Genomic DNA, 243,793 nt, shown 5'->3' on the forward strand with positions numbered 1-243,793 from the left:
TTGTTAATAAGGATTCAGCCAATAATTTGGTAGCAAAAACTACTTTGAGACCATCATTATTATCTTCTATTTACTGCAATGAGTGTGGCCTCTAACGCTTTTGTGATATTGACACCACGATCACCTTAATACACAATTCGCTTTGCAGCCAGATGGAAAAAATGCAACACAGACACAATAACTCTGGTCATTAAAACCAGAATGTTTCTCATTTCATTGATTTTTTTTGTGTCTCATTAATAGAATTACTGCCCCTGAGTTTATTAATTAGTGATATCTGGTCTAAAAAGTGAATATTTTGTCCATTAAACTGGTCTGACATTGATCAGACATTGACTTGTCTGCGATAGTTATGGGTTTTTGCTGGTTTTTGGTGACATCTCTGTGTCAGATCACTGCAGATACTAATCAGCAGTTACACTTCACATTCTGTGGAAATTTGAGCAAACGACTTCACTTCTCTGTCCTTTTATGGCACTTTTTGTGTCTTTTTACAGAAAAAGTTGGCCTTACTTGACCGAGTTCAAAACAGAGCTGCACTGTGACACAAATAAAACGTGTGTCATCCTGAAAGATCAATATAAATAACTACCATCGAGTGGTGGAGCCTCAATCTCATTAACACAGTCGAGTCGATACAAAGCTCCATAAAAACAAAAGAAGAGAGGAAAGTTTGCTCAGGGCCAGATGCCATTAGTAGTGGTTCAATAAATGCTAAAAAAGAGATGAGTCATTCAGCGACTGATACCTTACTAACTTTTAACAAAAACCAGTTAAACCAGAGACTGGTTTCAGTCAGGATATCTGGCTCGAAATGTGTTTGATAGGTTTTTTTTTTTCCTGGAACTGTGCTCTGTTTTGTTTTTAATGCTTTACGTTAGAGGTAATGTCTGGAATGCGTTCACATTTTGTCACGCTACACCAACTAAACGTACGACTCTGGAAAAAACATTGAAACCCTGATGGTTATTCCACCAAATACTGACTTCTGAACTCTTCCTGAGTTAAAACATCAGTATTGTCGTTTCTAAATAAATATAAACTTGTTTTCTTTGCATTATTTGAGGTCTGAAAGCGTTGCATCTCTTTCGTTATTTTGACCATTTCTCATTTTCTACAAATAACGGAGACATGTTGTGAGTTGTTCATAGAATAGAAGAACAATGTTCAAACATAAACCTATAAAAAATAGAATCGGAGAAACTGATCATTTCAAGTGGTCCCTTAATTGTTTCCAGAGCTGTATTTAATTGGTATTTTGGGCGATAGACCAACAGGAACTGGTGTGTAATTCTGAAAAGGAAGGAAAAGTTATTCGATTTTTAACGTGTTTTATAATTACAATTCTGAAAAACCAAAGTCAACACATTGTACAGATATCTTTTTGCAAATATGGTTGGTCTTAGTTTGACTGAAGTGAACTCTAGTGTGGTTCAAATGTACATGTGAACGCCAGGCGGACTGGAGATGGTTCCAAAAGCAGGAAGTGGACTACAACGCAGGGCATTCTGGGTAAATACAACCAAAACAAACTGGCGCTAGCAGGAGAAAAGGCTCTTGGTCTTTTAGTGAGGAGAAAAGAGAAATCCTACAATTCCTAAAGAAAATTTCTGAAGAAGGAAGTTGCGCTCTTTTTTTTTGTCTTGTTTCCTTCAGTGGTTCTTGGTGCAGCGCCCACTATAGGCGATGGAGTGAACAGGTTTCTCAGTTAGTTTGGTAACAAATGTTGCAACTTTGGTTCCCAATCGGATCAAACCTACTGTACTGCCAGGTGTGAAAACACTCTTAAGCATTAATTTCTCTTCTTGGCATCAATTCCCAGTGTTATTTAGGATTAAACTTTGACTAGGACATTCTAACACATGAGCATGCATGTATCTTAACCATTAGATTGAAGCATTGGCTGTAGTTTTGGGGTCATTGTCCTGATGGATAAGGACATCAGGACAATTCAATATAAAATTAATTTGTTTTTCTGGTTTATTTTTAGTTTGTTAGTTAAACTTATCTGTATTTTACATTGTGTTGACTAGAATGGGTGAAGTGAGGCGTCCAAACTGTTAAATCCTCCAAAATAAATGTGGCATTAAACAGAATATGGCTACCTTGCTTTACTTTTTTAAACATGACCACAAGTATGAGTATTAGCTTTGTGTTTTGTATGAATATTTCTTCACTCATATTCAATAAGCCTCTTCCATAATCTTGCTAAAATGTCTCTGCTGATCCAACATCTTACTTAAAATATCTAAAATCATCCCAGTATCATTTAGGAGAACACCAGAAAATCCTGCAAAGTATGTGCATAAAGCATAGCATTGGTTGGTCGGTCGGTCGGTTGGTCGGTTTAGTTTTTTATTTATATTTTTGGTTTGGTTTGTTTGTTGGGAGTTTGGGTTTTTTTTTTTGCTTTTCAGAATAAATATACTCTGCTCTTGGGTTTGATTTTATTTAAAAACTGTGAGAGATTATGGTACCGCAATAAACATTCATGTTATTTAAGGATTTACTTGACCAAAAACAAAATGTTTTCTGGGGGAATTTCTAGCAAAAACCAACAAATTGTATTTTCTTCCAGTGTTGGGATTATTTAAACAGCTGACGTTGCTGACCTTTAACCCCGGATGCTATTTTGGTGCTACCTCTTTGTTGGTTCACTGGCGATGTCCTCTTTCATGTTCTTTGCTGTTGTGACAGCCGGACGGGAGGAAAAGGTCCCGCCGGATGCCAACATGTTGACCAGACGTTTGTGTTTTAGCTCCTTTAGCACTTTAGCCCAAATGTACGAATAAAACTACAACACCCAGTCTGATTGTTCCGTTAGAAACGCCAAGATTTTTACCAAATACAACAAAGAAAAACACAAGAAGATGTTGCTTTTTAATGCATCTATTTGAACTCTGATGGTAAGAACAAGTGGATCAGAGTTAGCTCTGTCTGGCCAACGTGTTTCTTACACATGGAGAAAGTTGGTGGACAATTCCCACAACACAGAGACGAACAGAGACGTAGGAGACCAGCTTGTTTTTGTCAACTCTGGATTGAGGTTATTTTAAGGTACAACCAGTCATTGTCATTTCATAAACAGGTTCTAACAAGCTGGTTAGATCTACGCCATACGCTGCAAGGCTGCATACCAATAATCAAACACATCATTCATCCATAATCTTTGTTAAAAAACAAGAGGAAAATGGCAATAAAAAGTCATATGGAGGACTTTTGGTTTGGTATTGATTCTTATTCGTAGCGGAGTAAAAATAATTTTTACTGCTGCAGCTTTCGAAAACAATCTTTTTGATGCATCTGATATGAAGGGAGTGACACTTTTGTCTAATTTCTGCTTCAGCAGAAAACATTTCCAAGTATTTGGTCGCCATAAGTTCTAAGAAAGTCCTGGGAACTTTCCATGCGTCACAAAGTGTTAGTCACACTGAAAAAAGAATGGTGCCAGTGTAAATACTCCAAAATGTCATTCCTCCAGCCTTTATCACAGATTAATGTAAACATGAACTTCTAAAGATGTGTTCCTGCAACAAGCTCTAAAATATCCTGCTTCAGTCCTGACAGCAGGGATTTTTGTTCTAAACGTGACTGAATCAGGAACTAAAAGCTTCAGGATGCTTCATCTTTTCCTCTGGCAATATAATGCATAATTTAAACAGAAACGTCACTTTTTATGAGATACACAAGGAGGCATTTTTCTGCAAAAGACCATAAAGTCCATCAGATTTGCCTGACCTTTACTGGGACCAAACCTACCGAGGTGAAAGTGATGCAACAAAATGCTCTTTTTTATTCATTAAATCTGCATTTTATAGTACAAAATCTTTTTAAAAAGCAAATAGATTTTTGTAGGGATGGGATCTGTAAGTCATATCAGATCTCAAACAGAAACTGTCTCTTATTTTACCGTTTAAAAAAAAAACAGACAAAAACAGAAAGTCTCATTTCTTAAATCTTCATCTGCATTTTTCCTGTTTATTCCAAGTTATGAGAACAGGATTACTGCTTTATTTAGCTACGTTTATTTAAGTAACTGCTTATTAATACATAAAATGTGGTTAATAAACATGTACAGTTTGTGCTTTTCATTTTAGGAGGATTTTAATTTCTCTGCATCCTTTTTAGAAGACAAAAAAATCACTTAAAATAAATTTTTAAAGTGTCCACATGATCCATTATTATCCCTTGGGCTCTTAATGCCTTCAAGAAAAAGTGACACCAACAGAGGAGAAGATCAACCCCAAAACTAAAGCAATATAAGTGTTCAAAACGATACTTGCATGTATTTTTTATTGAGATTTCACGTGGCAGGCCAACATAAAGTCGTGCCTAAAATGCATCAGTGGCCATTTTGTGCATAAGAACCAAACAGGAAGCTCCATTTACGACATTAGAGACGAGATAAAAGATATGATTTGTCATTTGTGCCTCAAACCAGTTTTACTTGCTTTCTGCATGACTGTGATCAGAGTTTCTGTGATTTTCTGGCTGGTTGGGAAACGACAGGGAGGTCACCCAGGGCGGCAGTAATTTAGGAGCGGCTACTGAAAAGCAGAATGAAAGCAATGCAGGATTTTTTTTTTTAAGTATTTCACAAATAAAATATTGAGAAACTCAAATTAAAGTTTCTCAGTTCAGTTTAGGTCTGAAGGTTGCAAACAAAGGCCAAGTGTGTGGAGTTCACCTATAAAACCTTCTGTGGCTTTTATATTTGTGTAAAAACAAAAAAGTACGTACTACTTACCCTATTTTCTCAGAAGGAGACGTACATTTCAGATATTTACACCATCGGTGTGAAGGAGTTTACATCATAAACCGCTCTGCCCTCATGACCTGCTCTTCCCCGTTTCTTTGTTGATGCAACCAGATTGATCAATCGCTTTACTACACCACTATGACGCATAGAGTCCTTTACTTCATAAGTGCACCATCTACCTCTGTTCTGCTTATTAAAGTAACTATTTAAACCAACAGCGGCATTTTTAGACAGTGAGAAAAGCTGAAATACCTGGAGAAAACCTGCAAACTTCTTGCAGAAAATGCTCAACTTCCTTGTAGGAAATCAACTCTGCCAACAGCTGAATGCTTCAGCATGAATATGCTAGTTTGTTCTCTGCTTAAAACAAATTAAAGTGAATTTAAAAATACTATCTGTGTAGAAATTATATTGGCACATTTCAAATTCAAATGAAATGTTGTGTATTTAGTTTGTTTTTTAAAAAATTATTACAAGAGATACAATTTTTGTGTGTGATTTAGATTCTAACCCTAAATCTGAGCGTTCAGAAAACATTTACAAATCCTCCGTATTCAGTAGCTGTGATTCAGTTGACCATATAATAAATTAGCTTAATGGAAACACTGCAATTAAAAAAAAAGAAAAAAGTGTTGGCGCTAGGAAGTACTAGCTTTATCTGACGTTTCAAAAATTAATCTGAAATTAAAATTTTGGATTTTAAAAAAGTTTTCTGGGCTAGGATGATGTGGTTTTTATTTTATTTAATCTTTTTTTTATCGTATTAAATTGGTTTATTTTACAAGACTGTAATGGAGACACTTATTTTGCGTCACACGAGTCACGTGATCAACAATCGCAAAGAAGAGAGTTGGAGGATGACGCCGCAGCACAATTTTTAAAGATTTATGGTGTGAACAAACCTTTTCATGAGCGACTTTAATTGTGTTTCTTATTTAATGCAAACACTTTGTTTGTCTTTTGAACATTATCCAACTATTGACAAAGTTTTGAGCATCTTTAATAACAGTGAGGCTGAAAAATAAGGACAAAATCTGTTCAACCTTCCTGTTATCTGGTGACTTTTTTACTCTCTTTTTGCAGCCAAGCATGTCAAATTCACGGTTTTTGCTGTAAATGGCTGACATTAGAAATGCAGAAACCCCAAACTGATAGTGGCAGGTGAACGCAGCGCAGCTCCGAGTTTAACGGGATCATGGGAAAATCCCTGCAGGGTCAGAGTCAGGACCGCAGCTCTGCAGCAACCAAAGTGATTACCAGAATTTTACCGGATATTTTTAACCTCAATGGGATTTTTTTGGGTGAAATAATTGTTAATAAATTATTTTAAAAAGTAATGTCTTGGTAGGTTTGATGCTCCTTTTTTGGATGATGGTTTGAATAGAGCTCAGTAAGATATTCAAGGTGTGAATATTATTGCAAAACTTCTCAAAGTAGCCGTCAATTATAATAAATCGTTACTCTGGGAACCGTTTTGTCTTCTTATTATAACCCATTGTGCAAATATTACAGTGTATTCCTCTCTAGGCTGAAGAAACAAACAATAAACAATACATGAAGTGAATCAGGAACGACTCTCTGGATCCAGGAAAGGAGTTTCTTCTCCTGCTCAAGGTCAACACAGCAGATTAGAGGTCACATTATCCATTCACAGAGTTCAGAATAAAGCCAGGAAGTGGAAACAACAGGATTTAACCCCATAACTTAAAAAATATTACATTTAAACTGACACTCTGAGATGATTACTAAACATTTATGACTAACTGTTTTCTTGAACAAATTACTTTTTAGAGTTGATTTTAAAACATTATAAATTAAACATTAATCAACATTTTGATGGTGCTTGAAAATTGTTCACTGTTTTTGTATTTTTTGTGATTTTAGGATGTAATAAAGGACTTTGAACTGCCTTGTTGCTGAAATGTGATATACAAATAAACTTAATTAATTAATTGATTGATAAGGATTTGTTATGATTTTCTGTGCGTTGTGACTTTAAGATAACCTTTTAACTATGTGGTTAAAATTAAATTATATTCACCTTGTAGCAACAATTTTATTTCCTTTAATTTATATACTGAGAAAATGTAAAACTAGTTACCATAAAGCAAGTGAAATAAATTTGAGATAAACCAAACCGATATTAATATCTGTATCGGTCTCAAAATTAAAAAAGAAAAAATCTCCGTATCCATGACAACATAAGGGAAAATGCTTAATTCTCTGAGCAGTTTGCTTTATTATTTATTTTAGATTATATTTAGAGTTAATAATTTCACCTTCTGAACCATTTGAAGAAAAATTTGTCGCAGTTTGTTTTTGTCAGTTTCTTGATTATTTATTTCACATCGGCTGATTTACTCCTAAATACTCACTGATCAAATTAAAGCTGTTTTTACATGTTTGATTTGACCAAGCCTGTATTGGTGCTAAGTTATTTAATAAATTTGTAATTCAGTACATTTATGTCTGTTTTTTTAAAAGAATAGATATTGAAAGTCAATTTTAGTGGATTTTCTGTATCGGTTTGGTTTTTGTATTGGATTTGTGTATCGTATCGGAAGTGAAAAAAGTGGATCAGGCTTTGCAGTAGTTTGTTTTAGATTTAAGTCGATCAAAAACAAACTTTCATACTTCATGATGGACAGAGAACAAATCACCACAAAGCTCTTTTCTTTCTTCCTGCTGTTCATTTCAGGCTTCAAGTCAGATTCTAAACTTGTTATTCAGTTTGCCAACTAATCATTTTGATTCTTGTTTATTTCTTCTGACCCGACATGTTTGAGTTTTCACAGATAACGGCGGGCTGGGTGCGCTTCGCTCCGCCCGGTTGTAACGTTATCTGGGTCACCGAACCTCACCCCTCCTCCTCCGACATTTATCCTCTTAAAACCTGCAACATCAATGAAGCTGCTTTAGTATTAATTCATTAATTTCTCTGTTTTATTGATCCTTTTTTAATTGCTTACATATTTTTCTCACAGATCCAGCCTCTTTCCAAGATGTTTTTCTTAATTTCTTCCTGTTTTTCTATTTGCTAATTACTTTTCTTTCTTACTTTCTTTCCTTCTTTCTTTCTTTCTGCTCCTTCATGTAATCAGATTAATAGAAGAATGGTCCGTATTTCTGTTCGCAGTCCAGTCCGCTCCCGGTGGTATGCTGGCTAACGTTACCCACAGGAGTTGGGTTTCCTGATGGGGCGACAGCAGGTCACGCCTCTCGCATTACAACCTGTTAGCGGAGCTTTTACCGACGGCCAAACTGTTAGGACGACTTAATGGTTTTTTAGTTCTGCGGTTCACAAAATACATCAACCTCTAACTGTGACAACTCAGTGCTGCAAAATATATAAAGAAACATCAACTTTCAGAAGGATTTTTAGTCAATATTCAATAAATATATCCATCTTGCCCAGTGGGGTCACAGATTTCAAGTTGCAACTATTTTTTATATTTTTTTCTAATTATAATCACAAAAATAATCACGATTATTTTTGTGATTTTGTTTTCATGTTTGCATGTTTTTCTCATCTTCCCACCAACTTTTTGTAAGTCCTCTTTATTCCTTCTTTCTTTTCACTGAAGCAAAGTGTAGCACATAAAAAATACAGGAAGAAAAACAAAGACATGACATAAGACCTGAAGAGATTCAACACAGTAAAACCAACTAAAAGGCTAAATGAGTCTCGCTTGAGAAAAAAACCCCAACATTTATACGAGTCCTTTACATTTTACAGCATGTCTGGCGCCATTTAGAGGAAGTTCCCTCACACCAACAGATCAAGGCTTTGATAACTTTAAATAATCTCAGTAAGGAAATGGGCTATGAGCAGATGAAGTGCAACAAACTCGGCCTGTAAACAGGAAAACCAGCGGTAACATTCGCTCAGTTTTGTAGCAGTTTGTGCTGTGAAGCACAAACCGTTTATTTACAGGAGGATGAAACTCAAATAAAGATGATTAACAGGATTCTGACTGAAAGTTAGAAAGATTGGGGTTGGATCTGTGGCGGGGATGCACATGTGCTGCATGTGAGCGCTGCGCTTCACATGTGACGAAATGTATCAGCATGTCAAACAAAAATCCTTTTCCGGCTGGTGGATGTTGTGATTACATTTCGTCTGCTGCTTTCTTTGAGTGTCACGTCTTCAACGCTTTTAAAATGAAATGTTGGTAAGAAACAGGGTATCTTCTGCGCAGCGTCGGGTTGTAACCAGTTACATTTACTCATCTACTGGAGTAACGTTTTTGAAAAAAAATATATTTTTACTACGCCGCTTTTCACTTTTACTTGAGTCATTTTATTATGAAGTATCTGTAATATTACTTGAGTAAAATTTCTGAATTTTCTACCAACTGAATGAAAATCATTTTAACCAAAAATTCACCAGACAGACATACACCCGCAGTTTTTGTTAAGTTTCATACGTTTTTTACTAAAATAAAATTATTTGGAAAAATTTTATTTTTAACTGATTTTGTTATTTTTTGTTACTTACATGAATTATTGTCATTTTCATCTGTAAAATACCAAAAGTTCCACTTTACGTTACATTTTGCTCCACCTGATTATGTAATTTTTAAATATTAAGTCATAACTTGACTCAGTACTTTTCACCAAACACTTTTTACTTTTACTTGAGTAAAAATATGTTGAAGTTGTGCTCCTCTAACTCAATCTTTTGGTGCTCTGCCCATCTCTGCTTCTGTGACATTTTCTCTTAACTGAGTAATCAATTAGATCACGAGTGTCAAACTCATGGACCAGGGGCCAAATCCGGTCCGACCGAGCTATTTGTGTGGCCCTTTGGACTCCAGATGGCCACATAAATTTGATTTGATTGTATCCATTCAATCAAAGCAGTTTTTATCTGTATTCTGAAAATTTTTTAGATTAGACGATCATGGAAAATCATCAGATCCCCACGCTTTTTGTTGTTGTTGTTGTTTTAATGCTTAATGGTGAGTTTACTCCAAATTTTCCTCCAAAATGGTCAAAAACATTTAATGTATGTCATGCTAACTCCCACCTACAGGTGGCAGTGTTTCTTACTTCTACTGCACTGCATCTCCAGCTTAATTTGGGCCACAAAACAAAACAAAGCTCCAGATAGAAAAGGTCTTTGGTTTTTGCCACTTAATTGAGAAAAGTTTATTTTGCTTGCAAAACAGACGATATCTTGTTTATTTCCATATAAAAGCAGGTAAGCATGAAACCTATAAGAATATAACTTTCACATTAAATCTGTTTTGAACAAAATTATTACCTATTCTAATCTAGGAGTTAAATGTAAAACTCTTTGCCAAAAAAGCAGAGAGAACTCATTTACAGAAGCAAAATTAGGTAATTGTTCACATATATGCAGGAACTCTGTGCAAAAACGTTTTGAGGAATCATTACGTTAATTGAAGTTACAAGATGAGTCCTTTGAGGAAGTTGGGTGGTTGTTTTCAGACATGTGGGTAAAGTGGGTTTGACACCAAGTCTGACGCGAAGTTCTTGTTAAACGACATTTGAACTGATTCCCACGAGCCGCAATAAAGGCAAAAGGGGAAATGTGCCATTTTATTTTCGCTTGTTACACAAAAAATGCTAAAAACATCACATGCAAACCCAGAAAACTCCATGAAATGTCTTTGAAATTATATATTTGAAATATTGAACCCAATTCTTTCTCTTCCAGAAGGCATCGTTATTCAGTAACGCTGACATTTTTAGAAAAACAACTGTCCAGACTTGACTTGATGATGGATTTACTGAGTCACAGCAGAACATTCTGGGACAAGCAAACAATCTCACATTTCTTCTGTGTACTAATGAGTGTTAATGTTTCACCTGCCTGTTCTCACCATTGCCTGACAAAAAGTTAATAAGTGAAAACGCTACTTTTTACAGGCCGAATTTGACAGGTTCTATGAATAAAAACATTCACAAATGAGGCACTGTAAATTTCAAAGCAATAAACTCGGACAGATGCAACACATCCTCTTCTAACTGGTTCACTTTTAGTCCCCTGCAGACTCTTCCTGATAACAAACATGGACTCCAGTAACATCAAAAACACAATATCTACAGTAATCCCCAAAAATGGTTCATGCATTTCCTGTGTCTAACACTTGGAGACAGATTCTGAGCTAGTTTTCTTCAAATTAAAATATTCAGTTATTTATACTTTTTAAAATGATATGCACTCACTTCAGATTATAAAACTGAACTTTTATTGTGGTTTTTCTTTAAAATATTAGTGCTCAGTCTGATGTAAACCAACACTGCAATGCGGTTTTGCTTTAACAGTGACTCTAGTCTCTGGTTGAACCACAGACTCACATTTTACTCCTTAGAATTACCATAAGTATATTATTTTGTCCTTATTCTTTTCTTCCTTTTGCACAGTTTTCCTATATTTCTTTACGTGAAACCTGTGAAAAAGTCAGCAGCATTCTTAGCTTATAACCATGAAGGTTAAACTGAGCAGTGGTGCATAATTCATCCTGTTATCAAGCGACACTAAGTTATGTAAACACTGACAAAGTGATTACAGCTTCTGTTACTTTCCTCTGTTCACACATTCGAAGCACGCATCACAAATACAGTGAAAGAAAACCCAGAGCTTTAATTATCTTACAGATAAATCCTAAAATTCAGTTAAATACTAATCTAAATAAATTGATGTCAATCCCCTGAGCTCAAGAACCCCATTGATGTAGATTTAGATCTTGTTTGATCTGGTCTTTGTGGAAGCGTGGCGACAGGAAATAGATGTTTTAAGGAGAAACTGAGTCCTTTCAGTAGTTCGCTACAGGCTAAATACATGCTGGGGAACAGAAATGTGTAGTAGTGGACAACTAACAATGAAAATCACCTTATTTTATTTCTTCAGCAGGTCAGAGTTGAAAAATGTCACCAAAGTGGGCGGAGCCAAAAGCCGTTAGGGGGCGTGGTCAAGTGCGGGGATGACTGGAGGGGGTTGATAAGGGGTGTGGTCAGCTAACGTAGCACTTTGTCGCTATATTTAACTACTTTTCAGAAATATAAAAACTATTTTATGATTTATTGATGAAAATTCAGCTGCAGTAGCCACCTTTCAACCCATAGAGGGCAGCACTCAGATGGTTCTACGTTCACATGAACACAAACAATAACGATAGCGCCCTTCAAGCCCAATTTACACAGTTTATCTGCAAAATATGGATTTTTTTATGAATGTTGAAGTCTGTGTTTTCATTGTTTTTGTCAGATTATCATAAAGTCAATAGTTTGTTCTGTTGATGCTTGGAATACAGATTTTTTTCCCCACACTTCCTACAGATCCCATTCAGTCGGACGTATAACTCAAAAGATTTCAAAACCTGGTGCTCACAACAGTTTTAGAGACAATTTGTCTCCATGAATTCATCTCGAAAACACGGCTTTCCCGTCTCCCAGTGAATGTTGAACATAATTGAGTTCATAGGGAAAAAACAACACCAAACTATGACAGGAGGATGGAGACTGGGAGTGAGAAAACACCAGTAAACTGAGTAGATCTGTGAGCTTTGATGCTCTGATCTGCTGATAAAACTGATTGCAGTTAATTAACAGGAAGCTGTTTGGGCTGCATGTTGTTTTCTATTATGGCTCCACATGTGAGAACCTGCCATCAGTCTGCTTTACTGACCTGGATTCATTATTTTCTCTCGATTTAATTTTAGACACCATACTGGGCTCCTAAAAGACATTTTGATATCTACAGATATACTTTACTGAAGACTAATTTTTGCATGACTTTTCTCTGAGCTGCAAAACTGATTTGATATCAAATATCATCTTTGTGTTGGTAAACCAAGCAGGAAGTACTTCACTCATTTGAAGTTAAAACAGAAAACATAAGCATTGACAGATGTAAGAGGCAACCATGTCACAATTCACATTTTACACATTTATGTACTTAAATTTGGGTTTCTGCTGCTTCTACAAACAGCCCAGCTGTTAAAAGCAAAAAAATCTCCCAGCTTGATTTTTGGTAATAAATTAAGGTTTTTTTGGTGTTTGGAAAACTTGTTGTTTCTAAAGACTTCAGAATGTAACTTATTTGTAATTCAAATTTTATTGATTTTCTGAATATTGTCTCACTTAAAACACAAACATAGAACAAAAAGGCTGGTGCACCCCCCACCCATATGTATGTTCATATGTATGTTAATTCAAAAACATTCAGTAGTTGGGAGAAAGTTAGTTGTCCGGGAAAATCAAGCTTCATCCAGATGCATTACTCAAAGCCGTAGCTGTTCCCATCCATGTTGTTGAGCACGGCTTCATAAGAAGCTGTTTCCGTCATCGATTTAATCCACTCATTTAGCTCGGGACACTTTCCAATGTCTTAAGATGATCCTGCAGGCTGTCACCAGACCGACCACCACAGCTGTAAAAACTCCTTTTGGGGTGTTTGGCATTTGAGATCTGTCTCCCAGTAAACACAGTTCTGGAGTCTGAGGGATCTCTGAGCCAAGCCATGCACTGAGAGCCTCCAAGATTTTAATCCAAAATGGTGAAACCAGAGAGCAGTCCCAAAAACAATGCAAACATGTGCCCACTTCTTCCTTACATTTCCAGCACATGTTGTTTGACATTATTTTCATTCTATGTAACCTAGTAGGTGTATGATAATATCTATGTAGCACCTTATACTGTATAAATTTACTTCTGGCCTCTTTCACATCTGACTGTACACTCAGCCATCTTTCTTTTGTAAACTCTTTTCTCAAATATTTCTGCCATAGAAGTTTAATATTTGATGATTCACTACTCAGATTATAACTTAGCAGCTCATAAAATTGAGAGGCAGAGTGTCGTTCACGCGGCATCTTAATATAATTCAATGTATAATTTTCTGTAACACTTTATTTGAGGGGGGTGAATAAGACTATCATAACACTGTCATAAACATGACATAACTCCTGTCATGAACATGAATAAGCCTTCATGAATATTTATGACTGTTGTCATAAAGCGTCATTCGGTAAATTATGAGACTTTTAATACAAAGTTGACATTATTCAAAATGTCTTTGTTATGACAACTTGACATTAACCAAGAAATCATTACTGATATAAATTTGTTATAAAAGTATTACTGATTGCACTTTAAAAATTAGGTAACTTTATGTTATTAAAGGTAAAGTTTAAACAGTAATGATTTATTGGTTTGACTGTATTGTAAAGAAAAAAACTGTTTTTTTTACTAATTATTACTGACAGCATTGAAAATATTGGTAATTTTAAAAATTTATACCAATATTTGCATTTATTGGTCTTCAACTCCCAACATGGCACAGAAAAATTCACAGTACTTAATGTTTCTGTAACAATATTTAATAAAAACATGTGTGGAATGGAACATAACATGGTGGATTGTCCCATAACAGGGTGGAAAATCAAAGTCTTTGATTCTAAAATCTGATGATTTTCATTATTAGTTGCAGGATTGGCTCTTTCAAGTCAAAGTATAGGTAGAGTATTTGTCCTGGCTCTATTTGGCAAAAACATGTGATATCCCTGTAGTGGATTTTTCCATGACAGGTACTCATTGTTCCCCTCACAGGAGTCAATGGGGGTAACTAGTGAAATGAAAACAGACTAATGGCAAAGACATCTGAAAATACCTCAGACTACTCTGCATCTCTATTCCATCATCTGAAATGTTTTTATTTGACTAAAATGTATTTCTTTTCACCCTAATTTCTACCTTATTTGGTTCATGAACATAAGAGGGTGGAACATAACAGGGTGGAACTTTCTAACTAATCTACCTGTAGCTCTTTATGTGGTCAACATTTAGCTAGCTAACCTTCAACAGGATAACAAACCTCTAATGACAAAGTATAATATTATGTTTTTTAAATTCTACTGAATAAACATTTTTCACAATCTATCATAACAGGGTGGAACTTTAAGCTTTACATATACAGGTTTAACATATTTAAGATAAGAAAAAGTACAGAGATGGTGACAGTTGAAGCTCACTTTGTTTTCCATGGTTGAATTCACATCAAAACCAATTGATGTCACTTACATTAAATGTTTTTTATGAAATTTTAGACTTTTTGAAGGCAGAAATGAAACATCATAACAGGGTGGAAAGTTAGTACTGGGACATGTATAGTATGAAGAAAATATCAAATGAGAAAATAGTTTCAGTAGATTAAATTGCATATTAAAATAAGGCTTAGTCCAGTCAATCAACTTATTGAAGAAAAACATATATATATATATATATATATACACTGCTCAAAAAAATAAAGGGAACACTTAAACAACACAATATAACTCCAAGTAAATCAAACTTCTGTGAAATCAAACTGTCCACTTAGGAAGCAACACTGATTGACCCAACGAGGGTCCACGTTGCCAATCAGTGTTGCTTCCCAAGTGGACAGTTTGATTTCACAGAAGTTTGATTTACTTGGAGTTATATTGTGTTGTTTAAGTGTTCCCTTTATTTTTTTGAGCAGTGTATATTATAGTTTAAATGTCATGAGGAAGTCTATGACACTGCACTGGGGACACATGAAATTGATCATGTCAGTCACCAAAAAGGTGTGTAAAGAACAAAATAATATTTAAAAGGCATTTCATTTATATTTGAATAATGGCAAACAATTTTCTTTATCATTTTTAACCAATATGGACACAGCAAAATTTGCTCTCCAGTAACTATTTTTCAGGAGCTTTTTTTTTTTTTGTTAAATCTACTAAAATCTAAAATGATAATAAAATGTGTCAGCTTTCTTTTTTTGTCAGTAATCAAGCATGAACTCAGTAAGCTTTCAATAAATAAGGGTCATCTTGCTCTTACAGCCAACAAGCTTAATGGGTGTTTTGGAAAGCTAATATTTTGGGTCACAACAAAGATTTGCAGATTTGCAGAGGTCATGGTGATTTTTTTACTCTGCTAAGGCCAGCAAGATTTAAAATGAATGAATGAATGAACAAAGGTCCATGTTAATCAGAGATTTAAATGGATTTAATTGTGTTAATTCAATGCTGATTAAAGGATTTCCTAAATTTTGCATCTAAACCAAAACCTCCTTCAGCTCTGAGCATTTTAAAGCTGCTGCAGTCGGTCAGAGCTGATATCTGTCCCTGAAAGACAGACCTCATTATCTTAATATCGTTCGCCACGGCTGTAATCCAAAGCGTCAGAGTAAACACGCTCACACGCTATCAGATTGCAACTTAACTGATTGGTAAAAATATCTGCAGCAGGCACAGTGGCTGAGATCTTAATTTTCTCCTCTAAATGATGATTTAACTCTACTTGAACCCAAACAGATTTGCACGTTTTAATCAGTTAACAATCCCTACTACGTCATGTTTGTGTTAAACCTGTGAATACAGTTTGCAGCTCATGTAATACTGAGTTTTAACTTGTCATGGCCCTGGGCCTTAAGGGCTGGGCTGCAGGTGTTGCCTTTGTCTGTCCTTGTGCTCCTCCCCTTTACAGGTGCTCCTGATCAGGTTGATTGGGAGCACAGAGTACTTGAACCTGGTTGTATCCGTCTTCTGGGTCGCCTTCGGCGTCCACTCTGCCGCTTGTGGTGTCTTGTTGCCAGGCCTCAGCTCCCCTCCTTTTTGCACATTTGCGTTTGACTTTGTTTTGGCACTTCAACACTTCCATATGCACTCATACAACACATCCAAGCATTTGCATTACACCACTGATACTGATATCCACAATCCATTGTTGTTTTTGTTAATAAATATTAATTGTTCTAAACTTTAACCCTTGCATGGTCTCCAGTTTTGTTATGACCTTGAGCCAGTCGTAACAAACTGTAATGAAAGTGGATATGCCAGGTTGGAGACCAGTCCGTAATTGGTGCATGTGAACTGTTGAGAAATGTAAACATCTGGTGGATTTCTATTTGTATTTCTTTCGTGATGTGTGTGAGACCCCTTGCGTCATTCCTGGGTGATATTTTCTTTAATTAAACTGTGCGTGACATCAAGTTATTGCAAAGGGTTTTTTAAGTGTCTCATAAAAATTGGCTCCTTAATTTTATTCTTTATGTTGTTTTAAGTGGGATTTAGTGACTCCTACTGGTTAAAGAGTGTACTGCAACAAATTACATAAACTTTGGTGACATTCTGGTAACAATAACTGCATTTTCACTGCAAATGTGCGCAGAACTTTGTCAATATTAAAAAGAAAATACTTGAATTGGTGTTTTGTCTCCAACCAAAAACACAACAATTATGGTCGAACCGAAAACCCAGCAGTTTCAGAACAAATCCTTTCAGATGCCTTTCTCCAAAAATATCTGAGTCATATTTCTGATTTTAAATAACAATGGTGTTTGAACTTCTTACCAGAAAATGTAGTTTGACTCATCCAATAACAAATAAATTCAGTTCAGTTTATAACACAGAAACTTCTAGACTTTCTACGATGCTAAAATTTATTCTGACATCGTGATTGACATGGGAAAATTAACCGCACCTCTATAATTATTCTTTATGTGTTCGGTGAAGGCAAAAAATGTAAATAGCTCAACCCTTGTTGTTCTTTTTTTATGGATTCAGATTTCATTACTCCTCTTAAAACCTGTCGTAGAGTTTAAGGTTGTTTCACAGAAGCTCTCAAACTTATTGCCTACAGATCAACTCTCTACAAAACCTTTACAATAGTTTCTCACATGTCACCTGTAACCAACGTTTATACTTTATGCTTCATGTCAAGCAGCTTTCTTATTCTCAAGCTAACAGAAGGCAGTCAATGCTGCAACAGAATGAGAAACTTGAAAGACGTGGTAAAGGAGTTACCACTCCTTAACCACGTAAAGGAGTGGAAAATCCTTTACCACGTATTACCACTCCTTTAACAGATAAAGGAGTGGTAAAGGAGAGGCAACTCCTATACGTGGTTTTGTTTTAAATATGTGAAATACTGCTAAACTCACTCCAAAAACCTTCACAGCTACTGCTGCGCAAGTTACTTCACAGGTCGTTGCTAGGTAACCATAGAACGAGTGAGTTGCTAGGTAACCGTAGAGTGACTGAGAGTGAGATAGTAGATGCGACCAATATTGAAGAATGCTGTGCTTTTCTGGGTCAGAGTTCAGTGAAATTATTGAATATTCTCAGACAAATATTATCTATTGATATTGATCATGTGTCTATCACAATATATATTGTTATTGGTTTATTGTCTAGTCCTAATTTAATGTATGCATGCTGATTAATATGTACTGTCCCTTATGGAATAAATTCAACTGTACTATGATGTATTTACCTAAATCGATTACAAAAACTTAAATTATTCAACGCAACTTAAACTCAGTAAGCTTTTTGAACACTTTAAATCTAGCCGTACCTAGTTAATAGTTTTGAAAAGTAAACTTTAATAAACAATTTGTTAACTTGTTGCCTCAAAAAAATCTATTAATTTAACTAATAACTTGTGTGATTTTTGTAAGCACAACTTAAGTGAACTAGATAATTCAAATTATATTTTAATTAAACGACACCAAAAGAAACTAATCAATAATGATCTATACTGATTGATATGAAGCGTTTATATACGTTTTTTTCAGCTATATTGTCCAGAACTAATTTAAATCCTTACAGCTACAAAATTAAAGTTGAAAGGGATGAACGCAACAGATCCAAAACATATACACAAATGGGCGACTAAATAGATCCTGACAAAGCACAAAGTTGTACATAAATCACAGGAATGTTTAGAAGTAAAGGTTTTGCTATTTTCTTCTGTCTTGAGTCCCCAAAGAAATCTCTCAAAGAAAAAAAACAGCCTCTAGTTTTATTTTCCAGGAATCTGAAATCAGTCCAGTAACCTGGAGGGGAAATGGCAAAAGCTGAATCCAACAGCTGCTGGTTGGTTTCAGAGTCCACACATCAGACACCAATTCTCCTTAAAAGACAATGTAGGACAACACAGGCTCAAAAAGTGAGACACAAATCTGTGTTGTCGGTAATCTGTCTAAAAAAAGCCCAGGAACGCCTGCAGCAATACTTCCATCTGTTTACGATATCTGGTAGCAGGATATGAAAATTGTGTTCAAGAGTTTTTCCCTTTTATACAAGATCCAAGGATGGATATATAAGATCCAGACATGGATGGTTACTATTCTGGTCTGTTTACCAGTTTGGATCCATTTTTAGGAGGCCAGGTTTGGTTCAATGTTTCCATAATTAAACTTTTATGACCTTTTCTTTGATCCAAACTCTTGAAATATTTTTAGTCTCAGCTTGACAAAGAAAAGAAAAAGTTTCAGTTTTATGCACATGAGTGAAAAGATGATTGGATCTTGTCCATCCATCCATGATGGAAAAGATGCTTGGATCCTCTGATGGATCCATCCTCGGATGGATGGATGGATGGATGGATGGATGGATGGATGGATGGATGGATGGATGGATGGATGGATGGACGGACAAGATCCAAGCATCTTTTCACTTTTTCCTTTCTTTGTTGAGCTGAGACTAAAAATATTTCAAGAGTTTGGATCAAAGAAAAGGTCATAAAAGTTTAATTATGGAGACATTGAACCAAACATGGCCTCCTAAAAATGGATCCAAACTGGTAAACAGACCAGAATAGTAACCATCCATGTCTGGATCTTATATTCTGCTGCATCTGGAAACCAAAAAAAAAAAATTGGCATAAATCCCAGCTTGAATCAAGTCAGGCCTTCATTTAGATGCATTTGAACCCTGCAGCTCTCTCTCAGAGCTGGACAGGGCTGGATGGTTTCCTTTTATCCTTTCATTCTGGCCCTTGCAGCTCATTTAGGTTCACTGAATAGCAAAAGGAACTTTACTCTCCGTTTTAACAATGTGCCAGTCAGCTTTGACCCTACAGGGCCAAAAGATTTTACACCCAGAGTCTTCAGGACTCCAAGAACGCAGAAACCAGCCAGGCTCCGAGTTTCTGTCTATAAAAGCAGCAGAATTTGGCTTTGGCCAAAAGAAGTCCTTTGTCAAAGTGGATTTCTACAAAATACTGACAAATTTGCTTAATGGAAACATGGTAGTTTAAAAAGAAAATCTTGTTTTTCAATAAATGTTTTTTTTTTTTTTGCGTTTGGATGAGGTGATTTTTCAGAACTATCAAAATTTGGATATTTTGCACAACTGCAAGGGAAATACATTTTGTGATCAATCGGATGTTACTTCTGGCAGAAATGTCAAAGAAGACAGTACATTTTTTAATGACATATAGTGAGAAGAAACAAATTCATGTGATTTTAACTGTTTCAAATTCAAATATTGATCCCAAAAGAAATTAATAATAAGTTTCCTTTAATAAAGGAAAATTCAATGCAATTAAATGTGGTGTTTCTATTAAATGTCTTACTTTACTATATTATTTATATCAAATGTTTAGTTTTTATTTAACATAAAAACAAATGAACACTGCAGAGAAATCTTCCAAACACAACTTTAATTTATTATATATTATATAATATCTTTAAGTTGCAGCTTCGTTTATAGGAGTCAGCTGACTGAAGAGATTAACAGATTCTCAGATTCTGACTGTCATGTCCCCCTCTCTATTTTCACATAATGGTATGATCCCATTTCCTCACATGTGATTGGCTACCAGGACGCCATGTTGCCTATCAAAACAAAGTTCTGCAGTGAGTAGGGCGGAGCCACTGAGAGTGAGAGCTGAGCAGCAAAAAGGCAGTGGCTCTAGTCAGGTTGCAAATTTTGAAGTGATTTTTGAATCATTATTTGACTGTTTTCCTTTCTCAGCCCTTTTAAAGACAAAAATGTTTCTGTGACATCTTAATGTTTAACTGAACTCATTACTTCTTCTACTTGTAAATTGCAGTTTATCTTTAGTTGTCTAAACAGTTTGAATAATGTTTTCTCTCCTTCTCCCAATTTACTGATTAGTTTTTATCAACTTTCTCAAGGTCACTCATCCATGAGAGAAATATTTGTTCAGGTGTTGCAAGAAAATTGCAAAGAGACAACAAGAACACTCAAGAGTCTAGTTAGCAATCCCAAGAGCAACTCTCCAAGGTTTTCTCAGCCTTTATCAACTCTGACTGACCTACACTTTCCCTTCTACTCTGTTTTCCTAACTACATGTGAAAGCTTACTTGTCAGATTTTTACAAATTTTAATTTGGCTTCATACACAAATTAAAACGATTTGTCTGTAAATATTATTTGCATAGTCACAATTTGCTGTTTATACTATTTTTTCTTTTTTTTTTTGTCTCTCATAGCTAAAATGTGGTGGAATTTTTTTTATTAAAGACTAAAGAAACTTTATGTGATCAGTGTTGTAATCATAGTATTTTAAGCTCAAGGATATTTTCAGGAAAGATTTAAAGATTAAAAAAGTGAATTTAGGAATGGAGAAGAGAATTTATGGTAAAAACACTGAAATGCTGTTCAGCCTGAAAGCGCTTTTAATCTGTCTGTTCACTCCAGAAATCTAGTTTACATACAAATTGAGATTATGTGATGTCTTATATAATGTAATCCCTGAAAGAAAAACATAGAAAATCAAATCTAGGCCCTGGAGAATTTGTTGAAATGCCTTTTAGCCGACAAAGAGAATCTGAATCAAATGCCTCTTTATTAGAGATGATACTCAGACATCTTACTCCAGATAGATCAGTATTAATACACCGATATTGATAGATTTTAGGTTTTAGTGATAATATCCTAAATCTAAAAACCAATTAGGCACCACAGATTTGCATTTTTTTCTTCCACCTCCAAACAAGTTGGATTACATAAAGAAGCAGTGTCCCCAATCCAAGTGCATCATCAGGACTCGGGTATTTTTGGAGGCTGCCAGCCCGAGAGGCATGTTGGGTCATGGAAGAGCGCGGATGAGGTCAGAGTGATTGGTTTTTCTAAGAACAAGCTGTATGATTATTTTTTTCCCCTTATACATCGGTCTCCATCTCTGTAGCGAGTCAAAATGCACCCGGTTTTGCCCCTGTGCTCCACACAACACACAACATGCCCCTAGGAAAAGTAAAGGCGTGATGTGTTTGAGAACCAATTAGCTGGAAGCTTTTAAAAATGCTGAAGCTGAGTTAGCAAACAGAGCCACATGCATCACTAGAACATAAACATCATTAACCACCAATCTCTATAAAAACTTTTGCAGCCTTCTTATGCAAGCCGTCGCATTTTTGTCACCTATAATTTTGCATGGGAAAAGTAAAACAAAATGCTAGTGAAAGTATCTGGTTGTTCTGCTCTGCCCAGACACAAGCTCCAGCCTTGTGGTTGATTATATTTGTACAAGCACAGGTTCATTAGCATGATGTGGAACACCTGATGAACCAATTATGTCTCATGAGAAATTAAGTACTTACTTCCAAATAACCTCATGTTTGTTGATTTAATTTGTTGAAATCAAGGGAAAAAAATCTCCCATTTTACTATTTCTTCCTAGTAAAAATAGATACCTGTCATTTGTTAAAAAGTTGGGAGAAAATAATACATAAAAACACAATTTTATGTGTAACAAACAAGTGACAAAAAGAGAGGCTTACTAGTCTACAAAACAGTACAATTTGAAACAATAGAATGTGATTTTAGTATATTGGAGAAATGAGATAGAAAAAAGGTTAATGTTGGAGGAGTTTAGAAAGAATATATATATATATATATATAACATTCAGTTTAAAAAATATACAACCAGGAGATTAAGAAATTAAAAACATTCACATTTGAATTAAGCTTTTTGGGAAAACAAAGAACCACATTTTATACCAGTAGGTGGCGGTAATGCATACCAAATGTTTCTTGCCAACCGCCAATAAAACACAAGAAGAAGACAGAAGTCCGCTGTGTCTGCATTATGGAATTAATTAGTCAATCCCAGGTGTTTTACCTGATGCTAGTCAATCTGTTCAGTAATTGCTGCTCATCACATTGTAATTAATTTAAATGTCCGCTCCTATTTCACGCCGTTTTCCTACCTGACTCCAGTCCGGTTGCCATAACAACAGTAAGCCTTTACCAGCCAGTTGCTAACCAAGCGATTCAGGACCGCAAATACTCAGACTTTTGTATTATTTAAACATATTTACTCATCGAAAGTTAGCAAAATCCTTCTGGATTTCGCCACTACACTCAATTTATGTGTGATATCATTTCGAGATCTGTTAATAAGAGCTAATAGTTTAACGGTATTGGGAACGCAGGATGCTAAAGTTGGCAAAACAGGCTAGCATATGAGAGCTAATGCTAACAATTGAGCTAATTACCGACAAACGGGATGGCAGCAGCGGATGGTTGTGGCGTCTTGAAATATTGTAAACTGTGTATCATATGTAGCTTTCTGAGTCTTTTTTTAATGGTTGACATTTTTTGGTTTTAATTCTGAAATTTCAAGATATTTAAGACTTAAACATTAAAACCCAGTTGGAGACTATTGGGATCTGTGATTAATGACCTGATCATTATTAAGTATTAGTGTTTAAAATGCAATAAAGAGAACTGATAACCCCTACTCATGAGTTTGCTATATAATGAATATAATGGTCCAAATAAGTTTAAATGTAGCTCTTCAGATTAAAAATAAGTATGTTTCTGTCGTCATAGCTTTCCTTTGCATAAAGTGCTGCTTGTTCACTGATTAATGCTGAGAATTTGAAAATAAGCCTCAAAACTGAGGTGCAATTTAAGATGTGGCTCATTTAAATTGGTCTCAACTGCAACAAACACGTTTTTCAAACTAACGTATTCATCCCAAGCGTCTGAGCTAAATCAACAACTATTTTTAAATTAAAAACATTTATGTCCATTTAGGTGGACCAGAAAATAACTTTAGTGCAAAGTTCAAACATCAAGTCTTTGCGCTCTCAGGCAGTCTTAGTTTACCAAACCAGATAATTACAATTTGAGGAAGTAAACTCAGATCTTAGCATTTAAATACATTTTGAATCTCCATGAATAAAACCACTCAGTGATGCATTTTGTCAGAAATCCTGCTGTCCAGCGTTCTGCATTAAAACTGAACAAACAGTGGTAAATGTCACATCCTGTAAGTTGCTTCCCATTTCATAAACTGTTGGAGGAAGATCACAAATCATTCGAGTCGATTATGTTTGGTAAACCTTATAAACCAGTTTACAGCCTGGGATAGACCTGGGAACATCTGGAAGACAAACATCTGTCCCACTGTGGGAAACAAGGTTATTATAGTTAACTGAAACTAACGAAAACTGAAATGGAGACATTCTAATTGGAAATGAAATGAACTATAGTTTACTAAAACTAACTTGTGCATTTATAAAACTAATTAAATTATAGACATAATAGCATTAGTTTTCTTGTATCCATTTATTAGCCTTTCAAATTGATATGAAATTTATTTAAAGACAATTTTTGATATTCCATAGAAATCGGGATGAAAAATCAGAAGGATGGATGACAGATGGAAGGGAATGGTAATAAAATAAAACAATTATTTTGGGGAAAACATTTTTGTCTCATTTATGAAGTGTCCTGCAGAGTTTCTGGTCGACTGGAATCAGATCGGGTCATCCTTTATTTACTTTCCACCCTCCCTAGAAACCACTTAGAGTTTGAACACCATAAAATTAAAAGGATTTTTAAACCATTTCTCTCTAATATCCACAAATAAAAACATCAAAAAGCAATGATTAAAACTACATCGAGACAAGTATGAGTCTTCTTTACGTGGTGCATATTATATGCCTCATCCCGATACAAATTTCATGCAGGAATCGGAGGCTTCTGTTTTGCTCTGCTCTCCAGCAGCTCCTCTCCTCTGGCTGCTTGAAAAGTCTCTATAAATAGATCGGCTCGCCTGTTTCCTGCAGGACACTGCAGAGCCACAGCGAGCGTCTGCTCACCTTCAAAGGGAAACCCAACCTAGATTCACCGACTGTCCCACTTTCATCCTCAAGGGCCGCTTTGAATCCACTAATCACGTTGATGCTGAAAGGACACAGTGGATCCCATTTGCTTGGTCCAGTTTGGAGCAACAAGGTGACACTGAGCTGATGTCCCTTCATCCTTTCATCACGATGAAATGGTGAGGATCAATCCACGGAGGATGAAGGTTCTGGAGATGCTGCAGCTTTTAGTTCAGACCAGAGGCATCAAATTCGTTTTAATTCTGGGCCAAATCGGGATCATGACGGTCCTCAAAGGGCCACGATACACTGAAAAACCAGAGTTTGGTAGTAACTAGTTACATTTACTCAATTACATTTACTTGAGTAAATTTAGGGAGTATTTTCACTACACTGTCCTTTTACTATTTTATTACTTAAGTATTTCTACTCTTACTTGAGTAAAATGTCTGGATTTTCTACTCACTGGATGAAAAACAAATATGTTTTAAGAAAAAATCACCAAGGACTCAGACACACACCTGCAGGTTTTATCAGTTTCATATGTTTTTTTATTGAAAGAAAATGATTTGGAAACATTTTCTTTTGCCTGATATTTTTTGTTGTTGTTGTTACCTAAATGAATTACTGTCATTTTGCTGTTTAAAATACCCAATTTTCAACAAAACTTTATATTTTGATACATTTCATGATGTCATTTTTAAATATTAAATGATTGATAATTTGACCAGTTACTCTGTTCTTGAGTTACCTTTTGCCAAATACTTTTTTACCCTTACTTGAGTAATTTCTTGGACGGATACTTTTTACTTTAACTTCAGTAAAAATATACTGAAGTAGTGCTACATTTACTTGAGTACATTTTACTCACCTCTGGATAAAACCCAGTAAATTGTTAAAATATTAATAAGTATCTGTTTCTGGATTTAATAATATTATTGATCATCTTTTCACACTAATCAGTCCCTCCAGGATTTTGCAATTGTTTTAGTGATTTTTTGCAATCAAAATCACAGATTTGTTGGTGCTAATTTAGGAATATTTGCTAGGAATTTTTGCAGTATTTGCATTTATATGAGGTTAAATCTGACTTTTGTTACTCTCCGCTTCAATCACAGACTATTGATAGAATATCAATGAACAAACAGAAGAGAAAAATAGTAAAAAATAATCCCAACAATATGGATACTTATAGGGAGTTTAAAACATTATTAATTAGAATTTATTATGACAAAAATTTATTGTGATCGTAAATTTATTACAATAAATAATAAATAAATGCCTAAATGTAATGTAAAGACATTTGCAGACGTTTGGCGCTATTTAAATGATCTAATTAACCATCACTGTCTCCTAAAAAGAAGAAAAACGTAACATCTAAGAGTAAAGCTTTGGAGTTTTCTTCAAACCCAAACTTCAAATGCAGTTTTCTTTTAAATAAAATGATTTAAATTATGATCAGAACGCCACTCTAGAGTTTAGCTGACTGTCGGGGTAAAAGGCTGTTAACAGCGGAAAGCAGATCAGGTAAAATCAGCTTTCCGTTCTCCGTCTAATGACTCTGCAGTGGGTATTGATCCGTTCCTGTTTCCCCACAGTCAAAGAGTCGAACCACAATGCACATGTTAATTAGCTGGCATTACTGCACTGCATGGATGCTCTTATTATTTTAACGTATAATTATATAAATTGAGTTTTAGTTGAAGAATTAAGCTCTGCTATCCTGCAGCTTTTATTTGCATTTCTTCTCCAACACGCTTGAGTCAAGCAGCTGAATTTCCCAATCAGTGGATTGGGAAATTCAGCTCTGGGAACGGCTATTTCATTTGACTCACATGTTGGAGAAGGGATTCCATCTAAACCAGTGGTTCTTAACCTTTTTTGAGGTACCGAACCCATCAGATTCATCTGCGCATTCACTGAACCCTTCTTTTGTGATACATTTTTTTTTTCCAAATTCAAGACATAGGGGTACCCCAACTTGAGTCTAATTGGGTCACCCCAAGATCACCAAGGCTTCTTAAAAGGTAGAGTCTCTGAGAACAGTTCTTAAAAATATAGTCAGTGTTTTCAGGAACGACCAGGTCTTTAAAATCTGCCACACTTTCAACAGGTTGGCCTTCGAGAGAAACTAGAACCACTTTAAGGTCTTTAGGTGTTTAGATCATTTAATTAGCTCTACATTCTTAAGAGAATGAAAAATAAATAATAAATTATAAAGACTTTGCTGTATTCTGATTTAGTAATGTAATTATATTAGTCGTGTTACCACCCCCTCGCCACTAGAGGCAGTAGCAACCCCGAAAAGATGCGACTATGGAGCAGATTTAGAAGTACACCAAAAGTTACAGAATTTGGTCAAAACTGTGAGCTTTGCTGAAGTTATAAAAGACACAAGTTCAAATCCATGCTGAGAGTGGAGCTTCTTTAATCAGTGCTCCTCCGCAACTCTGATTGGCTAAGCAATGTAACGTGATCCTCTGATTGGCTAAGCAATGTAACGTGATCCTCTGATTGGCTAAGCAATGTAACGTGATCCTCTGATTGGCTAAGCAATGTAACATGATCCTCTGCAGCAAGTGATGGCAAAGCGGGGCGTCATCACGACTTTACACAAGTGTGTCTTTACTTCCGCGGCAGAGGCTCCGCCGAACCCCTGAGACCGACTCAGCGAACCCCTGGGGTTCGATCGAACCCAGGTTAAGAACCACTGATCTAAAAGATAGAGCTGGACCTGGGTATAATTGATTTAAAGCTGCAAATGTAACTTTTACAAAAATATGTTTGTTTGTTTTTTCAAATTTGTTAAAACTGTCACCATGTCAGACAGATAATCTGTGAAAAAAATCATTCTGAAGAAATGTAATGCTTCCAGTCAAAAACAACCAATCAGAGCCAGGAGGCGGGTGTTAGCGCTGTTAATCAAGCTTGTGTATGCCTAATGGGGGAAAAACAACTCACTGTTCCAGGAAAACTGTTTATCCACCATAATTGGTTGGTGAGCACGAGTGATTTACAGCACTAAGACCCGCCTCCTGGCTCTGATTGGTTGTCTGGTTGAGTGGTGTATTTCTGCAGTTTGTACTGGGAGCACTGGGAGAAGACAGGAGCTCCATTTTTTTTACAAAAGTTAAATACTGCAGCTTTAAGGAGTTATAATGACGAAATTATGTAGTTCTTCATAAATCTAGAAAGTGTGGTGTGCATTTCTATTCAGCTTTAGTGGACCAGTACATTTTTATTTTGATGAAATATTTGCCTAACTGGAGATTGATTGCCTGTGAATGTTTATTTTTGATTCGGATTCTTGCTTGGATTTCTGTGGGTCGTTGATTTCTGTGTCAACGACCCTCTAAGTTTAGGGTCGTCGTTCTGGTGGAAGATAAAACTCCACTTCAGTTTCAAGTGTTTCGTGGTCTTCAACGGGTTTTATTCCAGGATTGTATTTAGTTTCATCCATCTTCACATCAGCTGCTACCAGCTGCTCTGTCCCTGCTAAAGATAAGCATCGCCCAGCGTGTTGATGACGCCGTCAGGATGCTGCACTGCAAAAACACCAAGCCTGAGCAGCTATTTTTGTTTAGTTTCTACTAATATCTTAGTACACCTGAAACAAGACAAAACTCATAATTAACATTTAGGAGCTTGTTTTATTTTAAGTAATAAATCCTTAACATTGATGAAAAAGCAACTCATGTCTTGTTATGAGTGATTAGCAATTTATTTGTAATTTTTTTGCAATTAAAATCACTGATTTTGTGGTGCTAATTTTGAAAAATGTGCAATGAATTTTGCTATATTTGCGCTTTTATATGACATTATTAAATGTGACTCGCCACATCGACCACAAACTATAACCTGACATCAAGTGAAGGGTAAAAGAAAGTGTGAGTTAGCATCACATAAACTCAAACTTGTGGACCATTTTTGCAGAAAGTTATATATTAGCATAAAAAAATTGAGGGATTAGTTGATTTTGCGAGAAACGCAAAAAAAAAAAACATTTAGAAACTGCTGCGTGTTATTTGGCGTCTGGAATCTGGGGGGCCTCATAAAAACAAATGGCGGACCACATTTGGCCCCTGGACCTCAAGTTTGACACGTGTGATTTAGATTCTGTCCATTTGAAGCAGGCCGCTTTCTTCACCCTGTTAGCTCCATTTTATTTATTGTATGTTTTCCAGATTTTTCTATCAAATATTGAACAGTATTCTGTCATTTTATGACGTAAATAAGCAGAAAAAGCATCAAATATGAAAAGGTCAATTAAAACAAAATTCAAAGTGATTTAAAATATGTGTACAAGATACAAACTTCATGTAACTACATAAAAAAGCGAATGATGTTTTTCTTCTCCTTTGATAAAGTTGCGTAGATATTTTTTCAATTCTCAAAAGACTTAGAAACTTTAGAGTGACCTCCAAGTTTGATTTCCCCTGAGAAAACGAAAAATGGTGAGAAAAAATGCATGTTGAGAAATCAAAGGGAACTGGAGTGGCTAAACGATGCAACATGTTTCAGTCGGCAGCACAACGGAGAGATGGAGATCTCTGCCATCTGGTGAACAACAAGGCCACTTTTTAAAAAAAAAAAAGGGACTGTAATTACGGAGGTATAGAGAGATTGTATCAGCAAAGGCGAACAGTTTACACAAACGAATAGCAGCGTTCATGTGTTATGTAACCACTCAAACAAGTGAGGGAGGCGGTGAAGGGGGTAAAGGTCAAACAGAAGAAAAAAAAACATTAGAAAAGATGTCTGTCTGTCTGTCCAGTGGAGGTGGCGACAGCAGATGTGGACACTTGGAGATGCTTATCATCCCCCAGAGCGTCGGATAATTTCAGGTTTTGTAGATGAGAGTCCAGACTGCTGGCCGCCTGTGTGAGTGTGTCTGGGGAGGCAGAAAGAAAGTGACCTTGGACAGATACTGTTGTAATATAAACATTTGGGTGGTTCCTGTTCCAGCTCTGCTTCTGATCTGTTTTATGAAACATTGATACAAACTTTCCAGCTCTGCTAAAAATATTTCTGTTTGCATAAGATCAAAGAATATCTCAATGGATTTTTTTTAAAAGTTTCTAGAAAATTTGAACTTTTGGTTACCTTTTTCTTTTTTTCTAGAGTTTGTGATCTAATGTTTTAGGATTGCTAGTTCATTGTGGATCATTACCTCAAAATACATTTTATTCTTTAAAAATAGGGCATTAGCAGCTGTGCTGTATTGTTACAAAAATAACATGTTTTTCTTTGTTATTATTATCTTTATAAAAAGATGTATCTACATGGATAGTTAGTCGATGTTTAGTTGCTGTTTCACTGTTGTAGAGAAGAAATGAACCCCCACACCACCAGGGGGCCCCCAAGAGCACCAAGCTAGCGCAATAAAATATATTTAGATTTAAAATAACTTTGAATAATACAAAATAAATTATATTACAAGTGAAAAAACATTTTCTATATTGTTTTTCTAGTTGTTACACAGATAATGGTTAATGTCTTCTTTCTGTTGGCTGCTACTACTGCAGAGGAAATATATGAATGGCTACTTTTTACTTTTAAAAACTTCTTAACTTGTTTACTGTAAATTTTGTGTTTATCAGCTGATGTTACTTTCAAATAAGTAAAAGAATATTGCGCATCTAAATAACTGCATAATGCTAATAGTATAATGCTAATTATGCTAATGACAGTAGCTATGTTACACACAGTGATAAAGTATCTGGTGTTTGCATGTTGGTATGGGGGCCCAACATAAAAATCTGCCAATGGCCCCGAGAAGGTTTTCTGATGAAAACGAGAAGTTGCCTCTACAGGTGTATCCTTCCCTGTTTTATTTTATTGTGTATTCTTCTGTGCAGCAGGTTTATTTTTAACCCATCAGATTATTATTGCCATTGTCAATTCATCGCCATCAGCACAAGCTATTCTCTAATTCTCATTTATTTATTTATTTATTCCCCTTTGCCTCATAGCTGCATCCTCTGGGCTTCCATCTGTCATAGCAATATTAATATTCCCAATATGGCTAACAAATTGTTCACATTGTTCATGCAGTGCATCCTCCTGCCTCACTATTGTGTTTGGCTTTCGGGAAGCTGCTACTGTGGCGCCGGTATGGGGCTAGGTCAACTGTTTCGTTCGTCCGATGACACAAAAACAACAAACACAAACGGGAAGTTGGCAAGACGATAATAAACAAGTCAGATATGGAATGAGAGATTAATAAATACTGGAAAAACTGATTGTTGTAGAAGATCTCGTTTTTGCTTTAAGGAAGTATTGGAGGCCAAAGGTTACAAAATCGCAGGATTGTTGGCTTTATTTGTTGACAGAATCCAAAGAAGCTGATTTATATGCATTCCTGAGAAGGCCACTCAGTTACAACCACTCACTACAAAACTGTCAGTGTTTTTCTTTTTTTTCTTCCACAGATGCACTTGAAACACTAAAAAAATCCCACAATTTTGCTGACTGATCTTACAGACAGAAAAGGGAAGGAAATGTTTGCTTGCGCACAATCAGCTGATGAATAGCGCAGTGAGTGTTTCCTACTCTAATGACCTTCTATCTGCAGTGTAAGTCCTCTGTTACTGCTGCCAACAATGTCTGAAGCTCATGAATGAGCCATTCATGGCGTTTTTTGGAGATCTTTTTGAAGAGGCCTGATGAATAATTGGGCTTCATGCAAATTGCTGGCCGGGAGGAAAGCGGAGAATCTGTGCCAAGGACGTGATTTACCCAAATACCAACCTGTTAATCTGTCCGAAGAGTCGCGTCTCAGGGCTAACGGTGTGAAAGAGGAAAATGCCTCCGCTGGTGGTTTAAAGCGGTCTGTGATCGTGTGCTGCCACCTGCTGGACAAATGTTGCAACGTTTCTAGAGTTTTTTTTATCATAATCACTTCAATATGACGTTAAACTCATCCTTTACTTTTACACATTAATTTATAACCTGAAAGCATTTCAAAAGATTTTATTTGGAATAAAAAAATATTTCAATGTATTTTATTTGGATTTTATGTGAAAACCAACACAAATCAGAGCAAGTGTTTCCATGCAGCCAAAATGTCGAGAAGACAATTTACTCTTTACTTTTTGAAGTTGTGGTAGTTTGTGGAACATCGTTATTAGCTTTTTCTTCTTTTACCCTTTCCTTCGGTTTGTTATTTTGTTTGTATTTCCTTTTTATTCCTGCAAAGCACTTTGTATTGCCTTGTTGCTGAAAATGTGGTATATAAATAAAATTACTTTTACCTTTACCTTTTGGAGGGGCTAATAAACATTTCTCTCCCAACTGCATTCCAAGGATCAACAAATTGTTTATTTTATTTATTTGTTCATTTCATTCATTTATATTTTAAAATGTGCACATCACATAAACAAAAATTTGAATGAAAAGGAGTAGTTTAAAAAAATCTTAAATAGTCCACCCCCTCTCTCAAAAGTTTAGTATAAGCAACTAAACATCGACCAACTATCCATGTAGATACATCTTTTTATAAAGATAATAATAACAAAGAAAAACCATGTTATTTTTGTAATGATACAGCACTACTGAATCAATGTGGTTCAAGTGTGACGCTTTGGGTACAAAAACAGAAGGAAAGTCATCATTTGTACATATTTTTAGCTTGATATTTTGTCAGATAGTACTGCATATTTCCAATCTCCTTGCAGATATGCAAACATAACGCTCCTTCCCACCTAAACAGAGCTCTCCCAAGGACATAATTCCTCGATAACGACACCTTTATCAGACTTCTGACGGGAGGTTTCATGCCCTGTGACGTCACCGTCTTCACTAATATCTTTGTTTTGCCCTTTGTTTTGTCTCAATCTTCTCATTTGCCCTAATGCCCTAACTCCAGTTTTGTTAGAAACTGTTGAGTACTCACTTTTAACCCAGAAAATGAATTAGATTAGTCACTCTTTAGTTTATATTTTAGAAACTGTAGCGTACTCACTATTTAGAAGCAGAGGGACTCCTATTATTGCAACCTAGAAAAAGAATTAGAACCAACTTAGAATCCAGAAAAAAAATCTTCCAGAACAGGAACATTTAGTTTTTATTATTACTTAGAAACTGTGAAGTACTCATTCATTTTACAAATTTAGAGCATACTTAGAAAGTCCAGAGAATACTTGTACTTATCTAGCAACCCAGACGTCCAGATTATACTTACTTACACTTATTTAGCAACCCAGAACAGGGATTAGAACTTAAACCCAGAAAAACTACCTACAACTTACTACCTTACCTTAGCAACTATACATTTTAGACCCCTATTCTCCCAACCTAGTGTAACATAGTTAATATTGTATAGAATTCCACTTGTCATTACTTCCAAGTTTGGGTTCATGTGTAATGGGTGAAACAGCACCCCCTTCTGGTGGTTGGCGGGGTTAAATATAGTGAACACAGACATCTCTCTACCAGTTCATGAGAGATGGGCGCGAGGCAGGTTTACCTGAGTTTAACGCTCCGGTAAAATGTTATGTTAGCTTGTTGCTAACATGAAATGCTGTTCCTCGTAGCTGTACCCGCTGTGATGAACCTGATTCCTGATCAGTCCATATTCTGTTTCGCACAGATAAACAACGTTTCATCTCATCCTGTCTCCTGGCCCTTATTCACACAACGCAGAACTGATTTAGGCTGATCGATCAAAATTACCGAGGTTACACTAGGAAAGGAATTAGACCAGAGGATACTTACTTATACTTTTCTACCAACCATGAATAGGAGTATCTAGTTTATTTACTGCGGATCAACATTAATAGCTTTTTCTTCTTTTGCTCTTTCCTTTGGATTGCTATTTTGTTTGTATTTCGTTTTAAGTCCTGTAAAGCACTTTGTATTGCCTTGTTGCTGAAAATCTGCTATATAAATAAAATTACCTTTACCTTTTACCTTCTTTTATATGTAATTTGGACTTTGAGTCTGTAATAAAATCTATCTGTCTAAACTAAAGTCTGAGCAAGTGTTACATGCATTTCTATGCACCCAAAAATGTTGAAAAGACAATTTACTTACATACTTTTTGAAGTTGCGGATAGGATAATAAATGTAAACAAGTTTAGTATAAGCAACTAAACATCAACTAACTATCCATGTAGATACATCTTTTTTATAAAGATAATATTAACAAAGAAAAAACATGTTATTTTTGCAATGATACAGCACTACTGAATCAATGTGGTTCAAGTGTGACGCTTTGGGTATGAAAACAGAAGGGCATGTAAACATTTCCTATCCAATCTGCAACTTCAAAAAGTATGTAAGTAAATTGTCTTTTCAACATTTCTGTGTGCATAGAAATGCATGCAACACTTGCTCAGACTTTAGATTAGACAGACTGCGTTCCAAGCCTCAACAAATAGTTTATTTTATTTATTTATTTGTTTGTTCATTTCATTCATTTATATTTTAAAATGTGCGTATCACATGTTCGCATAAACAAAAATTTGAATGAAACGAGTAGTTTCAAATAAAATCAGTCCACCTCTGATCTCAAATGTTCATTATAAGCAACTAAACATCAACCAACTTTCCATGTAGATACATCTTTTTTATAAAGATCATAACAAAGAAAAAACATATATTATCAATGTGGTTGAAATGTGACGTTTGGGTATAAAAACAGAAGAAAAGACATCATTTGTAAAAAAAAAAAAAAATGTAGCTTGATATTTTGTTCGTTATCTTTTTTATATAATTTGGACTTTGAGTCTAATAAAATCTATCTGTCTATCTAATGTGTTGTCCATCTGTATATCTAATAGATTGGTGTCGCCCAATCAAAAAGGGCGACACGAATTTTGCTTGACCAATCAGCTGTGTCTGCTGCTGACGAGCTCGCATCTGATTGGTGAGAACGCCTGTCCGTTGGGGATGAGTGCCTCGTCACAGTTGTGCCTCACATTTTAACTGAGAAAGGTTGAGGGGGAAGCTGTCGAAGAACTGGCTCTCAGTTTGTCAGGTTTTTCGGGGTTTTTGTAACATTTTTATCTGCCTACTGAGTGGAAGTAACATGCAAGCTCTAAGGTGAGGCTTCTGTTCTGTTTGTCATCGCTTAATCTTTACGTTGTTTGTTTAAAGAGTTGACTATCTAAGGCTGTATGTAAACTTTTAGCCAAACAAAACTTCAGTTTGTAAGCTAAGCTGTTAGCGTCTCGTTTGTAACATTTAAGCTTGAATGCGAACTGCCACGGTTTTGTTTAGCGGTAGTTTAGTCATGTCCACGCCCATTACGTTGATTGAGACACCGGCTGAGATTTCTTAACTTCCCCAGAAACCTCTTCGGGGCTCCCTGGTCCTCTGACGCCAGGCTCGATGGGCAAACTGCGGTGATCACCGGCGCAAACACCGGGATAGGCAAAGAGACGGCCATCGATCTGGCTAAAAGAGGTAAACGACTCAATCAAACCTGGTTTCTGATCTTTACTGGGTACTTTAAATTATCTCGACATCACAACAAACAAAAAATAATGTTTGTCAAGATATGAAGGTCTAATAGTGCAATGATCAAAACTTTAAAAACCTGTCGATCTTAGGACTTCATGAATTAGGGCTGCAACTAGCGATTATTTTAGTAATTTATCATTCTACCGGATTATTCTGAAGATTAATCAAAATTAAAAACGGTCACATTGTACAGATTTTTCATTTAACCCTTTTTAATACCGTTTGATAAATACAATAAAATATGGAAAAACGCTTCAATTTCTTTTATTAAAAAATGATAATTTTATTGTTTAAAAAGCAATGACATTGCATTAGCATTGCTTTAGTTAATGTATATGTTAATTCTACATGTTTTGGATCATTGGCTTTTCTGGAGAACCTGGAAGATAAAACATGCTAAAAAAATCACTACTTATCCATCATGGCCTGGTGGAGGAAGGGTCCACCCTCATCTGATGGGTCCTGCCCTACCTGGTTATCTTTAGAACGCCTGCATTGTTGTAAGTCGTCCCTGATAGCTCTCCTTAACAGTCCTGTTAAAGTCAATAAAACATTCTATACTAATAATTTTGTCATAGGCAACACTATCAGAATTTGGAAACAAATACAAAAATTTATAAAAGCTCCAGAGGTTTACTTTGATACTCCTATCTGTGAAAATCACTCCTTTGCACCAGGTCTCAACGACGCCGTCTTTCGGATGTGGAGAGGGAAGGGCATTGGTGTGATAGGTGACCTATATATTAGTGGAACTTTTGCATCTTTTGCGCAGTTATGTTCTGAGTATCATCTTCTCCCGTCAAGTTTTTTCCGTTATCTGCAGGTTCGGGACTACGTTAGGAAAAATGTAGTGGATTTTGGAACTTTAAAGAAACATGAAACCCTGGAGGAAATAAATAAATTTGATCCTATCAATCAAGGGGCAGTGTCATACTTCTATAAGATCTTTAATAGCTTACCTGTAGACACAACCAGGATAAAGAAAGCATGGGAGGATGAGTTAGAGCAGCAGTTATCTGATGAAGTATGGGAGGAGTGTTTGAAAAGTATACAAGACTGCTCAGTCAATGCTAGACACAATCTCATACAGTTCAAAACAATACATAGACTCCATTATTCGAGGGAGAAACTGAGCACTTTCTTTACAAGCGTGTCTCCAATTTGTAATCGTTGTCAGGCTGCTATTGCTAACTTGACACACTCCTTCTGGTCATGTGTTCAGCTTCGCTCACTTTGGGAGAAAATTTTTCACTTTTTTTCGACAGCTTTTGGAAAACAATGGGACCCAGAACCACTTATTGCCATCATCGGGGTCTCCAGTGCTATGCAACTAGCCACTAAATATGAGAAAATTGCTGTCTTGTTTGGTACAGTGATTGCTAAAAGGTTGATTTTGAGATTTTGGAAAAAGGACTCTGTGCCCACATTTGATCTATGGTTGGGGGAACTAGTAAATACTCTGCATCTGGAAAGACTGAGATATTGCAATGAAGATAGAGTCGGTGTGTTTGAGAAAATATGGGGCCCTGTACTAAAATTCCTTCAAAGAAAGACTGTTAATGACATTGTTTAGCAGCGTGTATAACCGTCTTTTATTTTTTATTTTTTATTTTTTTTGTATGCTTATTGAATGATTTGGATCAATTTGTGGTGTATTCATCATATTGTCTTGACTATGTAAGTGTTTTCTGATGTGCCGATTTGGTGCGGGTGGGGGATGGGTGGAAATCTGATCTGTGTTATGTTAATGTTTGTATGTCAATTTGGAAAAATTCAATTAAAAAAAAAAAAAAAAAAAAAAAAAATCACTACTTGATTAGAATCTGAATTAAAACTGTTGAATTATTGGACTTCCATAATTCAAGTCAAACTACTTTAGCTTGTGCCTCCGCAGGAAAAGGGAATGAAAAGCAGCACTGTGGGAACCTTAAAGTGTGGTTTTACATATTTACACCAATTCTAGCTACTTCTGCGGTTGAATGCAATCAGCAGCTTTGATCTGACTGACATAAGAGAGGAAGTAGAATCATAAATGTTAAAGTTGTTCCAGAAGAAATGAAGCGGTGGTTGACATTTGTGGCAGTTAAGTAACCAAAACTCGAGTCATCCATGTGTTTTTATCAGCTGCTTTCTGCGGCTCAGATCGTCGTTATTTAACAGATGATGTCAGACTCGTACACCATTCTGTGCTTTTTGAGTAGATAAAAATAATACCCGTTAAGTTTTTGCCACGCTGTCTTCAAGATGCACCTTAAACAGAATTGTTTTTTTTTATGACTGCATTTGAGGGTTAATCTAAAGTGAAAGGCTTCACGGTTGCTCAATGAGATGTAACTCCAAATGTGAACATAAACCTCTTATTGTTAAGACTGTCTGTATTTTACCTCATTTGAGATTTCCTCCAGAAATATTCTGGATTGTCAGAGTCTGGGATGTTTGCCAGCAGCTTTTAACCAAAATGTTTTACATGGTTCTAAATGTATTTAAATCTGTGTACCCAATTCTTGTTTAACAAAGCTGCTTTTGTTTTGTTTGTCACACCTTTTTTGGGTCAAAATTAATTACTGCATCTTGAAATGTATATTGATGTTAGTATTTAATTTTGAGCTCACTGATTATATTTCTTTCCTGTCAGTTTAATTTACTTAAACTGTTTGTTCTATTAAAGGGTAAATTAAGGAAGTTTCTTTCCCTTAACTTTTTATTTTAGACCAAATTCTTTTCTTCTCCGCACTACCTAAAGTAACAATATTTAGACAACCTAACTCACTATCGTAGTTTGGTCATTGGGGGTCCAAACTGACCAACATAACAAAGCATAACCCAGTCCTGAGGAGAAACCTTCACACTTTTGGTCACAAGAGGGTGCTCTGTTCAATTCTTTAGAGTTTTTGTGCAGTTTGGCATTAATACAGATGTTGAGTGGCTTTATTTAGTGTGTGAAGGTATCTGATGTTTTAATCCCTTGCTGTGTTGTTTTGTTTTTTCTTCTCACTCCTTTAAAGTATGCTAAACTGCAGTGTTTTTTTTTGTGTGTGGTTTTTTTGTATCTAGGAGCCAGAGTGATCTTGGCATGTCGGGACATGGAGAAAGCCCAGACGGCGTTGACGGAGGTCATCAAAAGCTCTGGCAACGACAACGTCATCTGCATGAAACTGGATTTATCAGACAGCAAATCGATCAGAGAGTTTGCAAACAACGTACAGCAAAGTAAACTGACTTTCATGAGGAATAGATTTAAATTTACCTAAATGCTTCAAGAGTTTAAAACTTTTTTTTTCTTTTCTCTGCAGATGAGCAGAAGCTCAACCTCCTCATCAACAATGCAGGTGTGATGGTTTGTCCGTATGGGAAGACAGCCGATGGCTTTGAGATGCAGATTGGAGTCAATCACTTTGGTAAATATAACCAATCACAAACAAACTTAGTCTGTAATAACATGACATACATCCGTGATTATTGTTACATCAGATAATTCAAATATTAACACATCATTTTTGTTTCTTAAAAGAGGTTTGTTGTCGATGTGATTTACATTAGAGCTCTTATTTCTGTAAAATGGTTGAATACAAGTTGAAATGTTATTCCTTTACTTTCTTTAGGTCACTTCCTGCTGACTTACTTGTTGATGGACCTGATTAAAAGGTCGGCTCCGGCCAGAATCGTGAACGTGTCCTCCATGGCTCATTCCTGGGGCTCCATCAACCTGGAGGACATCAACAGCGAGAAAAGCTACAACAAGAACAAAGCTTACGCTCAGAGCAAACTCGCCAACGTGCTCTTCACCCGCTCACTGGCCAAAAGACTGGAAGGTCTGTCACAACCTCATCTCTGCCATTCAAGTTATTATACGGTTCATTTAAAGTTGCTGTTGGAAATTTACATGTTTGGAGCTTTATTTTATTTCCCAGGAATAAAATTACTGATTAAAAATGGTTTGTGAAGGACTTGGAAGTTGGTGAGAATAAAAACAGGCTCCAGCAAATTCAGAGATGCTGATTATGCTAAATTCACACTGAATGTTTTTTGTACTACCATTTGGAACTCTACTGCTTCTGAAAACATCCCAAATGCTCAAAAAAAAATTTTTATATGCCAATAAATTACTGTTTCATGGTGTCTGGAAAAGGGGCAGTTTCAAAAAGCTTTAGAGAAGTGGCACTTTGCCGTTACCTAGCAACCCCAGTGGAACTCAGCCCCTCCCTCTGCCCCGGTCACCTAGCAACCTAGCAGAGTTCCAGTACTTTGGTCAACCATCTTTCCGCTTCAAGAAAACATAATGGGTCACTTTTAAATATCCCTTGGCAAGATGGAACACTGCAGATTGTAATTATTTATGCTATTTTAGGGATTTGGAGACTGTTTATATAGTATCTTGTCATCCGTTTTCAGGGTAAAGTTGCTTTGAAAGTCAGACTTTGACATGGAAGCTGCTGGTTTTTTTTGTTTTTGTTTTTTTAGTTTTTACCCACTTCAAAACCTGCTAAAATCTGATTCCTGAGTGTCTCAAGCAGCTCTTTAAGATTTCATGTAAAAGCTTTTAAACCTCGTCAATCATTGGATATGAAGACATTTTCAGCTCCTGATGTGTTTTGGTGTGAGGACGCTGTGTGTTCCCGTTCAGGCACCGGGGTGACCACCTACTCCCTCCACCCTGGCGTTGTTCAGACGGACCTGTGGCGCCACCTCAGCGCCACCGAGAGGTTCTTCATGAAGATTGCCAAACCTTTCACCAAAGACTCGGTGGAGGGAGCTCAGACCACGATCTACTGCGCCGTGGAGCCGTCTCTAGAAAAGGAGAGTGGTGGATATTACAGGTACTGCCAGTTCAAAGTTAACTAGCTTGTTGGCAGCTAATGGCTTCTTTGTGGGAATTATCTCCATAAATGGCAAATTTGTGTGATGAAATGTGGACATAAAGTAGTTCATCTCAACCTCTGGTTGTTTGCAGTGGCTGCGCTGCTGCTAAATGCTCTGCTGCTGGAAAAGATGACGAGTTGGCGCAGAAGCTGTGGGAGCTGAGCTGCAAGATGCTGTCCTTGTCGTGGGATTAAGGCCTTTCATCGCATTTATTTTACAAACTCGTTCCTTTAACGCCTTCATAGAAAACTACTTGTTACAGCATACTCCCTGCTGTGTGTATATGTGTTTATATGTTAAAAGGTTTTACTAACTTTTTTTCATAAAAACGGCTATGAAGTAATTTTATTTAGTCTTTTTGACTAAATAAACAGATGGGGGATTTGCTCTGTTGCACAGTAAACCTGGATGCTTATTTAAAAGATCCAGGTTTGTAAACTTTATCATAGGAGCGCCTGCTGATCCACGTAACTGGATTAATTTGGTTCTGATGGTTTTATCCAGGCCCATTATGTAGAATTGGCTACCTGTCGTTTTTGTGCACTTTTAGAAATTAAAGATTTGAATTTAAAAACTTAAAACTTTGTGTGTTTGAGTCAAATTTGAAGATTTAGCTTTATTACCTGCTAGAGGGACACATGCGCATCATCATTGGTTAATATTTAAAAAATTTCCACTGGAAGAGTTTTACTTGTAACAAGACATGTTCTCTTATAAGTAAAATAATCTGCCAGTGGAACTAGTACTTATCAATATTCAAGAATTATTGACTTAACTTTTCAGCAAGATAAATTAGCTTATTTGTTTGGTATTTGGAATAGAAAGTAGACAAAAATGCTTACTTACCTTGTGTTTTTTTCAGTAATGCTCACTAAATGAATTAAACTTGTTTAGGAGAAAACATCTTATACGAAAAAACCTGACGGCCAGACTAAAGATTGCAGAATAAAAACAGATTTTATTTTCCCACAAAGTGGAAATTCAGGTGAATAAATATTTGGTGTTAATAAAATGTATGTATGTATATATTAAAAACAAGAGTAACAAAAGGAAATGCAGATGAAGCCCAGGACAGCTCAGTCCAAAACTGAAGTATTTGGACATGAGAACATATTTATCAGCCCAACAGAATTGCAGGAAAAGATGCTAATGCTAACTGAAGTACGGCAGCGATGGTTTGGAAATGACTCAAACCTTTTCTATCACAAAAAAATTCAACCATTTAAAAAGTTAAATATTTATTTTGAGGTTTTTGTCCTTGACTGCTTGGCTCAACGTTTATCAATCTATTTCTGATTACGCCACCTTTGCAGTGTAACCCAGTTTATCCATCCATCCATTTTCTTGCACCCTTTTTCCCTCAGTGGGGTCGGGAGGGTTGCTGGTGCCCATCTCCAGCCAACGTTTCGGGCGAGAGGCGGGGTACACCCTGGACAGGTCGCCAGTCTGTCGCAGGGCAACACAGAGACACACAGGACACACAACCATGCACGCACACACACTCACACCTAGGGGCAATTTGGAGAGGCCAATTAACCTGACAACCCAGTTTATCCTTCTGGAATTTAACAAACTTCTTCCTGCAGAACATGAACAGAAGCAATCTGTGTTTATCAACAGATTTTTCCAGACTGATTTTATTTTTAGAAGAAGGTGCAACTCTGCCGCCCACGTTTCCATTCTTATCTCCTTAGAGGTCGTTCCAGAGGTCGACCTACATTCACTCCAGTGAGGAGGAAGGACGTAAAGTCACTGTCTTTATAACTTACAGATCCAACTTTGGTTTTTAAGTGAAACATTAAACTCCAAACATCCTAATGTTTAAATATATTCAGAATTTCCTTCTGCCTGTGTCACCAGTTTTGACGGTTTATTTGCTCCTGCATGATTCTAATGCAGTAAAAGGAAGATGGACATTAATCAAATGTTTTGCTTTTCGTTCCAAAGAACAGAAGGAATGAGGTCAATAATTTAACTCAAAACGGCTTTTATTTTATTTTTCTACTTGGAACAATTGCAGAAATACGTAAACTTAAAGGTGTTGAAAATTTATATATTTCAAAGTGCGTGCTTTTATTTTATTCATGTTTAGTCATATTTAAATTACTTCACACTTGTGTATATTTTTTTTTTATAAATTCATGTTGCTTATGGTTACTAATATGTTGCATTATGGATGAAGCAGCTTGTCAACTAATAAGAAATTTCCCTTTTGGTGATCAATAAAGTATATTCTACAATAATTGTATCAACTCTTTTTATGGAAGTATACATAAGTACGTATTTCAAGTCATTGGTTTTGTTCAAAAATAATAAATTTTTACAGCTGGAATTTTTCTCTAAAAATAAATATTGAAGCAGCCGTTTCTGGCAAACGAGGTATTTACAAATAATTAGTTCATAAGGCAGAAGCTAATAAAAGATTTTAATGTAAAAATGAAAAACAAGAGGATTCTTTATGTTTCATTTTTTAACCTTTTATATTCAGTCATATTTGGATTACATCACTTTTAAAATATATATTTTACAAATGTATATTTGTATTAACACCTCAGATGGAGCAGCTCGTCAACCAATAACCAATTTCCCCTTTGGGATCAATAAAGTATATTCTATTAAAATTTATTACTGTAGGACTTTAACATCTTTTAATGGAAGTTTATTTTTCTACATATTTCAAGTTATTGGTTTTGTTTAAAAATAAGTAGAGTGAATTGAAAAGTGACTTTTTACAGCTGGAATTTTTCAGCTCATAGAAAACAGATTTTAATGTAAAAATCAAAAACGAGAGGATTCCTGGTTTTTAATATTTAACATTTTAGAAATCAGTCATATTTGAATTACATGACTCTTAAAATCTATATTGTATATTTATATTTTTAATATTTAACACATTGGACGGAGTGGTTTATCATTAAAGTATATCCTGTTCTGTTACAGCAGGTTTAAGTAAAACACAGCCTCTATTGTATAACATGTTGATTAAACTTGGCCTCATCACTTGCAGGTTGTCATAAATGTATTTACTGGATCCTTCGTCTCCATGGCAACATATACAATCAGTCATTAATGTTTTATAAAGTGGCTGCTATAAGAGCAGCCGTGATAACATCTCCAGAGGGATGGATGCTGCGGCGCATCCAGGCGTTACTAAACCGAACGTTTAGCCGTGACTTTGAACAGAGTTAAAGCAGACGGCTGTTTTAACACTTTGGAGGATAAAAACGTGATTTAGGATTTAATTTTTTTACTTTCTGGAGTTTTTTAGGATGGAAGAAGCAGAGGATGGAGTCGCTGTGGTGGGAATCGGCTGCAACTTTCCAGGAGGTAAAGATAATTTCAGAGTTTCTCCTTTAGTAATAATATTTCGGTTGATTAAACATACATAATTAACCAGTATCATGAAATAACATATATTTTTGTTTTTATTATGAATATTTTTACATTAATCGCAGAATCACTACATATTTGGTCTATATTGATAATATTTATGTTGATTTAAAATTATTTGGTTTTGTTATTCTTTTTGTCCTCTTATTTCAGCACAAGCTTAGTTTAAATATTTTAATATTACTCGGCAACATGTAAAAAAAAAAAGAAAAATGATCCAAGTTTGTTTTTGTTTTGTTTTTTTTTTTACATTTTTTTAGAAAGAATTTTTTTTTTGTACATCTTGAGATTGAAGTGTTTGTCCACACTTTACAAAATAATACAGTTTTTAGTCCTTTCATAGATTTTTAAGGTGTTTTAGGTTTGTACTTTGACTGGGCCATTGATATGTTTTGATTGAAACAACTCCATTGTAGTTCTGGCTTTTTTAAAGAGTTTTTTCCTGTTAGAAAATTAACCGTTAAGTCTTTTTATATCGTCTCTTAACAGATTAATTGCACTATATTTACTTTTAGTCACAGAAACTGTAATTTAGCTTTAAAGTAATCATTTGATTTTACAAGTATGTTTCTTCTGACTTGAAGAAACAAGTCCAGTGAATATTCTATATATTTAATATTAGTTGTATTATCTATTGATACTGATCATGTCTTTATTGTGATATGTATTGGTATTGATTTATTGTGTTAGATGTGCAATGTAAAGAAGACATATGAGTATGTGACTGAAAATTAAAACAATATTTTCTCTCCACATATTGTGTTTTTTTACCCACAGGAGAGGGACTTGATAATTTCTGGAAGGTTCTGGTGGAAGGGAGGAACTTTTCTGTTTCAATCCCCAGAGAGAGGTTCGACGTTGGGAGCTGGTTTGACCCAGATGACACCAAACCGGGGAAAACCCGCACAGCCAGGGCCGCTCTGATCGACGGGTACGAACCTCAGCAAAAGTTCTTCACGTCTGTTTGTTCTTGATTCAGCCTCACGTTTTATGGGGTCTCATTTAAGTAAAGTTACACTGTAAAAAATTATTTCACCCGTCATAAAATCGTCATAATTTCACCATGTTATTCCTATATTTACAAGTTAAGGCTATATATGTAATTTTGAGCTAAATCTTTAACTTTCAAAATAAATATTTAGAAAGAAATCTAAATACTTAGTTTGATTGCTAGATATTAAGTTTGGAAAATAAATATTTAGTTTGAAAATTAAACATTTAGCTTGCAAACTAAATATTTAACTTGAAGATTAAATGTCTAATTAGAACATAAATATTTTGTATGGAACTCAATATTTAGTTAGAAAAAAAATACTAAATTTAGAGCTAATATTAAATTTGAAACCTAAATATTTAGTTTGCAAACTAAATATTTACTTTTTAAACTTGTATTTACTGACATAGCACTTTGAATATGTAGATTGTAAATATAAACATTTAGTTTTGAATTCTGATATTTGTAAATTTAGGCATAACGTGGCAAAAACATGACATCCATATTTTTTTCTCAATGATTGGCTAAACAAATTAAATCTCAATTGCAACATTAATCATAACAATCTGGAAATCTTAACTTGTACTGCTTGGGTCCAGATTATATGTAACGTAATTGAACTTGTTTATACAGTTCTAAATATTAGATTTTTATATACTTTCCCAGGTTCAACGAATTTGACCACAAGTTTTTCGGCATCAGTGACAGTGAAGTGGAGCAAATGGATCCTCAGCAGAAACAGCTGCTCCATTGTGTCTACAGAGCTCTGGAAAACGCCGGCGTTCCCATGGAGAGAGCCAGCGGGACCAGGACAGGAGTGTTTATTGGTAAACACAGAAAACGTACAACCCTTAGATCCATATTAAAGATAAGCTACTATGCTTCTCCAACAAGGTTAGGATAAGTTTATCTGCTATACCAGTGGTCCCCAAACTTTTTCCTGTGAGGGCCACATAACTTTTCCCTTCTCTGCTGGGGGGCCGGAGTCCGTTTGTAACAGAAAAAGTGTGACGATTGCAGGAGTTCGTAAATGTAAAAATGTATTGTTTTCCAGAAAGCACAATCAAATAACCCTCTCTGGGTTCTTCACAGAAAATATCCAGGAAGGATTATAATCCGTATTTTCCTAACTATGAGCCCCACCGGACTATAAACCACAACCCCAAAGTTTTTTTTAAACCAGTCAACATACACATCTAAGCCTCAGATATCTCTGCCGCTCCAGGTTTTCCACAACGATGCAGCAGCAGAGGGGGACAGACACCCCCTCTGCTGGGGTGTCACATTTATTACGCTGAAAAAGAAAAAGTTGCCAAGTTTAGATTTAACTGAACTGATTACGGTAGTTTCCGAACGGTAACTGTAACAGTAAAAGTGCTGATCCTTCGTGTCTGATACTAGCATGTGCTAAATGAAAATGTCCGCTTTGTTCTTCTTCTTTAGATTTCAACAGCAGCTTGCGTCCATTATTGTTGCACTACTGCCATCTACTGGATCCTAATATCTATACCTCAAATTCTCATAATGATCCCAGTATTATTTAAAAAAACTGTTAAATAGCATTTCCCCTCAATGCTATTTAACTGATCAACAACATTCTCAAATTTCAATTCCCTATTAAAACCTAATTCCGTTTTAATGGGCGCTTTCTTCTTTGATTTCCAATTTTGACTTCCAATGATTCACTTTGTAATGGTCTCGCTATGGTGTCTTGTACCAAAACTAACCATCAGCCAAACTCCTTTCACACGAGTCATGATTAATTAGTTCTTCCTTTATTTCCATGTAGAATTGAGTGAAACTGTCAAAACACAAACAACTCAGGATGAGCTCAGAGCAGCTTACAGAAGTGTTTTACATTCAGATACATACATTATAAGTACAACTGATTCAACGGCTACCTCAGAATGCTATGAGCGGCAATGCTATGTAACGACCTGAGAAATCTTAGCAGCCTGCTAGTTAGCAATGACGTAGCACATAATCAAATCGCCCGCAGGTATTTCCAAAACTAATTCAATAAACAAGTTACTTCTTTTATCATATGTTAACATAAAGGCTCGTTTTGAAGTCTAAGCTGCTACTTACAGGCATTGCTTCGAAGAACTCGACCGGAATGCGGCGTTCATAACAGACACGTGTGTTCATCTGCTCCACCGCTAGCAAACAACCGCACTGATTAAATAAAAATAAAAGTAAAGCAGTTCCCTAAAAGTCCAACAGATGGCAGCAATGCACCATGCAAAACAAAACACCCACAGTTTACAGGACACACTTCCTGCTAAAGAGCCCCCTGGTGGTTGAAGAAAATTCCACATATAAACCGGAAAAATACGGTATATGAAAAGAAATCTGAATTCTCTCTGGTATTGTTCAGGGGGCCGGACCAAATGTGGAGGCGGGCCGGATCCGGCCCGCGGGCCGTAGTTTGGGGACCCCTGTGCTATACAAAACATTTTCATTATATTTTTTGCAATAAATCATCTCAGATAATGAGATTTTAATCTGGTCAGTTCTGAATATTTTGAGCTGTTTTAAGGCTTCTTATCACCTTAAATGCAAATAAGCTGCTGCTGGCCACGCCCCCAAACTCAACGTTTACACTTGCACATGAAAATGGCCGCAAACAGATACAAAATGATATAATTATATATGTTTGAAAAGCAGAAGTAGAGCTTCCCGCACAATCAATAAGGATCCAGAAAGTGGTTTCTGGATAATATGTCAACAATAAAACACTTGTCTTTTCCAGCAGCCATTGTACAGTGCATACAGCAGTAAAACCTGCTGACCAAACGTGCTAGAGCTCCTCTTGGGTTGCTAGGTGATGGACTGAGTTCCACTTGGGTTGCTAGGTAACTGGCTGAGTTCCGCATGGGTTGCCTGGTAACAGTGCATTGTAACTTTAAGGTTTTGGGTGGGGGAAAAAAATCTATTTAGTAATTTATTGGAAAAAAAAAACAGCTGGTGTGATTTTAGAAGCATAAAGACCCAAATGGAAGTTTACAAATGTGCAAGATGTGAATTTTGCATAATAGCTCCCCTTTAACGTTTTTATTTAAACTATTCAGACAAACAGATGCTGAGATAATTCTTTTTCTTCTTCTATGGTAGGAATAATGAACAGAGACTACGAGACTAATGCTGCACATGTGCACCCAACTGTGATCAACCACTGGACCGGAACAGGACTCGCCATGAGCATCGCAGCCAACAGAGTCTCCTACATCTTTAACTTCACCGGACCGTCACTCGCCATAGACTGCGCCTGCTCTTCCTCACTTGTGGCTCTTCATCTCGCCTGCCAGGCCATTAAACAAGGTCTGTCCTGCAGCAGTGGTTCACCTGCCAAATCAACAGGCAGCTTTATTATTGATGCTATTTATAAGATTTATCTTGTCCAGGCGATTGTGAAATGGCTGTTTGTGGAGGCGTTAACTGCATCATTGAGCCAAGAGTGTTTGTGGCGCTCAGCAAGGCCAAGATGATTTCACCTGAAGGGACGAGCAAGCCATTCTCCAACAGAGCAGACGGCTACGGGAGAGGAGAGGGCTGTGGGGTGGTTCTCCTGAAGCCACTGAAAAAGGTGAAGGTTTGTAGAGTGATTAAAGAAACGGATTCTATTTTACCAATGTCCAATAATATTAACTTCTGATATTAAGATCTCGATGTTTAAGATTTTTTGATAGTTTTATAAATGCACCCAACCTTTGACAATTAATTATAGTGAATAAAATATGCAACCTATCTAACTACATGTCAACTTTATTCCACTGGACTAGCTAACACATTATACAAGTTGTGTTGGATTTAAAAATTACAGCTAGCAATTTTCCTAATCCCATGAATATTTGACCCTATAAAACGTTTACACAATGTTCTTTTCCTCATTTTTTGTTTCATCCTGGTCCCGTTTTCAATTTGAAGGCTCTTCAAGACCATGACCACATCTGGGGAATCATCAGTAAAACTGCAGTCAACCAAGATGGACACGCTGTCAGTCCGATTACTAAGCCCTCCATGACTCAACAAGAGGAACTGCTGCGCAGAACCTACTCAGACACTGACATTGCCAATGTCCAGTACATCGAGGCCCATGGGACTGGAACCCCAGTGGGAGACCCAACAGAGGCAGGAAGCATCTCCAACGTCATCGCCAAAGCCAGACCTTCCGGGTCGGGGACTCTGTGGATCGGCTCGGTGAAGAGCAACATCGGACACACGGAGTCAGCAGCAGGAGTGGCCGGACTAATTAAAGTTCTGCTGATGATGAAGCATGAAACTATCGTCCCATCTGTTTTCTACTCTGATGAAACTTCCAGTGTCGATACCAAATCCCTGAATATTAAAATTCCCACGAACATTGAGAAATGGGAATCTACCACAGCGAGGGTTGCAGGGGTGAACAACTTTGGTTTTGGGGGAACGAATGCACATGCCATCGTCAAACAGCACATGCAGACAAGCTTAAAAAAACATAGCAGGGAGAAGCAGGTGAAATACTTTGTCCTGTCAGCAAATTCACAGAAATCTCTGACTCTAACGATAGAAGACACCATAAAACAGTTGGTGGATGGTGTCACCATAGATCTTGGTTCTGCTTTGTACACATCAGCCTGCAGGAGAAGTCACCAAAAGCATAAATACAGAAAGGCCATTGCGGTTTCATCTGTAGGTGATCTAAAGGAGAAGCTCATAGCCAGTGCTGGCAAAAACGTCAGCTTGGCTCTCTCAGATCCAAGATTAGTGTTTATCTTCTGCGGAAATGGTGTCACTTACCACGGCATGTGTAAGCAGCTATTGAAAAACCAGCCTGTATTCAGAGAAAAAATCAAAGAAATCACTCACATTTTCCAAAGGATGAGCTCCCTAAACATCCTGGACACACTTGAGAGTGAGTTTGAAAGGAGTGATATCAAAAACCCAGATGTTGTCCAGCCTCTCCTCTTTGCCATTCAGGTTGGGGTTAACACCCTTCTCAGGCACTGGGGTGTCAAACCTGATGCTGTGCTCGGTCATTCGGTTGGTGAAGTTGCTGCCGCTCACTGCTCCGGCCTCTTGTCTCTCAAAGACGCTGTGAAAGTCATATTCTTCCGCAGCTCCCTTCAAGGGAAAGTTTCTGGTGGTAAAATGCTTGTGGTCAGCAACATGGCTGTATCAGATGTGGCTTCAATCCTCCCTAAATATTCTGGAAGACTTGGCATTGCAGCCTTTAATAGCCCACAGTCCTGCACTCTCTCAGGAGAAGCAGATGCAATCGAGAGCCTCCTAAAAGAGCTAAGCAACTCATCAAACAATCAGAATCTCTTCCTCCATGTGCTCGATGTCCCTGTTGCTTACCATAGTTACATGATGGACCCAATTCTCCAGGAAATCAGGGACACAATTGGCACCTTGCATAAGAATGAGCTTGACACGGAGTTGTTCTCGACAGTTACAGGAAGGGAAGCTGAGATCAGAGATTTCTGCACGGGTGAATACTGGGCGAGGAACATCCGTGAGCCCGTTGCTTTTGAGCAAGCTTTGAGGTCAGCAGCTAAAGGGAAGAAAGGTGTAGTATTTGTAGAGATAGGGCCAAGAAGAGCACTGCAAAGAAACATTATGGAAACTCTTCAAAAAAACGTAGCAGTTGTTGCCTCAGTGGAACCCGAGAAAGATCATGAATCAGTCATCTCAGTTGTTTCCAAGTTGTTCGAACTGGGCATTCAGGTAGATTGGACCATCTTCTACAAAGGCTATGAGACAACGCCACTGTTTTTCCCAAAGTACCAGTTTGACTGTTCCAATAGAGATGTGATCATCAGAGCTGCCCAGAACAATAAAGCAAGTTTTCATCCTGTTCTCTGTCAGACTGGAAGTGAAAGCAATATTTTCAGCTGTTCCTTAACATCTGACTCAACCTTCTACTTGAAGGAGCACAGGCATAATAACATACCTATCATTCCCGGCGCCTTCTACGCAGAGTTGGGTCTGGCGTCGGTCATGGCCACCACTAAACCAAAAGTGTCCCTGAGCTCGCTGCATCTCAGTGTCAAGTTTCACAGCCCATTTATTTTGACACAGAACTCTGCTGAAATGAAGGTCCAAGTAGAGCAGAAAGGAAAAGAAACTGGCTTCAAAGTATTTTCTTCTTCGATGGTCTATGCTTCAGGCACGGTGGTTCTAAAGGGAGAGAGGCAGACTGAGGAACAAGCCATTTCAGTAAGCTCGATCTCTAAAAGATGCACCTCTGTTGTGAGTTTTCAGGAGTTTTATGGATATCTTTCTCAAGGTGGCTTCCAGTATGGTGATGTCTTCCAGAATAAAGAAAATGTGCACTATGGTGAGGCTCTAAAGGAGGCCTTTGCAGCTGTTTCAGTTCCAGAAGAGCTCCGACCACATTTGCATGACTACTGCATTCATCCTGTTGTGTTGGATTACTTAATGCAACTTCTCCCCGTCACCGTTGAGCATATATTTGCAGGCAGACCGGGGTTTCCTGCCAAAATAGGGAGTCTTGCTGTGTTTGAACCCTTGCAGAACGAGATGATTATCTACCTGAGAGCAACTGATGTGGGTGTAGATCACTTTGAGGTTTGTGGCTGCTTTGCAGATAAGGAAGGCAGAGTGTTGGTTGAGGTGAAGCATGTGATAATCCAGTACCTCGGCAGTCGATGTCATGTGGTCGAAGAGTACTTCTACCATAATGACTTCAGTATTGTCCCTGAAAGCTCCACTTCTTCAAAGCCTCCAAGGGCTTTGGTGTTCTCTGATCATTTAGGCATCTCAAAATCTCTACAACCGCATTTAGACCAAGAATCTAGATTTGTTTCCTTCACACATGCAAAGGATATTTTAAGCAATGGATTCCCATCTCTTCTTTCAAACCTCAGCATTCCGGATATTAAGAAAAACTTTGATGAAGTGTTGTTTTTGTGGGGCAAAGAAGATCTTACATCACAATCACCAGATGTCATTTTGCATAATCTTGCAAGTTGCTGTGAGATTTTCCGGCAAATTGTCCAGGAGCTGAAGTGGATTCAGTTCCCCAAAGCCATCAGAGCAGTGACCTATCGCTCATCTGACGTCACCGTGGATCACATAAGTCCAGGTTTTGCTCTGGCTGGAATGGTCAGGTCTTTTGCAGCAGAGATCCCTGATCTTTCGTTTCAACTGATTGACATAGGCTCCATTTTTACTGAGGACATTAAAGCTCTCTCTGTGGTCCTGAGATCACATCCTTGTGAAAAGTACCCAGAATTGGTCATAAAAGACGGGCTGATCTTAAAACCGTCAGTCGTCCGAACCCCACTGGAAGACACTGACCATACAGAAAGTAGTTACACCTCCACAACTTCTAAACCTTGCATCTTTCAGACGGCTGACGCGCATATGGTGACTCAACTGAGTGCCATTCCTTGCGACGAGGAAACGGATCCAATCAATGGCACATCAGTTGAAATTCGACTAAGTAAAATATGCGTTCATTCATCTGATTACTTTCCAGTCAGTGCCTCACATCTAAACTTTGGTCAGACGCTCTACTGGAACAAACACTCATCTCAGAAGCATGAGCTAATCGCGCTTGACTTTAGCGGTACTGTCACTGCAGTCGGAAAAGATGTCAGAAAACTCAAAGTTGGGGATCACATTGCCTCTTGTTATCTAGTTGTAGCGGCTAGTAAGATTCATGTGCCAGAGGACGTGTGCTACAGTATCAAGAGGTTCACACATTTTCAAGAAACGCCTTGTGTTTCCTACTTTGTGTTGGCTTGGGAGATGCTTCATCGAATCTTGCCTAAACCCAAACAGAATCTGGGGATCATTTGCCCCAACCCTGATTCAGCTATTGTGAAAGTCTTTGCACTTACTTCTCATAAATCTGGTTGGAATGTGATTTTAAGCACACAGTGTAATGGATCTTTTGCAGATGTCAATCAGTTGGATGCATTTGTCATCCTGCCACCATTCAATGAGTCTCTCATTGTGAAAACTTGCGATTTCCCAGGTGCTCGGCATGTTGTAGTACTCTGTGAATCTCAAATGCAAACCCTCCTTGTTCAAGACCTGTGCCAAAACATAAAGGAGAGTGTTCATGTGCAAACAGTTCAGATGCAAACTGTTTTGCAAAAGGGTTATCTGAGAGCATACACACCTCACATTTATCACTGGCTGAAGTCGCTGAACTTCAGCAGGAAGTTTGTTATCGAAAACTTCACTTTTCAGAATGTGAAATCTAAAAGTAATGATGTAAAACCACAGATATCATCATACTTCAGTTCAAAGAAACTGGCTGTGATTGCTTTGGAAAAAGATGACAAGACCACACTGACTGAGATTCAGCTGCTACCAGTGAAGAAGCAGTTGTTCAGAAAGAGAGCGGTGTACCTTGTGACAGGCGGTCTCTCTGGCCTGGGCTTTGAAACGGTCAAGTTTATCTCACAAAGAGGAGGGGAGTACATCGTGATTCTCTCCAGGAGCAAACCCACAGCAGAAATACAGCAAGAAATACTCAATATTCAGCAGCAATGTGGAAACAGCATCACCAGCATGGTGTGTGACATTTCTGTCTCTGAGGGTGTGCACAAGGTCATCCTTGAAATCCAGCAGAAGTTTAAGGGTTTCCCAATCAAAGGGGTGTTTCACAGTGCGGTTGTCCTCCATGACGGTCTGATCGAGACCCTTAACAGAACCCTTTATGAGAAGGTTTTTAAACCCAAAGTCAGTGGGGTGTTAAATTTACACCATGCTACAAAGCACTGCCATCTGGACTACTTTGTGTGTTTCTCCTCCATCTCAGCATTCCTTGGAAATGCATCCCAAACAAACTATGCAGCAGCCAACTCTTTTCTTGACTTGTTCTGCCACTTCAGGCGCAAACTCGGGCTGCCTGGGCAGTCCATCAACTGGGGGGCTCTGAACCTTGGTCTGCTCCTGAACAAGGAACACTTCCATCGCTTTCTGGAGGCAAAGGGGATGATGGTGTTGGGTGTTGCAGAAGTCCATAAAAGCCTGGAGCAATGCCTCATCCTGAATCGGCCCCAGCAGGCTGTCTGCAGGTTTCACTTTAGGAACATCAGATACAACATCCTCTCTCAAAATAAAGCCTTGACCTTACGTCTTTCTGCATTAGTCAATGAGGCTTTCCAAAAATCCAAAGAGGAAGAGTTTAAAACCGAGCAAAGTGACTCTGTCTCACCAAAAGAATATGTTTTCTCTCTGCTCAGCGAGACAATAGGCATTGATCAGAGTGAGCTGAGCGATGACTCCCCTCTGTCATCCTTAGGCATGGACTCCATGCAGGCAATGACTCTGCAGAACATGATGTTTCAGGAGAGAGGAGTGAATGTGCCTCTGGTGAAGTTGTTGGATCCCAACGCCACAATATCAAAGGTGGTAACCATGCTGAGTGAAGCAATCGTCAACGAAAAGTCTCCCACAGACGAAGACAAGAACGACGTTGATGTTTTAACAAGATTATAAAAAATTAAACTCGATAATTAGCTACATGTGTTGATGGCTAATAATTATTCTGTTATCAGCTTTTTTGTACACATTTTTATGAAAAATCTCCATGTTTTAGTGCATTTTAGTTGAAGTGACGTGTAAGGTTTCCCCTGATTTCCTGTTTGTTTTGTAAAATGCTTCAAATCATCAGGCAAATAATATCACACATTTTGGATACCTACTTCTATGAGCTTTTACTACTGTTTGTTTTTTTCTCCATTTGTGAATCCTAACTGGCTGTTTAGAAATGAGATCTTGTAACTCAGTGATCCAGTTTCTCATCTCTGTTATTGCATTTATTTTGATCTAGGTATGATACATGTTTTTCTATTCTTTTATTCTTCTTCATGATGTCAAAAAGATTATTTTCAAGGGATTCTTTTTCCATCTACTCTAGTAGTAATCTGAAATTGTACTCAGTTTTCCAAAAATGTGTTTAATCAAAGTTCATTCATAATTTATCAAGGAGTAAACTGCTTTTTCAAATTGAGACAAGATGCTTTGAATTTTTTAAAAACATATTTTTAGTTTGTGTTAATTTATGTCAATCAGTTTTTAATAAAAATGTGGAAAAAGTCAGAATCAAACCTAAAAAATATAATTGTGTGTGGGTGTGTGTTCTGTATTTGATGCCTTGTGGGGACCATTTTACTGGATGAAACAGCTTGTCAACTAATAAGCAATCTCCTTTTGGTGATTAATAAAGTATATTCTATTAAAATAATTTATTATTACTGTAGGACTTTTACATCTTTTACTTTTTTATGGAAGTATATTTTTCCACATATTCCAAGTTATTGGTTTTGTTTAAAAATAAGTAGATTGAATTGAAAAGTGAGTTTTTATAGCTGGAATTTGTCTATTAAAAATAAATATTAAAGCAGTCATTTTTGTCAAACAAGGTATTAAAACAATAATTAGTTTATAAGGCAGAAACTCATAAAAACTAAGATTTTAATGTAAAAATCAAAAACAAGATGATTCTTTGTTTATAGTATTAATTAAAAAGAAATTCTATCATTTTAATTACATTACTCTTAAAATATGTATTGTATACATTTATAAATATTTATATTTTAAATATTTAACACATTGGACGGAGTGGTTTATCATTAAAGTATATCCTGTTCTGTTACAGCAGGTTTAAGTAAAACACAGCCTCTATTGTATAACATGTTGATTAAACTTGGCCTCATCACTTGCAGGTTGTCATAAATGTATTTACTGGATCCTTTGTCTCCATGGCAACATATACAATCAGTCATTAATGTTTCATAAAGTAGCTGCTATAAGAGCAGCCGTGATAACATCTCCAGAGGGATGGATGCTGCGGCGCATCCAGGCGTTACTAAACCGAACGTTTAGCCGTGACTTTGAACAGAGTTCAAGCAGACGGCTGTTTTAACGCTTTGGATGATAAAAACGTGATTTAGGATTTAATTTTTTTACTTTCTGGAGTTTTTTAGGATGGAAGAAGCAGAGGATGGAGTCGCTGTGGTGGGAATCGGCTGCAACTTTCCAGGAGGTAAAGATAATTTCAGAGTTTCTCCTTTAGTAATAATATTTAGGTTTATTAAACATATCAATATAGTTAACCATTGACATGAAATAAAATCTATTTTTGTTTTTCTTCTAATTATATTGTTACATTAATCACAGAATCACTAGACATTAGGTCTATATTAACGTTTATTTAAAATTATTTATTTATTATTTTTGTCTTTCAGCACAGGCTTAGATTAAATATTTGTTTACAAGCAGCAACCAAAAAATTACATTACTCAGCAACATATAAACAAAAAGAAAAATTCTGTAAGTTTTTTTTATTACTTTTTTTAAAAGAAAAACATTTTTTGTGTATCTTCAAATTGAAGTGTTTGTCCACACTTCTCTGTAAAATAATTTTTTTTAGTCCTTTCATAGATTTTCAAGGTGTTTTATGTCCGTACTTTGACTGGGCCATTAGAATGTTTTGATTGAAACGACTCCATTGTAGTTCTGGCTGCTTGTTTGGAGTTATTTACAGTTAGAAAATTAACCATTAAGTTTTTTATAGTCTCTTAAAGGATTTAGAGTTTATAAACTGGCAGATTAAGCTTTAAAGTAATCATTTGATTTTACAAGTACATTCCTTCTGACTTGAAGTAACAAGTCCAGTGAATATTCTATATATTTAATATTAGTTGTATTATCTATTGATACTGATCATGTCTTAATTGTGATGTATTGTTTTTGATTTGATTGTGTTAGATGTGCAATGTAAAGAAGACATATGAGTATGTGACTGAAAATTAAAACAATATTTTCTCTCCACATATTGTGTTTTTTTACCCACAGGAGAGGGACTTGATAATTTCTGGAAGGTTCTGGTGGAAGGGAGGAACTTTTCTGTTTCAATCCCCAGAGAGAGGTTCGACGTTGGGAGCTGGTTTGACCCAGATGACACCAAACCAGGGAAAACCCGCACAGCCAGGGCCGCTCTGATCGACGGGTACGAACCTCAGCAAAAGTTCTTTACGTCTGTTTGTTCGTGATTCAGCCTCACGTTTTATGGGGTCTCATTTAAGTAAAGTTACACTGTAAAAAATTATTTCACCCGTCATAAAATCGTCATACTTTCACTCAGGGTTGTGCAGAGACCACTAAAGAGGCAGGTGCTCAAAGAAAAGGGCACATCTAACTGCATTTTAGGACAGAATATTAAAATCACACAGCTTTCAGAGTTTAATAAACAATAATAAAATACAAATTGTGAGATATACAACTAGATTTAGTACATCTTAACATAACAGCTGCCTTGTAATATTAAATATATTGTTCACTACCAAAAACTGCATGTTGATCATGGTAAGAACCTTAATTTTCTTTTTGTTCTTACATGCGGTACTCGTTCTGACCCAGTTGGTCAACGATCCACTACCTTTGGCTGCTTCTGGCAGATCCTTTCTGTTTCGTTTCTGACGTCTTTCTTTACATGGCATCTTTGAACTGAAAAAAGCAAAACATAATGAATTATGATCAGAATACTATATTAAACCACACTACCAATTATTTACCCTTGTGTTTAAACCAATATGTTTTTCAGTCCATAGCACAACATAACAATATTACTTAAAGTCTGAGTCTGAATTGAGTTATTTCCCCTTCATTAATGACACGCTTATATTACATTCATTATATCTATCATGGTAATTCAGGGTGAGTTATTTTTAATTCTAAATGAATATTCTTGTTGGACTATTATTTAAGTCAGGGGTGGGCAACTCCAGGCCTGGAGGGCCGGTCTCCTGCAACTTTTAGATGTGTCTCTACTTCAACACACCTGAGTCAAATAATAAGGTTGTTAGCAGGACTCTGGAGAACCTGCCTGCACTGAGGAGGTGATTCAGCTATTGGATCCAGGTGTGTTCTATCAGGGAGACATCTATGAGTTGCAGGACACCAGCCCTCGAGGACCAGGATTGCCCACCCCTGAGCTAGCTAATGGTCACAAACCAATAAGTGACACTGTCTAGGACAGGGGTGGGCAACTCCAGGTCTGGAGGGCCGGTCTCCTGCAACTTTTAGATGTGTCTCAACTTCAACACACCTTAGTCAAATAATGAGGTCGTTAGCAGGACTCTGGAGAACTTGATTGCACTTAGGAGGTGATTCAGCTGTTGGATTCAAGTGTGTTGGACCAGGGAAACATCTAAGAGTTGTAGGACACCGGCCCTTGAGGACCAGGATTGCCCACCCCTGATTTAAGTGCTACTCTCCTTCGAGATACATTTACCTAACGCTGAAATAAATGAAATGTACATTATGCAGCAAAGGAAATTAGAAGTTCGGACATTATGGAGATGATCGGTTTTGGACGGGCGATGTGCCCCTATAGCATAAACAATACTGAAGAATGACTGCTATCATTAACGATACAGGAAAGAAGCTTTAGCTAGCAGCTAGCTTATAGCACAACAACAACAGCCTAATGTCTGTATGATAGAAATACTGGATCGATAGATAAGAACAGTTTTTCCTCACCTGGCTGTCTCCTCCCGCTCAGTAGTTCTTCAGAGAAAGGCAGACGCAGAGGCCTGTCAGTGTCTGTTGTATTTCATTACCTCTCTCCTTAAACCGCGACTCCGAGCTGAAGCAGAAACGATACTTCAACATTTTCCGTCATCTGAGAAGTAGCAAGTCTACTCCACTTTATTTACCAAAAACTCTTTAAAAAAATTCACCAAAAACTGTTCTGTAATCTGGAACGTTCGCTACATTGAGCTACACAGTTAGCCGCCTTATCTCACTGCACGAGAGGCAACTGCGGCATGCATCGGGCAAAAGGTCAAAGGTAACAAGGTGACCGGAGGGCTTATTAAGTTGTTATTCTTGGGGGGAAAAACAAACAAAAAAAAAACAAATACATTTAGTTTATGTGTCAGAGGGTTTAGGAAATAATGATATTATTATTATTATTATTATTATTATTATTATTAATATATTATTTTATTTACCAAAGGGGGCAAGGAGCAAAAGGGGCAGGTGCTAAAGCCCCCCTAATCCTCCTTCTGTACATGCCTGGATATTATTACACTGACACATGACAAGAACTTTAATGAATGCTAACATTTTAATAAAAAGTACTCCAAGGCTAGATATTTTACTATTTTGCTTTATTACATACATAACAGATTTGGAAACACGAGGAAAATAGACACAAGATTTAAGAATTGGGTTTTTATTGGTTCTTGATTAAAAAATAAAAATTAAAAAATTAAACAAACCATCCAAGTTGCCACATGATGAAAATGTTTCTATATAATCTAAATCAAGTACTCACAAAAACTGATATGAGTTGATCTGCTACTGTTGTACAAAGTCCATGTTTTGAACAGAGATAAACAAATAATAGTATTAATCAATTAGTTATTGTATGTAAGATTGTTTTGTATTAATGTAAACCATCTGTAACCTCCAAACACCACATAGTGATTACAACCATTATAACCAGTAGAGATCTTATTAGCTGTTGGTCTCCAATTATTTGTTACTGGTCTGTTCTTAGAAATGTCTCTGCCATCATTGCTGGACACGTGAACAAGGATTGTGGCGAAACTGTTTGTTATTTAGCAAGATTCTACAGTGATAGGTGCAGAATAATTGAGTTTCTTCTCTGTCTTTTGTATTTAACTACAGGCTGTTCTGCACAAAACTGACCAGAGTGGAAAGTGTGGTGTTAGGATCCAGAATTGTCACCAAAGGCACATTTATTTCTGTCTCCTGGTAGATTTTGTTCTGCAGAGTCATGGCCAGCATTGAGTCAATGCCCAGTGCTGACAAACAGGAGTCATCATCAACTTTTCCAGCATCTATATTGAGCATTTCACTGACTATTATCCGCACTGTCTCATAAGCTGTTAAGGAATGCTGAACTTTGGGGGTTTTGTGCATTTCATCTTTAATAGCTGTTTCCACTAAAGTCGCCATTCGCTCCCTGAGAGATGGATTTTGGGAAAGGACATGAAAGCTGAGGTTCTTGAAGTTGAATTTGCAAATTACTTGCTGCGGTCTGTTCATAACCAGACACCTTTGAAGTGTCTTGTGAACCTCATGTACACCCATTGTCATCATCCCCTTGGTCTCCAAGAACTTTTGAAAATGGCCTTTGTTGAGCAATAGACCAAGATTCAGGGGACCCCAGTTGATGGACTGTCCAGCAAGCCCAAGGTTTCTCCGGTAATGACAAAATGTGTCAAGAAAAGCATTGGCTGCTGCATAGTTACACTGTGAGGCATTTCCAATGAATGATGAGATTGAGGAGTAGCATACAAAGTAGTCTAATTTGTTGTGAAGAGTTGCAAAGTGGAGATTCAGAGTCCCACTGACTTTGGGTTTTAGCACCTTTCTGAACAGCGACTCATCAAGGGATTCAATGAGGGAATCATGCAGCACCGCAGCACTATGAAACACTCCTTTTATTGGACAAGATGGAAACCTTCCCCCAATTTGGGTCACAGCATCCACCACCTGTTTTGACTCTGAAACATCACACTGGATGTTTAGAACAGAAACCCCATTTCTTTTCTGGAGGAGATCCAACTGAAAGCGGATTTCATCAGATGGGACACTTCTAGACAGGACTGCAATGCAACCTCCACCATTGTGCGCAATGAACTTAACCGTCTCCAACCCCAAACCAGACAGGCCTCCAGTTACTATATAAACACATCTCTGTTCAAAGAGTGGTGCAGCTTTTGTAGGCAAAGAGCTGTGAGTACATTTAAGCCAATCCAATCCTTTATCAAGAACAACCTGCTGCACCGTTGCTGTTGTGAAAGAGGACTCAATTTTAGGCTCTTTCACATGAAGGATCTCCTGCCTATGCGGCAGAGAATCTGGATCGAGGCTTAGAGACAGAAGCCAGTTAGAAATATTTCTTTTTTGTGCCTCTAGATTTGCTTTCTGGAGAACATAAGCCACATCAAGGTGGTGCACATGAATGTTTTTATCATTCAATGTAGTGTTGCTTGTGACGACTGAGAGTGACATGTGACTGCTGAAGACAAAGATGACATGCTTCACAGTGTCACTATTGCCAAACAATCCCTCAAATGATTGATTAAATGGTGGTAGAAAAAGCAAAGCATCAAAATTTGTTGATTCCCTGGTAACACTAGCTTGACAGGAAACGTTCCAGCCTGACCTGTTTGCTGTGAGGGCAAGAACTTGTATGAGAACAGCAGCTGAGTCTGGAGAGATGATTACCAACTTTTTGTGCCTTCTTCTAACTTCACACAGCACCCTCTGCAAGATCTCCCATGCCAGGATGAGAAAGGACACACATGGTGTCTCTCGAAAAAAGGGAAATGTTTTTGTGCGATAGCACACTACTTCAGGAATCGAGATTTTCAAAGCTGCAGGAACTGGATAACACGAAGCAATTTGGTCTCCCAGTTTTAGAGTTTTGACGTCTTTGCCAACACCTGAGACAATGCCACTAAAATCTAAAGCCAGAAGGTCATGATTCTCTGTCACATGCTTGTTCCAGTAGAAGGTCCTGCCAAAATTGAAATGGGAAGTGCTGATCGGGAAGTAGTCGGACGAATGTATGCAGACATTAGTCAGCTGAATTTCAACAAAGCTTTCTGGAACTGGACTCTTTGAGTTATTTTTAGAGACTTGACACAAATTGTCTATTCCATAAGGATTGGTAGTTTGTAGGACAAAGTCTCTTGACTGGCTGGCTGTTATTGCCTCTGCACATAAATCACTGTCTTTAACTGGAGTTTGTGCTATCTTTGTTGTTGATGCCTGCCCTTTGCTGATCCTTACATCTTGTTGTTGTTTGGTTTTAATTACACAAGCCAATGTTTGGATGTCTTCACTTGTCACAGAAGCCAAATCAATATGCTGGAAATGAATATCTGCAATCTCAGCCGAGCAGGACCTCATCATACCAGAAAGCACAAAACCAGGACTCACATGGTCCACCGTCAGTTCTGTTGATCTGTAAGTTATGACCTTGATGGCACACAAACGTTTGGTCTCTTTGACAGCCAAAACAATGTGACGAAATGTCTCACAACAAGTCACAAAGCTCTCCAGAATCATTTCAGAGGACAAGTGAGTCAGGTTCTCCACACCCCAAATGAAGAGAACTTTCTTCAGATCGTCATTGCTGTTCAACGAATGAATCACTAGGCATTTTACTTCATCTGCACTTAACTTTTTTCTGATCCCTACAATGACCGAATCAGTGCATATGTAAGGTCTTAAACCTTTAGCAATGCCCATGTGATCTTCAAAGATGATGGCTTTTATTTTAGAGCCATCCACATCTCTCTCTTCTGTTAATTCAATTGTTTCACTATGAAAAAACAATGACTTGGTAACATCTGAACTTTGGAGCAAAAAGGAAATCCTTACACCCTTAAATTCCACTAACACCTTCCCATCTTTGGTAGAAAAGCAACCACACACCTCTAGGAAATCTTGAGTCTCTTGAGTTGTCCGAAGATACATGACCATTGTCTCCTGCAGGGCTTCTGAAATAGCAATGCTTGCGATCTGTGATGGGAATCCCTGCTTGGATCCTTGTCCCATTGCTACAACTGCAGTCATTTGAATGAAATAATCCAGTAGCACAGGGTGAATGAAATGTTTATGGAGACTTTTCAGAATGTCCTCTGGAACCTGAAAAGCGGTCACAGCTTCCTTAAATTTGTTGCCAAGACACACCTTGTTTAGATGCCTAAAAAGCGGGCCATACTCAAATCCAGCCTGAGAGAGAAGTGAATACATTTGTTGCTGTGTCAAAATAATTTTGCACCTTTGGTAGATCACATCAAGACAAATGCTTGCTTCCTCTAGCAGTGGTTGCTGATCTCTATACCTGCATGTTCCTGAGGCATGAACTGCAACAGGTGACTGTATTTTAAACAAGGCTTCCCCTTCTGATTGTTCCAGTATCATCTTCAGTTTCTTAGAATTTGAGTTGAGAGTAAGCACACTCTCAAATTTTATACCTAGAGAGACGAGAGCGGCAGGCTTCTTTGGCTTCAGGTTGGCCATCACCAAGGCATAAGCTAAGTCAACATAAAATGCCCCTGGCACAATGGCAATGCCGTTGTTTTTATGCTCCCAGAGATAGGGTGCAGTCTTTAAAGACAGTTCAATCGTGCATTCTTTCTTATCCCTTTTTATTTGGGACTCAAGTCCATCGCAAAAGTCATGAGATGGTTCATTATCTCCCCTTAAGGCTTCAAAATTCACATCATTCTTTGTGTTGTCAAACTGGTAGACTGGAAGAGTACTGGGTAATGTCTCACAACCCCTGAAAAGCTCCTTCCAGTCTACATTAATGCCAAGTTCAAACAGGCTGGCCAGGGTCGAGGAAATGGTGTCACAGTCTTTGTCTGGGTGGACTGATGGGAAAACGTTGGCTTCATCACCAAGAGTTTCACAGATGTACCTTTGGAGAGCCATTCGAGGTCCAACCTCTACAAAGACCACATTTCCTTTTGCCGGTTTCTCTTTGAGAACAGCACAAAGAGCCTTCTTGAATAAAACAGGCTCCCGGATGTTCTTAGCCCAGTATGCGCCGGAACTGAAATCCCCATCTGAAAGCCTCTCTCCAGTAACTGTGGAAAACAGGTGACACACTATGCTTTTAGCATTCAAAAGGCCTATGCTGCTCTCAATGTCATCTAGAATTGGATCCATCATGTGGCTATGGTAAGCAGCAGGGACATCTAAGATATGGAGGAAGATATTTTCATCTGCAAATTTAATCCTCAGCATCTCATGGAGGGCATCCACTGAACCTGCATCACCTGACAAAGTGCAGGACTGAGGGCTGTTGAAAGCAGCAGCACAGATCTTGCCACCAAAGACTGTGAGAACTTCTAAAATCTTTTCCACAGCCACATTGCCGACGACAAGCATCTTTCCTCCTGTGACTCTGCTCTGAAGAGCGCTGCGGTGGTGCAACACTTTCACCGCATCGCAAAGAGACAAAAGACCCGAGCAGTGAGCCGCAGCAACCTCTCCAACAGAGTGGCCAAGCATGGCCGAGGGCTTAACACCCCACTGCTTCAGCAGGGTGGCAATCCCCACTTGTACTGCAAAAAGAAGAGGCTGGATGACATTTGGCCGGCTGATATCAATGTCATCACAGTCACTTTCAAGGAGTTTACTGATGTTGATGGGAGTGTACGTCTGAAAGGCAATTTCAACTTTTTGAATTGTCTCTTTGAAAGCAAGAACCTGCCTCATGAGCTGCCTGCACATGCCCCTGTAGCAAACCCCATTTCCACAAAACACAAAGACAACCTGGATGTCAGACTGAACCGACTGAACTGACTGAACAGACTGAAACTCCGTCTTTTGTGCCGATTTGAGCTGTTGCTGTAGATCTGAGATGGAAGACGTCAAAAAGACTTTCCGATATTTGTGTCTGAAGTGACTTCTCCCACAAGCAGAGGTGTATGAAAGTGCCTGAAAGTCAAGTGTGTGACTGCTGCACAGTCTTTGGTGGGTGTCTGCAATGGTCATTATGAGTGATTTCTCAGAAGCAGCTGACAACACAAAGAGTTTTTGCCAAGCTTTTTTGGGAACTACTTGATGAATGTGTTCTCTTAAAATTACATGCGCGTTTGTTCCCCCAAACCCAAAACTGTTGACCCCAGCTACCCTTCCTAGTGGTTGATTTGTCTCCCATCTTTCTAATTTGTCTGGTATTTTTAAATTCAGGGTTTGTGTATCTACACTTGAGTTGTCTCTGGAGTAGAAAACTGAGGGAACAATAGCTTGGTACTTCATCATTAGAAGTACCTTGATCAGTCCGGCCACTCCGGCTGCAGATTCGGTGTGTCCAATGTTGCCCTTCACCGAGCCAACCCAGAGTGTCTCTGAGTCTGGAGGTCTGGCTTTGGCAATGACGTTTGAGATGCTAGCTGCTTCTGTTGCGTCTCCAACCGGAGTCCCAGTCCCATGAGCTTCGATGTACTGGACATTCATGATATCAGCGTTGGAGTAGATTGTCCTGAGCAGCTCCTCTTGTTGCGTCACTGAAGGTTTGGTGAGAGGAGTCACCGAAGTTCCGTCTTGGTTGACGGCAGTCTTGCAAATCACACCCCATATTTTATTGCAGTCTTTCAAGGCCTTTAAATAGAAAAGAAGCAGAAAATAATATTGATAAATATAGATAATCTATCTAATGAATTAGAATCTTTCCTTTTAGTTCTATGATTCCTTCAAGAAAAGAAATAATTAGATGATCTTCAAGTTTGAAAAACAATAAACGACATAAATCTTTCTAGATCAGGGTTGTCGAAACTTTTTGCAACAGGGGCCAGAATCCCTCAAATTATTCCGGGAGCCATATTGTTTTTCATTGTGTTGGGAATTTTTCTTTAAATGCTTGTCAATAAATTAAACATGCAATATCCCAATGAGAAAGGCAAAGTATTTCCTAGCTTTTTGGATAATTTTTTCACAATAACACAAATCATATTTGGTCTAGAAAACATTTTAGTCTATTCCTAACAACAAAAAGAAAAATTTTCCTCAAAAATCCTTCCATTAACCAAGTCTAATAGAATAAAAATGCTCCAGTCTGTTTTTTTTTTTTCAAGTAAAACGTTGCTTGATCGCCACTTACTAGGAAATTAAAATTAAAGGAAAACATTAAAGAAGAGTTAAATTTGTCACTGAAACTCTTATTCTAAAACATCAGAAAAGTTTCCTCTGGAGAGCCAAATTCATGGCATTCTTGAACTGCAGTGGAGGGCCACACAGAGTTGTTTCAAGGGCCACAAATGGCCCCCTGGCCACACTTTGGACACCCCTATTCTAGATTAAATCTTTTTAACCTTTTTCAGAGGCTTCAGGAGCAAAACGCCGCAGCCTTCTCCTCTCCCATATCCGTCTGCGCTGGAGGAGAAAGGCTTGCTGGTTCCTCCAGGTGAAATCATCCTGGCTTTGCTGAGAGCAACAAACACTCTTGGCTCGATGATGCAGTTAACGCCTCCGCACAGCGCCATCTCACAGTCTCCTAGGACAAAACTGCATGCATTAGGATACAATTTTTAATAAAATATAAAGTACTTTGGCCGTCTTTGGCCCAGGGCTTTAAAGTTGTCTTGATCACTGGACATATGAACATATTGAACATCTTTAAACTTTTTACATTGAATTTTGGCTTCTTTTCTACTATTTTTGTTCAATATCTAATAAGTTTGTGCATTTTAGTGAAGCCAATTACCTCTTGGTTATGAATAATTTGATATAGAAAGGCTGCAGAAAGTATTAACTCTTAATCTAAAATGGAAACTTTTGGCACTTTTTTTAAACAAATATAGTCATGTTTAGCTGACAGAGGCATTCCTAAATATGTTTAGATTTTCCACTCATCATACAAGTTACATGATGTGAACTTCATAGGATATTTTAATTTACATTGACTAAATATTTTGAGATTTGAGACTAAATGTAAGCAATAAATGTCTATAAAGCACAGAGAGGAATATTAGGGTTGTCATGTCTAATACAACACTAGAAGAAAATAAATTTCCACCAAAAACAAAACAAAAATTCTGATTATTATGATTATTAATGATTTCTGGGTTTGAGAAGTAAAAACGTTTCTAGAAAAAAAATATCAGAAATTCTGAGATTAATTTTAGACATTTTCTAGAAAAAATTTTTTATGAGTGCTGAAAGTAAAATATTTCCAAGGAAAAACTCCAAAAGTCAAAAATATTTTACTTTTGAAACTCAAAAAATTCCAATTTCTTTCCTAGCAAATTTTTCCTTTTCAAACTCATAAATTTTCATGTTTTTCTAGTAACTTTCTGAGATTAATCTAAAAACTTTTGAGTTTTTGGCAGAAATTAACTCTTTATTTCTATCTACAATGGCCCTAATATGTAGTCGATGGTTTGGTTTATTAAATATAATATAATAAGGAACTGTGAAGAATGTGATGGATTTGTTTTGCTCTGGGCAACAACACACGTTACCAGTGCAGTTCATTACACCAGTGCCACCTAGCGGTGACTGGAGAAAGTGGCTGCTCCTAAAGATTTCATTCCCAGATCGTCTTTCATGCAGAGGTACCCAAAGATTACACTCAAGTAAGTAAAGTGGAACTATTTCAACATAATTTTACTCAAGTAAAGTAAAAAGTAATCCTCCAAGAAATTACTCCAGTAAGAGTAAAAAAGTAAAAAGTTTACTCACGTACTAACTAACTGATCAAATTGTCAATCATTTAATGTGTAAAAATTACATAATCAGACAGAACAAAATATAAAGTTAGGTGGAAATGTTGGTACTTTAAGGATGAAAATGACAATAATTAATTTAAGTAATAAAAACTAACAAAATCAGACCAAAGAAGTTTTTTTTTAATCAGTTTCTTTTAATAAAAAAAAAAAAAAAAACGTATGAAACTTTAATAGAAACTGAAAATGTGTGTCTGTGTCTGGTGAATTTTAGGTTAAAACGTGTTTGTTTTTCATTCAGTGGATAGAAAATCCAGAATTTTTACTTAAGTAAGAGTAGAAATACTTAATAATAAAATACTAAAATAAAAGTAAACAGTTCAGCATTCCTAAAGGAACATTTTTTTAAGTTACTCAAGTAAATGTAACTAGTTACAACCAAACTCTTTATATGCATACTGTTTTATATTAATTTCCTACATGTTTTATTTATTTTAGCCCTCATTTTGTCCTCACTGCTTTTTAAAACCGAATATAAACGACAGCCCTGAGACAATCATATTAAAGAGCATAACATGTAAGGGGAATGTTTTTGGATGTTTCTGAGGTAAATTAGAAATGCCTACCTTGCTTTATGGCCTGACAGGCGAGATGCAGAGCCACCAGCGAAGAAGAACAGGCGCTGTCGATGACGAGGGAAGGACCAGTGAGGTTAAAGGTGAAGGAAATCCTGTTGGCTGCGACGCTCACGGCCGTCCCGGTGCAGTTGTAATGTGTTATCGTCTCCGGCTTGTTACTTCTTATCATCTCATAGTCTCTGTTCATTAAACCTGCAGCATTAAAGCAGAACAGGCTAGAAAAAGGCTTCCTCACGAGTCGGGGGGTTTAAAATGTAAAATATGAGAAGAGTTACCGATGTAAACGCCGGTTCTGGTTCCGCTGAGGCTCTCCATAGGTATTCCTGCGTCCTCTAAGGCTCTGTAGCTGCACTGCAGCAGCAGCTTCTGCTGCGGATCCATGAAGTCCGATTCTACTTCAGGAATCCCAAAAAACGACGGATCAAACTCATTAAACCTGCAAAGAAATCAAAACAGATCCGTCAAGACTCAGAGCCATAGAGTTAAGATGACTAATTACATTTACTGGAGTAACTTTTGGGGGCAAACTTGTTTCCCCCCAAAAGTTTTAGTTACATTTACTTGAGTAACTTAAAAAAAATGTTCCTTTAGGAATGCTGAACTGTTTACTTTTATTTTAGTATTTCACTATTAAGTATTTCTACTCTTACTTGAGTAAAAATTCTGGATTTTCTATCCACTGAATGAAAAACAAACATGTTTTAACCTAAAATTCACCAAACAGACACACATTTTCAGTTTCTATTAAAGTTTCATACGTTTTTTTTTTTTATTAAAATAATTTTTATATTTGTTTACTTGTTAGGACTGAGGGCTGGACAAGATGGCTGAAAAAACTTATGTCTCTCATCAGTTGATATTTGATAATAATCGATTAGTTTTTTGCATAAATATCTGAAATACTACATGTGAGAAGTTGAAAATTTGTGAGAAAAACTGAAATTTTTAGATTAATCTCAGAAAATTTCTAGAAAAAAACATGGAAATCTCTGAGTTCGAACAGCAAAAAAGATCTAAAAAAAGTCTTGAGTCTTGTTCTCAAAGTCTTGAGAACAATCTCAGAAATTTTATAGAAAAATCTGGAAAAGTTTAAGTTTCCAAAGTTTTGTTTTTCACATGCTCAGCCCTCCCAAATTTCTGGCAAATTTACTTTCACACCATGTCTGTTGTACTTTCGAGAATTATTGACATTTCAGCTGATGCTGGTATCTTTGGTCTCCCAGAGCAACATAGTCAGTACTCCGCAAGAGAGTTGGAAGTGATAACTTTTACATCTATGATCACTAGGCGCCTCCTTCTCTGTAACTGGAAATCAACTAGAGCTCCATCCAGCACAATGTGGATAAATGAGGTCATGTCCTTTTTGAAAGTTGAGAAAATTAGATATACAAAAACTGGAAACTTGAACAAATTCTACTCTAAATGGCAACCATTTATTGAGTTTGTTGCTTCAATGTAGAAATGTATCCCACTCCTCCCCCCGCGCACCCAGCTTTCCTTCTTTCTTTCTTTTTTTTCTTTTGAGATGTGTGTGTATTTTTACTATTAGTTTTATTTCACTGTTTTACTATTGTTGGTGTTCTGTGTGTGTTCTTTGTTCTTGAAAACATGCATCTTAAAGTCAATGGTGTAAACAGTTTGTTTATGCCAACACTTTTACACCCTGGAATATGTAAACACCTATGTTCCATATGCAAAAATATCAATAAACATATGAGAAAAAAAAGTTTCAAAAGTTTAAAATTTGCAAGAAAAACTCAGAAAGTGGAGGCGTGGCCTCCTGTCTTTTTGTTCTTGGAAAATTTCTGAGATTAATTTACTTTTTTTTTTTTTTTTTTTTAGCTTTTCTTGCTAATTGTCCACTTTTAAAACTCAAACGTTTTCTAGAAAATTTCTGAGATTAATCTCAAGACTTTACATTTTTTTCTAGATTTTTTTTTTTTGCTTTTCAAAACTCAGATATTTCCATGTCTTTTCCTAGAAAATTTCCAAGATTGATCTCAAAATTGTTTTCTCACAAATTTTTAACACTTCAAACTTCCACTCAAATTTCCACTTTTTTCCAGAAAAATTCTGAGGTTTATCTCAAATTTTCTGAGTTCTTTTTTTCGGAACTTTACGCCTTTTTTTTAATCTAAAAAAAAGATTAAACACGGTTTAAACACGGTCATACATTTATTTACTGGTAGAGTAAAAAGAGCAAAACACAAAATCTAAGACACATTTTTCAGGTGACAATAAACCTGAAAATGATGTTAACTGGATTTGAGCCCCATTGTGCTTTGTTACCCCTAAATAAACAGAAGTATCTCCTCACCCGTTTATAAACGCAGCTTTCGCTGTTCGGCTCTTTCCGGGTTTGGTGACGTCAGCGTCGTGCCAGAAGTTGCCGTCGAACCTCTCAGCTGGAATGTCCGACACGCAATTCCTTCCCTCCTGCAGAACTTTCCAGAAATGATCCAGTCCCTCACCTAACGTAGAGTAGAAGTCAATAAATTACCTTTAACAACTGATGCGACCGACCGCAGCCAGTGACATCACCTCCAGGGAAATTACATCCCATCCCGATAACAGCGACGTCCTCGTCGACGTCCGCCATCTTTATTTAGGAAGTTGATTGAGCGTCTTTAAGCTTCTTCATGGTAAAACTGAAGTGTCCAGTGAAACCTGGAAGCTTCTGAAGCTTTTCTTTTACCCGCTGCCTGCTTATAAATACTGGGACAGTCAATGAAAAAAGACAACTGAAGTTTGTTCGGGTCGGCGTGTTTTTCTCGTAACCAAATCTCTTAATTACAGGTTAAAATGAACCGATAACCATTAATTATCCCTAACAAAGGAGCATTCTGTGGATTTCAGCTCATCCGTTTTTGTTGGTGGTTTATATGAATGTGTTTTATAATTTGTATTTACATTCTACTTTCCTGCTTTGCTAACTTATTTTTAAGTGCATTTCCATTGTGAAATGTAAGCTAAAATTTTGTCTAAATTTTAAAATTGCCTATATATTTTTAAAGAAATGTTTTTTTTTAGTATTTTACAGGTTTCATTTACATAAAACATGTTAATTTCATAAGACTTTTGGACTAGATTTTTTTACACATATTTAAGATATTGAGAAGTATAGCAAACCATATTGCTCAAGGTTTTATTTTCAGAAGTGGTTATATAATTTTCATCTTTGTGTGAACCTACCTACCTTAGTTTCCTCACTGGGGGACAATAAAGTGAATTTCTATTCTATTCTATTACAGAATATGTATTTTTCCCAATAAATGTTTGGTGTTTGAGCTTTACTCACTGCTCAAAACAAGAAACAATCACTTTTTCTTTGATTTGTGTAACTTACAGTAAAATTACATACTATTTTGACTCCTGAATCACAGAAATCACTCCCAACATTCGTTTCCTGAGAGAAATCTTTATTGGAGCTCCAAGAAGGCCGTCGTCTAAAGTAACAGAAGCACCCAATCCGTCCTTTCAGACGCTTTACAGGATATTTACACAAACTGGCAAACACTTAGTTTTTCCTCAGGTGTGGATAGGAGGATCTATCATGATTTTCCCTGACAGAAAAGAAAATGAAAACAATAATAATAATAATAATAATACATACGTTTGGGCACTTAAATAACTTAGAAACAACATAATATGTAGGAGAAAACATGAGATACAGAAACCTTCAGCTGTGAGTTTGACAATGAGGAACAGCAAAAAACAAGTTTATGATTCTAACTGAAACACGCAGCAGATTCATCGTACTGTGGTGATTTAAAAATGTCAAGCATTTCATCCAGCTTTTCCCATTGTGAAAAGGAGGAATAAAAACAACTGAAAGGCTTTCAAAAGGCCAGTCCCGCTTGCACAGCGTTTTATTTACAGAGTCTTTGAATGTCTCAGTGGTCCAGGGATTTTCCTTCCAGCACCATCTGGATCTCTCTGGCGTCCAGCGTTTCGTACGTCAGCAGCGCGTCCGCCAGCTTCTTGTGCTCCTTGCTGTATGTCTTCAGGATGTTCTTTGCTCGATCGTAGGATTCCTGCAGAGAAACGGACAAAGGAACGATAGAAACTAACGCAGAACAGGGTGAAAGGGTCAACTTGTGGGACGTAGAGCGCCTCACCTTCAGTAGAGCTCTGACTTCGTGCTCGATGGCGGCCTGCGTCTCGGGGCTCTGCTTGGTGATGTCCTTGTAGGTCATGACCCCGAGCTGCACAGACACACAAATTACATCCTTTTAATCACATTTTGTCACTTTAAAGCCAAATAAGCTCCTGCTGCTGTTGGCCACGCCCTCCAAACTCAATGTTTACACATAAAAATGGCTGCAAACAGATGCGACATTAATCAACCGTATATCTTTGAAAAGCAGAAGTGGAGCCTCCTCCAACAACACAGCACTTGTCTTTTCCAGCAGCCATTGCACATTGTAAAAAGACAGAATTCTACCAACTATTTTGGTCCAGTTTCTAGAGCAAATTTCTTAGCAAACTTGAAATAAGGCAAAACTAACTTAAAAGTATCTTTTTAATAACATATAGAGGCTTAAGTAAATAATTCCTTATTATTGATGAAAATGTACTTATAACGACATTTTTCCCATTTTATAAGTTAATTTATCTGCCAATGGAACATAAATAATAAGAAATTATTTACTTATAACAAGCCTTTATTTCTTGCTAAAAAGATACTTTTAAGTTAGTTTGTCATATTTAAAGTGTATTAAGGTATTTGCACTAGAAACTAGACCAACATTACTGGTAAAATTTTGTGTTTTTGAAGTGTACAGAGGTGAAACCAGCCGACAAAACGCTGGAACTCTTCTTGGGTTGCTAGCAACCCAAGTGAATGTTTTCCCAGAAAAACATTCACTTATAATAAATTTTCTTGTAAGTAAAGAAAATTTACAAATAAAGTACTTTAACAAATACTTTATTTGTTAAAGTATTTTCCAGGCATATCGCCATTTTATTTAGGCTTGTCACTGTAAAACAGTAAAATAAATTGTCCCAGAATTTAGTGTGATAAACAATATTGTTGTTTTGAGAACATTTTAAAGTAATATAAACAAAATTGTCCTTCAAAAAAATGGGCTACTTGAGACCAAAGCACCAGACTGAAAACTTTTATTATCCAGTTTTTGGTAGAAAGATAAAAGGAACAAATTATAAATCCTTGTCTTTGCAACTTAACGCCTTAAAATTGGGTCTCTGTCTACCAGCTCGGCTTACCTTGTCGCTCATGCCGAACCGGGTCACCATCAGCTTTGCGATTTGTGTCGCTCCATCAAAGTCGCTGGATGCTCCTAAAAACAGGCCGATTATTGAATAAACGTTTAAATTATCACCCCGTCACGTCTAAGCAGCATTTTACCGAGCAGCTGGTACCTGTGGTGACGTTTTCGTCTCCGAAGATGAGCTCCTCTGCGACGCGGCCGCCCATGCTGACGTCCATCTGGGCCAGCAGCTGGGCCCGCGTCTCGCTCCAGCGGTCGTTCTCGGGGAGCATGGACACCTGGAGGACGAACAAAAACACGACTCAGGTTAGATTCTGCGCAGCCACACCAAACGACGCTGGAGTTTAAGGTTTAAAAACGAACGAACGTGGCCAAGAGTCGGTCCTCTGGGCATGATGGTGGCCTTGTTGATGGGCATCGCGTCTTTGGTGTAATAGGCGACGATGGCGTGTCCGGACTCGTGGTACGCTGTGATGGTCTTGTTCTTTTTGTCTATTTCAACGCTACGCCTCTCAGGACCTGAAAGGAAAGAGACGAATCAGGTTATCTGCAGGTTTCATAAAGTCACATTTCCTCAGGTCCAAAGATAATAACTTCACAGAAAAGTCCCATGAAAAAAAAAACTACATGTGAGACAAAATTTAAGATCAACATATTTAAACTCACATTTCTTCTATGGATTTAAGACATTTTAATTCTAGTTACATAATTTTAGACTCTTTAAAGACGCGCAGACATCTTGAAAATAACGATTTCACAGCAGATGGATAACAGATGGACAAATAGAAGAATAGATGAAGTGGATCTGTTGCAATAAGCAATAAATCAATTGCATGATAAATTAAAACAAGGTCAATCATTTCTATTTGCATAATTTATTGTTTTTTTCTTTTCTTTTCTCTCTTTCTACCAAAAACTGGATGATGAAAATCTTCTGTTTGGTGTTTTGGTCTAAGCTAGCTTCGTGTTTTTGAAGGACAGTTTTGTTTACAGAGACTTCATAATTAATTGTATTTGTTGTTTCTGTTTTGTTTATTCACTTCATTTAAAATATCTTACGGTTCCAGAGAATTTAAAGTTTGGTAAAATGATGTTAAATTTAAATTACTAAACCATTAAATTACTTGAAAATGGTCTCAAAACAGCAACATAATAGGTTATCACAATCAAATCTGGGACAATTTACCGTCCAGTAAAATGTTATTGTGACAAGGAGAGAAAAAGAAATCTAGTTTTTTTGAATTATTGTATTTATTTTCCATTCCTGCATGTTTCTGTGATAAAGAGCAGCTCTGAGCTCCGTCACTCACCCATAAGGATCTTGTCCTTGGCGAACTCCAGGTCCTTCATGGTGACCATCTCCTTCCCGTCCACGGCGGCCTTCAGGGCAGACTGGTTCACCAGGTTCTCCAGTTCTGCCCCGGAGAAGCCCACCGTGCCTCGGGCGATGATCTCGGCATCGACGGCTGACCAGAAACAAAACGACTTGTAAAGACATCCGACTCTCTACCTGCGGGAGCCTGTGAGGCTCGCTGGCTCAGAGCGCTGATGAGCATCAGCAGATGTCTCTGAAATGACCTACCCGGGTCCACTTTGATCTTGGAGAGGTACCAGTTGAGGATCTCTTTGCGACCTTTGACATCGGGGCGGGGGACGGTCACCTGCATGTCGAACCTGCCGGGTCTCACCAGAGCACTGAAAGCAGAAACAATCATCCTCTGTTTACCTCAGTTACCTGAAACAAACTAAAGTTTTACACAAATATCCAATAAAAACACAGAAAACCTGCAAAAATAAACAGGTTTTTAATTTTATTTTTATCTTTAATGTTTTATTTCAATAAAAAAAAATTAAGTTATTAAAAGCCACTTAGGAGAGTCTATAGAGGCAAATGTTCTGGAGTAAATTTGAAATAGAGTCACAATCTTATTTTCTAAGCTATCCCTGCTTCAAACCACCATAAAATATTTCTAAATAAAAAGAAAAATGTTAACTTAACTTAACTTTGTTCTGCTGGTGGTTTGAGTCTCCGCTATGAATCTTAAATAACCTTGTTTATGTTCCTCATTGAGTTTTTGCTGCATTTACTTCATTCCTCTTTAGAAAGAAAAGCTCATTCTAGACAACAATTAACTCAAAGTGGAAACGTACTTATCCAGAGCTTCAGCGAAGTTTGTAGCACCGACGACGATGACGCCTTCGTTGGGTTTGAACCTGGAAAACATCAAAATGGTGTCGGTTTCCATGGAAACGAGGGATATGAAGCGCTCATCGTGATGAGTTTTTCAGCTGTACCGTCCAGCCCCAACGTAAAGCCAATAAAGCCAGACAATGTTGATCGGGAATCGTGTCAAAGCAATCGTGTGGATTAATTATCTCGCACTGTAACACTAAATTTAGTTTTCACGCTTACACCCGCAAGCAAAATACGGAGTTTTATCATCTTTAGTGACATTTGGCTAAAGTTTTGTGTAGTTTAAAGGTCAAAACGCATAAAAATGTGTTTGTTTCGTGGACTGGGCCAGACACTGGAGATGAAACTCACCCGTCCATTTCCGCCAGCAGCTGGTTGATGGTTTGTCTGGAGTAGGGATGCATTGGAGACTCGATCCTCTTTCCTCCCACGCTGTCCAACTCGTCGATGAAGATGACGCACGGAGCGTTTGCTTTTGCCTCTTCTGCAAACCACAAAAGGAAAACTTGTTCTTACTCGGCTGCCTCTCTGCTGCGGTTTTCACCGGTTCTGTAACGTACTGAAGAGGTTCCTGATGCGACTGGCGCCGACGCCCACAAACATCTCGTCAAACTCCGACCCGGAGGCGTAGTAGAATGGAACGTCTGCTTCCCCGGCTACAGCCCGAGCCAGCAGGGTCTTCCCGGTGCCGGGCGGCCCGACCAGGAGAATCCCTGCACAGAGAGTCGACAGTCGGGCTATTTTCATTCACACCGGCAGATATAATCAAAATAAAAACGCTGCTGGTACCTTTGGGCAGTTTTCCACCCAACACTGTGAACTTCTGTGGGTTTTTGAGGAACTCGACGACGTCCTGCAGCTCGTTCTTCGCCTCCTCCACGCCTTTGACGTGCTCGAACGTCACGTTCTTCATCTGGATGGGGTCGACCGCAGAGTCGAGGCCCGTAGTGGTGCGAAACCTCACTGTGGAAAATCCCAGAAAACTTCTCACAAACGACACGAACAAACTGGTTTCACGAAACAAAGATGCAGCTTTCTGCTTACTGTGGCACAAAGGTAAACGTGACGATCCAAACTTATCCTGTCAGTTACTCATTTAGCTCCAGTTGTGTTACGAAACTATGAGCAGCTGCTCTAGAAATGCACATACTGAGAAAAAGAAGCAGGCACCAAAACTCTACATGCACACAGTTTTTCACTTCGTTATATCTACTCTTCAGGAGTTCATGGGATAAACCAGCACAAAGTAACGCAAAATTACGACCAAACAAAACTGAAATATGAATAAATGCGCAGAAAAAAATTCTATAAAGAATCACAATTTATATTCCTTGAAATTCAGAATCGATCCAAACATAATTTTACATATATTTTTAATAATTTCTCTCTTTTTTTCTTTTTTTTTTTTACAGAAAAATCCAGGCAGCTAATACTAGTAAATTAAGTTAAAGAATTTTATAAACAAAAACACATTTTAATGAAATCTGACATAGTAGGAAACCTTATAGAATATTTTTAAATAAATGTTTTATTTCTTTACTCTTGTCAGTCTCATAATTTAAACAGAATCTAAAACATTTGAACAGGAAAAAATGGTTTCTGACTAAAAAAAAATTGTTTCTGAATCAAATCGCTAGGCACTTAAAGATTTGCATCTCTAATGAATAAAACTAATTTTATTCGGCATCTTTTCCTCTAATATTTTACGTCAGTGAGAATACTTATGTAATTTAGTTCCACATATTTTTTGGAGGATGTATAAGATAAGAATTGGGCGCTGAAAAAGTAGGGAAAAATTCTTAAATTGCCAATTTGTGAGATTGAAGCCATAGTGTTGGGTGTTTTAAAATCAAAACGTGTCTTTTGTGGAGGGGAAATGCTTTAAAAACAATAAATCTGTCTTGATTCAGGGTCAGAGATTCAACTATCTCTGTTGCAGAAAATATACCCAAAGCTTACTGAAGAACTGGAATGTCAAAGACACGAGTATCAACTTACAGAAGTCTAAAAATAAGTTTATGTGAGGCTGCGTGACAAACGAGAACTCCTGATTGTTGTTAATATTCTCTTATTTGCTCTCTGAGTACAAAGTGATGCAACATGAGCAGAAAGCTTCTCTGGTCTTTCTGCTTTCAACGAGCAGTATTAGAAAATATTCATAAATGACTGTTTATTAGAGATTACTTTTGAATTTAGGTTAAATAAAAAATATTTCATGACATAGTAAAAAAAAGGTTTTTCTTTTCATTTTCTTGGAGAGCTACAGCCCCCCCTACACCATCCCTAGAACCACCTCTGCTACTTTATGCTGGTCTAATATATAATAAAGCAATGTAGCTGAAAATAAACACCACCCAGTGTTATTTTAATGAATTTCTAAATAAACCGTGTGCATGTAGAGCTGGGATTTTATTTGTATGCATAAGAAAGAATGAAAACCGAAACAAACCGGCGTCAGAAAAGGAGCCTTTACCGGAGAGAAAGGGGGTTCTAGAGAGGCCGTAAATGCCAATGAGGAGGAGGACCAGCAGGACCAGCCTGGTTCTCCTCAATGAGTCTGTAAAAAGGAAACAACATCAGCTCTTCTCTCAGTTCAATAAAAAGCTTTAAGTTTTTACTCCACACACCTTGAGTTCTCTGAGTCAGAGCTTGGGACCTCATGAACCCATCGGTGAAGCCAGTCTTGAAAGCCTCCTGCTGGTTTTCAGGAAGGTTTTTGAGTTTCACCACTTGGTCCAGAGAGTGGGCCTCCACTCCTTTCTCCCTCTGGAGCAAACCCTGAGGAAGAAGCCAAAGGTGGCAGATTTAATCTCAATCTCTAATCATAAAATACAACAAATTAGGACTGTAAATAATGATTATTCTAACAATTGAATAAAAAAATGTTCACGTCCTACAGATTTTTATTAACCACTATAAAAGAAATGCATTAAAAGACAAAAACTAATCATTTAGTTCTTTTTTCAAAACAAAAAACATTTTATTGCCTGAAATGAAATAACGCAGCATTACTTTACTGAATTTGAACCTGGTGAAGATAAAACTAAACAACTTGAGAAGTTTTGGTTGCAACATATTTACAGACATCTCATCTTAAATGCAAACCATCTGTACAGATTTGTGTTAATTATTGCTTAAAGTATGTTTTTTCACAAAATTTTCTTTTTAAAAATCAGTTTTAATAATTAATCCGTTGCTTAATTATAGCTGATGATTATTTCAATAATCGATTAATCTCTAAAAAATGTTTATATTGACTTTTCCGTAACAGGGGTGTCCAAAGTGTGGCCCAGGGGCCATTTGTGGACCTTGGAATGTTTTTTTTGTGGCCCCCACTGCTGTTAAAAAATGGTGCCGATTTGACCCTTCGGCATATGGAGCCGCTGCAGAGGAGACGGACACTTTTTAAAGTAATCAGGGAGAGATTTCCTTGGAAAGTTTATATCTTAAACTTTGTGTTTGAACACAAAGTTCTTACAGTTTTTAAAACAAAGCCGAAAACAATTCACTGACCAACAAAATGGATGATAATTTACTCAAAAAGCAAAATAAATGTACACGTTCAAGGAAATTTAATTCTAATGTTGGTTTTGATAAAAAAAAAACAAATCTGTTAAATTTATTGTTGCGGAGGTAAAGGAGGAAGAATTCAGAATCATATTATTTTTATGTTTTTTAACTGGGAGAAAATGCTGATTTTGGCCCCCGAGGACTTTCAACGTGTGGATTTTGGCCCTCGGTGGAAAATGTTTGGACCCCACTGCCGTAACAAACTCGCCTTCATGAAAGCTGGTGTGTAGGCATCGGGTTCCACCGGACCGTCATATCCCGACTCCACTCGTCTGGTCTTTGCTCTGAGAGTTTTGAACCCTCGGCTCTGAAGCCACACTACGAGGAGAAAACAGAAACGCTAAAATGTTAATCCATTCCTGGGCCTCTGAGTAGAGGTTAAATGTAAATGTCTCACCTGGCAGCAGCTGGAGTTCAGAGCAAGCGTCCCGAAGAGGGCTGTGGTACCGACGGAGGAATAACGGCGAGCTATGACCCAATAATCTTTTTTGTGAAAACCCTTTGTGTAAAAAAAGAAATGCTTCAGGTGGTTTTCTTGTGAAATAAAACAAAAGAACAGCAGAGCAGGTTGATCTTCTCACCATATTTGTTCTGAAAGAAGCTGTCTGCAGAAACGTGACTAGTCTTCCATATTGAGGTAACGGTGGGAGGTTCTTCAGGACTCGGTGGGGGCATTAACCTGCTGACCAGCTCATCCAGCTGACTCCCCTGGACCTCGGAGAGGCCCAGATCCCTCAGGCTGACACTCGGCTGGCAGCAAACAACAACAGCAGTGAGACAAAGAGACACAAAAACAACAAGCCGTGCAACTTCCAGGAGTTTTATGGGCCTGGTTTCTATGGATTAGGGTTGAAATGGACAATTCAAATAAACTCTGATCACTAAATCTCTTTAATATGCTTCAGAATTAATTAAAAATCTAACTTTTGGCAAATTATCCAAAAAGTGTTACTCATACTGTGGATTAATTGAGCACAGATACAGCAACTTAAAGCATTTATTTCTGTTCATTTGAATTATCATCGCTCACAATTAATAGAAAAAATGGCAGCTGGACAAAATTAAGGCTCATTAGATGGAAAATGTAGTTGGGCCACATTCAACTATATTTACAAAGTAATGAGGAATAATTTATTCAGCTGTTTAGCTTGATATTTGAAGAGATTGTTTTGATTTTTTTTTATTCTCCTTTGTTTTCCCTGCTTTTGCAGGGCCATTCTGTATCATGAATGTGCTTCTAATTGCTTTCATTTGCACAAAATTAAGAAACTGTGAGCAAATATTGCTATCAGTTGCAACACGTGTCTATTTTTGTGTTTCCTCTCTTATCTGGACTTTCATCACCCTTTGAGCTTTAGCGTTTTGGGGAATGTCATCTTTGTCTGGTGAGAGCATCTGCTGCTGAGAAACTCTGTCCAACTGGCTAAATATCACAGCAAATGTTCCTGTAACAGAAACATTAATAACTTTTTGATCTGCAACCAATATCTTGACTTAAAACGATCAAGATGCACCTGCACATCAACCTACCTCTATTTTTAATCCTACCTTCTTCTTTAAATCTTTACTTATTTGATTAAAAATACTTTTTGATACATTGTGAATGTCTGGTACTCGTCTCACCTCTTTCAGGTATGACTTGTGCTCCTGTCTGAAGTCTTTGTGCAAAGAGTGGACTGAAGCTGTAGCTGAGCTCTTCAGGGAGTGGAGGGCGTTGAGGACCTGGCTGAGAGGAACCACCATCTGTGAGAGCATGAAGACAGGAGGGTGAATAACACGGTTTCCCCACATGATGATCCCCGGTGACCCGCTTAACCTTGACTTTATTTATAGCCACTAATCGATCATAATAGTTAATATGTAATAAACTGGAAGTAGACTCAGCTAACCTACTGACAGCAGGTCAGGATTATGTCAGTTTCAGTCACATGCTTCTTAAGTACTGAGACTGTCTGTACCGACATGTTTACACTAATTGTTTTAATCGCTATAATATAGATAAAAAAATGAACAGATGTTAACAGTCGAAATGACGCAAGCATCGGCTCATGTGGACGAAATGTAGCGTTTACAAGCTAAACACTTAGCATTAGCATTAGCCGAGTCGAGTTGTCATTGGCTAGAACAAAAGTCACAACTAAAACAAGCGTAAACATGGGTGTTTACTGCTTATTAATGACTTTAATGTTTTTAAAACAAGAGTTGAAGTGATAAACTGAAACTTTTGTCGGACACATGCAGACAAGTTAATCATATAATCAACCTGCTTCTCAGTCTGTCCGCTTACATACCTGCTGTGGCTGAAATGAAAACATTTTTCTCCCGTAAGTATTGGCTAGAACCTGTCTTCGGTGAGTTACAATGTGAGGACAGAACCTCAATAAAACGTTAACAATCAAGTCCTGCTCACAGCGCTGTCCTTTTAGCTTCCCCCGTTACACAACTCTCAATAGTTACACAACTTTTGTTTTAGCTAACATCGGGAAATGGATTCTCCCCCCGGCATCTGAGGTCAAATGGACTACAAAATGACGCAGATCAGTTAAAACTACCAGGAACGAGTGGCGTCCTTGCCTCGCCTGTTTAAAAATGACTCATTACTTATTTTGAAACATGGATACGTAATGAGGATATTTGATCAATGCTTGCGTTCTTAAATATCAATCTAATATCAATCTAAAAATCTTTAAATCATTGCAGATTTTTGTTTTATATACAAAACAGCAATATATATAGGGTTATATAGGGTTATATAGGTATATATATATATATATATATATATATATATATATATATATATATATATATATATATATATATATATATATATATATATATATATATATATTGTTTTATACTTCATATACTGTCTGTCTACTCCATATTTATGGATATATATACATTAAATCATACATTAAATTATACATTGCAGATTTTTGTTTTGCTGATTTTATACAGGCAGTATTTTGAGTACCTACATCACGTCACAGGACCCCGTGACAGGCAGGGAATTCAAAAATTCAAAACAAACTCCGCACTATTTGTTGTTCTGCCATGGTAGTGTTTACGCTGGACTCGCTACCGGATTTTAAGTGAAATTATTCCATCGTTAGAATGGAGGTAAAAGAGAAACACAAAGTTGGTTCAAATGTAAAATCAGTGGAAATACCGAGGCCTCCTTCGATCGATGATTTCACCGTTTTGAAGCCCATCAGCCGCGGCGCCTTTGGAAAGGTCTACCTCGCTCGGAAGAAGAGCAATGCGCGCTTATACGCTATTAAGGTGAGTCGATACACCTTTAGTTAAATTTGATTACATTTATTTGCTGGTTTTTTGTATGAAAGTTGGGGATAATATTATCTTTTGTCGCTGTAGGTGATGAAGAAGGCAGACATGGTGGATAAAAACATGGCGAGTCAGATGAAGGCAGAGAGAGACGCCCTAGCTCTGAGCAAAAGTCCCTTCGTTGTTCACTTGTTTTACTTCCTCCAGACTGCAGCCAAGATCTATCTGGTAATGCTGAGTGAAAGAGTTCAAAATAATTTTTATTTAAAACATCTCTAGTGGACTCAGTTCAGTTCTCCTTATTAACCTCGAAGGACAAATTGCTTTCATTATTTAGTGATTATAGTGCTAAATTTACATCTTCAGGTTTATTCCAGGTATTATTAATGGCATCCATCGATCCAGCCATTCTCTATTGGATAATCAAGAATATGTAATGGTCTCACACACTGTTCTGTGAAACCAGAACATGTTATTGATTAAGCCAAAGCCATGAAAAATACAATATATTGCCAAAATATTCAGACATTTAATTTTAAATTATGTTTGTCTAATCACTTCCATGGCTAAATGAGTATAATATGCCTTGGTATGCAGCCCATTTGTGCAAACATTCGTGAAACAATGTGTCGCTCTATTGCACATTTGTGAAATAATTTCCTTCCTACTAAACATTCCACCGTCGGTTACTAGCCATATCCTAACAAAGTGTTTGTTTTATTGATCAAAGGTGATGGAATACCTCATCGGTGGGGACGTGAAGTCTCTACTCCATATTTATGGATATTTTGAGGAGGACATGGCTGTGAAGTATATCTCTGAGGTTGCGTTGGCTTTGGACTACCTTCACCGCCACGGCATAATCCACAGGTAACAAGCTGCGCAACAAGATGTTGATGTTTTATCACAGCAAGTGATCAATGCTCATTGTGTGATCTGATGCGCTCAGGGACCTGAAACCAGACAACATGCTCATATCCAACCAAGGCCACATCAAGCTGACAGACTTTGGGCTCTCAAAGGTCAAGCTTGACAGAGGTAAACAAGGGTGAATTCACATCAGACCTGTTAAGTTTGCTTTAATCGAACTGAAGTGTGTTTGGCCTAGAAAGTCCAGTTTATTTGTGGAGGTGTGAATGCATCTGTGAACTCTGGTCCACCTAAAAACCTCGGTCTCGGTTCAGTTGAAGTGAACTCTGGTGCGGTTTTAATGCATATGTGAATGTAAGCGGACCAGAGACCGCTCCAACAGCAGGAAGCAGACTGTAGCACAGGGCATTCTGGGTAAATACAACCAAAATAAACGCAGCAGTCCAACACCAGCTGGAGAAATGGGTTGTGGTTTTGTACCAAAGACAAAAGAGAAACTTTAAAACTGCTAAAATCTGACGCTACTCCATTTTTGTTTATGTTTCATGAAGAAGGACGTTCCACCTCTGGAGAAAACCTCTGGAGACGTTCATGTCGTCTCCAGAGGTTTTTGTGTCATTTTCTTCTGTGGTTCTTGATGCAGCGCCATCACAGGGGAAGATGTTTTTCAAAGAGTTTTGTGAACCACACCAGCTGAAAATGTAACAAAGTTGCAATTTTGGTCCCCATCCAAAACTCTAAACCTGTAACCATGAGCTGCTTCATTCTTATTCACTTCTTACTCTGTGTGTAAAACAGAGCTCAGTCTTATGGACATCCTCACGACTCCATCTTTGGCGAAACCGAAAAACGACTTCTTCCGCACGCCGGGTCAAGTTCTCTCTTTGATCAGCTCCCTGGGATTCGTAAGCATTGTCTAAACCATTAATCAGAAAAGGCGACCGGGATGAATGTGGACTCTAAATCCTCTCTGTTTGTTTTTGGGACCTGCAGAACACGCCGGCAACAGAAGGGAAGCGGCACTGCAGCGCCTCGGTTGTGTCCAGCCCGATGTCCTGCAGCAAAGTGAAGCAGAAGAACAACTCGCTTGGTTCTCCTGCGATGAACAACTCGGAACAGCTGTTTTCTCCAGCTGACTACCTTTGTAAAATGAGTAGGAAATTAACTCTAACGTCATTTAAATTGTTTCTGTTCTGTGGAAAAGTCCCAGATCTTAAGCACAGTCCACATATTTTCAATAGAGTTGATGTCACAGTCCTGTTTTACTTATCTATTGTTTATTAAGTGATGAAAAAATCTGCAGGTCATTTTTTTTTTTTATCCGATTAATGGTCAGAATAATTGTATTAGTTGCAGCCATAAAATATAAGTATATGATCTTTAGAGGAGGTAAAACATTAAAATAAGTGCAGTTAATATGACTTTTCTTATCATGGTGTATGTTAACTCCGGCAGGGCCTAAGACCAGAGTTTTCAGTCCTCATAAACTGGCAAAAAACTTGACTCCCAATTTGCTGAGGAGCAGAAAGCGGTTTGAGACGATGAGCGCCGGAAGCACCACCGACACTGAGGGGGGCGTCAGTCCCATGTGGGAGTGTGAGGTCAGTGTTGGTGGAACAGCAGCAGTTCCGACTTCGTTTGCTGCTAAATTAAATAGTTAGTTTCTTCTTCATTTAGAAAAGAAACATACAATGGTGTATTAGGACCATCAGAGATAGAAAGAAATGAGTACATGTAATAGATTAATCTCAAAATATGAGTCTAAGAAATGTAGAAAAAAATAAATACATTTCTGAGTTTGAAAAGTGAAAAATATTCTAAAAAACTCAAATTTTGAGATTGATCTCAGGAATTTTCTAGAAAAAAATTTAAATATCTGGCTTGAAATGTCAAAAATATTCTAGAAAAAAATGTTGAAATTTGAGAAATTAAAAGTTGAAAATTTGCTAGAATAAACTCAGAAATGTTGAGATACATAGATATTTCTGACAAATTAAGTCAAATGTTCTATAAAAATACCGAAATTTTCTAGAAAAAAAAGTTAATTTTTGGTTTGAAAAGTCAAAAATCTATTAGAAAACTCAAATTTTGAGACTAATAAAAGGACTTTTGAAGAAACTTGTAAACTTTTGAATTTCAGATGTGTAAAATTTTCTGTTTTCCTTAATAAACAAAATAAGGCAAAACAACAACAGAATAAATAGAATGACCAGAATTTTCGATTTTTTTGAAACTCAGAAATTTCAAGGTTTTTTCGGTGGAAATTTACTCCTCTTTTTCTATCTACAATGGACCTACTACTCTGTTATAGGCAGCAGCTCCGAGTTCGTTTGGTGCTAAATTAAATGGATAAATGTTCTTCTTTCTTTAGAAAGAAAACGAGCAGGGGTCAAGAGGACGTGGAGTTTCTACTAAAGATGCCCCTAATCTGCCCAAAAAGTACAGTTCTCCCATCAGGAAACGTCAACCGTTCTCGGCAGTTCGGCGCCATCTTGAATCAGAGCGAGATAACTGCCAGCCAACAGTTCCCTCCTCTGTAAAGAGGACATTTTCAGACATCAACCGAAGTCCAGAGCTGCTGGAGACCAGAGCCAAGAAGACAAACGCAGAATACAAGAGATTCTTTGAGATTCCCGACACCGCTCTGAGTCACACTGGCCTGACTGGGACGTTCTCCACCATCCAGATTGGCGACTTCTTGACCACTACAGGAAACATGGCGGCGGACCACTGCGACCCGAGGCGCTCCAGCCCAATCCCTGTCGCCAAAAGTCTTTTCAGTGAGCTGGAGGAGCCGGCAGAGGACTTGTTTCAAGACGGGACTAAAGAGCCATCCCAGTGCAGTTTCACGTCCCCTCTTCCGGGGAACGTTGACGTTTGCCGGAGCCTGAGCCTGAGCCTGGACTCTGACGGCTCCATCCATGAGACGTCTCTCACCGTCGACTGTAACGCTTCTCTCCAGCCAATCAAACCAGAGGAGCACGAGCGGTGCTCCGAGTCGCCTCAACGGACTTTCCCCGTCACCATAGAAACGCCCAAACTAGTCGAGACCGACCTGAGAGGCGAATCCCTCCATAGAATCCATGACATGTCCTGCAGCTTCTCGCAGTCTCCGTCCTTCCTAAAGCCGCGGAACGTCGTGGTTTTCCGCAGCTACTGCAGCTCCATCAACCGCTCCAACACGTCCGGGGTTTCCAGGCTCAGCGTGGGCTCCGTGGAGGCCATGGACGTGTCCGCCGCCGCTTCCTGTCACTCTGCCTGCGGCACGGCAACGCCTGTGCAGCGGCGGAGAAGCTCCAACGGTTCCGTTAACCAGGTCAGTGTTCAGGGGTGGAGGCCGAAGATTGTAATTTTAAAAAATGTAAATTTTTTAAAATTTTAAAATTTAAATATAAAAATTTAAATTTTCATATTTAAATTTTTTTAAATATGAAATGTAATTTTAAAAAAAGCTATTTTATTAACTGTATTCTTGATTTTTAAATTAATCTTAAATGTCGTATCTTTATTTATTTGACCTAGATTTAATTTTAATTTTGAAACATTTTTAAAATTAAACATATTTTACTTTTTAAATCCTTTTTGCGTTAATATTTTTGAAGTCTGGATTTATTTATTTTTTTCTTATATTTTTATATCCCTGCTTTTAATTTTATTTAAGTCTCATCTTGGTTGAATTTTTTTATTTAATGCTTGTGTTTTTTTATTATTATTATGTTGTCTTTTTATGTATGTTGTGTTGATTAGATAATTTTCTCCCCTCTCTATTTTATTTTAAACTTTGGTGGTTTTTAATATATTCAAAATTTTTATTTCATTTAGATTTTTTTTAAGGATTAAATTTTTTTAAATGATGTATTTTCATTTCATAATATCTTAATTTCTTTTATAAATCATTCCTTTTGATTTATTAATATAGATACGACGTATAAAACAAATTAGGATTTAAAATGAAAATACATTAAAATCAAGATTAAATTTAAAAAAAAAATCAAAACCGCCAAATCAAAACGAAATGAGAATATGAATATATGCTTACATACATGTAAAATAAAAATATAGCATTTGTATTTCATATAAATATTTTTCTGTTTTGCTTCTTTTTTTTTTTCAAAGGTTTGCTTGAGTTTATGAACCATTTTTTAACTTCTCTCTCCTTCTATTTCTCTTCCTCTCACATTAGACTCCTCAGCCCATGTCGACCTCTCACACCCCTTTCCGGACTCCAAAGAGCGTCCGAAGGGGCGCGCTGCCTGTTGAGGGCGCCCCAATTTTGGGAACCCCGGATTATTTGGCTCCGGAGCTTCTCCTTGGAAAACCTCACGGTAAAAGAAGGGAAAACTTTAAAATCAAACAAATCCGCCTGTAATGTAATCGCCTGCTGATTATCACTGTAGCTCTTGTGACAGGCGTTCTGCTTTAGTTTCAGGAAGTTTTCTGTTTGGTAAGTTTATAGCAACGTTGTTTCTTGCAGCTTGCATGTTGCCCTTGCCAGGCTGCTAATACTGTTGCAGGAAATAAACTGCTCCTACCCCCAATTTTTCCATTCCCTCTGTTTCTGGATCTGGAAACAAACTGGGATTGGTTATTGATTGGGACTGAAGTTTCGGATTGGAAGGATGAAAGTGGGTTGTCTGTGCAGTTAGCATGTTAACAGCAGGGGAATCTGGAGGCTTTTAACTGGACGAACTGGTTTCTGCTTCTGAAAGGCTGCTTGGGTCAAATGTTGAAACTCATGCAGAAGTTGCAAAACGGTAAACTCAGTTTATTTTTAGTCCGATTTCACATGAATAATTCAGAATTGCTGTGATTTATTTTAAATTTTCACTGTTATGCCAACGTTTAGTTTTTTTTTGTTTGTTTGGTTTTTTTAACCTGATGGACATTTACAGTTGAAACCAGATATTTACTGAGTAAAAAGACAAAAACAATTTTTTATCTTGCAGTCTGAAGTTAAATCAAACTAAACTTTTCTTGCTTTAGCTTGGTTACAATTACAATTATTTGCTAAACGTGAGAACATATTTTAATTCAAGGAAAGTTTTTAAAATGTTCTTGCTTTTTAACAAATATAAATAATTTTGGAAATTCTAACTAAGCTAAAACAAGAAAAGTTTAGTCTGATTTATCTTCAGACACAGAGGAAAAATGTGTTTGTTTTCTGTGTGTGTAAATATCTGATTTGAACCATATTTTTGCATGTAAAAGTGAATAATTAATGCTCAGTAGTGTCAAGGTGAACCTCTAACATAGTCCTTCCTGCTTCAGCCACTGCAGCCCAATCAGGTCACATTAACAGGAATCACATGCTAGCTAACAGGCTAGCATGCTAACAGATGCTAGCCTGTTAGCATCTCGCTGAATCCTCATTGCTTCCTGTTTGTTTCTGGCCAGACTGCAGGGTGGACTGGTGGGCGCTCGGCGTGTGTCTGTTCGAGTTCCTCACCGGAGTGCCGCCCTTCAACGACGAAACTCCCCAGCTGGTTTTCCAGAATATTCTCAACAGAGGTCAGTTCAAGTACGACGGCGTGTTAGGGATGAAAACCAGGAAGAAAATTTCCACCAAGAAATTTTGAGATTAATCTCAGAAACTTTCTAATAAAGAACATCTACATTTCATTTCTGAATTTGAAAAATCAAAAACTTTCAAGAAAAAACTCAAAAATCTTGAAAGGTTTAAAATCTCGCAGAAAAAATTTGCTTGACTAATATTCATGCTGTTCTAGTTTAGCTGCTTGCTCTTACTTCCAGTTTAACTTGTACATTTTTAGACATCCCTTGGCCTGAAGGGGAGGAGAAACTTCCTGTAAACTCCAGGAATGCCATTGAGATCCTGCTGGCCATGGACATGAGGAAACGCGCCGGCCTGAAGGGTAAAAATCGCACTCTGCCGGGAAGCTGCAGGGTTTTAAACCTTCAGTAGGCCATTGCTTTGGTTTATTTTTTATTGTCTGTGTAGAATTTCCTTTTAAATATTTTCCAGATCTCGACAGGTTTGGAAAAAGAAAATGGAGCATATAAAATATTTCTGTATTTGAGATTTTTCCCCTTATACTACACTATGAAATTATTTTAAATTACATTTAATTAATTAAATTTTTTTACTGCAAATAATCTGAATTGGTCATCAACTTAACTTACAGCAGCTTAAAATAGTGACGTAATTATAATTTATAATGTGAAAATTACGTCCTGTAAAGTATGGATTTACTTTTTCATTTTCCAGGTAACAAGAAATTTAATTATGGGAAAAAATATATTTCCCTATTGTTGTTTTGTTTTTTAAGCGTAAAAGTCTATAAATGTAATTTGTATTTATTTATTTTGACATGTTTCCTCTTTAATTTGCCTCAGTTTTAACATTTCACTCATCAATATTTAAATTTTTGACTTAGAGACTGAATGAACAGTTGTTCAAAAATTAAAAGGGAAGCTATTTACAACTTTAAATTCTAGTTCAATTGGACCTTCAACTGGGTCTAAATCTGTCTTGAAAAATTGATCACGATATTAGCACGATATAGTCTTTGTTTTAAATATCTGAAATACAACCAGTTTCTTAGTATTTCAGTTTTCTAAAAAGTTTTCTCTTCACGCCATTGTTTTATTTTTAAGCAGTTATGAGGAACAGTGGCAAAACTTTAAATTGCTGGTGCACAAGTTACTCAACAGGTCGTTGCTAGGCAACCACAGGTTTGTGGCACTTCAAGCTGTTGCTAGGTAACCAGAGAGCGAGTGAGTTGATTCTACCAACTTTGCTTTGGCTGAAGTCTGCTCTGGGTCGGAGTTCAGCGAATAACCGATATATTGAATATTCCATCAGATGTATTATCTATTGATATTGATTGTCCTGATTTATTGTTTAATGCCAACAAAAATACTAAAACTACCATTTTGGGAAAGTTTTACCTACAAAACAAAATAAAAGAACCGTTCACTTCCATCCTTATTTGATCATTCCAATAGTTGTTAGACCCGATTAGGTCAGTCTACTAATGGAAACACATTTCTAAAATGGGAAGGTAAATTCAGCTTTGTTGTCGTTTTTTTTAATGGTGGAAACTATAGATGCTAAGGCTAGGCTAATATGCTAAAGCTGCCTGATTCTTTTGTCGTTTTGTTTGCAGAACTGAAGCGCCACCGCCTGTTCGACGGCCTGGACTGGGACAACCTGCAGGACCAGCCGATGCCGTTCATACCGCAGCCGGAGGACGAAACCGACACGTCGTACTTCGAGGCGAGAAACAACGCTCAGCACATCGCCGTGTCTGGCTTCAGTCTGTAGCCTCAAAGCTTTGTTTGGTCTTATGTCTGTTAAACCGCACTGATTTAAAGATGTAGCAAAATCAGAGCCGCAGACGGACATGCAAACGGTTCTGATTGGTTCTCTGTTCACTGGTTCTTTTAAAAGAAACTTTTACACATGTGCAATCACTGCTGCTGTATACTGTTGAGAGGAAAGTGTCTTAAAACTTTATTTGCTGAGAAGTCTTAAATAATGCTCTTTGCTTGCTAACTTTATCGTCTGCAGGTTTTGGTGTTTAGTTTCTGTTTTCTCCTCTGCCTCTTTGTTTTTCTGTGTAAAGGTCATGACCTGCGGGCCCTAAAACCGTTTAGGAGTGCAACAACACTGAAGAAAAACCTATTCATATATTCATAAATAATGTTTTAATGTATCAATTTCTGTGTTTATTTTGTCTGATTGTTTTAAGATATATGTGGCGTTTTGAAATAAAACAGAAATTTCCTCCTTTTTATGTGTTTTGATCTGATTTCTTCTTTGCTCCCTGTACTGCTTGTACACTTTTATCTTTTTTTTAAAGGGACAATGCAAATAAAATGTTTGCTACATGATCCGCCTCGTATATCTTTAACATTTTCAATAAACTTTAAATACGTTACATACTTCATTTGTTTCAAGTGTTTCAGAAACTGTTCTCTTCCCTTTCAATGGAAACCAGAAACTAACTCAATTTTATGCAAAGTTGATTAAAAAGTATTTTACTAAAGGTTTAAAACAAGAAGCTAATTTAGAGCTGCTAATATAAAAATGGGAAATTTGTTCATTTTACACACAAGTATCCATGTTGTGGTACAGCTGCTTGTACAGGAAGTTAGAAAAGCAACAGTTTAACTTTCCAATGAGCAGCTGCTTTAAAGCTTTTGCTTAAAGAAACTGAAATAAAAACACAAGATGAGCCAAAATATTAAATATCAATGCCAGGATTTTATGCTGTGGAAAAGGAAAACCTAAAAAAACAGAAAATAAAATTACAAGAAAAAGTCACAATATTACTGGTTTATTTTGGTAATACTGTGACTTTTTTTGTTTTATTTGACTTACTCTCATAAATTTGTTCTTGAATTTTTATATTGTAGTAAAACTTTATTTTCACTTCTCAAAATTTTCTGTTATTCTAATGTCTTTTTTCTCGTAATACTGATTTCATTCTCAAAATTTGACTTTATTCTCGTATTATGACCTATTCTTGTATGAGTTTATTCTCATAATATAAATTTATTCTCATCATTTTATTGTATTTTTTTAGTTTGCCCCTAATTCTGCATCATAAATTCTGTACAGGATTACCTAATAACCAGACATTCAACTAGTTGAGCTCGTTTGGTCAAATGTACAACTAGTGCAGAGTATTTGCAAGTTTGTAGATAAAAATGATGGCTGATAAATCATTTTGAATAAATACACCAACAGCTTGCCATAGAATTGAAGCCTGAATGCTTAAAAGTGAATCAATAGGAGCTTTTAAAGATTTTAATTTGACCAGAAATTCCCTTTGGCACTCTCCAGTTCAGCTTGAGCAACAAAAATAACTGAATCAAGGTTTCTTAATAAAATAGTATCAATTAGGACAAAAGATACTTTAAAAATCTTCCCTTAAAATGGCTAATTTAATGGTTGTAGTCGACTGAGGCTCCCAAAAGACAGCTGGTGTTTTTTAAAATGAAACGTTCTGTAACCAAAGATGAATTTTCTGGCTTAAAATTGGGAGTAAATAAAGCAAAAGCATTAACATATTTATTTTTATCACATCCAAATGATGGTAGAATCATATTACTATAGTTTTTCTACCATATTTTGGGTGAAAATCTGAATATTTATCAGGTCAATTCAACCATTTTTAAAAATTACTACTTGTTTTTTTTATTAAAATAAGCCACATACACTCAAATTATTTGGTCAAAACTTTAATTCAAGCTGTGTTTATCACATGCACACACCACTCTGCACAGGCAGAAAGGGTGAAAAAGCTTGTAGTACATTTTAATAGAAAGGTAAACCATTTTATTATTATTAAATTAGTTTTTCTCTGAAAAGATCAGCTTTAATTAGCACGCCAACCTTTGTAAATATTACATATTAATCTACAGTTAATACAGATGCAATTAAAATATTGCATTTAGGTCTGAACTGTACAGCTACTGTATATAATTTGTACAGAAGTCACTGGTTTGCAAACAGGAAATCAAAATTATGCAAGAAATAAAACAAAAACAATGTCTTTTGTTGCATTTTTTGTTAAACAATCAGCAATTTGAGTAAAATATTCTGATGTTTAGCTGTAATTTGGTCCAAACCCGGAAGAACTGAATGTAATGCCCTCTACATTTTGATGACGAGGCACTTTTTCCTGCAGAATGAAATTGAAAACTTGGACCAACCTGACATAAAGCACATCCTGATATGAAGCAATCTACAACAAAATTATTCGATTTTTACGTCGGAAACTCATTTAAAGCAATAAATATTACCAGGAAAGACTCACATCTCAACACAGTTTTACATTCATTATATGTTTTCTACAGTTTTAATCACATCTTAATATAGCAGCATCTCCTGGGCAGCTAAGAAAATTGTGGAAAATTTGTGCAACGGAGCCAAAGTTAGGGAAATAATCGAGAAGCTACGATAGTTCACAACCGTTCTGAGAAATCAGAAGCATTCGTGTTTCAGCCAAACTCCAGACTTTTCTCTTTCTCTGCTCCAAGGTTCCTTCTTCGAAGTGCAAAAGCAAATTACTTTAATTAGGACGAAAGAAGCTGCAGCCCAACAGTGTAGGGATTCGTTACCGTCTTGCCGTAAACTGCATCAGTTGATTCGTCTGTTTAAATAAAAACAAAACAGTAAATATATCAAACAAGACATTCACAGGAGGAAAAAAAACATTTATTTTTTTTAAAATGAATATATATTACCTTCTTCTTTTCTGGAAGTACAGACGGATGAGCCACTGAACCACAAACGGCCAGATAACGGCAAAGGCCAGACTGGTTGGTGAAATGTCGAAAGGCCACCATGATGGATTCTAGGTGAGAGACACACACACACACACGTTAAAAAATAAAAATGAATAAAGAAACAAAAACAGCAATATGTGATAGAGTTACCCGATTCCTCTTGTTGCCCGGAGACGATCCGTAGGAAGGCAAAGTCACTGATCGAGCCTGAAAACAACAAAGAGGGAGACGAACAATTTTTATTTCACTAGAAATTAAATGGATTCATCCAACTTTCCATCCATCCGTGTTTTGGTTCTGATCTGACCAGGTTGGCGGTTAGAGCCTCCACGGTTCCCATCCTCTCCAAAACGCTCTGGATGTCTTCCTGAACCCGGGCCAGCGCCACCACGATCTGCTCATCCAGGCTGCCTCTGGGCGGTACCGGTCCGGCCGGTTCCGGTCCGTCCCCACTGGGGTGCAGCTGGGATCCCGGAGCGAGGGACCTGGAGCCTTGGAAACAGAAAACGGCCATCGTTAGCGACAGATTTGTGTAGGTTTTTACCGTTTATTAACGAGACAGAGTTTAGCACCAAACTTTCATTTTGAACATAAACAAAGTTTGAAAAGTAAATGGAGATGAAGTTCCATCTGACATCTCATTTTTATTCATTCCAATCTGTCGTAGGATTTTCCCAAAATGTTTTGAATGGATGGATGAACAGATAGATTTATTTCAACCCCCTCCCAGTGTGTTGGTCCCGGTTCTACTGGGCCCACTAAGCTCCCGTCTAACTCTAACTGTACCTGAATGTCCGTCCTCTCCCCGTCCCCATCGGTCCAGCCTCAGAGACACCGTCCCTCCTGTCCCTCCCATCCCTCCCATCTCCCTCTCTTCCCCTCTGCGCCTCGCGGCCCGCGGCGGATCCTGATCTTCCTCCAGGAAGTGGCTGTCCTCTTCCTCCAGGTCGTCCAGAGAGCGGTTCTGCTCAGAGTTCTGGAGCAAACAGAAACCTTCAGTCAGTACCTCACGAAGTCTGACCCAGAGTCCTGTTCTGGGGTTTGGACTCGCCTCTTCCTGGCCGAACTGGTCCACGGAGTCGCAGTAGACTTCGCTGTCAGAGTCGCTGGTCACCTGATTGGTTCTGGTGTCTGGAACATGGAGGACATTTTAGTTCAGATGGAGATTAAACAGAACCGGGCCAGGTGGGTCAGGCCTTTACTGATAAACACAAACTGATCAAATCTATTGATTTATTAATGAATGAATGAACAGACGGACGGATGGAAGGACGGACAGATGGACTGATGGATGGATGGATGGATGGATGGATGGACTGATGGATGGATGGATGGATGGATGGATGGATTAATTAATTGATGGCGGATGTTTCGAACCCATCAGATCCAAAATGGCTGACATTTTGGCTCCACCTACCTGCGTGGTGTCCATTGGTCAGAGGCTCCCTGGCGGAGGCGTCGTGCTCGTCGACGGCTCTCTGATGGCTGCCATTGGCCAGGTGGGAGCCGCCGTTGGACAGCTTCCCGTTCTGGAGCGACGCTTTGTGTCTCCTGGTGGAAATCTTCTTCTTGGGTTGAGTGGCTACAGGAATAAAAACACAATGAGAACCAGGAAATACTCTTCATCTAAAAAAAAGAAGAAATCTGTGTTACCCTTTCTGATCTCCATTGTGTCTTCTTTCCCTTCCTCCTCCTCTTCATCTTCATCCTCCTCCTCTTCCTCCTCCTGCTCCACTTCTTCATTTTGTCTGAGCCTGGCGGGCCGGGTCTCCAGGGTGCCGTTCATCTCCATGTTTCTGATGACGCTTTTCGCAACACTTTTTGATTCCATCGAGTTCAGCATTGTTCCAAATCCTGAACAGAAAAATAGATTTTTATCAAACTCAGCACACAAATCTGAATATCTGATAGCAGAACCAGCGACGAGGGGCCTCAGGAGGCAGGAGGAAAAATGAGAAGAAAAAAAAAGCTAAAATATGGTTAAGTCATATAAATATATATACATATAAATCATAACATCTAATCTATTTTTCAACCATTATTATAAAACACTATAATATCAGTTTTAAATTAAATTACAGCTAAATCTTAGGCCATTATTTTAGGAAGGTGACGATACAGCGGTTTCTCAAAGTGGGGGCCTCCAGTCCTCCAGGGGGCGCCAAGATACAAGACGGAAAAAAATGCTAAAATAAATTTTTCAGAAATGTTTAGCCAATGTTATCATAAAATCTCTACTATTTTTTAATCATCATTACAAAATATAATTTATTGAAATGCTATTTGCCATGCTCATGTTCCTGATTGGTTTCCAGTCTAATGTAAGCTAGTGTTTTGCTCATTAAGCTAGCATAGCAAGCGCATAATTGACAAGATTTTAACTAAAATACACACATTTTTACAAATTAACCAAAGGAACCATCCAGCATTCCTAGAAAAAACCTTAGGAACTCATGTCCAACTAAAATCTGAATTTATGCTAAACGAATGTAATAATTATTAAACAATGGATAAAACAACCCCGCCTCTCGCCCGGAACGTTAGCTGGAGATAGGCACCAGCAACCCTCCCGACCCCACTGAGGGACAAGGGTGTAAAGAAAATAAATAAATAAATAAATAAATAGATAGATGGATAGATGGAACATTATGGTTTTTTTTTTTGCATATTTTGTAGCCAGAAGCTAATGCCATTTAGGGCTTCATAGTAGGAAAAGATTTGGGAACCTCTGTGCTAATCTACTCTTTAATATGTACAACATATAACAGCATTGCTATCAAACACTAAAAGCATACTAGCTAAAATACCACACATATTCTACTCTACATCATGTACGCAGTCGCATACTTGCCTTCCAGTTGCCTAGCAAACTTGGTTAAGCGGGCTGAGCAGATCAAAGGCAAATTGTAAACAGTTAAGTTTCGTTTGCCTGTTTCTGACTCCATTAAAAAAGAAGAGAAAAAAAGAACGCACCTGTGCTCAGGTCCGATATCTGCGTGATTTTTTTCTTCTCGTCAATCAGCTCATAGAACGGTCCGAGGATGCGAAGCAGCTCCTCCACCTCGTCGGTCATCGGCATTCCCTCCAGGATCTGTGGGTTGAACCCAAATTATCGTTTGTTACAAAACCAGAAAAAAATAAGCTACATGTATTTCAAGATTTAAAGACAAATATATTTTGGAGCCAAGAAAACATTTGAAGTTTCGCTTAAAATGTAGGAAGAGACAAATCTTCAGGATCATCACTAGCCATGTTCCTATCAACTTTTTTATACAGATATTGAAGTATCGTATTAGAAAAGGTAGACGGAAATGATAAAATTCAAAATAACTTCAAAAATACTATGCTCTCTTAGGTGGTTTTTGACTTTTACAAAAAAAAGGGCGTTGATGGAAACACATTTGTTGAAAAAGTTTTGAGGTAGCGAATATTCCCATCCACCAATGGATTTGTGCCTTACTAAAGGCACGAAACCCGTCAAAAATCTCACAGAGAGGTGGACTCTTAATTATTTCTGAGATGTATTTTCTCAAAAATGAATTTCAGGTGAACTAGGCACACAACAGAGTGCTTTTAAATCCCTCCATAGGGTGCTGGTTTGCTAGGTCTCTAAATGACACCTCAAACGCCATTTTAAGTTCCTCCTCCTTACTTGACTAATCACTATTTCAATCTTGACTTTCTGAACTCAAACTGAAGCTAGCTGCTAACTAGACAGGTAGATATAAAAATAACTGTCATAAACAGTTTTTAAAACATGATGTTTGCCCACTAAGTTTTTCAGTAATATAAATGTAAAAGTTAAGGAAACCAACCAGCTTCATTTGGTCAACGTAGGCCGCCATCGCTTCTCCTTCAGACATTTCTCCAAGAGAATTCCACGCATCCCTGTTTCACAAATGTGAACAAGTAAAAAAACTAAATAAATAATCCAATGTCGGATTAAATAGCTTTCAAACATCATCAGTTTTGCAAATAATTGTTATTCTATTCAGAGTTAAAGTGAGATTCTTTTCAAGAGATCCAGAAAGTTTTCTTTTTGCCTTTATATCCACACCGCTCTTAAAAATTCCTTAAAGGTGGATTTTTAAAAAATGTCAGCAGAAATATTAATTAAAAATAAATACTCTTTACCAAAGTTGTGCTTGTTTTCTGCTTTTTAAACAGACCAAGTTTACTTAAGGTCAGTGCGTTCCCTGCAATCTGTGGGTCAAAGGCTGAGTGACTAACTATGATTTACAACATTCTTAAGCAAAGAGAGAAAACGTCCACTGCAAAAACACAAAATCTTACTACGTTTTTAATCGGTCTAGTTTCTAGTGCAAATATCTTAGCACAGGATTTCCCAAACTTTTCCATGCAATGGCTGCCACAAAAAGCATGAACCTCTGGAGGAAACGTCAACTTTCATTATGTTTGTATTCACTATTCAGTCATTATTATTGAATGTAATAATACAGTTATTACATTAATTTAGCGTAAATCCCACTTAATTCTTCCTTATTTTTAGATGGCAATGTTTATCAAAATAGTGACTTTATTACCAGATGATACACGTTTTCACCACAATCCCCTCTTTTGATAAGAAAATATGCATTTTTTTATATATATATTAAATAACATCAAATTTTGTTTTATTCCCGCAGTTCTCATGTTATTTTTAGTGGCAGAGTCCTGCAGGGCTGCTGTGGCTCCTTTCGTCTTCTTGCTTTCTCTGTTAGTTTGAAGAGTTTCATGAATTTGACCGGCAGAAATGAGCATCAGAAATAACAATGAAATTAATTATTTTAAATGCATTCTATTTATTTTTAAAGCATGACTGAATAATAGATAAATTTAAGATTGAAACATTTATGGTATTGAATGTTTTTCCCATTTTCCCTCTAACTTTTGCAGCCCCCACTTTTAAATACACTGTCTTAGTACGTTTAAAATAAAGGCAAGTAACTTTTCAGCAGGTAATAGGAGCTTTTCTAAGTCAATAAATCCTTAATATTGAAGAAAAAGTACTAGTTCACTTATAACAGGAAAATGTCTCGTTACAAATAAAATAATCTGCCAAAATTAAGGAGTTTTTAATTTAAAACAAGCTATTTCTCGGTGAAAAGTTACTTTTAGGTTAGTTTTATCTTATTTCAGGTATAGTGAGATATTTGTAATAGAAACTAGAGATAAAAAGTTGGAAAGACTTTGTGTTTTTGCAGTGTCCTGCTTTGTGGGTCAAAGGTCACATTCCAGAGAGCGCAGCTTGAAAAAACGCACAGATGAATCTCCAACTACAGTCGTGTTTTACATGAAAAGCTCAAATAAAAGAGTTTTTATTTCAGTAAAAAAAAACAAAGAGAAATGTACAAACCACTTCGCTTTGCCAACCACGTCCCAGAAGCCGGGTCGGGGAATATTACACGGCCCGATAGTGGCCTGTTTATAGTAACTGTAGAACTTTAGCATCATGTCGTTTGACGGCTGAAAGGGACCTGAAAATAAAAACAACACGTTCACGTAAACTGTGTTTCTAACTGGTGGTAATGTGAACAGAGCTGGAGTGGTGGCCGTGAAGGAGAGGCCGATCTGTGCTGCAGGTCTGCTGCCAAAGTGGATTAGTTAAATCACTCAAGCTGCTGCGGCTCACCTGACACCAGGCTGCAGTTGGCTCTGATTCAGGAGCAAAGTAAAGGGCTATTCCACCGCTTTTAAGGATGCAATCGATACAAAATGGAATATGACACAATAAGTAGATTCAGAAAGAGCAAAATCTCCTGTTTTCCAAGCTGTTCCCACAGATTTTTTACATTTATTTCTTACCAGGTTGCTTTTTTACTACAATAAATCTGAGTATCCTGCAGATCAGAGGCGTCCAAACTCTGACATTTTCAAGTTAGGGAATTCGAGAGCAACATGTTTTATTTATTTATTTTATGAACACACAATATATCAGCACTAAAATCAGTATCGGCTGACATTAGTCATTTTTTGGCATAATGTATCGGTTCGATAAATAAAACTGGGCCGATACTAACAACCCATATTTATTTCCATCTTGTTGCCGTCTGTTTCTGGTGGTTCTTGACCCAAAGGTGTCAAGACAGCAGAAAAATACATTTAATATCGATAAATATCAGTTATCGGCCATAGCAACAACGTTGATATCAAATCAAATTTTCATATTGTGCATAATTTATTATTAGGCCCGAGCAGCTAAGCGCTGCGAAGGCCTATTGTAATCGTGCTGTAAATTATTAGGCCCGAGCAGCTAAGCGCTGCGAAGGCCTATTGTAATCGTGCTGTAAATTATTAGGCCCGAGCAGCTAAGCGCTGCGAAGGCCTATTGAAATCGTGCTGTAAATTATTATTATTATTATTCTTATTCTTCCGCCAAATGAATTGGCTTTTTGGGGGCTTTATCATATTCAAAAACTCACCAAACTTGGCGGGCTCATAGAGCCCGGTGAAAATTTACGTATTTTAAGGTCCTCGCAAAAATCGCACAAGAAACGGCTCAAGGGCGCCCCCTAGAAACTTTCAAAAGACCCTTTTCTATTCACTTACTTTATCGTAGAGACTTGAAATTCGGTACAGTTGTAGAGCTCCCCAAGACACTCAGAATTTACAATTAATGTCATAGTGCCAGTATCCCAGGAAGTCGGCCATTTTGGATTGAAGTTCCGATTTTGAGCCCATTTTGGCCGTTTACACACGTCGCATTTGATCGAACTCCTCCTAGGGATTTCGATCGATCGGCTTCAAACTCGGTCAGATCGTTTATAAGGCATGGCCCATTCAAAGTTATCAAATTCGTGAGTTTTCGAGCATGTTGAAGGGGTCGTTCCAGGGGTCAAAGTTCACCGACTCAACAGAATGTAATAAACTGTTATATCTCTTACAAATAAACTCACAGAGCCACCAAACTTTCTGTGTGTGATCACCTTTGGATGACCTACGAGACCCAGTTGTGAAATTTTGAGATTACCTAAGCCACGCCCCCTTACAACAGGAAGTGTCATGTTTTTCTGCGAACGTTCACTATCTGACCCCTTTCACCTAATCAACATGAAACTGTGTCCACAGACAGAAGACATGTTGGTGTGTCAGGGTGTCCAACCCCGTTTGGTTTGGATGCAGCAGGTGGGTGTGGCGGCGTGGCGAAGTCACCTTTAACGCCGTCTCCTTACGTTTGGCCTTGAATTCCACAGTTTAAAGCCCAGCTGCACCAAACTCACTAGGTTTGATCTTTGTGGGCCACACCACAGGAATCCAGTGTGATTTTTGGTGGGCGTGGCCTAATGTCTCAACAGCGCCCCCTTGAAGATTTTAAATAATCAGCCCCAAGCCATTGTTTAACCTAGAATTATGAAACTTGGTACACTTGTGTATCGTGTCAAGACCTACAGAAAAGTCTCCTGGAGCCATGGTCCAAACCCAACAGAAAGTCGGCCATTTTGGATTAAATTCGCCATTTACTGTTTTTCACAGACGTATTTGATCAAACTCCTCCTACAGCGTTTGAGATACAGACTTCAAACTCAGTCAGCAGAGTTGAGACATTAAAGGTCTAAAGTTATCACAGGAATTTTTGTATGTGAAAGCATGTGGGCGTGGCTAAGTGCCAAACTTTGACTATTCGCCAAAAAATATCAAAGTGAAATAACTTCAACATATAAGGTGACAGCTGCTTCAGACATCCTATGTCTCACTAGTGACCAACCCTCATTACATTCTCATGGTCAGATGATGATGTAACCTTAGCTCCGCCCACTTTTGACAAGAAGTCACCTGTTTTTTCTACTGTATGTTTTATTTTTACTGAGTAATACATATGGAATTAATCTTCTAACACCTGACATTATATTACCTGATGAGGAACTGTGATGATAAACTCTGACTCATGGGGGCGTGGCCAACTGGCTGTCCTTCGCCATATGCATAAAATTGTCTCTGAATCAAACACGCATCTTCCGATTGGCACCAAACTGGATACGTTTGACCTGTGCTCAATGCTAAAGAGCCCAACGGCTTTGAATTGTGATTTTACTCTACAGCGCCCCCTAGACTATCCCATCATCAATATCTCCTCTCTACATCGACCGATCTGCTCCAAATTTGTGGTGTGTCCTCAGGGAACCATGCCGAAGTGAACGGTTCGAACTGCCTGGCGGAGGCGCGCCTCAACTGTGCGAAAGGGTACGCGGTGGCAGGCGGGCGGCGGTGCTGGGTCCCCCGCGGTGGCTATAGGCCGGAGCGGCGCTTGGCTGCTCGGGCCGCTTGAGGCTCCGCGGAGCTTTAATTATAATTACAACTGAAAAGATTTATTTTCAAAGACATTTGTTGTCTTTATCACTTTAATAAATTACCAAATAGACAATATTTTAATAAAATAGTCTACTTTTTAAAGAAATGAAATCTATAAATCATTGTGGTGCTAAATATAAACAGGGTCTTGCACAGTTGCTGTATTATTTTCCCAAAACTACGAGGTTTATTATTTATTTTTGCAACAAAGTGTAATAAAAGAAAGCAGAAATAAATACAAATTAGATTTTATTTGTAAAAATCTTAAATTAATTGTAAATTCAATCTTTTCTTGAATTGTGGAGCGAGGGGTCAATCAAAATCATCAAGAGGGCTGCAAACGGCCCACGGGCCACACTTTGGACATCCCTGCTGTAGATAGCAGGTGTTGCACTTTGCCCCGTTGATTCTGTGTTTTACAGATTTAGTAAGAAATGCTGGCTGATTTAATCCTTGTGAAAAGTCCATCTAATGCAGGTTTGTGATTTTATTTGAACTAAGTTTTTGGAGATGAGTTTGAACTTTTGGTCAATATTGGCAACAACAAACTGCCAGATTCTGCAGTGAACTGTGCAGAAAGTTTAATGTACAGTGCAAAATGCAAAAACTTAATTTTATTTTCTTCCTTTATGCAAAGTCTGCTGGGATTCTGAGTGTCCAACCACATAAAAAAGACCAAAACTAACTGATATAAACATTGTGATCTAACTGATATAAACATTGTGATCCTAAAATTTAAAATTATACTCACCAAAATAGAAACAAAACTGTATTTATACAAACATTTCTGAATTCACAATGTTTTTAAAGAATCTTTCCTCAGATTAAAACATTTCAAGTTTTTCATTTGATGCTCTTAATTAATAGAAGTTTTTTTAAAAAAAATCAAGACTTGTGGTTTGCAAATAGAAATCTGCAAAGTGTGGTATGCATGTTTATTCAAATCCCTTAAATAAAATCTAGTAGAAATAAGACAAAACTAACTAATGCAAAGCTTTTCAGCAAGAAATGTGAGCTTGTTTCACATAATTAATTCCTAAATGTGAATAAAAGAAGATCTTGTTCTGATACCAGAGTTTGACTATATGTAAACTGAACTCACATTTTTGTAAAGCGCGTTTAGGTTTTGTAAATTTCTACTATATAAACAAACTGAATTGGATACGTTTTTGTTTGATAAATAAGTAAACAGCAATAATAAGCTACCGTGCGTTGGTATGTAGTGTAAAATACATTCACGTTAGTCAATGTGTTCGTTCTGGAGCACATTTTCTGTGAAATTTGAGAAATAGCCCTTTATTCCACCACTAACTCGAAAGTCAGCTGAAGAGTCGCTCAACCTGACCAGTTCTGACTTAAAGTCCTTCTGAACTGGTCAAGCTGGCAGCGGAAGTCGCTGGTGGTCTTTACTCACCGTTCGGGGGTAAACTCTTGATGACTTTCACCGCGGCTTCGAACCTTTTCTGGGTCAGACGTTTCTGCTCCTCCGCGCTGATACTCTCCACCTCCATGTTGGTGTCGGTCGGTGACAGCTAGCAGGGAATCCTGCTTTACAAACAGCAACAAACACAAAACAAACACAGATCTGGGAGTTAGCAGCCTCTGTCTTGACCGACAGTAAGAGGATTCGACCAGCTGAGTATGTAGGACACAGCAACTCTTCTGCGGCGCAGCGTCAGTTGCGCCACTTCTTGACGCTAAATTCCAAAATGACGTGAAAACGGTCAAAGTAAAAACTTTAAAAAGACATCACGCACCTTTCAGCTTAATGTTTATCCAGCCGTCAAAACGCAACTTGTCCTTAGCCCTGAGATAGACGCCATGAACAGCAGATAAAGCTAAGCCGGAGTGCATCATGGGAGCTGCAGTTTTCTTCCAACGGTAAGTCCTACAAACACCATAACTCTCAGGTTTCGCCCGAAAACGGGCTCCTAAAAAGGTAGTTTATAAAGGTTTCAGTGAGCGGATTTTACGGATATAAAAGTTAATTTTATTCTATGTACAAAAAAAAATGGTTCCCAATTTTTTAAAAGTCTTTTTTTCCCCGTGTAAATTTCACTTTTGCTAACGCATACTAGCTTGGAACTACACATCCCAGCATGCTCTGTACGGCATCCTATTTTTTCCCCAGATCGAACCGTGATAGGTGACCTCGAAAGAAAAGTTAGAATTCTCACTCTGTCTGTTTTAGAGAAATTCTAAAAGGTAGTGAAATTTAATAATTTGAGCAAAATACTGAGACTGATGTAAAAAAGTAATCATATTTTATATGTACATGTTTTATAGACATATAGAAGAGCATGTTTAAACAATGCATATCTTTGAAATATATTGACTTGTCTTTAAATGTCTTTATATTTTATTTTATTAATGTTTTGTTTTATTCTTTACAACACAGAACTGTGGTTGTACAAAATAAAATAAATAATAGTAACTCTTATTTTATTATATACTTATTATTAACATATTTATTACTATTATTACTATATTATTTTTGCAATAATATAGCAATAATAATAATAATAACAATAACAATAGGAATATCAGACTCAAGGAATTTGCAACAGAGTCTGATTACTTTTTTAAACAATGTATATAATGTGCATGTGTATTGAAGATTAAGAAAAACATTATGAATACTTTAATCGTGATTGTATTTTAAGCTTGATTTGTATTTGATTTGGAAAGTTTGTGTGATTCTATTTGTTTAATAAATTAGTAATTGTTTTGCCTCTATACTGATATATAGGGTAGAGTGTCACAAAATCATTGGGAAGGAGAAAACTTGTTGATGATGTCATTTTTATGTATATTTCTGAATAGGCACCTAAATTACACAGCCGTACTGTACTGTGACTGCAGGGGGCGCTCTTTCTTTGTCTCAGTTTCTTTCACTACATACTAAATGCAGAATAAAAACATATAAACCAAACACACAGTTCTGAAGTTTGGATGAGAAGACTTTTTAAAAATGCATATTGCAATTGGAGACCATGAAAACACTTCACCCTATACAGGTAGTGATGTCACAGAATAAAACGTGAACCCCGATTGCGTAAAGTGAACCAGACTGTAATAGTGCGCTTTTATTATTTAGAATATAAAAATGTGACCAAATTTGAATTATTTGTACTTGATCACAATGAAGAGTTTTAGTTTTCAAAATCTGAAAAACAAAACAAATTTTGAATAAGCAGTTTCTGACAAGAAACTCATGCCAAAGCGATAATGGAACCTGAATGGAACGGTTGGTGGCGTTAATCCACATCTGAGTGACACCTCTTTCTCAACACAGAAGATCTTCGAATTGAGTTTACGCCAAATCGGGGCCAGGAATCCCACAATACCAGGCGGAGGAGGAGGAGGAGGAGGGCTTCTTTTTCTTTTTTTTCCCCGAGTCAGAGCTGTGGACTGGTGGCTGTTTCAATCAGAGGGAAGGCAGAGAGAGGGAAGGGAGGCTCTGCAGGGAGAGATGTAAGATGGCAGAGCTACAAATGTTGTTGGACGAAGAGATTCCGGCCGGGAAGAGAGCGCTGGTGGAGAGTTACCAAAACCTGACGAGAGTAGCCGACTACTGCGAGAACAATTATGTCCAGGTGAGAAAGTTTATTTTTATTTTCATTTATGTTAGCAGGCCGACACTTTTATCCCGTTCTCTCCGCGGTTGGAGAGGTTGTTGGGACAGGAAATGCGGATACAGAAACTACTCCCGGGAGCAAATTCAGCTCGAAAAGCTTCAAGTTTTAATAAAAATTCTAAAGATGGTGCATTTATGGCCGTCGGACGTTTTAGTTTTTGTGATTTTGATCAAATGTTCTCCGTTTGAACACGGGGTGTGTCTACTTTTTTTTTTTTAAGTCATTGAACTGGGTTGGTTTAAAACTGCTCCCACTCTCACCACTGATGATAACGAGGCCCATTTGATTTTACATCAAACGCTACTCTTGTTTATATATATATATATATATATATATATATATATATATATATATATATATATATATATATATATATATATCCATCCACCGGACATGTTGAAAGAATATTATAGCTTTTTTGTCTGGTAGTTGTGGTTATATTTATTTTAGTTGTCAGCAAAATTATGAGCCTGCTAGTCAGCTCTTTGTAGGGTCGTTAAACACACCATTTAATACCACAAAAACAGTTAAAGTCTCCACAGGGAGCCCATTACAGTAGTGGTATGATAATGTCTACAATATTAGACCTGTAAGTACCATGTTTGAGCGTGGCTTTTTACTGTTGCTGCATTATTTTAATGCGTACTTAAAGCTACTGGTCAGACTTTTCTGTCAAATCAGTCAAAAATCAGTTTGTTACATATGCAACAATATGTCAAAGCTGTTTTACTGGAAATGGTTCTTTAATCAAAAAATTCCCAATAAACAAGATTCCACTAGCAAATGATGGTGGTGACATCACAGAAGGCAACTAATGACTTTATTTCAAAATGTTTGTTTTCTAGATTTTTTTTTCTTCAGAAATTTGCTGCTTCAGGTATTTTGCTCCTCCCCCACCTGTTGCTGTTCACTCCTCGTTCATAGGAAAGAATAATTAGGTTGAAACACCATTAATCGTACAATTTTTGACTTGTTTAACTCCGATTGTTGAACGGCAAAGTTTTCATATGGTTAAAAATATATATTTAATAATATAAAATATTATTAAATGCATCATATCTAAGACATTCCACCATTTTTGGTTTGTAAACACTTCAGCTAACTTTGATGCAGTCTTTAAGTGGAATAATATCTCATTGATCTGCAGAGAAGGAGATAAGTTGTTTAGGTAAATTAATCTGCATTTTCACTCTATGCATTATCACCAGTGGAAAATCATGTACCTATATAAGGAAATGCAAGCAGAAAATAACTTTTACTTATTTTAAGGATGCAAAATAAGTACAGCAACAAATCAGATGGAAAAATAATCTGTTTTATCTCAGTCTTTGTCGCTTTTGGTCTAAATATCAACGTCAGCGACTGAATTCATAAAGTCTTCCAGGATCTTTTTGTTATTTTGCTTCATCTCCCTGTTGTGATGTCATTGAACCAAATATATACAAAGAAGTTTTTTAAATGTGCCATTTAAAAACAGATTTTCTGAAATCCTGCAATGGAGTCATATTTTATTGTGCAGTTGTGAATGTATTAGTGGGAAAATAATAAAAACTTGAACTTGGATTTTTGAAAGGTTATTAAATGGTTATTTTACGTGTTAAAGTTTTGACTTTATTATTATTATTATTATAAAATTAATTTAATCTTGTTTAGCCTGTTGATAAATTTGATTTACTAAATTGTCTTTTTTTAATCTATATTTTTATATTTATTTGGCCTTAAACTCAAGCTATTACTGGTGGATGGGTAGTCAATTAAGGTAAATAAAAGCTCTTCTCTATGGGAACAGAAATTGCTGTCCACATTGGAAAATGTATGCATTAATTTAATTTTAAGGCAAATTCTGGAGCAAACCTGAGCCATAATGTTGTGTTTTCAATGTTGATCCAGTACATTTCTTCATAATCTACTCACACATTCAGCCAGTTGTGTCTTGGTGCTGTATTGGTATTTTCTTTCTAAACAGGAACCCAACATATCAGCTACAGAGGGTGTGTCCATTCCAGTGGTACTCCCCAAGGACTCCCTGTAATTTATTTAGTTTCCTTCCTCGTCCTGGGATTGTGTGTTTTTCTTTCTTTTTGTTGTTGATCCATTCCTTACCAGACAACAACCAAAACAGTTTCATTTTCTCATGAGCCCAATGTGGGAGATTTCCTTGTTGTGGAATCACCTCATCTGACTGAAACATGAAACCAAGACGTTGCAATCTGAATTTCCCACAAGTATGACACAACTCTGGGAGAACTGGGTCCGTTTTGACTCTTTGTTGGGAGTGTTAGTATCTGTCATGCTTAATGTTTAACAGGAAGTGTTATCTTGTACTTTGTGCTGCTCAAATAATCTGTTGATTTCCCACATGTAGTGTTAAGTTTCTTTCCTGACTGTGTTACTTAAAATTTTATGTTTTTAAATTACTTATCAGATCTGCACAAACCCGAAAGGCTTTTGTAGTTCTTCTTTGCATGTTTAATAGTAAAAAAAAAAAAAAGAGTGAAGTCTCATGTTCCAGGGCAATCTGCTTTAAGTAAACATACAGAATTACAACGTGTAAAACAAAGTAAGTCATATAAATCAATCTAATCATCTTGACAAGATGGAATAAAATAAACGAGAACACCAATAAAACATTTAGAGCAGGAATAGTCGTGTAATTATGCTTTCTCCATTGACCTTGGAACATGTTTAAAAGCTTTTAGTTAAATTAAACTGCACAGTTTAGGTATGTATTCCAAGTATATGGAGCATTGTTGCAGAAAAAGAAAGTCTTTGTCTCCAAGTTTTGCACGACTGTTTACATAGAATATACAAGTACAATATTACAGTAGGTTAATATTACAGTAGGTTAATATTACAGTAGGTTAATCTGGCACATCAAAATTGTTGAAATAAAAGAAAAAAAATCTCTAAATTGAGCACATTTGATCAGGACATGGGGGAGAATACCGAGTAATTGTTTTAACCCTCCCGCATTCCGCGTGAACTTTTTACCCTGCGCTTTTCCGTTTGTTTTTTTTCTTCTTCTTCGTGACCGGAAATCTCCATATCTTCCCCGTTGTTCGACGTGAAATCCCCTGCGCTCTTCCCTCGTCAGCGGGAGGGTTAAGTATTTCATTAGGGATATACAGCTATCCACAGATGTGTAAAAAGCCTTAACCCTTGTGCGTGCGAGGACTGAGGCAAATGATACAAGAGATACGGGTGTGGGGTCGGTTGGACCCCATTTGTAAACACAAGGGTTAAAATAAAACGAGCTTCTTTTTTTAGCAGCATAGCGGACTTCCGGTTTTACCGACAGCGGCGGTTGTGGACCACAACCACTTCGAATACTTGAGACCTACTCTAAAAACGCGTATAACTGCATTTTTAATAGTTCAAACACAAAACGTACCTTAATATCCACATTTGAAGCCGTCTTTTAGCTCTACTGCAGAAGCTAGCATCAACGGTCATCTTAATCTCTGCCCTTCGAGGATCAGCCAATCGGCGCCAAGAAAAAATGAGTGCCTCTCCTGGATTGGTTGCTTTACCTACACCAACCAATAGCGTGTTAATTCCGATTTTAGCTTACCAGACAACATTTTTTAAAACGTTGAAGAAACCTGTGATTTTTCGAAAATAAAGTACCTTAATTTCGAATAGACATATAAAAATAGAAGAAAAGCCTTTTTTAAAGCACATTTATTAAATGGAACAAAAATATAACTAGTTCCTTTTACAAAATAATTTCATATATATATATATATTTTTTTTTTTAAACCTTTTTTTAATCAAACAATTTTCTGCTAAATGCCACTTTGATTTCAGATTAGATTGAAATTCAGATTTTTGGAAGTTGTTATGGGGGATCTGTAATACTGTGGGATTTTTTTTTCTTTCATGGCATTATGAACTCTTTGACATAAGTGGACATTTAAAAAAAAGATAAGTCTGGTAGTTTGTGGTAGAAACTTTTCAAATAGTGATCCAAAAGTTATGGTTAAAAGGTTCAGTGGACATAAATTCTCCTCCGTTCCTTTAGAAAACCTGTGGGGGGAGTGATTATTGTTTAAACAGAAAACAAAACACTGTTGTTTAAAAGCCAGTGTGATGAGGTTTGATTGCTCTGACAGCAACAGCGGGAAGTAAAAAATCATAAAATGCTATGAAGCTGTCGTCATAAACCTGTACATCTCTGTAAATAATCAACTTGTTTTGTAATAGTTTATTTTAGAATTGGCACAGAGAGTGAGAGGCTGTTTTTTTTTTTTTTTTTTATTCTGTAAAAGTCACCACTTTGATGCGGCTACGGTTTTGGTCCATTAATAGAAACCCTGATCTCCCCTGAGAGCCACAGTCAGAGCTGAAAAATGTGCCAGAAAATCATTGTAGCTAAGTGCAGAACAGCAGGGTGGGGGATCATGTTGCCGCTGATGTAAAATTAGCTCCAACTTTTCGTGCAAAAACACCTCAATCTGAGCGCTGACGCTCAAAAAGAAGCAGGATTTCAAGCGTTTTGTGTGTCAGAATGAGCCCTCTCTCTTCTGACTCTACACTCTGCAGATCTACATGTCTCGTCTCGTTCAGCACTCCTCCCTCCTGCGTTCCCATCCCTTCTTCTCTCGCTCTGCGTTCCTGTCACGGAGGCCGTGCTTGAGCTGCAGCATTCAGGAAGCTTTCACACCTGACAGTCCGGTAGATTCGGTTTATTGGAGACCAAAATGTGCCAAACGATATAAACCATTGAAAAAAACTGTTCAGTCCCTCGCCCACGGTGACCGCAGATCCTTAAAAAGTCTGAAATTCACGCATCAAAAAGTAAGGCTGTAAAATGTCTTAAATTCATTAAAATAAAATTTACATGGGCTTTAAATGGTTAATCACAGGTCTTAAATTTAATCTTGGCAAGGCTATTTGATCAAATATTCTATTTTTTTTCTGTCTCGCAGGTATTAACTTATTCTTGTACAACTTTGTTCTCAAAATATTGACTTCATTATCCTGTTATTACGACTGTATTCTCATTATGTCGACTTTATTCTCAATGTTATGACTTTATTCTCATACAGCTTTTTCTAATACTATGACTTTACGATACTAATACAAATTTAGTCTCAAAATATTGTGACTTTATTCTTGTATTATGACTCCTCATATTCGTGTACATCTTCTTGTAACATTATGACTTTATTCTCATAATATTTTGACTTTATTCTTGTATTTTTATGACTTTTGTAATTTTATTGTATTTTTTATTTTTTGTGCGGCCCCAATAATCCGTCCTACTGTCAGGCAAAAGGTTGAGTCACAAGCAGACCGACCCTTGCTAGCATTCCAGCTAGCTTTATTTGCATCTATGAGTAAATTCAAATTTATCGCCAGTTGGCGTATTATGTTTCTATGGAGATATAAGTCTTAAATCCCATTCATAATTGTCTTAAAAAGTGTTAATCAGTTGTCGGATTTCTCTTTTGTCTTTGGTATAAAAAAAAAAAGGAGCCACTTCTCTCACTAGCGCTAGACTCTTGCGTTTTTTTGGTTATATTTACCCAGAATGCCCTGTGTTTTAGTCCGCTTCCTGATTTTGGAGCGATCTTCGGTCTGATTGGCATATACACTTGCAGAGTTCACTTTTTAGACCAGAGTTTGGATGTTTGGATCGATTACGCATTCACATCTCCCCAAACGAACCAAACCTTCTAGATAAACGGGCTGGAGTTTGATTAAAGCGGACTAATTGGTGTAAACACCAACTTTCTCCACTGACTATGGGTTTCAGGCTGCGTGTGGTAGACGTATGACACACAGACTGGTCAGAGTGATGTTTCCTGTTTGGTTCTCTGGAAATGCCTTCCGTCTTTGTCAGGAAGTGGGTTAATAATAGAGACAGACACTCAGCCACCCGCTTTAAGACTCTTGTACATGGATTTTCTGATCAGGGTTTTATTATAAATATTTTCCTGTTTGTGTCAGATGTGTGTGTGTCATGTTTTTGGAGAGTGTGTGGTTTAACCTCTGTGACAAAGACGAACAGACTGCATGCAAAGTGGCCACCTGGCTGCGTTGGTAGGACAAACCGAGGACTTGTGCTCATAGTCAAAACAATTTTACTGTGAAACTATTTTGACGCCATGTTTCTACCTCTTGCCATCTTTCCCGCTTTTTGTCCTTCCTTGAGTCCTACATCCGCTACCCCCTTCTTTATATTCTTATGCTTCAGTCCTTTTCTTTCTTTCCTTCAATACCTTCTTATTTTACACCTTAGTTGTTTTTTTGTTGTTGTTTTTTTCAATTTCCAGCTCTAAATCTCAGCAGTTTGTCTGATGTGGTTTCAGTGTTTTGCAGGCGGTAGATGGAAAAGTAGGAATGGGGAAATGGAAGTGTGATGTGGTAACCAGAAGGTCATAAGTCTGACTTTGCTGAAGCAGCAGAATGCTCATGAGGTTTCTGTTTTTACACATTATGTCATTGGTGAAGATATATATATATTTTTTTTAAAGAATCATTTTTACTTGCAGATTTTTGTTCTTGTTTGGGATTTTCTAAAACAAGTTTAAATTCACTGTCTAGTTTCTCTGATTTACATAAGTTGACAATTAGACAAAAGTGCTCAAATAACCACTAATATTTGGTTAATGTCCATCTCTAGTTATAGAGACTGTGCTTTCATTGTGGCTGGTGTGGTAAAGTTCACTTAAGTGGTTGGTTTCCTCCTGGCTCTGACATCACTTTTAGTCCAGATATTTTCAATACAACCATCCCAGAAGCTTGATGTTTGCCTGCTTTACCAAAACAAACCGGTTTTGGTGCTCATTTGGGATAACTGCTCTAAAATCCTACCATCACCATGCGTTATAGTTTTTACTCTATGTCTGAAATCCTCATTTTGACTTTTCTAAAGTTACCGTGGAAGTTCACCTATTAGCGGTTAAGTTTCTGTGGATTTTTCTGTGAAATGTATCTCGTAGTTATCCGTAAAACATTCACATATTTATGGAAACTCCTGCCGCGCAAGTTACTCAGCAGGTTGTTGCTAGGTAACCAAAGAATGAGAGTTGCTTGGTAACCAATGAGTGAGGGAGTTGGTTGATGCCACCAGTTTTGCTTAGCTAGCTGCGAGAGGTTGAGCAGCTAGTCTATCCTCTGCCTAAAACTCTCAGAATGCTGTGCGGTTTTAGGTTGGAGTTAAGTGAAATGACTGAATATTCAATCAAATAAATTATCTATTGATATTGATGTGTCTATTGTGATGTACGTTGTTAATTTATTGTCCAGTCATGATATTGGATTAAAAATCAAACATACTTTCTTGATCCCAAAGGAAACATAAGTGATAAAAGCAAAGCAACCGTTGTTTAGGATGGTGGTTTCCTAGCTACAGGCTAATTTACAAACCCAGGCCTTGGTTGGAAATTTCTAAAAGACAGCAAAATTGTTTCAAAATGTTGGACGGATTTATCAGCTACCGATGTTGCAGGCTATACCTGTTTGGTTCTGGTTTCCCAGTGTAATTAATGCAGTTTTTTTACTTGTCTGAGTGTGATAAATGTGTATTTAGTTTTTCTTCTCATCTTACTTGCCATTAGCTTTTTTTCATCCTTCCTCCATCTCTTTCCGCAATGTGGGCTGTTTTTATTGTGCCCTGCGGCTCTCTGCCGACCATTCAGACCCATCCATCCTTTCAGCCGACCAGAGTTGGTTTGGTCCAAGCTGAATCGTGGAACTAAGTTGTGACCTAAATGGTTCAGTGTTAATCAGCAGAGAGAAAATCCTTAATAAAATGCACAGCTCTATGTTTAATGGCCGTTTTCTTTCTTGTTGAACCAATTACTGAGTCACTTGGTTGGGGTTAATGAGCTTGCTCCATGTCCAAACGTCCCCTTTGTGTCCTTGTTGACACATTTTTAATGGCGTCAGGTAGAGCTGGACCTTATGGCCTTTCACCGAGCCACCATCTGCCTTGATGAGGCGAGTCCGAGAACAGACTCCTGAGTTGGCGTGTCACATTCAGGACAAGGTTGAACTCAAGTCGTTTTATCTTCAGAGTAACTTTTCTCTACCTCACCCCCTCAGGCAGATTGTGTGGGTGTCCACATTCCCACAGTGTGAGGTAGGGATGATGTGTGGCTTTTATTTCCGCCTCTGTGCTTCAGGCAGCGTTGGCCCAGGGACGGCTCTGGCCCGCTTAAATGTTCAGGGAAAAGCATGCAAAGTAAACCTAAAGCAATAAATGATGGTTATAAGTCCTAACAAAAAAACAAAAGAAAACAGGAAAGTGGGTCAGGTTCATCAAAAAATGAATTAACAGAGAAATTATGTTAAAATAAAATGGATACAGTAGATGTCAAATGAAATTAGATGCACTTAAATCTTAGCAGTCATGCCCTACTTGAAAATACATTTTTAAAGCAAAATAGTTATACTGTTATAATGGTAACGGCTCTGATGATAATGGCTGCCATAATTAACATGCTTTCCGTTTTACAACAAAATTTTGAATAAAACACATTATCCAAATTTTTGACCCTAATCAGGGGATACATACATTTCAAAATCTGAGTAACACCACAAACAGATTCCTTCTCTTGATCAAATTGTTTAGAAAATATTATATTTGAGTTTATAAAAATATATAAGCTTTTTTTAGTGTCTGAAAAAATGTTATAAGAATTTTATGTATCATTATTTATATGGTTGTTTTATTCAAAATAAGTATGACTAAGCAGGCGGCGAGTGACGTCAACTAACTTCACTCTGGACAATATGGCTGAAAAACTTATCGCGCCGTAAGCGTTTCATGACGGTTGATAACGATAATTATTGATTCGCTTCATGTATTAAGTATCTGAAATACTTGAAACATAACCACGGCATTATTGTTTAATTTAAAGCAGTTATGAGGCACAATGGCGGAACCTTAAACTGCTGCTGTGCCACTTACTCAACAGGTTGTTGCTAGGTAACCATAGAAGGAGAGAGTTGCTAGGTAACCAAAGAAGGAGAAAGTTGCTTAGTAACCAAAGAAGGAGAGAGTTGCTAGGTAACCACAGAAGGAGAAAGTTGCTTAGTAACCAAAGAAGGAAGAGAGTTGAGTCTTTTCTCTGCCTGCATCCCCCAAAATGCTGTACGGTTCTGGATCAGAATTTTCGATATATTGAATATTCTATCAGATGTATCATCTATTGATATTGATCACATGTGTATTGTAATTGATTTATTGTCCAGACGTTCTCTGGTAGTTCACCCTTCAGTTTTCTGGAGGTTGATGATCACTAACTGGCTTGTCCAACACTTAGCCAGCTCCTAAACACGTCCGTCTTGTAATCTCATTACATGGCTTTACCTCACAGCCTGGCGGACGGGGAATATTTGACATCCATGTCGATAAAGCGGCTCTCTGCTCACTTACCCCCCACCACCCGTCCTTTCAGTGGGGATCGATCGATGGCTCACGTGGGGCTCCGCGACCTTTCAGCCTTACATCTCTTCTGACTCTTCTTCTGTCCGTAATCTCAGCAGATCTCTGCAGAAGGATTCTTCAACGGCACTGGGAAGTTTTTATTTGAACATGTTGCAGAATTCCAGACATTCCTGGACTTTTTTGTGTTCCTGAGTGCGGTTCCCTCTGGAGAAGTCGGAGCGCGTGAACGTGTTCGACATCTGTGCAAATCCAGGCCCAGATCAACAGCAGAAACGTGACGTTTTTTTTATTGCGAAATGTTCCGACATGTTTGACTGTTCTGGGCAGACTGGGTTTATTTTTCACATATTTTCTCACATTAAATCAACAAAGTTAGCTGTGTTTTGATGAGACTTTACATAAAGTAGTTCATCATTATGAACTGGAAGGAAAAATATTATTTTTGAATTATTTATGAAATTTAAAAAAAATGAAAGTGTTTGCTTACTCAGCCCTCCAGAGTCTGACTTTTATTTATTTTTGTCCATTTTATTTGTTGAAAAGCCTACGCTCAGTCAAATTCAAAAATACTTTATTGATCCCAAAGGGAAATTAAATAACAATATAATTAAATAAATTAAATAAGTCTGATTGAGTGGAGAGCCTCTCTAAACTAGAGCTGATGATTATTAATAATTTACTCTGATCTTTAATTGGTAGATTTTTCATTGAACCACTTAAAGATGCAAAGAACCATTAAATGATGCAAACAAACAATTTAATTCCTTTTTAAATATAATAAATGATGATCTTAGTTTTTTTTAGATGAACAGATTCATAATTGGATAGTAAAAAGTGGTTAATATAAGATTTATTTTTATTTTTTTTACAGAGACAAAGACACATTTATGCAACTCAAGTAATTGTAGAAAATATTTAGGTTTTTTTCCCATAAATGATCTTTTAATATTTTTTGCATCTATAACATCCCGTTAATTACTAATTTATTACTAAATTAGTTGAGGATTATTTCCATAATCGATTAATCACGATTAATCGGGTTAATTGTTGCAGCCCTAGTCAATTGCCACATATTTTCAATTGGTTTTAGCTCTGGACTTTGACTGGGACAGCTCCAGTCCTCATGAGCCTGGCACACTTTTAAGGTTTTTATTTAAAAAAAATAAAGAATAAAACTCAAGCATACATTGAGTCTCAAAATGTGGAGAATACTAACGTATATGTAGGTTTTTGTTTGAGTGTTTTCATATTTCTACTCCTTCTTGGCCCTTGAACTCGTCCTCAGGGAAATCGTCTTCAGTCTCCGTCCAACAGGTCGGTCCTGACTGGAAAGCATTGTCTTTAAAAACATGGCTGCACATCTGTGGCTGTTATCTCGTCAAACTGGATGGGTGACAGCCGGCGGTGGCTGCCGCTCCCTTTTGTTTCGCTGAACTTCATTAGCCAATGGATTTTTGAGGAACTTTTCATTCTCCCACGCTGCGTTTTACTGCTAGCTGCTTTCACGCAGCTGTTTGGTTGTCTTGCTTTAGCTCCCAGCTACATGCTTCCTGCGAATTGCATTCCTCTACACACTTCCACTGCTTCCTGGATACCATGTAGCCTCTCTCGCTCTGTCATTACCCGGCTGTGAAATATGAGACAAAGTGCCGCAGGAGCACCGAAGCTCTCCAGACTTCACCTCATTCTCTGCCTCTCTTGTGCTGCTTTTGGCTCTGATCAACACACTTTTGTTTTCCTTTGCCGATGTCTCATTCCGCGCTCTGACTCATTTGCTTCACTCCTGACATCGTTCTGTCGAGATGCAAAGCTGGTTAGTCGGGGGATTTGTGCACAGAGTGGCGAATAGGCAACTAGGAAGCAATCAAGTGTCCCATCTGTCCTCACGACGTCCACAGCTGACCCTGCTTCACATTCACAAAACCAGATTAGAGCAGGAATACAAAATGCATATCTGCTTCTGTTTTATTTGGGTTGCAGCTTCAGATTTATTACAGAACCTTAGATATCGTCTTCCAAGGTTTCACCCAGAAAACACGATGAGCCCGGTGGAATGGGGCAAACTTTCACTTTCCACATGCTAACTGGATTTGGAGTGTTTTCACACCTGAAAAAATTGCAACATTTGTTACATTTTCAGCTGCTGTGGTTTGCTTTCACACTGCAATGTGTCAAATGAACCAAACCCTTTGAAAAACATGTTCCCCTCCTCGCCTGTGGTGGCGCTGCACCAAGAACTACAAAAGGAAATGACACAAAAACCTCTGAAGACACTGAGCGCAACTTCCTTCTTCACCAAAAGTAAGCAAAAATGGAGAAGCGTCAGATTTTACCAGTGGGAGGAAAAAGGACCACGACCCATTTCTGCTGCTAGCACTAGATTTGAATGTTTGTTTTGGTTATATTTACCCAGAATGCCCTGCGCTATAGTCCACTTCCTGCTTCTGTAGCGGTCTCTGGTGCGCTTGGCGTTCAAACCGCTCCAGAGTTCACTTCAGCCAAACAGAGACCGAGGTTTTCAGGCGGACCAGAGTTTGTTTTTTTCAATTTGATGACACATTCACACCTCCCCAAATGAAGGTGTGAACCGGACTTTCTAAAAGAAATACATGGCATAATAAATCGGTACCAGTTCAAACCACAATCATAATAAAAGAAGGTAAAGTTAAACATCAAACCCCCTTTCAAATAGATGTGGAAGCCTTGGGTTTTTTGCAATTTCTCTAAGCAAATCTCATGCACATTTACAGTCATGGAATATATAAAGCTGTAACACTTAGAAAATCAAATAAACATGAAAATTTTTTATTATTTCTGGTTCAAGTCTGTATACGTTTAATCCCTTTTCACAGAGAGACGATTGTTTCTGCAATATGAAAAGATCTGTAATCTGGATTGAAGAAAATAAACATGATCTCAGAGAACCGTTCAGGGAATCTGCTCCTGTCACCAGCGAAGTCGTCTTTGTCGTCTTAATCTGCTCCCATCCAGCTGTTACAGCAGGAGGTGTGCGCATGTAGATTATGTGATTTCAACATGATGAGGAATCTCCTCTCCTTTCTAAAGTTATTGCTCAACACGTCTGGTTCCCGCCAAACGGATGCGGTCAGCTCTCCAATCTACAGATTGATTCTGGATTGGTGGCTGAATCATTAACGACTCCGACTGTTTTCTTCTTTTCCCTCCTCTCTTCTTCTTGTGACCAAATGTTCCTTTTCTTCCCATTCTGCCCCCTAACCACCACCACTACTAGCTCTAGTAATCTGCTCTTCAGCCCCTGCTGGAACCGCCCACCTCCTGCTTCAGCAGCCTGCTATCAAAGCCCAGTGTTCCCCCTCCAGGCACGGCTTTTTGGACTGAGCGAGCAGCAGAGGACCGGCTACAAAGAGATCAAACGTCATCGCTCAGTTGGAGCCTGGCTTTTAGCTTTTGTCCAGTTCAAAGAAAGATGTCTCAAAATTCTCACCATGCACTACACTATTGTCACTTTAATTTTAGATGGTGGAAATACTTGACATTCTTGAAATGACGCCTCACACCACTTTTTCTGTTGTATTTTTGCCTTATTTGACCTCTGAAGTTTATTTTGTAAGCTAGGTTACCGTCTATTTGCTTAATTGTTACTGAATGCTATATTGGCTTCTTGCTAATATAAATGTTTCACAAACTTTTCTTGAATTTCTTTTAAAATCTTTTTTTGGCTTTTTAAACATGTAACAGCTAAATTGCTATTCAACAAGCTAATTAATTTAGCTTGCTGAATAGCTGCTAGCATAAGAAACTAGCATAAGTTCCAGTATGACATTTTGGTCTTTTATTAAATAAACAGCAGCTGGGTGACATTTAGGTAGCAGTGAACCACTTTAAGCTATTCTAGGATTTTTCTTTGTCATACTAAATAGTGTGTTGACAGCTAGCATGTTTAATCAGAATGCTGTTAGCATACTTTTATCTTGTGCTAAATTGTTGTTTTACCAAATAATGAGATTTTCAGAATAATATTTTTGATCTTTTTTTTTTTTTTTTTTGATGCAGCATTCAGCTTATATGCACCACATATCTAGAACAAACATTTGGAAAATTGTAAAACAGCCAAAACTCTGACTTCCTTTAAATCTATACTAAAAAAACCCCTGTTTAGAGTTGCTTTTGTACCATCATAAATTAAACACTCGAGATAAAATTTATTGCTTTTAAAAAATACGGGGCTGCAGATGACGGGGTGCTTTGGGTCAAATGTCAGACCCATCCCATATTTGGAACTGGTGCAATTGCACTCTAGAACTGAAGGGGGCGTTATTTCCCATACATACGTAGAATTATCTCACTTTATTTCTTTTGAAGTCTGTAATTCAGGTCATTGTTGAAATATTTTAAATGTTGAGCACAAAATGTTTACAATTTACTGTTAAAAATCTGGTAAAAGATAATTTCTTGATGCTGCTAGCGTACCTTTCTTGTACGCTAACCTGGCCTTTTACTGAAGAATTTACATTTTAACGTGAAATGTCGTTTTTCTTTGTCTCTTTTTATGATATAATTCAAATTCAAAAGTACTTTATTGACCCCAAAGGGAAATTAAATATATTTCTTTTTTGTTGGATATATTTTGCTAACTATTCTGTGAGCCAAGTTGTTTTATGATGCTGCTAGTGTACATTTACTCAGTTAAATAGTTTGCATTTCAAAAGAAGATCATCCTATAATTACCGTCCCTGTGAGCTTGAACATTTTCCAGATGTTAATTTAAAACAGATGAGATGTGTTTTGTTGTTTTGATGGAAACATGATGGATGGCTAACAATCTGACTGCTAGCCATGCAAAACTTTTATTGCTTTGTTTTAATCCTTCCCTTTTGGCTTTTTATAACTATAACTTGCTACTTTTTGCAGCGCATTTTAAAGACAAAACAGATATAAAGCTCGGCCTTTATTCTGGAAATAAGTTACAGGATTGGATGTAAGGTTCGGTTGAACATTTGCAGGATGTTTCATCTAAATGCCTTCAAAAGAAGAGTGGCATGTGTGGAATGAGAGCCTGAGAGACAGCTGCATGCCTTTTCTGAACTGCTGACCTCATGTGGCTCCAAAACCACATACGAGCTCCAAGATGAGACGGTGTTGTAATAATATTAGGAGTAAATTGGTTTATTTCCCCCTTCTTTAACCACTGCTTTTGTCATGTTTTTGTGTCAGGCCCAGGACAAGAGGAAAGCCCTGGAGGAGACCAAAGCCTACACCACCCAGTCCCTGGCCAGCGTGGCCTACCAGATCAATGCCTTAGCCAACAACGTCCTGCAGCTGCTGGACATCCAGGCCTCGCAGCTGCGCCGCATGGAGTCCTCCATCAACCACATCTCTCAGGTCAGGAAACGCGCTGCAGGCCAAGCAGCTGGGCGTTTGGGTTTTACCACTTCTCACGACGCTGTTTTAAAAATGGCCGTCTGAACGAGACACGGTTCCTCTTACTGCTGCGTCGTTTCTAATCGAGGTCTGTCTGGGGTTGTAATTATCTTGGAGGAAATGGTGGTCTGTTGTTTCTTTTTCTGGCACTGATTTTAACATTCTGCAGCTCTAAAAGATATTCATTTACGATAATCAGGCGTTTGGTGTAGAGACTGAACTTGTGAGCATTCACTAAAACTGTCTTGAGTTTGAGGATCTGGGTTTTTTAGAATATCTTTCTTGGTTCATTCAGTCAGATTATCAGGCAATTTATGATGAAGGGGAGCAAACACCAAAGACGTGACCAAATTAGAGATGATATTAATATTGATATTGGTTCTGATACTGAAAAAAAAATTCTAGATTTGGTACCAATCCATATGGGTGGATCTATTCATTTTAATTCTATGCTTCATTATTTATTTTACATTACATTTAGAAGTTTTAATTGCAATTTTGAAAACATTTAGAAGAAGGTTTATTGTTGAAAACTATTGTTTTTGTCATTTTCTTAACTATTTTCACATTGGCTGACTAAGCAGTGTAAAGTTGTTTTTATATTTTTGACCAATTTGTGAAGATCCTTGTGTATTTAAATGTGCTGTGATGGTGCAAAGTTATCAAGTAAGTTAGTAATTCACTACATTTATGTCTGTTTTTATATAAAAAGGAACCCTTTAAGTCAATTTAGTGCAGTTTTTTTTATTGGTTGAGACTAAACCTCTAATATCTGTATTGGTATCGCAAAAGGAAAAATGATCAGAAATTTCTGATCCATTTTAATTGAACTGTAGTTTGTTTGTCTTAAAAATTTGGTTAATTTGGGGATATGTGAATGCTAAACAAACTGAAAACACCCCAAAAGCAGGAAGGAACCAAAGCAAACGCTAGCAGGAGAAATGCTTTATTTGTTATTTATTTTTGTTATTTTAAGGCTAAAGAGAAATCCTACCTCCCTTAAAATCTGATGCTGCTCCATTTTTGTGTACATTTTGTGAAGACGGACGTTGCGCTCTTCTGTCATTTCCCTCTGTAGCTCTCAGTACAGCGCCACCTCAGGCCAGGAGGGGAACAGATTTGTCAAAGGTTCGGTTTGTTTGACACAGTGGGTGTGGAAGCGAACTGCAGCAGCTGAAAATGTAACAAATGTTGCAGTTTTGGATCAGGGTCACCATAAGGTCATTTTCTGCTCTGGTCTCCATGACAACTGCTTGATCCACATTGAGGTAAAGACGGTTTTAACAGGAGAACTCCCAGCTTAGTTTACATTCTTGGACTCTTGTCTCCACTGGCTGACATGAATGGGAAATTCCTTCGCTATATTTAAACCCAGTCTTGTGTCCTTTATGGTTCTCGTAAAGTGTTAAATATAAACTCGTAGTATCTCACCGGTCCGCTTCTTACTTTAGCAGCTAATATCTCTCAGTAGCTAGAGTGAAAACTTGTTCTTTCTCCACTTTGTTTCTGGATGAGCCCAGCCTGAGTTCTCCGTTTGTTTCAAAGATGGCGGCCTGGCTGTGAGATTTACAGGATGTGGGGGTGTTACAACTCTGAAGTGGATCATTATTTAGTTTCCTTTTTACTGCTGATGGAAATTAAATTAGCGGAAAGCCTCAAAGCCAGGGTTGAAGTGTTTCCTGGAGCTCTTAGTTTTTGTTTAATCAGCTGAATTAAAAATAAGTGACCAGAACTAGAATCTACCATTGCATTTTTCTGTTAAACATGACACATTTTTCGCAGAAAACCATTTGCAGATTTATTTATTTTTTTGTAATTCTTATCTAAGATGTTCTAAAGAAAATGCAGCTTTGAAAGCTGAAATACTTTGACTCATTGCTACTTGTCACGCTATTGGCTGGTATTTTCAAAGCAGCCAATCAAGGAGCGCCTTTCTTTTTCCTTGGCGCTGATTGGCTGAACCCCCAAAAACAGGGGTTTTTGGGGGTTCGCCGTGGTTAGCCATCTAACCACGGCTAAGATGGTTTCTGCCGTGTGTTTGAATGAATATTAAGGTATAATTAAAATAGTTACAATAATTTTTGAGGGTATTTCAAGAAGCTTGTATATTTTGTCTATTCACAAGAGGTTGTATAAAAACCAGGGTAAGTCGGTTATCTTAAGATGTTAGCCAAGACAAACTTGTGCTGCTATATTTAGAGATGTTGATAGTTACTAGCTTCAGTAATGCTAACATTACTAATATAAAACGCTAAATATGGTTTAAAATGTCACCTTTTTTATCTTTTAAATCCTGTTGTACAGCAACTCCTCTCACTGACGGTAGATAGAGACTTTATCTACCCAACTGTCAGTCCGTCCAACTATCTGTCCATCTATCCAAATGTCCATCCAAAAGTCTGTCCATCCATTGAGACGTCTCTGACTGTCCATCCATCCATCTTTTTGTCTGTCCATTCACTGAACCTCCTATCAGTCCATCCATAAATCCTTCTGTCTGTCCATCCATCCGTCCCTTCGTCCCACATTGAGTCGTCTTCACTCAGTAGCAGCATCCACCAACCTGCTAGCGTGTGGTTCCTGTGTCCATTTGTCCGTTCTTTATCACCCATATTTAGGTCCACAAGCAAATGTGTCAATTATTCATCCATTCATCCATTCTTCTGTCAATCTAATTATCCTCCTATTTGTTGTTCATCCATAGGTCCGTCCGTCAGTCTGTTTGTCATGGTAATTATGTTTGACACAGTGTGACGAACAGATTTTGATTTATCTGATATCATATTTGGAAAGGGAATCCACACGTTTACACCCAAAGCTTGCATGAGCCTGCAGACGCATCATCAGCTGCCTGCCTGCCTGCCTGCACGGTTTGAGGTGTTAGTTTTGTTGCCACCTTCCCTCCTGTTGTTGCCCCTCAGAGTCTCTGCAGCTCTGAGGCAGGAAGTGATGCGAGCTGTGTGGCGCGGCCAGCGGGGCTTCCACCTTGCGCTGCGTGTGAAGTGGCTGCTAAGAGGCTGCGAACAGGGAGCTCTTTGTCGCGCTCTGGACGGAGAGGGAAGACGGGATGTTTGGTGTTTGAACAGCGGTTTCCCCATTTCCTGCTGCCTCTCTCACCGCGTTTGTTCAGAAACGGTCAAACCCACAGACGTGCTGCCGTCCATCCATGACCGGCTTTCGTCTGTTGGTGAACAAATAATGAGATTCAGCTAGTCAAAAACAAAACTACTGAAGTTTGGGTCGAGTTTTCTCTTTTGTTTATTTTACTCCTTGGTACCAAAGTGTTAATATGAGTCTTTTTGACCCAAACTGTCACTTTTAGGTGACAGAAAATTTTATTTTATGGTACAGAAGCAAACAAGAACCACCGAAACCGAAGCTGATCATAAACTCCATGCTCCGATCCCAGTGATGTCTAACTGAGCAGGAAGACTTTAAATTTTTAAAATGTAGATAATTCGCATTTTTTGCATTTTGCAAGACAACAGATGAGTTATAATATATAAAAAATAAAAATGGTGCAGAAAAACAGATTCAACTTCCTTGCGTCTGTCCTTCCTTCCTTCCTTGTGCCTTTGTTCCTTCCTTGTGCCTTGGTTCCTTCCTTGTGCCTTTGTTCCTTCCTTGTGCCTTTGTTCCTTCCTTGTGCCTTGGTTCCTTCCTTCCTTCCTTCCTTCCTTCCTTCCTTCCTTCCTTCCTTCCTTCCTTCCTTCCTTCCTTCCTTCCTTCCTTCCTTCCTTCCTTCCTTCCTTCTGTCCGTCCTTCCTTCCTTCTGTCCGTCCTTCCTTCCTTCTGTCCGTCCTTCCTTCCTTCCTTCCTTCCTTCCTTCCTTCCTTCCTTCCTTCCTTCCTTCCTTCCTTCCTTCCTTCCTTCCTTCCTTCCTTCCTTCCTTCCTTCCTCCCTCCCTCCCTCCCTCCCTCAATCAGTTCCCATCTGCCTCAGTAAAATTTCATAGTTTTAGATTTTAAAATGTGGGAGTTCTAATGTTTTTTTTGTTTGTTTTGTTTTTTACACAGAATCTGCATCGCTGAAAGAAACATCCTAGAAAATAAATTTTTCACCCTGAATGTTTACAAGTGAAACGTAAAAGTTTATCAGATTTAATTGTTTGAAATGTTGAAAGTAAAAAGCAATTCAACGATTTCTGGCTGCTTCATCCAGAGCAGCACAAGGTTTTCATCAGCACTGATCCATTTGGGACGCTGTAAATCTTTGCCGGTTGCATTTGGATCTGGCCGGCGTTTGTATTGAACTCTGTGACCGGAGCGATGGAACAACAGGATGAATGCAGAAAACAGCTGACACACACACACACACACACCTCTCCACTGGTTTGTTGCCACAGCCATGAGGTTTCCAGTCTGCTGTTTGTTTCTGCAGCGTTGTGACAGAAACGCACACATGCAGCAGAGCGGCTCGTTAAAGCTGCGCCTGTTTGCTGCAGTGATGACTTCCTGACCTCCTCTTGAGGAAAAAATGGCGGCTGCCCTAACAGGATGTGGAGTGTTGCGGCGTTTTCAGAGTGTGTGTGTTGCTCCTTGTGTTTCCTGATGATTCCTTGACTTGTTGGCTGCTTTGGACTCTCGCTCTTCCTGTAACTCGTCTTTCTTGCATCGGCTTATGAAAGTAACGTGTCACTGTGATACGATCTTTTCGGCTTGTGTTGGTTCATCTGGATTTAGCAAGAAGCTGGGAAAACTGGGAAAACCTCTGCTTCTAAACCAAAATGGAGGGATTGTTTGCAGGGCATTACATCACCAGTGCGCACTGGATTATGGGGACCAACCTAAAAGGAGGTCCCCATGATGTGATAAAAACAATAACACACACACACACCCTCACTCTCCATCTGTCCAATATGAGTAAAGGTTACAAAGCGACTGACTCGTCACCCAGTAGGTCTGAGTCTACTTTGTCATTATTTCCTCCTCTTCCTCATCATCATTATCACTTAGCAAACCTAACACCTCTTCTTGGTGAAACTCTGATTGGGTTATTTAAAATCAGATGTTTGAGATTTTATCTTTGTTTTTGTTTGGCTCTAGGCCTGAGATTGATTGTTACATCAGAGTTTGTACGCAGACTTTTAGGACAGGAGTCTGCGTTGGCCGAAGCCCAAAGTGAGATTGGGAAAAGTCAGCCAACGTGTCTCATGTTTGCTGCGTAAGCAAGCAAAGCCCTGACCTTGGCAGGTTTCCTTGCTCTCAAAGTTCGTGTCTTTCTGCCGTGTTTGGAACAGAGATCATCTCTCCAGGGCTTCACACCTCCAGCATGCTCAGTGTAGCACAAAAAGCTGTGTGACGTTACAGATGAGAGCTTCAGATGACGCCTTAGCTGCTGAAAAACAGACTCTTGGTGGCCATCTTGACCAAGTACAGAGAGGAAAGTCTGGAGATCGTAAGAAGCTGAGGACAGGTGCGAATTAAAGTTTATGGTCCAAATCTGAGATAATTTTAAGGTTTCTGTCCTACCCTGAAAATTAGCTTCCACTTTCTGTAAAGCATTTTAAATCTGCTGGAACCTGCAAGGTAGTCGAAGTGTGTGGTGTGATATATAATTTACAATACAGTCCCTATTAAATATTTCACACATTTTTACTTCAATTTGGGTCTGAACTGCTTCTAAAAAAGGTCCAACCACTTGTTTTTTGGGGGAAAAAGTTAAGTTTTTTGGTGTCTTGAAAACGAGCAGTTTCACAAACCTCCCGATTAAATCACATTGTGCTGTTACCTAGCAAACCCAGCGTAACTCCAGCACATTTGGTCAGCTGGTTTTATTGTAGTATGCGCTGTACAATGGCTACTGGGAAAAACAAGTGTTTTGATGTTGATTTACCAATAAAATACTTTGTTGGTAAGTGGTGTAGCAAGAAACCACTTGCTGCACTTAAAAAACACAAAACCTGACCAAGTAATTTTGGTTTAGTTTCCGGTGCAAATATCTTACAAACTAACTTGTTTGAAGTAAATAATTCCTTGTTATTGATGAAAAAGTACTTGTTCCTTTGTCTTGTTATAAGTTAAATAATCTGCCAATGGAACAAGTACACTTTCATCAATAATAAGGAAATATTTACTTAAGACAAGCCTCTATATTTTACTGAAAAGTGACTTTTAAATTGGTTTTGTCTTATTTCAAGTTTTCTAAGATATTCGCTCTAGAAACTAGACCAAAAATACTTGGTAAGATTTAGTCTTTTTGCAGGGATTCTTGTTGGTTGTGCAGGATGCTCCACTTCTGCTTTTCAAAGATGTACAGTTAGTTGCGCATCTGTTTGCAGGGATTTTCACGTGTGAGTGTAAACTGGCCAGTAGCAGTTTATTGGGTTTGGTTGAAGTGAACTCTGGTGCGGTTTGAATGTATATGGGAACACCAACTGGACCAGAAGCGGCTCCAAAAGCAGGAATCGGACTACAGCACAGAGCATTCTGGGTAAATTCAACCAAAAGAAACCCACAAGTCTAACGCTATTGGGAGAAATGGCTCATTGTCTTTTTCTAAAGAGAAAAGAGAAATCCTACAACCGCTCGGTGTCTTCTTTAGAGGTTTTCTTGTTGTTTTCTTCAGTGGTTCTTGGTGCAGCGCCACCACGGGCAAGGAGGGGAACTGGTTTTTCAATTAGTTTGGTTTGTCTTTTCTCACTCCAATGTGAAGCTGAACTGCACCAACTGAAAATGTAGAAAATGTTGCAATAGTCCAGTTGATTTGCCCAAAGTGAAAGCTAAGAAGTTTGAGACACTCTCAATCTATTCCAGCTGAGTTTGAGTTTTGAAAAACCTTTTTTGTTACACTGAACAATTTTGCGCTGCTTTGTGTTGGTGCAGCACATAAAATCAGAATAAAATGCATTGAAGTTTGTGGTTGCAATATGACAAAATGTGGGAAAGTAGGAGTGATATTAATAGTTTTATCATTGGCTATATTTACCAGAAGCTTTTTGAGGAAGATATTTTCTCCTCTGACCTCTGACCCCGCCCACTGACTTAGTTTTCAGGATTATTATTGGCCGTCTCTCTGGACTGAGACCTTTTAAGCATCTTTGCTGACATTTTTAAGCCCGTCCGTCTGGGCGGCCCAGAACACAACGATGTTGTGATATGTTTCAGTTCGGTTTTTGTTTCTCAGAAGAGTAGACACCCATGTAACAGTTTCTGACAGGAAGCAGGAAACCTAAATGTAGTTTGTTTCGGTCCATTAATAGGTCATCATTCAGAGTCAGAATGCCTTCAACCCGCAGGAGTTTCACCTTTAAATCATGCTTTATGTCAGGTTTCCTTTGCTTAGGTTTTGTTTTTACAGTGTGTAGTTTGATTTCTATTTTACAACATTTAATTTCCCTTTGGAATCAGTAAAGTGTTTTTCAGTTTAATTTGAATTAAGAAGGCATTCCAGTCATTTAAAATGAATTTTCCACTTCAAAACATTTAATGTTGATGAAGAAACCTCCTTATAGGCGTTTGAACATTTTTACAGTACTCTAAAACTGAAGTCATGTGCAAATTGATCTAAAAAAAAAGATGATCTAGTTATTTTAATTCTTAGAATTTATAAAATTTCTGAAAATGTATGTAAATTTTGGGAATTTATTTTAAATTTGTTTATTTTAATTCTGGAATTATTTATGTATTCATTCATTCTTATTTTAATTACTAGTATGTATTTATTTTACTTCTGGACATTTATTTATATATAAATATATATATATATATATATTTATTTATTTAATTAATTATTTATCAATTTATTTTAATTTGTTTATGTCTTTAATTCTGGATGTTTTATTTTTATTCTGGAATTATTTATTTATTCATTCTTATATTAATTTGTAGTATGCATTGATTTTTATTATTTATACTTCTGGATATTATTTATGTGTTGACGTATATATTTAATTATTTAGCCATTTATTTTAATTGTAGGTATTTATTTATTTGTCTTTAATTCTGGATATTTATTTTTATTTATCCATTTTTTTTCTTTTAATATTAATTTATCCATTTTATGTAATTATGGGTTTATATCTCTATAAAATGTTTTATTTTAACTCTGGGAGTTCTGCTACTTCCTAAGAATTATTTGATTCCCCAAAAGGGAGTAAAAATGTGGGTGGCATTAAGAAGACATTTTCCTCTTATCATAAGTGAAATAATCTGTCAGTTCAAGTCAATATTTAGAAATTATGGACTTAAAACAAGCTCTTATATCTTGCTAAAATTTCTTGTAAGTTAGTTTTGTCGTATTTCAAATGTATCAAGATATTTGAAACGATACCAACATTCATAGTAAGATTTTCTGTTTTTGTAGTGAACAGGTTTTCCTAGAAGTTGTAATTTTCTAAAATGACCTTTTGAATCCTCTCCAGACATATTACAGTACGTCACCTTGTTGGATCCTTTGGTGTCGACAATTAAATTTTAAAAATAGCCTCCAGTTTGTTAGATTAGAAGCAGCCAGATTCCCTTAAACATGATGGAAACAGTCTGGTTCTTGTAACCACTGACAACACAACAAGCAGCCACGGCGCTGACTCACTCGTGTCCCAAACGGATGAAGTCCAGAGATCTTCTTAATCCTTGCTCATGACTAAAGATGAATTGTACCACTTAAAGGTGTGGTGTACTTCTGCTGGGCAAGGGATCAGATTCAGAAGTTTGAACTTTAAAACTGGAAAGTGTGTATCTGGCGAGTAAAAAAAGAAAAAAAAAACCCCACCAGAGCCAGAATGTTCTGGAAAACTGGCAGCCATTCTCGAACATATGTGTGTCATTTATTGACATCACATGTGAATCATCTGGCTTTAAAGGTTCTGCTTTTTTCCCCATCTAAGAGTTGGACTCCTGAACTACATGGCTGAAAAACTTATCACGATATAAGCGTTTCATATCAGTCAATATCGATAATCCTTTATTAGTTTTAAATATCTGAAATGCTGTGTAACCTTTCGTGTTTTATCCACACTTTTAGCTCCACGCTGTTTATTTTTAAGTAGTTAGGAGGCGGAACCTTAAACTGCTTCTGCGCCAGTTACCCAGCAGCTTGTTGCTAGGTAACCAAAGAATGACTGAGTTGCTAGGTAACCAAAGAGCAAGTGGGCTAGTTGATTCGTCAACTTTGTTTAGCTAGCTTTGAGAGGTGGAGCGACTAAAGTCTTTCCTCTGCCTACATCCCCCAGAATGCTGTGTGGTTCTGGATCGGAGTATATATGGAATATTCTGTCAGATGTATATTGGTAATGATCACATGTCTATTGCCATATATATATATATATATATATATATATAAAAAAAAATTCCCTTCTCACCCTCCGCGGGTGGTCTGTTTAATCCTCTGAGCTCGGGTCCTCTACCAGAGGCCTGGGAGCTTGAGGGTTCTGCGCAGTATCTTGGCTGTGCCTAGAACTGCACATTTCTGGACTGAGATGTCTGATATATATATATATATATATATATATATATATATATATATATATATATATGGCAATAGACATGTGATCATTACCAATATACATCTGACAGAATGTATATTCTGTATATATATGTATATATATATATATAAATCAATATATTATTGATTTATTGTGCAGCCCTACTTCTGGGTGATTTAAAATGTTCTGGTTTGTTTATTATGTTTGCATCTATTTAGCTCTGCTCAGACATTGTTTGGTGGATTCTGATGCAGGTTCAAAGGAATCTTGTGTTTGTCTTTTTTTTTTTTATTGACCGATCCAATGAGTAACGTCAGGTGGTTCTGTTCGGCGCTGCAGCTGTTTTCTTTGCATGCAGGAAGGAGGCGAGCCGCCTTTTCTGCCAGCTGGACTGATGTTTGTCCTGCTCATCAAACCAGATCGCGTCCAGCTTTCTTTCTGCTTGTTGTGTTTTTAGAAAGATTTCCCCTCTTTCTGCTTTTGATTAATAATAACTGGAACATTTATCAACATATTTTATGTATATTTGCTTGATGATTTTGATTATGACATTTGACAAAATGCAAAGTTTATTCTGTGTTTCATAATTGGTGACTGTATAATGTTCTTATAATGTAAAATCCCCCCCCCCCCCCAAAAAAAAGAAAAAATTATTGCCAAAAATCGTCTGTTTTATTTGGTTATTTATTTGTTTTAGTGCTTGGGTTGCTTTTTTAGAAGAAGTTGAGACCCCAATGGAAGTACAATAACATTTGAAATGTGAATTTTGCATAATGGTTCCCTTTTAAAATATCATTTTCTGTTGGTTTTATGTAATATTAAAAATTTTCTGAGACCCTGAATTTTAGAGTTTTATTATCTAGAAGCCATGATCATTGAAATTCTCACGCTGTTTGGATAAATTTAACATTTAATAGAAAACAAGCAGCTTGAGAGATGTAGAAATTGATTTAGTAGGGGGATTTAACTTGGTTATATAAATACAATCTTACCTGAAGCAGTCAATGTTTTATATATGTTATATATTTTTGTTCTTTTTGCATATTTTACCAAATATTGATCAGTTTTCCTGTTTATTTTTGGCTCAGTTGTTTCCCACCTTCAGATAAAATGTCACTTATCAATATAAAAATGTTTCCCATCTGAATTTGGTGAAAATGACTGTCATTCATTCTCTAATCTGAACGGATGGAAAAGGAGGAATATTTCTCTTTTATTAAAACTCTGTGGGAGCAATTACACAGGACCTTCTCTGCCTGTTATGAAATATTAATTGTTCAAGTTGGTTTTTCCTGCGGATTTCTGTTTTGCATCTTCCTTCATATTATTGTTTAATCTGATTCTATTCACGCAAGACTTGAAATCCCACATAAATCACATTGTTGTGGGCCTAATTTTAGCCAACCAGAGCAACCCTCATGACCTCATATATGCGTGTCAAACTTCAGGACAGAGTCTGGAGGATAAGAGTTGGAGTTCAGTCGATATCCAGATCTTTGTATGAAAGGAATCCTTTGTTGCTGCTGTGTAGCTGGAGTTGTTTTTCTGGTTGGTCTTTGAAAATGAAGGGCAAATTTTCCCTGCATTAGTTCTAATTAATTGTTTGAAATTCCCACTTTGGCTCTACAACTTGTTATAAACTTAATGTGACTCAAGTCTGGACTGATGAAAAGTTATCTATACGTAGATCTCATGTGACGTCACACTTCCATGAACTTTGTAGCCGACAGCCATCTTGTAACCATCATTCTAGTTGCTAAGGAGTTGCTATGACGACAATAAATAAGCCATGAGCTCAGAACTAGCTCTCGCCTTGTTCCTATTTAACTTATAAACAATTTAAGTACATTACAACTATTACCTGTTTACAATTTTTGAGTACTCTACCCACCTCTTTGTGATACTAAGATCAACATCTGCGATATTTACTGTAGTTCTTACTGCCGAACTAGCAAAATTAGCTTAGCTAATGTAGCTTTTATCTGCTAGCTAAGACGGACATGTAGCCTACGTGTTTGTTTGTACATGTACTTATTCTGCCAGTGACCAAAACCTTGTTATTCACAGGAAGAGTTTGTACATCCTTTACAAAGTTGTTTAAACATTGATTGTATGCTCCTCCATATTCTACACAATCTTCCTGTTCACTAGGTAGTTAACTGTCATAATTTGAGAATGGAGGCAGCTTTTCCACATCGTCTGACATATTGTCCTTCTCCGTCTCGTACGTGTCATGTATCTTCCTCTTGCACATTGGTCAAGAGTGCCAATATATTTTATCTTTGTTGGTCTTATTGGTCGGCTATGCATTGTGCTGCGCTTGCCTACTAAGATGACGCAGATCACTTTCGATTCAGACTTGTGGAAACTACGTATTGATGCAAAAAAGTCCCCTTTCTTTTAATAAAACTCCAACTGGTCAAGTACTGTACCAGCAAGTCTGACTGAGCTTTCCAGTCACTACAATAATATATCATGGTCAACAGTGTTAAACGCTGCGCAGAAGAAGGTAAAATAATCAATAACATTGTTGTCGGACACCGCTGACATTATTTGGGGAGGGGATATGACCCTTGTACTTTTTCAAAAAGCAGTTTTTACAGTCCCAAAATAATGCTACGCTATGTTAAATGGATACAGGTCAAGTGCTAGGACCGCTCGGAAAACAGCCACTCACTTAATTGATGCATAAATATGTGAGATTCTGATGGAAAAACATTTAATTAAACCCTCTTCATCACTTCATCTCATCACCGCTCTACTTCCTCTGCTGTTTCCAGACGGTGGACATACACAAGGAGAAGGTCGCCAGGCGGGAGATCGGGATCCTCACCACCAACAAAAACACAGCGAGGACTCATAAGATCATCGCTCCGGCCAACTTGGAGCGGCCCGTCAGGTACATCAGGAAGCCGATTGACTACAATGTCCTGGACGATGTTGGCCACGGGGTGAAGGTGAGCGCTTTCAAGGTTTTCCTTAACTTGTCTGGGACTCTTTAAAATATAAGATATCTGTTGGTTCAGGTCTACCACTTTCTTCCTGTTTGTTCCCCTTACAGTTTTTTTTTTTTTCAGCTTTTGCTTTCTTGTGAAGCATAAATGTCTCGGATCATCCAAAAAATTCCAATATCAGACAAAGGCTGAAGTCAACCTGGCCAAATGAGAGCAAATGAGGAATTATGCCTCTAAAGGTTTTATTCAACACAAGATAAACACACTTGGCTGTAAAGTGGCGCTTTGTAGGAATGTACTGAAATAGGAAGTACAGATGCTGACTGTAAAATGTAGTGGAGTAAAAGTTTTAAAAAACAAAAATGTAATGGAATTCCGCTTGGGTTGCTAAGTAATGGGCTAGGCTCAGTTTAGGTTGCTAGGTAACGGAATGTGACTTAGCAATTGGAATGTTTCTGAAACGGCTCATTTTCCAGATTCCAAATAACATTTTTTTAGGAGCTTGGGCTGTTTTTAGAAGCAGTTGAGACTCAAATAGAAATACAAAAAACATGCAAAATGTTAATTTTGTATATGTCCAATTTAATAAAGAAAAAAAATCGTCATTTGAAACAAAAAACAGAAGAAACAAGGGGGGAAAAATCTCTCATACCACTATTTCCAAATCTTTACCTCGTTCACACTCTTCCCTCTGTCTCTCTCGTACTTGCTCTTTCATCTTCACAAAGCCCACCCCCCAAACCGCCTGGCCCCCAAGGAAAAGCTTTGCATGTGGGTTGGTGGGAACCAAACGGGGGTGGAGATGAACCGTAAAGAGATTACATCATGCAGCTTTCAGAAAACCGATCTGTTCTCAGAGCTTTGTGAAAGAGGCAATGGAGCCGAATTCACAAGATTTTTCAGAGCACTTACATCCTCATAATCTTGTTGTGGAGTTATTTAGATATCAGTCAGCTTGATCTAAAAGGTCGTCAAGAAGCTTTTTGATGCAATAAACCTTTCTCTCACTGTCGGGGTCACAAATTTGTCCCAACATAGTGACATAATTCCCAATGTTTCCCCGCGTCTGCCCCGTCTCTGGAGTGTCTTCTGTCCCATCAGTCAGACAATCGATGGCAGCCGTCAAATGGATTTGATTAGCAGCCAGTTTTGAAGTTAACTAATCCAGAAAACCTCTGATCTTTTTGTTTTGCTCTTCCAATAGGAAGAGTCTTATAGCATAAACTGGATTTTCTCATGTATGCGGTTGCAGAAATGCTAGATTTCATCTGTCTGTGTGGGGAAACATGAAAACCAATCCATGTTGCTGCTGTGGTCTTCATGGTTAAACTTCTAATCTGTTTACGTCACCGTCCAAAGAGCCAATCAATACCTGATGTCAATACTCTGTATTAGTTTATGTGGACCTTTCAGTGGCGACATGCTTTACTTACTGACCAGAATCAATGATCTGGTGAGGGGGCTTTAATTAATGTTTATGGGTAAAATCAAAATATCCGCCTGTGGGTGGATTTTGACCTAAAAGTTTATTTGTTTGACACAAAATCCTGCAATCAGATTCAGAAATAAAACAGGATGAATCAATTATTCTGACGATTAATCGCATAAAAATTGGCACATTCTGCAGATTTTTCAGTTATAAAATGTTACAAATTCATCAATTCCTTTTTAAATAAGAAAATGAACATTGTATAAAACGGAATGAATCAATTATTCTGACGATTGATCGATTAATCACATAAAAATTGGCACATTTTGCAGATTTTTCATTTAAGCCTCTGTTATCAAATGTTAAAAATGCATTAAAGATACAAATACATTTCTTATTAAATAAGTAAATGAATATCATATTGCCTAAAATGCATCAGCATTTGATTAGTTTGCTTTTCTTTGTTTTAAATGTAAAATACATGTATAGTTTTGATTTGGTTACAGCTATGACTTTGTTGTTGTTTCACTAAATCGCCTGTTTTAGAGTTGATACACTCAAAGGATGCTAACCATGCTAATATAACATGCCTAATATACACTGTAAATAGTCAATCCGTTCATTTTACAGCAGCTGAATCACTTCAGTCCGGGCATTTTGTAAATCCAGGGACATCTGACATCTAATTTTAAAACCCTGACGTCATCCCAGCTGGATTCCTGAATGTCTCGCTGACGAGATTGAAGATAATCTGACAGGAGGTATAAATGTCATTATGTCACCAACAGAGCTCCTTACAGATGAACACTACTCCTGATCTGATGCTGCAAACTAGGGCTGAACGATTAATCAGATTAATCGTGATGAATTTAGCATATCGAATAATTAAATGGAGTTATAGATGTAAAAAAGGAAATTTAGCTGAAAGAACAACATAGTCAGAGCTGTGATTAAGACAAAAATGTACAAAATTATTTTTGCATTTAAGGTTTTAAAAATCTTGAATCTTTAATTATGTTTTACTCAAAACTCCTCAAGTTGCAGCTTCACCTTCATTTAGTTCAAATGCTGCCAAAAATCTCATATTCAGGACTTTTTGCTGTCCAGTTATTGATGAGTACATGGAAAAAATAAACAGATTAATGTTGTTAGAAGTATTTTCTATGTAGATTCATCCTTTGCTGCAAATGATCAAGTGTTCACTAACGGAAAGCTGGACTGTTGCCTTTTTAAATTAAATAAAATCTTTATTTTCAGTAACAATTTATTTGAAGGTGTGCGCATAAGACTGACATGACGCTGTCGTAAACATGAAATATTTGAGTGTCATGAAGTGTCGTTTGGTATAAAATGACATTTTTAATGCAACTTTGCATTAAAAGTGTCATTTTTTTAACCTAACAATGTAATGTTGACACTTTTAATGGACTTAATGCAACTTTTTGTGTAATTTTGCATTAAAAGTGTTATTTACCAAATGACACTTCATGATAACAGTGGTAAAAATTTATGGACTCCTTCATGTTCATAACAGCATTATTTCATATTTGCGACAGTGTTATGCCAGTGTTATGCTCCCCACTTCAAATTTAAAGTACCTTACTCAAAAAAGGAATTGAATTATTAGTTTATTTACATTCTTTAATGTATTTCATATAAAAAGTTTCGTGGTTAAAGTAGAACATCTGCAGAATGCACCCGTTTCTTTGTCCGATTGTCAGAATAATCGATTATTGTTACCGTGTTTCCCCGAAAGTAAGACAGTGTCTTACTTTCTTTTTATTCCCAAAAGCCCCACTATGTCTTACTTTCGGGGTATGTCTTATATTGGAAAAAAATTGTCGAATTTTTTGTTTTAACCATAAAATTAACATTTATTAACAACCTGAACAGTATTGTATTACCGTATTTTAAACAGGAGGCGGCAGTGACAAGTGCAGGGGACGGCGCGGTGACGTATGGAGAGGGGGACGGTGCGGACGTGGGCAGGAGGCGGCGCGCAGCTAGATGAGAGGGAGGCGGCAATACCCCCGTGTTTCCCCGAAAGTAAGACTTACTTTCGGGGTACGGCTTATATTAGCCGACCCCCCTGAAACTCCCGATACGTCTTACAATCGGGGGTGTCTTACTATCGGGGAAACACGGTAGTTGCAGCCCTAAAACATAAACTGAATGTATAAACAGTTGGATTTTTAAAAAGGTTTTCCTGTTTCTTCTCTGTTAGTGACGCCCAGAGCAGCAAGTATTGGACCTCAGAACCTAGATGCCCTGTTGGCAGACACCGTAGAAATGAGCTGGATTGTTTCTCTTTCTTTTAGCAGCATTTAAGCGTTTGGTTTCCTTTAACAATAACAAAGTCCAAACTGCATTATTTAGAGATTCACCGACTCTCCTGCAGCTCTGCTTGATTGCATCTTTTGTCCAAACTCAACATGCCTAAGTCCTCACGAACCTGATAACGATCACCGAAACATTTCCACACTGATTCAGCAGAGCAGATGCAGCGTTTCCCATTAAGATGAGGCGTCGCGGTTTCGGCATTTCCACCATGACCTAGATAGTAAACTGAATCTGCTTGAAAGCTGATGGGAGAGATTAATCTGAATGTGAAATCTGAGTTAAATCAGCTGAGTTAAATGGCTTTATTTTTCTGAAAGAGGCTGATGATGCCACAGTTTTGCTCTGAGTTGGGTCTCTTTATTGCACAGCTTCCTGCAGAGGCCACCAGGGAAGCTGCATTATAGATGAGCCACTTGACTCTGTAGCTTAGCTGCAGCGTTGGCTCGCCGCGATACCAGGATGTGAACTAAAGCTGCCAAAACTGTGACAGTTAAATATTATTTTTGGAAATAGAGAATGTAGAAACCCGCTGATTCTCATTTTGAAGTTTTAGATGTAGATATTTTTTAGGCCATCATCATAAGTTTTGTTTTATTTTATGTTGTGATCTTGTGACAAAACTGTTGGCTCCCCTTGCTCAACTTTAAAATTGATCCATCAACAGTAGCATCAATTATTACTTCCAAAAACAACTATGTTGTGTAATGTCTGGATTTCTTGTAGGTATGAGGGAACTGTTCACACATAAGTTTGATTGCCGTTGAATTTAATATTTAGCATGAACAATCACGCAAAAAACAGAATTTTGTGAATGGGGATATTTTAAGGAAGAAAATTAAATGGACAAGAAGATCTGGGTTAAATATAATTGATTTCATCATTAAAATGTTGTCCAATAATCTAATTGGCATGTTTTCCCGTTCAAGGAGCTAAAGAATAAAAATTACAAACTTTTGGTAAAGTGTTTAACCGTCCAGTTGCTTGAAATTGAAACCGTGACCTTGTATGATCTAGAGTCGAACCTCTCTAGGATCTCCATCTTGCTTGTAGTTTCCACTAGTCTGAATCGGATGGAATCTGCACCACAGAACCGCCATCTTGGTAGGCTAGCGTAGCGCACGGCATAAATCAACCATGGCTTTGAGACCAAGTTAAAAAAAAAGTATATGGAAAAAAAGTTTGACTTAATAGTTGTACTTATTGTTTATAAGTTAGCTAGAGCTAGTTTTAAGTTGTCATGGCAGCCCCTTAGCAACTGTCATTACAGTTAGTTACGGAAACCTACCAAGATGGCTGTCGGCTACAAAGTTCCCTCTCATGTGTAGGCTGTCGGCTACACATGAGAACTATGTATTGGTGTTAAAAATGGCTAACTTTGAATCATTCCACTCTGCAAAATCTTCCTCATCAAATTATTGCACTTATTAGAACCAATTAAATATTTATTTACGGACCAATAAAACATTTAATCATTTTCATATCGGATCGTCTTCTCACAGATAAAGTCAGGTTAGCTGAAAACCTTCCGGTTCTGCTTGTAAAACCTCTTGATTAAATGGTTTATTTAGATTTCTTTGGAGCTTAACTTTAAGGACTTGGAATGGTTCTGTTATTGGACCCACTGTGTTTTCCTCTGGTTGCGTAGCATGTAACTGCTGACCCTCCCTAGTGTTGCAAAAATGTTGACTCAGTATAAATAAGAAGGAATTACATGGCTATGTTGACATGCCCTCTTTCTGTCTCTCTGTTTTTGCTCATATTTTCTCCTTCCATGCTAAGTGGCTAAAAGCCAAGGTAAGTGTAGTCTGTTATGTGACCCGTTTTATTTAGTCCTCTATTTGTTCCCTTTCCCATCAGATCCCTGTAAGTGTGAAGAAATGTTGTTGTTTCCCATGTTAACCAACCTGTAGTCCTTCCTGTGGAAAAACAAAAACATCCCATAGTACCCACCTTGTCTCTTTACCAACCATGTTGTAATTTAGCTGTAATTTAGGACTTTCCACCATAGCTGTTTCAGTGCTGCGCTTATACTGGTGCTATAAATACAAAGCAATCAGTAGATTTGGTCCAAATTGGTCCAGTTTGCTACATTTTAATTGGTTGTTGGTCTCCGTAAACCCACCTCCAGTTGACGTTTTAAAAATCATGACCCGTTTCCTGTACAAGGCTTGCAAAGCTTTGGTGTGGATCATTCACGTTACTTGGTTGCTCCTTTATGGACGATTGATGCTAATTAGCTACATACCTTTTTTGGTGTGAATAAACTGTTGTAACACATTGTATCATTGAAACATGGTGGCAATCCACATAGTTTAATTTTGTGATTAGCTTTTGCTAAGGACCGGATTGCTATAGTGTTTGGTTTTAGCTTCTGCTAAACACTGTTACTGTAACTTTACTATAGTGTTATAGCATTAGCTTCTGCTAAATACTGTGTTGCTATAGTGTTACCATAGTGTTGTAGCATTAGCTTCTGCTAAACACTGTTCCTATAGTGTTAGTACAATATTTTAGCATTAGCTTCTGCTGAATGTAGTGCTATAGCATTGCTATAATGTTATAGTATTAGCCATGTTGCTGTATAGCATTTTAACATTGGCTTCTGGTGAATCTAGTATTGCTATGCCATTTTTAGCATTAGCTTCTGCTGAGTACCTTGTTGCCATAGCAGTTTAACAATAAGTTCTGCTAAATAACGCATTTAGCAGAAGTTAACGTATAACGTATTTATGCTCTACTGCATTAGCAGAACCAATATTTATGATTAGCGCTTTCAGGTTGGCACAAATAACTTTTTATTTAGCGATAAATAACTCTCAGATGTTGGTTCATACATACTGCATTGACACCTCCTGGTGGCCAGAGCGTGAACTACACATGGTTCATGGAAACAGAAGTGTGCAATGAAATCTGGTTGATAAATTCAATATATAGTCTTATCCCTAAACTTTGTTGTACAGTAAAAAATGCTTATGAATGTCTGCTATAGCTGACATTGTAGAATAGGCAAAATGTGACCAACATTGTAAAAGTTAATTCTAATTTGGGGTTTGAAGTTTTTTAGCGACAGCAGGCAACTAAGGAACAGAAATAAGCAGTTGGGGAAATTGTAACTTCTGAACATGTTACGCTGCTGGAATATGCCTGGTTAGTACACAAAGAAATGCTCAAATTTGTCCCTTATTGGGTCATTTTGCTCAATTAGCGATTCAGCATTCCTCTGGACTTCCGATTTAATTTCTAACTTTCTGATCCAGCCGCTGACAAAACTGCTGCCTAAAACAGAGTTGGTGCTAAGATGGAAGCCAATGGTTTGCTGATGAAAGAAACTTGGCTGCTAAGGAAGCATGAGTATTAGCCTAGCACTGGAACTGGTATGGTGGGATAAAGAGGGAAAAATAAAACGTCTAGATCCTGAAAAAGTCATTAAACGTTTTGTAGTTGAGGTAAATCTTCCAGGCTTCTCAGACAGCTCAGATACATGTCAAAAATGCAATAATTTCTTATGTTTTTCAGTGTAAATCCAGATTACATACTTAATTCAGGTACACTGTTTGGTGGGATTATGTAACCACAGTTCAGTACCAACAGAAATGCGCCGTCTGAACAGCCTGCAACATTTAATTCCAGTCACAGAAGTAATAATTATCCAATTTTGTCTGAAGGAGTTTTGTGAAATGAAGCAACTGTTTTGTTTTTCTTCCACCACAGCAACATGGAAACAATCAGGCCGTCAGAGCGGGAACGCTGTCCAGGACCAACCCGCCAACACAGAAGCCGCCCAGTCCGCCGATGTCGGGGCGAGGCACGCTTGGGTAAGAGTTTCCTCAGAGTTGGGCCTTTAATCACAAAACGGTTAACGAGGATAAATAGGAGAGATTGTAGCAGTTTTGTTTTTGTTTTTTTTGTTGGCACCTTATCTCTCTATTTTAAAAATGATCTAAATTTCTTTCTCTATTTTAAAAACGATCTAAATTTCTTTCTCTATTTTAAAAACGATCTAAATTTCTTTGGCTTTTAATTTATGTGAATCTTGTTTTTTGGGGGTGAAATTATAATACAAAATAGTGATTTTTAATCAAAATAATTGGCTACATGTATTTGATTGTATTGTGAGTCATAATTATACATACACTCCTCACTAATATTTGGAAAAATTTCCAACATCATTTGTTTGTAGCCATCAGCAAACTTAAGCTATATAGCACAAGACATAATAAACATTATATTCAATAGTTATTCAAAAGAAATTGTTAAAACTTTAAAGATGTAACAAATATTTATCTAAATATTTGTGGAAATGTATATATTCCAGACCATACACGTGATAAATTAAATGTTTACACCAAATTCCTATTTTTCTAAATTATTGAAGTTGTATTTTACATTTTTAGCAATATCAGTATAAATAAAATACCAAAATAAAATGTGATTATAAATGTGTTATATGTTATGTTCAGTATTTATTTGGTGTTTTTTTTGTTTTGTTTTGTTTTATTATAATATTTTTCTGGCTGCTGCAGACGCAACACGCCGTACAAAACGCTGGAGCCGGTGAAGCCGCCTACGGTCCCTAACGACTATATGACCAGTCCGGCCCGACTGGGCAGCCAGCACGGCCAGCAGAACAGCCCCGGACGCACGGCGTCGCTCAACCAGAGGCAACGCACGCACAGGTAGGCGAGAGAGGGACGGATGGACTCACTGGATGCTCCAGGACCTGGTTCTGGGTTGATAAGATCCAAATGTATCACATTCACTGGTCCCTATTACTGTCATTGTTGTGACTACAACCTATGAGCCTGCCTATGGGGCTAAATTGGTGCTGTAAAGCTTGCTTAAAAAAATAAATAAATAAAATAAAAAATTTGATGCTGGAAAACAAATATTTGTAACAGAAAAATAGCTGAAAAATATTTTTAAACTGAAATAAAAACATCTATTTTTTTATTTTATTTTTATGTTTTATTTGAAACTGAAATAAATTTTGGGAACTAAATAATTTTGAAGTTAAAATGATTTTTTAAAAGTTTCAAAAGAATGCAGTTTTTTGTTTTCACTGAAGCTAAAAAATTTGAAGCTGAAAATACTTCAAAAACTGAAAAAACGCAAATAGTTTCAATCAAGGATGTGAAACTGAAAAATAATTTTGAAGCTGAAATAGTTTTAAAACAAAAAAAATTGAAAAAGAAAAAATATTCTGAAACTGAGGAATAAAGTTCCTCAAAAAAAAATGTAATTTGATGTTGAAAAACATTTAACTGAAATTAAAAAAAAAAAAAAATTTCAAAGCTTAAAATACTTTAAAATGGAAAAAACTTAGTTTCAAAAAAAGATTTGAAACTGAACATTTTTTTAAAACTGAAATCATTTAAAAAATAATTGTGAAGCTGAAAAAAAACATGAACAGTCTAAAAAAAATCAGAAAAATTATTTGGAAGTTAAAAAAAGTTTGTACACTGGTGGGCAAATTCGCAGATTTTGACCACAAACAAGTAAAAATCATACAAAACACAAATTCATAGAACAAAACTCATGATTCTTAGTATTTTACTTGCCTATTTTAACTATTTAAATGTTAAACTTCATGAATAAAACTCAAAAATATCCCAAAACGTATAAAAGAACGAACCTTAAGTGTGATCTGAACCTTTAAACTGCTGAGGAAAAATGCTGCCAGGGTTTCACTGCTGTGTGAAAAACGTCTCCATGTCAGGAAGTTTTAATCTCTTCATTTGCCTCAGCAGCTTAGTGCGCGTTCACACCTCTTTCTCTTTTTTCCTGCCGCACTAAATCCGGTATTTGTCTGACGAGGCTTGAAGTGGCGCTTACCACGGTCAGAATCTCTGATATTAATATCTGTAAAAGCCTCGGATATGAAGGGCGATTTGATATGAGGGGAGAAACTAATGCGCTTTCATTAAATTTGACTTATGAGTGAACGATTCGGTCTCATTAGCTAAAAAGCCGTTTATGCTGACTGTGATGGTAAAAAATACCCTCGACTTCTTTCTCTTTCTTCTCCTGGCTTCACATTTTTGGACGAAGAGCAAAACAAATGTGCAGAACTTGTGTCTACTCAGCGTTATTGTTGCTAAAGTGTGGCCTGAAGCTGCTGCAGCTTCTGTTTAAAAGCCTGATGCAGTCTAGTCGCTGCTAATATGACCACCGTGCTAGCATGATTTGATCAGTTGGGCTTATTCAGCTCATCAGTCTCAGTCAGACTCAGCTGAATTTAAGCTCCTTTGGACCTTAATGTGTAGTGCAGCAGCCATTATGGTGTCTGATATTATTACTGTTGGAGAACAGGACTGTTGTTGTTGTTGTGGGAGAAAAATGGCTGCCAGTGGTTTGGTTTAGACGGCTCCACTCATCTGTAGGTTTCTGCTTTCTGGGCCGTAGAAACAAAATGTTCCTAATGAGGAACTGAGTGACCATCCAACAACACTGATTCTGATGAAGGATCCAACCATCCAACCAACTGTCCGTCCGTCCGTCCGTCGTGCTCAGGCTAGTTAGCTTAACCACTGATGACGGTAGATAAATTGTTTTCCTTTTAACTCGCTTGTCTGCCTTTAACTCCATTATCAGCGAGTACCTGAGGTTGATTAACAGCGCTAAGACCCGCCTACTGGCTCTGATTGGTTGTTTTTTTTTGTCGGTAGCGTCGTATTTCTTCAAACTGCAGTAGTGGCTCAGGGTGGATTTGGAGGAGATCAATGTTTTCACAGATTATCTGTCTCATAACAAACTGTCACAACATGGTAACAGTTTTAACAAATGTATATAAAATATATGTTTTTATAAAAGTTACATACTCAGTTTTAAACCCAGACATATATCGCATCCATTCCAGTGGAAGGGTTTAGTTTAAGAAAACAAGTTATTTATTTTTCTGAAATGCCTTGAGATGACATGTTATGAATTGGCGTGATATAAATAAACTAAATTGAATTTTAAAATGGCTGTGAAGTCTGGGAATTTGAGTTTGGAAAAAACATGTAATTTTGAGTTTTTAGTGATTTAATGAGAATCTGCTGACTTGACGCTTTGCTCTCACTGCCGCTAGCCTCCTTTTAGAGGCGGTGACCCTTTTGTTGGCGCGTTTAGAGCCGGGGGGGGAGGGGGGGGTTGATTGATGCGAGTCAGACAGGAGGGAGGGGAGCGTTGATGGGGGGAGAAGGGGATAAAGAGATGTAGCGGTGGTTCAGCGGGACGGAAAGAATCGTAAGAGTCCAGGGAGACGCGTAAGGAATCTCCTTGAAGAGTCGAGCTGCGGTCACCGGGGTGAGAGGCAGCAAGGGTCAACCGAAGTGCAGGGATGAAATGGAAATATTTGGATGTTGGGTTGAAGTAAAAAAATAAAATCTGGGATCAAGGCCAGGCTGAAAGAGAGAGCGAGATAGCAGGAGGGGATTTAGCTTGCCAGACTGCTGATCTAAAAGCCCCGAGGTGAAAGGCAGCGTGTAACAGAGCTGACACACATTCTCCAATCAGATGTCCTATATTTTATCAAGGCCAGCGCTTACTGTACATCTGACCCTGCTGCAATCCCATCCTAAAACAATAAAGACGCCAAACTTCTGTTCTAAATCCAAGAAATTATGTTTATGAATGTTTTTAGGGCATTTATTACTTAAAATTAATTAAAAAAATTGTAAATGTAGCTTTATTCTGGAAACAATGTGGAAAATGGGTGATTATAAATTTTTTGGGGGGGATTATCCAGTCATTTTTGACTGCTTATTGTCCAAAATTCACATTTTGAACGTTTTTGTTTGGTTTCTACATCTAAAAGCAACCCAAAAAAACCCATCCAGCCTTTTTCTGCCAGTAAGTTAAGTGTTTTTTGGTGTCTTGAAAATGAGCCATTTCAAAAACTTTCAAATGTAACGTCACAAATCAGCAGGCACCAACCCGTTACCTAGCAACCCCAGGGAATCCCAACCCGTTGCCCAGCAACCTCAGGGAAGCCCAGCCTGTTACCTAGCAACCCCAGCCCCAGTAAATCTAGTTCCAAAAAAAGAAAAGAAGCGGTAAATGTGTCAAAAACATTCAATTTTAATTCAAAATGGTTAATAATTACTGTTCCTGTAATGCCTGACGATAAATTGTCCCAGTGATTATTGAGATAAATTATAATATTGTTTTGAGACAATTTTTTAAGTAATCATGAAACCATACTAGTTCTCCCTTTTCAAAGACCAATAAACTTTAATTTTGTAAAGAAAATTTTAATCTGGAACCGTAAGACATTTTAAATATCTAAAATAAAACACAACGACCAAAAGCAACAAATAAAATGGGAAGAGAAATGACACACGAGCAAAATCACAAATAAAATGGATTATGAAATCTAAAGAAAATTGTCATCTGAATGGAAATGATCAAGTTCATTTTAATTTATGACACGATTAACTGATTAATTGCTTATTGCAACATTATTAACATCTTTGTTATTCTCCGCGTGTACATAACTTTCTGGATAAAAAGTGGAATTAAATTAGATTTTCCTGTTTTTCAGTGGAAGCAGCGGGGGAAGCAGCAGCAGGGAGAACAGCGGCAGCAGCATTCCCATCGCCGTGCCGACGCCCTCCATCCCCAACTCTGGACCAGGTGAGCAACACCTGACCGCTCAGGTCACCGTCCCTCTCTCTCTCCTCTGCAGAGTAACCTGAAACGAACAAATAAACAAGCCATCAGCATTCAGTGTTTTTTCCACTCTGGTGGTTTTTAAATGCACAATGTTGATTTTTAGCCTATAAAAATGTTATTTAGGACTTTATTCAGCACAAAGCTTGTGTTCAGCAGTCGGGGATTATTAAGACCCATTGTGTTCTGGGCGCAGCTGCTTCCCCGTCCCGCTGGGTAAATAGGCCAAGCTGTGAGAGGCCTATTTAGCTGAAGGTCCACGTTACTCCCTGTTCAGCTCAGATGTTGGTTCTGGTGCCGCTCACCTGCCTTTTTGACAGTACTGCCTGAGTCCAGCTCAGTGTTACCATGGCGATTAGATCAGAAGTTTAATTTTTGGTGCTGTGGGCAGGAAATGAAATCGGCGTCTCTCTAAAGAAGTTGTTTCTGGAGGAAAGTTTAGTGGAGGGAAAAACTGTGGTAGAAAAAGCTGGACAAACGGAGATGTCCGCAAGCTAATCCCGTTTGAGAACTAAACGTAGCGAACAAAAATATGTTGGTTAGGTTACTAGTGAACTGGAGAACACTGCAAAAACACAAAACTAATCTTGGTAAACCTGAACTAAAACAAAAGTAACTTTTGAGTAACTTTTCATCAAGATTTTCAGTCAATGACGCCTTCATACTGATTTAAAAAATATATACTTGTTTCACTGCTATATTATTTTACTTATAACATTTTTTTGAGTGTTTTAAGTTAAATAATCTGCCAGTAAAACTAGTACTTTCTATAAATATTAAGGAAATATTGACTTATAACAAGCTCTTATATCTTTCTGAAAAGTTACTTATAAACTAATTTTGTTTTATTTGAACTGTAAAAAGGCATTAAAAATATACTTTTGTTTTTGCAGTGAAAACATTTCTGACTTTGTTGCGACACACTATGATTTTCCTTCCACTAAGTTTTCCATTAGATTTGTTGTTAAGGGGGAAAACGTAAAAAGTAAATTTTTTCCATGACTTTGTTTTTTCAATGGTTTGATGCAAGTTCACATATTCTGAGCATCTTTTTTGTATTTATCTATAAGGTAATATCAAAATTAACAGAAAAAGTCACCATTTTTTTTGTTTTTTAATCTTAATTAGTGAGTTTTATGGAGCTCTGTTTAATATGGAGATCATCCTGCAGTCTATATTTACACCATAACCTCGATGAAGGCTGGTTTTCTGCAGATGAGGCAGTATTTTTTTAGGCTTCTGCTGCAGCTTCAGGATCCACGCCTCGAGCCGGTTGCCGTGGAAACGCTCCGAAGGCTTCCCAGTGGTTCTGATGTTATGTAACGGAGGTGCAGAGGTTCCCCTCTCTCTCTCTCTCCGTTCCCAGTAACGCTAATCCCTCTTTCAGTCCCGTTCGTGCCGGCTCCTCCGGGAGCCCCGCCGCCTCCTCCTCCTCCGCCTCCTCCTCCCCCTGGCGTTCCTCCACCTGCTCCTCCCATGGGTGGGATGGCCCCGCCTCCTCCTCCTCCTCCACCTGCTCCTCCCATGGGTGGGATGGCCCCGCCTCCTCCTCCACCTTCACCTCCTCCACTTTTACCTCCTCCTCCTTATGCAGCCGTAGGTGAGACTAAATCGGCTCCAGAACTTCCTCCGTCGCTGGTGGTGGATCTAGGCTGCGCCGTTCTTCTGGGTGTCTTCCGACTGTTTCTACTGCAAGCAGAGCAGATCGTCTTTAATTAAATAAAAACTTTCATTTGGTGCAGAGAAGGTTGGTGATGTCAGCCAATCATAGTCATATTCGTTTCCTTTAGAAATCACATTGACTTTTCATATGAAGCATCTCCTGTGGTGATTTTAATCCCTTTATGGTTTCCTAATCAACATTGTGCTTTGCAAAAATTTCTTTAATTCAATTTTATTTGACGAATAAACAAGTGATGAATGAATATATTTTATTGGTCAAACACAAAACAAAACAATGCTATGTGGTGAAGTTTAATGGAGAAGTGCAAGAAAGAAGATAAAGTGCAGCGAACATCCCCACAACAAGGCGTAAATAAATAACATTACGAGAATGAAGTTGCAATAATACGAGAACTCGTACTAATATTAATAGTCGCACTTATATGAGAATAGTCACATGAAAATAGCTGCACTGACTCAACAATAACTTCAGTTTCTTTTAAAAGAAAACGCTGACTAAATGAGTTTAATTTGGTGCAGAGAAGTCTTGTGAGTTTAGCTCACCATTTATTCTTTTCTCTTTCAAGAATCACATCTACTTGTTTTCACATGAAGCATCTCTCCTGTGGTGACGGTGATTTTAATTCCTGTTTGTTTTCCTAATCAACACAGTGCTTTGCAAAACATGAATTCAATGTTTTATTGGGGTTTTATGTCACAAACCAATGCAATGTGGTGTGAAGGTAAAGTTCAGCAAACGTCTCCACAACGAGGCATGGTGGTGGCAGCATCATGAAGGGAACCTTATGGTGACATTGGTCTTTCAGGAGTATTGACTCCATTTCTGAGTGCGGCTGGGTTTGAATGTGGGATTTTGTTGCAGCTCTTTGATACATAAACCAAACAAAATCTGAATTCTGCAGCGAGATGATCACTTCCAGGTTTTCTGCTCTGAATGTCGCCGCCCTCTTCCAGCTGTAATTACCGCGGCTGCTGACAGCGCCGAGACGTTTGTTTGTGTTCCTCCGAAGATTAACTTCCTCTGGTCCCGCCCGTTTCCAGTTTGAGAGTTTGTTCTCCTGAGAGATGGAATATTGTGTAGAAATATGAAACAGGAAATGTTTGAGATGCTTTTTGCTCTCCCAAACACACCCAGGCTGGAATGGAAAGTTATTTTTATGATCTTTGTGCTGCTCCTCTGCTTATTCCTCACTTCATCTTTGCTTCTGAGCCACATTTAATGGTCAGTTTGCCTCTGTAATATTGTTTATTTATATTGTTCATAGGGCTGGACAATAAATTAATAATACACATGATCAGCATAAACATGATGCATCTGATAAAATATTCAATATGTAGAATATTCACTAAGCTCAAAACTAGAACCGCACAGCATTCTGGGAGATGTAGGCAGAGGGAATGCTAAATAGCCGCTCAACTTCTCCCTGTACGATTTACACACGTTAATATAAATGTTTTCAAGGAGGGTATTTTTATTTCTTTTTGTATGTCATTGTAATTGTAAGAATAGTATAAGATTTAAAGAGATTCACAAGAAATAAAGATAAAAGCTTTTTAACCGCATTTTGCAAGATTGCTTCTGAAAATAAAAAGTAAATGCATGTGTCCCTGTACAACAGTCTAGAGTACTAAATTAGTGTTTGGTATATAGTCTTGTTCAGTTAAAAAATATCATAAAAGATTATAAAAATAAGGTTTTTTTTCTGTGTCCACCAGCGGGCACTAGCTGCTAGCTAACGCAATGTCTTCTAACAGAACATTCTGAGAATAGTCCGCATGTATTTCTAAAGCACAAATGAGCCAACAGAACAGTAGCTCTCTCACTCTTTGGTTACCTAGCAACTCGCTCACTCTTGGGTTACCTAGCAACCACTTGTTGAGTAACCTGCGTAGCAGCAGTTTAAGGTTCCGGCCTCATATCTACTCAACATTAAACGAAAGGTGCGTAGTGAAAACTGGATAAAACGGGGAACAGCCACGTCACGAGTTTTCAGATATTTATAACAATAATCAATAATTATTGATATCGACCGATATGAAATGCTTGTATTGTGATGTGTTCTTCAGCCATATTGTCCAGCCCTAATTGCTCCCCTCAGCTCATCTTCTTGTCCTGTCTAGGTGTTGTTTTAATAAAATGTGGGGCTCTAATCAGTTATTAAAAGCTCTCCATAACCTTCTTGGTGTTGATTATCCTTGTCTGTTTTTTTCCTTCCTCTTCCTAATTTCCCTTCCTCCTCCTCCTCCTCCTCCGTTCCTTCCTCCTCGTCTTCTGGGTGTGTCTAGTGGTGGCCTCCGGGCCCGGACTGGGCCCCGCTCCAGTGTCCCAGTTTGGAACCATCTCGCGGCAGATTTCGCGGCACAACCCCTCCAACTCCTCTGTCTCTATGGTTTCGGCCACGGGCACCTACCGCCGGGCGCCTTCGGTCACGTCGCAGTTCTCCCTGCAGCAGCAGCAGCTTCAGCTACAGCAGCAGCAACTGCAGCAGCAGCCTCATATTAACGGAGGCACTCCTGGCTACGGCCAAAACTCAAGTAAGGCCCTTCTGTCTCCATCTTTAACCCTAAACCCTGAGCTGACACAGAAGCATGAAAGGTCACCATCTTTCAAATCACACACAGCCACCAACTAAAGAAAAGTAACCTCTAATATCCACCAATTTTAAAAAAGAGCACTACTCTTCTCAGATTTTCTTGCTTGGTTTTTCATTTCACCGTATTGGAAATCCTTTAAACTTTACCTCCAATCAATGTTTTCATAATGAATAGGGCTGAAACGATTAATCGTGATTAATTGATTAATGAAATCAACTAATTTAGTAATAGATTAATCATTAACTGGAATATGCAGATTTAAAAGGCAAATTAGAGCAGTAATTAAGCCACAACTTTACAAAAAATATATACATTTTGCATTTAAGATGGAAAATAACTATTGTAGCTTCACTTGGTTCAAATTCTGTATTTCAAATCTATAAAGCACCTTTTCCTACTTGATTATTAATAAAAAAATAAACAGATCAGCCCTACACTGTATTGATATTAGGTTGAACCGAAAGGCCCGGACTGAGTTGATATAAGTACTTTAAACGATTCTGTTTATGAATTTTAGGGAACATTTTAGCTACAAAGTGAATGATTTGTTTATTTGCTTACAGCAAAGTCACTTACAATGTAATATCAAATATGGTGTAAAATATGGTATAAATTAATAGAATCGCTTTTGGGATCATGGATTCTAGTCGTTATTATGAAGTGAAACAGAATTAAATTGTAGTTTGCATTTAGGTTTAATAATTCAGTAAAAACTAACACTGATCTCCCTAATTTGTTATTTTTTCCCCCGGTATTTAAATGCGTTTCTTGCTGTAAAAGGCAGATTCACATGCTGCAGATCTGAATGCTCTCATGTTGACATCAACATGTTGTCCAGCCAGTTATTCACTTTAACTTGGAGAAACAGCGCCCCCTTGTGGTGAATAGTAACAGTCATCTTTTGTTTTTAAAGGGAACAATCTGACCGAATACAAACATAATCCGCAGTTTATCCACCGACCCCAGTGATCCCTGAAATCTCATCACAGGCTGAACTTTTCAACTGTTGCTGAATGTGATCCAGAGATAAAAACCAATAAATAAATCAGAAGAGAAAATGTGAACTCTTGGTGCGCTTTTCTGGTGTGTTTTCTGGGTAGCGAGTTGAACTCGATGACTGATGGGCTCCTGTCTGTTTTTCGCCTCTCTTCGCCTTCCTGTCCTCTCTCTGCTGGCTTTCAGTGTCTGTCGCTCCTCCTCCTCCCCCCATGCCCCAGCTGACTCCACAGATACCTCTCACTGGCTTTGTGGCCAGGATGCAAGAGAGCAGTAAGTGAAGAGGCTACTCTCGGTTACTTCCTACTTATTTCAGCATTTTTCCGCATGCAAAGTGCATTTTATGACTCTGATGCCTCGTTATTGTCTTTGCAGCAGATTTGGAAAGTTCTGTCCTTAGTTGTTAGATGCATGCATCGCTTTTAGCTTTTCTGTAGTTTTGAATAATAAAGATGTATGGCAGTTAAAGATGAACTTTGCCAGTTTCAAACGTAGATTTATTTTTTGCTCTTAAATGAATGCCAAAACTTTGTTCGTTTTAACTCACGACAGGTTTAAAAATCAGCCGTCGTTATTGGCGCCATGTTTATTTTTCTCCGCTTTTCCGTCACATCCCATCCTCAACTTTGTAGCAAATCTGTAATTTTTTGTTCAGAAGCGCTAATGTGAAAGTTAATAAGATCAAGTGTTTAGATTTCAAAACAACCGAATAAAGTGCGTCTTGCGCTCCTTAGACTTTTTCTTAACCGTTCTGATAGTCCCCGCCGCCATCTTTGATTCTCTACCGGCGGCGCCCTCTGCTGGATGGCGGCCAAACTACAACACTCAAAGAAGGTCTAAAATATTGGAAGTAATTTTAATTTAGTAAACCATTAATCCTAAATCGATTAAAAGTCACAAGAAAACGGTAAACTGTTGGACACGATTTAGCTGAAACATAACCTGGGTTATTTTGAAGAAGTAAATAAACAACATATGTGCATATCTGAGAACATTTCCAGACTTAAAGAATATTAAGTGATTTATATTAATGTCTTGGAGCCTGCTCACCGGATATGAACACCTCTCCCTCTGCATGTTGGTGCATTCCTGAATGATTGTGCATGATCCCTCTGCCGCCCTCCTCATCTTGTTTTAAAACTATAAATCAAGTTTTCATTGGTAACTTCTGACTGTCCAACAGTAGCAGACACCCCAACTCCACCGCCGCCCCCGCCGCCGGATGACCTGCCCATGTTTGACGACTCCCCGCCGCCACCGCCTCCTCCAGTGGATTACGAGGACGAAGAAGCCACCGTCCTGAAGTTTGACGACCCGTACGCCGATGGAGACCCGCAGTGGGCCCCCAAGAACTACATAGAGAAAGGTTGGCTTCAGGATTCCTCCGCCAACATCTGATCTGCCGCTTAGTGTCGTAGATTTGTATGAATACGGGTAGGGATTCTGAAAAAGTTTGGAATTTTATTTAAGGGTTTTCCATGTCTAGAAATGGACAGAAAAGTACTTTCATCCATCTTACCAACTGAATTCTCAATCTTCCAATTCATTCATCCATCTGTTTTTCCATGCATTTATCAATCCTTTGATTCTTTCATTCATTCATTCATCCACCCCTTTGTTTCATCTATCCACCAAACCACTATTTCATCCATCCATTCATGCATCATCTATCATCCATGTGTCCATCCAAGCATTCGTTCACCCAGTCATTCAACCGTTTGTCCTTGCAGCCGTCCATTTTTCTTCTACTTGTTTTATTAAAAGAAAGTCCGTCAGTCCAGCATCCATTCATTCATCTGTTCCTCTGTGCATGTGTCTTTCCATCCATCAGTAATTTTCGCAGAAAGCATATTTAAACCCTGACAGCTACAGAAAAATTAGCCTTTTTCTTTCTCGCTCTCTGTCGGCTACGCTACATACGGGCCCGTTGCCATAGCAACTGATACCACCGCTAACGTAACAGGATTCAAAAAACACGCAAACATTTCCCACACAAAGAACAGAATTCAGTCCTTCAGTTTTATTGTTTTGCGACAATTACTAAGTGATTGCTGTGGTATATTAGCTACCGCTGCTATTAGCTAAGCTACACACCGGTGGTTGATTAGCTAATTTAAACATTTGCTCCACTGATGATCTGTCAGTCGGTTTGTTGTGGGTCAACTTTTTTTATTTATTCTTTTTTTTTTAAATCGAACTGAAACACTGAATTCTGCAGCACATCTACATGTTAAGATTGTCATAGTCAAGCTAGCATAACTGACAGACTTCCTTTATTTTCTTTTTATTAAAACTCTTTCCTGACCTTATCTAGTTGTCATAATGTTGACAACTAGTAGCAAAGTGCAATGTTCCTTTTTCTTTTATATATTACGCTCACATTTAATATTTAGCATTTAATGTTGACAACTGGGCTGCACAGTGGTGCAGTTAGTAGAGCTGTTGCCTTGCAGCAAGAAGGTTCTAGGTTCGATTCCCGGCCCCGGTCTTTCTGCATGGAGTTTGCATGTTCTCCCTGTGCATGGTGGGTTTTCTCCGGGTACTCCGGTTTCCTCCCACAGTCCAAAAACATGACTGTTAGGTTAATTGGCCTCTCCAAATTGTCCCTAGGTGTGAGTGTGTGTGTGCATGGTTGTTTGTCCTGTGTGTCTCTGTGTTGCCCTGCGACAGATTGGCGACCTGTCCAGGTGACCCCGCCTCCCGCCCAGAACGTCAGCTGGAGATGGGCACCAGCAACCCTCCTGACCCCATTAAGGGACAAGGGTGTAAGAAAATGGATGGATGAATGGATGTTGACAACTGGATAGCTGGAACCTACGGTAGTCATGGCAACGTGTTGATAGCCTCTCGTCCTGCTCCTGCAGTGGTGGCCATCTACGACTACGCCCAGGACAAGGAGGACGAGCTGACGTTCATGGAGGGCGCCATCATCTACGTGGTGAAGAAGAACGACGACGGCTGGTTCGAGGGCGTCTGCAATGGCGTCACCGGCCTGTTCCCCGGCAACTACGTGGAGAGCATCATGCACTACGCCGAGTGAAGCCACCTGGCAGTAACAAGTCCTATTTATTCAGTCATATCCTAACCCGGTGACAGACTGATAGCTGCAGCAGCAGATGCATAGAAATAACCGTATGATCCCGATTTTGTTTTTTAAAAAATGGCAGAATGTTTTCTCTCTTACTGAATGCAAATAATATAAGTGATATCTATTTAGATGGTGTGGTAGGGATGGGTGGGTGGCATTTATACATTTCTCCTGAACAAAGATGATCTAATTAAAGAGTTTTAAGATGAGCAAAGGAAAGGAAAGCACCTTCAGGCTAAGTATCGGTTCAGAACATGGGCTTGTTTTTTCACAGAAATCTGTAAAAACGGCAAACGTCAGTCGATCGCTGTTCCTTTGAGCCCAGACAGGAAAACAAACACAAGACGGCTTGATTTCAAAACACTGTAAATGATATTTTAAAAAATCAAAGCATGAAAATCTGATGTAATCTTTTACGTTTTTTGCCACTTTGCTTCAATTATGTTGTAAATGTTTCCTTTTTTTTTTAATTTGACTGTCGAAATCACTGAAGTTTTTACTCTGAAGCCAATTTACAAACTTTTCCATGGGATTTTTTTTTGTACTTAATCTTAAAATAAAGAAATTGAGTTTTTCTTTTTCATGAATTTGAATCTTTTTATGAAGCATCAAGACGTTAGGCTCATTTGAGATGAGACGGAAGCACCAAGTTTTCACTCAAACTAGCAACTAATGGACTAAAGTCCATTTTTATGTTCAATTATTGTCATTTTTGTAGCAAAAACCTCATCATTTGCAATCGTTTAACAATAAAAATTCAAACCTGAGCAGTTTTTTTTACATATCCTTTTTAGATGATGTGCAGCACTGTGAATCAGAGATTTGTCGTCTTTTAAAATCATTGAAGCATCTCTGCTTTATGGTATTTGCTGGAAACCTAAGGACATAAACAAACAGCAAAATAATGTATCTCTACTTTTGATTTGGGGTCTCCAAAGTGTGGCCAGGGGGCCATTTGCAGCCCTTTGAATTACGGTCCTTGTCCACAATTAGACATGAACCGTGCAGACTATTGAAGGTGATGCACTTAAATTAAAGTAAGATTTTCACAAATCAAAAATAAATCATGCAAATTAATCTTAAAATGAAAAACTTTTGCAACTATTCATCTTTTAATAACCTCTTTTGCTTTCATTTTAATTTAACACCACAAGCATCCAGTAAGTTTTACTGCAAAGTATAATTATGCCCCAAATAAGATGTTTTTTAAAGAATGTGACTCCTATCACATTCTTGTAGCCTAGAATACAATCTAAAATGATTTTCAGAAACTTTCTGTATAAAAATCAGGTATTTTTCATCAATATTGTGAAATTAGTTTTTGTTTTTACAATAGAAACGATTAATTGTGACGACTTGATTTAAATTAATTTAGTAACTGATTAATCGTGAACTGGAATACACAAACTCAAGATCATTTGCTGAGAGAACACAGCAGTAATTCAGCCAAAACTGTATAAAAAATAGAAGCATTTTGCATTTAGGAATAAAAATGTAAATATGTTCTCAGAAATCAAGCGGTATTTTTTTAGCTTCGCTGGGTTCAAATTCTGACAAAAATCCAGTGCTATCCAGTTAATTGGTTAATCAAAGTATTTGTCAAGATTAGCCCAACATCTTGTTAAGTCAAGCAGAAAGGGCTGAGTTAACAAAAATAGATTTTAAATTGCAGATGAATAATTAGCTACAAATGATCAAGCATCCATTAAAGTAATGCTAATATTTAGGGAATGTTTAGTTGTTAATTTGCATCTCAATGAATTTCTTAATTTATATATTTTTAAAAAGAATTAAGTGGCTAAATGAAAAGCCTGCAGAATGTGCTAATTTTTTTTATCCGATTATCAGAATATTCGAGTACTAAAACGATCATTAGTTGAAGCCCTAATTCTTCTAAAATAAGATTTGAGTGGATACAAAATGCTTCTTATATTTCTCTCTACATTTGCTTCAAAGCTGCATGTTTTCTCACCGGGTACTCTGACTTCTTCCCCGTTTTGGAATAAAATGTAGCAGTCACCCTTTCCTTCATCTCGAATCAGCCTACCGTCGCTGCTGGATTCAGGCTAATCTGCGGCGGCCCCATCCGACACTGCCGTGAGACAATTCACTCAAAAATCCAGGCCGAACAAGTAATACCTCCTCGAAGCAACAATAAAATAAAACCCGACATTGGGAGTCACTCAGGAATCATCTTGTCGGCTTTCGGATCGTCGCAACCTTCTTTTTATTTTCCAAACTCATGAGTCCAAGTACTGAAATCACCCGTTTCTGCTCATTTGTAGATATATGTTGATTGAGAAATTAATGTACAGTCTTTTATAATAAACGATTATACATATGTTTGTTTCTGTGTGATTATTTGGGGGTGGAGGGAGAAAGCAGAAATAAGTGTTTTAAAAGCCTTCCATTGAAATTCTACTCGATTAAAGTCACTCTACTACGCCGTGTGTATTTTTCCCGGTCGATTTTTGACCGGGCCAATCAGCAAACAGTACGAGAAGTTCTGAACGATGACGTCAATTTTCTGCGCTGTTTTGGAATTGGAGTCTGTCTGTAGTTTTAGCAGTAGCGGCGGTGGAAGTGAACGAAGCTGTTCATTCCGCGTTGGTCACGCTACTAAACAATTAACTTCAACAGCCATGTTCTGCTCAGCACTTCTCTTTTCGCAGTGGAGGAGGTTTGCTTACGTCGAAGGCAATTTCCGGTAAGCTTCGTAGCTCCGACTTGGCGCATTATGTACGTCACGGACAACCGTTAAAACTTCAGCATTCACGAAGCCAACCGTCGATTAAGAGGGAGATTTTTTTTCAATCAGGCGAAATAAAAAACAAACCCGAAACGTAAGCAGTTGGTTTATTGAGACACTGTCATTGCCGGTGGTAAGGCCTTTTGTTGTTACAGGACACTTAAGAAAAGTTCAGTGTAAAACGCGCACACACAGTTTGGCCTTTGAGGTTTGGACGGATCCGAAGATGTCACATCCAGACAATGATGGCGACTCCATCACGTTTTGGAATTTCAGATTTTTTCCCCCAGCATCCTCCGCGGCTCAAACGGCCCGGTTACCCGTTTTGAGGCGTGTGAGGCTGTTGGTTACAGTACAAGACGAAGGTTTAAGTCTGAGATGCAGTTTTCCTCTGAAATCACCTCCACAAATCGTAACTTGCCCTCTCCACCACAGATAGTGACTCTTAATACATTTTTTACACGTCGCGAGCCAACAAATCGCTCCAATCCAACCTCCATCAATGTTTTTGTCCCACATGGCAGCAGGGCAAGTTTGTTCCACATTTAGCTGCCTGAAAAGAGAGATGGCCGCCCCGCGGGAGCGTCACTTGTCCCTGCTGAGGACGATCTCTGTGAGCCGGATGAGGGCGTCCCTCTCCGGAGACGGCCGGAGACGGCTGATCTGTCGGATGGCTTCCTCGCAGTATCGCCGCGCCAAGTAAGTAGTCTGCTGCACGCCATCACTCTAGAACAGGAAATAAACCTGATTAATGCTGTAAGTTAACGATCAATCAGTTAATCTAACGTTTACTCATCTGATCGATCACTGATGTTTAATTGATTAACGGCCATTTTCTTAAAACCCTGAGTTTTGCTATTTAAAAAGGACCAACCATCTTTCCATGACAAAGGGCTACATTTTTTCATAATATGCTTAATTAATTTTTTTTTTACATTTTGTCAGCTGTATAAAATACTGACTAAATGAACATAAAATTGTAGTTTTCTCACAATAAACTTTTAAAACTAAGTTTTTCCTTTTGTGGGATGTAAAATTATGTAAAATAATTTTTTTAAAGCATAGAGTCCAACCTAATAAGAAAAACTGAACTAAAATAATATTACTGGTATTTTTAAGGTCATTCTTTGTGGAAATTAAGTGCAAATATAGCATGAAAAAAATGAATATCCATTTATCTTGTGATGGTTCATCAAAGTATCAACATACATGGACACTACATTGATCCATGAAAACCTGGATCAATGTGGCGTCCATAATCTGTTCTCTTTCTTATGTTCTGGGAAAATTATCCATTATGAAACAATCAAAACTGGAAAAAAATAAAATGATCTGCATTCGCATTTTGTGTAATAAAATGAAAATCTATTAAATCAGCTGTAAATTACCAAAAATCAGGGAGGAAAATGGTTGGAAAACTACTTTTTATAAAGATTTTAGTAAGGGAAGTTGATTTATTTCTTTAATGCATCACTTTCTGAACTTTTCACCATCCTACCTGGAGGACGTACTGCCAGGCCCGATCTACGTCTCCTTTGGAACTGAAGCGTCGCATGATCATGGCGTGAAGCTCAGGAAACTAGAAACAAGTTTTTAAAAAAATGAAAGAATGTCCATTCTGATTCGCTGGCTGTTCTTTAAATGGAAACTGCTTTCTGCTGCCTCACCTGCTGACAAGCAAAAAGAACCGGCCCGGTTGCCAGACCCAGTTTCAGGTCGGCGGCTGCTGGTTTCCCCAGTAGCTCGGCGCCCGACGTGAAGTCCAACACATCGTCCACCAGCTGCGAAAACCACACATCATAACCCGACTTTTTCACGTTTAACCCTTCAAAAATGGAGTATTGATTACCTGAAAGGCGATGCCGACATTCTTCCCGTACTGGTACGCTATTTCATGGACTTCCGGGTCAGAGTTCACCAGAATGGAAACCTTGAGATGAACAAAAACAGACGACAATCAGTGGGAAACAGAAAAACAGATTTCCCTCAGTCTCTGCAGCAATATGATCAGGTTACAACAGGAAACAAGATTAGTTGCCATAGCTACGCAGATGATACTCAGCTCTACTTTATGATGTCACCTGGTGACTCTGAGCAAATAAGTGCTGAACAGAAACAAAACTGAATGTTATTATCTTTGGACCTAGAATCACTGCACAGAAACAAACAATCCGGCCCGAAATCTAAGTCTGAAACATTTCACTGCAGAAAGATGCATCCATGCGTTTATCTTCAGTCGCACTGATTACTGTGTTTCCATAAATCATAAAATTGCGTAAATTGAAATTGCAAAATTAAATTAACTTTATAGAAACACCAATTTCAGTAAAAAAAGTTTCAGCACTTTTTTCGCATCGCACGAGTTACGTGATCCACAACTGGATGTTGCTACTGGTGGAAACGCAGAATATAACAACAGGAAGTGGTAGGAGAATGATGGTTTGTTTTTGTTTTTAGATTTTAAAATGCTGCTGTTTGTTTTAAATGCTAAGCTGTACAGTTGTCTTCACTGAACAGCTTAGCATCACAATATACTGAAGATCTGCCGTTGTTGTATTAACTTTCCAGACCTCTCAAGTCTTCTGATTCTGGTCTGAACAAACTTCCAGAAAACTGCAAAACAGCCGAAACACCGAGTTCCTTTAAATAAGACTAAAAACCCACCTGTTTAAAATTCCTTTTGATTCATAATAACTGGAACATTGATCAATATTTTGATGCGAATTGATCAATTTAATGATGATAAATGTAATGTTTTCTACTGGTTTTAACAATTGTTGACTATATGATGTTTCTATGATGTAAAGCTCTTTGAATCACCTTATTGCTGAAATGTGCTCTACAAATAAACTTGATTTATTGATTGATTTATTGAACGTACATACTGCTTTACAGCTGTGTGCCATCAGACTCGCCGTCTTCTTGTAGGTTTTCTCCAGGTAGTGTTTGAATCGCTCGTTCTCGTTCTCCTTGGAGCCGAGCTGCATGAATTCGCCTGGAAGGAAAACGGACAAAAACAAAAACAGGAAGTGAGCAGAAACCGTCAAAACGACGAAGATGTGGAGTGTTTTGGACGTACCTCGCACCAGATCCTCGATGACCTGCGAGACGACCTTCACCACGGCGCTGTTCCCGATGCGAGCCAGCGCCATGGTGGCCGCCGAGAGGATGAAGTCTCCGGCTAAGATGGCCTGGAAGGGACAAAAAGCTGAGTTCAGGTCTTCATTCCTCTTTAAAATCTGAGATTTTTAAGCATAAGAATATTAAATTCACCTGTGACATGAAGAGAGAGAATGGATGGAGGGAAAGAAGGAAAGATAGAAGGGGGCAATGATGAAAGAAACAAGTAAAGGAGGGAAGGGGGCAAGAAATAACAGTCAAGTTTCCTGATTTTCCAGGAAGTCGTACCTTTCTTTCACCCCACACGTCGTTAATTGACTTCTTCCCCCTTCGTTCGTCGGATCCATCGATCACGTCGTCGTGCACCAGGCTGGCGGTGTGAATCATTTCAGAAATCATCGCTATCGTCCTTTGACCCGGGAGCAGATCCCTGCGGGAAGCAGAGGAAAGAAAATCAAATCAAATCACACTTTTATGCTTCATAAATGGATTTATTATAAAGTAAAGTACAACCTATGACTTTCCACTAAGCTTCAATGAATGTTTTTAAACTACACAGCTAAAAAAAGCTCAGAAAATATTTGAAGACATTCAGATTTAAAAAATGTTTTTAATGCAGGAATGAGTGTCTATCTTACCCGGCTCTGTTGCTGTGGATGTTCATGGCCCGAGCCATCAGGATGACGATGATCGGTCGGATCGCTTTGCCCCGACCGTCAAAATAGTAATCGCAGAGGTACTTTAGCTCCGTTTTAGCCACAAACAGTTCCTGTTAGACACAACAAGAGACGTTACGGTTCCATTAGACACTTAAAAACAAACACAAAATACTTTATTTATCACAAAAGGAAAGTAAATGTCATAACTCATCCAAGTATCTTCAAAAACTCATCATAGATGGAAAGGATAGGAAGCATCTCCAGTAGCAGTCAGTCTTACAGCTAATCTACAGAGGCCTCTGACTGAAAAGTGTTGCGAGTTAAATAAAATGTTTGGTTTCAATCCGTTTAATTCTGGGATTATGAATGAATTTAAATTTACTATTGGTGCGTTTTATTGTTTATCATTTATTGTGACAAATTTCTGATTATAAGAGTTCTAATTTATTGTTAATTATGTTTAAAACCCTCTAAAACTTTTCTTGTTTTCAGGATATATAATTGTACTATTTTATTTACTGTCTGGTCTGTTTAATAAAAGCATCAGTAAATACCAATAAATCTGAAAATAAAATTCACTTCTTCATGTGTGCTTTCTACAGAAGCATATTACAAAACAGGAATGTTTTTCAAGAGCGGTATTTGTGCTTCTGGGGCTTTAATTGCTGTTACACACAGTCACAGTCATACAGTTAGCTAAAAAACGGTGCAATAAATACTATTGCGAAATGTGATAAACATTTAAGTTTATTACTAGTTATTATTCCATTATTTTCTAAATAAGACGCTAAACTCATCGGCTCACCTTCTTAATGTCGTCATATAAACTCGTCAGGTCTTTCTGCGCTAACGTAAAAGGATCCCTCAGCTTTGCATCGCTGTGCGTCGTCCTGCAGCCGCAATACCGTAGCGTCGGATACAGCGAACTAGAGCGGCGTCTGTGAAGAGAAAAACGCACCGACTTTACAAACGTAAACAAAACGAAGACGAAGTGATGCTTCAGCAGCACAACTCACCTGAGTAAAGAGGGATTCAGGTTAAGAGCTTTGGAGTGGAGTTGTGCAGGAAACAGTGGCCTCTGAAAGTTAGCAAACATAGTGGAAACATGATTTATATGGCAATTAAAAATAACAGTTATATCTTAAACTCTACGGGATGTGCGTTGAATCTAAGATTATTAATGGAAAGTTTAGTGGAAGGACAGCTTGATTAAAAAAAATATTTTAATTGGTGTCAGTTAATCTAATCTTATGAGAAATCTTAATTAAAATTTTTGTCAATAGTGACAGAAATTATTTCCCGAAAATACATCTGTGTGTAATGACTATATGATCTAAATGAATTAACTGAATTACTAAAATAAAATTATGGTTTTATTCCAATTTGTTGGGATTCACATTTATAAACAGAGTTAAAAACCTCAATGAAGTTGGAAAGTTAAGTGAAAGGAAGAACATAAGGTAGAAAACAAAGATAATTTATGTATTTAAATTATCTTTTTTACTGGACTTATAACTAATTTTCCTGTTTGAATTTTATTAAATGTGAGCCACAACAATCCAAATTAACACTTGTGTAATGAATATAAATAAAACCCAAATATAAAATTTTTGAATTAAATAATATTTTAAAAGGGATGTTTGTAACCCTAAAATTATCAGCAACTCATCAGAAATAAATCAAACTGGTATCGGTCTGATAAAAAGCTTATCAGTTCATGTTTATTTGTTTTATACCTTAGTGGTTTATAGGAGAATCAAAAGTTGTGTTTTTTTCAGTTATTTTAAAGTATTTAAATATGCAAGTTAAAAAAATTATTTCTCCTGAAGTCCCTGAAGTATCCCATGTGCCTCTATGTTGAATGAATGAATGAATGAATGAATGAAAAGAGGATAATAATTAAACAGACAGATTAGAGTAAGGGTCTTATGTCCACAGGTTGAAAAATAATGCTTTTTTTTTTTTTTAATCACCTGCAACAAGTCAATACTCATTCGGGATATTCAATCAGAAATTAGATTATTTTTGCAAACAAAATGTGATAAAATCCTTAAGGAAACGGCATTAACTTGAGGATCGGAACCACCGCTGAAGAAGGACCGGGCTATCTCAATGACCTTCCTGGGTTTGACAGCACTTCCTGTCAGGTACAAACTCACCTCCTTCCCCGGTGCGGAGCTCCAGGACGGCCTAGCCGTAGGGGATGCAGAGGAGTACGCGGACTGTCCGCTAAAACACCGCAGCGTTTCGGTTAAACCGGAGGTCGTAAAGCCCCCGTTCAACCTCCGGCAGCACATCCACCAGGACCCCGCCATGATGCTTCCCAGCCCGCAGCGTGCGCAGGAGGGGGGAACCCGTAATGTGATACGGCGGAAACGGAACACAGCGAGCGGGACATCGGTTAGCACGTTTCAAAATAAGAGTGGACACCGGATATAGTGAGTTACTAAAAATAGGGGCCATTTATATAAAATATTAGTTTTTCTTAGAAAAACTGAAGTATAATGACTATTTTACGTATATAAATCAACGCAATAAAACGTGTTTTTATGGCTTTACTTCCAGGAAGTATACCAGTGTTTGGGATTCGACTAGTTGCTGTGCGGCTAGCCGTTAAAGTTAGCATCAGTGTTCATTCAATCTTTGGCTCTTCGAAGCTTCTGCATTATTTCTTATTAACGCTGACAAAAAATGTTAAGAAGCAATGTTTTTTCACAAATATAGATTCATTAACAAATGCAGATTTTAGTCGTTTCAATTGAATAATTACATGCTTTGAAGATACATGAATAATATGAATTATTACTATATTTAATTTCCTTTTGGGATAAAAAGTATTAAAATGGTAAATTACCCCCTCCACCTTCCATCCTCCTACAAATTAGAGTCAAATAAACCAATGAATAACAGAAAATAAAAATGTTATACTTTTCACACTATATTTTTTCTCTGGTTACAACCTTTACCTTCAGTTGGGTTTTATTGGAATTCTGTGTGATTGACCTCAGTGTATTATTGTAAAGTGGAAGTAAAATGTTGGATGGTGCAGGATTTCCCACATTTGTAAGCCACAAATCTGAAAAGTATGGTATATGCCTTGTATCAATACTTTCAATAACATTTTGGTGTCTTGACCGTCTGTCCATACTTTGGGCACCCTTCGTTTATATGATCATTTAAGATCACATAAAAGATGTGGGTAGGAAATGTGAATAAAGTTGAATTTAGGCCTCACCGTGTGTCTTGGACAAAATGAAACTTTGAGATTTAATTTCTGATACTTTTGGAGGATTTGTGGCATTTTCTAGTCATAACATGAAAGTTTGTTTTCAGTTTTTTGACCTTCTGTGTGCATCTGTGTTTCAGACTTCTCTATGTCCCAAGAAAACAGTTTTTATTGTGGCGACTTCCACAAACAGACAGTTTTCGCATAATAAAAGAGTCAAAGATTTTTTTTTTCTCTTTTTAGTTAACTTGTCACTGCCTTCACACATCTAAAAAACTGAAATATTTGGCAGTTCTGTTTTTGCAAAACAGGTAGAGTTCAGTCAGACTGAAGACAGTCAATTAATTTTTATGACTGGTTAACAGCTCATAAACTCCTAAAATAAGCTTCTTAAAAAATTAGATCACTTGACACAATTTAAAAAAAACATTTTTAATCACACTTTCACTGCCCCCTACAAGGCATGGTGTGCGATTTACGTGTTCATTCTTGTAAGCAACATTTTTTTTCGGAGACTCAATGGAAAATATATTTTTGGAAATGTTGTACTGTAGTTTTCCGGGGAATCAGAAAAGCAGATAATAATTTTTCAAGATAACCTGTTCTCCAAAATCAGCCACGCTGCAGCGCATTGATCGTCTTTTTCTCTGGTTACCACCAGGCGGCGCTGCTGCACCGCATCCTGTCATCTCCGGTTGTTACACAAGACTGCAGCAGAGGCGGACTAAGCAGCAAGACTTCCTCTGTGGGCTGAAAGGTTAAAGGTCAGCTGTTCTTCATGAGTAGAAATACCCTAATAAATTAGAATAGCATTGAAAAAATAATTTATTTCAGTAATTCGTTTCAAAAGGTGAAACTTGTGTTAATTAATTACACACAGTGTGATATTTATTTTAATTAATTTGATGGTTGGGGCTTACAACTAATAAACCAAATAATAAAAACCATCAATCTGATGTTTTTTTCAGCTGTACAAAACAAAATTACCAACATTATTAAAATCAAGACAGAAATATATTAAATTATTGCCCCCATTTTTATGCAGTTTTATCCCAGATTTTTGTTTTGAAAACACATTTTGGCTTTAATTTCACACATTTAAAATAATATTTTTATGTTTTACAGTTACTCAGAACAGAAAAAACACACTTTTTCCCACATATTTTTTATTCACATTTCATTATTTTATGAAGAAACACAGTGGAAAATGCTTTTTTGTTATCAAATTTTAATTTAATAAAGCTTTTAACAGTGATCCATTGCATGCAGTGAACTGTGAACACACAAAACTAACATTTCAAAGTTTGTAAAACACACTTGAGCCAAAACTCTTTGTCATGGCTGTAACAATAAAACCTTTGAACAGACAGTACTGTCTTTCTGCAGTATTTACAGTCAATGCAAATATATACACATTTCTTTACATAAAAGTATCTGTAAAGCTTTATTATTACATTATCCTCTGTTAACACAAACTTTCAACCTTTATGGATTTACTTCAAATTACTATTTTAAAAATAATGTCAGGAAAAGTACAGTGACTGGATGTAGAAATGAAACCGTATTAATCTTATCAACTGATTTATTGATGAGTTTTCTCTTGAATAAAAAGGACTGAGCATTTTTCCATACTATAAGGGCTAAATTTTTCATGATACACTGACTTATTAAAATTAATTTTAACATTTTGTGTCAGCTGTCTTAAATACTGACTGAATAAGCAGAAAATTGAGGTTTCTCACATTATTAAACTTATTTAAAATACAACAAAACGGGAACCTCTTAAGTTCCTGTTTTGTTATATTTATTATAATCGGTTTATATTTAAAAACAGAACTGCATAAAGTGCATTTAATCATTAAACCTGTTTTAAGATCCCTCAACGGACTGTGTCTGGACCGTTTCTCTAACCCCCTTCTAAAATGGCCGCCATCTTTAATTCTGTATCAATGGTTCCGCTTAAGGATGGTGACCAACGGCGCCCTCTGCTGGATGGCGGCCAAACTACAACTCTAACTGAATATCTAAGAAGACATTATTAGTGAATCTGTTAGACCTAATTTCAATCTAATTGACAATTAATGAATTGCTTGGATCCCTAGAATTAATCTCTATTGTAATCATCTGGAGTAAAATTATTTATTTTGTACTTTTTCCATCTGGAGCTACTGATCAGTACGCTTCCTCATGGCTGACATCAGTTCTGACATGAAGTCCCCTCCACCGCCGCCGCCGCCACCGCCTTGCTGCATCGGTGTTGTCCTCTTCGGAGGAGCTGGAGGCATCTTCTTCAGCGATGCTGCAGGTCGTGGAGCGGAAACAGCAGCAGGAGGAGGCGGAGGTGGAGGAGGGGGAGGCGCACCTGATGCTACGAACACTGGATCAGGTGGAGGCGGAGGTAGAAACTCTGGAGCTGGAGGGGGAAGAGATTTGTTGATGTTTCTACCAAAATTAGCCGCCGGAGCCGGAGGAGGAGGAGGAGGAAGTGAGCTGTAGCTGGTAGGAAGAGGAGGAGGAGGAAGGAAGTCTGGAGGGTCTTCAGAGAAGTTGTCCATGGGTGGAGGCGGCGGCGGAGGAGGGAGGCTGTCCATGGAAGGCGGAGGTGGGGGGAAGTTGCTGAGTGGAGGCTTGGAGGCAAGCGACGGCGGTGGAGGAGGAAGGACGGGGTCAGGAGGAGGAGGAGGGAGGATCTCGTTCAGAGGGGGAGGAGCAGGGAGATTACCGATGCCCTGAAAAAAACACAGAATTAATTAATGGAAGATTTCCACCAGGGAGACATATTTAAATCTGCAGCACGAAACTTTAAGAAAATATATTCTTTTACATATTTATTAAAACTGTCACCATGTTGTGACACTTTGTTATGAGAAAAAAATAAATCTCCTCTACTGTCTCCCAGTGCTACGTAGAAACAACCAATCAGAGTCAAGAGGCGGGTCTTAGCGCTGACAATCACCCTCTCTAGCAGAGCATGTTGTGAATCTGCAGGCTAGTTAGCATAACCACCAATAAGATGACAGTTTCCTACAACACTGAGTTGTTTCTCCGCCATCAGCACATTTAGCAGCGACGACATGATAATTACTGTTATAAATTTGTTATAAAAGTATTACTGATTGCACTTTAAAAATTAGGTATCTTTCTGTTATTAAAGGTAAAGTTTAAACAGTAATGATTTATTGGTTAATGTCAAGTTGTCATAAAAGACATTTTGAATGTCAACTTTGTATTAAAAGTGTCATAATTTACCGAATGACGCTTTATAACAACAGTCATAAATATTCATGAAGGCTTATTCATGTTCATGACATGTTATGTCATGTTTATGACAGTTTATGACAGTCTTATTCACCCCCCTTCAAATAAAGTGTTCCCGATATTTTTATATAGAAGTTACATCCTGCAGCTTTAAAGTGGTAGTATCATTTGTTTTTAGGCACAAGTAACTAAGGTAGGGAGGGACGGAGGAAGGAAAGAAGGAAAGAAGGGAGGGAGGAGAAGGGAGGGAGGAAGGGAGTACACAAAGTTAGGAGTAAAAGACATGAAGAAAGGAAGGAAACAACGAAGAAAGGAAAGACACAAAAATAAGAAGAAAGGACACAAAGATAGGAAGGAATCAAAGGTAGGCAGGAAAGAAGGAATGTAGGACACAAAAATAAGGAGAAAGGAAGTACACAAAAATAGGAATAAAGGGCACGAAAGAAGGAAGTACTGAAGGAAGGATTTTAATAAAACTTCCTGACTGTGAGTTTATGGTGAAACCCTCAGAGTTTCTTCTTCAGGTGATTAGTTTACCTGGTGCTGCGGTCCAGGCTGCGGTTTGGGGGCGTGGCCGTTGGCCTGCGTTGCTGTTTTGGCTGCAGGAAACAGAAACGTGAGTCGACCGAGGGAAGTGACATCACAGCTAAATAAAGCCTGCGAGCCGCCGTACCTCTGATGGTTGGTGACGGCGTTGAAGGGCTGGAGCTGGACGGAGTGCTGCGGTTCGTCCACACGGCGGCGCTGACAGCGGCCTTCCTCTCTGCCGTTTTGAAGTTTTCATGCAGCGACGCGCCGTACTGGAAAAGAGACGAATCGCTGCTGTAAAACACCTGAGTTTTATTGAAATATGTTTTTGAACGTAGCGTAGATCAGTTGGCACCTTAGCGATCCGTATGCCGGTCACCCAGAGCTTCATGGTCCAGGCGTCGTCACAGCAAAGATATTTGATGTACTGAGACTCTTTCTGGATCTGAGGATGCTGCAGAAAAATTCACAATATATTAATTGCTGATAAGTTCATACTTGGCGTCTTCAGCTGTTCAAGAGAACACACTCAAAAGTGTAAAATTAAAATTAATATTTACAAAATGTTGATTTTATAAAACTAATTATTTTTCAATTGCATTTTACTTATTTCTGTAACTCAAAATAATTACATTATGCATCAGGAATTTCACCACACAAACATAATTATTTAATAGTTTTTACTTAAAGTTGAAGTTGTTAAAAGTTATGTTGTCATTTTCTAAATAGACAATTATCACTTTTCTCCAACCGTGTATTAGGGCCGTTGTAGAGATAAAAAAAGATTTCAATTGCTGCAAATTTTGATATTCTCCGAAACTTTCTATAAAAAATTCTGCAATTTCCAAGTTTCAAAAGTAAAAAAAAAATGAAAGTTTTCTGAGCTTGTTTTTACTAGAAATTTTCTAGTAGAACAAATCGGAATTTCTGAGGGTTTTTTTCTTTGAAAAGTCAAACATTTTCTAGAAAAATGTGAAATTTTGAGATACGTGTGAGAAATTTTCTAGGAAAAAAACAATAAAATTTCTGAGTTTCAAAATTCAAAAATGTTTTTACTCAGAAATTCTCAAATTTTTTGTAGAATATATCCGAGATTAATCTCAAACTTTCATATTTTTTTTCTAGGATTTTTTTTACTTTTCAGATTGGGAGATTTCTTTGTTCTTTCTAGAAACATTCTGTTTTTGAGTTGAAAAACAACTCAAAAACTCTGAATTTCTGAAAAAGGATTTCAGAAATGTAATCTGATAGAGATTTTTTGGTATTATCATTTTGTTGTTACTTTAGTTCATATTCAGTCTAATGTTCGAGCAGATTAAAATGTTCTCTTCTTTAGTGTGTGTATTAACTGACCTGGGGGTCACAGTTGCCTGTTCATCTTCAGGTGAAACAGTTTGACCAAGATTTGAACCGGGCTCAGGCCGTAAATCAGATATCGCATCTGGAACTGGGTTGCTAGTTGTTTAGGTAAATTGTTTTACGACCTTTGCTGTTTTTCCTCTGCTGTCTATCCTGCCTATCCTCCCTCTTTGAAGTTTGATAATAAAAGACAAGCTCTGCCCAAAGATTGGCAGAACGCTCTGTGAACAGCTCTGAGAAGCAGTTGACAGAGTCTTCTCCTTTTGCTGCAGAAGCTTTGTCATAAAATTCATATACGTTGTCTGTGGTTCTTTTATGTAGGTTCTAGGAAAATACCTATCATTTTGGTGCCGAAACCCGGGATCTCTCATACCGACCGCTGTCAGGCAGAGGAAGACGCGCTGAATCCATGCATGGCCAGAAGTCATTTGGACCTGGAAAGAAAGACCCAGGAAGTAGAATTCTTCGCTGGGCCAGCGCCGTAGGTCCGACTTTGTCTGCCAACGGCGGAATGACGAGATCCGACTGGATAACCCGAAAACTACAGAAACGTAGGTGAATTTTAAAATGGCTATTTTAGTGGTTTGAGTTCCCTTGTATGATGTCGCTCTGCTAAAACTCTGTGGTTTGAGAATCCTTGTATGATGTCGCTCTGCTAAAACTCTGTGGTTTGAGAATCCTTGTATGATGTCGCTCTGCTAAAACTCTGTTCGAGGAGACCCCATAAGGGCACGTCCTCAGGCGGATAGGAAGCTTGTCATTGCTGTGTGGTTTTGATTTTTTGATGGGTAAAACATGACTGGTGCTGAGTTTTCTGACAAGGCAAAAACAGATAATGTTGCGCTAAATCATAGAGTCATTACTGTGCTTATATTGCTGGTTTGCTACTGCTGCTTTGTGTGTGTGAGAGTGATTGGAGGTTTAAATACCGCTCTGTATTTTACCTCATATAAAACAGTGGATTTAAGCAGCAAACCTCTTGTGGATGCAATAGGCAAGATTCTCCCACTCGAAAGAGTCGAAGCGGGGAATACCACAACAAGGTATTTTAATTGCTGGCCCACTGAAAAGAGCTCCAGTTCATAGGACTCCCTAGGAGTCAACGAACCTGGACCAAATTTAAATAATTTCAAATAAATAATATTTTTAAGCTGAAATTGCAAGTGTTTTAAATATGGGAAATAAACATTCTTGTAATTCATCACTCGGTAAGGGCGCCGATGGGGATGAAAAGTACATGCTGTCCAGGTTTCCTGGTAGCACTGTACACATGAAAAAATGGAGAAAGAAATATAAAATAGATGGAAAGCTAAAAATCGATCAATGGCAAACAATTGTGGGAATTTTGGAGAGTAGTGTAGAAAGAAAAATGGGAATAAAAAAAAAAAAAAAATAAAAAAAAAAGGAGAATGAGCTGAGGTGTGCTAAATTATGGTTAAATGAATCTAAAAACTTAATTATAGAGAAGGAAGAAAATAAAGTAATTCCAAGCACACGGAATTCTGCAGCGGTGCAGGGAGAGCAAGCTCCTGCAGCCACCTCTCCCCTGGCTGCTTCAGCAGCTCCGTCTGCCCCAGTATCAGCCGCTGCTGTTCCAGCAACACGACTGTATCCTTCCCTAAAGGAAGGGACACAAAACTTATATATCTTTAGACCCTGTACCTTAGAAGAGGTCAGGAAAGCTGTGAAAGGATCAGATGTTTTTCACCTGGAGAAATTTGGAGGTTTATATACCTCTGCCTTTTCCAACGACCGGACAAAAGGCCGTGGAAGAGGCAGAGGCAGAGGAGGTCACGATAGGCGAAGACCCCAAAATAACACCCCACAAAATCTACGGTATTCAAAAGGCTGCTGGATTTGTGGCAATATTGGTCACTGGGCAAGAAACTGCCCTTCAAAGAATGTTGCACGGGGCGACAAGAGGGGTGGTGGAGTGAGGAGACCACAAATAGGAGAAATCCTCAGCATAATCAGACTTTACCACACCCCAAAAACACAAACCCCCAGTCCAAATTGATGAAATGCTAGAGACATGTGCATGCAGTTTAAGACGTTAAGTAAAACCATAAATTGAATTCCTGCAAGAAATCAGTGTATGCAAAATAATTTTTCTTTCCTGAAGGAGGAGAAGCAGGAAAAATAAAACTAAATAATAAAATTGTCCTCAGAGAACAATGTTTAATGTATTGTGTAATATTATAACACCAAATTGGTGAAATGATTCTTAGCTGTCTATCTGGAGGGGTCAGCGGTCAGAGTAAGGTACCGACCTGGACATTAACCAGCCTCGTAAACTCTCTTAGGCCTTGAGAGGAGGGCTGCCCGCTGACTTCACAGTCTGCAGCACTGAGATCAACAAATTTAGAGAAATCCATTGTTCTCTGGTGAGACGTGTCTTAGATGAAGTTAACCTAAACTTACATTCTACATTTTACAAGTTAATGGTGAACATGATGAAAGAGACTACAGCTTTTAACATGTTTCATGTTTATATGTGTTTGAATAAGGAAATGGTTTATGACTTCTTAAAAAGTTGGATAATAAGTGGCTAAAAGCTATACGATGAAAAGAAAAGAAAGTTATAATTGACTCTTATTTGCTTCTTTCCTTTTTCCTCTGTCTGAGCCTCGCTGCGCTGCGTCTGACCTCTGACCTCAGCTCAGATCTGTCCTGCCAATCAGATGACTCCCTCCTTTACACAGCTAGTTGATAAAGAAGCGAAAAAGGACAGGACGATTTCTACCAACTGGACACTGAAGGCAATAAAGTGTCCACTGGTCCTAATTCCTTGACATCTGGGAACTGCCATGCAGCAAAACTACTGTATGGAGTCCTGCTAGACGTTTGGAAAAAGAAAGCAAACTGAACTGTTTGCCGCTTGTTTCATTGGTGGACAAAGGGACGGTCTGGACAACTTATAAATAATCCAACACCGGCAAGTTGGACTGACAGGGAGCAGGAGAAGAGACAGAGGGGGACCAGCTGCAGCGACGCCAGCAGCAGGAGCCGGAAGCGAGAAGTGAGACAGGAGAAATGCGAGATAAGTTATACACACACACTGCTGTGATACACACACTGCTACTGTAATGAGGACTTGCTTGCTTACTTACTAGCAGGAAGGAATTATCTAGCTAGAAAAGGACATATTGAAGGTTTTTAGGTACAATGTTAAACAAAATCGTCCATTTTGTACCCATTAACTCAGTCCTTAACAGAGGACCAGTGATCCTCTTAGGGCCCACGAGCCATAGATTGGGAAACTGTGAAGGAAAAAACTGTAATGGTTAAAAGTTAAGAAAAAAAAAACTGAGTGTGATACGGCTAAATTACACCAACTAAAATTATTAGATTCAAAACTAATAATGATTTGCAAATGTTTTATTTTCTTTGAAATAAATATACAAGTTTGGAACTAAATTAAACATATCTAAGTGTTGAACTTAATTGATATTGCAGTGTTGAAATACTATGGAGTATTTCTTTGCATTTAACTGAAACGCTTAACTTAGAGTTTAATTATATAAAGAATCTATAAATTGATTGGGATTGTGTTTGTGTGTTTTATATTGGGATGAATGACAATTGTTTTGAGAAGAGAGAAATTTTACTGCTAAATTGAGTAACGGATAAAATTATTGACCATTTAATTTAAAATAAAAATCCATTGTTAACTTGTCTGAAATGCGAGGTTAAGAGAAAATCTGAGACTTTAAGCAACCTTGTAAACGGCTACTAAAAACTGATGATTGTGATTAAAAGCAACATTTTCTAGACTTCAGTCTAGAACATTTTAATCCAGATTTGATTGATAGTCAATAAATTCAAAAAGAAATGGAAAATTAGAGGATTTGAGGTTTTGGTTTAATTTCAGGATGGTCATTTTTATTTAGGAAGAGTTATGCTTTGATGAATTTGATAACATCTACAGGGAAACCAGTCACCCATGCATCCTTGCTTAAGAATCTTTTGCAGGCCATACATTTACCAGCTGAACTAGCAGTTTGTAAGTGTGCAGTGCACACCACGGAACAGAATGAGGTTTCAAGTGGCAATAGATTAGCTGATAAAGTAGCAAGGGAAGCTGCAGCTGGGAAGCATGGGGGAGACAATTTCTCAATACAGATAGAAGATCCTCAAGTAATAGACAAAGCTGTGTTAAAAGACATGCAAGATAATGCTCCAAACGCAGAAAAACAAATGTGGATAATTAAAGGGGCGACACTGAATGATGATAACATTTTTTCAGTAAATAGAAGTCGGTCCTTCCAAAATCTCTATTTAGAGCGGCAGCAATTTTGACACATGGACATTGTCATGTGTCAACAGGGGGGATGGTCTCTATGCTACAACAGCATTTTACCACATATGGATTAAATTCTTACTTAAAAAATTTTTTGTACTGCATGTCCAGTTTGTGTCAGAAACAATCCTCAAGGAAACATTAGACCAAGAAGAGGAAGTTTCCCAAAACCCTCATCCATTTCAAACAATGCATATGGACTTTATTGAACTCACACAAAGTGGACCACATAAATATTGTTTGGTGATGATTTATGCTTTTTCTAAAAGAGTTGAAGTAGTTCCAGCAAAGCCTGCTTTTGAAATAATTTATGGGAGAGCTTACATATTGCCTCTGTTTGCTCCAGACTTACAGAAAGCTGATGAAGAACAAACTTTGGTAGATTATATGATCAGGATCCTGAAACAGAAAGAGGTGTTAAATGCAAATTTACTGCCGTCTGACTGTTCTCCTCTACAGGAAATAAATAAAACCACCCCCATCCAGCCAGGAAACTGGGTCTACATAAAGGTCATCAAAAGCCCATGCTTGGGAAGGACCCTTCCAGGTGCTAATGACCACACCAAACAGCCGTAAAGATTGCAGCTGGATACATCTCAGTCCCTGCAAGCTGCAGAGAGTGTTTGAACCCCTAAGTAGGCGGAGGGAGGAAGGCCGGACTTCAAAGGGGGCTATTTTTTAGGGTAGCTCGTCTCAAACCCGGTGAAGAAACGCTTAAGATTCCCCCGTCTTTAGGTTGGGGGTTCTGACATCTCTGTGCGCCGAGCAGCAATGGGGACTCCATATGCCAGATGGATCTTCTATTGCGCTGTGACAGCAGTATGTTTGATGTTTGGAGGAGGACGTGAGCCTGAGTTCCACAAACACGACTACAGCACCAACCTGTGGTGGAAACTAATGAATAGAACCGCGTATGAGGGACATGCTGTGAACTGCTACGTGTGTGCGCAGCTGCCGGTTTCTATTCACAACTCAGGCCTCCGACCAGGTGACATTACTGACAACAAACAGATGTGTCTCTATGTTCTAAGCACCACACCACGGCGCGTCCCACCCCTAAGGGAGACAGAGCGCGCGAGAAGGACTATTCAGCTGACCTCCGAATGGGAGAGGCTGTGCAAGGTCTGTTTGGATTTTTAAATTGTTCACTCGCAGACGATGTACTTCCTTTTGCATCATCTCAACAAACTGTATGGAAGATACCAGAGATCATTTCATTAGCAGGAGCTAAACCAGGATCTCTGGGGAACTGTGTCTACAATAATGGACATGTTATTCTAGGACGTTACCTTGGAACTTGTGTAACAAAGTTTACACCTACTGCGAACCGACACAGGATTTCATCGACTGCACAGCCTGCAGGGGTCAAAGGATGACTCCACACTGCAAAGTCTGGAAGGACAACCCAGACTGTGACGACTTGTTTCAGGAGAGGAGTTTCAACATCACGCATAAGACAAAGAGGAAACAGGAGACAACGCTGTGCAGTACCATAGTGCCAGGAGACTATGGTTCACGGATGTTGGCAGATTGGTACTTCATATGTGGAAATGAAGCGTACATGTTTTTGCCGAAAAATTGGGGAGGACTGTGTGCTGTGGTTCCGTTAATCAACCCGATTGCGTTCATCAGGAGAGCACAAGATGATCCACGTACCCGCTCCAAACGAACGGTTATGTCAGAGGTCAAAAGATGGGGGCCTAACTACACATACTGGAGTTCCATGGGAATTCAGGATTTGGAACGGCGGAGAAAAATTCATGCAAGGTCTGTTTCCGTGGGTTGGAGTAGGTGAGATTCGGGACCACGTAGAGATAAACAGGTACGGATTACTGCGACTAATCAACATCACATACCAGCTGGCCAATGGCACTGCGAAAGAGCTGACTGAACTGAGAAACATGGTTATGCAAAATCGTGTTGTTCTGGATTTCCTCACTGCCCCTCAGGGTGGGGTCTGCAAAATTATTGGCCCAACGTGTTGCACTTTCGTTCCTGATGAAACAGGAACTGGAGGAACCATTTCTGATGCTCTATATGAGCTGGAGGATCTTGAAAAAAAAAATAAATATGTGGAGAGTGGAACACGCGGCTCATCCTTTTTTGATTTGTTTTCATGGCTCATGTCTGGTCCATGGTGGACTTTACTGTTAAAGCTCATGACACCGATTCTGATTGTTTTGGTTCTGTTCTGTCTTTTTACGGGTTGCATTATTCCTTGCCTACGAAGTATGTTGTTTAAAACAGTTAACACAACTGTTGTTAGTTATCAGCTAGCACAGGCATCCTATGAGACAAATGAAAATGACTTGTTTCGAGGTTCTGACGATTTTCTGAACAATGATGATGTTCTGTAATCAATAAACAGATTAATCATTTGCTGAATGATTCCTACACCGAAAATGTGAAAACAAGTGGTGTTAGAGATGAGAAACCTGCATTTTATTTATTTCTTTCTTTCTTTTGTTTTTGTTCATTTCTTTTATTCATATATTAATTTAGTCATTGTGTAATTTCTATGTTTAGACTAGGAAAAAAAAAAAAAAACATTCTTGCATTTATTGGTTCTATTTTATTTCTTTTCTTTCTATGCTTGGCTTTTGAATAGGGTTTATACACATGGTAAAATGATAAAAAGGGGAATGATAGAGATTTTTGTATTATCATTTTGTTGTTACTTTAGTTCATATTCAGTCTAATGTTCGAGCAGATTAAAATGTTCTCTTCTTTAGTGTGTGTATTAACTGACCTGGGGGTCACAGTTGCCTGTTCATCTTCAGGTGAAACAGTTTGACCAAGATTTGAACCGGGCTCAGGCCGTAAATCAGATATCGCATCTGGAACTGGGTTGCTAGTTGTTTAGGTAAATTGTTTTACGACCTTTGCTGTTTTTCCTCTGCTGTCTATCCTGCCTATCCTCCCTCTTTGAAGTTTGATAATAAAAGACAAGCTCTGCCCAAAGATTGGCAGAACGCTCTGTGAACAGCTCTGAGAAGCAGTTGACAGAGTCTTCTCCTTTTGCTGCAGAAGCTTTGTCATAAAATTCATATACGTTGTCTGTGGTTCTTTTATGTAGGTTCTAGGAAAATACCTATCATAATCCTTTTTCAAAACAAAATAAAAGCAGACATTTCCTCTGATGTGAGGCCTTACAATAAATTTGCAAACAAATTTAACTCTTCCTAAAGCGTAAAATCTCAAGTATTTCTTTTTTTACTTGCCCTGTTTTTTTGCTTTCTGTTGCTATTCACTGTGTTACTCATTAGCAGTTTCAGAGTAACAACTTTTTATTGAACTTGGCTAAATAAAGTAAAGATTTTCAAAGAAATACTGAGCAGATTCTGACGTTCCCAGATGAGAGTAGAGAGAAAAGAGTTTCACATCCTTTTAACAGTTAAAAAAATCATCCAACGGCTCATATTTATTCTGTCAGCATGTTTCTGTCTACACTCCTCTCTCACTCCTGCTATATTTACTCTCATGCATCTGCTTATTAGTTACAATAGTAAGATCTAAAAAATAAAGTACAAGGAAGTGCTAAACAAAACTAACCCTTCTTTACAGCTTTCAGATAAACTGGATTAAAATGTCTACTTTCACTTCCTCAAGTTAAAGTATTTATTGCATCTCAGCTTCTCCGTCAGGCAAACAGCTGCCAGAGCTCAACGTTGTGTTGCTAGCATCCGCAGAGACGAACAAACTCACCTTCAGAACGAAGCAGAAGTCAGTCGGGGCCTTGTATCTGTTCTTCACGTCTTTGCCGTAGTAAACGTTTACGTTGTCGAACTGGACGAAGCAGATCAGATCGCGGGACGACTGGAAACAAGATCGACATTTTCACTGAGCCATCCAACACTCTTTGGTGTGTCCCCCCACACGTTTTCTGTCAATTTTGACTATGGGCTTTGACTAGGCCGCTCCAAAGGTTAAATCTTCCTCTCGTGGAGTCATTCTTGTGTGTGAATGTGTTTTGTTTTGGTGCCACCTGGCCACACAAATTTTTGGAACAAGATGTTTCTGTTTAACAGCCGTACACTGCAAAAACACAAAATCTTACCAACTAGCTTCTAGTGCAAATATCTTAGTGCACTTGAAATCAAACAAACTAACTTAAAAGTACATTTTCAGCAAGATTTAGAGGCTTGTTTTAAGTAAATACTTTCTTAATATTGATGAAAAAGTTATAGTTCTACTGGCAGATAAATTATAAAATGTCTTGTTATAAGTTAAATCCTCATGTACAATGTAATGGATGTCCTGTTGGCCAGTAAAACCAGTAATAAATAGGTTGGTATCGCTTTAAGAAACATCAGAACCACTGAAATATGGCACCATTTGATCAGAACCCCTCACTGATCCGTTGTGGCTGAGCGTCCTCGTTCCTTTACCTTGGTTTTTCCTTTGGGAACGTAATAAATTCCTGAGGCTCGGAGCTGAAAGAGTCGCTGCTTCCACGACTTTTTTCCGTCTTCTTTGAGGTGCAGAACGCCTTCCAGGTCGGGAACGATGATCGACGTTCCACAGAAGTTCTCCTGCACAACCAAAAACATTATGAAGCAATCTGAGACGGCGAAACAACATCTAGCTACCGACACGTGGGAAATTTTATTTACTTACCTGCACCAGCAATTCCTTGTCTTTGTCTTTCATGTCTTTGAGAGTTTTCTTATCCTTTTTCCAGAGATAAAAGTTCTGAAAGTCAGGAAGAAAGTTGATTTAAGAATTAAGCTTAAGACTGTCACTGGTTGCGGAGGTTCAGAAACCTCTAATATGCAAAGTTTAAACATATTTCTTCTGTTTTTTCCTTTTTTAAATGCTTAAATGTTTCATATAGTTAAATAAACTTTAAATATCCAAGATAACCTGAAACAAAATACAGTTTCACGTGATCTTTAAGGGAAAACCAATCTGAAAAAGTTATTTCTACATGACAAACCATTATCAAGTTTGGTGTAAATATTAAAATTTGATCAAAAAAACGATACATTTTACCAGTTACTTTATGATTTAACAAGAGGGAAAGCTCTTTTTTCTTATTCAAATATTAAATCATTCAGAACATCTGATTGTCTGATGATAAAATGTATAAAACATTAACGTGTGAGAAGATGTACCGTAGACAGGATAGTAGATCAGTATCTTTTACTCTTCTCATGTAGGTCATAGAAAGTTTAACAAACCTTAGCAAGCTTGCACGCTAAATTAGAGATAAAAAATTGTTCCACAGCTCAACTTCCTGGACTCTAAACGTTTCCATAAATCACCTCTTGACTTTGTGATGTCATTATTAAGCCATTATTTTTGTTCAAACATACAGCCCATCCATGAAAAAGAAAAAGCATTTCACTTTTCCGTCTTTCTGTTTCTAAAATATTTAGAGCTCCTTTCAGACTCCATCTGCTGATGGCTGGAAAATCCCCGGAAGGAAAACCTGTTTGGACGCACTTGTCAGAAGGTAAAAAATGTAAATGAACAGAGATGTTCTGTCTCTTTCGTTGGAGTGAATGATGGAGCGCTTCGGCGCTGCTCCAGCCGGACTATTTGTCTCTGCCAACAGACTGAATCCATTAAACTCTCTGAGATTGTAAATCGTCCCATTATAACAACAAACATGCCAAGATCTCTTTGGCTGTTGCGTCTGATATATTGCAGCTACGGCATTAAAGAAAAGGGTCAGCCTGCGGATATATCATAATTCAACAAAGAAAAATGCCTTTTTTTCCAGCGTGGGATTTGCACAAACGTCCAGGACTTGTACGATGTCATGCTAAGTACAAAGAGCTGAAACCTGGTATTTTCTTTAAAGCAATGACGGGACCAACCTGTGGGTTTTTGAAAACCTCAAATTTATCTTTTCTCTCCTGGAAAAGGACTTTGTTTTCGCTGTCCCTCGTCCAGGCGAGGAGCGGCTCCACCAGGTTCTCGTGGTCCTCAAATGTCCGTTCTGTCAAAACAAAAACACACTGAGGAATCAAAACTACAATTCTTAAAATTAGAGTTAAACACAATGATGGCTCTAAAATGTCCCTTTTGAATCATAAAACTTCATAAAAATGTAATTTAGTAAGCTCAAGACTCCTCTATTTATATAAACCCATGACAAAATAATGTTAGCATTAGCTTGTTGTTTTATCTGGGTGTCTAGTTGAATGCAGACTGCTAGCTTTGCTTTTTGGGACCAAAAACAATAATTTATGGTACAAGATGTCCTATAAACTGAGGTGGAAACGAAGTGGCCCAAGAATGGAGCCTTGAGGAACACATTTAGTTTTTGTTACGTACAAGAAGCCACACAATGCCAATAAAGAACAACCAAATTTCTCAATACATAAAATATTCTGTTAAAAATTTAGCTTACCTCTTTTTGTGTAATTTGACTTAAACTATTTTACATTTTTAGACTTAACAGTACTCCAAACATGTTTTACAAATCCTTTAAACCAGCTGCAGCTTACAATGGTCCAAAATAAGAATAAAATGCTACTTTTTAAATTTTCATGGAGGACATTTAGCGGCTTTGAACTCTAAAAAACACATGAACATACTTCCTTTTCCCCCTCTTGCCCACCCACCGACTTAGTCTTTCAAATTTCCATCACAGTTGGCAGTTGAATGCAGTTTTACGACAGTCTTTATTTACAGGTTACCAGCTGGGGAAAAGCTAGGCATTACATAAAATTGCTGCCACGGTTTCAGACTACAGTTTGGCTGCTGCGATCGTTACGCTAGCTGCAGGGGAATGAACTGTTAAGAGCAGAGGTCCCTTTGAACTTCAGTTCACTGGCGCGACTGGTGAGCACATGGCGACATTTTAGAGTAGCAGATTTGTTTGAAGACGTGTTGCTGTTAAGCTCAGTGGGTGTTTATTGGGCCTGACTCGACCCAACTTAATCTCGGTAAAGATTGAAGGTCAGCAGAGGTGGTGTAACAATCTCAAGGTTTGCAGAAGTTTAAAAATCATCTACATGTTTTGTTTTTTTTTACTTTGAGTTGTAGGTTAGTCAACGATGACAGAAAACACAACTCATGTCCTCGTGCTCATCAGTCACAGCAGCTACAAAGGATGTTTTCTTTGCTTATAAGTCATGGTGGAAATGGGAATCTGTCGCACAGCTGTGAATATAAAAGTAGGGCAAAGGTCGTCACCTTGCCTTGTACTTGCAGCACAAATAAATGAGCAAACAAACTTTAAAGGGAAGGAAATGCACATGCAGTTGAGTCTTTATAAAAAACAAAAATCATATTGGTTTCAGGAAAGTTTTTATCCACATGAACCCACACAAATATGCACCACTTAAGAGTTGTTTTGAACATGCCAAACCCGTAGGGGGCAGTGTGGCGCTAAGCTAAAATCTACGTCAGCCAATCAGATTGCTTCAAAACAACCACAACTTCCTGTTAGGAATTAAACATGGTGCCAGGAAGTTAATTTGTATGAACATATATTAATTAAACTCATTTTAATTAGTATATTAGAATGTGAAGTTAATAAAATACAAGACAGTGTCGACTGGGAAATATGTGGATATTTTGATGCATTAGTTTTCGCAGGTTGTAATGTGCGGGACCCTAAATCTTTGTTCTCCCATGTACATAAGCCAACATAAATAGAGTTTTATTAAATCTACACTTTGGTGGAAGTTTAAAAAAAAAAATGAAACTTTTTCTGTGGATGAAAGTCCAAAGCCAATAAAAATGTCTTTGTTTTCCCACAAAAAAGTTCATAAAAAGGATTTTCTTTAACGACCTCTACCATTTTAACATGAACAAACCAGTTAACATTCAGCTCCTTCAACAAGAGAAGCTTAATTTTAACTGTGTGGAAGTGTGAACTTTTTAACCACAATCATCATGCTCTCAAAACAGCTAATACTAGCACATGTCATGAGTCATTCGACTATTGCAAATAGTTCTCCAAAAGTTCAATACTGCATTGTGTTCACCTCACGTCGCACTGCATGGGGAGTTTCAGGAACTGCTCAAATAAAGCTGCATGCAGCATTTCCTGATGGACTTACAGCAACATAGTAGCACATGGCTGGATAATGTGACGTTGGTTAATTTAGCTAACGCAACTGAGACCATGAGGATCCTATTTTAGACAGATGGAGATGATTGACATCTGATTAAAAAGATGTCAGATTGAATCCACTTGCTCACATTAAGTCATGTTACAGGATAAGAAGGAAATGAAATACAAAAAGTATGGGGAAAAGTAGTGGGGTGTCCAGAAAGATGAACTCTGAAGCAAATCCTCCCACTGACCACAGTGAAATTACTAAATTAGTTTTTTCTTTTCATTATTTTAGAGCAGGGGTCACCAACCTTTTTGAGCCTGGGAGCTACTTCACAGGTCCAGAGCAACACGAAGGGCTACTTTTCTTGGCTCAGCCTTTATAACAATAATACATATGATTACATGCCGTCTAATAATATTAATGTTAGGGACTATTCACAATAGTTATCAGTAATTATTACCATGGCTATGGTTAATTGCTATTATGTGATCAGAAGCTCTTAGTTTAGTTTTAAGTTTGATTCCCTTTCTTAGCTTTTCTGTGTGATTCTAAATTTCCCACAAGTGACTGACAGTCTGGATTATTGCAGCTGCTGGACGCACTGTGAGATTTTCCTTTAAATAAAAGAAAAGTTATTGTATATTTTTGTATCCCTCTTTATTATTAACAAATTGTGCAGAGAAAAAAATGTCCGACAAATTATAAGGTAGCACAAAACTATCCCTGCACCTGACCTGTAAGTGCGCATCTCTCCAATGCGCATCATGTGCGCGTCGCACAAAACCAGCGCAAACTTAAACCACTAAAGCAGCAAAGCCTTTTTAACACAAACGATGCTAAATACTAATAAATACATGGAAGCGGAGCCGACCTGTGATCCTCGGAAAGAGGAGGAGAAGGTGAAGCAACATTGTTTGCTTAGTTTTTACTCTTTTGGAAAACGTTTCAACTAGATTAAATTGTTTAACACACAGTCTTAGCGCGACGCTCAGTAGGAGCGGCAGATGTCAGCTATCGGGTGACCTGCTAACTGTCCGGTTCGGGAAACATCAAAAAGCTCATAACCGGCGACCCGTCAGAACCGAACACGGTAAAAAGCTCAACCGGAATCCGAACCGCTCCTAGAACTGCGGGAGGTTCAAACTCCGCTCATTCAGTTTTAGCTTACAGAAAAAGCGCCGAGCCGCCAAATAAACAAAAGCAAACTGACCAATAAGATTTAAGCTTTGGGTGCCCTTTGACCCCCACAGACTCAGATGTGCGCTACGTACAAGATGTTTTGACGCATAATATATTTTTTTCTCCACAATTTTAATTGTAAAGAGGGTTCGATAATTAAAATTTCGGAAATTTTATTTTTTTTTACTTCAAGTTAAAAAAAAAAGACCTAAGAGCTCCTCCCACTCTAAGCTATGCAGAGAGGGAGCAGCAGGCGCTGCTGCCCTCCGATAACATTCTGCAGGCGCATATTCTGAACTTTAACCATAGAAGAGTTTTATGCATAAAAATTTACATTTTAAATTTTTTTATAATTAGCTTTTTTTTTAATTCTGAATATAAACAAATTTTACTACTTCAATGTAAAAATATAAAATAATTTATTTGGCAATGCTCCCTAATGAGAATGGCTATTTTTAGAACTTGCCCCGTGGGCGACTGACAGGGGGCCCGCGGGCACCACGTTGGTGACCCCTGTTTTAGAGTTTTTGTACACTGCAAAAACACAAAATCCCATCAAATATTTTATCCAGTTTCTAGACTAGAGCAAACATCTTATAGAATATTATAGAAAACTAACTTCAAGTAACTTTACAGTTACTTGAATTAAGTAAATAATTCCTGAATATAAATGATAAAATACTTGTTCCATTGGCAGATTATTTCACTTATAATTATTCCCATGTTCCCTATGTTGCTGAAATGTTACTTGTAAGTTAGTTTTGCCTCGTTTCAAAATATTTGCACTGGAAAGTAGACGAAAATACTTGGTAAGATTTTATGTTTTATGTTTTTTTGTATGGCTGTGAAACAGAAACATTTTCTTCCAAAGGAAGAGGATAAATTCTTGTAAAGCTTTGTGTGGTCCGATGGTACCAAAACAAAACACATTCACACACAACAAGGACTCCTCAAGATGAGTGCACTCAGACATTTGCACTAGAAACTAGACAAAAATACTTGGCTAAACTAAATTTTACCACTTGTTTTTGCTTGGTGCATACCAGCTCATCAGTTCATTGCTTATTTTAAACGCTTTATCACATGAGTTTGGTTTATTTTTGCCACTTCCATCCCTCGTGTCTTTGCACAGACCATGATAGCGTTGTGACATCACCAGATGGTGGCATTTTAGGAACTCACCAAGCTGCAGCTCGTGGTTGGTTTCACACAGACTCCAGTCTACGTTGCAGTCACAGTGAGTTTTCTCAAACAAGTTGTTCAGAACCTCCCTCACGGTTTGCCTCTCATCAACCATCAGAGTCTTGGAGCTGCCATCGTTCATGACCACCTTCACCACCAGCTGTCAAAAACAAAAACAAAACATTTTAATATGCACTGCTTTTTTTATATATATATATATATACATATATATATATATATCTCCAAAACAATAAAGAAAGATGCGATGTTTCAAGATCAACAACAACAGCCTGGCCACAGTTAAGTCAAAGCTAAGCTATAGCCAGGCTACAAACAAGCAGCATTATGTTTTTTTATTGTCAGTATTGAAATTCTACGGTACACCAGAGAGGTCAACAAAATGCAAAAGCCACAATGGAAATTATGCTAAAAAGGAAGTTATGCCAAAATGTGAGTTACATTAGCAAGTTTATTGTATTTTACCTTTTAGTATAAATTCAGTTTTACCACAACTTCCATTTGATCATATGCTAAGATGAAACTTATGCTAAAATTAAAGTTATGCTGAAATGGAAGCTACCCCATAACTACAGTTTTAGCATAGCTTCCATTTTAACATAGCTTTTGTTTTAGCATGGTTTCCATTTTAGCATTACATCTGATATAGCATTAGCTTCCATTGTAGTATGGCTTCTATTTCAGGATGATTTCTGTTTTAGCATTATTTCTGTCATAGCATTAGCTTCCGTGATCGCATAGCTTTCATTTTAGGATAATTGTCATTTTAGCATAGCTTCCATTTTAGCATGGCTTCTGTTTTAGCATTTCAGGATAGCTTCCACTGTGCCATTTTAGCATAACCTCTATTTTAGCATTAGCATCTATTGTAGCATAGCTCCCATTTTAGGATAACTTCCACTGTGGCTTTTGTTGTTGACCCTGTTGGGCCACCGTAATTTTGGCTACAATGTACTGTTGCCAGTGGTAGACAGGTGATTAATACCACTACTGATTGTTTTTGGTGTTACATCACTCCAAGTCAGCCACACTGGCACCAGACACGCTGACTAGTCAAAGAAATAATCAGCATTTCTGTGGATTGGTGCATTTTTTTTACCATGAAATAAATGTAATTTCCTACCCACTTGCTGTATATTCAAGGCATGACTAAATATGACAGAAGCATATTTAATATCTGTTAATATACATTTACATGTTCATTTAGTAGACTAAAGGTCTCAGCTATAATGTGGACAGCAGTAGACTCCCTAAGTAAGACTAAATCCAACCTTTAAGTACATGCAGCTTGTTGACCAGTTTAATAACATGTTATGAACCCAAATGATTGTTTCTGCTTCATAATGTTAGCTTTAATAAAACTGTTGGGAGCATCAGCACTTCAGTAATTCCAGTCAAATGTCTGCATGTAATTTTAGGTCCTCAGACAGAGCGCTGACTGGGATTTATTTTTATCTAGGCCAGAGAATTGACACTTCCTGCCATATGGAAACAAGTCCATTTCTGGAAGACTGAGGACTTTTCATGAAATCGGCCGCCTGACTGTTTTCATACACATATTGGCTTTTGTAGATCTTATCAAGGCTAAGATTAATAAGATCCAAGTTTGCTTGGCTTTTTCTATCTCTACCAAAATACAGCCTCACCATGTGGTTGGGTAATATCCTATATCACAAACATTCTCAGACACGAGGGTTTACATGTAAAACTGAAAAAAGACCAGACCACAGAAAGATCTGCGAGAAACTACTGAAAAATTGTTTCTTATGTTCAAAACTGGCAATGCTAGGTTTCCTTAGTTTGAGACCCAACTGTGTCCAAGTTTCAACCAATGGTCTCAAAAGATCACCATTGGATAAAATGACTGTTAGTAAACTTTGTTAGTTTACTAAGAAACATCAACATCAGTGGGAACATCAGTTGATGTTCCAACTGATGTTTACAGTTGGAACATCAAGAAATGGGAAGGAGCCAACAAACTTTCCAGCTGTGTTGGTGACCAAACCAAATGACTTTGCAGAAGAGTCAAAGATTAAATCATTTTCCCCACAATAATAAGAGGAATATTTGAATAAATCACCTTTCAAACATGAGAGTATTGTACCGTTTGCACCATCAAGTTTGGTGGCAGCAGCATTGGTTTGCTGAGGGATAAATCTGAATTTCTGACCACAGAAACATCTGCTGAAGCCACTGGACATACATCAGAACTGAGGCTTATATGTGCCTATAAAAGTGGACATGCTGAATTTATTGAGCTTACATGTGGAAGTAGATGAAAAGTAGCCAAAAGTCAATAGATAACGTTTAAATTATCTCAAGACAGCATTGAAACTATAGCAACTGGATATCTTTGTCAAGTCAAATACTTAGACTTTACTTTTGTCCGATGCACAGCTTTACATCCAACACTCTGTTTTGGTGCTTTTGTGCCACTTTGAAGATGATTAAGTGTCCATGTACAGAATGATCCAGAGCAGGATGTTGGCTGTATAAAAATACCCATTTTTTAATGTGATTGATGGCTCCTCTGTCAGGCCAGGAGAGGAAACTACTACATGCTGTGTTGGAGCAGAAGGCATTTTCCGTCCTCCATAACTCTCTGCGTCTTTAATGCAGCTCAGTCAGATCAGAGCAGAATATGTGGGGTTGAAGTTCACATGTCTTACCTTTTTCACTTTGGCTTCCTTTAGCTTCTCCAGAGCAAGCTTGATTTTATCGGCCTTCATCTGAGCTTCAATTTCTTCCTAAACAGGAAAAACAACAAATAGAGGAATTGAGTTAGTAGAGGTTTTTTTCTAATTTAAGCAACACTTGATAAATAGTTGAGGGAAGATACTCTCCCTTTGTTAGCTGTTCCCCTTTTTGACCTACAAACACCATTATATTACAAATCAGGTTTACTGGCTCGTATTCTGGTACGGGGTGGAGTGGTTTACGACGTAGCCACATCTTAGATTCATTTTTGAGCTTTATTAGAGGAAGATCGGACAGACTGCTGCTCAAAGTAGGCGAGAGTGTTTAGAGTAAACAAAGGTGCCACAGCGTATGAGAAATGCATACCACAAAATACTGAAGACTACAAAGTAAAATTATGCTGCAGAGCTGAAAATAAGCACATAGTAGGGCCCAAATGTCACGTTTAACTCAATTTGTGACCGCATTATTAATTTAGTAGTTTGCAAAAAATTGCATCTCCAAATATGTTTTCTAGCTGCCTATGAAACTTTGGTAAAAGTCTCCAGTTAAAAACCGTGTACTGTGTAAAACTTCGCAATCATAACTTGTTTCTTTACATTTTCCTCCCAGCCAGGCGGATTTTTCTGCTGCAGGTTGAAGCAGTCTCATAAAACATAAGACTTTTCTTTTAAAGTTTTTTTGTTAGACTTTTCTTGCTTTTTCAGCCATTTTTTATCCAGAAATTCATCCCTCATTTCCTCATATCTGTTAATTTGCCATGTACTTAAATGGTTCATTTTGGTTCTGACATCTTTTCATTTGATCTTTCTGTTAACATTCTCCTTATTTCTCATGCTATCTTTGTCTGGTATCATAACTAGCTGGAAAATGACTGAAAAAGTCCAAAGAAACAAGATGGAAAACGTCAGAAAGCTTTTTATCAAGAAAACTATACTGACGAGGAAAATATTAAAGCTGCAGCACACAACTTCTGTTTAATAAAAAAACTTTTTCTTTTTTTTTGTTAAAACTGTCACCATATTGTGACAATGTAATACAGCACAGACAATCTGTGGAAATAAATCTCCACCTCCTCTTCCCTGAGCTACTATTTTCATCTGAAGAAATGCAATCAGAGCCACGAGGAGGGTCTGAGAGCTGTCAATAAGCCTTGTGAATGCGCTGCTAAACATGCCAATGGCAGAGAAGCACTTACCGTTACAGAAAAACCGTTTGTCATCATGAGACATGCTAACTAGAAATATGTAAAAAATATATTTTTACAAAAGTTGCACACTGCAGCTTTAAGGTTTGGCTTTCTTATCAGAAAGGTAAGTATGTTTATATATTCCAGAATCCAGTTGGGGTTTTTGCTTCCAGCATTGCCAGTTTCCAATAAACAGGAGTATTCTTCACATTGATAGTAACGTCAACACTGTACCTTTTAAGGTTATAAAGCTAACCTGTACACATCTCGCCTACCAATGACGCACACTTTTGCCACAGCTGGTGTTTTGACCGCAGCAAGATGAGGTCAGGAGCTCTGTTAAAGCAATAAGCTCCCGTCTACTTTACCTACCCAGACCATCCAAAGACTGACACTATTCTACCTCCTCTAGACCCCCTGATCCTGTTACAGTTTTCACATGGTTGTATGTGTTTGATCTGTTCCAGGCCCTCGACTGTTTCTCCTCACGCGTCTCTGTGACTCCAACAGATGGATCTAGTTATCTGTGACCTCACTGTCCGACTGCTAAAAGACCTGAACCACTCTTTTTGAGTTTCACAGAGACGGAAAGAAAAAAAACAAAGAAGTCATCTGAAATGTACACAAAGGGAACAGCCTTGTCAGAGGTGGGATGATTAAACTACAAAGCACATTTTAAAGAACTAAGTATAATTATTATTGTGTGTAAATAAATTCAGGCAGTAAATGAGATTTACCAATTCATGAGAGAGGCCAGAAATGTCAAAAGCCAAGAAGTAATGTGGTGAAGTACAAATTTTAAACAATAGGAGTATATTTTAGAAAATCCGTGTTATAAATTCCTTTGTTTGTTTAGGTCAATGCTAAGCTTAGTGTTTTACATCAGGCACCTTGTTGGGCAGCTAAGGGGGCCTTCAGGAATATATATTGAGCCGTTAGCAGCAGTTATTCTTCAGTTTCATTAACGGCTGTCTGCCTTTGGGCTCCGGTAACGGTTGGTAATTATCCCTTCAACATGCAAATGAAGCGCCGTATTTCAGCGCTAATTTAACTAACCCTGATTAATTCTGGTTTTTAAATAACTGAAGTTGTATGTTGAAATTGAATAACTGAAACACAACCATTAAAAACCTGAAATTAACATGATGAGTTTATGTAAACTTCTCACCATTACAACATCGGCGATTAACTAGTTTATAGTAACTAGTTACATTTACTCAGTTACATTCAGTTGATTAACTTTTTTTGAAAAAAATTACTTTATTTTACTATTCTGTACTTTTTTTTTTTTTACTTTTGCTTGAGTAATTTTATTATGAAGTATTTTACTCTTGAGTAAATTTCTGGATTTTCTACCCACTGATGAAAATCAAAGATGTTTTAACCAAATATTCACCAAACAGACACATCTGCAGTTTTTATTAAAATTTAATAAGTTTTATATCGAAACAAACTGATCTGGAAACATTTTCTTTTGCCTGATTTTGTTATTTTTTTGTTACTTGTACGAATTATTGTAATTTTTGTCCTCAAAATACAAAAATGTCCATGTAACTTTATATTTTTAGCCCATCTGATGATGTAGTTTTAAATATTAAATGATTGATAACTTGATCAGTTACTCAGTACTTGAGTAACTTTTTACAAAATGGTTTTTTACTCTTCAGTCATTTCTGGATACTTTTTACTTTTACTTGAGTGAAAATACGTCGAAGTAGTGCTACTTCTACTTGAGTGCAATTTTTGGGAACTGAAAAAATAATTTATCCACATTGGTGTTTAGCCTTGTAGTGTCCACCTAAAGAGTAAACTCCTCCAAATGTTTGTTACCTTCATTCAAACTCTCGCTTCTTTTAAAATCTGTGAACCTCCAGAGGTGAAAAGGTGGTTGGCATTGATGTCTAGATGACAGAGACCTTTTCTAGAGAGAGGAGCCGTACCATTGTGGGTTTTGATGACTGCAGAGGGGGAGGCGGCAGGGGCGAGGAGGTGGAGGGAGATTGGGTGGTGACACTGCTGCTTCTGTTATTTCCTGGAGACGGTGGTGATGTAATGGAGGAGGCAGGCTGGACGCCCAGGCCTTTGGGCGGAGGCGGCAGGTCTGATGAAGACGACGGAGGCGCGTGCAGCCCCTGGATTTCTGCTTCCAGTTTCTTTTCTGTCTCGTTGAGGTCGGCCACCAGGTCGGCCATCAGGGCGTCCAAGTCATTGTCCTCCAGGTCATGTAGTGACGCTGGTGGAGCAGAATCAAGTCATCAAGACATAATTCAAATGTTTTATGGTCCTTTCATGTCCACTTAAACCGAGACTGGCTCTTTTTAGATTTCAGGAACATTGAGAATGGGAAGTTTGCTTCAGTTTTACCACTTTTTATCTTCCTTCTTCACAGAAAAAATCCCACAGATGTTTGCTGATGCACGATGTCTTCATGCATTATTTTACTTCCACATGCTGTATTTAGTTTTACTTCCACTCCTGAACCTTAAAAAATCCAATTCTGATTCAGGACTGATGAAATGCCAAGTATTAGTAATCATACCATCATTTATTAAACATTGGTATTTAAAAATTTGGATCCAACCTAAAAACTGATGATAATTTGGAAGCTTAAATGTTTACTGTTTTTATTTAGCATCACCATCGACTGTTTACTGTAAAGGCTTCATACTGTCATCCAGTGTAAATACTTATGTAAATTTAAATCAATTTAGTCTTTTTAGCAGCAAATATCAACTTCAAGAAAAGTTTAAGACCTTTAAAAGTCATCTGCAAACTTATTTTATACGCTTAGTTTTAGCAGAGTTTACATGCTGCATAAAGCAACATGAATTTGTTTCCCATTTTCTGACACTAAATTAGTCTAAGTGTGAGATATTTTTTAAAAAACCTACTTCAATTTCATCCCATTATTCCGTGGATCTTTGTAAACACAAATCTAACAATTAAGGCTTTTATGAAGTTGATAATAGTTGAACATATGCTTAGGCTTGTCACAATAATCAATAATAATAAATGATTGATTAATCATTTAATCACATGATAAATTAAAACAAACTCAATAATTTCCACTGGCATGATTTATTGTTTATCTCTTTTTTTTCTGTCTTTCTACCAAAAACTGGATGTTAAAAGTCTTCAGCCTTTTTTTGAAGGACAATTTTGTTTACAAAGACTTCAAAGTTCATTTTATTTGTCATTTTGTTTATTTATTGTGGATATTTAAAATGTCTTCCAGTTAGAGTGTTAAATGTTCACTAGAATTTAAAGTTTACTGATCTCTCAGAAGGTGTATCTATATTTTATATCCTGAATTTTTGCACTCTTGGATTTTGATAAAACATTAAAACTTTAGTTAAATGGTCAGTTTAGTCCTACTTAGCTTACTTAAAGCAATAACAGGCTAACAAGTTGTTACAAAAACTAAGGCTGACTTTTTGCATCTAATTAAAAAAATATTCTGTAAGAAATAAACGAGCAACATGAGCGCTGTGAACATCAAGGGTGTGACCTTTGAAATCCTCAGCTCTGCTTTCACAGACTCTTGTGGACACAAAGTGTGATTAAACCCTGATCTCTGAAATGTTAAACGGATAAAAACAGAACAAAATTATTTCTTTTTTTCTTCTAATTTTCCGTTTTACTGGTGAAACCAATGACTGTGTCCTATCTTTACGTAACTTTAGAAGCTATTGTGTAAGTTTCCTATCAGTGACTTGGTGTCAGAGAGAGTTTGATAAAAATAAAAACAGGAAAGTCACCGTTCAGGCCAGTAAGGCCGACAGAGAAGTTGATTTCCTGCCTAGTGCTGGGGAGCCGTTCAGGAGGTTCGGTTTCCTGTCCGAGACTCTGCAAACAAGAATAAAATAAGACTATTCATGAGAATATCACTATTTCTGTACAGGGAACAACAATTTGTCATATGTTTATTCTGATACAGTCACAAATTAATATTATGCACTGCAAAAACACTAAATCTTACCAAGTATATTTGGTCCAGTTTGTAAAGCAAATATCTTATTGCACTTGAAATGAGACAACACTAACTTACAAATAACTTTTCAGCAAAATATATGAGCTTGTTTTAAGTCAATATTTCTTTAATATCAGTGAAAAAGAACTAGATCCACTGGCAGATTATTTAACTTATAACAAGACATTTTTCTCATGTTACAAGTTAAATAATCTGATAATGGATATTTCTTTAATATCAGTGATATTAAAGAAATACTGGCTTAAAACAAGCTCATATATCTTGCTGAAAAGTTACTTGTATGTTAGTTTTGTCTAATTTCAAGTGCAATAAGATATTTGGAGTAGAAACTAAAATAATACCTGGTAGGATTTTGTGTTTTTGCACAAAATTAGTGACTGATGGACTGTGATCACAAAGATATAAAATTATGTCATCAACATACATTTGCTTAAATATATAATACTACTGTATGAGGTAGGGGGATAAAAAATATTAAAAATAAAGTGGATCAAGAATGCAGCCTTGAGGAACCCCGCATGTGATTGTTTGCACACATTTAACTCTCAAGGTCTTGCAACACACAGATTAAAAACATGTGCCAAATGAATTAATCTTTCCTAATAAATTATAATTATGTACAATTAAATGTGTGCTAAAAATCTTTAGCATTTTTTTTTGCAGTAAAGAAAGAAATCTAATAATTAACTGATGATCTTGAAATCAATCGAATGAGTGGAAGACTAACTTGTAGTCCACATTTGGAAAAGAAAGTTTATCCTTGATTTGACAGTAAATCTAACTTTACTGTCAAATCAAGGATTACTTCACACTTTTCTACTTTATTTTCTCATGTCTTAGGACGGAAAACACATAAAAAAAACTGGCACATAAGTCCAAGTGGAGATGAAACAGGAAGAAGTATTGGTGGAAGTTTTTCACCTGAGTGAGGAGGTCCATCTCCCCCAGCAGGTCGCTGAACATGGCGTCAATATCATCCATCTGAAACAAACAAAAATCAAGCTCTAAGAGTATAGATTTGATTTTACATAAACTGACATAGAAAACCAGCATTATGTATTTTAGGGCAACATAATGCAATGAAGAACCACAAAACACGTCATAGGTAAAACAATTAAAACGGAAACTCGGTTCTCTTTCGAATCAGATGATCTAATCACATGAAATAGAACCGCAGTCCCTGATGGTTGGAAGAGACAGACATGCAACTCAAAATAACTAAAAGGCATGAAAAGGAAGCAACATTATGAAGAAAGATAAATATTTAATTTTTGCTCATGTTTGCTCTGTAGCAGAGCTACCTGCTACTGGAAATGAGAAAAGTTGACATTTAAAATGACCACACCAATGCTTCAGAAGTAACATAGGTTTGTGAAGAAGTTTGAAAACACGACTAAAATCTAGTCTTTGCATGTTGTTTTTGTTTACACACAAGCTAGCGTCAGCACTGCAGCACAGCTAGCTGTACACAGAAGTTAGAAAACTAGCTTTAAAGTCACCATTCCATTATTTCAATGGTAATTTGTCATCGCTGGATTTTTTTCTCATATGTAAGAGGAAAAAAAAGATTAAAATAACACAGATGAGACTGAGTGGAGCCAACTTACTCCTGCTTATGGCGAAACCACCATTTCATCCCACAACTCTGCGCTTCCCACTGCATATCTGTTTGTTTTAAAGTTTTTACGTATTTAGCTGAAATGAGGAGATAAATATTTATAAAAACGCTCAACTTTGATTAAGAGATTTAAAATTGTCTGCCATCAGCATGAGATAAGGAGATCATGCAGATATTGGAAATGAAGTGGGTAAAGAACAGAGCCCTGAGGAACCCCACATGTGATTGTTATAACTCACAAACTCAATGCACTTTACTTATTTGAAACACTTTTCAGTTTCCCAAAGTAAAAACATTTGTAGAAAATGAAACAATCTTCCCTAAAAAATTACAATTAATTTAGATTTAACTTTGGTTTAGATCTGATTTGTAACTGGATTATTTTATTTTTTTATAGTTTATAGAGTTATTTTGTCATTGATTGTATTCCTGACCAATGTTTCTTAAAACATGAGCAAACTGTAGAAGATGAACTTAAATCATTGACTCATAACATGTGAAAAGAGACTTTGATCAAACAGATAAAACAAACTAAAATGTAGGAAGCAGTGAAAAATGAAAGTATCCAGAAGCCAAACTAATTTACACTTCTTCCCATTTTATTCTCAGGCTACCATTAGCCCTGATGCTAAGCTAGCAGCGACTGGAAGCTTGAAGCAGCAGCATTAAAATTACAATGAGCTTCACATCTTCAGTAAACTATTATTGATTATGTACCTGGGTTTGTCCAATACTTGGGATTTACGGTCCTCTGTGGCAATGACAACAGGAGTTTAAACCTTTTGAAAAGTGGTTTAGGTTATTTACTTTAGAGTCAAAATTGGTCCTGAAAAATGGGAAATTTGGTCTATTTTTTATTTTCTGATATAAAGTCAGATTCACATATTAGAGCTCTTAAATTAGCAATACTGGATGAAAATTTGGTGAATTTGCAGCATAGAAAATCTAATACTGAGTTCAATATTTGCAAAAAAGCTTGCGGAATATCAGTTTTGTTGTTGTTTTGCGATGAAATACAAACATCCACAATCTTACGCCAGAAATCAACTACAAATATAACAACTACTACTTTCTTTGCAGATGATTAAGTGCAATGGTGACAGAGAAATCTAAAATGGGACCTTGGAGACTAAAAGTTTATTTTTAATGCTCGTGCAACTCAAACACTTTCCTTTAAAATGTGTGCAGAACTATGTTCCCTGAGGCTGCACAGACTCCAGCTACAACCCGCATTAATTGGAGGGAGACTCCATGCATAACTTCAGGCATTCGATATTTGTCGAAACTTGCCACGTCTTGTTGTACATGTTGAACTGATGGGTCCTATTTTGCATTTCTGTAAAACTTAACGCGGTGCAGAGTTTTGGTACGCGTGGAGGCAACATTTGATTTGCACCACTCTTCAAACAAACACCCTGAAGTTCAAATACCGGTCTATGTTAAGACATTCAGTCCGGTTTCATTTACGTAACACGAAGCGAGAAATTATGAAATGCATGGTTTTAAATTTAGTTGGGGCAGTTTAACACACAAGCTGCTAGAAAATAAGGTTATAAACCTTTTCAGATCATAAAAAATCCCTCAAACATTTTGAGCTCTACAAAAACTAAACTACATTATCAAAATTAATTATTTAAAGTTAAAGCAGAATAGCCTAAGAAACAGCTAATGTGGCTGTTTATAAAAACATCTCCATTTGACTGACTGTAATCATGTTGTAGCTGCCAGCAGCTTGTATTTTTGCTGCCTCGTTCCTCAAAGTGAATATCATGTTAATCCTGAATTTGGAGTCAAAACGGAGTCCCGGATTTGTTTTTCTTAGGTTGGAAAATTAGCTGTAAATTGTGGATGTTTCCTTTGTTTTCAGTGTGGCAGACTTTCAGTATCATTTTTGTCCATTTGGAGGCATATTGATGGTGAATTTATGTGTTTTCCACTTCCTGGTGTAATAAAATAAGAGCGAATTAAAATCCCTCAGAGAGAAAAATGTTTAAGATATTTTGTTTTTTTCTGTTCTTCCTTTAATTGGATGGTTTTGTTTTCAGTTGCTATTCCATTCAACCCCAGGACTGTTAATACATTTATCTTTATTTTAATTAAATAAAATATTCATGTACTATATGATACAAGTCTTGCTATGGTTTCTTAAAACCAAAGAAGCTGTTGCAATATGAGTTCATATCACTGTAGATTTAAGCAAAATCTTGCCAACATTCACATTTATATAAGATTACAACATTTCTATCTTTTGATAATCAGGGAATGATCCTTAAAGGGGACATATTATGCAAAATTCACATTTTGCGCATTTTTGTACTTCCATTTGGGTTTTCTACTTCTTCTGAAAACAGACCAGTCACTTAAAAAACTAAACACCCAGCTGGTTTTTGGCAATAAAACAATTATTTTTGATGTCTGGTAAACGAGCCATTACAGAATGTAATGTCACAAATCAGCAGGCACTGGCTGTTACCTAGCAACACCAGCAAAGCCCAGCCAGTTACCTAGCAACCACAGCTGAATTAAGCACATTTGGTCAGTAGGTTTGACTGCTGTAAGCGCTGTACAATGGCTGCTGGAAGAGACAAGTGTTTTGTTGTTGACTTATTATTCAGAAACTACTTGCTGCATTCTTGTTTGTTGTGCAGGAGGCTCTACTTCTGTTTTTCAAAGATGAACGGTTGCCTAACTGTGCATCTGTGTGCAGCCACTCTCGTGTGTAAGTGTTGAGTTGGGGGCGTGGCCAGAAGCTGCTCCGATTTAAAGTGACAAGGAGCTAAAACAGCTCATTCTGAAAGGAGCTCACAACAAATCTCACTGTATAAGAGAGATTTTGTGCAAAAATGCGTGTTTTGTATAGGCCATCACCTATCCTGACCTGTTCTTAGAAACATAATCGGTACCTTAAAAGGTGGTTGCAGCATCCATATTGTTTCCTGAAGCATTCCTGTTTAGTCCTATAAAGATCTCGACTGGGACCAAAATACATTGGCAGAAAATTAAAGATGAATATTTTATTTTTCTTGTTGAAACGTCAGTTTTGGAAAAGTGAAAACCAGCAGCTACCAATTTAGATATCTTCTTGGTTTAATCTTTGCTCACTTTTCATTCCATCCTGATGAAATCAAACATTGAACCACAAAATGCAAGTAATGTGCAAATTGTAGCATCTTGAGAGTTTGACTCTAACCATATTTGAGGAGGGCACGCAGACTGGAGAGGAAGTGGTAGAAGGGTTAACTTCCTGTCATTCTGCAAACTGAAATCGTCTCGGAAATGGTGTCAGCAGCCACCTGCAAACTCAATTTCTACTGCCTTTCTCACTTTCGGCACGCCTCTAGGGGAGGAGATGTTTGTGGTCGAAGAGAAGTGCTAAACCCTTAAAAATTTCTAATTTTCTTTTATAATACCAAAAGGTCTACAGCTCATTTTCTTTGATAATCTTCTCCTGGCATCACATTTTATTTTCCATAATGAAACCAGCTCAATTTTCCAACCCGGCTCACATGAGGAAAGGTTTACTCTGTCCGTCACACGGCTCCGAAATGTTAATTTCCGAGGCCCGATGCCTTAACCAGATGACTCCCAGCCTGCGGAGAAGTGAAAAGAAGAGCGATTGCATTTGGACGGATTGTGAAAACATCTGCTGATGAAGGCAAAAGCGGACCCGATCCTTGAGACACTTCCTCCTTAGATAAGGGCGAACTTGAGTCATATATTCACCAGCAGAAAAAAAGCAAACAAAAAGCAAACTAATGGAAACACCGCAAAAACCCAAAACCAAGTATTTTTGTTTAGTTTCTAGTGCAAATAAGACAAAACTAACATACAGCAAGACATATGAGCTTATTTTGAGTAAATAATTCCTTATTATTGATGAAAAACATCTGGTTTCATTTGCAGATTATTTAACTTGTAACATGGGAAAATATATTGTTATAAATAATCTGCCAATGAAACTAGATGTTTTTCATCAATATTAAGGAATTATTCACTTAAAATAAGCTCATATCTAGCTGAAAAGTTACTTTTCAGTTAGCTTTGTCTTACTTCAACTGTACTAAGATATTTGAACTTAAACTAGACCAAAATTATTTGGTAAAATTGTGTGTTTTTGCAGTGCTGACTCCATCTCAAAGTTCTTCAGGATTTCTTGGTGTTTCCTAGTTTTCTATTGGATTACTGAGAAAACAACAAACTCTGGTCCACCCAAAAACCTCGGTCTTGGTTCGGTTGAAGTGAACTCTGATCCGGTTTGAATGCTTATGTGAACACCAAGCAGACTGGAGACCGCTCCAAAAGCAGGAAGCGGACTAAAGCGCAGGGCATTCTGGGTAAATACAACCAAAACAAACGCATGATGCTAACGCTAGCTGTAGAAATGGCTTGAGGTTAAATAACCATTATAATCTGATGCCACTTCATTTTTGTTTACATTTCTAAAAGAAGGAAGTTGCTCTCAGCGTCTTCTTCAGACGTTTTGTGATTTCCTTTAGTGGTTATTGTTGCAGCGCCCCCACAGGCGAGGAGGGGAACAGGTTTTTTGAAAGGTTTGGTTCGTTTGAAACAGTGAAATGTAACAAATGCTGTAGTTTTGGTCCCAAATCTAACAGAATCTACTGGACCATCAGGTGTGAAAACACACTAAGTTGGTGATCACGTCCTGTACTGTTGAAACAGCCATTGAAGAAAACACGACTTCTTTATACAACTCAGGAAATGTTGCTTACTTTCTCTGTAGGTCAAAGTATTGTTACCAAATTGTGAGGATTTCTGCTGGATGTAAAAAGAAATGCTTTTAAATGCAATAATTGTGGTGTCTTAATTTTGTTAATTTTTCAGTGAGGGATGCACTGGCAGCTTTGAATTTCTTGAGTTCAAGTCTAAACTTAAAGTTTTTATCTGTCTCTTGGTTTATGGTTCCTCTAAAGTTTTCATTGATGAAAAGTTTCAGAAAATAGTTAAAATAATAACTGCTTAGAATCTCCTTGTTATATAACAGAGGCCTAAACATTGGAAGCTATTAAGTTAACTTAATTATTTTAACTTTTGTTAAAGACTTAAATTCTAAATTCACATCCTAATCAACGTCTTAATAATTATTAAATTCAACTTGCAGAAACTCTGGTAACCTCCTAATCATGTCATGTTTAAAACTTAAAGCATTTCTGATCTTTTTAACTGATTAATGTAACATTTTCTACACTTTAATTGTTTCCCTCCTCACCAATTGACTTTATGCTCAAAATGTGACATTTTTCCAAATAACGTTTGGAACAAAACTCACATTTTAAAGAGTAAAATTTGAAGCTCAGAGGAAATATAAAGTATAGTAACTTTGGTCAAATTTGAATTAAATACATCTAAAGTTACCGATCTAAAATGTTACTGAAATGGAGGTAAACATTACCTAATTAAAATGTTACTTTAAGAAAAGTTACCTTGTTACTCTGAATATCTGTGTATTTTTAATTAAGACTTAAATTTCCCAAATTTTATTTTTTGTTAGTTTTATTTATATTTATTAGCCGATATGATTTCAAATGTAACGCTTTACTCAAAACAAACACATAAAAGTTCAGGTACCTTAAACAGCTTAAAAAAGGAACAATTACAGACAAATTGTTCTTAATTACAGCAATGTGAGTAAACTAAAGCTCTTGTGTTGTTACTTGAACCAGTAAAGCTAAGCTAGCAACATACATAAACAGCTGCTCCAGTTTACTTATAGACTCTACTAAATATAAATTATTTCCACAGTATAAATGTATACTGCAGTTTCTTTCAAAAACAGTGATTAATATGGTTAACAATGTTGGACTGGGTTATTTTAAACTGGAGTTTACTTGCATAGCATCGGTTAAGTGGCTGTTTTAACCACGTTAAGTTTCTCAGTTTAACTGGAAACGGCAGGCTGCCCTCTGAGGTGAGATGGAGAGAACAATGACAGTTTTCACTTCCTCTTCAACAGGCGCTGAAGCTCTTCATATTGCCGGCCTCATGATCAGATTTTAACGTACAATTAAAATGCAGAACTGAATACTTATTCTCTGCAGAACCATCCGACAAAACGTCTAACATGTTTGCACCGTTTTATCCACGAAAGCGTTGAAATTCAAAAACAGACGCAGAAGTAGCGGCTACTCTTACTTGGATGCGGTATTTATATTTAGGAGACGCATCCACAGAGATTTAACGTAGAGAAATTAGAGTGAACGGCGTCGCCTCAGGGGATGAAAAGCCGTGACTCATAACCGACATGAAACAAAACATAATTTCTTATCTTCATTTCGTCGGCGTGTTTTTTTACAACACAAAATCCCGACTGAGTCACAGACGGAGTAACGCAATGACTAAAACGGTCCCTGATGACACGAAAAAGACGCCGCCTCAACCAAAAAGACCTTCACTTCGTCTTTCCAAAGCGGCGTCACATCCACATTTTAAAAGTTTCTCTTATATTAGCAGCAAACTGAAATCGCCAGGCGCTTTAAAAACAACTTGATGGTTTCATGTAGTTGTTGTGTAAGAGCAGCAAGTTTCAGGCTACACCCAGGTAGAAATACACCATATGAGCTTACATCCCTTTTTATCACTTCAGCTGCTTTACGCAAACAAAACCACCATATTTATCTTTATTATATTAAACAAACTCAAAATTTTATCATTTTCCTGGAGAAAAAGTGGAAACTGTAATATTTTCCGTTTAAAAGCTGTTTTTTTCTATTAAACATCCTTGTTTAGTAAAAGAAAAGGAGAAAATGGTTCATATAAAGTGACCAACGATCAGAATATTCCTGGTTTAAGTAAAGAGAAGAGCAGCTGTAGGTGTTTACCGTTACCTGCAGGTACGACACTCAAATAATCAGAGATGTAACTCACCTTTTCAGTTGTAATAATCCTCAATTCACCAGTTTGTTTCAAAATAAAAGCCACCTGGACATTAGAGCCACCCTGAAATCTCGCTCAGCTAAGAAAGCAGCCTGAGATGACGGCCACATGCAGGCGGATCTGGGTGTGCTGATGCGGCTTGCATCGGGACTCTCTGACTGTTTCTTCCTGCTTAATGCGGAAGTTCAGGTCCAGACCTGCCACTGCATTCCTGCTGAGAGATAAAAACTTTCACAACCCTGGACCGACCCGCCTCTCCCCAGTCGCTCCTTATCGTCTCCACAAAACCGCCGCAGAAGCTCAGAGTTTGCTTCGGCGGAGGGAGGAGATGCAGAGAAGTGCTGGAGTAGATGATGGAAGCTTGTGAGAGAAGAAAACAAAGCTGAGTCAGCCATCTTGGTTAATAATTCTCCAGGCAGAAACTGATTTACAGCAGGTCAGGAGTGGCAGCGCTGAGCTGCCAGCAACGTTATTACAGTTAACTTAAAGTCTTGAAATTACAGAAGCTGAGAAAACATTGCGAGTGAGTGAGTTCACCTAACACATCTCTTATTTTTTAAATTACTGATTTTTTGCACAAATGTAGTGAGTAATTATGAAGTGCACTATAAAACTTGATAAGTTAGTAGATCTCAAACCATTTGAGGAAACTGATTTTCCTTCCCACAGAGTATTAAGGTTTTACCAGAGACTCTGTTTGCAAACTAACAGCCAATAAGAAACATCAACGGTTAGTGTTTTTATTCACTATTCAGTAATTATTACATTCATTTAGCATAAATGTTGCCTCAGATCATCTGGTTTTGATTGGCCATGGCGAAAAATTTTATTATCATCTAAATATGAATTTATTACCAGACAGTCCAATTTTTCATTACAATCCCCATGTCATTTTTTATATTGATCACATTGAATTTGATTTTATTCACACAGTTCTTATGTCTTTTGTCAGAGCTTAAGAAATAACATTTCATTTCAGTGATCGATTAATCACAATTAATCCGATTAATCACAGTTAATCCGATTAATCGTTTCAACCCTACTAATAATTTCTTATTGTTATTGGATATTTATTTAAAGGTGTTCATGTAAAAAGGATGTTGCATACAAATAACCAAACTTTTCACATTCACTTTGCTGCATGAGTGTTTTTTTTTTTTTTTCTTTACTGGTAATCGGGTCAGAACATCTTAACGGACCGTTGTGGTGAAACTGGGTCTGTTATCTTCAGGGGAACCAGAAAGATTCAAACCATCACACTATGAATATCTTCTGTAATCTCTTCATGCAGACACTTGTGAGGATTTCATTTCTGTTTTTATTACTTTCAAGACATTTACACAAAGATATTCACTACAGGACAAATGTTCCCCCATTGCTACCTGCATTTTTAAAGTAAATACTTGATTCTCTGAGTTATGTAACTATTTTAAGCTTGCTTCAGCTGTATTTTCCTCAGGTCTGATGAGGAAAGCAGACCGCCCCAATCTGTGGCGGAAACCTGTCATCATAGGGTGAAGCTGAGCACCAACGGGGGAAAATGAATAACCTCAAATGGCTCCAAGAACCTTTTATGACAGGTGATAAATTAGACAAACACCCCGGGTGCAGGCGTTTGTCCTGACCGCGCTCATTTCCTCGCTGAGGTTGACAAACAGATGGACACCAAAGGCAGACGTCCAAAACGTGAAGGAGAGCATTTCCCAAATAAATCCACAGATTAATGGCTGTAGGACCGAGGCGATTTGTTTGTGTTGTTGAGTCTTTGTAACCTCATTTCTGGCGAACAGGGTGGTCCGACGGCGCTGGTTCTGATGGAGGTACTGTTAAATCTGCAAACCAGCAGTTAGCTCTTAGTTTAAAGGTCGCGCTTGTTAAGTCCTTCAGACTGAGTTTACTATTGTCTTCAAGTGAGTGTAGCCAGACTGATTGCTCTGAAAGAATGTGGTTGGTTGGTGTTTGGACTATCAGCATTTGGGTCAAAGGTCATTTGGGTCGGTGAGGTGCAAAGCTGGTGAGGCACTGACTTAATCATAATCAGATATACAGATGTAGACCACCTGCATGTATTGTTTACATAAGGACATTTCGCGCATGCGGACGAAGCTGAAGGGCAAAAAGACAATTCCTTTACATACCATGCATAGCCGCGCTGCCGCCGTACAGTAATTCTGTTAACTCAATGAAACTTGGAAATATAGGTATTATTATTTCTCCACAGCAAAGGGAAAATCCGTTCAAGTAGAACTCAAAACCACGTCTCTCTCGCTATCTGCATTGGCCAGACTACACACAGACTCGTTGCCATAACAACTGACAACATCCCTAAAAAAACACTGAAATATTTCGCACACAGAGCAGAACATTCAGTAGTATTGAATGCAGTAGTATTGTTGTAGGCTTGATGTTTATTTTTCGATTATTAATAAGCTATGGTACGAGGAGAAATCTATAAATACGTCGCTGCACCCGACTGTGTGGCTAGCTCCATGGCTAGCTCGCTGTTAGTGTGTCTTACTCTGCAGTTGTGGAGTCACAATGTCTGGGTTCATGAGCGCCCCCAGTGGTGAGGCAAGAGAACTGCCTGCCTCACCTCGAGTCTGTTCTCTGCCGTTTATGATCGCTTACGATACACACACAGTTGGTGACAAAAAACACTGCATACATAAGTTAAATTATGGAAAATCAGTTCATATATAAATTTTTTTTTGCCATTTTATTGGCAGCATACAGACAGGAGGACAGTGGTGGAGAAAGTACTCAAAAATTTACTTAAGTAAAAGTACAAATACACAGACAAAAATGTACTCAAGTAAAACTACCACATTAACATTTGTACTTGAGTAAAAAAGTACTGGCTTTTAAAAATACTTAAGTATTAAAAGTAAAAGTACTTGCTGAATAATACCTAATCTAATACAATATCATTAAGTGCACCGATCGTATTTAATTTTAATACATTAGAAATGTGTCATTTTAATGAACAATGCCACAGATAAAACATGTTGTTTTTTCTCCCTGTAACATAGTTTAGACTAAGTGATTCTATGCATCATAATTTCAGGGATGGAAACATCTTGTCTCCTGTCCTAACACAGCATGAAGTTCGCTTTTTTTGCCACTTGTGGCTTTTATTTTGAAAGAAATCCAACAGAAAGGGGATGGAAAAAAGATGGGGGGAGGACATGCAACCGAGGAGCCACATAGCAGAGTTGTAGTCAAGACCACCTACCCAAGACCAAGTCAAGACCAAGACCAGCACCCGACGCTACGTGACACAAAAAAACTAAGTTTTACCTATCAAAATTGCTTCTCAGAATGATCTGAAAGATCCACATTCCCATAAAACACCTAGATATGAAATAAATTTAATCAGTAAAGATCCGTCCAGAAGAATCAGATCGTTCCTGAATGCTGACTTTGGTCACAGCGTTGTCCCATATTTGCGACACCTCAGTCTAACACCTCCACACAATAATTCAGCAAGAGTAACAACTTTTTTTTCATCGCAGATGCAACATGTGTCTCAGTCAGTACAGCTAGCTTTGCTAGCAACACGTCCACAGATCTTACCTTTCTTTAAGCTTTCCTTCCAAGTGACGCTAAAAGTTGGACGAAGTCCCCACCGTCTGTGAAAGCGAAGCGCTGCTGATTTTACATGTCGTCATATCTTATGATTTATGCAGCGCTATTATATTACTGACATTAGACAGACATCGCCTCCCGCTCAGAGGAAACCACTGCGCATGTCTTGGAGCTCCGCGTGTGAGTAAAGGCGGAGGCGATGGGTGACAACAGACACGTAAGTGACGTTATTACTCGGATTTTACGGCGCCACCTTAAGACCCTGAACTTCACATTTTAACGGAAAAAAGCTCGATGCGACTTGGATGTAACGAGTAACGCGACAGTTTTGTAGAAATGTAGTGAAGTAGAAAGTACAGATACTTACTGTAAAATGTAGTGGAGTAAAAGTAGAAAGTATCCGTTATTAAATCTACTTAAGTAAAGTGCAGATACACTAAAATTGTACTTAAGTACAGTAACGAAGTACTTCGTTACTTCCCACCACTGGGAATAACTCAGGTCTGGTCCTGATTGGCCTGCTGCTGTTTTTCTGATCCAGTTTGGTCGAAAGGTGATTGATTTGATCCTGTTCCGTCTGTTGGTGTTTGGTCTGAAGCTAATTAGGCTAAAATTGATTATTTTCAATTGGTTCGACTCTGATTGGTCTGATCACGATCATGGACTGGTGACAATGTAGCTCAATCAACATCACAGAGGGTCATACCAATCTTTGTCAATCTGGTTCTGATTGGTGAATTATTGATTGGCGTTTATTTTGACAGTATTTGATCTGAAGTCATTCTCTGGTCTGGTCACAATAACATTCTGATGAACAATAATTATTCACAAGTTGTTACAATAAACGATAACATTGTTGTTTTGAGACCATTTTCAAGTGATATAATGGTAAACTTAAAATTGTAATGAACATTTAACATTATAAATATCCAAAATAAATATCCAAATCAATAAAATGAATTCTGAAGTCTGTATTTAGTTGAGTCCAAAGCACCAAACTGAAGACTTTTGTTATCCAGTTTTTGGTATAAGGAGAGAAAATAGAGAAATTAATCATGCAAATGGAAATTATTAATCTCGTTTTAATTTATTATGCGATTAATTGATTTATTGCTTAAGGTGACAGGCCTACTGACCATGACCCTGCAAAAACTCTAATGAAGTACTTTGGAGCTTGTAGGGCTGCAACTGACAATTATTTTAGTAACCGATTATTCTCACGATTAATCGGATAAGAAAATTGTCACCTTCTGCAGATTTTTTATTCTTAAGTTTTTTTTTATATCTTACATTCAAAATGCATTTTTGTACAATTTTGGCTTAATTAATGTTGTCCTTTCAAGAAATTGCTTTTTTTGTCTGTACTCCAGTTAACGATTAATCAGTTAATTAACTAGTTAGTGATTATTTCAGTAATAGATTAATCGTGATTCAGGACTTGACTTTTTGCCAGGTAACGTTCTCAGAACTGCTGTCTCTTCTCATTTTGCTCTGTTTATTTTTAATTTTTTTACTTTTGTGACCTTCGTAGCTACAGAAAGCTCCCATAACGTTTCGTTGTATGTTGAGGCAGCTGCTGGATCCTCCCACTTACACTGACCTGGTGAACATAAACACCCAAACTGTGTTTACATAGAAAAGGTCAGGAGAGGTCAACCTTTTATTGGAGAAGTCCAAGGCAGAAGAATGTGAAGCTCGTCCAACTGGTTTATTGGGTCGTCTCTGAGTGAGTAAATCCGAGTCGGCTGTCCAGAGGTGCTTAAATGTTGGTGTTGGATTCCATCAAGATTAAAGGTCAAAGGAAGTACAAACAAATTAATACAAAAATGTACTTCCTTTTTGTTTGTTCTTTGTCTCATCTAAATGTTAGAACTGTCAACAAATCTTTTGAACCGCTGTGGAAGCATTTCGGTCCACTTTTCTTTGTGAAACAGTTTTGGTTCAGCCATACTGGAAGGTTTATGTTGTGTTATGAATGAGTTATGCTACAAATCCCGTTCATATTTATACCCAGAATTTGATTAGGCCACTCTGAAACCATTCATTTTGTATGTTTGAGACATTTGGAGGTGGACTTGCTTGTGTGCTTCCTAATATAAAACCCAAAAACAACTGAGTCCAGAAACTAATGGTCAGACATTATGCTGCAGGATCTTCTTTCTGAAGAACCCGTTGTGCTGCCATTAGAGATCCACTGTCCGAAATGCTGCTTAGATCAGGATGAACACCATCAACAAAGTTCCTCTTTAGCCTTGATTTTCCGAAAATATGGCACCTTTATAACCTTCTTCAGACTGATGGATGTCAGTAACTCTTCTCTTATCTTCACATGAATTTCTTTAGATCTCTAGACTTAAAGCTGCAAAATCTAACTTTTATGAAAAATTTGTTTTTTTTACATATTTGTTAAAACTATCACTGTGTCTCGACAGATTAATATCAGGCAGACAATCTGTGAAAAGATAAATCTGTTCCATCTCCTCCCTGAGCTGCTATCGTCGTCTGAAGAAACCGCTCCGACTAAAAACAACCAATCAGACCGAGGAGGAGGGTCTTAGCGCTGTCAATCAATCTCTTGTACTCACTGCTAAATGTGTGAATGGCAGAGATACAACTTACTGTTACAGGAAAACAGTTTAACTGTAATCTGTGGCTATGCTAACTAGCCTTGAAGTGATCTCATACATTTTCTAGAAAGAACTCAAAAATTCTTTTGGAAAGTTTTGAAAGTCAAAACTTTTCTACTTTTGAACTTCAGAAATGTCCACGTTTTTTTCCTACAAAATTTCTGAGTTTCTAATGGCCCATGTTGTAGAAAGCCAGATGTTAATTTAAATTGAATTTAGCAGTTTTTGTCGCGCCTGGCTGCCGGTGGCGTTAAGATGGTTTTCATGCCTGTTTTGGCCTCAGCAGATGGATAATGACGAGCGCTGGAGAGGATGAAGGGTTAAAATGTGGCCGGGGAAACCTGATGCTAATTAAATCTCCGGAATGCCACTCAGACACTAAAGTGCAGGGTCTCAGAGTGGGTCATGTTTCGATTCCTTTTAGTCCGACCGAACCCTGGAGCTGAAAGCTGCATCATGGTTTTGTTTGGGATGGGGATTTAATCTGGAAAGCTGCAAATAACTGCTTTTTATTGCTAAATGCAAAAATGTTCTTACTTTTTCTGGCGGTGCTGCTCTCCGTGCACAGCGTTGCGCCCGCTGTGGGGGATTTCTGCCGGGGGTCGCACTGCTCTGGCGGGGAAACGGGCGATCCAAGACCGTGCACAGGAGCGCACTGTCCCGGGAGCAGATCCTCCAGAGTCCCCCGGCAGTTCAATCCAGCGCCGCAGTGGAGAACCGGACACGCAGCGGCCACCCCGCACCATGCGCACCCGAGCCCGCAGAGAGCGCCTCTGGAGACCGACCCGCACGGCGGTGGCGCCGGATGCTCCGACCCGGGATGCACCCGGATCCGGCTCCAGCAGCCCCGGAATGAAACCAGAGACTGCCGGGGGATCGAGTGCCGGCTGCCGCTGAAGATCCGGCCCAAAGTCCGGGGGGGTTCCTGCGTGGGAGAGGGATGCTCGGCCGCGGCGGAGGCGGACATGTCCTCGGTCTACCTGTCCGACAGAGCCGCGCAGTTTCTGGGAGACTATCCGGAGTTTGGACACGCAGCCTCGGAGCTCGGCGGGGCTCCGCTGGGAGTCCAGCTCACATGTGACATAAAGCCAGGTCTGTTTCAGCCACAACCCGGTTATCCAGATTAAAAAACTCTAAATCTACCATTTTATCACCTTAGAAATGATTTCTATGTGGATGCTGTCAACTGACCGAGAGAGACAAACATTTTTTATTTTTTTTATATATAATTACACGAGATATTTATAATTTTACAGCTAAATAATATGTTTGCAGTTCAAGCCTGGGAAGTTTAAAGGTCAGTTTAATCAAATGTGGTCTAAATAGTCTTAAATGTTGCATTTTAAAAGCTCTGATGGATCCAAATCTGTTGTTTTTCACCAAAACTAGAGATTGTAAAAGATTTGTACGATCAAAAACCCAAGAAAAATAAAACAAAAAACAACAACAACAAAAAAAAACGAAATCTGATTAATTTTTTCATCTTTGGATTTTGATCCATCCATCCTTGCATTATTGTAATATCTCATATTTAGAACCTGACCTCATCATATCTGTAGTGAATTGTTGTCTTCAGGTTTATGAGTTCATCGGCTCATTTATCCTCCAGACTGGATGTGATTTATTATCCGCACAGACAGCAGGCGTCAAAGAACAACTTGAACGTTTATAAGACCAAGACAGATTACTCCTAAACATCTGCTTTCATCTGGATAAACAGACTTTACCTTTATATGGTGTTTGGCATACTATGGTTAACTTTCAGCAACACACTTTGCCCTCTTATCAAATCATAAAAGTAACTTTTTGTTGGCCATTAAGAAAAGGGATAATGAGCAACAATAGCTGAGCTGGAAAAATACCTCAGAGTCAATTAGCTGGAAAATGTCGACTACTTTGATGTCTGATTATGTAGGAAGCTTTCAGTGCACTTTGATTGGCTGAGTGTGCAGGAGCCAATGCAATGCATTTTTAAAATTATGAAACAAAACAGAAATTTTGAGATTAGTTGCTGACATTTTCTAGAAAAAACATTAACATTTCTGAGCTCCAAATGTCGAAAAATTTAGACTTTTCAAACCCAATTTACAAAATTGAAAAAAAAGAAAAAAAGTGGACTTCTGAGACTCAGATTTCTTTTTTTTTTTCTAGAAACTTTCTGAGGTTCGGCTCAAAATTTCAGACTTTTTTCTAGGAAAGTTTTGACTTTTCAAACTCAAAAAATGTCCTTGTTTTCTTTCTAGAAAATTGCTGAGATTCATCTCAAAATTTCAGCTTTAATAGCAAATATTTGACTTTTCAAACAGAATTTTCTTTGTGGCTTTCATAAAAATTTTAGACTTTTCAAACTCTGACATTTCCTTGTGTTTTCTAGAAAATTTTCGCCTTTTCAGACTCAAAAAATTCCACTTGTTTTGTAGAAAATTTCTGAGATTGAACTGAAAATTCCTGAGTTTTTTTTTTATCGAAATTTACTCCTCTATCTTTCCCATCTCTAATGGCCCTGTTGTAAATGTGACCTCAGGGGAGAATGAAGTCCCTTCAGAAGACGCCCTCATCCTGCACCTCCAGCTGGCCCAGGGGCAGGAGAAGCTGGTTGAAGCCCTCCGAGCCCAGCAGGTCGTAATCCGTGACCTGCAGCAGAAGCTCGTCGACCAGCAGGAGGCGCTGCTGTCGCAGCAGCAGGACGTCCTGCAGCAGCAGCGGCACATGTACGAGCAGATGGATGCGGTGAAAAACCAGTTCGGCCAGCTGCTGGAGACGGTCAAGCAGGCCTCCTTCCAGGGCCTGCAGGGGGAGCTGCAGAGCTACTTCGAGAGTCACTTGGCAGGACTGCAGAGCCAGGCCCGCAGCCATCTGCAAAAATCCTACGCTGTGCATAAAATAGACATTGACTCCAAAGTGATGGATGTTGTGGGAGAGACTCATTTCCCGCAGCCTCTGCGTGGCTGCCGATCGCCCTGCGGATCACAGGAGTTCTGCGATTTTCAGAGGGATCCACCGCAGTGTGAGAAATGCACCATGTGTCCGCCGGGCTTCTTCCTCATCGCGCAGTGCTCCCAAACTGCAGACAGAATGTGCCAGGTATGATTCATATTAGCCTGCAAAACTACTCCAAACACTTCAATCCAAGCAAACTACACTAGCTGCAATTCCATTGTAAATGTGCGCAAAACTTTGTCAATATTCCGCTAATGTCAGAAAAACAATTTTGCAATTGTGGCGTTTACATTAAATGAGAAACAAAATTAAAATCACACGTGAATAAGTTTGTTGATGTGGTAAGTAATTAAAAAACATGCTGTGCCATCATCCACTTCCTGTCGTCTTCTTCGTGGTTTCCACCAGTGGTAACATCCAGATGTTGATCATGTGACTTGTGTGTTTCCATTGCAGTTTTGCAAAATAAACTAATCTTGATACAGCTGAAAAATAGTGAGTTTTTTCCAAAATTAGACTGTTGTCCTAAACCGACAACATTATGCATTAAATCCACTTAATATCCTTGAAGCAGATGCCAAAAATCTAATTTGCTTGACAAGAACAAAATGGTCCAAGGAAATACTTTAAAAGTATAATTGTATGGATTGCAGGACAGAGACGAATGTCTTGAACTGCCACAGATTTGCGGAGAGCGAGTGAAGTGTCTCAATACTCCTGGTCAGTTCATGACGTTTTTGTTTCATTTCATATTCTCCAACATATTTATAGCCTTGCCAGAGCTAATCTGAAGTCTCCTTTCATGCAGGTGGTTTCAAGTGTTTGGGGGTTTTGGAGAGAGAAGCAGTGATGGGTCTTTGTGGTCATGAATACTTCTACAACCAGGAGCTCAAGGAGTGCCAAGCCTGCTCAGATTGCGATGGGGAGCCTTTGGTCGCTCCCTGTACAGCCGTCAGCGACACAGTCTGCGGCCAGATTTCAGAGAACCGACTCTCCCAGATCTGGATGGCAAAGGTTACGCTACCTCCTGCAGGTACGTCTGGCACCCACATCTTTCCTGGTCTGCAGCTCAACATTCGAGGCAAAGAGAGCAGCAATCTTTTGTCCAACGAGGCAGGAAGAGTGACATTCCTACAGCACGGGCTGTTGTGGCTGGATCATAACTTTGCTATAAAGCACAGCTGCAGGAACTTCCTCCAGGTTGGGATGAGACTCAACAGGAGCCAGGAGGAAGAAGGTCAGGACCTCAGCGGCGTCCGCATCGAGCAACCGGATGGGAAGTACTTCCAGGGGGTGAGCGTCAGTACTGGTGTGGAGGTTGAACCCAACCACATCTTCACTCTGCTGCTGAAGAGTCCCAACCAGCACTGCAATCAGAGCAAAGACCTTCACGTTTTTGATGTTCCCACCCCGTCTCTGAGTCTTCTCTGGTTGTCTCATGATACTGGTGCTGTTGCCATGATGGCCCAGATGTCCCTGCTAGCGCACTACCAAACCAGTTACCGCCCGACTTTCCGCATCACAACAGTGTCCGACCCCTACATGGTCAGCCTGACTCACGACAGCCGTGGGGTGCGCTTCACAGAGAGCGGAGTAGTGAAGTTTGTCATTCAGCAGGCGCTTTACTCCATGGGTCACACCTGCATTCGCGAAGGTTTCTCCCTGATCGCCTACACCACCCGGAACACCACTGGACTGAAGACGATGCAAGCCTTCAAGACGGGTGTGAACTACAGGGATACTTCCATTACGCTCTCTGGCGCAGTGACGGTAGAGAGCAAAGACATCCTCACTTTTGAGGTCACGTCTCCGTCGCAGTGCAATATCCGGTACTTTGGGGACAGCACCGGGATCAGTATCTTGAGTCTGATTTGGATTCCCTCGGCTGTGTCGTCAGCCTTGACCGCCACAGTTTCACGGACCGGTCTTCCCTCCGGAGCTGTCAGGAATAAACCGCTGTTGTTTCAGCAGATCAGTCCGGATACGTCGCAGGTCCGACTGGCTCGCTCCGGGGACTCAAACGCCAGGAGGAACTTCGTCTTTCATGAGAAGGGTACAGCAAACATCGCCCTCAACCTCAAACTGATCCACTCATGTAATATAGTCAAACTGACTCTGCAGAGGGTCGGAGGTCAGCAGGCCGGTCCTGTGGCTCAGCAGGTGTCTGGATCAATGCCTGAAGGCAGCGAGTGGACTAGCATCGGGCTGAGAGCCTCTTTTCAGGTCCAGAATGGCACAGCTGTTTACGTTACTCTGGACTGTATCAGAGGACGTGTAAACCAAATAACACAAGAGGGTGGCACAAATATTTCAATTCTCTGGGTCGCTCTGTGATCCAAGAGGGTGGATTTCTACCATTTCAGGAGATCTTTTTGTAAAAATTCATAGACTTTTTCGTTCTATGTAGTAGGTGTTGGACGATATGGCTGAAAAACATACCACAAGATAAGCATTTCATATCAGTCAATATCAATAATCATTGATTAGTTTTTTGTTTTAAGTATATCTGAAAAGCTGCCAAACTGATGGCGTCACTTTATCAATAGTTTTCACACCGCGCTGTTGTTTTTAAGTGGCGGAACTTAATCTGCTTTTTCACAAGTGACTCATCAGGTTGTTGCTAGGTAACCACAGAGTGAGTGAGTTGCTAGGTAACCACAGAGTGTGTGCCTTAGTAGATTCCACTAACATAGCTTAGCTAGCTGAGAGATGACTCCCACTCCAAGAATGCTATGCGGTTCTGGGTCGGACTTCAGTGAATATTCTACATATTGAATAGTCTATCAAACGTATTATCTATTGATATTGATCACGTATCTTTAGCAATATTGTTGTTGATTTATTGTCCACCAACCCGTTTTAGTAAAGTATGAATATTGACTGAATTTTTGCTTTAAATGAATGGTTTTTCACTTGTTCAAGCATTTATATTTTGGGAGTTTGTTCAAGTGCTGCTTTTTCCTGAAGTCCATCAGCTGGTTGAAAAGTGACCAATTTAAAATCTGAGTACCTTCATATCTGTCAGACTGTGTGCATACAGTGGTGCTTGAATATATGTCTGTATGTAGACAATCATTGATAGGCTTTATTTTATAATAATGTATTGATAATACAATTTTTATATATTTTTATTGCAGAATATTATATTTAATGTATCTTTTGTATGTATGACTTTAAGGATAAATTACACAAGGGCTTCAGTTCTACTCTAAAGTTGTTAATTCTAGTCAACATTAATGAACTCAGTGTTTCTATGTCATGCACCTTTATTTACACAGAATAAGTTCTTGTCGTTCTTGCTGTTTCAATCTGTAAGAATTGAAACAGCATTCTTACAGATTTCTTGTTTTTCTTCACCATCACTGTATTCATATTATGAAGAACTGCCTGGACTGCAATAGGATTTAGCTAATTATTTAAGTGCCATTCAATTTGAGTTTTGTATGCGTGTAACATGTTTTGTATCACTTGTTTAATACTGACGTAAAATGTTGTAGGTAGGTAAGTAAAGAGGTGGTAAGGTGGCCTACTATTCCAAAACTGCTTCCAACTTCCTTTGGCTTTGGGCAGAAGTAACTTTTTGCTGTTGTTGAGATGAAAACATTTAATTTTAAAGCTTCCAAGTAGCAGGATAGTATGATCATTACAGATTTTTCTGCAGATATTAGCATATTTTTCTGTTGAACATAACTCCAAAGTACTTGTGGGTACGTAATTCAGCTGTTTGGGAATTTTTTTGTAGAGCATATCTAAAATATTCAAAATAAAATGCAGCTTGGGAAGCTGAAGTACCTAGCTACTTCATGTGACGTCACACTTTTAGGAACTCTAGCTGACAGCTATCGTGTAACTGTCGTTATAGTTGCTATGGTGTTGCTATGGCAACAATAAGCCACAGGCTAAGAACTAGCTCTCACGTTGTGCCTATTCTAATTTGGAGACAAAATAAGTACAACTATTACTCAGTTAGTTTTTTTTAGTACTTTACCCAACTCTGTGTCATACCATGACATTTATCAGTGATATTTACAGTAGTACATACTGCGGAAGTAGCAAAGTTAGCTTAGCTGATGTAGCTTTTATCTGCTAGCTAAGGCGAGCATGTAGCCTACATGTACGTTACTACATGTATTCACTCTGCCAGCCACCAGAACCTTGTTATTCATAAAGCCGTTTAAACATCGATTGATGGATTTCAGGCCGTGAAGATCATCCATGCTTTAGGAACTCTTTATGTTCACTAAGTAGTGAACTGAATCGTAGTAGAAGATTGGAGACAGCTTGCCCACATCGTTTTCCAACCCGACAGCCTCCATTTTGTCATTGGTCAAGAGTGTCTGGAAGCCATAGTTGATTGGCTGGCGCTTGCAGCCAATGAAGGAGTTGCATTAATTTTTTTCTGGGTGCTGATTGGCTGAACCCCCAAAGAGTGTAAATAAGAAAGACTGCGGATGTTAGCTTCTACGGTAGCTGGATACTAATGAAGATTTATTGTTGGACCTATAAAAATAGGCAATTATAAGCAGTGACTGTCTAATGACTAACTTTTTAACACTTATTTTTTCTGATCAAAAATAAATGGTTGAAGATTAACAGAGTTGGATGTTTAAAACAGGACCTTCATGCTAAGTTTTGTTAGACTCTTATCATCTTAAACTTTCTATACTGCTAAAAACCGAAACCATTCCTATGTTGCTGAGAGAAGTTTGTTGGCAAAGACTTTCAGTAAAGCAACAATGGGTTTATGCAGTGTTTACAGGACTTTAATGTTATGCATCACAATAAAAATGTAAAGTTTGTTGTCAAACATGCAGCTTCTGTATCAGGTATATTTATGCACATATAACATCATGTTTAATGCAACACATCTGTTATTATTTTGGAGAAAGAAAAGTTTCTCAGTAACAAGCTGTTCACACTTAATATTCCTTATTGCTTCTCTGTGTGTTTTGTCCAAACTGTTAAAGACATGATGAAGTGTTGCAGAGACTTGGCAGCAGCTCTCACTTCAGCGTTCTCATTTCTGTTTTAAATGAGTTTTTATTCAACACCAAATTATATGTCCTATTTTTGCCAGAAACTCAATTCCACTTGTACCTGTAAAATAGTTTTCCTGCTGGATTTAATCTATGTACATTTATGAGATGAAACACCTTTATAGTAAATCCAAAACATATGGAGGATATGCTTTACAAGATTATTGGTGAAGTAGGTTACTTTCTGGAATGGATGTGGTCCTTTTTCTGACCTTAGTATGAAGTTATTGGACACCTTGCAGGAAAGTAATCCAGTAAATTTAGGGAAATACGAACTGGTACGTTCTAAAAACATTACAAGTCATTTTATAACACAAACTGGTTTTTGGAAATGTCTCGTAAATTTTAGGGAAACATTTGTCAAAATTAAGTAAAGTACCTGGTAAGTTTCAAGTAAGTAACTAAAAAGTTAAATTACAGCTTCAGGAAAGCAGTAAATTCTCAAAAAGTACCAAGTTATACTTCAACTCATAATCTAATATGTTTTCTTAAATATATCCATTAAAGTATTGGGAAGTAAATCAGATAGTACCAAGTAAAATTCAGGAAAGTTTTATGTTATACATTATCTTATAGTACTGGCTGGTTTCTAAGTCGGTATATTAATTTAAAGTTCTAAGAAAGTACCTTGTTAATTCTGGGAAAGTACCCAATAAGTTTAAAGGTAACCATGTAATACAGAAAGATTTCCACAAATTGCAGGTAAATTTTGGAAAAGTACCTGTAAATTTTAGGTAAGTAACAGGCAAGTTGTAGGAAAGTATTTGGTAAATTCTGAGAAAGTATCTCAACTTATATTCCGGCCTGGTTTTTGAAAGTAGTAAAAACAAAAAATCAGGAAAGTACACAGTAACATGCATGTTACATTTTGAGGCAGTAACCTGTAAATTTAAAGTTCAAATAAAGTATCTAATGACTGAGTTTTCTCATTATGCATCATCTCATAATACAAGTTTCTATTGATTATTTAATTGCGGAAATTGGAATTACGGAAATAATTAACTGAATGGAAAAACGTTTCTGATAAAGTTTTTTGCGCTAAGTTGAGGGAGTCCTTCAGCCATATTGAAATTGGTTTATTTCACAAAACTGCAATAAATACTTTTTTTGCGTCACAAGTCACGTGATCATTAACCGGAAGCTACTACTGGTAAAAACGACAAAGACGACAACAGGAAGTAGCTGAAGGATGATATTTTTAATGACTTATCCTGTGAATAAACTTATTCACGTCTGATTTTAGTTGTTTCTTATTTAATGGAAACACTGCAACTGTAAAGTAAAATTTTTCGACATTAGCGGAATATCGACAAAGTCTTGCCTACATTTGTAATAGAAATACAGCAGCACCCTAATTTCTAACAATGCCCAATACATTCCAGAAAAGTCCTTGGTCAGTTAAAGGAAAGTTTCGAGAGATTATCTTGTAAATTCCTTAAAATTCCTTTCTAATTTCTGGGGATGTATGAGCAACATTATGTAGCAAGAACAACATTATGATTATTGTTATTTTTAAGGGATCAAAATTGCAAAGTTGAAGGTTCATTCTTAAACATACTGAACCGATTCGCTTTAATTAGCAGCGAAAGTGCCAGAGCTACTCACAAATCACCTTGAAAATCAGACTCTGTAATTTACACGGACTCGCTGATAACCGGGTCTAATTATTCTCCCATCTGTTCGCTGCAGGAAAACTGCTTTTGGACTTTAACATAGCAAATATCCTCCGAGGCAACGACAGAGCGAGCGAACAAAGAAATTAAGGTTCTGGTTTCTAGACACAAATGACTGTTTCTGTCGGCGGCTCGGATTGAAACCAGGTGTTCTGGGGGGAGGATCACTCCAGATGTCGGGTTCTGTAGATCAAATGATGGCCTCACATGTTACAGCGAGATCAGAGAAAGAAGAAACCAAGGAAAGGGAGTGAGTGTGGCTCAAACTTTACCCTGCAGCCTACAATTCACTGGGTATTTTGATTTAACTGCACATTATTTACATTATTTATATTTCAAGGGAAAGCGGTCAGGTTTTAATTCAGGATGTATTTTTATACAGTGCAGAAAAAAACTAGTGACGGTTTCTCTCTGCAAAAATGACTGAACTAATAACAGAGGGTTTGGTAAGAGGGAAAGTCATGATTATTTTATCTGCTGTGATTTAATTACATTTAACTTGATTATGCTGCAAAAACACAAAATCTTCCCAACTATTTTAGTCTAGTTTATAGTGCAAATATCTTAGTTCACTTCAAATAACACTAAACTAACTTACAAGTAACTTTTCAGCAAAATATACTGTTTTAAGTCAATAATTACTTAATATTGATTCAAAAGTAATACTTCCATTGACAGATTATTTCACTGTTAATTAGACATTTTACCAATGTTATAAATTAAATATTTTCCAATGTAATTAATACTTTTTAATCAATATTATGGATATTTTTTTTACTATAAACAAGCTCATATTTCTATCTGAAAAGTTACTTATTAGTTTTGTTTTATTCCAAGTCTACTAAGGTTTTTGCACTAGAAATAGAAAAAAAATCCAAAAACACAAAATACTACCAAGTATTTTTAGGTGAGTTTATAGTGCAAACATCTTAGCACACTTGAAAAAAGACAAAACAAATGTGCAAGTTTTCATCAAGATATATTCCACCAGCAGATTTTTATTCAAATGAAAAATGTTTTGTACGGGAAATAATGTCTCAGAACCAGAACTGAAGGAAGTGATTATTTAAAACAAGCTCCTATTTCTTCCTGAAAAGTTACTTGTCAATTTGTCTTATATATAAAGTGTACTAAGATATTTTCACCAGATTCCAGACCAGAAATACTTGATAGTTTTTGCGTTTTTGCAGTGATTGAACCAGATATAAAACCTGAATGGACTGCATATCTGGGAATTTCCTCCCAGACGATTTGAGGCAAAGCAACAAGGAATCCTTCACCGCCACATGTGTGTCTGCTGCACGTTTGTTGGCTTTCTCAGGGTTTTTTGTGTTTGGCGTTGACTCAGCCAATGACATGCAAACACAGCAGGAACCTCAATGTTTCAGCAGCTAGAAGCACAACACACATCCTCCCAGTACGAGTGTCAGAAAATGTGCTTCAGGATCATTTGTTCATTTTTTCCTGGAATAAAAAACAACAATATGGTGTCACTTTAACAAACACATCAGTTTGGGTGATTTGTGGTAAAGGCGAACCCGACGGCGGCCCCAGAGTCGGCTGAAAAAGGACGAAGCAGGAGGCGGGCTGGCTTTAATCAGAAGCGGATGTTTCTCTGAGAGCCAAAGTCTCTTTTGTCTGGAGGAAAAATGTTTAGAGCTTGTGGTGAGTTTAGATGCTGCCGCCTCCGCTGAGCGTCGCAGCTCTGCAGGAGAACAAGAGGTTTACTGGCATGTTTCACGAAGAGGGTTTCTGTTCTTTAAATAGAGATGTTTATTAAATTAATTAGACTGAATATGAAAATGTATTTTAATGGAAACATTTGGATTAAACTTGGTTATCTGTCCATGTCGCCCCCTTCTGGTGAAGACGTGTAAAAACCATTAATTTGGCTTAATTTAATCAAATCCAATATTCAAATTAAATCAATACATAAATATAAATTTAATCTTATTTTATTACTTAATTAAATATAAATTAATATATATTTTTTCACAATCTTTGCTATTGTTTCTAATAAGTTTCCTGATCAATGCAACGTTCTGAGTATTGGGGCGAAATGAAGAGAAAATAAAAATAATTAATTATGAAAATGAATTCATAAAATTACAAGAATAAAATCATACTAGAATAAAGTCTAAATAGTATAAGAAAATAAATCATATGAAATAATGTCATAATATTACAAGAAAAAGTCTAAATAATATAAAAAATTGTAATAAAAATAATAAAGTAATACAATAAGTCAAAATATAAGAATTTTTAAAAAAAATAATATGAGAATACAGTAAAAAATATATAAGAAAAATCTAATTATACAAGAATAAGACTCAAGATAAAAAATGCAATGATACAAGAATAAAGTTATATTACAAAATTAAGTCAAATATTTTAAAAATATGTATAATATGAGAATAAAGTAAGATTATGAGAATAAAGTTGCAATAATGAGAGTAAAGTCATAATATTAAGACTCTTCTTGTACATTTTGACTTTATTCTCTAAATATTACGCTGTGGCTCTAATTCTCCTTCTCAGTTCCTCGTTCTCCCTTCTTGACCTCAATCATTTCCGTCAAGGTCGATCTGAAACTCCCGAGCCAACGGCGCCACCCAGCTGAACATGGAAACAAACATCACATCTATATGTATGAGGTCTGAACATGTAGACGTCTGCTGCTGAATAAATGCTGCGGTGTATTTTTAACTCCACCATGTCGACTCCTCTGAGGTCTGGGAGGTTAATTGCTTTTCTCTGGCAGACGATTCTGGATGCATCCAAAAAAATGACTGAAGTTCAGCATCAGGGTGGGATGTGGATCCGTAACAAGGTGTCTGCATGTCTGTCACTTCATTGGTTCAGGACAACGTGAAAGTGGTCAAAGGTCAAATAAATAAACACAAAATGCAGTTTTTAAATGCCGATTATCGGTAAGGAAGTTTTAAAAAAAATCTAAACTTAATGGCTCTGTGTGTAAAAAGTGAGAAAGACAGTAAGTCGAGATCAGTCTGGAAAGTCATTTCTAAAGCTTTGGGATTATTAAATATCTACAGAAAAAGTCACATAAGATCCCACAACATCTGAAAAACTGCAGGTCTCACTTGCCTTGGGTGAGGTCAAAGGTCATCTCAGTTTTTCCAGAACACGCCTCCATGATTCCCAAGACTTTTAGAAAAACATTCTGTGGACTTTAAAGCACGGCGGTGGCAGTGTGATGGTGTGGGGCTGCTGTACCGCAAAACATGCTGTGAAAAATTCACATTTTCAGCATTTTGATTTATTAAATATCAGAATCTGAAGGACAACTTTTCTCTCCAAACCTGATAAAATCCCTGAGGTGAAATTAATCTGCAGCAGTGAAAGTATTTGGTAAAATGTACTGATCAAATTATCAATATTTAAAATTACATCATGAGATGGACCAAAATGTATAAAATTTGGTATTTTAAGGACAAAAATGACAATAATTGACATAAGTAAAAAATAAAAATAAAAATTTTCCAAATCAGTTTCTTTAAATAAAAAAAACTTATGAAACTTTGTTTTTCCATTCAGTGGGTAGAAAATCCAGAAATAATAAAAATACTCAAGTAAAAGTAAAAAGTACAGCGTAGTGAAAAACTCCTAAATCTACATTTTTTTCAGAAAAGTTACTTAAATAAATTCCATTAATACCAAACTCTGAGTATGAGGAAATAACCAGCAGATATTCACAAGTGTTGTCTTGTTATATTTATTTCTTCTTCTTTCCTTAGAATAACATGTAGTTCAGGACAAATGCATGTTTGAAAGCCAGTTTGCAGAGTACATATTTAGAGTTTACCTCCTCTTTGAGGACAACAGCACGGTTTCTATTCGTCCTCATGAAACAACGAAAGGAAAAACGTCGAACCTAAACAAGAAAGCAGGGTCTGTTTCCGTCTTTCTGGGTTAATCAACCGTTTGAGGCACAAAAGCAGAGCAACATCAGGTCGCCGAGACACGTTAAGAGGAAAGCGCGGAGATATACTGCTGACCAGAGGGCGAAGCAGAAGGAGGAAGATAGAAAAGGTCAGAGCAGAGTAAAGCTTTCAAAAAGACATGCTGAAGGACTACATTTATATATATTTATATAAGACACTGAAAGCAGCGACAGTTTCCAAGCAGAAAGAGGGAAGAGAGAGAAAGGCAGATCAAGCACGGAGAGGAAAACGATGCGAAGCGAGGTCGGCATGCTTGCAGCACAGAGAGACGTTACAGGAAGCCAAGACACAAAGATTACATGTAAAGGCTAGAGCGACAGTGCACTAATCTACAAGCTAAGCTATATATATATATATATATATTGGAATATGTAGGACACTTAGGCTAATTACAGGAGCTATACATACAGTTTACATATATGCACATGTATATATAGGAGACTCCACATGGAACAAGCTGGAGAGGCAGGGAATCGCATGCACATGCAAAGGGCGCGAGTGTAGCAGCGAGAGAGCAGCAAGAGGAACGAGCAGAGGCCGGAGCGAGTCACAAGCCACCTTTACACTCAAGTCAAAACCCAAACCAAAACCGTGTTGGTCCCAGTCCAAAGTCAAGTCCTGAGTCAGAAACCGCAATCTGAGTCAAGTGCAAAATTTAAATTAAAGGGGCAGTAACGTGTTTTCCAGGCACAAAGCGCCATTTTATAGCACAAGTGACTGTCATACCTACAGTCAGTTTAACGCTTTGAAACTGGGCCTCTGTCTCTTTAAGAAGCTCCTGTTCATTCTGAAGCTCCGCCTAGGGGCAGGATTTTTGGTTAGAAAAATCATATATATATATATATATATATATATATATATATATATATATATATATATATATATATGTGTGTGTGTGTGTGTGTGTGTGTGTAGTGCACTTTCTGGCTTAATTACTGCTCTGACTGTGTTGTTCTTTCAGCAAAATAACATTTTATTGAGTCTTTATACTTCAATTAACGATCAATTATTAAATTAGTTGACGATTATTTTGGTAATCGATTAATCACGATTAATCAGATTAATCATAATTAATTAGATTAATCACAATTAACTGGAACTATCACAATTTGATTAACCACAATTAATTTGATTAATCACGATTAATCATGGTTAATCAGATTAATTACACTTAACCAAATTAATTACAATCAATCAGATTAATCATGGTTAATTGTGATGAATCAGATTAGTGATTTAATTAATCTGATTAATCACAATTAATTAATTGGATTAATCATGCTTAATCTGATTAATCACGATTAATAAAGATTAATCCGATTAATCGTTTCAGTCCTAAATTAAATTCAGTCAATAGTCAAACGTTTTGTTGGTGTTAAAGTCTGAGTTGAGATCCAAGTTTTTCACCATTTTTTGAAGAAGTCATTTGATTTGTGACTTGAGTTCAGGTCCTGTGACCTTTCACCCCTGTGAAAAGTGTCTGGCTTTTCAGGCTCACCGCAGTGAGGCTGGCTGGCATAAATCTGATGTTGTCTCTGTCACAGTGTGCACAACAGATCCACTTAGGGAGCGGCAACAGAAACTTTACTACATCTACAAAATCAAATTAAAACAGACCCATAACTCCTTTCACATTCAGACCAAAGAGCTCAGAGAATCTTTTTTGAACATTAAATCATAAACAACCATTAGACATTGCACGTTATTTAGGTCGTATACTCTAAAGTGCACAACCTCCTGCTTTTTTCCAGAGGTCAACTAGACGATACTGAAAAATCTCTACTAAGGCAACACAGTCACAAACACGCTAAGGTACACGTCGGCACATACAGTCGAGTTTCACATGTGCACAGAAAAACACGGAGCTTCAGAGTCAAAAAATGGCTTTGCATATTCATTTGAAACCCTAACGCCAGAGTTTCACACCTCCCAACGAAGTACTAGGACGTGAAATCTGTCCGTTCTTTTTAAAGCCAGTCCCTGAAACAAGTTGTCGTTGAAACAGCTAGAAGAGTCACACACACACAAACACACACGCACAGTGAAAAGTAAAGCCTTTTGGGCCGACGAGATGAAAATACAGGGCATCTATATCAGATATAGAGAAAATATTAACAACTTTACCTCACAAATAGTCTCTGGTTATACGTCTTATATACATATTATGTATACACAAAGATATGTACTTAGGACATCTTGTAGTTGTATTTACAGTCTATGTTTCAAAGTGATTGATAGTGTTGAGCAAATTGTGCTTTTCTACCTCGGTCTAATGAAAATGCTACAAAACTTCTGCTTTTTTAAAGAAAACCAGAGTTTCAACAGCTAACCCTGCCTACAATAAGCTTTTATACAGATTATTATTATTATTATCTAAGTTATCATGTGCTTGGTTTGGGAACTTGATCATCGCCGATATTTCACTGCTTCTTTGTAAGATTTTGCGGGATATGTAGCTTGGACCCTTAAATATTGCTTGTGAATAAAAACAGAAGCAATCTCCGTTGCTGCCTCCTCTCCACAGTAATTTAGTGCAAGTGATGTCTGGTGTTAAAGTACCCAAATCTGACCAAAACAGCAATATTATCATTATTATTATTGCCCTGCCTTTAAGGTAATTCTGCTTAAAGTTTTGTTATTAAGTGCTAAACATAAGGAAGAGATGCTAAAATGAACATTTGGCCCTTTTTAGCTGAAGATAAGATAAAATAATTTGGTTTTGATTTTATACACAAGCAGATCCATAGAAACATTGATGTTTTTTCAGTAATACATTCCAGCTTTTCTTCTCAAAATGTGATAAAGTGCAACTCAGAAACAAGTTTAGCAAATAAATGTAAGTGGTAAATCATTTCTTTTGTCCACTTTACTTTCCGTTTCTTTTTTCTACAGTTTTACCCAAAGATTGAGCAAAATCTGCTGACAGGCCTTTTAAAATTCAGATTTTCATCTGTTTTTTATGATTGAATTTATAATTGAATCTGTTTTTGCAGGACTAATTAAAATCGTTTGCAGATGTTCGTTGCACTGTAAAAAGGGAAAGTTTATTATGACGCTGGTGGAACAGGGCAGGAGCTAAACCTAAACACAATCAACAGACGTTCAGAAAAAGAGTAAAACTATAAATGAATACATTAAAACACATTAAAGTGTCTTTAACTTCATTACGATTAAAACTATTAAGCTCTGATTAAAGTCAATTGGGACTACCCTGAACCTTTTAACAATCTGTGTCACTGGTTGGTTAATTGGTTGGTTGATTGATTTAATGGTTGATTAGTTTATTGGTGGGTTTATTGGTTAGTTAGTTTAATGATTGGTTGGTTAGTTTAATGATTGGTTGGTTGGTTGGTTGAATGGTTGGTTTATTAGTTTGATTGGTTGGTTGAACCAATCAAACTAATATTACTTTATTGATTGGTTGGTTTATTAGTTTATTGGTTGGTTAATTGGTTGGTTGATTAGTTTATTGGTGGGTTTATTGGTTGGTTAGTTTAATGGTTGGTTGAATGGTTGGTTTATTAGTTTATTGATTGGTTGGTTTATTAGTTTATTGGTTGGTTGATTAGTTTAATGGTGGGTTTATTGGTTGGTTAGTTTAATGGTTGGTTGGATGGTTGGTGTATTAGTTTATTGATTGGTTGGTTTATTAGTTTATTGGCTGGTTGGTCGGTTGGCTGGTTAGTTGTTTGGTTTATTGGTTGGTTAGTTTTATGGTTGGTTGGTTTGTTGGTTGGATGGCCCACCATTACCAATAGTCCCAGTTTAAAAAGTACAGAGAAGCTGCCAGTATTGGTCACCATTTCAGTGCCTTGGCCTTCAACCTATAGTTTTAAACCCAACATCATGATCACTGAGATTCCACGACATTTAGTTTTTTTATGCCAGCGTTCCTAATTAGGGCCGGTATCTTTGTTGTTACGTTGCTTGTACTGAAACAGAGATTTTATGATGCACCTCCTGCGTGAAACACTGTTTTTGGTTTAAAGAAACTATTTTTAGTGAATCCTAGAGTAGGATTTTGGAAAATAACAATAAAACGGTCTACTGTACATAGAGTAAACAGAACTCTATTTTAGTTACGGTGCAATAAATGAGCTGGGGACATTTTCCTCTAATTTCAATTTTTTTTACCTTATTTTGACCATATTTGTTGCCATTTTATACCCATAAAAACCATTTGCTCACATGTATTTAATCAGTGCTTTTACTTTTGCTGGTATGTTATGGGTATAAGCAATCATAAATACATTTAAATCTCATTAATCATTTTTGTTGTGCACTATTTTCTGTGTATTATATTTTGACCTCCATTTCTGTTGACTGTTGCTCTGATTAACATTTATGCCAGTCGACTCTTTTTGGAATATTAGAGATTACAACCATTTTCAAAACCTGTTACTATAATTGGCCTCCAGCTGGTAGATATTAATTATTGCAGTCGTATTTTGTGGTTTGTATAAATTTACTTTTGTCACCAAAACAAAAGGAATTGATAGTTTTAAAACACCTTACGGCAGATGACTCTTAACTAAGCAAAAGTACTAAATTACGTAGGGGACAAACAAACTTTGTCCTTTTGGCTCCATTGAGAAATAAAAAATAAATGGTTCCAATTTTAGTGGAATTTGCTCAGAATTTCACCCAAAACATTAAAGGTAATTCATGGTGACATTAGCGCCACCTGCTGGCCTTGTTGGGCAGTTTTGTGTTTTCATCTTGTCTGTTTTTGTCTCCAGAGGAAAACAAAGTGATATCCAGAACAGTGTACAATTTAAACATTACATTTTAGTTGAAACAGCTTCCTGGACTGGACTCCACCCACTGCTGTACAGGCAGTTAATTAAGCTGAGGTAAAGATTAGTGCTTTCTTTGTTTAAAATTTAAAATGTTACGATAGAACACAACAACATTTGGCACTTAACAACAAACTCTGCGAATGAGAAGTGATCCAAAAATCTCAGATCTCCCTCACCGACTTATTGCACAAGCATTTCATAGCACAAAAAGTACATATAAAGTCACATTGATTACACTAATCTTGCGGCGACTACACCATAAGAAAGGCGGACAGAAGCACTTTTACACAGCGTTGGACCAAGTCAGTCCACAGAAAAAGCTGCAGTACATAATATATTAATACATCTTTGTTTCTTCTTCTTAAATATACTCTTAAATATTAGACTTTACAGGAAAAAAGAGAAATGAAAATGGTTACCGGTACATTCATGACAAACATTTCATCCATCAACGGGGGAAAGTACAGGAGGATTTGGCGAGACGAGTCTTATAGATCATGGCCGAGTCGCTCGATCTCCTCGATGAGGAAGTCGATGTCCTCGAAGGTAGCAGCAGGGTTGGAGATCACCATGCGGAAGAAGTTCACCTTGTCGCCCTGCGGCTGGTAGCTGACCATGGTGGTGCCGTACTCCATCATCCTGGCTTTGATGACTGGAGCCACCTGAAATCACACAATGCTTAATAAATGTACACACACTATGTCACCAGAAGAACTCGAGTCACAACTAGCTGTCAATCGATTAAAAAGTCACACTCTAGCAAAGTGATTAATCACGATTAATCAATTAATCACGATTAATCACTAGGCCTAACTTTGTAAGCTTGAAATATGAATATGCACACAGATGTGGTTCTAATAGGAATCAATCAATCAATCAATCAATCAATCAATCAATCAATCAATCACATTTTACAAAAGTAGAAGACAAGACAGGCAACAACTGAGGAAACCAGCAAACATAAAATTTTTTCAAATGTTACAAAACGTTCACTGCAAAAACACAAAATCTTACCAAGTATTTTTTATCTAATTTCTTGTGCAAACATCTTAGTAAACTTGAAATAAGACAAAAGTAATTTGAGTAAGATGTAAAGGCTCGTTTTAAGAAAATAATTCCTTAATATTGATGCAAAAGTTCCATTGGCAGATTATTTAACTTTCCTCTCTTATAAGTTAATTTATCTACAAAGAGAACAAGAACTTTTTCATCAATATTAAGGAATTATTTATTTAAAACAAGCCTTTATATCTTGCTAAAAAGTTACTTTTAATTTAGTTTGTCTTATTTCAAGTATACCAACATATTTACATGAACTAGACCAAAATTATTATGGTTGTAAATTAACTCTAAACAGGTGGGGTTTTAATCTAGATTTAAAGGAACTCAGTGTTTCAGCTGTTTTGCAGTTTTCTAGAAATTTGCTCTAGATTTGTGGTGAATAGAAGCTGAATGCTGGTATTGTATCCTCGGCTACAACTAAGCGAAACTTACTCTAACACACATGCATACAAGTAGTAGCAAACTTATCCAGGGGAAAACTGACAGATAAGATTTTACTTTCTAATTCTTGGGGACCCCATCCCTTTTTCTGATGCCGCTCTGGGCAACTGCCCATATCAAAAACCGCCAATGGATGCAGGTTTTTAAATGATTAGGAAAATGTTTCATTGTCTCAAGTCAAACATGTTTGGAGATTCTCAGTTTTTATATTTAGGAAAAGTCTAAAGGAAGCCATTTTGTTTCAAACGCTCATTTAAAAGCTCTTTGTTCATTTCCTAGGGAATTTGTGCGATCAGGCGACAGTCGCTTGTCCTCAACCAGCCGAGCGAACGGCGTAATTCATGAGATGTCGAGGTCAGACGCACAGCAACGCAACAAAAAAAAGTTTCAAAATGTTCAACTTTCATGGAAAATTTTCATCTTTCGCTGTTCATCGCTCTCATAATGCACTGATGTGAACTGCTTTCTTTAATTTTTATAAACATTAAAAATTAAAGAACACAAACATTTAAAGAAACAGTCCAGACATTTTACAGAGTAGTGAAGCTGATAAAAGCCATCCCCATAAAGACAACACAAAAGAAAGAGGTGAACACATATTTAGACAAAAGAAAATAACAGAAAGGTACCAAAACGTCTTGGTGGAAAGTGTCTAGAATCATTTGATAACCGTGTTGGACTTTTTGGGTGTCATGTTTTGTCCGTTTTTCCTGCTTATTTTAGTCTGAGAATGAAGGTCATGCAGATAAATCCTAACCTGTTTAAAGAAACATAACATCCTGTTGGTGTTCATTTAACCAGGTGTTACTTTAAGGCCCAGCCGTAAAATAATAAACTTGTAGGTGATTTCCTTCAAAAAATCCGTCTTTTGACAATATTCCAATTCTTCTCATCAGAATAAATCATTAAAGACGAAGATGAAAAGCTGCTCCGGTTCAGGTCTTCTCCTTACAGCCCTAATCGTTTAAAGCTACATCATCATCCCTCCAGTCACAAAGCCTGTGGAAAAGAGCAAATCTGGCGACTGACGCACATCTGGTTTGATTTCAGCGGGACATTAGGAGAGGAAACACCTGCGTGTGCAGAAGCACCTCCATTTAAAGGCTATCACAGATTATTCCTCATGCAAAGTGTTTTCTAATGTTGGGTCTTAGCAGTCGCTAATTATCAGGTGGTGTGATTGTGTCTGTGGATGTGAGTGACGGGTTTGTTGGGTTTGGAAGGTGTGCTGGGCAGATATGGCTGCCTGGCCTCTTATCTCAGCTCACCCACCTTGTGAAGGCGCTTCTTCTTCTCCTCTTTGTCCTCCATGTAGCGGATCCCCGGGGGGAGGTACCAGAAGCAGACGTTGGTGTGCTGAGGCTGAAACAACCAGGAATTAACACAAACATACAAACGCTTCCTCTGGCTCAGAATTACCAACTTTTACCATCCAGATGAGCTTTTATCAGACCATTTTTTAAAGTAATAATGAAAATCTTTTACATAAATTACCTGCAGGTATATCTGCAGTAAAGTGCTGAAACGATTAATTGTATTAGTCATGACTGATCATTGAAATAATCGTCAACTCGATTAATTGTTGACAGTATACAAATAAAGCCAAAACTGTACAAAAAAGAAATATATTTTACATTTAAGATGGAAAAAAAATTAGTCTGTTAACAGGGCTGGCCCAAGCCTTTTTGGGGCCCAGATCAGATTTTTATTTTTGGGCCCCCCATACCAACATGTTTTATCATTCTAGAGCTATTCTATGTGTGTAACATACCTGCCATCATTAGCATAATTTGTAATTAGCTTACGTCATACCAGTAGTATTATGACTACTGAGTTTAACCACTGAGGAGTAATAATTTTGGGGTATTCAAGTATAATTTTCAACTATTTGAAGGTAACATCAGCTGATAAACACTAAATTTACAGAAAACAAGTTAACAAGTTTGATATCTTATATTTCCCCCAACAGCGGCAGCAACCATCAGCAGGAAGAGGATATTCGCTTGGTGCTCTTGGGGGCCCCCTGGTGGTGTGGGGGCCTTGCGACTCACCCAGAACTCCTCAAATGGCAGTTTTAGCTTCACCTGGTTCAAATTCTGTAAAAAGTCTCCTATTAAATAAATTTCTGTCCAACTATTAACTGGTTAATCCAAATAAATAATCAACAGAAAAGCCTTAGACTGTATTAACATTAAGTCAAGCAGAAAGGGCTAAGATTTCAAAATCTACAAAAAAATTTTCATTGTGTTCTTGATCACAAAATAACTCAGAACAACAATTAAAAACATTTTTTAAGATTTTACAAAATATGATGCCAATCAAGACCCTTTAGACCATATTTGTGCAATAAGACAAAACTTACAGTTTTGGAAAACATTTTGTTACATCTGGCATAAAACTAGCGTAGCATTTTAGAAAATAAACATCAAATATAGCAACATAAATGTCACAAAAACTGAAAGAAATCTACAATTACGTTCCTCTTCTTTTTGCTCATAACTATCTTCACTCATAAGACAATAAAGTATAATAAAAACTTGAGCAAAATTTACATTTTGGTCGTTCATTATACTTCCATTTGGGTTTCTACTGCTTCTAAGAACAAATGCTTAAAAAAAACACCCAGCTGTTTTTTAGTGATTTTTTGAAGTCTGGAAAATGAGGTGACTCAAAAACTTTCAGACTGCTAAGTGGCTCTGTGCCGTTACCTAGCAACCTCAGCCAGGCCCAGTCCGTTACCTAGCTGGTTTTATCGCTATATGAGCAATGGCTGCTGGAAAAGACAAGTGTTCTGTCGTTGACTTTCCCATCCATAAAACACTTGCTGCATTCTTGTTAGGTGTACAGGAGGCTCTACTAATGCTTTTCAAACATGTACGGTTGTATAATTGCACATCTGTTTGCTGCTATTTTCACGTGTGAGTGTAAACGTTGAGATTGGGGTGTGGCCAGCAGCAGCTTGTTTGGATCTAAAGTGACACGAGGCCCTAAAACAACTCAAATAAATTTAAATCTCATTATTTGGGCTAAAAATTCAATAAAGATATTTTGTATCGCCCAGAGATGTACCCTAATCTGTCCAAGGAACCACAACGGGTCACTTTTAAAGCAGCTTTAGCATAAATCAAGTATTTTGTTTAGTTGATCTTCCCTCAGAGCTCCTAACTGCTGTTTTTGTGGCCGCTGACTGCCTTCGAGTGGAAAAGCATTCATTACCGGCAGCCGAACCAACCAAGCAGACCAGCCTCGTTTACACAGCTGGGCCGGTCCGGTTCGTTGTACTTTCAGCCTCAGATTGATCTAATGGCTCACTGGGGGGTCGGAGTCAAACCAACACCTGGGTCATTGCCCAAAGGACGAGGCTTTTCCGGATCACACTCCGATGCTCTTAGTCTCTCTCCGGGCTCAGCAGGGAAACAAAAGGCCTTTAGACATTACAGAGCCGCCATTATGAACGACTGTAGGCGTCCAACACGCCGCTCCTCAACTTAAAACCTCCACATATGTTTGTGTCATAGCTTAGCTTCCAGGCAGCAGGCTATTCATATGCATATCAGCAATTACAGGCTCTTATGCTAGCCATTAACCATAATAGCAGCATATTATACCGCAGGCTAGAGGTAACAATGGCTCCCATCCAACACAAAGCTGGAGCCAATCAAGTCACCAGTAATGACTGAAAGGTAAAATGGAGCCGGACGGAGGTTTTCCTCACCTTCCCATCGAACACCATCTGGTATCCTTCTCTGTCTTTGATTTTGTTGTACAGATACTCCGACAGCTCCAAGCATTTGTCAATCTGGGCTTCGAAGCCGATGGTTCCCTGTTGGGGAGAAGATTTGGAGGTTCAACCAAACGTTTGGTCGCATCAGCATTTTTCACAACACTTTCAACAAACAAACTTCCAACGTTACTTTTTGGGGGGTATTTTTATGTCAAAACTAAAAGTAGAGCTTAATTAGGAGTGGAATCAACAACATGTGTAATTTTCATCATTTATACAATAAAAAACCCTACAAAGTGTGGCGTAAAGCTTTCTGCAGCTGTGTTTACCGCCCTTACTCTGATACCCATGAATAAAAAGCAATAAAATCAGTTGAAGATCATAGTTGTGGTTTATATATTTGCAGCTCTGTAAAAAACTAAGAGGCCACTGCAGTGAACCCATTGAAAACCTGGTTGTTCCACCAAATACTGATTTCTGAACTCTTCCTGCGTTAAAACATTAATGTTGTTGTTTCTAAAGGAACATGAACTCATTTTCTTTGCATTATTTGAGCTCTGAAAGCTCTACATCTTTTCTCTCATTTCATGTAAATAAATACTACATTTTTGCTTGGAATTTCAGAGACACGTTAGTAGTTCATAGAATAAAATAAAAATGTTAATTTTACTCAAACATAAACCTATAAACAGTAAAATCAGAGAAATTGATCATATTAAGTGATCAGTAAGTTTTCCAGAGCTGTATATATTTACTTTGATGCCCATATATTAACGGGTATCAAAGTAACGGGGGTAAATATAACTGTAAAATGCACTTTTTAGTGTTTTTATTGTAGAAATTCAAAAAGTTGTGCATGTTATTGAATCTACTTTATAATTATGTTCTACTTTGTGTTGATTTTTCATATAAAACTACCAAAAACATTTATTTAAGTTTCTAAAGGTTGCTTTTTATAAAACCATATATATGTATACATCTGTGTGTATGGATGTTACTGCAACAGTTACCCAAAAATGACACGTTTTTACCCCTAATAAGGAGATTGAAATATTTTTTCAAGTGTTTACAGTTTTTCACAGCAAAAATAAAAAATTTTTGTACAGTTGGAAAAAAAATCAAAATTAACTTATGTGAATAATTCCTTAATATTGATGAAAAAGTATTGTTATTTCACTTATAACAAGACATTTTTTCCATATTAGTGAAATAATCTGCCAGTGGAGATAATAATTTTTTATCAGTATTAAAGAATTATTGATTTAAAACAAGCAGACAATATTGATGAATAATAACTTGTAACTGTAACCACAAGTTACAACTTGTAAAAATAAATTATTTTATTATTTTAATAAAATAAAATAACTTGTGTGTTATTACAGGTTATTATTGCAATAACTTGTAAAATAATAAAATAATTATTTTAGTTATTATTAAGTAATTAATAATTATATAATTAATAATAAACATAATTTAAATTAAAATTTAATTTTCATTTTAGTTCAAATTAAAATGTACTTAATTTAGTCTAAATTAAGTACATTTATCAAAAAAAAAGAAAAGTTATTTGTAAGTTAAACAACATAAAATAAAGGAAAACTGTAAAAACTCAAAATCTTACAAAGTAATTTTGGTTCAGTTTTTAGTGCAGTTGAAATAAGACAAAACTCATTTTTAAGTAACTTTTCAGAAAGTCATAAAATCTGGTTTAAGTCCTTAATATTGATGAAAAAGTACTGGCTCTACTGACAGATTATTTAACTTACAGCATGAAAACAATATTTTGTAATAAGGAAAATAACCCTCCATCGTTTTCATCAATATTAAGTAATTATTGACCTAAGTTAATTTTGTTTAATTTAAGTTGTAATTAGATATTTGCACCAGAAACTAAACCAAAATTACTTGGTAAGATTTTGTGTTTTTGCAGTGGAAAACCTGTCAGTGTTAACACCTGATCAAGTTATTTTTTATCTATTAATTAACAGGTAAGGGTAATTTTTGAGTGGCTGTGTTGCAGTAAAATCTGCCGTGGCTGCAGTGTCTCTCCAGACCTTCGCTCTCCACATCAGCCAGAGTTTAAAGATGTCCACATGGCGTCCACACTGCAGCGCTTTGTCCCCGGTGTCGTAGGAAAGGTCGTAGTGTTTGTCCTGCTGGAAGAGGTAGCAGGCGTGCATCTGGTTGCAGCTCTGCATCAAACCCTGCAAAGTCAAACCCAACAGGTTGCTCAGCATCACCTCCAGGAACAGGAACAGGAAAGAAAAGAGAGGCTGAAGGGGCGACCTCCTCTCTGACGAGCAGGGCGGAGCACTGCAGGGGGACGGACATCATTTTGTGAGGGTTCCAGGTCACAGAGTTGGCCCTGCGGTCGGTAAAACAGGCAGTTGGGCATCGTAAACTCTCAGAGGATCTAATATGTTGGTAAAATAAACAGAAAGACAGACGATCACCTCTCAACGCCGTCCAGTTTCCACCGGTGCCTCCGGGACATGAGCAGACTCCCTCCCCACGCTCCCTGTTGAGAGCACAACCCAACCAATAAATCAACCAAAATAAAAGCAACCAAAAAAATACAGAAATAGTAATAATAAATAAAAAATCTGTGTTTTTTGGGGAATAATTTTAAAATTAACAACCTCACGGAGGTTGATAAACAAGAACTGGCAATGACAGTTTAAACTTTTTGTGGGTTAAATTCACATTTTGTTCGATTTTGTTCTTTGATTTGTGTCTCAACTGCTTCTAAAAACAACTAGTCAGTCATTTTATAGCATTAATGTTTTTTGGTGTCTGAAAAATGAGCCTTTTCAAAAACCTCCTGATTGTTAAGTCACGTTCCACGGGCAATGCGCTTTTACCTAGCAACCTCAGTGGAGCCCCGTTACCTAGCAACCTCAGTGGAGCTTCTGCTGCTGTATTATTCTTCCTTGAACAGGTTAAGATACAAAACATGTTCATTTTATTTTTCTTAGAGAGAAGAGAGTCTGCTTTGAGCTCCTTTCATAATGCGCTGTTTTAGGGCATCTTGTCACTTTAAATCAAATTCAAATGCTGCTGGCCACGCCACCCAACTCAACGATTACACTCGCATGTGAAAATGGCTGCAAACAAATGTCTTTGAAAAGCAGAAGTGGAGTCTCCTGCACAACCAAAAAGAATGAAGCCAGGGCTTTCTGGATGGTAAGTCAACAACAAAACTATTGTCTTTTCCAGCAACCAATGTACAACCAATGTACCAGCTAACCAAATGTGCTGGAACTCTGCTCGAGTTGCTAGGGAACTGCGCAGAGTCCGTTGATTATGACTTAATCAAAAAAATGTTTTTCTGTTTTCCAGACATCATAAAACATTAACTTGTTGCTAGAAAATGGCTTAGTGTCTTTTTAGGCACTTGTGTTGTTTTTAGAAACGGTAGAAACCTAAATGTAAAAAAGTGCAAAATGTGAATTTTGCATAATATGTCCCCTTTAACAGAACCACAAACACCCAGGAACTCTGACTTAAAAACATATATGGTTTCAATTCCCCCATTGGCTAATACATCAAGCACTTTAGGGACAAAATGAGGGCCATGTCCCATTCTTGTTGCTCAAATTGGACAAGAAAAACAAAAAACAAATATTCAATCCAAAAGATTAGGAAACTATCTTTTGGAGCAGTGATGTCTTATTTCCCAGCTCCCTGATTGTTCATGGCAATCCAAAGTTGCTTCTATTGTGATTCATTTTCTTTCACCAAAGAGCCAGAAAGTTGAAACTCAAACATAATTGGGTGTTTTCTAGTTCCACGAGTCCAAATACACATGAAGGTTGGAATGGATGAAACATGAAACACCAGCAGGTCTAAGTCAGAAAATTCACCAGTTTAAATCAAATGCATCAATTCTGCAAAGAGCTGTGGTCAAATATCCAACCAAAATTATGCCAGAAGCTTGTTATATGGACACAAAACACTGTGAAGTTTCTCTATGGAGCGTTAAGGGACATTCATCCAAACAAGACATAAAACCAAATGAAGCTTTCCCCCATTTTTAAACATTTTTCAAGTTATTTGAAGCAAAATCACTTTAAAACAAAGAGTCCAGATGCAAATATTAAAAGCCAAGGTGTCCACAACACCTTTCCAATCAATCTTACATATAACATGTTCTGACATTTCAAACTATTGATTGTAAAACTGGCATCGATTGTTTACAATTTCTCTGATTGTTTTCCTCGTTCTTTGACTCATTCCTAAACATTCCCATCGTTCTAGAAGATAAATTACACTCCAAAAAGCTACTTAGAGGGAAATATTGATTTATAAGCATCATACAAACACACGCTAAAACACCCATAATTCACAGCTTCATGATTCCCAAAGAATAAGTATATTTTTTTTATGGTTGCTTGCAACATGATAGGCAAGGCCATTTGTGTCTCCTAATAGAGGCGTCCCCTGTCAGGACTGCTTCACCTCCTTTAACAGATAGAGTTCCTCGCAGCGATGGCGAAGTCAGGGGGAGGAGATGATTTACTGCCTCTGCTCCAGTTTTTCTAATCTCCAGTGTTAGAGAGGAAATGGCTTGCTGCCTATCTGGGTCAACCGCAAGCAGACGGACATAATAGATTTGTCCGACTTTTACTAAAATCATCTCCAGAGACACTCTGCGTCACAGACGTAAAGAAGCAAGCGGTTGGGAAAAAAAAATCTCTAAATATGTTTTTACTGATTCCTAAATGCTTCAAAAATGCTTTGCATTGCCTTTGTTATATCTGAAATAATCAGGTGGGTTACAGTAAGGTTTTCAGTTGACAAATGGCTGCAGCCTGAAGTGACCCAAATCCGGGTTTTTGCCTTAATGCGACCAGGACCTGTTATTTTCATGACAACCTGACCAACACAGATCGTTTTTTCGTTTGATTTTTTAGAAATGTGACCCAGGCCACTTGGAAATGTGGTCATAAATTGTAAACGTATCTGACCTGACTGAACGGTTACGTCGCATTCATCCGACCTGAACGTCATTGATATTCGACAAACGTCACTACTGTGCGTCCTGATACGCACACGTGGGAAAAAAAACAACCATGGCGGAAGATAACGAGGATTAAGTTGTTAATGTGGTGGCTCCGGCTGGATAACCACTTTAAAATCGTAAGATATGCTCCACTGTTAGCATCCATGTTTACTTCCACAAACACTGAGCGCTTCTTCTTCTTTTTTTATACGGTTGGCAAATTTGCGCCCCCTACTGATTTGCACGCTCAGTAGAGGGCGCAGTCTACTGCGCATGCGGAACATTTTCAGGTCGTTTGCAGTTCACACTGGAGATCACATACAAGTCGCATATATTTGCAGAGTTAGTTAGTAACTAGTTACATTTACTCAATTACATTTACTTGAGTAACTTTTTTTGAAAAAAAAAAAATATATATATATATATATATTTTCACTAAGCTGTACTTTACTTGAGTAACTATTATGAAGTACTGCTACTCTTACATCAGCAAAATTGCTGGCCTTTCTACCCACTGAATGAAAAAAATTCACCAGTCACACACCTGCTGTTTTTGTTAAAGTTGTGTAAGTTTTTTATTGAACACAATTTGGAAAAAAAATATTTTGCCTGATTTAGTTTTCTTGGACAGCTGCTATTTTCTTTTACTTAGGTAAAAAATATGCTCAAGTAATGCTACTCTTACTTGAGTAAATTCTTTGGGCACTCTGTCCGCCACTGTATATTTGGAAATGTGAACGACCATGGCAAAAAAAACATCTAATTTCACAAAAATCAGATTTGTGCCACTTCAGGCTGCGTTGTGACCGTAGCCTTGGATACCAGAACCAGTTTAAGAATCCGTCTGTTCGACTCACATCCACGTGGAACCAGACGTTGTACTTTTTGCAGATGTCAGAGATGGCGATGAGCGGGTCAAAGGCGCCGTACACTGTTGTCCCAGCTGTCGCACTCACAAAGAACGGTACAAACCCCTGAGGCGGAAAGGACAGACAACGTTACCCGCTGTAACAACACGGGTCCACATTCCTCTCATTATCATCATCAGGGCTGTTTCAGTGCAACAGATCCCATAAAACCACTGCTGTATGAAGCAGGAGCCATCTTCCTATGGCGGCGATGTGAATGTGGTACCTTGTGTTTCGCCTCCAGTATTCTCCTCTCCAGGTCGGCGGGGACCAGTTTGCCGCTGCGGAGGAGAAAAACGCGTTTGGGTCTAAAAACCAGGTAAAACAGATGGATTGCATGTGCAAAAACATAAACTTTGCGCTTAATTGTCTAAACTACCCTCCTTATTTTTATCTTATTTTATTTGTATTTTTTAACCTGTTTAATCTGTCTAATTTTAATCTGTTTGATGTGTTTTTCTTATTGTATGTTGTTTTTAAGTTCCTTGTATAAGCACTTTAAATTGTCTTTGGCTGCTTTATAAAATTGCCTTTCCCTATAAATGAGGGATTTTTTCCTTCAGCTCCTTCAGACTAGCCAGCAGCAATCAGCAAACACCTGGTGGAACAGCTGAGCTCATTATGGGAGCTGCTTCTCAGTGAAAATCCCAGTAAAAACGTTGCTAAAGGGTTAATAGAGGAGTCATATGTTGTGATGAATTCCTGAAGGCGGAGTTTCAGAAAAAGCAGGAGCTTCTTAAAGAGACAGAGGCCCAATTTCAAGCCATTAAATTGCTAAGTTAATTTTTAAAGTTAATATAGTTACTTGATTATGTTATACAGGGCACTGTGTGGCTGGAAAACACATAATACTTCCTCTTTAAGATTTTTTAAAACCTTTATAAGACCATTATGAATGAAATTTGAGACCTGTATCATGACGTAAATATATACATAGCAGCGGAAATACAACATTTATGCACTTTTAAAGTGTTTTATTCAATCATTGGCCATTGCATGTCTCATATCTGGACTGTATTTGCCCTCCCTCCCAGAAATGTGAGTCTTAAGTCCAGCTGTTTGGTTCTGGTAGTTGTTGCACTGGCTGATTACTTCACTTATATTGGGAAACAAGTGAAATAATCTACTAGTGGTACTAGTAATTTTCAATAATATTAAGGAATTATTTTTGTGAAACAAGCTTAAATGTAGTTGCAAGGTAGTTTTGTCTTATTTTGGGTGTACCAAGATATTTACACTAGAAACTAGATAGAAATATGTGATAAAAATGGGTGTTTTTGTGGTGTTTGTTGTTATTTGAGAGATTTTAACTGTTTATTAAATCTCTAACAAATATTGTAGGAAACAATCTTTGAAAATGCCAGTGAAAATAGAGATAAGGAAGTTCAGACTAAATGCATTTTACCATTCGTCTGCTTTGATGCAGATCACACTTTCAGTCCCAATGCCCAGTGCCGCCGCTCCTTTTTTGATGGAAAAATGGCTCTGTGAGATGACAGAAACACAGCAGAAGCACCCGGATCACAGGAGGCAGAATAAATCTGTGAAAACACACTCGTGGTGACATATTTGTGTGTCATTTAATGGCTGTTGCGCTCACAGCATCGTTCAGAACGCCCTTTAAAGATGAAGGAGGTGTCGTATAAAGTGACAGATGCTCTCCGCAGCTTGTGACCTTCTGTTTGCTAAACATAATGTTAGCTTAAGGCCGGAGGTGTAACGGTGCTGCGCATTTGCTTTGTAGGAAAGCTGCGGCGAAGATGAGAACTGGGCTGGAAAATCTGGCATTTGGTTTAAACTTTGAAGGAACAGTGCGTCCGTCTGAGTCCTTACGTGTTCGGATGTGAAGGCCACCAGTTTGGGGACGGACGACATTCCTTTCTCCTTCACTTCAGGGAACATCTTGAAGCGGGCCAGCAGCATAGCGTACATGTTGGAAATAGCACCCCCTAGAGGACAGACGGAGCAAATTCACTCTGAGACAAAGAAAAAGCCTCTGTGTTTTTTTTCCATTAAGAGATGCTTAAATAATTCGTTGTTTATTTGAAAGTAAGCAATATTTGAATATAACTCTCTCCAATTAACTCAATTTATGACAATACTATAACAAAACACAGCTCTGGAAAAAATTAAGAGCCCATTGCACTGAACCCCATTGAAAACCTCCTGGTTATTGCACCAAATATTGATTACATTGATTTCTGAACTCTTCCTGAGTTAAAACATTAGTATTGTTGTTTCTAAAGGAATATTAACTTGTTTTTCTTGCCTTGTTTGAGGTCTGAAAGCGCTGCATCTTTTTCATTATTTTGACCATTTCTCATTTTCTGCAAATAAATACTAAATTTTTGCTTGGAATTTCAGAGACATGTTGGGAGTAGTTCATAGAATAAAATAAAAATGTTCATTTTACTCAAACATATACCCGTAAAAAGTAAATAGGAGAAACTCATCATTTTAATTTTTTCCAGAGCTATAGCTGGTTTTGTAAAAATGTCACATGGAAACAAATTATACATTCTGAAAGAGCTGAAACTAAAGTTCAAATCAAACCAGGGACACATCTAAAAAATATCAAAAATTAAGTGAAAAAAGTGCTCTAAAATTTTATTAACATCCTTTTGAACTAGGGCTGCAACTTGTAATTATTTTAGTGATTGATTATTCTGACAATCAATTAATCGGATTAAAAAATTGGCACATTCTGCACATATTTCATGTAAGTCTTTTTATAGAAAATTAGAAATGCATTGAAATGCAAATACTTATAATTCAATTCCTGTTTAAAATAAGAAATTAAACATTTTACTGTCTGAAATGTAAGAAGCATTCACTTAGTGCTTAATAGGGATTTTACTTATTTATTTTTACATAATTTGAACCAAGTGAAGCTATAACTAGGCCACTTGAGGAGTTCTGGTAAAGAATATTTGTATACCCAAGTTTTTTTTGTCTTAGATGTAAAATATATGTATGGTACAGTTTTGGCATAATTACTGCTCTGAGAATGTTGTTTTGTCAGCAAAATTAGTTGAGTCTGTATATTTTAGTGAGCAATTAATTGTTCTCTAAATTAGTTGAAGATTATTTTAATAATGGAATCAGACTAATCTGAGATTAAAGTCAGAGGTTGAAGTTGAAAAAAGGCGTAATTCTGAGATCAAAGTAAGATTTTTATTTTATTATTTGACAGTTATGTTTATCAATTATGTTCAAGTTGCTGAAAAAACACTGAGAGAAATCAGGCTGTTTTTTAAAAGTTGTTTTTAGGTTTTCGAATCCCACCCCAGGAATATCAGTGGCTCCCTTCTGGCCCCTATGAGTGAAGAATCTCCTTTTTAGAGAACAATTTGAGCAGAATGAGCCTCTCTCACTGTCAGTAACAGTCATCAAACTTCATCATGTGTCACCAGAAATGAGAGGGTGAGGAGGGGGTTGTGGATGAGAGTAATAAAAAACGATTTCATGCTAATTGCCCTTGAAACTGGTTCCCCTTATATCATCAAAATGCAAATTGACACATTACGACACAAACAGCAGGGTCTGTTTCACGCTTAAAGAAATAAGAAAAAGGCATACCGGGTGAGAAAATGCCGTCTCCTCGCCCGTCCGACCAGCCAATGATCTCCCTCATCTTCTTCAAGGTGACGTACTCCAGCAGCACAAACACAGGCGCCACCTCATAGGTGAACCTGCGTTACACAAGACGCGTCACCATGGTTAAAAAAAAATGTGGTGCAATTATGACTCATCACCAAGAGAAATAAAGATTTTTGTCTGCCATTTTAGCTGGAATTTTGCAACCTTTAGGAAACATTTTAAGAGAAAGGGAACATTTGCTCTTATACTTATATTTTTAGAACAAAAATGCATGTGTGGTTTATGAATCATACACATTGATATATATAAAAAAATGTTTTCCCACAACTGTAACAAAACACTAGCGAGTCTAAGAACTTGTGAGTCTTTTAAACTTATCAAATATGCAGGCCCTAATCATGGCATTCTTATTTTTATTCAGTGTTTTTTTTGTTTTGGTTTGTGTTAGAACTTTTGCCATACAACGTTTTATTCTTTTAAAAATGTTAACTTTATATCTTCCTTTCAGATTAAAAAAATAATTTTGTTTGTCGTTATTATTATTATTATTATTCCCCTTTTAGGAAGAAGCTAATTTTTCTGTACTGCACTGTTGTAAGAGACACAATGTGACGTCACGCACGCAACTTCCTCCTGCTAGGCGATAATGGCTACATTTGGTTATAGCTGTCAAGTTGTCAGCATTACTCGCTAACTCTTAATTGTACACATATAAAATAAAAATAGATGCAGTGCTTTGCTACTATTTGTCAACAGTAAGACAACCAGATAAGAAGGTCGGAAAAAGTTTTAATTAAGAAAAATAGCGGAAGCGAGAAGGAGGTCAGTTATGCTAGCTTAGCTTTGACAATATTAACATGTAGATGAGCTGCGGAGTTCGGTGTTTAGGTTCAGTAAAAAAAAAATATGGCGACCAATACAACAGCTCTCTGACAGATCATCAGTAGAGAAGGGGTTTAAATTAGCTAATCATGCTAATCAGCTACAGCTATATTAGCTTAGCTAATAGCAGCGATAGCTAATCTACCACAACGGTCATTTATTAATAACCACAAAATAAACAACAAGCCTAAAAACATAATACTGTAACGGACTGAATGTTGTGTTTTTTGTGTGGGAAATTTGTGCGTATTTTTATTAGTGGCGTTGTTGTCAGTTAGTTGCTATGCCAACACGTCTGTGACTAGCATAGCCGACACAGAGAGTGAGGGGGGGGGAAAGAATACCAGTGGTTTTGAATTATTCTTCAATTATGCGTTATTTCTCATTTGCTTTGGCGTACTGCGCTCAATTAATAATACCTACAACTCCAGGTTTCATTTTGTTAACGGAATTGTTCTACAGCGGCTGTCTGGCATTGTGCGCATGCGCAAAATTTCCGGACGATAACAAAAACAGAACGTATTTATTTATATTGATTGTACAGATGAAAACTAGCCTTTGTGGCTAACACTGACATATTATGTGATGCGAATTGTCCGTTTTGAAATAAATACCCAATATTTATTCTTTTAGCAATAGGTGGGACAATCCGTCGCACCTTCCAGAGCCAAAGAGTTTATCACCCCGAAAACACACATCCAGAATTAGCTCTGAATTTAATTTCAGAGCTAATTTTCTTCCCTTGAACCCCCAAGAGGCTGAGAGGTGACTGGGGAGGGGTAAAAGGCAGAGCTGGGAGGGTGACTGGGTAAATAAAAAGCTGCTATCTGCCCCTGCAGACGCAGAGCAGGAAATGGAAATTCATTGTCATCGCTTTGGTTATCGGCGCTCCGAATCGCGCTGAGGCAGCCGCACACTCACATGTTGGTGTTGGCCGTGGATGTGAGCCAATCGGCTGCCAGCCCGACCATGTCTAATCCTGTGGAGAGCTGATTGAAGTACCTGGGGTGCGCTGGAAAAGAAAGGAGGAGGAGAAGAGAGAGGGAGAGGAGGAAGAGGAGGAATGCAATTTAAAAGGCTTTTGTTTGGAAAACTGCATCAGAACTGTCATTTCAGAAATGCTTTAATTACAGAGCGGGAATGAAGATGCAGCGAGGCTTTCTGAATAATCCGCGGAAATGATGAAAACATTCAGTGGTGCAGAGGGTGGTGCTGGGGTTCATTAAAGGGTAAACACCCCAAATCTGCACCACTGCTTCATAATCAAGCTTTTTATTCATCGATTCATTTTAAACTTAAAACATGTAGGACTAGAACCACAACAGAGCTCCTAAAATAAGCAGTAAAATGGTTATTGTGTGATCAAAACAGGCTGTATCTTTTATTTAAGGCTGCTGAAAGGTTTCTGATGCTGCTCCTGTAAACGTCACTCAGCTGAGAATAATGGACTTGGCCTATGAAGCCTGATTATTAGCCTATTATCTGCCGCCTGCTGAACCAGATTTACTGCGCCGCCGCATTTATCGGTCTGGTGGCCATGCAGCAGCAGGAAGAGGAGGAAGAGGAGGAGGAGGAGGAAGAGGAAGAGGAGGAGGACATTAAAAACGAAAGGAGGACAACTTCCATGCTGATTCTCTTCCCTCTCTCATTTTTATTATTAAAAGACAGAACATTTATTCTACATTTTCTAGGCAGATTTTTTGGTAAAATACTTCTATACACACGCACACACACACATATATATTTATACATGCAGCATATACATGTACATATATATATTGTTTTAATATACGTACACATACATACATACATACATACATACATACATACATACATACATACATACATACATACATACATACATACATACATACATACATACATACATACATACATACATACATACATACATACATACATACATACATACATACATACATACATACATACATACATACATACATACATACATATTTTTTATATCTATTTTATATATATTCTAATTCATGTCTTTTATGTCTTTTTCCATTATTATTTTATGAGAGCTGAATTGATCAGCTTTAGGATTTTCTCGCAAAGCAGTACATTTTGCGACTTATTTTTTATTTTATTTTACTTTTTGCTTTAATATACGAACACATATTTTAAAAACTACCGATTTTTACAAATACTCCCTTTCGTCATTTTCCACTATTGTTTACGTTTCACCTGAAACTATCGTTTTAAAATGCTTCAGTCGGACCGCAGGCCTCCATCCAAACCAATCAGGAAACAAAGCGGAACCATCCGCGCTTCCATTTCATTTTTAATGCGTAAAACAATCAACTCCAAACATCCAGGTGAGTAGAAGCGCTCACCTGTCTTGATGGCGTATTTGAGAGTTGCGCGGCAGCTGATCAAGATGTCATCCAGCGTGGCCGGCTCGTGCTGCAGCTCCCAGTTGTTGAGCTGCAGCAGCTCGTTGGGATAATGAAAATCGATCACTTTCGTTTCCCGGTCGAACGACTCGACTATGTAGGCCATTAAAATATCCACGACCTCCTGCAGGAAGGTCATCGTTTTGGTGTCTCCGTCCATGGCAGGCAGCAGGTCTGAGACCAAAAAACATTTAGAAAATCATCTAAACGTGGAGGGATTTCTAAACACGACGAACGAGGGGGAAAAAAATCCAAACTTCATCATTTCAGAATAAATTGTTCCTGTGGAAAATTTGACGCGTGCTTACATTTAAAAAAAAAAAAAAATCAAATATTTGTGTTTTCTTAAGATTTTTAGACTTCATGAAGACATAAAGGTGAAGGTGACCTCTGAGGAAAAATAAATAAATAAAAAGTAGACGTATTTTTCAGACTTCTCACATCATTTATTTATTTGTTAACATTATATTTTAACTAAATATGACATAAAATATTCACCTGCAATAAATAGATCTGAGGAGAAGGTTTATTTTAAACGCTACAGTTATTTTCTACTATAATGAAGAAGGAAAACACAATAAAAGGCCTTAATTTGGAGTATTTGGTTGATTGACAATTGAGAATATTCTTACAAAAACGTGAGTTTTTTCATAGTGAAATTAAACACTTGCAGTCGCATTAATTGGCGCAGTTTTTTGCGCTGTTTACCTGTTGAGTAGAGGTCTGAGAAACCCACATCGGTGCCTTTGGTGCAGGTGCAGGATTTGTTGCAGCCGCAGCTTCCCGCAGCGGTTTGCGGCGGCTGCTTGGCGGCCGGCTCGGCGGGTTTCTCCCCTTCTCCGACATTTAGCAGCGCTTCGGGGGAATAATAAATCCCAAAAATCACTCAAAAAACCCCCCCACTATATTACTAAGATATTAACACCAGAATCGCGAACGTACCATATAATTTTGATCCAATTCCTCCGGATAATTTCTGGGCAGCTGCTTGGCACCAAGCCCTGGCTGGAAAACATACAAATATTCACCTTTCGAATTATTTTTTAAACTTTTATGTAAAGATACACATAAATATGCTAGATTAGATTAAAAAAAAAATGGAAGGCCAGAGACAAAAAAAAAATCCTCCAGGAGGAATAAGAAGCCACTCACGGGTGCTCGGGCTTTGACTCCCGGTGTTGGCCTCCGCATTTTCCCCGCCGAGGGACCAGAAGCCGTGTGATGCCATTTGTCGCCGGTGGTTAGGAGGTGCGGGAGGCGCGGGGAGCAGGCGCAGAGCCCATCCACACGCAGCTGATCGCGGCCGCTGCGGCGCTGAATGTGACCGGAGAGCCGCCGCGCATCCGACTCACCGCTCCGTGCGGGGTGGGAGAGAGCGCGTCAAAAACACGAAACACAAAGAGCGTCCACAGGTGCGGGATGCATGGAGCTGCGTGTGCGCATAAAAATCATCCGCAAAAGAAAGAAAGAAAGTAAGGAAGAACAGAGCGGCGCGTCTTATGTGCGCGCAGGGATTAAAACAGAAAACAAATCAAAAAACAAAGGAAGTTCTGAATGAAATGTTGCACCTTTTCAAACAAAGAAGAAGAAAATCAAGTGTTGATGTGGAGGGAACCAAACACAGATGTCTGTAAATACTCAAACACCCGCAGCCGCGCAGAAAATTTCACGTCAGCAAAGAAATCCCTGCGTGATTCACTTCTGGGTCATGACGAGCCGCGTTGCGTGGCGCGTCGTGACTCCGTCCACCCCCAACATTTCGTCCCCCTGGAGCGCCCAACTTACCCTGCGCACAGCCGCAGAATGCCAACTAATTCATCCGCAAGGCGATTGCGGAGCTTTTTCTTTTGACGACCGGCTGCTCTAATTGGCCGCCTCCAGAGGAGAAACCTGCAGGGCGGGGAGGAGAGCAGAGAAGCTCCGCTCAAAAACACAAAACAGTTAAAAATATCCAGCATTACTCAGGATATATTTTACTTCAACAGCTGCGCTCATTACTGCGGTTATTGAGCCAAAAATATCTGACATTTGACAGAGAAAAAGCAGGAGATTCATTGATTCATCCCCACTATCATTGCTTCTTTTTTCAACTTCATAAAAATGTAAATGTAAATAGTTTTAGATGTACAAGTCTTTAAATGAGCCCTTTATGGATTTATGCTCCACTCCAGTTTGTTTGAAATGAGAAATAATGAAATTTTTCCACATTTTCTATTCAGCGAATCTTCTAATTAGTTAATTTTCGACTCAAATTTTATTTACTCCTTCCTCCATTGTTTAAAACTATTATGTTGAATTTTATTTACTTTTGAGTTTTGACTTAGATTATATGTCTTATTTTATTTAGAATTTTAATGACTTCATCTTGAATTCTTTTTGATTTATTCAGTTTCTGATTTTAAATACTTTCAGGTCCACTGTTTCATCTTTACTTGTCATTTATTTTTCTAAATGAGTCTCTGGTCTTTAAATTACTTAACTTCATCCTTTTTTAATAAGTACAGCTTTAATTTTTGAAAGACTAACTTAACAGAATCCTCCACTTTTCACATCATGCTTTTCAATAAATTGGACTTCGAAAACATAAAAACTCGATTTAGCTAAAACTAGATTAGCCACCTTTTAGTGGCTAACCGAAATAAAAATTTATGTCTCAAATTAAAAACACAAAAGAATGAAGCTGTAGTAAATACTTAC

At 37.7% G+C, this 243,793-nt stretch overlaps 11 protein-coding genes and 2 long non-coding RNA genes across 37 annotated transcripts; 7 read left to right on the forward strand and 6 right to left on the reverse strand.

Annotated features, from left to right (window-relative positions):
• The first annotated feature begins 34,504 nt into the window (after positions 1 to 34,504).
• rdh12l (retinol dehydrogenase 12, like) lies at positions 34,505 to 41,587 on the forward strand. Its single transcript, XM_008396534.2, has 7 exons — positions 34,505 to 34,663; positions 34,911 to 35,026; positions 38,138 to 38,293; positions 38,377 to 38,481; positions 38,686 to 38,895; positions 39,708 to 39,900; positions 40,035 to 41,587. Exons 1-7 carry the CDS (start codon positions 34,650 to 34,652, stop codon positions 40,135 to 40,137), a joined length of 897 nt encoding a protein of 298 aa, XP_008394756.2. The 5' UTR covers positions 34,505 to 34,649; the 3' UTR covers positions 40,138 to 41,587.
• Positions 41,588 to 42,816: 1,229 nt separating this feature from the next.
• On the forward strand, positions 42,817 to 54,511 carry LOC103456785 (phenolphthiocerol/phthiocerol polyketide synthase subunit C-like). Of its 2 annotated transcripts, none has more exons than XM_008396532.3 (6): positions 42,817 to 43,270; positions 44,111 to 44,264; positions 44,994 to 45,154; positions 47,442 to 47,648; positions 47,732 to 47,919; positions 48,255 to 54,511. In XM_008396532.3, exons 1-6 carry the CDS (start codon positions 43,213 to 43,215, stop codon positions 53,787 to 53,789), a joined length of 6,303 nt encoding a protein of 2,100 aa, XP_008394754.1. In that variant the 5' UTR covers positions 42,817 to 43,212; the 3' UTR covers positions 53,790 to 54,511. The 2 variants fall into 2 exon arrangements, with proteins under 2 accessions (XP_008394754.1, XP_008394755.1); XM_008396533.3 differs by having other exon boundaries at positions 47,732 to 47,913; positions 48,255 to 54,510.
• Positions 54,512 to 58,518: 4,007 nt separating this feature from the next.
• LOC103456937 (phenolphthiocerol synthesis polyketide synthase type I Pks15/1-like) lies at positions 58,519 to 69,757 on the reverse strand. Its single transcript, XM_081601901.1, has 6 exons — positions 69,700 to 69,757; positions 69,476 to 69,629; positions 67,434 to 67,594; positions 67,147 to 67,350; positions 65,168 to 65,349; positions 58,519 to 64,457 (listed from the first exon to the last, which is right to left on the reverse strand). The coding sequence occupies exons 1-6, from the start codon at positions 69,755 to 69,757 to the stop codon at positions 58,986 to 58,988; spliced, it is 6,231 nt and encodes a 2,076-aa protein (XP_081458027.1). The 3' UTR covers positions 58,519 to 58,985.
• Positions 69,758 to 70,556: 799 nt separating this feature from the next.
• On the reverse strand, positions 70,557 to 85,408 carry LOC103456783 (ATP-dependent zinc metalloprotease YME1L1). 6 transcript variants are annotated; one of them, XM_081601589.1, is made up of 18 exons: positions 85,364 to 85,408; positions 79,777 to 79,896; positions 78,735 to 78,903; positions 78,551 to 78,652; positions 78,362 to 78,471; positions 77,211 to 77,361; positions 77,057 to 77,140; positions 75,373 to 75,546; positions 75,144 to 75,296; positions 74,935 to 75,067; positions 74,541 to 74,603; positions 73,972 to 74,084; positions 73,700 to 73,855; positions 72,757 to 72,908; positions 72,541 to 72,667; positions 72,385 to 72,458; positions 71,277 to 71,363; positions 70,557 to 71,192 (listed from the first exon to the last, which is right to left on the reverse strand). In XM_081601589.1, the coding sequence occupies exons 1-18, from the start codon at positions 85,391 to 85,393 to the stop codon at positions 71,052 to 71,054; spliced, it is 2,139 nt and encodes a 712-aa protein (XP_081457715.1). In that variant the 5' UTR covers positions 85,394 to 85,408; the 3' UTR covers positions 70,557 to 71,051. The 6 variants fall into 6 exon arrangements, with proteins under 6 accessions (XP_081457715.1, XP_081457714.1, XP_081457717.1 ...); XM_081601588.1 differs by having other exon boundaries at positions 77,033 to 77,140; XM_081601591.1 differs by lacking the exon at positions 85,364 to 85,408 and adding an exon at positions 84,968 to 85,053 and having other exon boundaries at positions 77,033 to 77,140.
• Positions 81,129 to 90,061, forward strand: mastl (microtubule associated serine/threonine kinase-like). 2 transcript variants are annotated; one of them, XM_008396531.3, is made up of 12 exons: positions 81,129 to 81,435; positions 81,529 to 81,666; positions 82,169 to 82,308; positions 82,388 to 82,476; positions 83,107 to 83,213; positions 83,302 to 83,461; positions 83,764 to 83,909; positions 84,680 to 85,624; positions 86,492 to 86,633; positions 87,703 to 87,816; positions 88,080 to 88,181; positions 89,436 to 90,061. In XM_008396531.3, the coding sequence occupies exons 1-12, from the start codon at positions 81,268 to 81,270 to the stop codon at positions 89,591 to 89,593; spliced, it is 2,409 nt and encodes an 802-aa protein (XP_008394753.2). In that variant the 5' UTR covers positions 81,129 to 81,267; the 3' UTR covers positions 89,594 to 90,061. The 2 variants fall into 2 exon arrangements, with proteins under 2 accessions (XP_008394753.2, XP_017157486.2); XM_017301997.2 differs by having other exon boundaries at positions 83,302 to 83,452.
• A 1,438-nt stretch (positions 90,062 to 91,499) lies between these two features.
• acbd5a (acyl-CoA binding domain containing 5a) lies at positions 91,500 to 107,993 on the reverse strand. 5 transcript variants are annotated; one of them, XM_008396512.3, is made up of 14 exons: positions 107,884 to 107,993; positions 102,269 to 102,399; positions 97,922 to 98,042; positions 96,381 to 96,453; positions 95,539 to 95,656; positions 95,417 to 95,449; positions 94,219 to 94,419; positions 93,983 to 94,147; positions 93,617 to 93,696; positions 93,352 to 93,541; positions 92,873 to 93,057; positions 92,716 to 92,772; positions 92,524 to 92,633; positions 91,500 to 92,429 (listed from the first exon to the last, which is right to left on the reverse strand). In XM_008396512.3, exons 2-14 carry the CDS (start codon positions 102,363 to 102,365, stop codon positions 92,417 to 92,419), a joined length of 1,443 nt encoding a protein of 480 aa, XP_008394734.2. In that variant the 5' UTR covers positions 102,366 to 102,399; positions 107,884 to 107,993; the 3' UTR covers positions 91,500 to 92,416. The 5 variants fall into 5 exon arrangements, with proteins under 5 accessions (XP_008394734.2, XP_008394736.2, XP_017157371.2 ...); XM_008396514.3 differs by having other exon boundaries at positions 102,269 to 102,402; positions 107,884 to 107,983; XM_017301882.2 differs by lacking the exon at positions 107,884 to 107,993 and adding an exon at positions 102,612 to 102,734.
• Positions 92,548 to 94,173, forward strand: LOC145549343 (uncharacterized). Its single transcript, XR_014085273.1, has 2 exons — positions 92,548 to 92,637; positions 93,950 to 94,173. It is a non-coding gene; the product is annotated as an uncharacterized LOC145549343 (long non-coding RNA).
• On the forward strand, positions 102,609 to 154,797 carry abi1a (abl-interactor 1a). 13 transcript variants are annotated; one of them, XM_017301879.2, is made up of 13 exons: positions 102,609 to 102,735; positions 104,150 to 104,450; positions 119,089 to 119,256; positions 131,500 to 131,676; positions 137,222 to 137,236; positions 139,154 to 139,257; positions 139,966 to 140,118; positions 143,967 to 144,058; positions 145,482 to 145,694; positions 148,064 to 148,312; positions 149,555 to 149,641; positions 150,552 to 150,734; positions 152,233 to 154,797. In XM_017301879.2, the coding sequence occupies exons 2-13, from the start codon at positions 104,334 to 104,336 to the stop codon at positions 152,406 to 152,408; spliced, it is 1,734 nt and encodes a 577-aa protein (XP_017157368.1). In that variant the 5' UTR covers positions 102,609 to 102,735; positions 104,150 to 104,333; the 3' UTR covers positions 152,409 to 154,797. The 13 variants fall into 13 exon arrangements, with proteins under 13 accessions (XP_017157368.1, XP_017157358.1, XP_017157360.1 ...); XM_017301869.2 differs by having other exon boundaries at positions 150,555 to 150,734; XM_017301871.2 differs by lacking the exon at positions 149,555 to 149,641.
• A 216-nt stretch (positions 154,798 to 155,013) lies between these two features.
• On the forward strand, positions 155,014 to 187,079 carry LOC103456777 (uncharacterized). The gene is made up of 4 exons (XR_532319.2): positions 155,014 to 155,163; positions 155,730 to 155,904; positions 162,872 to 162,974; positions 186,406 to 187,079. It is a non-coding gene; the product is annotated as an uncharacterized LOC103456777 (long non-coding RNA).
• pdss1 (prenyl (decaprenyl) diphosphate synthase, subunit 1) lies at positions 155,296 to 161,370 on the reverse strand. The gene is made up of 11 exons (XM_008396509.3): positions 161,144 to 161,370; positions 160,001 to 160,062; positions 159,790 to 159,922; positions 158,964 to 159,094; positions 158,614 to 158,755; positions 158,285 to 158,396; positions 158,091 to 158,200; positions 157,055 to 157,135; positions 156,873 to 156,986; positions 156,704 to 156,784; positions 155,296 to 155,931 (listed from the first exon to the last, which is right to left on the reverse strand). Exons 1-11 carry the CDS (start codon positions 161,297 to 161,299, stop codon positions 155,791 to 155,793), a joined length of 1,263 nt encoding a protein of 420 aa, XP_008394731.1. The 5' UTR covers positions 161,300 to 161,370; the 3' UTR covers positions 155,296 to 155,790.
• Positions 163,419 to 198,912, reverse strand: apbb1ip (amyloid beta (A4) precursor protein-binding, family B, member 1 interacting protein). 2 transcript variants are annotated; one of them, XM_017301868.2, is made up of 14 exons: positions 198,430 to 198,912; positions 190,851 to 190,910; positions 189,697 to 189,784; positions 187,879 to 188,171; positions 184,722 to 184,799; positions 182,035 to 182,194; positions 177,478 to 177,599; positions 176,273 to 176,347; positions 176,044 to 176,187; positions 175,361 to 175,471; positions 166,352 to 166,450; positions 166,142 to 166,268; positions 166,006 to 166,067; positions 163,419 to 164,939 (listed from the first exon to the last, which is right to left on the reverse strand). In XM_017301868.2, exons 2-14 carry the CDS (start codon positions 190,908 to 190,910, stop codon positions 164,376 to 164,378), a joined length of 1,983 nt encoding a protein of 660 aa, XP_017157357.1. In that variant the 5' UTR covers positions 198,430 to 198,912; the 3' UTR covers positions 163,419 to 164,375. The 2 variants fall into 2 exon arrangements, with proteins under 2 accessions (XP_017157357.1, XP_008394733.1); XM_008396511.3 differs by lacking the exon at positions 198,430 to 198,912 and adding an exon at positions 195,054 to 195,380.
• Positions 198,913 to 199,386: 474 nt separating this feature from the next.
• Positions 199,387 to 213,543, forward strand: nell3 (NELL (neural EGFL like) family member 3). The gene is made up of 4 exons (XM_081601449.1): positions 199,387 to 205,742; positions 207,175 to 207,734; positions 208,244 to 208,310; positions 208,399 to 213,543. The coding sequence occupies exons 1-4, from the start codon at positions 205,178 to 205,180 to the stop codon at positions 209,922 to 209,924; spliced, it is 2,718 nt and encodes a 905-aa protein (XP_081457575.1). The 5' UTR covers positions 199,387 to 205,177; the 3' UTR covers positions 209,925 to 213,543.
• A 4,473-nt stretch (positions 213,544 to 218,016) lies between these two features.
• Positions 218,017 to 242,858, reverse strand: gad2 (glutamate decarboxylase 2). The gene is made up of 16 exons (XM_008396508.3): positions 242,249 to 242,858; positions 242,039 to 242,101; positions 241,805 to 241,951; positions 241,037 to 241,270; positions 239,601 to 239,691; positions 237,777 to 237,889; positions 236,031 to 236,146; positions 235,603 to 235,682; positions 234,424 to 234,478; positions 234,147 to 234,263; positions 230,741 to 230,805; positions 230,574 to 230,652; positions 230,342 to 230,491; positions 228,279 to 228,386; positions 225,836 to 225,925; positions 218,017 to 223,722 (listed from the first exon to the last, which is right to left on the reverse strand). Exons 1-16 carry the CDS (start codon positions 242,322 to 242,324, stop codon positions 223,549 to 223,551), a joined length of 1,758 nt encoding a protein of 585 aa, XP_008394730.1. The 5' UTR covers positions 242,325 to 242,858; the 3' UTR covers positions 218,017 to 223,548.
• Between the last annotated feature and the right edge of the window lie 935 nt (positions 242,859 to 243,793).

The sequence above is a fragment of the Poecilia reticulata genome, chromosome 20 (assembly GCF_904066995.2).
Source record: "Poecilia reticulata chromosome 20, P_reticulata-male-v2, whole genome shotgun sequence".
Lineage (NCBI taxonomy): Eukaryota > Metazoa > Chordata > Actinopteri > Cyprinodontiformes > Poeciliidae > Poecilia > Poecilia reticulata.

Excerpts from the sequence above, each read along its gene's own strand:
- LOC103456783 (XM_081601588.1), bottom strand. The coding sequence starts at position 85,393 with ATGGATTCTATGGAGGGATTCGCCTCTCAG. Across the intron at positions 79,897-85,363 it reads TGGAGGGATTCGCCTCTCAG|ATGGTGGTTCCTCTCAGCCA; the intron begins GTCGGTCTCGAC and ends ATGCTCTCACAG. Across the intron at positions 77,362-78,361 it reads ACACACCAGCTTTCATGAAG|GGTTTGCTCCAGAGGGAGAA; the intron begins GCGAGTTTGTTA and ends CTTCTTCCTCAG.
- gad2 (XM_008396508.3), bottom strand. The coding sequence starts at position 242,324 with ATGGCATCACACGGCTTCTGGTCCCTCGGCGGGGAAAATGCGGAGGCC. Across the intron at positions 241,271-241,804 it reads CTCAGACCTCTACTCAACAG|ACCTGCTGCCTGCCATGGAC; the intron begins GTAAACAGCGCA and ends TTTTGGTCTCAG. Across the intron at positions 237,890-239,600 it reads TCCACGGCCAACACCAACAT|GTTCACCTATGAGGTGGCGC; the intron begins GTGAGTGTGCGG and ends TGTGTAACGCAG.
- mastl (XM_008396531.3), top strand. The coding sequence starts at position 81,268 with ATGGAGGTAAAAGAGAAACACAAAGTTGGTTCAAATGTAAAATCAGTG. Across the intron at positions 82,309-82,387 it reads CGCCACGGCATAATCCACAG|GGACCTGAAACCAGACAACA; the intron begins GTAACAAGCTGC and ends TGATGCGCTCAG. Across the intron at positions 86,634-87,702 it reads TCTCCTTGGAAAACCTCACG|ACTGCAGGGTGGACTGGTGG; the intron begins GTAAAAGAAGGG and ends GTTTCTGGCCAG.
- LOC103456937 (XM_081601901.1), bottom strand. The coding sequence starts at position 69,757 with ATGGCGGACGTCGACGAGGACGTCGCTGTTATCGGGATGGGATGTAAT. Across the intron at positions 65,350-67,146 it reads CTGTCAGGCCATAAAGCAAG|GAGACTGTGAGATGGCGCTG; the intron begins GTAGGCATTTCT and ends GTTTTGTCCTAG. Across the intron at positions 64,458-65,167 it reads TCCTGAAGCCTCTGAAAAAG|GCCTTGAAAGACTGCAATAA; the intron begins GTTAAAAAGATT and ends TTCTATTTAAAG.
- pdss1 (XM_008396509.3), bottom strand. The coding sequence starts at position 161,299 with ATGGCGGGGTCCTGGTGGATGTGCTGCCGGAGGTTGAACGGGGGCTTT. Across the intron at positions 159,095-159,789 it reads TATATGACGACATTAAGAAG|GAACTGTTTGTGGCTAAAAC; the intron begins GTGAGCCGATGA and ends TGTGTCTAACAG. Across the intron at positions 155,932-156,703 it reads CCTGGCAGTACGTCCTCCAG|AGTGATGGCGTGCAGCAGAC; the intron begins GTAGGATGGTGA and ends TTCCTGTTCTAG.
- acbd5a (XM_008396512.3), bottom strand. The coding sequence starts at position 102,365 with ATGGAGGTGGAGAGTATCAGCGCGGAGGAGCAGAAACGTCTGACCCAG. Across the intron at positions 94,420-95,416 it reads GTTTGCTAGGCAACTGGAAG|GATTTGGAACAATGCTGAAC; the intron begins GCAAGTATGCGA and ends TTTTCTGTTCAG. Across the intron at positions 94,148-94,218 it reads CACAATGGAGATCAGAAAGG|CCACTCAACCCAAGAAGAAG; the intron begins GTAACACAGATT and ends TTATTCCTGTAG.
- rdh12l (XM_008396534.2), top strand. Across the intron at positions 38,294-38,376 it reads TGCAAACAACGTACAGCAAA|ATGAGCAGAAGCTCAACCTC; the intron begins GTAAACTGACTT and ends TTTTCTCTGCAG. Across the intron at positions 38,482-38,685 it reads GATTGGAGTCAATCACTTTG|GTCACTTCCTGCTGACTTAC; the intron begins GTAAATATAACC and ends TACTTTCTTTAG.
- LOC103456785 (XM_008396532.3), top strand. The coding sequence starts at position 43,213 with ATGGAAGAAGCAGAGGATGGAGTCGCTGTGGTGGGAATCGGCTGCAAC. Across the intron at positions 45,155-47,441 it reads CAGGACAGGAGTGTTTATTG|GAATAATGAACAGAGACTAC; the intron begins GTAAACACAGAA and ends CTTCTATGGTAG. Across the intron at positions 47,649-47,731 it reads CTGCCAGGCCATTAAACAAG|GCGATTGTGAAATGGCTGTT; the intron begins GTCTGTCCTGCA and ends TATCTTGTCCAG.
- apbb1ip (XM_017301868.2), bottom strand. The coding sequence starts at position 190,910 with ATGGATGATATTGACGCCATGTTCAGCGACCTGCTGGGGGAGATGGAC. Across the intron at positions 175,472-176,043 it reads TTCCCAAAGGAAAAACCAAG|TCGTCCCGCGATCTGATCTG; the intron begins GTAAAGGAACGA and ends TCTTGTTTCCAG. Across the intron at positions 166,269-166,351 it reads CCGGCATACGGATCGCTAAG|TACGGCGCGTCGCTGCATGA; the intron begins GTGCCAACTGAT and ends TCTCTTTTCCAG.
- nell3 (XM_081601449.1), top strand. The coding sequence starts at position 205,178 with ATGTTCTTACTTTTTCTGGCGGTGCTGCTCTCCGTGCACAGCGTTGCG. Across the intron at positions 205,743-207,174 it reads CACATGTGACATAAAGCCAG|GGGAGAATGAAGTCCCTTCA; the intron begins GTCTGTTTCAGC and ends ATGTGACCTCAG. Across the intron at positions 208,311-208,398 it reads GAAGTGTCTCAATACTCCTG|GTGGTTTCAAGTGTTTGGGG; the intron begins GTCAGTTCATGA and ends CCTTTCATGCAG.
- abi1a (XM_017301879.2), top strand. The coding sequence starts at position 104,334 with ATGGCAGAGCTACAAATGTTGTTGGACGAAGAGATTCCGGCCGGGAAG. Across the intron at positions 104,451-119,088 it reads GCGAGAACAATTATGTCCAG|GCCCAGGACAAGAGGAAAGC; the intron begins GTGAGAAAGTTT and ends TTTTTGTGTCAG. Across the intron at positions 149,642-150,551 it reads GGCCAGGATGCAAGAGAGCA|TAGCAGACACCCCAACTCCA; the intron begins GTAAGTGAAGAG and ends ACTGTCCAACAG.